This window comes from Meriones unguiculatus, chromosome 18 (genome assembly GCF_030254825.1).
Source record: "Meriones unguiculatus strain TT.TT164.6M chromosome 18, Bangor_MerUng_6.1, whole genome shotgun sequence".
NCBI lineage: Eukaryota > Metazoa > Chordata > Mammalia > Rodentia > Muridae > Meriones > Meriones unguiculatus.
The window spans coordinates 50,049,507-50,337,864 of record NC_083365.1 but is presented as its reverse complement, the minus strand read 5'-3'; the positions used below and the strand labels follow the sequence as shown (position 1 = coordinate 50,337,864).

At 44.7% G+C, this 288,358-nt stretch overlaps 5 protein-coding genes, 1 long non-coding RNA gene and 2 pseudogenes across 8 annotated transcripts; 3 read left to right on the top strand and 5 right to left on the bottom strand.

The window, feature by feature from the left end:
• Window positions 1-8,984: 8,984 nt before the first annotated feature.
• Window positions 8,985-9,911, bottom strand: LOC110541424 (olfactory receptor 4B13-like). Its single transcript, XM_021628177.2, has one exon. It carries the CDS (start codon window positions 9,909-9,911, stop codon window positions 8,985-8,987), a length of 927 nt encoding a protein of 308 aa, XP_021483852.1.
• A 10,339-nt stretch (window positions 9,912-20,250) lies between these two features.
• On the bottom strand, window positions 20,251-21,371 carry LOC110541426 (olfactory receptor 4B13-like; annotated as a pseudogene).
• Window positions 21,372-26,882: 5,511 nt separating this feature from the next.
• LOC110541425 (olfactory receptor 4B13) lies at window positions 26,883-27,809 on the bottom strand. Its single transcript, XM_060371457.1, has one exon. It carries the CDS (start codon window positions 27,807-27,809, stop codon window positions 26,883-26,885), a length of 927 nt encoding a protein of 308 aa, XP_060227440.1.
• A 17,388-nt stretch (window positions 27,810-45,197) lies between these two features.
• LOC110541423 (olfactory receptor 4X2-like) lies at window positions 45,198-46,209 on the top strand. The gene has a single exon (XM_021628175.2). It carries the CDS (start codon window positions 45,223-45,225, stop codon window positions 46,150-46,152), a length of 930 nt encoding a protein of 309 aa, XP_021483850.1. The 5' UTR covers window positions 45,198-45,222; the 3' UTR covers window positions 46,153-46,209.
• A 14,516-nt stretch (window positions 46,210-60,725) lies between these two features.
• On the top strand, window positions 60,726-61,265 carry LOC110541422 (uncharacterized protein C9orf85 homolog; annotated as a pseudogene).
• Window positions 61,266-70,149: 8,884 nt separating this feature from the next.
• Ptprj (protein tyrosine phosphatase receptor type J) lies at window positions 70,150-212,915 on the bottom strand. The gene is made up of 24 exons (XM_060372120.1): window positions 212,503-212,915; window positions 108,335-108,353; window positions 106,733-106,987; window positions 104,926-105,171; window positions 103,672-103,884; window positions 101,630-101,893; window positions 100,235-100,492; window positions 97,423-97,680; window positions 96,424-96,702; window positions 95,077-95,367; window positions 92,445-92,576; window positions 90,327-90,537; window positions 90,102-90,226; window positions 89,058-89,145; window positions 86,988-87,029; window positions 86,183-86,191; window positions 85,990-86,077; window positions 84,609-84,699; window positions 83,278-83,351; window positions 83,052-83,186; window positions 81,523-81,642; window positions 78,347-78,507; window positions 77,103-77,238; window positions 70,150-73,829 (listed from the first exon to the last, which is right to left on the bottom strand). The coding sequence occupies exons 1-24, from the start codon at window positions 212,752-212,754 to the stop codon at window positions 73,671-73,673; spliced, it is 3,906 nt and encodes a 1,301-aa protein (XP_060228103.1). The 5' UTR covers window positions 212,755-212,915; the 3' UTR covers window positions 70,150-73,670.
• On the top strand, window positions 211,439-226,735 carry LOC110550754 (forkhead box protein D1-like). 3 transcript variants are annotated; one of them, XR_002476537.2, is made up of 3 exons: window positions 212,799-213,274; window positions 213,474-217,479; window positions 223,741-226,713. XR_002476537.2 is itself a non-coding variant. In XM_060372119.1 (2 exons), the coding sequence occupies exons 1-2, from the start codon at window positions 211,887-211,889 to the stop codon at window positions 223,864-223,866; spliced, it is 657 nt and encodes a 218-aa protein (XP_060228102.1). In that variant the 5' UTR covers window positions 211,439-211,886; the 3' UTR covers window positions 223,867-226,712. The 3 variants fall into 3 exon arrangements, 1 of the variants encoding a protein (XP_060228102.1); XM_060372119.1 differs by lacking the exons at window positions 212,799-213,274; window positions 213,474-217,479 and adding an exon at window positions 211,439-212,417 and having other exon boundaries at window positions 223,741-226,712; XR_009587503.1 differs by lacking the exon at window positions 213,474-217,479 and having other exon boundaries at window positions 223,741-226,735.
• A 28,985-nt stretch (window positions 226,736-255,720) lies between these two features.
• Window positions 255,721-280,480, bottom strand: LOC132649036 (uncharacterized). The gene is made up of 3 exons (XR_009587440.1): window positions 280,429-280,480; window positions 279,585-279,630; window positions 255,721-255,932 (listed from the first exon to the last, which is right to left on the bottom strand). It is a non-coding gene; the product is annotated as an uncharacterized LOC132649036 (long non-coding RNA).
• Between the last annotated feature and the right edge of the window lie 7,878 nt (window positions 280,481-288,358).

Sequence of the window (288,358 nt, the reverse complement as noted above, 5' to 3'; positions counted from 1 at the left end):
ATTGTGGAGTTGGTGGTGATTGTCTGTTTGTGTGCTTGTTTTCTTTTGCTTAATTGTTGTGAAGTATCTTTATCCTGTGTTTTCTTGGATATAGTTGATTTTGTTGGATTGGAGTTTTCCTTTTTAGTATCTTCTGTAGGGCTGGGTTGCTGCGCAGATGTTGTTTGTTTAGTTTTGTCATCGAATATTTTGTGTTCTCCTTTTAAATTGATTGAAAGCTTTACTGGGTATGGTAGTCTGGGTTGGCATCTGTGGTTTCTTAGAGTCTGAATGACATCTACCCAGGCCCTTCTGGCTTTCGTGGTATCTGTTGAGAAATCTGGTATGATTCTGATAGGTCTACCTTTATATGTTATTTGGGCTTTTCCCTTGCTGCTTTTAATATTTTTCTTTGTTCTATAGATTTAGTGTTTTAATTATTATGTGACAGGAGGAATTTCTTTTCTGGTCTAGTCTATTTGGTGTTCTGTAAGCCTCTTGTATATTTAAGGTCATCTCTTTCTTAAGGTTGAAGAAATTTTCTTCTATGATGTTCTCAAAAATATTTTCTGAGCCTAGGAGCCTGGAATCTTCTTTTTTGTCTATTCCTATTATTCTTAGGTTTCATCTTTTCATGGTGTCCTTGATTTCTTGAATGTTTTGTGTCAGGAACTCTTCCATTTTTATGTTTTCTTTGTGAGATGTATCAGTTTCTGCAATTGTATCTTCAGTACCTGAGATCCTCTCTTCCTTCTCTTGTATTCTGTTGGTGATGCTTACTTTGTGGTTCCTGACCTCTTCTCTAAGTCCTCCAACTCCAGGATTTTCTCTGTTTGTGTTTTCTTTATTGATTCTAATTCCATTTTCATGTCTTGAAAGATTTTATTCATTTCCTTCACCTGTTTAATTGTGGATTTCTGTCTGTCCATGATGGCCTCTATTTTTTTGTTGTTCATTTCCTCCTTATATGCCTCTAATAACTGCATAATCATAGATCTAAGATCATTTTCCTGTGTTTCAGCTGTATTGGAATATCCATTGATTTGGGAGAGTTTACCATAGCCGTGATATTCTGGGGTTTTTTGTTGTTTTGGTTTTTTGTTTTGTTTTTGTTTTTGTTTTATTCTTACACCAGCCTCTAACCATCTGGTTGTCTGCAGCCTTGACTGTTTGTTCCTTGTGAAGTTCCTGTCCCCTCCAGTTTCCTCTATCCTTTCCCAAATCTCTGTCTCGAGATTCCCCAAGCTCCACCTAATGTGGAGCTTTTTTAACCTTTTTATGGATCATTTGTTTGTTTTATTTGCCTATTTACTTTCTAAAGAGAGGGGAAAATTGTAGTTGGATGGGTGGAGAGATCAAGAGAATCTTAGAGGAATCCTGGAGGAGATGAGGGAGAAGAAACAGTGATCAGAATATACTGTGTCAAAAAAATTATTTTCAATTAAAAACTCCTAAAAGTAGACCGAGATATACCATTTCTGGGTATTTACTAAAAGACTCCAATTGACTGTATCACAAAAAAATACTTATACATTAATCTTTATTCCGTACTATTCACAATAACTAAAGTTGGGCATATGAATTAAGATTCAAGGAAGAAGTCTGGGTAGAGCTAACAGTTTGAAAGCTTATTAAGAGCTACATCACTGGCATATATTCATGTAGTACTGAGAGAGAACAGTGACCACACTGGCATTTCTGTCAGGGGTGGTATTCTAAGGCAGTAAATAAGTAAAGCTGAGTTAGAAGAACTGATATATGAAGAGCTTGAGATTAGAGGAAGCTACCCATTGAACCACTGGGGTCCTGGAAAAGGAGCTGTCTGACCCCTGACCCTGAGAGTTAGTCACAAGTTTGACTAAGTAAACGGAAAGCCTATAAATTCCTGCTATACATTCTGGTACTCATTGGTATGTAACTAAATATAACTTGAAATTAACTACAATTTAACAAGGTAAAAAGAATGCCTGCCATGCATATTTCAAGTGCTCAGTAGCCATGTGGCATAAGCCACCAAGGATTATCACAGATAAAAATTTCCATCATCAGATAAACGCCTATGAGCAATGTTGACCCAGATAGACTATAGTATCTTTGAAGCAATAAGTTTGCTTGGAATGTGAGCTCCATGAAGAGATGTTCCCTGTTTGTGTACCATCATCTTACTGGCTCTTAAAAGTAAGCTTCACCAGAAAGGCAAACAGGATGGACATCAGAAGAGGGAGAAAACAGGGAATAGGACAGGAGCCTATCACAGAGGGTCTCTGAAAGACTCTACCCAGCAGGGTATCAAAACATGCTGAGACTCATAGCCAAATTTTGGGCAGAGTGCAGGGAATCTTATGAAAGAAGAGGGAGATAAAAATACCTGGAAGGAACAGGAGCTCCACAAGGAGAGCAACAGAACCAAAAAATCTGGGCACAGGGGTCTTTTGTGAGACTAATACTCCAGACAAGAACCATGCATGGAGACAACCTCGAACCCCTGCGCAGATGTAGCCCATGGTAACTCAGTGTCCAAGAGGGTTCCCCAGTAATAGGAACAGGGCCTGTCTCTGACATGAACTCATGCTCTTTGATCACCTCCCTCTGAGGAGGGAGCAGCCTTACCAGTCCACAGAGGAGGACAATGAAGCCAGTCCTGATGAAACCTGATAGACTAGGGTCAGATGGAAGGGGAAGAGGACCTCCCCTATCATTGGACTGAGGGAGGGACATATAAGAAGAGGAAGGGAAAGTGAGATCAGGAAGGGAAGGGGGATACAAAGTGAATAAACTGTAATTAATAAAAATAAGATGAAAAATTTTTAAAAAGTGACATGTTTAATTGGTTTTGTTGAGTAAGTAAGTTATTAAATTTTGTTGAGTAAGTTATTAAACCCAAACCCTTGAGATGGATCTTCAGTTAAGAAAATTATGTCACAGTTAGGCTGTGTGATGTAAAAGGAACTTTTAGTCTCCTGAGGTAATTGTTGTCTTGGAGGCTTACTGCCTCTGTCTGCTAACCTAGCCTAGGCCTAAAAGCTTCTAGCCTCCATATAATCTAACCTAGGCCTAGAATGTTTTCAGCCTCTGAGATTTACTGCTTAATAAGCTCACTTGTGGTTTGGTTTGGTTTGGTTTGGTTTGGTTTGGTTTGGTTTGGTTTGGTTTGGTTTCCTTACTGAGCTCTGGGCTTACTGGTTCAACTCAGCTGTTCTGGCTCAAACTCCTCTCCCAGCTGACTTATTCAATTTGGCTTTTCTCTCATCCTCAGAATTGCTCTGCTTGGCCTCAAACTAACTCAAGCAATCTTTTCTAGTCTTCTGACTCCTCACTCTCTGGCTTATTCTGTCTTCAGCTACACCTTGCTTGTTCTCTCATTCATCCTCTTTCTGTAAAACTCTTCTAGTAAAACTGCCTCCTCTCTCTCATTCTCTCTGTTGCTCCTATAAGTAGCTTCCCTTTCCTCCCTGTTCTTGTGAGAGTTGGGCATATCCTATGCTGTCAAATCTTTCCCTGATTCATCACCCTTTCTGCCACTCAATTAGGCATCACTTTCAAATATGGGTGCTTCCTTCTACAAACTAATTTTACCATCATTTTTGGGGAAAAACGGTGTGTACCACCACATCTGAACCTGAGCTTTTTTTACCTGAAACTTGCACTATACCAGGCTGGCCTTGAACTCAGATTTGCTTGCCTCTGTCTCCTGGATTAAAGGCTTTTTTGTATTCTAGCCAGATCACACAGACCTAGAAGGTCTTTGGATGTGATCTCTTGCCAGAGCAGCCATGTTCTGAATTAAAATTTCTCTACAGTGTGATAATACCAAACCACTGTAAATCATACTTGTAGAAAAAAAATACTACATAAGAAACTTCAGTGGTTCTGATTTTACATGACAACACTTTGACCCATTTTCCTTTGGGATTATGGAAGAGACCTAGGAATAGAACAAAAATTAAATCCATATTGTTAAATTAAACCAAAATAAAATACTTCACTTTCCAGCCTCATTCTTATTAAGGGTGGACATGTGACTATTTTCTCAGATGATATGAAAACAAAAATGTTGTGTAGCATACTTGAAGAATCTCCTAAAAGCAAAAATGAGTTTATCCTTCTCTTTCTTACAGCCTTTTAATGATATAAGTGAATCCTACCTGTTATGGTACCATAAGGCATCCGCCAACCTCATGTGCTTGCGAAAATTTTGACTTTTTAAAATTAAATTTAGGATTTAGTTCATCAGTGTTCAAACACAATGGGCCTATTATTCCGGCCACATCAGATTACCTCCAGTCAGTGCTGGACCTTCTACCTCTGTACTTTGCATTTAAAGATCATTAATTTTCCTTTCCTCTGTTAATATTCAGCCAAAACTGAAAGATTCAAACATTTAATAGGAAAAAGAACATAAGGCCATATATATGCAGAGCAGGTATATGCATATATGCATTCTGTAATTTCTCTTGCAAAAAAATTGCATGATATTTATATTTTAGGTGCTGAGATGAAATAATTATTATGTCACTATTTCTTGAATTGAGAAGGTCTCTTTTTTTATATTTTCACAAGGCTTTTATTTTTTAACAAATGTTCAGCCCTGAAAACATATATGCAAGTAATATTATGCAAGCTGAGTAGGTTTATTTAAAAATATGTATGTGTATATGTGTACATACATGATTGTAACAATAATTAATGAAAATAGGCCATGGATTTGAAAGAAAGCAGGAGGGATATATAGGACTGCTTGGAGGGACAAAAGTGGAAAATAAAGTAATTATATTATAATCTCAAAAAATAAAAAGAAGTAATTTAAGAACAATGGGAGAATGTTGTCTTTACTCTCTGCGGTTTTCTTCCAGTGAGAGTTGAACAAAGTGAGTAATTAGCTCTCAATAGACCCACCATGTCTCAACCCTCAGTGGGTGAGGTAATTTCTGAAAATATTGATAGTTCCACTAGAATAGACTTTATGAAATCACGAAGTCCCCAGCCCCTCAGAGGTCACTGATGAAGACCTGTCTGTAGCTTTAAGCAAAGAACCAAACCTGCAGAAGAGTGAGGAACTCTGTCACAGTCAGCTTCCTACAATCCCAGCATGCCACAGGCAGGCAATGTACTGAAAGAACAGGGCGTGTCTTCACTATGCTTAGTTCTGAGCCAAAAACTAAATATGCATGAAGAAAATACGAAAAGTATTTAACACAATATACAACAGAAAGACCACTTCAGCAAAAAATTACTATAAAGATATTAATTGAATAGCTTGGTATGCCAGGTACAATGTTACACAGAAGAAAGCAATGCAAAAACAAAACAAACAAACAACAACAACAACAACAAAAACACGTTACTTCGAAGAAGTCTCCCCCCTCCCCCCAGAAAAAAAGGCTTGAATTGTCAATTAGTGCTTCAAATCTGAAAAAAATTAAAAATCAGGTGTAAGTGTGAGCACCTTCACAGGACAGAAAGACCAACATGCAGACTTAGGTACAGTTATCACAAAAAAAATTAATGCCTAGCACTAATGATGGCGGTGGTGATGTTAAACATTATTGAGTGACCCTTTCTCTGGATCATGTTCACCTCTAAAGGTTTTACACGTGGCCTGAGGAGGCAGCTCAGTAGAGTACTTCACTAAAAGTGGGGGAAGAGAGTTCAACAACCAAAACACAAGTAGATGGTGGAATGCTTCTAAGCTCTGGGGAGACAGGAGCAGAGAGATTCCTGAAGCCTAATCGCCATGCATCAGAACAATAAGAAACACTGTTTTCAAAGAACTGAAGTGATCAACACCTGAGGAACAATATCTAAGGTTGACCTCTGACCTCCAGATGCTAGTAAACACAAATATGCATATGCACAGACATAACAAAGCTTTTACATGTTTATTATCAGATTAAATATTCACCATAATCATATGGATTTCTTTCTTGCTAAATGCAGGCAAAAACTATTGTTCACAAAAATTAGGCCACCTTACATCTCTGACTGTAGCCAGCAGGCAATCAAAACATCCCAAGGAATCCAGAGCCAGAGTTCTCTTAAAATGTTATAAGGTAAAGATGTGCTGGTCATCATGAAAATGTTCAAGAGGGAGGGAGCTGTAAGAGTTGATGTAGCAAGCACTGCACTTCAGCCTCAAGAGCTGTTCACTCACCAAGTATTTGTAAAGTGTCAGTCGTGATAGTCATAGCTACAAGCAAGAGATGATGAATGGTCCTCTACTGTGAGAGCTTACAGTCTGGGAGAGAAGCACACTCAGAATCAGTATGATTAAACGAATAAAGCGATGATATCATGAATATTTCCGAAACATGATTTTACTCAAGAAGGAGGACAATCAGCAAATACTTGAGAAAGCAGGTGTTTTAAAGGAGGGCTCTGCAGGTTGCTGTATAGGAAAAGGAGAGTCCAGGCAGAGCAAGCAACTTCTTGGGAGATAAATGGTCACTTGTGAACATTCATCCATGAACATTGGATAATGGAAGCACCAAAAGAAAAGAAGAAGATTCTGTGCTGCCTTTAAAGCCACTATTCATTGACAGCTTCAACCAGCACATACAAGAAAGTAAAAAAAAAAAAAAAAAAAAAAACAAACAAAGGAAGACACAGGTTTAGTGAAACCACAGATGCTCCATCTCTCTACTAAGAAAGGATGGTTTTTATTTTTCTAGTTCCATCCATTTGCCTAAAAACCTCATATCATTTTTAACAGCTGAATAATACTCCATTGTAATACACATTTTCATTATCCATTCTTCAGTTGAGGGACATCTAAGTTGTTTACATTTTCTGGCTATTATGAATAGAATAGCAATAAATATGGTTGAGCAAGTGTCTTTGTGATGGGATAAAGCATTCTTTGGGTACACACTCAGGAGCAGTATAGCTGGATCTTGAGGTAGACTGATTACCATCTTTCTTAGGAACTGCCATAATGATTTTCCTGACTTTGCACTCCCACCAGCAATGGATGAGTGCTCCCCCTTTCCCACATCCTCACCAGCATGAGCTGTCCCTCCTGTTATTTATCTTAGCCCTTTTGAAAAGTGTAAAATGAAATCTCACAGTAATTTTGATTTGCATTTCCTTGATAGCTAAAGATGTGGAGCGTTTCTTTAAGTGTTTTTCAGTCATTTGAGTTTCCTCTACGGAGAATTTTCTGTTTAATTGAATTATTTGGGTTTGGGATATCTTTGTTTCTTGTGTTCTTTATATATTTTGGTCATTAGTTCTATACTGGATGTGCAGTTGGTAAAAATATTTTCCGATCTGTAGGCCGCCACTTTGACTGGAAGATGGTGTCTGTTGCCTTACAGAAGTTTTTCAGTTTCATGAGATCCCATTGATTAATTAATGACCTTAGTGTCTACACTAACAATGTCTGTTCAAAAAGTTGTCTCCTGTGCCAAAGCATTCAAGGCTAGTGTCTGATTTCTCTTTTACCAGGCTCAGCGTATCTGGTTTTATATTGAGATCTTTGATCCTCTGGGACTTGAATTTTGTACAAGATCATAAGTACAAATCGATTCATATTCCTCCACATGCAGATGCAAATCCATACAACTGATTATTTTTGTAAAGAAGCCAAAAATTCACACTGAGAAAAAAAGCAGCCTCTTCAGCTAATAGCCCTGGTCAAACTGGAATGCCTAAGTCATTTTAGACATTATTAAACGGACCAAAGTAATTTCTTAGGTGCCAAAATGTCACAAGAACTGAAGTGATTCGTAAAAGTTGTCTAATGACTACAATTAGTATATGCTAAAAGATGCTATGAAACAATTGGAATAGTAAAAAAAAAATCCTTGAATGTAGTTTTAAATGATATATTTTTCCAGTTAAGAAGAGATAACCAGACTTATAACTTTATCTCTCAATGTCCCACGATTAATTCTCTTGGCTGGTTTCCTTTTTAAGTGAAATGTAAATAACATCCCTTTTAAGTTAGTACCCTGAAGTGTTTTAAATAAATAAGGCAAAAGGAAACAGAAGAAGAAATTTCAGAATTAAACTGACTCAGTGACTTAGGGTATGCGTCCCTCGGCCCTCACCAGAGAAGCTTCTTTTGCAACAGATGGTGATTAACACAGAACCCCACAACTCATCAAGGGGCATAACACCCAAATACCAAATAAATTACCAAATTACCAAATAAACACCCAAAATGTATTCATGAAAATATTCTCCTTGTACTGGGTATAGCTGGCTTAAGGAATTTCTCCTAATATTTTATATTGCCTTATGATAATTAATAGTGTCAGCAATTAATTAAATGTTTCAAAACAGGCTAGTAGAGACAATGAATAATTTTCCAACATGAGAAATGCTAAGTGATCAAGGTGACAGACATGCCAATTGCCCTGATCAGACAAATTACTACACATTCCACATTTCATACACATATTGAGTCATTATGCTATATGCCATAATTGTATGTTAGTATCATTTTAAATACATTTTTTCTTATCTTTGAAGAACGAATACATATTTTCTGATTTTAGTAATAAAATTTCTCCTTTCCTTTTTCTCCCACCGAATGCTCCCATGTTACTTCCCATACTCTCCTTTAATTTCACGGCCTTTTTTTTTTTTCATTGTTATCATATGCATATATTACATTCCTAAATATAACCTGTTCAGCAGTCCATACACCATGTATTCAGCAGTCCATGTATGTTTTTTGGGCTGACCCAATATTACAAATTTTTAGTAGGCTTTCTATTTTTATTTGGCTTGAATCTTCAAGCCATGATATTCAAATGCTTCAAGCAGTAACAAAGGCAGGTATCAAGAAGATAATCAAGTTCCTTAAGAATCCGGAGGAGCAGCTCAGAACTGTGCTTGCATGCAATGTGAGGATGCCACAGAACTTTGACCTACTAAGGAGAGTCACATAAGCAGTAATATGGTGTCATATTTTTGTCACCATTTTTAATATCTCACAGAAAACAGACCCACTTCAACAATAGGTTACTTCTTAAGATCATGTTCCATCCCTTAGCCCTCCTTCACTTCATCCCTATGTTCTTTTTGCCCCACAACTTCTTCACGGCATTTTTCACCTCTGCATTTCTGAGTGTATAGATGATGGGGTTCAGCATGGGGGTTATAACCGTGTAGAACACAGCCACCAGTTTGTCTTCAGTGAAGGTGGAGGAGGGTCTCATATAAAGGAAGATGGCAGGTCCAAAGAACAAGACGACCACGGTTATGTGAGAAGCACAGGTGGAGAGGGCTTTGCGCCTCCCCTCTGCAGAATGGTTCCGCAAGTTGACCAGGATGACAATATAGGAAGACACCAAAACAAGAAAGGAACACAGAGCAATTAAGCCACTATTGGCCATTACAGTGACACTCTCCACAAAGGTGTCAGTGCAGGCAAGCTTGAATAATGGCTGCAGGTCACAGAAGTAGTGGTCAATCACATTGGGACCACAGAAGGGCAATGGAATGGTGATGAGGATCTGGATTGTGGAGTGAATCAGGCCCCCCAGCCAAGAAACTGCCACCAGCATGTGACACACTTGACGACTCATGATGTTCATGTAGTGAAGAGGTTTGCAGATGGCCACATAGCGGTCATAGGCCATCACCACAAGCAAAAATATCTCAGCAACCCCCAAGAAATGGAAGAAAAATATCTGAGCCAGACAGCCCTTCAGGGAGATGGTTTTAACCTTAGCAAGTAAATCGGTGATGAACTTAGGGACAACAGTAGAGGAGTAACAGATCTCCACCAGAGACAAGGAGCTCAGGAAGATGTACATGGGGGAGTGCAGGCTCTTACTGACACTGACCACTGCAACAATGAGGCCGTTTCCCAGCACTGTGGCCAGGTACACAGGAAGGAACAGCACAAAACACACCTCCTGCACCTCGGGATCCTGGAAAAGGCCAGTGATGATCAGCTCAGTCACGTTATTTGCCTTGGCCATGGGTGCAGTTCAGAAGTAATGGACATCAGGCAGTGAAGGTCCTGAAAGCAAACATTGTGGCAACAGCTCACACCACTTACAGGATGTCAGAGAAAGCAACCCACTTAATAGCTACTCCTTTAGCCAATATGTATTAATTTAGAAATCGATATAGCACTCTAACACTTTATATTTTAATTTACTTAGTTTCATCACTGGAAAATAGAAATCCAGAGAAATGATTACTTGCCCATAACCACACACACAGAGGTTAATTCTGGGTACAGAACCAGTCTAAGTTTCAGTACATTGATGTTATGACTACCATATTCTGAACTTGGGCAGCGATTCAAGTTAAGAACCTATATTTGCACTGTCTTTACTCTATTTTGATACCTCTTCTTCTTGGAGAATCCCCTTAGCAGACTTCTTCACTGCTATGTTTCTTTCTTCTGTGACTAAGAGTATCCATTTTCTATTGTATCAATATATTAATGCACATGAATATATATCTCACCGTAATCAAGTAAATTTCCAAAAAACATAAAAAGAAACACTCATTTTAAATATCAATCAAGGCTTTTTGCTTGAAAAGGTGATTAGCTGAAGAGATCCAAGTGCTACTGTGAAGGGTATAGCTGGTCTCATATTCAGTAGTAAACATGAAAACCCACCACTCTAGGAAGAAACTGCCATCAAATGCGCGTCCAGGCACTTCCATCGGTGTGTTACACGGAAAGTCTAAACCTATACACAAGTTTATCGAGGCCATCTGGAACTGCCTTAAGCACAACTTCCCCAAACTCCACACTTGGGAGTGCCAGATTGGTATCCTGAAGTCAGTCAAAGTCACAGTATTTAAATCTCATAAATCATGAAACACAACAAATCAGATCTCGTTATTAAAAAGAGCCATTTGCAAGCATACAACTGGGTAGAGATGATCAGGAGAGTTTTTTTTTTCTCTCTGATACTGCAATAAAATACTCCCAGCCACACCCTGCCAGAGGGGCAGAGTGAACTTGGAAGAAGAGAGTAAGCATACGCTGGCCCTTACTTTCTCTTTCTTTTAAATGAATATTTCAAATAATATACCATTTTTTCATGAGCTTCTGTCTCTGTGGAGTATAGGCATGACACTGTTTGGGTGGGTATAGCCAATGCTGCCATGCCTCTGTGTGTGTGTGTGTGTGTGTGTGTGTGTGTGTGTGTGTGTGTTTGCCTAAATCTTGAGTAAACTATACAAATATACTTGGGACAAATATAAGCCCCCATCTCCCTTATCATCTTTATCAATAACAAGGCAATGCTTTCTGCTCACTCAAGTGCCTCTGTTCCAAATTACTTCAGTGTTTATATGGGGAGAAGATATTGAGTTTCCTACAAACGTAGAATGAACTGATTCCCCTTTACAACAAAAAAGTATTAATCTAAATATATGTCAGCACCATGGTAGTATTATTTATCTACCCAAATAGGAGACATACTCTCTTACTTTCTTGAGGAATCACCTGTTAAGTCACCAAAAAAAGGCCAAGTGTGGAACAAACGAACCAGTCATTAACAGCATCCACAGAGGAGGCATAAAAAATGAGTTCAAATTACATATGACCTTTGTTAGAAATTTTAAGTATATCTACCTAAATAAACATATTTTAAGCTCTTCTTTGATCTTAAACACAATTAAATCTTGATCTATTACAGAAATTAAGATAAATTTACTAGAAAAATATGAGCCAACACTTGTAGATAGCATTGAGTAGATCCAAAGTTTCCATGCTTCATTCCTAAACTCCTTTGGAAATGACCGTTGTCTCTGAAAATCTCTCTCTCTTTCTCTCTCTCCCCTCTCTCTGTCTCCCTCCCTCCCTCTCTCCCTCTCCCTCTTTCCTTTCTTCCCTCTCTCTTCCTATCCCTCCCTCTCCCTCTCTTTCTTTTTCTCTTTCTTCCTGCCCACACTCACCCATTCCAACTCTCTCTGCCACTTAGATGTAAAAAAATACCTCCTGGTTTGCTTTATGCTACAATATATGATAGAATGCAGGCAACAGCTAGCAAAAATTATGAAACATTTGATGAACTAATGTGAGTGACCTTAGAGTGAAGTAATAGAAACTCTACCAATCACAAGACTCAACCTGGTAATCCCCAAATAGTACTTTTTTAATTAAAATTTTATTTTTTATATTAATTATAGTTTATTCACTTTGTATCCCAGCTGTAGCCCCTTCCTCATTTCCTCCCAATCCCATCCTCCCTCCCTCATCTCCTCCCATTCCCCTTTCCCAGTCCACTGATAGAGGAGGTCCTCCCCTTCCATCTGACCCTAGCCTATCAGGTTTCATCAGGACTGGCTGCATTATCCTCCTCTGTGGCCTGGCAAGGCTGCTCCCCCATCAGGGGGAGGTGATCAAAGAGCCAGCCCCTGAGTTCATGTCAGAGACAGTCCCTGTTCCCAAATAGTACTTTATAGAACGCATAATTGTAAAAGAATTTCAGCATCATTACATTTTATGCTGTGGGTTTCATACCATAAGAAAAACTATAAGCTTAGTTCTTTATTCTCCCCAAAACACTTCATCTCAAAAATGAATTCTCACGGCTCTAATAAAACATCTGATGTAGTCCAACATCCTACATCAGCTGAGAAACTCTGCACCTTGCTTCTAGTCACACCACCTACCTTTATATGGGAACAGCTGCGTGCTCTTATGCTTCCTCAAAACAAAAGCTGGACAACCTTTATTTCAAATACACTCAATGTTCCTCTAAGTCAGCATGATGTTAGAAACCCACATAGAACACGTCACTACTCAAGGTTTGTCCAGATTTAGGAAAACTGGGCTAGAAGAATAAATGGATTCTTGTCTGAAAATGTTTATCCTAGAGCAAGCAAGATATGGGATACTGTTACCAACCAGCTGATTTCTCACTAAAGACCTTTATCTTATACTCAACTAAGCCACTCTGGGGGGAGTACTGAAAAAAAATTTAAAGAAACATTATTTTAAGCTCTTCTGTTCATACATGAGGTGACACAGGCTCAAAGAGGGCAATCAGCTTCCCAAAACCACACTCTAATAATTTTCCAGGTACTGTCATTGGTCTCTCAAAAAATACTAGGCGATCATCGGTGATATGGGTGATTGTTGTTACAATAGTTAAGAACTTTGCTTCGTCTCTAGAATATATCAAAATGATCCTGGAAGCTTTTCTAAAAACAAAACACACCAGATAAAGTATAATAAAAGTCACAAAGGGGGAAGAAAATTCAGGATATCCATATTTGGACTTGTAATATTTTTTAAGAAATAAAATCCTTAGGAATACTAAACTCGAATCTCTGGGATCTCGCTTGGATAAAGACCTACCCACCCACGGGAAGTCCGAGCACTGGCTCTGAATGCTCACATACTTGAAGTGTTTGTAGTAAATCAACCTCCCGTTATAGCCAAGGGACCAACTTCCCTGTAGAATTTCTTTTCCCTACAGTAAAACTTGCCAAGTAAACTATGACTTGAAGAAAGTTTCAAAATCTTTTATTATCATTTTCCTGTCACTTTCATACTGTTTTGCACACGGTAGGAAGAAAGAACATGAGGTGTCGAAAGCGAGGCATGCAGGGGATCTTTGACTAAACTTGCCAATTAGAAATTATTTTCAAATGAATAAGGGGGAAAAGAAGACTGCTGAGCACCACCCTGATCAATTCTGGATCCACTCTCCACCTTCACTCCCCCTCCATTTCCTCTTTGCTTACATTTCCCATTTTAATGAGAGCTAACCTGGCCTGTCATTGCTGTGCTCTTCAAAAGCCACCTTTATTGTATTTGTGCATACTATTTATATATAAAAGCACTGAATTTCTTTGTGACTCTGTCCCTCTGTCAACAACAGTGGTCCAATCACAGAATACAGCAGAAATTTCTTCTGAAAGAGATGCCCTTTATCATTCATCCATCATTTATCAAATACGACATTGAATTCTATAATGTCCCAAAGCACTGTTATAGGCATTACACTGTGAAAAATAAACAAATCCACTTAAACTCATGGATGCAGCATCCTTAATTTCTCTTTTAGGACATAACAGAGGTAAGGTGAAAAAAAAAATTATTCCAGACATGCAATTTAATGCGTCGATGGGTCAAAAGGAAAAAAAATTATAGACAGCAAGAAACACTGGTAAATGTAACCACATGATAAGACACTGAAAACATCACACATTATAGTCCCGGGACATAGAGAAATCAACCTCGAGCCACTCCCTCCCTGCTGCACAGCTTTCACAGCGCCAGGAGATATTACCCAGGCTGCTAAAGAGAAAAGTCATCAGTGATCTTACCCAGTGCTGGGCCATACGCTCTACAGTACCAACAGACCAGCAGCTACACGCCCACTGGTGACATAATGACCACGGAGTAACCAACTGGTCTCTGAATGGATTTGAGGCCTGTTCACAGGAGGGAATTCATGACTGGTCGAAAGCCCATACCTGAGAAGGTCACAGACCCTGGAGTAGAAATTATTGTAATTGTTGTTGTTCTTGCTGCTGGTGCTGTCGCTAACGGGTCATGTCAAACTAAATGTTTCTGTTTATGATGGTATGGTTATACAGACAGACAGACCTGGGCTGTCATGAAATCTTTCCAATGTGGGCAGTCGTCAATGCCTCCAGTTCCTGGTCATCCAGGACGTGTTGGGCACGGGCTCCCTCTACTGATATGAAACTCAAATTAGACCAATCACTGGGTGGCCATTCCCACAAATTCTGGTCTTCTATTGCCCCTGCACATCATGCCTGCAAGACAGATCTGCTGAGCTAGGTTTCCACACCGCACCTCAAATACTCTCCAATTAGAGCCGACTCTTCCCATACTCTCACCCTCCGTCCCTCCCCCCACCATCAGATCCATTCCCACCATCCCCCAGTCCATCTGTAAAATCTATTCTATTTCCCCTTCTCAGGGAGATCCGTGCATCCCCCTTATAGTCCTCCTTGTTACTTATCCTGTCTGTGGATCATAGCATGATTATCATTTACTTAACAACAAATAGCCACTTTAAAAGTGAGTACTTAACATGTTTGTGTTTCTGGGTCTAGGTTTTATACTTCAGCAAAATCAACAATTAAGAGCTATTAAATACTAATAGACTGCTAATTTTTCTGTTAATTAAAGACACATTTTAATATATATATATATGGTTTGGGGATTAGGTTTTTATTGAAAATGAATTTTTTCATGCAAGTTTGATCATGGTTTCACTCATCTCTTCCCAGATTCCCCCAACCTCCATACCCATCCAACTACTCTCTGTCCATCTAGCTAGCTAGCTATATAGCCAGCTACCTATCTTTAGAAAACAAACAGGCAAATTTAAAAATAAATAAATTCTGGTTTGTTTAAAATATGGGGGTTTTGTTTCCAGTGATGTCAGACAAAGTGAATGCTTTGATCATAATGGATCTATCAGATCTCATCGCCCAGACAATGCAGAACACCATGAGGATTTTGACAATTGGAATAGAGTAGAAACTGTCAGTCTAGGAGGTTCCCAACATCTCAGAGGTCACTGATGAAGTTCTACCCATTGCTTTCACTGCAAAAACAAGGCCTTCACGGGAGTGAAGGATCCTAAACACCTACCCTACTAAGCATAAGGTATGGAGAGAAATAGAAGATGTCTCTACGCTGTCTAGTCCTAGATCGAATGTTTTTAAATACGCCTTAACAAAACATGAAAGCATTCAGCAAAAACATAATGCTGGGGCTATGTTACAGTCAATAATCATTTTAACAAATAATCTTTAATTTTTAATTTTAATTTTAATCTTTAAAATGCACCAGGTTCTCATCTACACACTTGAAATTAATTGGGTAATAAAACATGCTTACCACCATTATCCCCCCCAAAAAAAACATTCAAACAAATATGAATGGATTACCAGTTAATGTTGGTCTGGGGATGGAATCAAGACCTATTCTGAACAGATCCACAAGTCAGAAAGACCAGTAGCAGAGATGCAGTTATCACACAAGATAAAATTAACAACCAGAATAATGATTATAAATATTCTATACTCAATATTTATTGAGTACCATGTTCCTTTCTAAAACCCTAGCATGCATATTGTCCGATTTAACGCTCAGAGTAATCTTACGAGTTCCATCATGGTATTGATACAATTTAAATTTAACCAGCAAAAAAAGTTGTTCACACTACTCAGACCTCGGACACCACCACTGCTAGTTCTAGAACTGACGCAGGATGTTCCAACGAGGGGTTAAGGCTTCTCATAATATTTCCTATAAGCCCACACCTGTTTGTCTATATCCCCCATTTTTATTCATTATTAGCCAGATAGAGCCAAGTAATTGTGGTAATGATACTTGCTTTTTTGCCCAATGCTGGAATGCTAGTAAATTTAGGTATGCCCTGGTTACTCGCATGCCTCACTGGGTGCCTGTGCCCATTGATGCCCCTCACGCTATGACTCTCTTCAGACAGAAGAGGGATCTTGGAACTACAGCCACCATTGTTACTACCATCTCATTGACGGCTGTTGGAGCTACCACCAGGGCATTAGCCATGAGTCATACTGGGCAGACTGCTCAGACCCTGAATAATCAGTTAGCCAATGTAGCTCATGCCTTAGTTGTACATAAAGGAATTAATGCTCAACTAAAAGGAAGCTTGATGGTGTTCAATCAGAGGATTGACCTCTTGCAGGAGCAAATTGATACCCTATGGCAAATCGCTCAACCTGGCTGTCAATGAAAGTATGCTGGACTTTGTGTCACTAGCATACAACATGAGAATTTTTCCTGTGCTGCAAATCTGTCTAAACAATTGTCGAGCTATATTTTAGGTTATTGGACTGGAGAATTCGATACTACAATGGAGCAGCTGAGAGTGGCCATTGTCACAGTAAATTCTACCAGAGTGGACGCAGGACTAGCCACAGGATTATCAACATGGATTGCTGCAGCCATGAATCATCTGAAGGAATGGGCGGGCATGGGAGTGTTAGCAGGCCTTCTGGTGTTGGTCTCCTTGGTTTGCCTGTGGTATATATGCAAGATTAGAGTCTCACAACAGTGTGATGCAGCCATGATCATTCAGGCCTTTACAGCCATTGAAGCAGGACATTCTCCCCAAGCATGGTTGGATACCATAAAAAGCTAAAATGATACGCTCAGGATGTGAGGCTAAGCACTGCACTCAGGGTCAGCCTCTTTGGACCCAGAGAAGAGCATGTCTGATTGCATGCGGGTTGATGCCCCAGGTCCCGCCTCTGAGAAAAAGGTATCGGACGGGTCTGATGCTCTTTGGGTGGATGACACCTAAATGAACATCGGTACAAAGTCCCAATTTATTTCTAATATCAGAGATCAGACCTCTACTCTTGCCTGATGCGTCTAAAACAAAAAGGGGGAACTGTAGAGAGCTGCGGAATGCTATGCCTTAAAGATGGAGCTGGTTTCCGCCTTCCACCTTCCCGATGGTGAGTGCTCTCTGTCACGAACAACTCCACATTTGGCTAAGGCCGAGGATCTGGCTTGCTTCCATGTATGTGGACCTATCTGCATTGCCCCCGTGGCACGCCTGGGTTGGCTACCCAGAGGCTATTTAAGCTGTGGGCTGGCTTTCCCCGGGGTCCGAGGATTGTTCAATGTTCCTGAATAAACTGCATTGAAAAAAAAAAAAAAAAAGTTGTTCACAGAACTTAAGGAACACGTACCTCAGCTTGTGGTTGACAGGGAATTGCATTGGCCTAACGGAGTTCAGAGACTGAGGAAAAGATGGGATGTCAAAAAATGGGGTGTCAAAACGTGTTCAAATTTTTAATATTCTGTATTTTTATATCTGTATGAGCCAAAATATTATTTCACCTTCATAACAATGACTTTCCTTCATCATTCTTGTTGGTAGGCAGAATATATGCCATTTTAATGTTATTTTCTATTAGACATCGTAATAGGGCCTGAAGTCTGTCTGTCTTTTGCACTATTCTGTAACAAGAAGTAAAAGCGATTCACAAACTTTTCTGATGATAAGTATTAGATGACCTAAGGTAGAAGATGTTAATCAGAAGAAAAGAAAAATGCAAATATGCACTTGACTACATTAAGAGAAAAAGGCAGATTAATATCCTCGTGGCCAAATATTCCATGATAATTCTATTGTTTGGTTTCCTCTCTAAACACAAGTTATTTGATGGATGAAGAAGAAATGAAGGAAAAGAAGGAAAGAAGGGAGGGAAGAAGAAAGAGAGGGATGGAGGAAAGAAAAAAATAAACCTATAAAATACTTGTCCAAATGTTCTCAGTTCATGGGCTTTCGTGGAGAACAGGAAAAACTTCCAGTCGTCCATAGAACAGTAAGAAAACTGTGAGAATAGTTAATGAATATCTTATGATCTGTCCTGGAGAACAAGTTGAAAGTTCCCAGCATACGAAATCATGAATATGAGATTACTATGGCTCTAATAACTACATGTTGGATACATGTATTGAAATACCTTGTTATATCCATAAATACCTAAGGATATTAGGGAGTGAGGAAAGAAGGAAGGAATGAAGGAAGGAACAAAGGAACAAAGGAAAGAAAGAACCAATGAAGCAGATTTTGTCCTAGAAAAAGCACTTCGTATTTGTGCTTTGTTTCAAACCAGTGATGTTATTGAATGCCATGGATCCAAATATGTTCTACAAAATTTGCCAAGAATACATAACCTCTGCCTTAAAACATTATACCAAAAAAGGAGGGGATGCCAATGACTAAGGAGAAGAATAGGATCAGGCATGCCAGCTCTTGTATTTGCTGATGCCATTTATTAAAATAAGTGGAGAGAAAGCTTGAAAGGGGAATAGCAGGATATGGGTACATGAAAAGAGAAATAGATAAAACAGGGAGAGGGCTCCATCTGTGGATATGAAAGGGCTGATACAGAAGGAGAAGGGAGGAGGGACAAAAAAACACCGCAATGATATTTTTTAATCTTGAAATTTTACAAAGATGTCATCACCGAAAGTTCTTTTGGATTTTTGTTTAACTATGCTAGCTAGTGGGGAGCTCAAAATTAAGCAGGCTTTTCCAGTCTGAAATTAATAATAGCTCGTATAATTTTTCACTGCCATAAGATTTACTCTTTCTAATGGTCTGTTTCTGTTTTGTTTTGTTTTGTTTTGTTTTTGTTTTTGTTTTGTTTTTTGCCAATGCCAAAGACTTAAAAATCCCAGATGGAGAAGAAAAAAAGATGGAACAATTAGTGTTTGGTTAAGAGTGTGAACAAGACAAGTGGACTGTTCTTGGGTTTCTTGAGGCTTCTCCCTACTTCTCCACCAACTCTGTGAGAATCAAGTATCTGCAAAAACTGACAACTGTTCACAGAGTGACATGACATACCGAGTACTTCCTTGAGCATAAAGAACAACCAGGATTCATTATACGCTTATGATTTACAAGGGTGTTGGACATGAGTCATCAAATTGTGAAAACTGTTTTAATTTTTTTAAAAGAAGTGATGTACTTAAAGATATTTTTCATTAACATGTAAAAAGATATATTATAACACAAATTTAAAACTACATACAGTAGTCTCTGCTTCCCTATGCTTTTGAGTTTCACAGTTTCAGATATCCAGGTTTAACCTCTCAGCCTGAAAACACTGAATAGGAAACTTCAGAAATAAGATGTGTAGCTTACAGCTCTCAAGCTGTTTCACTCCCTCTTGCTAAGGACATAAATGTCCACGTTTCCAGTGCTGTCACAGTGAGTCCCAGCTGTCAATCACATCTTGCATCAGGCCCACAGCCCAGCATCATAACTCCTACGTCCTAGTGACCTTTATTTTATATCATGGTTATCTAAAGAATAACAGCGATGCAGAGGAGTTTCTGGAGAAGAAAACACGAAGGACGCATCACTCTGGGCCATATAACAGTTCCACAAGGTAAAAAGGAACTATCAAACCAAATCAAACACCTCACAGTCATCCATATTATATACCTTCAACACTCTGGGATAGATTTAAAACTGTGCAATCATGAGCTATTTTAAGCAAACATAACATAACATGTAATTTTAATGGAGGAAAAATTAGTTTGAAACAATAAAAACAGAGCTCTGAAATTCAATGACCTGGCTTCATAGCAGTAGATTCGTTTTAGAACTAAGCATGTAAGAAAAACCGTAGCACAAGACAAATTACCTAGTAAATTGTGCCATAAATAAATTTTTACTACAACATGTAATAGGGTTTTTTTTTAAGAAAAAGACAAAAATTCTAGTTAAAAAAAAAAACATTTCAATCATCACAAGAACCAAGACACATTTTTAATCTGTCTGTGATCCCTCAGTTCTTGTTTTGGTTCCAGAAGTTCCTTACGGTGTTTTTCATCTCTAAATTCCTTAGTGTGTACACAGTGGGGATCAGCATAGGGATGATGACCATGTAGAACAAATCTGTCCATGTTTGTTTGACCATGCCACAAGTTTGTCTTCAGTGAAGGTGGAGGAGGGTCGCAGATACAGAAAGATGGCAGGTCCAAAGAACAAGATGACCACGGTTATGTGAGAAGCACAGGTGGAGAGGGCTTTGCGCCTCCCCTCTGCAGAATGGTTCCTCAAGTTGTTTAGGATGGTGGCATAGGAGAACACCAGGATAAGAAGAGAGATTATAGAGATTAAGCCACTGTTGGCCATCACAACAACCCCCTCCATAAAGGTGTCAGTGCAGGCAAGCTTGAATAATGGCTGCAGGTCACAGAAGTAGTGGTCAATCACATTGGGACCACAGAAGGGCAATGGAATGGTGATGAGGATCTGGATTGTGGAGTGAATCAGGCTGGAGTGAATCAGGCCCCCCAGCCAGGAACCAGCCACCAGAATGATTTTCATATAATGAAGAGGTTTGCAGATGGCCACATAGCAGTCATAGGCTGCATCAACACAAGCAGAAGAATCTCAGCAACCCACTCCCCCCAAGAAATGGAAGAAGAATATCTGAGCCAGGAGATGGTTTTAACCTTAGCAAGTAAGGCGGTGATGAACTCAGGGACAATTGTAGAAAAATAACAGAAATTTTTAAGACTTAATTTATTTTATTATGTATACAATGTTCTGCCTGCATGTACACCTAAACACCAGAAGAGGGCACCAGGTCTCATTACAGAGGGTTGTAAGCCACCACGTGGTTGCTAGGAATTGAACCCAGGACCTCTGGAAGAGTAAGCAGTATTCTTAACCTTTGAGCCATCTCTCCAGCCCCAAGATTTCTGCTGGACAAGGAGCTGAGGAAGAAGTACGTAGGAGAATGTAACTTCTTACTGGTGTTGACTATCCCAACGGTGAGGCCATTGCCCAGCACTGTGGCCAGGTACAGGAAGGATCAGCACAATAGCACACCTCCTGCACCTCTGCATCCTGCAGAATGCCAGTGATGATCAGCTCAGTCACGTTATCGTCACTGTCCATGCAGTCAGCTCAAGTGTGCTGGACATCGGACAGTGTGAAGGCTGGAAGAAGTCAAAGATTTTAGCACAAATTAATTTCACTAAAAGCGTTCCAGAAAACGCAGGCTGTTTTGTTAATGTATTTACTACCCAAACTAGTTGTTATATTCTCATTCAGCGTTAAATGTTAGTAGTTTAATGGTCTTATTATTTTTGGCTTAGTTTCATTTAGCTATTAACAGAAAATAGAAATCCAGAGAGAAGTTTATTTACTCAGAAAATGTAAAACAAAATAAGATAGGTAGACAGATGATATATACATAGATAGATACATAGATCGTGTATTTGTATTATTTTCATTGCACTTAATAGGTATTCCTTTTGAATGGTGTCATCCCGTGGACACCATTCTGTTCCAGTTCTTCATGTTTTCTGTTCCTCAGAGAATTATTACACTTGAAGCATGGACTTGGTTTCATAAAGAATACTCGTTTATTAGCTCATAGCTCTGCGAGCTGGGAAGTCCAAAGCAAGCTTATCATCAAGGCGATGACCGTCCCTCTGCCTCCTGGCAAAGACATCATCTGATGATACAGACCCCAAGGAAAGTTCCCTTTGCAACAATGTCACTCAGTCTTCAAGCCTAGTGATGTGCAAGCCATCATGACTCAGTCGCCAACTACAGATCAAAACTTCCAAACCATAAACTCACTAGGAAAACTACACTTTATCAAGAAACACTTTTCCTGTTCCTCTGCCTTTCACCCATGTCTTCCACGCTCTTCTCTCTTCTCAGTGTGTGCAAGTCCTCGCTGTACTCAAGGCAGAGTCCTCTGAGTCTTCTTGCATCAAGAACAACAAATGTTCACATCTCTGAGAGCATTGAACTAACTAAATTTTTCACACTATTCTACAATCATTTTTCACCCTTTATCCACCAAATCTACTGAGAGACATTCCTTACAAAGAGACAGAGAAGTTTCTCAGAGGCCAAGTGAGTTCAGGTGGATGGGAGCAAAGTAGAGAGGATTACAGACAGAAAACACAGAGATGATGAAAAGGAGGTTATGTTTCCAGGCACAATAGGGATGATGTGCACATAAATTCACAGAAACTGTGACAGTATGCACAAGAGCTGCACTAGCTCAAACCAGACAAAAATCCCAGCATGGAGAAGAAGTCGATGAAAAGTCCTACTCCTAACCAAAAAATTATTTGAAATTGATAACTGCTAGAGAGAGAAAAATCAGTTCTCTCCCATGGAGTGACACTGAGTATATCAACTATATTCTAGGGAAGACCTCATGCCCAAAAATAATTAGTCCACACAAAACAGACTCAGTATTTTTGTGGAGTTTTTTGTTTTTTGGGCTGTGGTGGTTTCCATGGTAGTTTTTTTTTTTTTTGGGGGGGGGGAGTGTTGCTATTGTTAGTTTATTTTTTGGAAGAAAAAGAACATGAAGTTGCATAGATACAAAGAGGCAGATCTGGGAGTAGTAAGGGGTTGGGACAGAATATAATTAAAGTATAGTGAATGAAAAATTCTAACTACATTGGAAGAAGAAGAAAACAAGAAACTCTACCCTGCAGAGTATCAAAGCAGATGCTGAGACTCAGCCAAACTTTGGCCAGCGTACAGGGAATCACATGACAGAAGAGGTAGTTAGTAAGACCTGGAGAGGACAGGAGCTCCACAAGAAGAGCAACAGAACCAAAATATCTGGGCTCAGGGGTATTTTCTGAGACTGATTCTCCAACCAAGGAACATTTCATGGAGATAACCTAGAATCCCTGCTCAGATGTAGCCGGTGGCAGCTCAGTATCCAAGTGGGTTCCCTAGTAAGGAGAACAGGGACTATCTCTAACATGAACTCAGTGGCTGACTCTTTGACCACCTCCCCTGAGGGAGGATCAGCCTTGCCAGGACACAGAGGAAGACATTGCAGCCAGTCCTGATGAGACCTGATAAACAAGAGTCAGATGGAAGGGGAGGAGAACCTCCCCTATCAGTGGACTTGGAGAGGGGCATGGGAGGAGATGAAAGAGCAAGGGTGGAATTGAGAGGGAATAAGGAAGGGGGCTATAGCTGGGATGCAAAGCAAATAAAATGTAATTAATGTAAAAAAATAAAATTTTAATTAAAAAAAGAAAAATTCTAATTAAATAAATAAAATTTAAAGGCAATGATAGGATAGAATAGATTATAGGACCAAAAAAAGTTATATTTGAAGAGATAGGTCATTATTTATTCCTTTCACTTGGGTTGAAGCCTAGAAACACTGGATCCTACACAATTCTCTTCCTGTCCCTGACTGATAGCCCAAATTTGAAATGCTTATTTTAAATTCATGTGCAAGAAAAAATATTCTTGAAACAGTTCTAAACATACTGAAAATGGTTCGTGAATGGGTGTGTGTTTCCCAAATTCAGGGATCAAGTTTTGCCAAGGTCATTTGCTACAGATATTGACATCCATCTGCCTTATCGTCTTTATCAGCAACAAAAATCTTTTCTGCTCACCCAAAAGTTTTAGCTCTTGTTATTTCAACATTCATAAAGAGAGCAACCAGGACAATTACAAATTCCTCTAACTTAATATTAATTCTTTTTCTGATCTGATGTCCCGCAACAATTTACTCTCTTATTTGCTTGAGCTCCTATTTAGCATTGCTCCGGTCAGCGCCCTCCCCCCACCACACACACTCACACTAAGTTCCCACCATAGAACCTCATTTACCCAAAATGTCCTCACTTGTCCCCTACCCACCTTGCAAGCCCAATTCAAGTCGTGTTTATTCAGTGAGACTTTTCTAAGTGATGCCACTGAGAACACATACATCTCCTCTGAGCACTGCATAAACACTTAAAACATACAGAGACATCCCTGGGACCCACAAAACAAAGTCTCATGCTCTCAGCTCGGGTCTTTCTCGGATTGTTCTTGCTGAGTTTGCTCCCTGACAGTCAGTTCCCAAACACACACTACACAGCAATTGCCTAGCGCAACATGTCCTTTGTTCCCTCTCTGCTCTTTCTTTCACTCTACGGTGCAAACGGAATTTTACTACTACAGAACGAAGTTGTCATGCCTCTCTGCCCTTATGACATATTATCATTCATAATAATTAACATGTTATTTTGTCCATGTTTTAGTGTCCATGTTAGGTCTTGCAATAAAAAGTATACTATTATTTTACTCAAAATTATGTTTCTTATTTTTCTTAAATCTTTATTTGCGTTTTAGTGACTATGAAAGGCTGGCATCTTCTTTTTTGTTTCTAGATCATCTGCAATCATTTTAGTGACATTTCAATATTCTTTTACACTCAACAGTGAGAAAGGTACATGAAGAAAAAGTGGTGTAGCTTAGTACCTATAGTTTCCTACTAAATTAAATATCAGATTTTTTTTTTTAAAGAATGTCCCTAGGCACTAGGCTTTGATCAGCTACTGAATACATACTCAACAGAGAACAGGCTATTGCAGGACCAACATCCTCTTTTTCTGTTTCTAGTTTTATATAAAACTGTAGTGTTAATCTACTTTATCTTCATTTCACCTTCTCATTCTCACCTTTGCATATTTGTTCATAATGTGTGTTGATAAAAATCACTTGATCTCCTATACTTCTGCTTCTCTGTGTATGATGATAGTGGTCACAGCCACTAAATATGGCAAGAATTGCCTCTGAAAGATAACATTCACCCATTCGTTCATTCATTCATTCGACACATAATCCAGCAAAATCCCTAGCTATTTATAGTTCTTCTGCTAAGCAGGTGACAATGAGGCAGGAAATTGCACAGGCTTTCTGTGCATCCTTGGACGGTGAGGAATAAAGGAGGCTGGTGGGGCATGGCCTGTGGCTGCTGCCAATACCCCTTCGATCCAGCCACCTTGACACTTGTGTGGGAGTTTGGGGTGCTGACAAAAGATATGTGAGAGTGAGATAAAGAACTGGATAGTGAAAGCCTGAGATTAGAGGCAGCTGGCCGTACAGATATCAAGGAACAGGGATAGAAGTCTCACCTCTAACACCAAGACATCTATAGGTTTGAAAAAGAAAACATAAGTAGGCTACCAAATTTACAGGCATTAACAATTTGTGTTATATAGATTTAAGTAACTTAAAACTCAGTTTTTTTAAATGTCAGGTTTTGGTGACACTATACATACTGTAAGTTCTCAATAGCTGTGTCTTGTACTGCCATGAATTAGCACAGACAATGTTTTCATCAGCCTACAAATTTGTCAGTGCCTTGCCCTGCAAAGACAAGTATATATTGCTGTTGTAAATCATTTCAGAGCCAAAAGACCCTTGACAGAAACACAGCCTACGCTGGTCTGGCATGTCACACACTCGACAAAAGCTAGGTGAATAAGTATGAGTCAATGCAATCCTATACAACGCCAAAGCCAACAGGGAGCAATTGTGAGATACACTCAGAACTATTCACATTGAGGGGAGATGCTGGGGCACTGAAGAGATTCTGAGAGGTATAACAATGGAGTGGGCATAGACTCTTTCATTTCCCTTCACTGAAGAAAAAAAATTAGCAGTGGCCATTAGAAGAAATAGCTATGGCATGGTCACTTAAAATAAAGGGACAGAGATATAATGTAGAAACAATATGACCCTGTCCTTCGTTCTTCAAGTTGAGACAATAAGAATTTATAACATTCTTTATTTTTAGTATTTCATAAGGCTGAAAATAATTTTCTTTTTGTGAAAGCATTTGACTTACTTCCCAGTTCATAAATAGAATGGTATCATTTTGATATTTCTTTGATTTCCAAGTGTTAGACACTGTGAAAGACTCCAAAGACACTCTTTGGTGTCAGTACAACAAAGGTACCAAAACTGTCTTTTCTGATGGCTACAATGAGATGGTCCACAATATAGTAACTGAGCAGCCAATCAGAATAGAAAAGCCCCTGAGTGTAATTCTCAACATGCTTATACACACATTAGAAAAGGAAAGATTGGTAACTACATCACCACATAACCTCTGATAATACCTCTGGTTAGTTTCCTTTTCATTGAAAAGTGTTACTTAAAAACAAGTGAAATGAAAGGAAAAAGTATATGTAATAGGTACCTTTATGAAGATGGATAAGAAGAGTAATTCCAAACACTTTGTAACACAGTAAGGCAACCATAGGTGGTAAATGTTTCAAAACAGCTACTAGAAAGAATGTTGAGTTTTCTAATAAAACAATAAAAGAATTACTAACTATGTGTGATACTGATAAGCCTATTGCTGCAAAATGATTATTGTACACTGTATGCAAGTATTAAAGTATACTTTACCTTATATTATAGAATATCACCATGTGTCAAAGAAATATACAAGCATGTTTTTAAATGTTCTCTGCATTTGCAACTGCCTTGAACTTAGTTACTAGGAGAAATACGGCATTAGAACTCTGCTCATCTTATTACTCTTATATTTGAACATGAACTAAAACACCAAAATCCACATCAACAACAGAAAGGATTTTTAAAATCTTTTCCCCTTTCTCATTGCTCATTTCACTCTGTCTCTGAGCTCTTCTTGCCCCACAACTTCTTCACGGCATTTTTCACCTCTGCATTTCTGAGTGTATAGATGATGGGGTTCAGCATGGGGGTTATAACCGTGTAGAACACAGCCACCAGTTTGTCTTCAGTGAAGGTGGAAGAGGGTCGCAGGTACAGGAAGATGGCAGGTCCAAAGAACAAGATGACCACGGTTATATGAGAAGCACAGGTGGAGAGGGCTTTGCGCCTCCCCTCTGCAGAATGGTTCCTCAAGGTGATTAGGATGGTGGCATAGGAGAACACCAGGATAAGAAGAGAGATTATAGAGATTAAGCCACTGTTGGCCATCACAACAACCCCCTCCATAAAGGTGTCAGTGCAGGCAAGCTTGAATAATGGCTGCAGGTCACAGAAGTAGTGGTCAATCACATTGGGACCACAGAAGGGCAATGGAATGGTGATGAGGATCTGGATTGTGGAGTGAATCAGGCCCCCCAGCCAGGAACCAGCCACCAGCATGTGACACACTTGACGACTCATGATGTTCATGTAGTGAAGAGGTTTGCAGATGGCCACATAGCGGTCATAGGCCATCACCACAAGCAGAAGAATCTCAGCAACCCCCAAGAAATGGAAGAAGAATATCTGAGCCAGACAGCCCTTCAGGGAGATGGTTTTAACCTTAGCAAGTAAATCAGTGATGAACTTAGGGACAACAGTAGAGGAGTAACAGATCTCCACCAGAGACAAGGAGCTCAGGAAGATGTACATGGGGGAGTGCAGGCTCTTACTGACACTGACCACTGCAACAATGAGGCCGTTTCCCAGCACTGTGGCCAGGTACACAGGAAGAAACAGCACAAAACACACCTCCTGCACCTCGGGATCCTGGAAAAGGCCAGTGATGATCAGCTCAGTCACGTTATTTGCCCTGGCCATGGATGCAGTTCAGGTGTGCTGAAGGTCCAACAATCCTATTTTTAAAAATTATTTTAACACGAATTCATTATATTCATAGTATTTTAGAGAATTAAAATAAATTATATGTGTTGATCATTTATTTAGTCAATAAAAACTTTACTAATGTTTTTTTTTATTATTATTTATTACAATTTATTCATTTTTGTATCCCTGTTGTAGACCCCTTCCTCATCTCCTTCTGGTCCCACCCTTTCTCCTTCCTGGTCCCCTATGCCCTTCTCCTAGCCTACTGATAGGTGAGGTCCTCCTCCTCTACTATCTGACCTTAGTCTACCAGGTCTCATCAGGACTGGCTGCATCATCTTCCTCTGTAGCCTGGCAAGGCTGCCCCCCCCCAAGAAGGAGATGATCAGAGAGCCTGCCACTGAGTTCATGCCAAAAAAAAGTCCCTGCTGCCCAGAAGCAGATATACACACATGCTATATACGCACTCATAGGTGGATATTAGCCATACAATATAGGATAAACATATTAAATGATTATAATTTATTTTCTTTTGTAACTAGAAAATGAATATTCAGAAAAACTTCTACTTGACCATAATAAAAGACAAGTGAATTCTACGTCTCACAATCATTCTTTCAGGCTTTCATTCTTGGATCTTTGCAATTTACAGAGCATTTTGAATTTGGGGAGTCATTAAAGTTGAGAGTTTATTTACCAGTATAATCTTCAATGAATTCTGACAGCTCCTCATGCTGAGGAAACTCCTTTGCCTCAAAATGAAGAAGTCAAATCCCCATCCCTTATGGGCTCCTACTTGGTAATTTCAAATGAGTAACTCATAGAATCCAAAAGCCTAAAAAGATTTTTTTTAATTATCGATTTTATGCTATAATTTTCACTGGATAAAAATTACCAATTTAATTAAGTCCACCACAGCGAAATCTTCAAATGCAGCCACTCCATAAAATGAGCCCTTGTGAGTCTTAGGGGGAAATTGTTCAACATGCTGTGTCTGTGGAGAAACTGTACCTTATTTCCAGTCTCTTTCCCTAGCTTTACATCAAAAGAGATGCTGTGTTCTTTATCTTGCAAAAAGGAACCAGAGCACGGATTTCAAATAAACCCAAAATTGTTTCCAATCCAACATGCAGCGAGTCCCTGCTGGAATACACTGTGACTCAAGGAGAAGTCTGGGTTTGGGAAAATTGGGCTGGGAAGGAACAGTTACTACCTTATGAATCCTGGCCCTTGAGCAAGCAAGGTTCCTTGAATAAGATCACCACCCAACAGAAGCCTCACTGAACACCCAGTGAGACAAGTTCAGTCATCCTCGGCTTAGCCACGTGAGAACAGCGTGAAGCTGACTTAGAACAACATCTTCTAAATATTTCTGTTCATGAAGTGACAAAAGCTAAGAGGAGCAAACTAGCTTTCCAAAACCATGTTCAAAAGACTTTCCCATGCACTAAGCCAAAAACCAGCAGTCCCAATAGCATTGAGATTTTTTTATTATTATTATATTGGGTGGTAGTTGTCATTGCAATTCAAAAATATCACTTTGTCTCCAAGAAGAAAGCAATATTCCAGTATCCTTTAGAAAGCAATGTAACTGGTATCTAAGGCAAATCACAAAATAAATGGAAAACCCAGGGTTTCTACATGAAGGCTAACATTTGAATGAACGTAAAGAATAATTACAGGGATAAGAAGTAGTAAAAAGAAAAATTTTTAATTTTGACAAGAAAACCTACTCACTCATTCTTTGTCCAAAGATTGTGATTAAACATTACAGTCCCTGAATTCTTTAAAATACATGAACTCACAGACTATGATCAAGGGAAAAACTTCCCCAAGGAATCTCTTTCTCTAGAGGGAAACTTTGTAACTAAACTGTGACTCAAAAAAAAGAAAAAAGCATTTAAAATTAATCTCAAGTACTTTAGTGACTTTCACAGAAAGCTCTTTATCTTGACGACTGGAAAATCAAAAAGGAAGATGAAAATCAGGCATATACAACACATTTTTTGATCAGACTTGCCTACTAAAAATAAATTAAAAAATAACAGACAAGAGAAACAGGACTGAAAGCTAGGACCTGAACACTAACTCCTGTTTAGCAGTAAACAGTTGGCTTATAGCCATTCCACTTTCACCTTCTCGCTTCTTATTTTCTCATTTCTATTCTATACTAACAGTTAACCTAGGTTGTCTCCTTTGAAACTTCTAACCCTCACATTCATGTACAATGTTTATATTAAAAAAGAAATCACTTCAGGCCCATGAACCCTGTCTCTCCATTAATGAAGACAGTGTTCATGATCATGAAAGATGGAGGAAATTTCCGCTGAAAATTGAAGTATCAATCACCCCTTCATTTCATTCACTTACTTACTAAACAAATGCTACTGAGTCCTACAAAGTGCCAAGAACTAATTAAAGGGCTGGATTTGGAGGTGCAAAATCAAGCCTCTTAGACATACGGAAGTTAAAATTTTCCCTTTTCCCTGACTGTACTTTCCTTTTGTAGGGGGGAAAAATCAACAGAGAGCTATAAAAATCAAGTATAATTAAAAATTTTTGGAACATATAAGTCAAGAATGTATGAGGACCATAAAACGCCTGTACCCTTGTCATGTTCGTCTGTCCCTTGTTACCATGTTCTTATATTTATGCATATATGTTTGCTTTACTGTGCTGTTATATATAAGATAGTATGTAGCAAGTTTGATTCTCTAAGATATTTAAATTTTTTTCCCAGTAAGAAGATAGCAGCCATGAGGTGAGGTGATAAAATAACCACAGAACACTGTTTTATGAGGTTGCTTTTATGTCGCATTATTATTTTTTACCTAAACTAAATATGCTCTGTGCTTAGTAAGACAAAAAAAAAAAATCTGGTTCCCTCTAAGACATAATGATGACAAAAACAACAGACAAGGTTCATGTGCAACCCACAAAGTAGACTCTTATGAAGAAAGTAAAACCCAAACTTTTAGCTACGAGAATGTAAAGTTACAAAAAAATTACACATTCCTGTAGTCATACTTCTTCTATCTATTTTATTTGGATTTATTATATCTTCTTCTCCCTACTCCACCACCCCTTACCCCTTCCAACATCAGGTAGGAGAGAAAGAAGTTTAGAAGGGAGAGGGGCATATTCTCATTGGCTACTTCCTGCTGTTTAGGGTTGTTGGTTCCTTGGGGCAAGTCCAATCTTTGTTTTAGGATATCGCAACTTCTTGTCAAACTGCAACGGCAGCACCAGGAGCAGCAAGAGGGAGCACCAGCATTCTTCTCTCTTGGTCTCTTGGTCTCTCAGTCTCTTGGTCTCTCTCTCTCTCTTTCTCTCTCTCTCTCTCTCTCTCTCTCTCTCTCTCTCTCTCTCTCTCTCTGCATTTATTCCCTCTCCAAAGTTCTCAGAATTAAACTATCTGCAGCTGGCAAAGATCACATCCTTCTCAGAGGCAAAGGCAAAAAGTCTACTGCTATGGACAATCTGAATCATATACCACACCAGGGATTAAAACAAAAACACCTTTACAAAGCATAACTAAGGTTTTTTTTAATTAATTTTTATTTATTTATTCACTTTACATCCTGATCAGAGCTCCCTCCCTCCTCTCTTTCAGTTCACATTCTTTCTCCCTATTCCTTCTATCCTCCCTCCCCTTCTCAGAAAAGGGGGAAACTCCATTTCCCCCCATCGAGCACAGCAAGTTGCATCAAGACTGAGAGCATCTTCCCCTGTGGCCTGGCAAGGCAGAGTCTCCAGAGGAAAGTGATTGAAGAGCAGGCAACTGAGTCCATGTTAGTGTCAGCCACTGCCCCTCTTACTACGGAACCCATATGAGGAAGGAGCTGCCCATCAGCCTCATCTGTGTATTGGACCTAGGTTCAGTCCCTCCATGGTCTTTGGTTGGTGCTTCAGTTTCCAAACTGGGTCCTGGTTAGTTGTCTCTGCTGGTCTTCTTTTCTCCAAGTCCTTCTGTCCTTCTCCCATCTCCCATGCTTCCACAAGTCCTCTGAGCTTCACCCAGTGTTTGGTTTGTGGGTCTCTACATCTGTTTCCATCAGCAAAGGAGCCACCCTGAGGATAGGTATGCCAGGTTTCCTCATGTGTGTCTTTCTGGGTCTTGGTTACCTCACTCGGGATGATTTTTTTTTTCTAGTTCCATCATTTGCTTGAAAATTTCATAATTTCATTGTTTTTAATAACTGAGTAATATTCCTTGGTGTAAATATACCACAGTTCTTTATCCATTCTTTGGTTGCGGGACATCTGTGTTGTTTCCAGTTTCTGGTTATTTCAAATAAAGTGGCTATGAACATAGTTGAACAAATATCCTTGATGTATGATGCATTGTGTATATGTCCAGGATTGGTATAGTTCAGTCTTGAAGTAGAGCATTATCAGTTTTCTAAGAAAGCACCAGACTGATTTCCAAAGTGGTTGTACAAGTTTACATTCCCACCAGCAGTGGAGGAGGGTTCCCTTCTCTCCACATCCTTTCTAGCATGTGTTGTCACCTGTGTTTTTATCTTAGCCATTCTAAATGTAAGATGGAATCTCAGAGTCTTTTTGATTTGCATTTCACTAATGACTAAGGAAGTTAAGCATATCTTTAAGTGCTTCTCAGCCATTGAAGAGTCCTCCATTGAGAATTCAGAGTTTAGCTCTGAACCCCATTTTTTAGTTGAATTATTTGGTTTGTTGGAGTTTCATTTTTTGAGTTCTTTATATATTTTAGATATTAGTCCTTTGTCAGATGTAAGATTGATGAAGACCTTTTCTCAATCAGTAGGCTGTCATTTTGTTCTACTGACAGCTCCTTTCCTGTACAGAAGCTTTTCAGTTTCAGGAGGTCTCATTTATTAATTGTTGGTCTTAGAGCCTGTTGGTGTTTTGTACAAGAAGTTGTCTCCTGTACCAATGAGTTAAAGGCCATTCCCCACTTTCTTTTCTGATAGATTTAGTATTTCTGGTTTTATGTTAAATTCTGTGATCCACTTGGATTTGCATTTTGTGCAGGGTGACAAATATGGATCTATTTGCATTTTCTACATATGTCCATCCAGTTAAAACAGCACCATTTGTTGAAGATGTTATGTTTTTATTTTATGGTTTTGGCTTCTTTGTCAAAAATCAAGTGTCCATAGGTGTGTGGGTTTATTTATGGATCTTCAGTTTGATTGCATTGAACCACCAGTCTGTTTCCAGGCCAGTACAATGCAGTTTTTATTGCTGTTGCTCTACACTACAGCTTGAAATCAGGGATGGAGATACCTCAAAAAATTCTTTTAACCTATAGGATTGTTTGAGCTATTCCAGGTTTTTGTTTGTTTGGTTGTTTGTTTGTTTGTTTGTTTGTTTTGGGTTTTGGGGTTTTTTTTCCACTTTCTTATTCTTTATTGTAAAATATTTTACATGCAGTGCTGCTCATCATGGAAACAAACAAACAAATCACCCAGAAGATTTCTCTTCATGATTTGGTCACTAGTCTATGAAAATCTTTTAATGAAAGACCAATTTCAGTGGAATATCAGAGAGTCTTCAATTTTCTTTTTTTTTTTTTTACTATTAATTACACTTTATTCATTTTGTATCCCCCCATAAGCCCCTCCCTCCTCCCCTCCCAATTCCACTCTCCCTCCCCCTTCTTCATGCATGCCCCTCCCCAAGTCCACTGATAGGGGAGGTCCCCTTCTCCTTCCCTCTGATCTTAGTCTATCAGATCACATCAGGAGTGGCTGCATTGTCATCTTCTGTGGCCTGGTAAGGCTGCTCCCCCCTCAGGGGGAGGTCATCAAAGAGCAGGCCAATCAGATTATGTCAGAGGCAGTCCTTCTTCCCATTACTTTGTAACCCACTTGGACACTGAACTGTCATGTGCTACATCTGTGCAGAGGTTCTAGGTTATCTCCATGAATAGTTCTTGGTTGGAGTATGAGTCTCTGGGAAGTTCCCTGTGTTCAAATTTTCTGGTTCTGTTGCTCTCCTTGTGTGATTCCCATCTTCTCCAGCTCTTACTATTTCCCACTCCTTGCATAAGATTCCAACAGTTAGCCATAAGTCTCAGCATCTGCTTTGATAGTCTGCAGGGCAGAGCCTTTCAGAGGCCCTCTGTGGTAGGTTCCTAGGTTGTTTCCTGTTTTCTTCTTCTTCTGATGTCTATCCTTTTTGCCTTTCAGGATGGATATTGAGCATTTTAGTCAGGGTCCTCTCTCTTGCTTAGTTTCTTTAGAAGTACAGTTTTTAGTAGGTTTATCCTATATTATATGTCTATATGAGTGAGTATATACCATGTGTGTCTTTCTGCTTCTGGGACAGCTCACTCAGGATGATCCTTTCTAGGTCCCACCATTTGCCTGCAAATTTCATGATTTCTTTATTTTTCATTGCTGAGTAATACTCCATTGTGTAGATGTACCACAATTTCTGCATCCATTCTTCAGTTGAGGGGCATCTGGGTTGTTTCAAGCTTCTGGCTATTACAAATAAAGCTGCTACAAACATGGCTGAGCAAATGTCCTTATTCTGTACTTGAGCCTCTTTTGGATATATGCCTAGGAGTGGTATGGCTGGGTCTTGAGGAAGCGCTATTCCTAGTTGTCTGAGAAAGCGCCAGATTGATTTCCAGAGTGGTTGTACAAGTTTACATTCCCACCAGCAGTGGAGAAGGGTTCCCCTTTCTCCACAACCTCTCCAGCACGTGTTGTCACTTGAGTTTTTCATCTTGGCCATTCTGATGGGTGTAAGGTGAAATCTCAGGGTTATTTTGATTTGCATTTCCCTAATGGCTAGTGAGGTTGAGCATTTCTTTAAGTGCTTCTCTGCCATTCGATATTCTTCTATAGAGAATTCTCTGTTTAGCTCTGTTCCCCATTTTTTTAATTGGATTACTTGGTTTGCTGCTTTTCAGCTTCTTTAGTTCTTTATATATACTGGATATTAGTCCTCTATCAGATAGAGGGTTGGTGAAGATTCTTTCCCAATCTGTAGGCATTGGTTTTGTTTTGATGACGGTGTCCTTTGATTTACAGAAGCTTTTCAGCTTCATGAGGTCCCATTTATTGATTGTTGCTCTTAGAGCCTGTGCTGTTGGTGTTCTGTTCAGGAAGTTGTCTCCTGTACCAATGAGTTCAAGGGTATTCCCCACTTTTTTTTCTAGCCAATTTAATGTGTCAGGTTTTATGTTGAGGTCTTTGATCCACTTGGACTTCAGTTTTGTGCAAGGTGATAAGTATGGATCTATTTTCATTTTTCTACATGTAGACATCCAGTTGGACCAGCACCATTTGTTGAAGATGCTGTCTTTTCTCCATTGTATGGTTTTGGCTTCTTTGTCAAAGATCAGGTGTTCATAAGTGTGTGAGTTTATCTCTGGGTCCTCTGTTTGGTTCCATTGATCCACCATTCTGTTTCTATGCCAGTACCATGAAGTTTTTATTACTGTTGCTCTATAGTACAGCTTAAGATCAGGGATGGATATACCTCCAGAAGATCTTTTATTATAGAGGATTGTTTTATCAATTCTGGGTTTCTTGTTATTTCATATAAAGTTGAGAATTTTTCTTTCCAGGTCTGTAAAGAATTGTGTTGGTAATTTGATGGGAATTGCATTGAATCTGTAGATTGCTTTTGGTAAGATGGCCATTTTTACTATGTTAATCCTGCCAAGCCATGAGCATAGGAGATCTTTCCATCTTCTCATATCTTCTATTTCTTTCTTCAGAGACTTGAAATTTTTTTCATACAAGTCTTTGACTTCCTTGGTTAGGGTTACTCGAAGGTACTTGATGTCATTTGTGGCTATTGTGAAGGGTGTTGTTTCCTTAATTTCTTTCTCAGCCCTTTTGTCTTTTGTATACAGGAGGGCTACTGATTTTTTTAAATTAATTTTGTATCTGGCCACTTTGATGAAGGTGTTTATCAGCTGTAGGAGTTCTCTGGTAGAGTTTTTGGGGTCACTCACATATACTATCATATCATCTGCAAATAATGATAATTTGACTTCTTCTTTTCCAATTTGTATCCCATTGATCTGCTTCAACTGTCTCATTGCTCTAGCAAGGACATCCAGAAGTATGTTGAAGAGATATGGAGAGTGTAGGCAGCCTTGTCTTGTCCCTTATTTCAGTGGGATTGCTTTAAGTTTCTCTCCATTCAGTTTGATCTTGGCTATAGGTTTGCTGTATATCGCCTTTACTATGTTTAGATATGTGCCTTGTATCCCTGAACTTGCCAATACTTTAAACATGAATGGATGTTGGATTTTGTCAAATGCTTTTTCAGCATCTAGGGAGATTATCATGTGTGTTTTTTTTCCTTTCAGTGTGTTAATATGGTAGATCACATTGATGGATTTCAGTATATTGAACCACCCCTGCATACCTGGGATGAAGCCTACTTGGTCCTAGTGGATGATATCTTTGATGTGTTCTTGTATTCGGTTTGCAAGTATTTTGTTGAGTATTTTTGCATCAATGTTCATAAGGGAGATTGGCCTGAAATTCTCTTTCTTTGTTGGGTCTTTGTGTGGTTTAGGTACCAAGGTGACTATGGCTTCATAGAATGAGTTTGGTAATGTTCCTTCTGTTTCTATTTTGTGGAATAGTTTGAAGAGAATTGGTGTTAGCTCTTCTTTGAAGGTCTGGTAGAATTCTGCACTGAAACCATCTGGTCCTGGGCTTTTTTTGGATGGGAGACTTTCGATTACTGCTTCTATTTCTTTGGGGGATATAGGACTATTTAATTGATTTACCTGGTCCTGATTCAGCTTTGGTAAGTCGAATCATTCAAGAAAATTGTCCATTTCATTTAGGTTTTCAAATTTTGTGGCATATAGACTTTTGAAGTAAGTCCTAATGATTGTTTGGATTTCCTCAGTGTCTGTAGTTATGTCCCCCTTTTCATTTCTGATTTTGTTGATTTGTATAATGTCTCTCTGCCTTTTAGTTAGCTTGGCTAAGGGTTTGTCTATTTTGATTTTCTGAAAGATCCAGCTTTTGGTTTCATTGATTCTTTGAATTGTTTTATTTGTTTCTAATTGATTGATTTCAGCCCAGAGTTTGATTATTTCCAGCCGTCTACTCTTTCTTTGGTGTGTCTGCTTCTTCTTTTTCTAGGGTTTTTAAATGAGCCATTAAGTTGCTTGAATGAGTTGTCTCGAATTTCTTCTTGAAGGCACTTAGTGCTATTAACTTTCCTCTTAGCACTGCTTTCATTGTGTCCCACAAGTTTGGGTATGTTGTGTCTTCATTTTCATTGAGTTCTAGGAAGACTTTAATTTCTTTCTTTATTTCTTCCCTAACCCAGCTGTCGTTTAGTAGCAAGTTGTTCAGTTTCCATGTGTGTGTAGGCTTTTTGCTATTTCTGTTGTTGTTGATGTCCAGCTTTAGTCCATGGTGATCAGACAGGATACATGGGATTATTTCAATCTTCTTGTATCTGTTGAGGCTTGCTTGGTAACCAACTATATGGTCTATTTTGGAGAAGGTTCCATGAGGTGCTAAGAAGAAGGTAAATTCTTTTGTGTTTGGGTGTAAGGTTCTATAAATGTCTGTCAGGTCCATTTGATTCATGACCTCTGTTAGAGACATTGTTTGTTTGTTTAATTTCTGTCTTGTTGACCTGTCCTTTGTTGAGAGTGGGGTGTTGAAGTCTCCCACTATTAATGTGGTATGGAAGATACAATGGAAGAAATAGATGTATCTGTCAAAGAAAATGTTAAATCTAAAAAATTCCTGACACAGACCATCCAAGAAATTCAAGACAACATAAAAAGACAAAACCTAAGAATAAAAGGTGTAGAGGAAAAAGAATATTCCCTGCTCCAAGGTTCAGAAAATATTTCATGGTAGCTTTATTTGTAATATACAAAAGCTGAAAACAAACTATATGTCCCTCAATGGAAGAATGGATACAGAACTTGTGGTACATCTACACAATGGAATGCTACTCAGCTATTAGAAACAAGAAAATCTGAAATTTGCAGGCAAATGATTGGAACTAGAATAATCATCCTGAGTGAGATAATCCAGAAACAGAAGGACTGGCTTGGTGTACACTCACTTATAAGTGGATATTAGCCATTTAATATAAGATAGTCACCTACAAACCTAAAGAAGCTAAATACTAAGGAGGACCCAGGGAGAATGTTTAAATCTCATTCAGAATGGCAAACAGGATACACACCAGAAGCGGTGGAAGAGAGGAAACAGGATGGGAGTCTACTACAGAGGGTCCTCTGAAAGAATCTACCCAACAGGGGACCAAAGCTGATGCTGAGACTTAAGCTGATGTCAGTATACTTTCCCAAAAGTCTTGGAATCCAGACTGGCCACTTCTGAAGGTTTATACACAGTTTATACACTAGTACATTATCTCAAATAAGACAAAGTATATGATGAATTAAATGTGTAGGACCAGAAGGGCAAACAAGGAAGTTGAGACCCTCCCTATGTGGCTCACAAATTGATGGGGAAGAGAACTTTTACAGCAGTGGGGTACTCAAATTAATATTCCTACAATCCCACAGACAGCCAATGATGAAATTAGGGGTGAAATAATAGATGTTCCTGAGGAAGGTATTGATACATGTAAATCAAGAACGGTCACAAGCTAAGCCCATTGTCCAAACACTGGATACCACAGGAATTTTTCAAATTTATAAGAGGGGCCACTGCTGAAACAGCCCTGCCCCTTACATGGATATCCAAGACTGGTGTGGCAAGAGCAGTGGCCCATAACCAAAGAAAAATTGTAGGCACTTGAACAACTAGTACAAGTTGTTCAGCTAGAGCAGCTGGAGCCTCAATATATAGAAGAGTCTACCAGCTCATGAAATCCCGTGTTTGTTGTAAAAATAATAATAAATAAATAAATAAATCAGGAAAATGGAGGATAATAATGGACTTAAGAGCAGTGAATAGAATAATTCAACCAATGGGTCTTTTACAGCCTGGAATTCCTTTACCTTCTTTGTTACCTAGGTCATGGCCTATAATCACAATTGACTTAAATTTGCTTTTTCACAATACCCTTGCAATGCTGGAGGTTACAGGTTGCGAAGAAGGAGGAGAAGGAGGAGGAGGAGGAGGAGGAGGAGGAGGAGGAGGAGGAGGAGGAGGAGGAGGAGGAAGAGGAGAAGGAGAAGGAGAGGAAGAGGAAGAGGAAGAGGAAGAGAAGAGAAGAGAAGAGAAGAGGAAGAAGAAGAAGAAGAAAGAAGGAGGAGGAGAAGAAGAGGAAGGAAGAAGAAGAACAAAAAGAAGAAGAAGAGGAAGAAGAAGAAGAAGAAAAAGAAGAAGAAAGAAGGAGAAGGAGGAGGAGGAGAAGAAGAAGTGGAAGGAAGAAGAAGAAGAACAAAAAGAAGAAGAAGAGGAGGAAGAAGAAGAAAAAGAAGGAGGAGGAGAAGAAGAAGAAGAGGAAGGAAGAAGAAGAAGAAGAAGAAGAAGAAGAAGAAGAAGAAGAAGAAGAAGAGAAAGGAAGGAAGGAAGGAAGGAAGGAAGGAAGGAAGGAAGGAAGGAAGGAAGGAAGGAAGGAAGGAAGGTCCAATTAGTTATTTGGGTTATAAAATACATCAACAAAAACATGTCTACATAACATAACCAAAACATCCACTCCAGTCCTGGAAGTCATTCTGTAGACCAGGCTGGCCTCTAACTTACAGAGATCTGCCTGCCTCCGCCTCCGCCTCCGCCTCCGCCTCCGCCTCCGCCTCCGCCTCCGCCTCCGCCTCCGCCTCCGCCTCCGCCTCCGCCTCCGCCTCCGCCTCCGCCTCCGCCTCCGCCTCCGCCTCCGCCTCCGCCTCCGCCTCCGCCTCCTGAGTGCTAGAATTAAACCTGTGCACCACCCTATATTTTATTGCAGCAAATCTCACTGAACCCAGAGCTCATCAGTTCTGTCAGGCTTGTTCACCAGCAAGCCCCAAGGATGCTCCTGCCTCTGCCTTGAACCCCACCACCTCTAAGCACTGGTCTGAGCCTACAGCACTGCACCTACCTTTTCATATGGATCCTAGGGATCTGGGCTCAGATCCTCAAGCTTTCATGGCAAGCACTTTGCCAACTACACCATCTCTCCAGCCCAACAGTTTGTTTTGATATGGTAAGTGATATTCTATTGCATGAAGACACCGTAAAAAACATCCTCGTTACTGGGTGCTGAATTGGTTTCATTTTGGTTGCTACACATAAAGTCTTCAGGAAACATTTTAAAATATAAGCATAATTGGGCTGGAGAGATGGCTCAGAGGTTAGGAGCACTGGCTGTTCTTCCAAAGTTTCCAAGTTCAGCTCCCAGCAAGCACATGGTGGCTCATAACCATCTATAATGAGATTTGGTGCCCTCTTCCTGCCTGCAGGCACACATGCACACAGAATACTGTATGAATAATAAATAGATAAATCTTTAAAATATATATATAAGCATAAACTGATAGCCACTTATTCATTTTACATGCGAAAAACAACAAAACCATATATTCCTAATTCTAAATGAGAAAGCACTAGTTGGATTGAATAGGACCTGGGCAAACAAAGTCATGTTCAATTGCTTAATCTTCACCAGTTTAGAGACAATAATAGTCCGTGATGACAAACACAGTTTATACATTTTGGAGAAAAACATCATTTTTTACTGCAAATATTTAACAAATATAGTTTCCTACAACAAGCACTCATAGACACATTTTTTTTAAATCTACCTTCCTGATGCTAGAGAGATGGCTCAGAGGCTAAAGGTAATTGCTGCTCTAGCAGAGCAGCTCAATTCCTCACACCCACATGGTGGCTCACAACCATCTGAAACTTCACTTACATGGGATCTGACGTTCTCTTCTGGCCTCCACAGACACCAGACATGTATGTGCACAGACATACATGTAGGCATAACACCCACACATATAAATTCCAATTTTAAAACTTTTTAAATAATAAATAAAATAAAATCTACCTTCCTTAGACTTGTTAAGCAGAATCTTACAGGATTCTGTTAAATCCAACAGAAAATATTGGGTTTGACAATCTTTCAGAGAAACTCAACTTCATGGAAACATTCGAGAGAATAAGCATAGGTTTTCCTTTAACTATTTAAATGTTTTAATGTAATTATTCACTAGTTTCCCTGAATTCCTCTGTATATAAAATGTAATGCTTGAGTCAGTGTTTGGATATGCAAAAGCAAATGTTTTAAAACATTTCTTAAATCTTGATGTCCAACAGTCTTCTTATTAATTATTAGTAAAACCTAAAATACTTCGTTTACTCACACTTTATTTTTACCCTTCTACAGTTTTTATTAGATCAGTTTTAGCTTTACAGGACTTAGGAAAATACAGGCATTTCCTATATGTTGCCTATCCCAGCCCCTGTATGTACACCCCCCCACACACACTAACAAAATTTCTCATCAGACACATCATCATCACACAAAGGCTCTGATTTTTTTTATTTATTTTTTATATTAGTTACATTTTATTAACTCTGTATCCCAGCTGTATCCCACTCTCTCATTCCCTCCCAGTCCCTCCCTCCCTCCCTCATCTCCACTGTGCCCCTTTCCAAGTCCACTGATAGGGAGGACCTCCTCCCCTTCCAGCTGACCCTGTTTTATCAGGTATCTTCAGGACTGGCTGCAAAGCCCTCCTCTGTGGCCTAACAGGACTGCTCCTCCCTTCGGGGGTGGGGAGACCAAAGAGCCAGTCATTGAGCTCCTGTTAGAAATAGTCCCTGTTCCCCTCACTTTGGGAAACCAATTGGTTACTGAGCTACCACAGGCTACATCTGAGTGGAGGTTCTAGGTTATATCCATACATGGTCCTTGGTTGAATGTCAGTCTCAGAAAAGACCCTGTGCCCAGATATATTTGGTCCTTGTGGCGCTCCTATCCTTTCCCCATCAGACTAACTCCCCTTCTTTCTTATGATTCCCTGTACTCTGCCAAAAGTTTGGTCATGAGTCTTTGCTTTGAAAACACTGCTAGTTAGAGTCTTTCAGATGCGCTCAGTAGACTCCTGTCATACGTTCAATGCACATCCCATCTGTCTTTCTAAACGAGGATTGATCATCTTACCCCATGTCCACTCAATTGATTATCTTTTTTAGTTGTATAGATTTCATTATGTTTATCATATCTTATAGGTCTATATAAGTGAGTATATCCCATGTTTGTCTTTCTCCTTCTGGGATATTTCACTCAGAATGATCTTTTCTAGATCCCACCATTTGCCTGCAAATTTCATGATTTCCTCCTTTTGATTGCTGAGTAGTATTCCATTGTATAAAAATACCACAATTTCTGTACCCATTCCACCGTTGATGGACATCTGGGTTGTTTCCAGGTTCTGGCTATTACAAATAGAGCTGCTATAAACATGGTTGAGCAAGTGTCCTTTTTGTGTACTTGAACAAACTTTGGGTATATACCTAGCAGTGGTATAGCTGGGTCTGGAGGAAGCACTATTCCTATTTGTCTTAGAAAGCGCCAGATAGCTTTCCAGAGTGGTTGTACCAGTTTACATTCCCACCAGCAGTGGAGGAGGGTTCCCCTTTCTCCACAACCTCTCCAGCATGTGTTATCGCTTGAGTTTTTCATCTTGGCCATTCTGATGGGTGTAAGGTGATATCTCAGGGTCGTTTTGATTTGCATTTCCCTGATGGCTAATGAGGATGAGCATTTCTTTAAGTGTTTTTCTGCCATTCGATATTCCTCTGTCGAGAATTCTCTGTTTAGCTCTGTTCCCCATTTTTTTAATTGGATTACTTGGATTGCTGCTTTCCAGCTTCTTTAGTTCTTTGTATATACTGGATATTAGTTCTCTGTCAGATAAAGGTTAGTGAAGATTCTTTCCCAATCTGTAGGCAGTCGTTTTGTTTTGATGACGGTATCCTTTGCTTTACAGAAACTTTTCAGTTTCATGAGGTCCCATTTATTGATTGTTGCTCTTAGAGCCTGTGCTGTTGGTGTTCTGTTCAGGAAGTTGTCTCCTGTACCAATGAGTTCTAGGCTGTTCCCCACTTTTTTTTCCAATTGATTTAGGGTATCTGGTTTTATGTTGGGGCCACGGACCATCTTTAAATGATGTCATTGTCTGTAAAATCCCATGACCAAGTTCCTCGTGTGCAGATGAAATCTCCCCATCCATGCTCTCTGAACAGTGGGTGAGTTCCATTTTTTTTTTTTCACTTTTCTCAGTGATTTCTGAAGTTGTTTCCCACAGGGACTTTGAGGTCCTGCTTCCAGTAAGATGTTCTGCCTAATTAGGAAGGGGTGAGGATATAAAATCCTTGGGGACCACACACCTCTCACTTAACCATGACTTCTCCCCTGGCTTCTCTTGGTGAGAACTTAAAGCTGGGTTTCCTGCATTGTTAGTTCTCTGAGAAACATCTGAGAGATAGATCTGCCCTGCTTTTATTTTTAATTCTCTGGAAGCTGAGGCTGTGGTTCTCCACATTTCCAAGTCTAAGGCTGCATAGCCCTATCTTGTGACTCTGCTGAGACAGCAGTCCGGGCCACACCTAGCCTATGCATCTCCATCAGGTAACTGGGAAGCCATCATACGCCAAGGCTGTTCTCACAGAGTTCTCTGTGTCTGCATATTAAGAACCTACGTCATTGTGCTCAGAATAGCGAAGTGACTGAAACTCTGGTGTGACCTTTGTGCCACGGGCTTAATTTAGTTATGAGTGTTCGTTCCACTTTGAAAGTAAAGTGAATGGTGTCATGAAAAACGTGACACTTTCGAAAGTGTACTGAGTGAATGTTTGAGGAAAATACTGTGCTGGGCCTGGGGTGGGACTCCAGAAGGATTATGGTGTGGTTTCATACTTGGGGGATTTTTTTTTTAATTTACTGAACACCTACAATGTGAGGACCACCAGACTAAGGAGACTAAGTTAGATATCAACTATTAACTTCTTCTCCTGACCTTTGCTGAATGCTATTTCATAACCTTGACTCCTGTGAGCCTTTGAGATGAAGGGAAGAGCAAGCATACTCTATCCCCAGGAGTTCACACTGCAATAGGTAGTTTGATTCACAGTGATTAAGTACTATGCTTACAAAATGTCCTGAGTGAAGGGCCAGTGGCTGCATGGACCTATGAGCTGGGGAGGAGGATTCTCATCTCTGGGAGGCACTGAAGAAATCAAGGGCCAGGACTTAGCTTCTGGGAGAGCTAGACAGGGCCTAGGCCTTGTGGTCTCCTCCTCTGAGGTACGTGCTGTCTGCATGTTACAGTTTGGTTCTTTAGGATCTGAAAACTTAAAGGACTCTGTAGACATTGCAGCAGTTACTTCCTGAGAACAGCTGGACGTGGACCCAGAAGTTGGGCTGTTTTCAGTGCTTTTCTCTACAAGGAGCTTCCTGAGAAAATTTTCTAATAATCTAGGATTTAAGTCTGCTCTACCACTTTTTCTTTTTCTATAATTTTGAGGTGTGTTTTCTGAGTTGTCTCTCATCTGTGCGGGTCTCCATCACTTGTCTGGGTCAGTAAAGGAGAGACATTTTGTGATACAGGCAGAATCATCCAGCTCCTAACCTTAGGTGCTGTGGAGTCTCACTGGAGGAAAGGCTTTGTTAATACACACAGTCTCAGCTATCCTGGAAAAAAAAAAAAAAAAACATAGTTTTTAAGTTAGTCAGTATGCAGTCTGAGCAATGCCCTAAATTATAGCTGGGTCCGGAGGAAGGATATTGGACCATCGCTGGCACTAAAAGCATAAGAGTGGAGGAAATCAAAGCGCCAGGAAAGGAAAGAAAAATAAATGGATTAAAGTGAAGGAAAAGGTCAATAAGTAATCAAGCATAAAATAAGAACAAGAATTAGAAGACATACAGTCACAGGCCACATCTGTGGTGAGCTCTGGTCCCCCTAAGGGACACTGAGCATCAAAGGAGCTGCCCCAGTGTTATTTATTCTGAAAACACTGATACCATATATAAAACGGTGGAGAAACTTTGTTCTGCAAACCAGGGGAAGAAATAACAAAAGAAGATTGCAGGACAAATAATACTAAAAACAGTCAAAAGCAACAGAAAGACATGCAACACAGATGGAAACCGTGTCCTGGCAGCCTCTTCTTCATGAGGAAACACAACTTTTTAATAAGTCTATTTTTCCCTTGATCTGTTTTTCCTTTGACAGTTGTACATTCTACATACAGAATGACCTACCAGATAATACCCGTTCTTGCTGGTGCCCCACTGGCTGAAGGGTAAAGCCCAGAGTCTCTAATTGTCCTTTAAGCAGTGGTGGTGTTCTCGCCTATAGCTTTCTACTTTGCCGTTCCCCCCATTAGTCCAGCCATACACAATACATTCGCACTTTCTCTCTTTCTTCACAGCATGCTCTTCCTTCTCCGTGTTACTAAATCCTCACCTTTCATATAATTTCAGATCAAACCACCCAGCTTGCTCCCTCATGGCTGACATACACAACGTGACTGAGTTCATTTTCCTGGGACTCACTGCCAATCAAGACTTGCAGAGAGTTTGCTTTGTGATATTTCTGCTCTTGTACACAGCCATTGTGCTGGGGAATCTTCTCATGGTGGTCACTGTGGCAGCCAGCAGAAGTCTTGGGTCCCCCATGTACTTCTTCCTCAGCTCCCTCTCCTTTGTGGAAATCTGTTATTCCTCCACAATAGTCCCCAAACTCATCATGGATCTCATAGCTGAAAAGAAATCCATATCTGTGTGGGGCTGCATGACACAGCTTTTCTTCATGCATTTCTTCGGTGGCATTGAAATGTTCCTGCTCACGATGATGGCCTATGACCGCTATGTGGCCATCTGCAAGCCCCTGCACTACACCAGCATCATGAACCGACAGGTGTGTGCGGTCCTCGTGGGAACAGCATGGATGGGTGGCTTTGTGCATTCGCTTGCCCAGGTCCTTCTCATCTTCCGCTTGCCCTTCTGTGGCCCCAAAGTCATTGACCATTATTTCTGTGACGTGCTTCCTGTGCTCAAGCTTGCCTGCTCAGACACCTTCCTCATCGGTCTGCTGATTGTTGCCAATGGGGGAACACTGTCCGTGATCAGCTTTGTTGTCCTCTTAGCATCCTACGTGGTCATCTTGTATCATCTGAGAAATCAGAGTTCTGAGGGACGACGCAAAGCTCTGTCCACCTGTGGGTCCCATGTGGCTGTGGTTGTCTTATTCTTTGCACCCTGTGTCTTCATCTATCTGAGACCTACGGCAACCCTGCCTGTAGACAAGATGGTAACTGTGTTCTACACCGTGATAACTCCCCTCCTCAACCCTATCATCTATTCCCTGAGAAATGCAGAAGTGAAGAAAGCCGTGAAGAGTCTATGGATCAGGACGATTAAAGTAGATCAAAAATAGGGGAGGGATCTGTGCATTGCCATGGGTTTGGAATGATGTTGAGATCAAAATGATGGGGCAGAATAAGAAAAAATAAAAATTATAGGGCTTGTTAGTTCTAGAGTTGTTCTGTATGGCCCATCCTAAATTATTCATTTTAAACACTTGTAAATTATTTCCTGCTGTGGATAAAATACAACTAGCCATTATAGAATGTTTCAGTTTTTTATCCCAGTAAGCAATGATATAAAAATATGCAAAGGTAAATGTCCAGCTATACCTTCAGATTTACTTTCCAACTCACTCACTATAGTGAATTTACCTTGTTGAAGAATATGAAGGCCTTTGTTGCACTGTGAAATTTAATTGCAAAGTGCTCCTCGCAGAATCAAGACCCTGTAATTAAATACAGTAGAGACTGGGGATGTGGCCCAGCTGCCTCAGTGCTGATATTCACAAAGCCCTGGCTTTGATCACCAGTATAAACTTGGCATGGTGGTGCAACCCAACTTTCTTTTAACTAATAAAAATACTAATATTAAAATATTTGAAGGTACAAAGAGGATGGACATCAGAAGAAGAAGAAAACAGGAAACAACCTAGGAACCTGCCACAGAGGGCCTCTGAAAGGCTCTGCCATGCAGACTATCAAAGCAGATGCTGAGATTTATGGCCAACTGTTGAGCAGAGTGCATGGAATCTTATGAAAGAAGTGAGAAATAGTAAGATCTGGAGAGGACAGGAGCTCCACAGGAGAGCAATAGAACCAAAAAATTTGAACACAGGGGTCTTTCCAGAGACTCATACTCCAACTAAGTACCATGCATGGAGATAACCTAGAACCCCTGCACAGATGTAGCCCACGGAAGTTCAGTGTCTAAGTGGGTTCCATAGTAATGGGAACAGGGACTGTCTGTGACATAATCTGATTGGCCTGCTCTTTGATCACCTCCCCCTGAGGGGGAAGCAGCATTACCAGGCCACAGAAGATGACAATGCAGCCACTCCTGATGAGATCTGATAGACAAGAATCAGAAGGAAGGAGAGGAGGACCTCCCCTATCAGTGGACTTGGGGAGGGGCATACATGAAGAAGGGGGAGGGAAGGTGAGATTAGGAGGGAAGGAGAGAGGGGTTTATGGGGGGATACAAAGTGAATAAAGTGTAATTAATAAAAAAATATTTGAAGGTAATAATATAATTGCAGCATTTCTTTCTTCCCTTTCCCTCTCTCTAAACAGTCCCTGCTTTTCTTAAAATTCATTGCCTCTTTTTTCACTAATTGTTATCGCATGCATGTAATGTTCCCAAATACAGTGTAGCTTGTATGTATGTACATTTCAAGGATAAGACACTAGACAATCTATTAGTGTGCTTTTCCCTGGGGAGGGCCACCTCGCCCACTCCCAGCTTCCCTCAGTTGCCTATAGTACTTTGTGCAAGACTGAAGCCGTGTGTGTGTGTGTGTGTGTGTGTGTGTGTGTGTGTGTGTACGCGTGTGTGTTTTAAAACTGTCTCAGGGCATCTCCCAACAATGCATTTATTCGTCTCAATGGGAGAATGTACTATTTCCACCCCCTTTATAACTGCCCAAAGTTCACCCTCCCAAATGAGATAAACTGATAGAATGCGCCTCCTAATATCCAAGTAGGGAGCTGTAACACTTCCTCATTGGGGAACTCGGCTTGGATAATATTCTGTCTAACAGTTATCTTTTACTCTTGAGAAGTATGACAACTAAGGAAATTGAGGAATTCTTCCACAGGGGATTAACAGTGATCGAGAGTAAGATAGGAGCTTGGATCAGATCCTGTCTTAGACAAAGACATCGGTAGGGCAGAAACCTGTAGAGGACATAAGGAATCTGGACAAATGCTGATTTTCTTATCTCAATGACCATGTGTTTCTCTCCTTGGGTTTAGGAATGTCTCATTGGCTTGCCCAGCTGCAGAAGCCTTCATGTCAGCAGCTTGCAAACATTTCAGGAAGATATTAATATTATTTATATGCAACACAGCTAAAGCATACAATGTGCATGAAATATATACATACACATAAACAATGAAAATATTAGTACAGTGAAGCAAATAAGTGTATTCACAGCTAGCATATTCTGTTGTAAGTGCCTAAAATTCATTCTTTTAAATTTTATTTAATTTTTATTTTATTATTTTTATAATTTATTCAGTGTGTATCCCGATGGTACCCCCTTCCTCATATCCTCCAGGTCCCACCCTCTCTTCTTCTTCCTCCCTATTCCCCTCACCTAATCCACTGAAAAGGGGGAGTCCTCCTTATCTGACCCTAGCCTATCATGTTTCCTCATGACTGGTTGGGTCCTCTTCCTCTGTGGCCTAGTAAGGCCACCCCACCAGGGGAAAGTGATCTAGGAGCAGGCAACTGAGATGATGTCAGAGACTATCCCTGCTCCCCTTACTAGTGAAGCCACTTGGAGAGTGAGCTGCCTATGGGCTACATCTGAGCAGAGGGTCTAGGTCCTCTCCATGCAAGGCCCTTGGTTGATGCATCAGTCTCTGCAGGCCCCACTGAGGCGAAATATTTTGGCTTTGTTGATCTATGTGTGGAGCTCTTTTCCCTCCGGGTCCTTCTATCCCTTCCTTCTTTCATAAGACGCCTTACAGTCTCCCCAGAGTTCTGTGAGTGTCCACAGAGTTCTGTGAGTGTCCGCATCTGCTTCAATCCCCTGCTGGATTGAGTCTTTCAGAAGACATCTGTGGTAGGTTTCCATCTTTTTCCCTCTCTTCCACCACTTCCAGTGTCTATCCTGTTTGCCCTTCTGAATGAATCCTCCCTAGGGTCCTTTTTTCTGTTTGGCTTCTTTAGGTCTGTAGATTTTAGTATGTTTATGCTATATTATATGACTAATGTCCACTTACAAGTAAGTATATATCATGTGTGTCTTTCTGGGTCTGAGTTACCACACTCAGGATGATCTTTTCTATTCCATCCATTTGCCTGAAAATTTCTTGATTTCCTTGTTTTTCATTGCTGAGTAGTAGTCCATTGTGTAGATGTACCGCAATTTCTATATCCATTCCTCCGTTGAGGGACATCTAGGTTGTTTCCAGATTCTGGATATTACAAATAAAGCTGCTAGTAACATAGTTCCGCAAATGTCCTTGGTGTATGTTGGAGCATTTTGGGGGTATATGCCCAGAAGTGGTATAGCTGGGTCTTAAGATAGGGCTATTCCCAGTTTTCTGAGAAAGTGACATTGATTTCCAAAGTAGTTGTACAAGTTTGCTCTCCCACCAAACAATGCAGGAAGGTTCCTCTTTCTCCACATCATCTCCAGCATGTGTTGTAACTTGATGGTTTTAAGATGGAATATCAGTCATTTTGATATGCATTTCCCTGATGACTAAAGACATTGAGCATTTCTTTAAGTATTTCTCCACCATTAAATATTCTACTGTTGATAATTCTGTTTAGCTCTGTACCCCATTTTTAATTTGATTATTTGGTATATTAGGGTTTAATTTCTTGAGTTCTTTTTTTTATTTCATTATTATCTTTTAATTGTTAAAATGTTTCTTTTTAATTGTCTTATAAAATAGTATACTTTGTGATAGTATTTTTACACATGTCTATCATATAAGTTTGTCATAGTCATCTCTATTTTAAAGTTTTTTGTTTTTTTATTTTATTAATTACACTTTATTCACTTTGTATCCCCCCTGTGGTTCCCTCCCTCCTCCTGTCCCAATCCCTCCCTTCCTCCACCCTCTGCATGCATGCCCCTCCCCAAGTCCACTGATAGGGGAGGTCTTCTTTTCCTTCCTTCTGATCCTACTCAATTAGGTCTCATCAGGAGTAGCTGCATTGTCTTCTTCTGTGGCCTGGTAATGCTGCTTCCCCATATATTCTGGATATTAGCCCTCTATCGGATGTAGGGTTAGTGAAGATCTTTTCCTGGTCTGTAAGTTGTCATTTTGTTCTGTTGACATTGTCCTTTGCTTTACAGAAGCTTTTCAAAGTTTCATGAAGTCCCATTTAATGATGGTTGATCTTAGAGCCTGAGCTGTTGATATTCTGTTCAGGAAATTATCTCCTGTGAGAATGAGTTCAAAGTTCTTCCTCACTTTTTCTTCTAACAGATTTAATGTGTCTGCTTTTATGTTGAGATCTTTGATCCACTTGGACTTTAATTTTTTTTTTTATCAGTTACATTTTATTAACTCTGTATCCCAGCCGTGTCCCGATCTCTCATTCCCTCCCAGTTGGACTTGAATTTTGTGCAGGATGATAGATATGGATCTATTTGCATTTTTCAACATGTAGACATTCAGTTAGACCAACACCATTTGTTGAAGATGCTATCTTTTTTCCATTTTATGGTTTTGGTTTCTTTTTTGTCAAAAATCAGGTGTCCATAGGTGTGTGGGTTTATTTCAGGGTCTTCTATTCAGTTCCATTGATCCACTAATCTTTTTTATGCCAGTACCGTGCTATTTTCATTACTGTTGCTCCACAGTACAATTTGAGATCAGGGATGGAGATACCTCCAGAAGATCTTTTATTGCAGAGCATTGTTTTCGCTATTCTGGGTATTTTCTTTTTCCATATGAAATTGAGACTTGTTCTTTCAAGGTCTGTAAAGAATTTTGTTGGTATTTTCATGGGAATTGCATTGAATCTGTAGATTGTTTTTGGAAAGATGGCCATTTTACTATGTTAATCCTACCGAGCCATGAACATGGGAGATCTTTCCATCTTCTGATACCTTCTTTAATTTCTTTCTTGAAGTTTTTTTTTCCATACAAGTCTTTGACTTTTTTGGTTAGAGTTACACCAAGATACTTTGTTATTTGTGGTTATTATGAAGGGTGTTATTTCCCTAATTTCTTTCTCAGCCATTTGTCTTTTGTAATCAAGAGAGCTAATGATTTTTTTTTGTTGTTAATTTTATATCCAGCCACTTTGCTGAAGGTGTTTATCAGGTGTAGAAGTTTCCTGATAGAACTTTTGGGGTCATTCATGTATACTATCATATCATCTGCAAATAGTGTACTTTGACTTCTTCCTTTCCAATTTGTATCTCCTTGATCTCTTATTGCTCTACCTACAACTTCAAGAAGAACTATGTTCAAGAGATATGGAGATAGTGGGGCAGCCTTGCCTTGTCCCTGATTTCAGTGGGACTGATTTAAGTTTCTTTCCATTTAGTTTGATGTTGGCTATAGGGTTGCTGAATGTTGCATTTACTATGTTTAGATATGCACCTTGTATACCTTATCTTTCCAAGACTTTAAACATGAAAGGGTATTGGATTTTGTCAAATGCTTTTTCAGCATCTGGGGAGATGATCATGTAGTTTTTTCTTTCAGCTTGTTTATATGATTGATTTACATTGATGGACTTCCATATACTGAACTACCCTTGCCGACTTGGTCATAGTGGATGATATTTTTGCTGTGTTCTTGGATTCAGTTTGCAAGTATTTTAGTGAGTATTTTTGTGTCAATGTTTATAAGGGAGATTGGTCTGAAATTCTCTTTCTTTTTTGGGTGTCTGTGAGGTTTAGGTATCTAGGTGACATAGAATGAGTTTGGTGATGTTCCTTCTGTTTCTGTTTTGTGGAATAGTTTGACGAGTATTGGTGTTAGCTCTTCTTTGAAGGTCTGGTAGGATTCTGTACCGAAACCATTTGTCTCTGGCCTTTATTTTTTTTTAATGGGAGATTTTGATGACTGCTTTTATTTCTTTAGGATTTATATGGCTATTTAATTTATTTACCTGATCTTAATTCAACATTGGTAAGTGGAATCTATCAATAAAATTGTCCATTTCATTTAGATTTTCCAGTTTTGTGCTGTATAAACTTTTGAAGTAAGACCTAACGATTCTGTGGATTTCCTCAGTGTCTGTCATTATGTGCCTTTATCTCTGATTTTGCTGATTTGGATAGTTTCTCTCTTTCTTTTAGTTAGTTTAGCTAAGGGTTTGTCTATTTTGTTGATTTTCTCAAAGAACCAGCTCTTTGTTTTGTTGATTCTTTGAATAGTTTTGTTGTTGTTGTTTCTAATTTATTGATTTCAGCCTTGAGTTTTATTATTTCCAGCCATCTACTCCTCTTGGGTGTGTGTGTGTGTGCTTCTTTTTTTTCTAGGACTTTCAGATGTGCCATTAGGTTGCTTGTATGAGAAGTCTCAAAATTTTTTTTTATGAAGGCACTTAGTGCTATGAACTTTCCTCTTAGCACTGCTTTCATTGTGTCCCATAAGTTTGGGTATGTTGTGCCTGGATTTTCATTGAATTCTAGAAATTCTTTAATTTCTTTATTTCTTCCCTGATCCAGCTGTCATTGAGTAGAGTTGTTTAATTTTCATGAACATGTAGGCTTCTTGCTATTTTTGTTATTGTTGACGTCCAGCTTTAAACCATGGTGGTCTGATAGAATACAAGGAATATTTCAATCTTCTTGTTATCTGTTGAGGCTTGCTTTGTGCCTGGTTATATGGTCAATTTTGGAGAAGGTTCCATGAGTTGCTGAGAAGGTATATTCTTTTGTGTTTGGGTGAGAGTTATGTAGATATCAATTAGGTCTATTTGATTCATTACTTCTGTAAGCCTAAGTATTTCACTATTTAGCTTCTTTCTCAGTGATCTGCCCCTTGATGAGAGTGGGGTGTTGAAGACTTCCACAAGTAATGTGTGATTTAAGCTTTAATAATGTTTCTTTTACAAATACAAGTGCCCTCACATTTGGGGAAAAGATGTTCAAAATAGTGATGTCCTCATGGTGGATTTTTTTTTTCTTTGATAACGATCAAGTGTCCTTCGCCATCTATTTTGTTTAATTTTGGTTGAAGTTCTATTTTATTAGATATTAGGATAGCTACTCCAACTTGCTTCTTGGATCCATTCACTTGGAAAACTTTTTTCCAGCCCTTTATTTTGAGGTAGTGTTTATCTTTGTTGCAGAGATGTGTTTCTTGGATGCAGCAGAATGTTGGATCCTGTTTCTGCAACCATTCTGTTAGTCTATGCTTACTGACCATTAATAATGGTTAAATAACCATTTATTAGACAGTTGAGTTTATTGATGTTGGTAGATATTAGTGACCAATGATTGTTAGTTTCTTTTATTGTGAATTTGGTGGTGATAGTGTGTTTGTGTGCTTGTTTTCTTTTGATTTTTTTGTTGTTGTTGTCATTGTGAAGTTATCTACATCCTGTGTTTTCTTGGATGTAGTTGTTCTCATGGGATTGGGGTTTTCCTTCTAGTATCTTCTATAGTATTGGGTTGCTTATAGATATTGTGTGAATTTAGATATGTCATGGAGTATTTTGTTTTCTCTATCTATGTTGATTGAAAATTTTCCTGGGTATAGCAGTCTGGGTTGGCATCTGTGATCTCTTAGTGTCTCATGACATCTGCTCAGGCCCTTCTGGCTTTCATAGTCTCTGTTGAGAAGTCAGGTATGATTCTGATAGGTCTACCTTTAGGTGTTACTTGGCCTTTTTCCCTTGCCGCTTTTAATATTTTTCTTTGTTCTGTAGATTTAGTGTTTTGATTATTGTGTGCTGAGAGGAATTTCTTTTCTGGTCTAGTCTAGTTAGTGTTCTGTAAGCCTCTTGTACATTTAAGGGCATCTCTTTCTTTAGGTTGAATAAATTTTCTTCTATGATTTTCTTGCAAATATTTTCTGGACCTTGGAGCCTGGAATCTTCTTTTTTGTCTATTCTTGTGACTCTAAGGTTTCATCTTTTCATGGTGTCCTTGATTTCTTGGAGGTTTTGTGTCAGGAACTTTTCCATTTTAATGTTTTCTTTGAGAGACTTACCAATTTCTTCAATTGTATCTTCAATGCCTGAGATTCTCTCGTGCATTCTCTTGGTGATCCTTACCTCTATAGTTCCTAATCTATTTTCTAAGTTTTCCATCTCCAGGGTTTTCCTGGTTTGTATTTTCTCTACTGATTCCATGTTAGAAACAGAAAGTACCCCCTCCACTCACCAGGCAACCCACATAAATACCAAGCCACCCTTTGACCACACAGGTCCAGACCATGCATGCTCCTTAGTTGATCCCTCAGTCTCTGTAAGCCCCCATGGATTTAGGTTGGTTGCCTCTGTTGGTCTTCTTGTGAGGTTCCTGTCCCCTCCAGGTCCTTCCATCATGCCCCAACACTTCCACAGGCTCCCCACACTTGGCTGCAAGTCCCAGCATCTGTTTCAATCTACAGCTGGGTGGAGCCTCCTAGAGGACATTCATGTTAGGCTCCTGTCTACAAGCACAACAGCGTATCATTAATAGTGTCAGGGGCTGGCTCTCTATCATGGGGTGGGTCTCAGGTTGGGCCAATCTTTGGCTAGACACTCCTTCAATTTCTGTTCCCTCTTTATCCCTGCATTTTTTGTAGACAAGAGAAATTTTGGAGCAAAGGCTTTGTCCATGCATTCTTGTTGCCCTCTCTCCATTAGTCCTCCTTGGTTAGGAGGTGGTCACTTCAGTCTTCATATCCCTCCCTATTAGTAGTCCCATCTCCAGTTTTACAAGGAAATGCCCCCTATTTTCTTTCTCAGCCCTATTGTCACTTGTATAAAGGAGGGCTACTGAATTTTTTTATAATCAGAGAACCATGCTTTATTATGGAAAATCTTAATTGCATTTCTATCATCCATATATAACCATGAAAACAACCCGGCTTTATTTCACTCAATTTTAAACAAATGTGTCTATATATTTAGGAAATTAAGTTGTTTTTTTAATTTTTATTATTAGTTACATTTTATTAACTCTGTATCCTAGCTGTATCCCGCTCCCTCATTCCCTCCCAATCCCACCCTCCCTCCCTCATCTCCTCCTTGCCCCTTTCCAAGTCCACTGATTGAGGAGGACCTCCTCCCCTTTCACCTGACCCTTTCTTATCAGGTATCTTCCAGACTGGCTGACTTTTTTTGTTGTTGTTAATTTTGTATCCAGACACTTTGCTGAAGGTGTTTATCAGCTATAGGAGTTCTCTGGTAGAATCTTGGGGGTCACTTGTGTATACTATCATAACATCTGTGAGTAGCAATACTTTTATTTCTTCCCTTCCAATTTGTATTCTGCTGATCTCCTTTACTTGTGTTATTGCTCTAGCTAAAACTTCAAGTGCTATATTGAAGATATATGGTGAAAGTGGGCAGCCTTATCTCATCCCTGATTTTAGTGGGAATGCTTTAAGTTTCTCTCCATTTAACTTGATGTTGGCTATAGGCTTGCTGTATATTGCCTTTATTGTGTTTAGGTATGTGCCTTGTATCCCTGATCTCTCCAAAACTTTAAACAAGAAGGGGTGTTGGATTTTGTCAAAGGCCTTTTCAGCAACTAATGAAATGATCATGTTTTGTTTTGTTTTGTTTTTTCAGTTTGTTTATATGGTGGATTATATTGATAGAGTTTTGTATGTTGAACCATCCCTGCATTCCTGGGATGAAGTCTAGCTGATCAAGGTATATAATATTTTTGATGTGTTCCTAGATTCCATTTGCCAGGATTTTTTTGAGTATTTTTGCATCAATGTTCATATGGGAGATTGTTCTGGAGTTCTTTTTCTGTGCTAAGACCATCTGGACAAGGGCTCTTTTTGGTTGGAAGGGTTTTCATCAAAAGAAATAGACTGTTCCTATTTCCTTAGATGTTATAGGCCTATTTAAATTCTTAACCTGATCTTTATTTAATGATTCTTTGGATTTCCTCTGAATCTGTTGTTATATCCCTCTTTTCAGTTCTGATTTTATGAATTTGAATACTCTCCCTCTGTCCTTTAGTTAGTTTGGCTAAAGGTTTGTCTATCTTGTTGATTTTCCCCAAACAAACAAACAAATAAACAAAAACAAACAAACAATAGAATGCCTAGAAACTCATGGAAACTGAACAACTCTCCACTTAATGACCACTGGGTCAGGGAGGAATAAAAGAAAGAAATTAAAGACTTTCTAGAATTCAATGAAAATGAAGGCACAACATACCCAAACTTATGGGACACAATGATGGTAGTGCTAAGAAGAAAGTTCATAACACTAAGCACCTTTATAAAGAAAGGAGAGAGAGCTCATACTAGCAACTTAACAGTTGCCTAAAAGCTCTAGGGAAAAAGGAAACAAATACACCCAAGAGGCGACAACAGCAGGAAATAATCAAACTCGGTTTGAAATTAATAACCTAGAAACAAAGAGAACAATACAGAAAATCAACAAAACCAAGAACTGGTTTTTTGAGAAAATCAGCAACATAGACAAACCCTTAACCAAACTAAAAGACAGAGGGGGAATATCAAAATTAATATAAGCAGAAATGAAAAAAGGCTATAACAACAGACTTGGAGGAAATCCAAAGAATCATTAGATCATACTTCAAAAACCTGTATGCCACAAAATTGGAAAACCTAAATGAAATTGATGATTTTCTTAACTGATACTACTTCCCAAAGTTAAATCAAGATCAGGTTAACAATTCAAATAGACCTGTAACACCTAAGGAAATAGAAGCAGTCATCCTTATAACCAAAAAGCCTTATAACCAAAAAGAGCCCTGGGTCAGATTGTTTTAGAACAGAATTCTACCAGACTTTCAAACAACTAATACACATACTCCTCAACTATTCCACAAAATAGAAACAGAAGGAACATTGCCAGAGTCATTCATTGAGGCCACAGTTACCCTGATACCTAAACCACATAAAGACCCAAAAAAAAGAGAATTTCAGACCAATCTCCCTTATGAACATTGACACAAAAATACTCAATAAAATCCTTGCAAAAGGAATCTAGGAACGCATCAAAAATATCATATAGCTTGATCAAGCAGGCTTCATCCCAGGAATGCAGGGATGGTTCAACACATAAAAATCCATCAATGTAATCCATCATATAAACAAACAAAGAAAAAAAATACCTCATGATCATCTCATTAGATGCTGAAAAGGCCTTTGACAAAATCCAACACCCTTCATGTTTAAAGTCTTAGAGAGACCACGGATTCAAGGCACATACCTAAACACAATAAAGGCAATATACAGCAAGCCTATAGCCAACATCAAGTTAAATGGAGAGAAACTTAAGGCATTCCCACTAAAATCAGGGATGAGATAAGGCTGCCCACTTTCACCATATCTCTATAATACTTGAAGTTCTAGCTAGAGCAATAAGACAAGTAAAGGAGATCAAATGGATAGAAATTGGAAGAGAAGAAGTCAAAGTATTGCTACTCACAGATGATATGATAGTATACATAAGCGACCCCCAAGATTCTACAGCTGATAAACAGGAGTACAGAGAACTCCTACAGCTGATAAACACCTTCAGAAAAGTGTCTGGATACAAAAATTAACTCAAAAAAGTCAGTAGCCCTCCTTTATAAAAGCAACAAAAGGGCTGAGAAAGAAATTAGGGAAACAACTCTTCACAATAGCCCCAAATAATATAACAATATCTTGGTGTAACTCTCACCAAGCCAGTGAAAGGCCTGTGTGCTAAAAACTTTAATTCTTTGAAGAAAGAAATTGAAGATTTTAGAAGGTAGAAAGATCTCCCATGCTTGTGAATCAGTAGGATTAACATAGTAAAAATGGTCATCCTGCCAAAAGCCACCTGCAGATTCAATGCAGTTCCCATCAGAATTCCAACACAATTTTTTATAGACCTGGAAAGAGCAACCATTAACTTCATATGGAAAAATAAAAGACCCAGAATAGCCAAAACTATTCTGTACAATGAAAGAACATCCCTGATGTCAAGCTATACTGCAGAGCTACAGTAATAAAAACTGCATGGTATTGGCAGACAGGTTGATGAATGGAATAGAATTGAAGAGCCAGAAATAAACCCACACTCCTACGGGCACTAGATATTCAACAAAGACGTCAAAACCATACAATGGAAAAAAGAAAGCATCTTCAACCAATGTTGCTGGTCTAACGATGTCTGCATGTATAAAAATACAAATACACCAATATTTATCACCATGCACAAAACTCAAGTCCAAATGGATCAAAGAACTTGACATAAAAGCAGAGACTAAACCTATTAGAAGACAAAGTAGGGAAAACTCTTAAAGTCATTGGCATAGGAGATAACTTCCTGAACAGAACACCAACGGCACAGGCCCTGAGATTAACAATACATGGGATCTCATGAAACTGAAAAGCTTCTGTAAGTCAAAAACACTGTCAGTAGAACAAAAAAGCAGCATACAGAATGGGAAAAGATATTCACCAACCCTACATCAGACAGAGGACTAATATCTAAAATACACAAAAAAACTTAAGAAATTAACATCAACAAATGAAATAATACAATTAAAAAATGAGGTATAGAGCTATACTGATAAATTCTGTAGGAATCTCATAAGCTGAGAAGCATGAAAAAAATGTTCAATGTCTTTAGCCATCAGAAAAATGCAAATCAATATGACTCTAAGATTCCATCTTACACCAGTCAAAATGGCTAAAATCAAAACTCAAGTGACAACACATGCTGGCAAGGATGTAGAGAAAGAGGAACACTCCTCCATTGCTGGTGGGAGTGCAAACATGTGTGGTGTCTCTGGAAATCAATCTGGCACTTTCTCAGAAAACTGCAAATGGTCCTACCTCAAGACCCAGCTATACCACTCCTGGGCATATACCCAAAAGATGCTCTACCATACAACAAGGACATTTGCTCAACTATGTTCTTAGCAGCTTTATTTATAATAACCAGAAACTGGAAACAACCTAGATGTCCCTCAACTGAAGAACTGATAAAGATACTCAGCTATTAAAAACAAAGAAATCATGAAATTTTCAGGCACCTGGATGGGACTAGAAAAGATCATGCTGAGTGAAGTAACCCAGACCCAGAAAGACACACATGGTATGTACTCACCTTAGTACAGGGTAACCATATTATAATCTACAGACCCAAAGAATAAAAACGAAGGCCCAAGGGAGGGTGCCCAAGGAAGGAATGTCACTCAGAAGAGAAGTAAAATAGACAGCAGAAGTGGATGAAGAGAAGGAACTGGGCAGGAGATGGAAATGGGAGGGAAACAAGCGTTGGGATCAGATATGGGAAGAATGGGGTGGAAGGTGAGAGGACTGGAAACAAGAAGGGAAACTGAGGGGAGTCATGTCTTTGTCAAGCTGGAGGCCTGTGATGGAGAAGCCTCCTGGGAGGTCATGGATGTGACTCTAGCTAGACTCCTAAGGGAGTGAGGACATGAAGGGTGAAGTGACCACCTCCTAGCCAGGAAGGACTAGTGGAAGAAGAACAACAACCCACAAAGGTTTGGACAAAACCTTTGATCCAAAATTTATCCTGCCCACAAGAAGTGCAGAGATAAAGAGGGAACAGAGATTGATAGAAAGTCCAATCAATGATTGGCCCAACCTGAGACCCTCTCCACGGTAAAGAGCCAGCCCCTGACCTTAATAATGAAACCCTGCTATGCTTGCAGACAGGATCCTAATGTGACTTCCTCTGGGAAGGTCCAGCCAGCAGAGGATTGAAACAGATGCTGGGACTTGCAGCCAGGAATGGGGCTGAGCCCTAGGGATTCCATAGTAGTGATTCAATCATTAGGGAAATGATTGAAGGACTTAGAGAAGACAGAAATCTCACAAGAAGACCAACAGAGACAACTAAGCCAGTCCCATTGGGGCTTTCAGAGTCTGAGACATCAACTAAGGGGCATGCATGGTCTAGACCTAGGTCCCCTGCACACACGTAGCCTATGGGCGGCTTGGCCTCATATGGGGCACCTGGCAAGTAGAGGAGAAGCTGTTTCTAATACGGACTCTGTTGCCTGCTTTTGCATCACCATCCCTGGCAGGGCTGCCTTGCTTGGCCTCAGGGGATGAGGCTATTCTCAGTCCTGATGTGACTTGATGTGCTGGGGAGGGTTGATAAGGAGGGAGAGAGGCCACCCTTTTCTGGAGGGAAAGGGACATGGGAAGGGGGAGGGAAAAGGGGGAGGACTGGGAGAAGAGGAAAGAAGGGGCGCCCTTGGGATGTGAACTAAATAAAAAAGAAAAAATAGAAAAGGAACCATTAACCAAAAAAACCAATACTATGCATCAAACTCTGGGGTACCTGATTATATTTTTTTAAATATAATTTAAACACACAGATTAATGTCAAACTACTAGTAATAGACAATTTTGATATGGCATTTTCTCTAACAGCAAAATAATAAATGGAGAAATATCAGAATTAAGTGACATCATACATCAAATGGACTTAACAGATAGCTACAGAATTTTCTGTCCAAACATCACAGAATACACATTCTACTCAGCAGCACATAGGAGATTTTTTTAAATAGACCACATCCTGGGACACAAAAACAAATCTTTACAAATTTCAAACACAATGAACTCACCCCTTGTATCCTATCTGACCACAATGCAATTATACTTAAAATTGACAGCAAAAAGAAGTGCAAATTAATGGAGATTAAACAACTATCTCTGAACGATGACTGAAGCAAAGGAAAAAAAACAAGAAAGAAAAAAATTAAAACGTCCTGAAGAAACCAATGGTGGGAACGTCTTTCCTCGTCCCTGTAACATGAAGGCTGTCCTGACTTAGGGTGCTTGTGACCTGATGAGTTCCCTGAAAGGCAACATGACGTGGTCCAGGCTGCAGAGGTACCAGCACACACTCACCTTCAAAAATGGTAAGTTTGAGAAGAGTGTTCAGACCAAGGAACTTAATGCAAAAGTTCATTGGAGTCTGTCAGCTTTGCAAAGAAGTTCTTGAATGGTGTGTAAAATCCAGCAAATACAAACCACTGTCAAAGCCTAAGAAACATGTTAACAAATGTCCACAAAAGACAGTGAAGGACCCGTACCACATAATGCATAGAATACGTCTGTGGCTGTGAACCTAACATCTGTGCAAACTGTGGAAAGAAAAAGTATCATTATTCCACTTAGTAAAGAACCAGAAACTTCAGAAAACACTAAAAATCAAGGTCCTGACCATAGAAGAAGTTGCAAAAGGAAGAAAGACAGTGGTGAGGACTTGGATGCTGACAGTGGCCGTGCTGGCAAGGATGGGGACCCATGGCCTGACCGCACAGTCAGCCACAGAGGGCTCGGCAAACACCCTAATGAAGGAGTCAAAAAAGCTATTCAAAAGTAGGCAGAAACAGCTCAGGAACAACATCAATTACTTGTAACATTTGAGTAACAGAAACTTTCAGTTCCCACAATAATACTTCAGCTGCATATACAGAATGCATGTAGAAACACTATGGTGTGTTGCATAATCTGTTAAAACTATTCATAAAAATATAGTGCCAAAAACATACTACATATCCTAGAAAATGAGCTACCCAGACTTGAGAACTGCTAATTGCATCAGAACTATCTCATGAAATGCTAAGATAATGAGCCGAGAGTACCTTTCTGTGGTCTGACCTTAGTTATGTGACTTCCTTAGCAAGAGCCCTCTTACATATTACAAAGCAAAACAGTTTATTTTTACACACACACACACACACACACACACACACACACACACAAAATCACGTGTAGAGATTTCCCTTCAAAAAGATTTTTATAGAAGTATTTCTTCTGGGCCAGCCCAAAGCAACCAGAAAAAAAAAAAAAAACTCCCAAGCACCTGCCCCAGCCATGCTAGCCTGGGTAGGCCAGAAGAAAGATACCCAAACACCTACCACAGGCTCTACTGCACTGGTTGAGTATGTGATGGAAAGATGGAAAAGATGGAGTATGTGGTGAATAAATGGGAGAAAAAGCTAACCAAGGGGTTCATACACTATGTGAAAAGGTGGAAGTGGAGACTTGGTGGTGAGGAACAGGCAGATATAAGGACACCATAGTGAGGTCCTGACCTAAGCTGCCACCAACAGCCATATCTGGGCCCATTTTCCTGCTGCACCTAGGGTCTGGGTCAATGTCTATGGCCTGAGGCCAAATGGATGTCCATGACATGGGCTACCACCAGAGACCATGTGGATACCTGAGGGCCATGCTGACATCAGGGGCCATTGGGACATCTAGGCCATGCTGCTGCTGGGGGCCATGTCTGGGTTCATGGTCCTATAGCAGCTAAAGTCTGTGTTGCTGTCCCAAGCCTGTGTTAGCACCAAAGGCCATGCTTATTAGTTAAATCATCATCATCATCATCCTGTAACTAAATGAAAATAAAAACGCAACAAAACAAAACTTCTGGGACACAATGAAAGCAGTCCTATGAGGGAAATTGATAGCTCTACATATCTACATTAAAAAGTCAGAAAGGCGTGGTGGTACACAACTTTACTCCCAGCACTTGGGAGAAAAGGAATGCAGATCTTTATGAGTTCAACCAATTTTGTCTACATAGTGAGTTACAAGACAGTCAAGGCTATGTAGAAAAACCCTGTCTCAAAAAAGTAAGAAAGAAAAGAGAAAAAGAGAGAGAATCAGAAAGATCACAAATAAATGACTTAATAATGAACTTCAAATATTTGGAAAAACAGGAACAAATCAAATTCAAATCCAGTCAGCTCTGAAAACATATATATATATATATCTATATATATATATATATATATATATGCAATATTATACAGACTGAGGAGGTTATATTTAGGAATACATATATATATGTACATATGTATATATATATATATATGTATATATATGTGAGAAGTTTTGGAGGGAGAAAAGGGAAGGGGGAAATGACGTGATATTATACTTGCAAAAATTTAAAAAATAAGGTCATTATTAAGTGAAATAAAGGTTACTTGAAAATACACACGTAGAAATAATAAATGCATCAATGCAGATTGGCATTGGGAAAAGTTCCAAACTGCACTGTTATGAAGAAAAAAAAAAAAAAACAAGTTGCAATTACACGTGTGATATTACTATAGGTGGGAAAAGTACTTGCGGTTTCCACCAGCCCTCTACAACCCAGACAATAGCCTCTGAACTCCATAGAAAATGTTCTCAGTCAATACAGTGGTCTCTTAGGGAGAGGAGGAACCAATTAGTCCTCTGTTCTCCAAGGTTAGACATCCGTCTTCTGCTTCTGGACCTGTGCCCAGGCTTTGTGGCAAGGCAGCAGGCTTCAGCAACTAATTACACCTCAAGGAGCTGAGGTGAAGAGTCAAGAAAAGTTTTCAAAGAAGCAAATTAATGCCTTGGAGGCTCTTCAGAGCTTAGAACTTCTACTTCCTTGAGATTCCCAGGAGCTTCAGATCTGTAACTAAGAGCACAATTAGAGACTAGGAGAAGCACAAGCTCACAAAATGTTTAAGTCACTTCCATAGCATCCTGGGATTACAGTGTCAGACTTGTCTCAAAAAAAAAAAAAGTAAGTTCAAATCATTAATGAGCCAGGATGCGTGGTTCCAGGCTCCATCTGTAACTGTAGTATGGACCATATTGCAGTCTGCCAACGGCCCCATTAGATCCATAACAGTACCTTTAAAAGAGCTGGGTCACCATGCCAACACAGGAAGTCATAAGCTTCTCTCTATTTCTTATCCAGGCAGGTCAGCGTGGAAGGGAGGGCACTGTCATTTATAGAATCTATATCATGCATAAGCACTAAATCAACTCTTTAGCCAATGCCCTGACCAATGTGACAGGTAATGCCATGCAGCTCATTGTTGCATAGACTATGGATGAAACTGGTGAGCTTTCCAAAGGAAAACTAGTATTCTAACCAGCGGTGGTTGTAGTTCACTGCTATGTAGGTCCCACTCTAGTTGGTGTACATGGCTTTACAGCTGTAGTAATGCTTCTCCAGGTACGGGGCACCATTACATCATAGTCGGTCTTCACACCTGAAGTCCAAGGTCATACTCCTCTGTTCATCTCCATATGCTCGGCTATGGATTCCCCAAAACCACAATGATCCAGGGTAGCTGGATCCACATTCTACATGCTGGTCTCCCATATGCCTCAAAGTTTCATGTACCAACTGTTCCCTCACTGAGGGGTCCCTAGTGAAACTACCAACGCTCTTTTAAGAAGCTGGATTTCGGACAGTGCTACTCTGAATCACTAAAGTAAGTTTCCTTAATTGTAATCTCACTCAAAAGTTGGGAGGCCTTTAGACTTTGAAGGAAAAAAAAAAGATGGAGGTCCCACCTCCTCCTTTCCTGAACACTTTAGGAGGAGCTTCCCATACATAAGCACAGGCGCTTTTCTTTTGCTCTGCCTCAGGAACAAATCACATGTCTGCATTCTCAAGTCTCAGAACAGACAGCTCACTTAAACAGATTTCTGTCTCTACCTGCATAAAGAAACTAGCATTTAATCTTGAGTTTAGCACAACTCCTTTAAAATTGTGAACAATTACCCCTTTTATTACAGCATTATTCACAATAGCTGAGCTATCCACCAACAGGCAAATGGTTAATGTAGAAATGTAATACACACACACACACACACACACACACACACACAAATGTAGCTTAACTCTGCCACAAAAATGAAATTACAGGGCCAGGTTTGATAGTGCATACCAGTGGTAATGGCACTTGGCAGATGAAAGCAAAAGATCTCCAGTTCAAGGCTAGGCTGGGCTACTTGTAGAGTTCACGGTAAACCTGGGCTATATGCAGTACTCCTAACTTCAAGAGTAAGTAATTCGTTGGAGGCTGGTCTGATGGGTTCACTAGCCCTTAAGATGTGGTTACACCTATCTTTGTTTTATAAAGACACATCTGATTGGTTGATTAAACAGTCTATACCTGGGTAGGGCAGAATGGGGTAGGTGAGGCTAAGGTTCCCAGGCTTTGGGAGGACTGAGAACCATGGGAAGGAGACAGATGGGAAGAGAGAAGGAAGGCCCAGATGAAGAATACAAGCAAGTACCATGGGATTATGGATGAAAGGTAGACCAGCTGAGGATGATTACGGCAGAGGGCAATGGATGGGGGCTGGGAGATGGAGATGGATGGTGAGGTTATTGAGACAATGTAAGGGAAATGTCTCCTGAACCTACTCAGACCTCGGACACCACCACTGCTAGTTCTAGAACTGATGCAGGATGTTCCAACGAGGGGGTTAAGGCTTCTCATAATATTTCCTATAAGCCCACACCTGTTTGTTTATATCCCCCATTTTTATTCATTATTAGCCAGATAGAGCCAAGTAATTGTGGTAATGATACTTGCTTTTTTGCCCAATGCTGGAATGCTAGTAAATTTAGGTATGCCCTGGTTACTCGAATGCCTCTCTGGGTGCCTGTGCCCGTTGATGCCCCTCACGCTATGACTCTCTTCAGACAGAAAAGGGATCTTGGAATTACAGCCGCCATTGTTACTGCCATCTCATTGGCGGCTGTTGGAGCTACCACCGCGGCATTAGCCATGAGTCATACTGTGCAGACTGCTCAGACCCTGAATAACCTTTTAGCCAATGTAGCTCATGCCTTAGATGTACAAAAAGGAATTAATGCTCAACTAAAAGGAGGCTTGATGGTGTTCAATCAGAGGATTGACCTCGTGCAGGAGCAAATTGATACCCTATGGCAAATCGCTCAACTTGGCTGTCAATGAAAGTATGCTGGACTTTGAGTCACTAGCATAGGACATGAGAATTTTCCCTGTGCTGCAAATCTGTCTAAACAATTGTCTAGCTATGTTTTAGGTAATTGGACTGGAGAATTCGATACTACGATGGAGCAGCTAAGAGTGGCCATTGTCACAGTAAATTCTACCAGAGTGGACGCAGGACTAGCCACAGGATTATCATCATGGATTGCTGCAGCCATGAATCATCTGAAGGAATGGGCAGGCATGGGAGCGTTAGCAGGCCTTCTGGTGTTGGTCTCCTTGGTTTGCCTGTGGTATATATGCAAGATTAGAGTCTCACAACAGCGTAATGCAGCCATGACCATTCAGGCCTTTACAGCCATTGAAGCAGGACAGTCTCCCCAAGCATGGTTGGCTACCATAAAAAGCTAAAATGTTACGCTCAGGATGCAAGGCTAAGCACTGCACTCAGGGTCAGCCGCTTTGGACCCAGAGAAGAGCATGTCTGATTGCATGCGGGTTGATGCCCCAGGTCCTGCCTCTGAGAAAAAGGTATCGGACGGGTCTGATTCTCTTTGGGTGGATGACACCTAAATGAACATCGGTACAAAGTCCCAATTTATTTCTAATATCAGAGATCAGACCTCTACTCTTGCCTGATGCGTCTAAAACAAAAAGGGGGAACTGTAGAGAGCTGCGGAATGCTGCGCCTTAAAGATGGAGCTGGTTTCCGCCTTCCACCTTCCCGATGGTGAGTGCTCTCTGTCACGAACAACTCCACATTTGGCTAAGGCTGAGGATCTGGCTTGCTTCCATGTATGTGGACCTATCTGCATTGCCCACGTGGCATGCTGGGGTTGGCTACCCAGAGGCTATTTAAGGTGGGCTGGCTTTCCCCAGGGTCAGATGATTGTTCAAGGTTCCTGAATAAACTGCATTGAAAAAAAAAAAAGGGAAATGTCTGCCTGGCCCAAGGTAAACAAGGCAGTTACAAAATCTAACAGGTGTCTGTGTCTTATTATTTATGATAGAGGCTTAAATAATATTGCTGTAATAGTCCTGGGGCTAATAAAAAAATATAATCTAGCTCAACACTTTTTATTGACAACACTAATTATATCATTCCCCTCTTCAATTCCTCCCTCCAAACCTTCTCATGTATTCCCTGCCCTCAGCTCTCTTTCAAATCCATGGCCGCTTTTTCTTTGTTTTGTTGTGTGTGTGTGTATATTACACATATATAATGTATTATACACACATATGTACATATTATAAATATAATTGGCCTCTTGTGCACACACTTATTTATAACATAATTTTTATTCTAATGAAATTATTTTCAAAATAAATGAAATAATGTCATTTTTAGGAAAACAGATGGAGCTGGAGATTGTCATGTTAAGTAAAATGAACCAGACTTGTAAAGATATATATTGTGTTTTCTTTCATATGCAGACTATAGATTTAAAATAGATAAGTGATAGATTATAGATAAATGATAGAGTTATACAGACAGACAGACAGACAGGGATGTATGACATGAAAGTAGAAGAGAAGTACTTGTGAAGAAGGAAACCATAAAGAGAGGAGACAAGAGTGAGCAAAGTGGAGGCAGCACAATTAACATACATGATATACATGTATGGAAAATATCATCCTGGCAAGAACCCTTTTAGAAGGTAGACAGACAATCTGGTAAATCTGGCTGTGAAGACTGGACACTAATCATTGTTTTTCTTTCCTACCAAGTATTTTTCAGAGGTTTAAAGTGATGGGTTGCTGTCCTTATTTGCGGCCAAACCAACCTGTTTTCCCCATTTGCTTCCCAATGGATTTTATTGTTTCATGGGAGGTGACTGATGGCTGACAACAACAGGTAAAGGCCTCTGCTGCCAGGCCTGACAACCTGAGTTACTTTTCTCACAGCTGTGATAAAGATACCTAACAAAAGACACCTGGAGTCGTGGCGCCAAGGGCCTGAGGCAGCTGGTCACATCACACACAGTCAATGCACAAATTGGTGAATGCTGGTAAGCGGCTCAAATCCCCAGCCGTGGGATCATGCTGCCTACATGAAAAGTCCGTCTACCTATCTTAACTTAGTCCAGAAACTCCCTCACAGTCACGCTCAGATGCTTGTCTCCGAGGTGATTCTAGATCAATGGTTCTCAACTGCCCTAATGCTGCAACTCATGTTGTGATGACCCAACCATACAATGATTTTCATTGCTACTTCATAACTGTAATTCTTCTACTGTTATGAATTGTTATGTCAGTGTCTGATATGCAGGATATCTGATAGGTGACGCCCAGAGGGGTCATGACCCACAGGTTGAGAACTGGTGTTCTAGAGCCTGTCAAGTTAGCAATTAATCACAGATATAAAGCTGCAATGTCTTCTACTCGGGTGAGAGTACAAACCGCTAACTGGACAGATTAGGTGGGGTTTTATCTGCAGCTTTAACCTTTTGTGTGCTTTACACACTTACTGGAGTCTAGAAAGATTAATAAAAAAATGAATTGTGAATGTCTGCAGTGCTATTGGAAAAAATGGTATGGTCTTATTCACAAGAGAATAAAATCAAAATGTTTCTAATGTCAATCAACAAAAGAGGAAAATACCATGGTATAAGTCTGTACTGGAGAATATTATGCTGTTATCAACATGGTGAACAAGATAAATCAAGTATAAGAAGTAATTTTCAAAAAAATAAACATAAAATTGGCACATGGTGGCAACAGCCAGGAGAGTGACTGGCTTTGCCAAAATGTACCTGGAGGAGTCCCCACAAAGGCCCCTACTCTTCAAACCACAAGCCTTGCTTCCAAACAGTAGATGAATGGGACAGCAGCCTCTCCCACTGCTGTGATGAATTATAACCCCTGGAACTGTTAGACAAAATAAACCCTCCCTCCCTTTAAGTTGCTTCTGGTCAGTTATTTTTGTCACAACACTGAGAAAAGTAACTGATACACCAAAATTTCCCTCAAATGAGTATCAGAGATCTGAGAACAGATGTGCTGGCCTGATGCATGAGGGGTCAAAGCACTCAGGGGAAGGTTCCCAACCAGGAGACTAAGTCTAAACTTGTTCGGCTTTAACAAGATGTCAACCCATACCCTCCCGTGCAGACTCAAGTCTTGCAACATGCCTGCGCTCTCACTCTTGTGACAAACTCCAGCTCTCTGCCACCTAATGCCAATCACCAGGAAACGCCTCTGTGGTATCTACTTCTTCAGTTAGGTGCAAGGTGACTTTAAGTGGAGGAAAAGCCCCGACTGCTCAGCTTTTGGACCAGTATCACTCTTGTACATCCAGGACAACAAAAAGGAACATGCTTTCTACCCTCAGCCAGAGAACAGGCCTGTTTGAAATTATCAGCTGTCCCAGGTTTGTCCTTTTTGCCTAGTCAGAAAAGTGTTGGAGAGGAAAAAAAAAAAAAAAAGAGAGAGCCTTTGAGTTAGTCAACTTGGACATACTAAAAAATTACATAGAAATTTATTTCCCACTAAATGACTCAAAAGTGAGCTGGGAATGATGACACATGCTTATTCCCAGAACTCAGAAAGCAGAGGTAAGAGGATTAGAAGTTTAAGGCTGTAAGGAGTTTAAATCCAGCCTAGGTTACATGAGGCCCTATCTCAACAACAAAAAATTGTGTCAGGGAACACAAAACATGAAACTGAATTAGTGTCACAGTGTTTCTAAACCTGTGAGCCACAACCCCTTTGTGGGATATCGAATGACTCTTCCATAGGGTTCGCCTAAGACCATCAAAAAAACACAGGCATTTGCATTGCATTTCATAACAGTAGCCAAATTAAAGTTATGAAGCAGCAATGAAAATAATTTTATGGTCGGGGATCACCACAACATGAGGAACTGTATTAAAGGGTGGCAGCATTAGGGAGGTTGAGAGCCACTGATCTATCAAATTGTCGCAGTATCCCAACAGTTAGGAGATTCCCCAGATAACGTCAACCGAAGACCCTCTAAAACTTCCGGGGACTCCCTCAGGTGAGTATGCTTCTACCAAAACGAGAAGCACTCCATTAGCCCTTCACGCTCATGCAGCCATGTCTTCTAAATCTCGTGTCTTCAAGTACAACCTCTAGCACCTCAGGATCTGACTCTATTTGGAGAAAGGAATCTAAGGAGATAAGTAAGGTAAAACGAAATATTGTGGATAAGGCCCTAAGTGGTATCGCTCGACTCCTTCGACCTACATAAAGAAAAGGCCATCTGTGGACAGGAGGAGGACCATTCCAGAGGGGAGCCCCCACCACCCTCTTGATCTCTGATCCCCAGCTTCCAGATTATAAAAAGGTGAGTCTTTTGGCTTACACCACCTAGTCTGTGGTATCTGAATCAGTAACTATTGAAAACAATATGGAAAATTCCAGCAGAAACGTGACTTTGTTGGGGATGCTCTGGTTGAATGTAACAAACCAGTGACATACTTGGAAATGGTGTGAATGTAAACCGCGGGAGGCAAAAAGTAAAGAAGAAAGAAAGAATCAAAGACGTAATGTGTTGACGTATTTTATATTTGGTATTTGTAAGTCTTTAAAAAAAAGTTTCTTCAGGCCATTTTTCCTTAAAAAAAAAAAAGCAACCAACAGCAATTACTCTGTACAAGTATAACAGACATTAGAAATGTGCATCATTCCAAAATAGTTACAAGAAAAGTACAGTTTAGAGTCCACATCAACACTTCTACACCATGCCCCGGGGAGGAAAAGCTACAGTCGTTAAACAGGCAGCTGCTACGCGGCAGAATCCCAACTCTGTTGTAAGGTAAATCGCCCTCAGTCACCAGGCTTGTTTAGCTCAACAAGCACACTCAAGCATTGTAAAAGAAAACCAGGCTTTTCTGTCCCCCAAAAAACCAAGTATGAATCAGCTGCATAGTCGACCCTTTCCCCCCATCCTACCCACTCCCACCCCCCCAGAGCCTCCAACTCCACAAAAGCACAAATCCAGCAGGTCCATTGTGCCAAAGTCTGGCTGGAGATCTCAGAGCGGCCTCAGAGAATGGACACCGCATGTCCTACTGGTGCCAACTGTTGCTAGAGTCAGCTCTGGAGGAAAAGCCTTTCTTCTTAGGAGAAGACATGAACGGCCCAAGTTCTCCAAAGCAGCTGCCACCAGACTGTAGCCCTTTCGCTGACAGCGAGCCCCACGCCAGCTGCCTTTCCCATCACCGTCACATCTGGGCAGGGAGCCCCATCGCTCCAGTCTCACCAGAGCCTTCCAATGTTCGTTCACAGCTCTGGCAAGGGCTTGGACATACAGTAGAAGGACCTTCCCCTGACCTCTGCCCAACCCAGCCTCTGCTGTGCATCCTTCCTGCTGACATGTCACTCTTCCCTTTCCAATGGCTGTGCCACGCAAACCCACCCAGTCCTCTTCCGGATGTGCAATAGGGTGACCTTCTCGGGACCTGCCCATTTGCAACTCCAGACCTCTCTGTTACTGGCCCTCCTCCTGGGACTGGAAATGACATAGAGAGTGGCTTCCTGGAGCTGACGCCCAAGGACTTCCCAGACCCATACGGGCAGAAGCAGAGGCGGCTTCTGTGTTTTGCAATTTTATACAGAATGTTTATGATTATGTTGCTTTAATTTTTTAAGGGAATCTAATATTTTACAGGCCTTTTTTAAGGGCAGGTCCTTTCCTCAGAATTTCCCATGGCAGCGGAGGCAACGCTTGGGTGCTGCATGGGATCTGAGGACCCACTGTCACACAATGGTTCCGAACAAACTGAGGAGGTGGGTAGGCGGTGCCAGCACAGGGGATCTGGAACCAATGAGCCCACGCTCAGCTTCACTCCACACCTGAGGACAGCATGGCTTCCCTGATTCGCAACTGCAGTGTCAAGGTCCCCAGTGAAGCTGGGTCGGGGGGCCCAACCTACGGAGGCTAGGCTGCTCCTTGAAGGGCCTGCCACTAAATGAACACCAAAATGCAAAGGATTTAACAAAAAGTGCAGTTTCCATCTGAGAAGTAAACTCTCCCCCACAGCATGACCAGCGTCATAACCTCTTCTTTCAATCCTTTCAGTACCGCGACACGAAGAGCACTACGGCGCTGGGCCACAGCAAGGCCTTGAGGTTCACCACGGTTCACCCTCTCTAACCTTAAAAACACTCGTGATCACGTCCAGTCAGCCGCTGAAGTGCTGGTGACGTAGAGTGCAGAATGTCAAAAGACAGGCTACCCCAGGGCCCACACCGGCCAGGACCTTCGGAGAAGACCCCGCTCTCATCTTCAACAGGATACCATTATCCCGAACATACAGCAGGGTGTAAGCGCTGTGGTGAACAGCCACAGAGCTCCAGGGACTTGGCGATTCCTTCATAAGACCTTATATATACTTCATTGCCTACTAGAGAATAAACTCAAAACTTCTTCAAATATAACCTGAGCCACAAGATAAAATAAAAGACACAAATCTTGTCATGTTAATGCCTTGAGAAGTTTACAGATTATGTACCAATAAAATAAATCCACATAACTTCTGAATTTTTCAGTGAATACACACCTAAGCCAAAAAAAAAAAAGAATCTACATTTTCTTTAAAAAAGAAATCAAAGTAATTACAGCAGCAGTGTAGTGAAAAGAGGTTTTAAAAATAATAATTACATCTTTGATACAAATCAAACTTTGTACACCTCGATTCATAGGAATGACTGGTGTAAGAGTTTAGTATTTATATATACAGTAGATACTGATGTGTGTCACGGCAGACAGAGACTAAAGCCAGTAGACTTCAGGGGAAGAGGGAGTTAATCTGAGTCCACACTGAAATGTTCACAGATCACCACGCTATAAAACACACATACACACAAAAAAACACACAAACACACACACACATATACACAAACACACACAAAATGCCAACCTGAGTAAAACATTACTAAAAACCCAGAGCATTGTGAACCACTGAGTCACAATATTGCACCTTTAAATAATCCTTCTCACCAGAGACAGAAATGAGAGAAAGTAGAAGACGATGGGAGGGGTGTTCACCATGGCATCACGATTCCTCTGCTCCTCCCAACTCCACCCACAGAGAGTCTCATGGTGACAGTTTGAATTTCTATTCTCACCCAACCAATGGGATGAAAATCTCACCAACAGAATTCTTTGGAGAAAACTGGGAGAGGAAAAAAAAAAAAAGAAGAAGAAAGAAAGAAAGAGAGAAAGGGAAAAAATGAAGCACAAATGTTATGTCAAGGGTGGGCCACAGAGAAAGCCTCCTCTAATCAAATGGGAACAGGAATGTTACTGAGGAGGCGAAGCTCTGATGCTAAGCTACTAGTTAAATATTCTGTATATTCCAATTATGAGATTCGATATAAAAATAGAGATATCTATTGAGTTTTGCCTGTGGAAGCATAATTCAGAAAAGGCACATGTTCAAATAGAAACCCACACAGAAGAGGCTCCACGGACCCCTCCCCGCACGATAAACACCCACAGTCATGTACTTCCATCAGCCAGATTCCAAGATACAGTAGGTAAAAATAGACCTCTTATACTTAAAATATACTCAACCCAACATAATCCTGGCTTTAGCGTGTGAATCATATAAAAGTCTTTAAAAAAAAAAAACTGAGAGAAAGATAAAGAGGGAGGGGGAAAGAGAAGAGGGACAGGGAGGGAGCAAAACAGAGAGAGGGAGGGATAGAGAGAGAGAGAGGAGGGAGGAGGAAATAACAAACTTATTTAGGAGAGAAAAAAAATCATTGCTCACTTTTCCTGGTTTTCCACAATTCTCAAGGAAAAAAAAAAAAAGTGAACCCATCCCATTGGTAATCAGGAATGCAGCTGACTGACATACCACCTGTCCATAGCCCCTGACAGCCCCAGCTGCCGACCTGCCATGTTTTACACGCACGGCCCCATGCCCTCCAAGGCAGTTCTAACAGAACAGAACAAAGAACTGAGAAATGAGACATATAAAAACATGTCCACATCAGGGCATTTTCCTTCACTGTGGGTGTGACGCTCTGGACAACTTCAGAAAGGGTTTGCTTTGGAACTAGGCGATGTAACCATTAGTCTTTCCAAACATGCTCACTGGCTCGAGGTTTTCATAGATTGTCATTGCAGTTGTGTTCTGATAGATGAGATCAACTTTTGAGTCTTTCTGGGCTCTGATAATATCCAAAACACATTGATTGAGGAAAACATACTGGTCCTGGCAGAAAAGGAAAGGAAAGAGAACAATAAGCACAGGTCCCAAGAATGAGAACTTAAGATGATTCTTAAACAAGTAACCAGTGCCACATCACCCCCAGACCTCATCCGCCAGCAGCAACAGTTCCAGTTAGCACACCTTGTGACCTAAGAACAACCTGCTAACACTCAAAGCCACATAACACAGCTTTCTTTATCGCTGGCGATTCACCAGAGGGGTCCCGTCACCGTTCCCTTTCGAGGAAACAGCGAATCTTAGAGAGGGTGAAGATGCAGAGGAAATACAGCGTTAACAGGTTGAGACAGTAAGAGCCCAGCAGGATGTCATGGTTATGGAGTCTGTGTGGAGTAAGACTAAACTGGAATTCCGTAAGCAGGAGAGGGTTAAAGGTCATCAGGTGAACCCGAGTGGAGCCACTCTTTAGGGAAGTGTGAAGACTGATCGTAACTGTCAGCTGGATGAGATTTAGAATCACCCAGGAGCCACCCCTCCGGTTTAGTACCAGGGCATTTCCAGGAGGGTCAACTGACAGAAGACATACCCTGAGCGTGGGTGTCCCCATCCCAGGGGCTGCGGTCTGAGCAAGTGAGGAGGAGGAAGGGAACTGAGCACCAGTGCTCATCTCTCTCCTCTCTCTAACCAGCTACCTCAGCCTGCTGCCGCCACAGCTACGACACCATGATGGCCTGTACCCCGAACCATGAGGCAAAATGAACTTCAGCTCAGCAACTGGTTTTTTTAAAGTAACTAAAACAACATGTGCATCAGAATCTGCAGGCCACTGTTTAAACAGAGGAAATACATGTTGATGCAGAAAAATAACCAGGTGCCACAAAGTAGGCTTCATAAGCAAGCATTATATATATATATATATATATATATATATATAACACATATATTTAGTATTTTATATATAACATATACATATATAACACATATTATAATATATGCCTATATTATATACATATATTATAACATATATGTGTGATATAATATGTTATTTTATAATATATATCTTTTATATAACATATTTATATATAATACATTATATATTAACATATGTGTGTTCTGTATATATTATATATGCTGTCTATAACATTATGTATCTTATATATGACAAATATATAAATACATCAATGTATAAAAATATAAATATGTTATATATTTGTTATCTGATATATAAATTACTAAATATATATGTTATATATATATAACAAGCAAGTATTTTGTATATAACATATATATGTTATAATATAAATACTATATTATATATACATTATATATAATATTATATACATTATATAATATATAATATAATGTATATTATATATACATTATATATATATAAAAAATAGGATCCAATCTTTTCAAACTATTCCACACATGGCTGTATGAGCACACTCTGCACAGAACGTCCTATGGCGCCACCCTGTGTCAGTTACTTCTGCTGTGACCTGACAAAAAGGAACTTGGGGAGGAAGGGCTCCCCTTGGCTCACAGCATGAGAAGGGACACAGCCCATCACGGCTGGAAGAGGAAGGTGGCAGGAGCTTCAGGCAGGCCACAGTGCACCCACAGTCAGGGAGCAGAGGACAGACAAAAACCGAGGTGTAAACCTTCAGGCCGCCTCTGTGATCCGCTTCCGCCAGCAAGGCTCTGCTCCTTGAAGGTTCCACAACCTTCAGGAGCACGACCAGCTGAGGACCAAATGTTCAGACACAGGAGCCTGGGAGGTGATGGGACTGCTGGTGGGGGGAGGGGGCGGTTCAAACCCCAACACAAGAAAGGTCACTACAGCCTTCTTCTAGGTCCTAGAGTCTGGGAAGCAAAGTTGGAGAAAGAAAAATATATTCTGTGCGGTCCTGTAATGCTCATTTTTAATATATTATTTTTGAAATATGAGAAAGAGATGGGGCTGGAGAGGTGGACTGGCAGTATTTGCCACAGGGCAAATAAACAGCAGATCCACGAACCCATGGAAACGCTAGGGGGGTGTGGCCTCAAAAGAAGGGGTGACTGCAGATCAAGCCACCAGCTTGACTAGCCAAGTTTCAAGTTCTGTGCTTCACTGTGAGAACCAGCATCACTGAATAAAGTAGAAAAGCAATCTAGGATAATTCACACACACACATGCATACATACATACATACATACATATATATACATATATATGTAAAATACAAATACACTCACACACACATACATACATACACACACACACAGCATACATACATACAGAGCACACACACACAGAGAATACTCACACACATACTCACATATACACACACATACACACACTCTCACACAAACACACACACGAAGATGGAAAAAGAGAGATGAGGCAAGAATCCACAGATAATAAAATTTCCGTTCTTCTCACTCTATAAAAATATGGCAGAAAAATGGAAATCTAACACAGAAGCAAATTTTTATTTTTCCCCCACAATCACGCAACTCACCTGAAAGTACAGGATGTACCCTGACCTCCAGGACTACCCTGCTAGACTCAAACACCCACATATTCATAAGTTGCTAAATGGCACAGGGTAACAGCCTGAAACGAAATGAATATTCTGCTCTCGCCGTGGTCTGGAAACATCCACCCCCAAGAAAGCCTCGTCCAGTCACTCTGATGGGAAGGTGCCCCAGATACAATGCTTCCAGGGGACACCTCAGGAAGAGCAAACCCAAGAGCTTTACACACGTTACACTGTGCTGAGCCTTCTCACTGCTCAGCCATCCTTCTGCAGCTCTAGGAATCGCTGTTCCTTAACACCTTCAAGGCTGGGTACGGAGAAGTAGCTGCATTGGTGCTTCAACAGCAATGAAGACCACTGGCGAGGTCTTGCAGAGAACCTGAGTTTGATTCCCACTACCCACATGGTCACAACTACCTGTAACTCCATTCCCAGGGCTCCAACAGCCTCTTCTGGCCTATGAGGCCACTGCATGCATGTGAGTACACGGACATACATACTGGCAGAACATCAATACACACAAAATAAAAACAATCTCTCCATCTTAAAGAAGACTGCTTGAAAAGCCAGGCGCAGAAAGGCAAAGACTCCTGAGCCTATGTGCCTGTGTGGTTCTCCTAGTGCTGCTGTGTTGGGTGATTTAATTACAACTGAGATTAGGATCTGCAAAGAAATTTACAACCAAAAGCCAGAATGATCCAGAAGAGTCTAATGTGTCAAGCCCAGGATGCGATTCCAGGTGACCTTTTAGAGACAGATGGGAAGGGCGGAGTGTCCTACACGGGTGTGGCCTCACCTCTGTCTGTACCATCAGGGGCCTGTGCATCCGAAGGTCATAGACAGTGCCGTACACGTCCACCGTGTTCTCATTCTCTATCTGATAGATCAGACGATCGATGGCGATGAAAGTGCCCGTCCTTCCGACCCCAGCGCTGCAAAACACAGAGACGAGCACCCCACAGTCGCCTCTACCATGGGTCTCCCAGTGTCCCCACTGGTGCCCACCCCTCCACTCTCACTGTTCGAGGCTAACACAAACATTGCTCCTCAGCTGCAGCTTCGAGAGAGGCAGGGCACTAGTTCAAAGTTACAAACAAAATAACTTGCTAACCCTCCTCATACTCCACGCCACTCAAATGGCCCTGTAGCCTAGGACAGAAATTTCTATCTTTTATGAAGCCTCTGCTCTAATTAATTCTTTTGTCTTTAATGCTAGGTTCTTTTTTTTTTTAATTTTTTGTCTTCACAATTTATTCCTTATATATCCCGACTGAACCCCCCCCACCTCAACGCCCCCAGTCCTACCCTCCCACCCTCTTCCCCCAATCCCCTTCCCCTAGTCCACTGAAAGGGGGACTTCTCCACCATTGCCATCTGCCCAAAGCTTGTTAAGTCTCATGGGGACTGCCCGGATCCTCTTCCTCTGCATCATCAGGGGTGAGTGATCTGAGAGCAGTTAACTGAGTTCGTGACAGAGGCAGTCCCCTATTCCTCTCACTCAGTGAGCCACATGGAGACTGAGATGCCAATCGGCCACATCTGAGCAGGGGGTCTAGGTCCTCTCTGTGCACGGTTCTCGGTTGTTGCATCAGTATCTGCAGGACTCCCCGGGCTCAGATCTTTTAGTTTTGTTGGCCTCCTTGTGGGGCTCCTGTCCCCTCCATGTCCTAAGTTCTCATTGTTGTACTGTAGGTGTGGGGACACACTTTCTGTCAATGACCTTCAGCTCAGCACACCATGCCACTACAGTATAAAAGCAATGCAGATGAGTAAGCCACTGGGCATGACTGTGTTGTGATGAGGTTTTATATATAAGAACAAGACACTAACCCAGTCTGGCCCACAGGCTAGATAGCTTACCAACCCCCTTCCACAGCCTCACGGCTCAGGGACTAAATCCGCGGTCCCCTCTTGCAGACTATCCTTGAATTTTCACCTATTGCATTTCCTCTTGGGCCCTGCTTTTGTGGAGGGAGGATGTTCATAAATACCATTAGATTTTAAGCTCTCACATACGCATGAGCTGCCAACCGTGTATACCTGCAGTGCACCAGGATTGGTGATTCGGATGGAATCTGCTTCATGTAGTCCCGGACCAGGTAGCGAAAGTTGATGAGCAGGTCGGTGGTGTCGGGAACGCCGTGGTCAGGCCAGGACGTGAAGTGGAACTGCCGCAGAGGATGGCTCTCACTTGTCTGCATCTGGAAGCCAGTAAGATGGGTGAGAGAGCCGGACAGTCAAGATGCCTGACAATGTCACAGCAGCGAGTGGAATCAGGCGGGGCCTGAGGACAGTACTGTACAGGAGGAACAACAGGCAGCCAGGCAGTGGTGCCAACCAGCAATTCCATTCACAGCACATTCGATCCCCATAACCCAATCCTCATAAAGTTCCCATGAAGGAAGGACGTCATATCCTCTACTAAAGATGGGCAGAAAATGGGGGTGACCACCCAAGACGCATTCCATGTGTGACCAACATACCCAGCTCACTTCTTAGTTCAGACCACTTCAGTTCCCAGCTCCCAGCCAGTAACGGCCCCACTCCCACATACCTGCTCCTCCCAGGAACCTCAAGAGCCCCATCCTACAGACCACCTGAAAATGGCACTTCCTTAAAGCCCCCAAATCATTCCTTTCCTTGAGTCAACTACACTCATGTATCTGAACCATATGTCCCCTCAGCGGGCAGCTGAAGGGTCAGCATCGCTGAAGATAATGTTTAATGTTTATTCATTATAAAAGCAAAAAAAATTACATTATTCACAGTTTGAGAAATAGGAGAGAGGACAGTGAGAAGCTTCGTCGCAGATGACTAACATCATATATATTATGAGGGTTTACTGAGCGAAGACACCAGCTGCCAGGAGTAGGGAAGAGGGAAGACACAAAGAAGCAGCGAGAAGTTGAACTTGTCAGAGGTAGTTCTGCAGAGGGGCAGGGAGCAGGGCCCATGGGTGCAGGAAGAGGGGGACAGGGGGCAAGGGCAGGGGGTAATGGTGTGGGGAGTGGGGACAGGGATCAGGGGGCAAGGGTGCAGGGGGCAGGGGTCCAAAGGGGCAAGGAGGCAGAAGGGAAAGAACAGAGGGCAGGGGGCTCAGACTAGTGGTGTTAGTCAAAAAAAAAAAAAAGTTCTATGTGTAATGTTCTCTTTCTATAAAAGGGAAATGTATGCATGCATTTCACATAATTATAAAACACTATTTTTGGAACTGCCACATGGAAGCCTATATTGGATCTTAAATAAGAAAAGGCTTCAGCTGGGACCATAAAATCTCTAGAACCTGTAGTTTCATTGATACAAACACAACGAGAGCAACAGTATTTTCTTTGATTATTCCACCAACTCTGCGCACAATTCCTCCTCACGAAGGAGAACTCTAAGCAGGAGCGACTATGGACAGCAAACATGGCAGCCTATCCTGATGGGCAAAGACTGAAGAAATAAGCCTGACAATTTTCAAAGGTTTCTCACCAACTGGGTCCTCACTTTATTAGGTGGTCACACCAGTGTGTGCTCAACACCTGCATGGTAGGACCTGAAATCTTTCCTTAGGCCATAGTCTTTGAGGCCCAGGAACCAGGAAGAATTAGTATTTTGTATACTGTGCCTTACCTACGTCTTCCTGAATCTTTAAGGTTCGTTCTTACAAACTAGAACCCAATCAGCCCCTGTTAAAATGTGACACCACTGAATCTATTTCTAGGCTTTTCTTTTATGGATCTGCGCAGTTATGTATCTGCTAAGCTGGGCATGGCAACGCAAACCTAAAATCCCAGTCCTGAGGCTGAGGGGGAAGGCCAGCCTGGGCTACCTAGTAAGACACTAGCTCAAGATTTCGTCTCCTAGTCTGTGTTACTGACACTCCCTTTTCATAGGTCCTCATGCTAACTGCAGTCATTCCTCAGGATCCACATGGATTAATCCCAGGAAAATCTGGGAATGCTCAGGATCCCAAAGCAATACAAGCATGCGTGCATGCAATCTGCACACACACTCCTGCGCACAGTCATATACACACATGACAGAACACCCGACGCAGCCCGGGGTGTCACAGGCTCACCTGTTCAGGAGTGTAATCCATGGCGTTCACACTCCTCAGAGCACACCCCTGTCATTCGACAACATGTGAGCACACCAAGATCATTTCTAAACTACCTACGCTACCAAGTGTATTTCAAACAGCTGTTACACTGCATGGCTGAGGGAAGGCTGGGCCTACATGGACATGTTAAATACAAATACAATTCTTTATTCTGAGTGTGTTCCACCGTGGGTTGGCTGAGTTCACAGCTAAACAAGGCGGCAGGGTGGAGAGGGCTGGCTGTGTGTCCGCCCCATAGACAGTATCTCTAAAAACCAACCGTGACGCAGGATGCACACAGAGTTTAGTTACCCATCTCCAAAAGCTAGGTCTGCATGTGCTTCCAAATCACTCCACCGTCGCAAATAATGCTGATGGGGTGGGTAGGATCTAATATACATCACAAGAATTATCAAAGAACGTGGAATAATGACGATAAAACAGACATACACCCAGAAATGAAAACACACAGCTTTACTCATCTCGTAAAGAAGCTGTTCGCTCTAAATACAACAAATTCAGCAAACAACGCTGAAGAGAAACAACGCTGAGATTGAGCTCTGTGATTAATGAGCCCATTCCTGAATTTCACATTATGTCTTTTCATCAGAGGCTCAAACTTGAGCTCACTAGATCAAAAGGGATGAACATTTTTACACTCTCAATGTGAGCTGGAAAATGTTAACCCCCTTTGCATGCCCAGCAGGAGATAGCATCGTTGACTCTACTTTCAAACACTCTTTAAAAATAACCTCAGCTTCACGGAAGGTCTGTGTGAGCTAACTGGACTTGGTTCTGGAACTCTGGGGGAAAAGAGAACAGTGCATATCCCTGGACTCTGAATCCTGGAATTAATAGAAACTGTTCCCAGCAGGAAGCACTCTCCTCTGACGTATACACCCACCCAGATGACCCAAAACGCCCCCTGGAAAGGAAATGTGTCACTGACACAGCCCTGTCAGAAAGGACACATGAAAGCCCCCTCAAGAAAGTAAAGCTCCTTAGAGAGCATGTAGATATGGACACTTTAGTCCTGATTAAAAAAAAAGCAAAAATACTTTCCTCATGCATCAATTATTAGTTATTTTCAACATTAATATCCAATAGTTCTCTCAGATCGATCTTGACTTACGTTTTTCACCACGAAATCTCTGATGGTCCATTCGGGAAGGACAACTTCCGAGGTCATCGCCACAGTTATGTCCCCGTAGTCCTGAGCCTGCTTAGAAGGCCAGTACTCCTCACACTTGGTCTAGAACACAGATTTGGTCATGTGAAGACACGGAATCACACACCCACCTTCACCAGAGCCTCACAAGGAGGAACAAGCCGTGAAACTGACCCCAGGAACTGCTCAGACCCTCAGCTGGCCCTGTCTCACCCAAACACGGAGACACACACATGTACAAATAATTCAAAATAATATCTTTAGGAGAAATGAGCCCAGTCTGTGAGGTGGTTCAGCAGGTTAGTCACTTGCGTGCAAACCTCCAGACCCGAGTCCAGTGCTCAGATCCCAGAAACAGCCACATGGAAGTTGGCCTCTGAGCACGTCTTTGCTGTGGCACGTACATGCTCACACACACATACACATCGTATACACGACATTAATAAAAATCAGTCATAAGGAATGACATTACCACCTACAACAGCACTCGGCAGCTCCAGAACCGAGCGGTCAGAACCGCCCTTCCCAAGAGCGCTGAGGCAGAAATATGCTACAGAACAGACAGGGAGGTGTGGGAATCGCCAGCTTAGGGACTTAACTCCTACCCTTCAAGAAAGGAATCTATAGACATTCAGAGAGAGACAGAATAACCTTATTCTGGGCATGGAAGCTCCTGCCTGCGACCTCAGCAATTAGGGGGCCGAAGCCGGAGAACTGCTGCAAATTCAAGTCCAGCCCAGGCCAACAGTGAAGCCCTGTCTCAAAAATCACACAACACTAATAACTAGGATATTGCTCAGCAGCACAGCATAGGCCTAGCATAGTCTCCGCCAGGGCCCTACATCCAATCCCCAATACGAAATAATAATAGTAGCTAATAATTCTCCATGAAGCAATATTAATTTTCATTCTTCGGGCACGCAATTTTTAATTTAGCATGTGTTTTTCAACTTGTCTCTCTGTTTATGGAAATAGGAGATTTTATTCCTCGTACAGATCTTATCTGTAACAGAAACGGCATGGGGGTTCCAGGCCACACAGGGAGAGAGTTGCGCTGGGACTCGCCTGGAGATAAAGTCTGAAATTTTGCTTTTAACGTCAAAAACTAAGTTTGAGAATCAGAGACTTAGGAGCTGGTTGCTTAGAGAGTGTGCACGCCGGCTTTACAGGCACAGAGCTGACAACTGCCGAGCCTTGCGGGTCTCCGGTACCTCACTCCCGGACTGCACTGTCCACCACACTGGCCCAGTGGACTCACCAACCCACTCACTGAGCCAAAAGCAGAGAGTCAACCACAGGCATTAACAGAAAATGTTTTCAAGACTTTTTTTTTTTTTAAACATTCTCTCTGAAAGCTAAAAATAGAGAACATTTTCTAAGAATGAAAGTATCAATGTTTGGGAAGAGTGCTTTCGAAAAGACAGATGGATTTTTAAGACACTCCCTGCCACAATAAAATTAATTTATGATTTTTTTTTTCAAAAGATACTTACCCTTCCCTGTTCCACACACTTGGTCAACATAACAATGGCGTATACATTTTTCTCCCACACCATCCGCCAAAAGTCTTTCAAGGTGTTGGGTAAAGGTCCTTGTGTGGCAATGAAATCTTTCTTGGAATGGTAGCCCTAGAAACAGGAAGCCGGGTCATCATCAGACAGAAAGACACGCTCTTCCTCAGAGATGCCCCAGGGCTGTGGGAGCTGCCCACCCACTTACAGGCATATAGTTGGCATTGATGTAGTCATCTGTCGAATGGGTCTGCACTGAAAGTTTGACTCGAGAAATATCATCTGTGGCATTAAAAGAAAGAAAGATCCTCACTGTAAGGCACGTCTCAGGGAATTTACAAACAAGAAGATTTCAGAAGTACAAACTGGCGGCCCTAGGCTGACACACAGCTTCACACCTTACCCTCATGACCTCATTTCATCCCCGTGGACACTCCGTGATGGTGGCACAGAGAAACTATGTGACAGCCTTTGGAGAACTACGATTTGAACCCAGGCAGCCTGACAGGAAGGCCTACGTTCTCACCTTCTCAGACTAAACAAGCCCTTGCTCCTAGCAGCCTTCGGGTCTGCTGTGAGCAGGCCGGGTACTAAGCAACCATATTCATGGCTCAGAACTATCCCACAGGCTTTCAAGATAAGGAAATCAGGAGCTGCAGAGATGAAATGACTTCTCCAAGTCCCTCTATCTGAGGGAACAGCAGACAGAATTTTAACTCGGGGCCTATTCTACTATGGCAGGAAAGACATCCAAATTAACCTTTCCCCACTGCCTTAAAAGGTTGTTACAGGGCTGGTGAGATGGCTTGGCCACTTAAGAAGCCTAAAGCATCAATCATGTCCACACTTATGAGCATAGAGAACAAATGCATGGATCTTTGCTTGCTTGCTCTTTCAGCAAGGGTTCTCCTCTCTTAGACAGTTCTGAACCCCCTGCTGACAGAATGGGATAGCCCACGATGGGCTAGGTCTTCTCCTACTAATTAACAATCAAAAGAATCCCCCACAGACACTTCATGGGCCCAGCCTGATTTAGATAATTCCTCACTAATTCTCTTCCCCAGTGGTTCCAGGTTGAGCCACATTGACAGTCAAAACCAACCAGCACAGGTACAAAGACTGGCAATTCTCAAAAGCAGGAAAGGACTTCAGGGTGACTGATTTTTAGCTGTGGAACACACCCAACCAATCAAGGATCTGGGCGAGGAGGAACGGGACACAGGACCTGCCCCTCTGCTGCCCCCGTCACCCAGAACAACACAAACCAGAATAAGAATGTAACTGCGCATAGGTCATCTAACATGGTGGCTAAGTTGTTTTTTCACCTGAGAAATGGATTATTTTACCACCTACTCTGCAAACAGAGTGTGTAAGGATTAAATTCAATGTAATATCCCCCCACAGTACTTGGCTCATACTAGGTAACAGGCTGTGGGAAGAACTGGTGCTAATGGCGGTGGATCACTGATTCCCCGCCTCTACTGTTCAAGACGGTATGGCCAGGGATGAAGGGAAGAGGATGGGAATAAAACGACTCACAGGGCAGGACGTTGTTATAGCGATTCTTCCCTCTGTTCTCCGCTATTTCAGCTGTGTATTTGGGTAGACTTATTCCAATCAGCTTCAGATCCTGCAAAGTGAGTGAGTTGTATGTTTAATCGGGGAGTGGGGTGTGGTTAAACAAACTAGGAGTGCACAGGCAGAGCAGGTCAACTACCGCCAACTAGAAACAGATACCGAGCAGCTAACCTCCAACATCTAACCATCAACATCTTGGATCCTGTGAGTAGACTCTCACAGGATATGGCCATGGAAAATGCAATCAAGTTAAAATGAAGTCATACTGGAATACAGTGCATCCTTAATCTGATAATAGGTAATGTAATTATAATATGGGTACAGAGACACAGACACCCAAGAGAAAATATCTCACGACGCTTCTCCCAACCAAGGGACAGTGGGGGTTCCAAAAGCCGAGAAAAGCATGGAAAGATCTCCCCTAGAGGCTAAGGGGAACAGGTCCTGCTGACACTGTGACTTTGAGCCTCTTCCCTCTAGAACAATGAGACAATCAGTTTGTTTTCAGCCAAAGTACCCAGTTTATGGAACTTTGTTAGGGCAGCACTTGAGACTAAACCAGAGGCGAAAAAGAAAAGGGTGATTCTTGCCCTTCTAAGGACTGAAAACCTAGAGGCGGGGTGTAGTCAGGAGTCACTAGCCTGACACAGCAGAGTGAGGAGCACAGGCCACAGATGGAACCAGACAGTATAAAGACAAATGTGACACAGACAGAGACTGAGTCCTCCCGAGGGAGCTGAGGAACCTGGGAGGATGCAGTGTTAGAATGGAGGATGGACTGTGATGGAGCTGTGGGCAGAATTCTAGGAATACAGAAGCAGCTGGCTGCAACAGGCACATGGTATAGGGGGGACATGAGTGCATGAACCTTCCGAGACAGGACAGCACCTCAACTACTTTGGGGGACAGGAGGGAGTGGAGCCTGGCGCAAGAGACTGGCAAAAAAAAACTCTGACCCAGGTTTCCCACAATCCTCCCAAGGCAGCTCTGATCCCACAGCTGTTAAGTCCCAAAGCTCTAAAAGGCCCATCTGGCTTCTTTACTGCTCATGTAGTATATTAATATACTCATGTTATACAGCATATTAACTGCTCATCTAGCTTACTAATGACTCTAGTTAATGGTTCCCTAGCTTCAATCTTCCATCTCTCTCTGGATAATCTTCAGGTAGCCACAAGACTAAACACATACTTCACCAGAACTGAAGGTCCACGTGAGCTTCTCAGCCAAAAGCAGGGTGCCCAAGAGGTCAGATACAATCTTCTCTCCCCTCTAAACTGCCTCTCAACCAACACTTTACCGTAAGACAAAATGTCAGAAAACATAATTTACAACCACATACCTCATATTCCTCTGCAAACCCACAGTTGGAGTCGGCTTGCTGTTTCTTAAAGTAGGCCTCAAAATTCTCCACTCGGATTAACTTGGATCTAGGGAGGTGAAACAACTTGTTAGGTTTTTTGTTGTTGTTGTTGTGTTTATTTTTTGTTCAATCAAAACAGAAAAAGGAAAGCTACAAAAATGAAGCTACTCACTTTTTAGGTCTTCACCATGGAAAGAAAAAAGAAAACAAAGCAATGAGAAAGACGTGCTCATTTTGGAAGTAAGCATCAACTCAAAAGAACAAACCAAACATAGCGAGGGGGTGAGCCAAAGACTAACGTAATGTTATTTAGAAAACGCTAAAATGCAGGTCACGAAAGCAGCCCTGTTCTACAACTGACCATATTTGTGTGACTTAAAACAACTGTTTTCCTCAGCTCTTAATAATCCACTCACTTTTGTAAAATATGACAATTATCTGTTGGGGGCGCTGTGGAGACAGCTCAGTGGGCCAGAGCACTCAAAACTCAGTGACTTGAGTTCAAATCCTCACTATCCACGTACAGAAACAGGTGTGGCCACAAGCACCGGTAACCCCAGTGCTGGGGAGGGTGGAGACGGGAGGATGACTGCAGCTTGCTGGCTGCCAGCATTGCTCTGGATTTAGCAGAAACCATGTCTCAAGGGAACACAGCGACCATCAGTAAGTGGAAGATACCCAACATGCTCCCTGGCCTCGGAGCACACGTGGGGGGGTGTGCCTGTGTGGACAGGTACACTACACACACAGGCTCACTACACACAGAGAACCCCATTCATCAGTAAAAAAGGTAGCTTCAGGAGAACAGCCAAACAGAAACTCCTTGCAGAAAACAGCAAGAACTTCCAGATGACTGTGGCCAATCTGTCAATCGGGAAAAATGACAGCTATTTCTATCAAAAAAAAAAAAAAAAGCTAAAAATAGTCACTGAACAGACCAGGGGACTGAGAACCTTAAAATAACTCAAGAGACTTACTTAATTTGAGAAAAGGACACTTCATTATTCTTGGCATCTTTCCTATTTTGAAAGAAAAAGAGAAGGGAGGGGGGCATTAGACAAGGACCTTCAGCCCTCTCCTACCTTTGACACCTTCTCCCCAGGCTGGGGCTCAGGTAGGACGCTACAGCTGCTCACCAGGACCCAGCCCAACACATAGGTGGCTCACTAGCACCTGGTCCAGCGTAGAGCTAGCTTACTAGCACCCAGCCCAGCATAAAGCCTGCACAGCAGGACCCAGCCGGCTCACCAGTACTCAGTCTAACAGACCAAGAAGGCAACGCAAACTAAAAATCCATAAACTGACTCTTTCTTACTATTGAGAAGAATCAAAATCTATTCAAGCAACTTTTAGGAGTGTGTGTGTGTGTGTGTGTGTGTGTGTGTGCGTGTACATCCCATTGCTGTAAAAGGAAGACTCCTTATTCCACGATCTGCTGTTGAGGAGGCCACTGGTACATTAATGCGAAGAAGCGGGGGCAAGCCCTGGAAGGGAGTCAGGTCAAATACTGCCACTGTGAGTCCCCGCACTGCTGGCTCAGCTCTGCCTGTTGCCAAAACACACCAAGTTTGGTACAAGTTTGGGCAGCATGTACCAAAATGGGAAAGAAGGCTGCCCACTGACCCAGTATCTACCCAACTTGGAATTGAGCCTAGGAAAATAATCATGAGCATGCCTAAAGGTTAGGCACAAGGATGTGTAACTGTAGTCAAAAATAAAACCTCCGGTAAAATGGTTAAATAAACGATGGTAAAAATACCAGGCAGCCACCGACAATGACGCTGAACAAAGCAGGACAGACATTAATGTGCCTAACAGGACTCCGTATGACAGTGAGAAGAGCAAATTTGCTACAGTTGCAGGTTCCTTGTTTTCCTTGCTCTTCTGTGGGTATGTTTTTGCCACCATGGGTTGAGCTTTGGTTTGGGTGGCGCTCTTTGTTGTTGTTCTGAGAGAGGTCCTACTACGTAGCAGCTCTGACTAACTCTGCCCAGCAGCTTCCTGCCGGGGCCTGGCTCCCTGTGCTGCTATCTGGCCCTACGGACTTGACTACTCACTATCCAGCTTTTGCACTAGGTTCTGATTCATTTTTAGTACAGTATAAGAGATTTAATTGATATGAAGAGAAACTACAATATCTGATTGATTTGGAGGAAAGGTTAAAAAAAAAAAACTACCGTTTTCTTGTTAAAAACAGTCGTAGGTGGCACATGCTTATAATTCCAGCACTTGGTAGAGAAGAAGGAGCAGAAATTCAAGGTTATCCATTTGAAACAGCCTGGGATATGTGACACTGTCTCCCAGGTCGGGTGGGGGGTAGGGAAGATGGGAAGATGTCCAGGAAACCCAGTCCCAGGTGTACATTTCCAGCTAGAAGCACCTGGCAGGAAGTGACTCGGGATGACACACAGGCTTCCCCGGGTCAAGCAAGAGGGATGCAGTAACTGCAAAGAGCAAGTTCAAGTTCCTCTTCTGTGCTTCCAACAACAGCCTCTGCATCCCTCAAAGAGCTTTTAAGGCCTGCCTGTTAGCGCCTCAAGAAGGCAATGGATCTAGGTACACAGAGAGTACCCAAAATGAAGCTACTTTTTTCACTAGTTAGTTATATCCCACGGTGTTTGTACAAAGAAAACAATGAATAAGGACATGGAGTGTGACATTTGCCAGTGTCCCCAACTCCTTGAGTCGGACGCTCATTCCCACAGCACAGAGGAGGAGGTCAAGGCTTCTCACAGCTAGTGAGAGTGAAACCTGAGCTCAAAACTCGGCCAATTCTAAAATCACAGGAGACTCCTAACACAGTCTTTGGATCCTGGCTTGGAAGCGCCACCCTGCGTTATCAGTGGCTCTGATGCAGCCGGGAGGAGGCTTAGAATCCAACCACCCAACTGCAGTCAGACAGGAAACAAGACTGGCCAGAGGGCGAGGCTGTGAAGAACCCAGGGGCTCTTTCAACTATTCCCTCTGACTTTACAAATGGTTACAAGTCCTTATAACAAAAAGTTCCCTTAAACGGTAGCACATGATGATTCCATAAGCAGTATCACCTTTTCTTTCTCCAGAAGATGAAGCCTCCCACGGCCACAATGGCCAGGGCACCAAAGATGCATCCAAACACTGCTCCACAGATGACACCTGGGGAAGGTCCCAAAAGAGGCATTTCAGGTGGTGTTCACGAGGGGCCACATGCCACGCTGACGACTAGCCTGGGACCCACCCAAGGTTCAGGGAGAGGGGGATGGTGCACACAGGGGAGAGGTAAACATCTTACATAAAATCAGAACGGCTTCTGGGGACTGGTTTCTTCATGTTTAGCCCATCATTAGCAGGATGGTCCCGGGAGCAGCACAGCCCCTCCCTAGGTCTCAGTTCAGCTGTGACTCTGGGGACCTGAGCCAGCTAGATCAGTGGGTTTTTTCCTGTCACCTGTGAGCAGGAGTGCCCACAACACCATACCCACATATCATGGAGCCCCCGTTTTGATGGGCAATTTAAGGGAAGGGGTAGGGACTCCCTGAACTTCACTCCTGGGTAATCTGTTCCACTCAGCAGCTATGAAAAACAGAGCAACTGACCAGTCAGCACTGTGTCTCATCCTGAAGGAGGAGAGAATCCAGCTCTGTGATACCGGGAAGGAGGAACACTTCACAAGGAGTCTCTGGCTAGAATTCCAGGCCTGCATTTAAGCCGCTGTAACACTGGGTACAGCCCATCTGTAGGTCTTGGAAGCCTTATCTCCAAGCAGAGGTTGGACAAGAAAATTTCTGTGGCTCGTTCTAACGTGAAGATTCAAAGACTCTTTAAACTGAGTCACATGAGCCACAAATGACTCTTAGAAAGCAAAGAACTAATAAATCTGCAAGAGTGTGACTGGTTTTAGAGAAGAAGTGGGGACCAGATCTTTCAAGCACCGAAGAGTGGGAAGCTAGCTTGACACCAAAGATCAAAGGACATGTCAACTTTGGAGAGGAAAAAGCCAGGCCTCCACCCTCTTAGACACGTGAGAAAGGGGTATGGTCAGCACACTTCTGCACACACAAGGCACAGAACCCACTGTGTGGACGTTAGTTAGGGCTTTTGTTTCCCTCTACCTGGATCTTGAGGCAAGAACACGGCTTCCGAGTACCGACTGAAAGACACGTAGCTCTCATCCCCATTGATGAGTCCATCGTTCTGAAGGTTATAGGTAATATTGGTGAAGCCAGCAACACAAGCCCTATGGGCAGACGAAGGAGAAAGGAAGGTAACTGAGGTGTGTCTACCACCATAGTGCGTAATCTTAAACTCGTGGGGCTCAGGAAGGACCCAGTTGTTACCGGTAAGAGCCCAGAGGCTCCAGCCTTCCGTTGTAATAGCCGAGGGTGGTGGATTGGTTCCCAACGTCAATTTCGTATTTCGAGACTTCAGACAGACCCTGAGAGTGCCCCTTCTCTTCTATTCGTATGAGGTATGTCACATATGTATCCGAGGCCCCCTTTTTGAAATCTTCGTATGTGTACTTCAAAACATCTGCTGAAGGTTGGCCAGCTAAGAAAGGAACAGAGAAGGTAAATTGTGAGTGACAGCAGAAAGACCTAAGTGTCATAAAACAGCTCAACAATGACATAGGCGCTGCGTGGCGTTGTAGCCATTGTCTCTCAAGCAGCTCTGGGAGCAGGTAAATCTTTAGTACTTGGCTTCCATCACTTCATCCCTTCAACATGAGGCTCACAAAAGCTTATTTTCAAGCAAGGAAAACAAAGGTACAGAAAGCTGCCCAAAGCCATCCTGCCCACACCGTGAAGCTAGATTCCAGGCCTTGACTTCCTGGCCCAAGACCTGTGTCTTTCTTGTGTCAGGATGCTACTGACTGGCCGATCACGGTGCAATGGGATCTTTCTCATTCAGCATAGGTTTGAGCTCGAAATTTGTTGAAAACAAATTCAATGACAAAGGGCTTAAAATAGACTCAAAATTTTAAAAGTCGGGGGGGGGGGGATGGAGGAAGAGACTGCCACATTTTGTTTGTATTCATGGGGGTACAGGCACATGTGTGTGAGCTACTTTGTGTGCATACATGTCCGTATGTGTGTGAAAGCCAGAGGACAACCTCAAGTATCATTCCTCAGCTCCTTCTTTTTTGAGTCAGGGTCTCTCTCTAGTCTAGAACTTCACCAAGCCAGCTTAGCCAACTAGCTAAGGAGGCCAGGGATCCTCCTGTCTCTGCCTCCCCCACGCCAAAATTACAAGGGCATGTGACATGCACAGCTCTTCCTTCAATGTAAGTCCTGGGATTAAATTCAGGGCCTATGCAAGGCCAGTACTCTACTAACTGTGTTATCTCCCTATACCTGGTTTGTATAAAACCAGGTGTGATACAGCTATCAGAGATGCCCTCAAATCATTCCTTTCTTCCTGCCACAGAAGAGCCACTCCAATTGCCCTCCTCTCTCACCCAGAAGATCCCCTTCACAGAGTCCCACAGGCGATCTTTTTGTGCTTGCTCTCAAGAGCAAGTCATCCTAAATTGGCTACTTACAGCCTATGGGTCAAATTTAGCCACCAGCTGTGTGTAAACAGCTGTGGGATGAGCACGCCCAGCCCTCATGTATCTTCTATACATGTTTCCACACCACCACAAGGTGCTGGACAGTGGTGACAGGAACTTCGAGGTCAGGAAAGCTTAAAGTACTTGCTTTCCGATCCTTCAGAGCACCAAGCCAACAGCTGGCCTCCCTGTCGGTGCCAAAGCACAGGCTGCACTGGAGAGAGGCGCGTGTCACTAGTGCGCCTTACTCACCATGGTGGTCTGGATGAGCGTGGCCCCGCAGGCTCGGCTATGTCAACACCTGGTCCCCAGTTGGTGGAGCTGTCTTGCAATTACTAGATGTGGCTTTGTTTGAGGAGGTGTGTCACTGAGGGGGTAGGTTTCAAGTGTGAGTCATCCACAGCGTGTGCCCCATCCCTTCTGCTTCCTAGCTGAGAATCAATCAAGATGTGGGCTCTCAAATGCTCCTGCCACGGTGCCTTTGCTCCACCGTCACGGACTCTAAGCCTCTGAACCCATAAACCTGATCAACACTTTCTTTTATGAGTTGCTTTGGTCATAGTGTTTTATCACAACAATAAGAAAGTAACCAGGAGCCAAGCAGTAGCGGCACACACCTTGAATCCCAGCGCTCAGGAGGCAGAGGTAGGTGGATCTCTGTGAATTTGAGGCTAGCAGGGTCTACAGAGTGAGTTCCAGAACAGCCAAGGCTAAGAAAGAAAGAAAAAAAAAAGACAGAAAGAAAGAAAGGAAAGGAAGGAAAGAAAAGAAGGAAGGAAGGCAGGAAGAAGGCAGGAAGGGAATGAGGGAGGGAGGGAGGGAGGGAGGGAGGGAGGGAGGGAGGGAGGGAGGGAGGGTAGAAAGCAGGCTATGTAAAACAAGTTAACCCATGCTGGCCGCTTCTTACCTTCCCCAGTAGTGAGAATGATGGCATAGGCTTTGATAGGTCCATGGCTGGTTTCAAAACCACTGAACTTGACCTTTACTGAATTGTGACTGACAGATGTAATATTAGGGGATCCATCGGGAGGAGGTGGGTCTAAAGCAATACAAAACAAAACAATCACCCAACACTTAAAACCAAAGAAGGAGAAAAACTACCAGGCAGACGATGTGCTCCAATGCCCCGCCCAGGAAGTCTACCCATGCCTAAGAAGGCCTGACCCTGTACAGGAAGCTGAACGCAGAACTCATCTAAAACATATCCCAAAGTAAGAGGCAGGAAGGGAATAAGTACTGAGCGGAGACACGGATCCTGAACAAACCAGGGTGACAACAACTCCACAGATGTCTCCACATTTACCATCAGCTCTCCAGCTTCTAGATAGTCAGAAAGGATCTCACACCTCCCACCCGAAGACTAGCAGCAGCACACTAGCTTACCCACCATAACACCGGAAACCCAGTCCGCTCATCCCTCCCCACATTTACCACCAGCTCTCCAGCTTCTAGATAGTCAGAAAGGACCTCACACCTCACACCCCAAGACTAGCAGCAGCACACTAGCTTACCCACAACTGGAAACCCAGTCTGCTCATCCCTCCTCTCAAAGGATAAACTTATGCCCCTTCAAATCCTTTACCCTCCGCACATAGGAAGTAAGCAAGAAATCCTGGCAAAGACTCTCACTTCAACTCTCCTCTTCTCCAATACTTCCCGACCCAGAGAAAATGCAACTTTGAGTTTAACTTGTGTTAAACTTATAAATATTCATCTGCAAAGGGAAGCTCCCAATTAAAAAGTGAGAATCACTGTATGAAATGATGTACGTGTATAGCCATATCTGTTCAGCTTCTTGCCCCCACCCAGCAGCCCACATTTGCTTGTTTGTTTGCATGTAGCCTAGGCTACCTTGAACTCCCTATAATAGGATGACCTTGAACTTTTGATCCTCCTGCCTCTATCTTCCATGTGTTAGGATTACGGGTATGTGCTACCACACACAGTTTCTGTAGTCCTGGTGGCTGAGCTCAAACTCTCGCGCATGCCAGGCAAGTGCTTATCAACTGAGCTACAGCTCCACCCCAGAGGTGTTTCCTTCTGATGAGCTGCTATGCCCTATGCCAAGTGCCACACTCGGCCCAGGAAGCACAGGCTCAGTCACGGTCTCTGCTCTTTAGCACTTTAGACACAGAGATGCCGCCGTGAAAAGAGGAGCTATAAAAAGGGGAATGAAATAGCCGCTGTTCCCACTGTGCTCTGCAGAACCGAAGTGGTGTGCCATGAGTAGGATGCCACTGTGTACTACACAGCCTTATGGAGCTCCACGCGTGCTGCTTTCCCCGAGATTCTATAGTACACAGCCTGAGCAGCCCTGCGTGTGGTCTTCAGTGTGTAACATGCAGCGCAGCAGTCCCGGAAGCTCAGCCCCGCTTCTCCTTTTCACAACGGAGACGAGCTCAGCGAGGTTAATCAGCTCTTCTGAGATCATACGACTGGTCCATGGGGGAAACTGAAGTCAAATCAGTCCACCTATCTATTCTGAGCCTCTGTCTATACAAGAACTCAAGTGAGGACCCTACAGGAAGAGGTCCTCTTAGAACAACCACTAATGCTTTAGAAATTGTCAGAAATATTCTTGTGCCCTGAGGAATATTTATCTGAAAGTCAAAACCCACGAAGGGGAATATAACACCACGACCCACCAGTCGATCTAAAACACAAGTTTGGCAGGACAGAGGAACAAAATAAATCAGACAAGCAGGAGGGTGGGGGAAAAGAGGAGCGGGAGAAAAATGAGTGAATATTAGGGACTGACTGGGGTGGGGGCTTGCAAAGTACGTAATCTTTTCTTTCCCTAAAGCAACTCAGGGTCTTGTCAATAGAGTTCAGAGAAATGAATCCCGACAAAATACACAGTAATGTTGTTGCTTTTAAGTCTTCTTCCGTAAGTATGGTGGTCATATTAATAAGGCTATATTTGAAAGAAAAAGAGACTCCTTACCTTGAAGAAATCCATGTGGAATATTTATAAATACTGATAAACAGTGGTCAAATTGGGTTTCAGAGTCATCCTCCCAATAATGGGAAGGAAGGAGGGGACGTGGGTGTGCTAAGTGTCCAAGCACTGACCTGTGTCCAACAGGGCATGAGTTTTCATCCTACTGTCCAACTTAGCATATATTTGAACATTTCTACAAAAAATGCCTTTCTTAAATGCAATAAGGGAACTCCCTATGAGAGAGAGAAGGAGGAGGCGGAGGGAAGGAGAAGGAAAAGAGGAGGAGGAGAGAAAAGGGGAGAGGAAGAGAAGAGTAGGGGAGAGGAGGAGAGGAGGGGAAAAAGTAGGGGAGGGGAGAGGGGAAAAGGAGGGGAAGGGGGTTGGCAGTGAGCTATTCTCACAGAACTGCTCAGGACATGAAACACACATCTCTCTTACTCTGCAGTTTTTGTCTGGATTTCTGCAGAATGAGGTAAGCGGCCTGCAGATAAAAACACTTTAAGGGGAAGTAAACACCCTAAAAGGGTTCTTGTGCTGTGTTTGCATGCTGCTAGGCCAGCTGCTCCAGGGGCAGCCAGCTCCTTGCCACAGGGCCCACCTGTGATGCCAGTGGTACAGGTGCTCTGGGCTGGGGGTGCCATCTTTCCACACGACAAGGTGGCAATGCTGATGTTGTACGAGGTAGAAAAATTCAAGTAAGTGACTTCTGTCCTGCACTCTGTGTTGTTCTCCGAAGTGCAGTTCTCCAGGCGTGTCATATTACCCCAAGCATCACTCCTGACCCCCAGGTCGAAGCCTGTGTTCATGCCAGGGGGGCAGGCCCACTTCAGAACCAGAGCTGGCTCCTTGGGGACAGCTTCACAGTGGAAGAAGTCCACTGGTGCAGGCTCTGAAAAGCAAAGAAGAGGGCAAAGTGAGGCTCGTGGGAAGCAGAGGAGCCGGCCCAGCACAATGAGGAGCCAGCATGGACATGGAGGAGGATGCGCAGGTTGACTAAACTCAGCCATACCAGACTGCGTGACCTTGGGGTGGTCACTTTATTGCCCTGGGGTTTCAGTGCAGGGCTGTCTGTGGAGGCTATGAAATACGGGTGTCAGTCACCAAGCAAGATTCTGGAAAGAGGGACCAGAGACTCAGTAGTCAAAGCACTTGCAGCTCCTCTAGAGAACCCAAGTTCAGCTCCCAGCTCTTGTTCCAGCCAGCCATACACACTCATGAGGGTCGTCCTCTTGCTTAAGGCAACAGAGGGCTCAGATACACCACTGAAACAACAAAGCAAGCACGCAGCACAGCAACATGCAGCCTAACTGAGCAGGGGTCACTTAACGCCACAGAGATCCTTAACTGTATCACGGGAAAGGTCAGAGGCCAAGCACTGAGCCCTGATGCCCCCGGCCCCTCACTGTTTAGCTCCTGCATATCCACCTCACTGCCCTGGCCACCTACAAACTTTCCAACACCGTGCTCTCTCCAGCCTTGGGGCCTCCGCACCGGCTGCTCCTGTGCCCACAGTGCAGGATCAAAACCCTGTGGTGTTCAAGCCCTCAAATCTAGCCTCAGTCGCCTTACACTAAACCTTTTCATGGGGTATCCTCACAAGATACCCCAGAGAAGAATATCGTTTCCCATTTCCCTAGTTTTTTCTTTTCCCTCTTCTTAGCCATAATCATCACCCAACTACTTGCTCACTCTTATTTCTTAATCTGTTTTGTTCGGCAGGATAAAAGTTCCAGAAAGACAGGGACCTAACTTAGCAAGTGTTCAATAAACACACGTTCAACCAAGCAATGAAGCAATGGCAATGGCATCGACACGTCTTCAATGAGCTCCCGGGCTGTCTTGGGGTGCTCTGTGCCCATTGCTGCCCACTGCGGTCACGGTAACCTACAGGCTGGGGTACCTCAGAGGGAAGAGCAGGGCCCAGTAGGATAAGGGGGCTACTCACCCATACAGAATGACTTCCAACCAGTTGCCGGGGACACTGTATCATTCCCCACTCGTGCAAGGATCCCCACTGTGTAAGAGACGCCAGAGATTAACCCAGTGACGATCTCGTCTGTGCGCCTGGTGATTCTGTCCACTGTGGTAACATTGCTGTCATCTCCAGCCTTGAAGACACGGAGCGAGTAGACATACGAACGAGAGGCCACATCCGAGTTCTCCCACCGGATGACTGCCACGGTGCTGTTGGCATTTACCTCAATGTGGGACACACTGCTGGGCCCTTGGTTTGAAATTAAACAAACAAAATGAACCACTCTGAACTATCTTACTTACTCTACCTAAAAGCTGCCGGGCGCTTTCCTAGAAAGAACTAACATAATTAAGAAGCTCTGCTTCAGCACTGATTCAGAAAACTGTACATATTGAATCTGAGAAGAAATTAAAATGTTTAGGCTTCTTGTTAATATTTACTTACATATACACATATATATTCCAATATACTATCAGAGAGAGAGAGAGAGAAAAAGAGAGAGAGAGCGCGCACTATAATTTCCAACTCCCTCTTGGAATTTGACTAGCAAAGAAGGTAAAGCATGAGAGACACTGACACTTCCACCATCCGTCCCTCTGAATACTGTGGAAGCATCTCCGTCACTGTCCCAGAAGAGACCCTCATCCGAGGGTGTCCTCAGAACTGGCAGGACAGCCGCTCTCTAGCCTGTATTTCTGAGGAGCGGCTAATAGATACTACCTTGTTCTCCACTCTCCTATGATGTTACTTCCTGCCTCCAGGCAACAGCTGTGTCACATACCTCCAGCAACAGTGCCCATAAGAGCAATAAAGCCTTTGCTGGGGCTGAGGTTTTCAAGTTAAGCAGCTCCCACGTCAGCCTGAAACCCTGAGGCATCATCCACCCTCTCTCCATCATTTCCTGTACTTCCTCCACATGAGAGGCAGGAAGCACCCCCTTTGCCCACTCCCATCCCCCACAGGACTCACGTGTATACTGGGTAATGGAGCTGGAGTCACCCTGGACCTGGTCCACTTCTGGGGAGATTGTGACATTATATAAGGTGCCTGGGGTGAGGTCCCCCAGTGTGGCCCATTTCTGAGAACTGGTCTCCTTGAGGTGGTCACGCTCAGACTTCAGAACTAAGTGGTAGATGTATCCGGAAGCACTGTCAGTATTCTGCCACTCCAGCTGCATTGCGGTGGTGGTGACATTGACCACACGGATGCCAATCACAGCACTACGGTCTAGTCAGAGGAAAGGAAGAAAAGCATTTAACCATGAGTCCATCTTCATTACAGTCTCTGTCGAAAGACCCAACTCTGTTATCCGGTGAGGTCAGACACGTGCACTAGAGGTCAGGACCAGCCTGGCCTACAGAGCGAAATCTGGCTCAATAAATAAATAAATAAATAAATAATCTCCAGTGAGGTCACAAAGGTCAAACTGTGTGCCTATGATAACCAGAAGATCCCCTGAACTGGAGTTACAGGTGGTTATGATCATGCAAGAGGGAGGAAACCAAATCCAAGTCCTCCGGGAGATCATTCAGTACTCTTAACTGTAGCCATTTCTCCAGCCCCACATTCAATTTCTCACTCTAAACTGGGATTCTGACACATTTGACCTGTGGCAATTCATGGAGCTTTGCACTGAGAAAGGGCACACTTTCTATAGCCAGGTTTTATCTCAATAAAAGGTGTGTTTGACGTTGAGTGTCATATACACCTATCGTCCCAAAAAAATCGATGAAGCTGAGGCAGGAGGATTTCAAGCCCAAGGACAGCTTGAGCTCCATAGCATAACCCTGTCTTAGTAAATAAGTCGAGTATTGGCTTGTTTGTGTTTCATCGTTCGCTCCAAAGAACATGCATGCCATATGAACCACCTGGCATACTGAAGAGGGAAACAAGAAGGGAAGCTAAGGTGGAGCTGTATAAACCATGATACAGTTAAACGATACCTTTCCCTAAAAGCAGGAAGGTCATGCCAGCTACGGGAAGGGTCATTATATATATGCAGGGCAAAATGTTCAAGTATAAAATAAAATTAGTTGTATAATTATGACAGCGATGTGAACAAAAGGTATAGCTGTAGACACAGACAAGAAAGGAATTCAATCGGATGAGAACAGTTAAGAGTTACATATGTTCCCTTCCTGTCTAGCGTGGTAAATACACACAACATACTATTTATCATTAACCATCTGCCAATGTACATTTTGGAGGTTCTAAACATATCCCTAGTATTATGTAAACATTACCATTATCACATTCAAAATGTTTTCATCATTTTTTCAATGGAAAATCTGTACCTATTTAACACTACCCCCTCCCGCCAGTTCCTCTCTGTCACTGTAAACACGCCTATTCTAGGTACTTTGTATAAAGAAAAACATAAGTACTTATCTTTGGGGGTGTGGTGACACACACCTTTAACACACACCTTTAACATGCAATACAGGAGGCAGGAGAACCTCTGTATATCTGAGACAAGCTCTTCCATATAATGAGTTCCAAGCTAGCTAGGGCTACACAGTAAGACCTTGTCATTTAAAATAACACTAAAATAAACAACATTATCTTTCTGTGTATCTTATCTCACTTTGTAAAACATTCTGTGTGTGACTTATTTCACTCCGAATATTTACACGATACATCTATTTTGCAACATGCATAAGGATTTCACTCCATTTGACAGAATAATATTCTATTGTGTAGACAGTAGATAAAGCCTTATTTTGTCCGTGTGTGTGCCAATGGACACTGGCTGGTTGCTACCTTTGGGCTGCTGTGAACGAACACTGGTGTACAGCTATTTGACACCCTGCTTTTCAGTTCTTTCTGATGGGTGTCCAAAAGACCAGAAGACATCTGCTTCTCTCTGTCAAGACTGCCTTTACTGCTGTTCAGCTGTGCCCCCAGCGAGGATGGCAGCTATTCATTAATGGACAGGAACTGTAAGTTTCTGGGGCCTTCCTCTAACCCTTCTTGACACCCTTCCTAAGGAACCTACTTTAGCCCACACACAAATACAAGGCTGATTTTAGATTACCCCGTAAAATAAACATTGCCAGACATATTGCCACATGCCTTTAACCTAACACTTGGAAAGCAGAAGCAGGCTGATTTCTGTGATAAGCCAACCAGGTCTACAAAGGCCAGCCAAGGCTATCCAGTGAAACCTTGTTTCAAAAGTGAGTAAGAAAAATAAATTAAATAAATAAATCCCATACTGACGGGGAAATATTTATGCTAAACAGGTGAGGAGGAAGCAGATTATAAAACCACACACGTACAAAGATGGCCAAGGTTTGCAAAAGGTAAATATGTACATTTGTATACATATCTTAACACGGTATCAGAGAGCTGGCTATGGTAGCATGTGACCCTAATCTCCTCGCTTATAAAGCAGAGTTCAAGGTCAACCTCAGTCACATAATAAGTTAGAGAACCACATGAGACCCTATCTCAAAGGGGGTGGGGGGCTGGCAAGGTTGCTCACTGAGTAAAAGCACTTGCCATACAAGCTAAGTTCAATTCCCAGAACCCAGGGTGGAAGGAGAGAACCAACTCCCAAAGGTGCCCTCTGACCTACACACACACAGGGTGGCACCTAATTAGTGGTTTTTCATGTCATTTTGGCAAGGGGTGGGGTGGGGAGGGGGCTTTATTTTTGTATGGTTGATACAATACCACAGCTAAGACTCTCCCACAAAAAAGAAAAATAATTATTTGTAAAACAAGACATCTATAAATTATGCTGGTTTCCTGTAGGCAACTTCAAGGTTGGGGTGCTTACCGGTTCTACCGTCAACTGATCCAGACGGCCCTTTAGTCCCATTTGGTCCTTGAGGAAAGATTTCAAAATGATAGCTGGTCCCAGGCTTTAAGTCTTCAGCGACATAGCTCTGGTCTGTGGTTGTATCATTCCAACTCCTCTCACCTCCATCCTGCCTGATGAAAATCTCAAATGACTCTGAGTCATTGCTGCTCCAAGCCAAACCAATTGCCCTCGTGCTGACATTTGTCACTCGGAAGTCAGAAACCGGGTCAGGGGCTGTGGAAGACATTGAGTAGGGTTAGATGAACAATCTCCATCCCCAGGCAGAGGGCAGTGGTGACAATGCCCACAAGACCAGCACCTGAGCAGCTCAGACAGTGGGGTCTCGAGACTGAGAGCAGCCTGGGACGCACCGTGAAAGCCGGTCTCAGAAACAAAGCTCCGTAAAGTCTGTCTCCAGAGACAGATGGCCCACCCTCACCCTCACAAAACAATGACCTGTTCTCCCTTTTGCTTTTCTCCACTATCACCTGCAGCCCCTTCAACAACTGGTGCTTCAGGCTAAGGAAGGTCACTTGGTCCCAAGAAGGGCAGAAACCATGCCAGTCACCCCACAGGTGGCGATGGGAGGGAAGGATTCCCAGGCTCTGGGGTAGAATGTGGGCTGTGGCTGGCTGCTTTATGTTGAACATGTCACTCGGCCTCCTGAAAGTCTGATCTCACCTTATCGAGATGCCCACCCACATCACCTCAGACATGGTTTCCACTTCCATAAAGGCTAACGCCAACCACACCACAAGGATGTCCTAGCACTCAGTGACGCTGTGCAGTGACAGCACATCACAACCAATGAGCGCCGTCATTACTACATCTCAGACCCTGAAGGACAGATGAGGCTCTGCAGAGCCACGGGCAGTGCGAGGCATTCCTTCGGGACAGAACAGGGCTTCCTTGCCTTGTGTCTACACCTAGCAAACAGCAGCCCACTATGGGCCATAACGCGCTGGTTAGTTTTCATTGTTAACTTGGTAACAACCTAGAGCACCCGGGGAAAGGAAACCTCAGTTGTGTAATTGCCCAGATTGGATTGGCCTATGACCATGTCGATGAGAAAAGGTCTTGAATGAAGATTGAAATGGGCAAGGCCCAGTCCACTGTAGGCGCACTGTATCTGGGCAGGTGGGCCTGGGTTAAGAAAACTAGCTGAGCACAAGCCAGAAAGCTAGCCAATAAGCTGTGTTCCTCCACGGCTTCTGCTTCAGCTCCTGCCCTGACTTCCCTAAGTGATGGACTGCTTGCTACCTGAAGGGTAAGCTAACATAAACTGTTTTATTACCCCTGGTTTCTTTGGTCACAGGGTTTACCAGAGCAACAGAAAAGCAAAGCAGACCGCAGAGCAAGGAGCACACTTACAAGTATACACTTGGAGGAAGCCTGGCGGGCCCTCAGTGTGACCCAGCAGAGGACGAACTGTGATGTTGTACAAGGTGCTCGAGCTGAGTCTGTGCAAGATGATCTCAGTCTCGTTGACAGTTTGGATAAAGGAATCAGTCCTCCCAACCACTTCTATCTTGTAGGAGTAGGAAGTAGATGAACCATTACAGTTGCTTTTCCAGGTCAGGGTCATGCTTGTGGCACTGACATTCATAGCTCTGATGTCAAACACCTGGATGGGCTCTTTGAAGACATGAGAGGAGTAGAAAATAATCAGAATGGTCAAAGCAGAATGGAAGAGAGGACAGCATCATCAGGACCCGTCATCTTCCAGCGGAACATATTTGGGCACTGGCCGCCCTCATCAGCAGCTCACCATGAGTGGAAATGTATGTGGGTCTCACCAAAGCCAGCATCGGTGAAGACACAGCCTGGCCAAGGGTAGCTCACAGACACTCTGCGTTCAGTTTCTGAGCAGACCTTGAATTCTAGATCAAACAATAGCATGGACTTTCACATGTGCTACCCTGGGTGAGGGTTGAGCCAGCAAAGTCTTCATGTACAGATCTGCCCAGAACAACCACTACACACCATGAGTTAAAGGTCTCACACCTGAACAGAGGGCATACTGGATTCTAAGGCTAGCCAGGATTTGCCAGCCCGGCAGACCTTAGGAACTCCACTAAACTTTCTCATCCGTGAGACAGAGTTACCCGCCCTAACGTCCTCCAGCTAGCTACTCTCCCACCCCATACCGTCTCACCCAGCACAGCCATTAATCAGGCGGATACAGACCATCCACCTAGGGACTTTGAATTCCAGGACATCACCAGATCTAGGGTGGCCCAGCACTTCCTAGGTGCCAGTTTGGCTTCTGTCCTTGTTCCTCTAACCTCGACCCTCACTCTCTCAGGTCTGTTGACCTAGGATAGTCTTTCAAAATATTTTTTGCTAAGACACCTGAAGCCAGTGTACACAGAGTCCCTGAGAGCTGCGAAGCTGCAGTATCCATTCTTGAGCTCAAAGGGCCCAGATGCAGACATTCCCATGCATGTTTTTCTCAACCCCCCTTTAAGACCAGGAACCATACACTGCACCATTAACACTAACTGCAGACACTTCTATCTTGTAGGAGTAGGAAGTAGATGAACCATTACAGTTGCCTGTGAACCACAGCTGATGACGGCAAGGGTCTTGACAGAAAGTTCAATATGGATGCCAAGGTCAGGGCAAAAACAGAAACTCTCTGGCTAATCTGCAGATAGCAAATATAGATTAGGGGTAGCAGCTGGCATCTACACCTCTGCTCAATGCTCTGAGCTTCACAAAAGATATGCCATGGCCACAGAGGTCAATAGAAACCCAGCGCATCGGCTCTATCCAAAACCTCTCTCAGGAAGACCTTTCTAATAACAGAACTTGTTGCGGGACGGTTCTGTGCACTGTGTAATCAGACGCTCATTTCTGTGCCTAGAGATCTGGTTGCAGTCCCTAACGTGGGCATTGTCATTATTATTAAAGAATCTCCTGTCTCAAAGTTGTGTAAAATTTGTTCTCCGTCATCTCTGATTGGTTAATCAAGAGCTGAACAACCAATAGCTGGGCAGGAGAGCTGAGAGGGGACCTGCAATCCAATGAAGAGGGCCCCGGGTGGAGAGAGAAAGAAAGAGAAAAAAAAAAAAAAAAGAGTCAAGAAGGTTGCCAGGAGGGAGTTGCCATGAGGACAAAGACAGAGCAGAAAAGGCCAGGTCTGGACTAGATGGCAAGGAATGGGGCACATGGCTGGAAAATAGGCTAGGTCAGCATAGTTGGGTTAGAAGAGATGAGAATCTGCCCAGCTAGAGTGCTTACGGCTTATTAATAAATTTAATAGGTCTCCCTCTCATTATTTGGGAGCTAAAGAGGGTATTAGAAAAGCCCATAATTTTACAAGAAGTAGCTGCTAAAGCAAGAAATAATTCAGATATAGAACTGCAAAACATAAGACTCAGGCTAAAGCCGTTTCACAAAATCCAACCTACTTGTTTTAAATGTGTTGTTCCCGGTCTGTCCTTCTGTGCCATCTGCTGCTTTAGAATAAACAGTGGCTCTATACCAAGTATCAGGCTTTAGCCCAGTGAGCAAGACCTCTGTGAGGGAGGGATCCTGGGCCAAGAGTGAGTCTGCAGAGGCAAGACAGCTCCTGTGTGGTTGGGACAGGCTGTCCACTGGGTTTCTCTCCGTGCCATTAGCATCTGCTTTAAACACAGGAGACAAAGACATTAACAAAAGGAACACATCCCCCTCCATTCATCGCCCCGTCTCATAGGATGACACATCCAACAGGGCCCACAGTTGGTGCTCCATAAATATCTGCTCTCTCCCTCCCCCGGAGAAAGATCCTGAAAAGAACCAGCGATTTTCATTTTGTACTATTACTCCAGAAACGCCACAGGTATTTCATGGTTTCCTCTGAACTCTGGAATAGATCATTCTCCTTGCTTTGGGAGGTTATCTTCTGCCATCACAGCATGGCTTCCCGCTGATGGCTCCATCACTCTACCGATGCTGACGTAAGTCCACTCAGGAACGTTTTCCCAGGACTATATACCAATCAGTGGCAGAAACAGCAGGGGATGAGATGGAAGTAGATCATGACCATTTCTCCTTGAACTACGTGGAGGGACCTCCCTGAGAAGCAACCTGACACACAGCAAGAGGAGGAGGGGAGTAGCCTATCTCTTGAAGGCCTCACTACCTCTCATGGGCCATAAATGATCTTTCAATCTTAGCAGTGAACATCTGGTTTCTGAAACCAAATTTGTATCTCTGTTTCCATGGGTAAAATGGGGATTAAGTCTCTGTCCTTCCTCATTTCACACTTACCGGGGGAATCCACTGAAAATGCTGCAAAGTCTACAAATGACTAGCCCAAACAACATACAGAAGACACCTGCTGGCTGTGCCTACTAAGGATCCCTCTTCTCAATGGAGGTTACTGGTTTGGCCATCCATAGGTTAACACCTGTTACCTGTTCACCTGAGATGAAAAGTGATAAGGCCTATCTACTTTCCCGAATTCCAAATACAAAAGTTTGAAGCCTGACCACCATACCGAGCCCTGTGTTCACTTGGAAGAAATGAGCCCTCTTCCTGCTTCATTCAGGAATGGAATCAGACTATACTATGGTGGCAAAGCCCTCCAATTCTAAAACCCTATAAAATTACACAAACAGTGCTTTTTTAAAAAACCATTAAGTGATAAAATCAAAACTTGACACACAAGTGTAACTCACCCAAGACATCATCTGCAACTGGAAAGTCATTCCGTGACTCATTTGATTCTGGGATATGCAAGACCTTACAGGACCCCGGCTTCAGATCTGAAATATTGAGTAATGAATGTGGATTCAGGTCTTGTTCATTTCTGAAGCTTTCAAGAAGCATCCGGTAGGAGGCGGTGCCATTTGCACTGCTCCAGGTGAGAAGAGCCTGTGTTACACCGCTGGAGGCAACATGAAGATCAGACACTGGCCAGGGCTCTGTTTCAAAAGAAGATACAGTAGGCATTAGTAAGCAAGACACGCACAATCATCTTTCCTTAGGTCACAGCCACTTCAAAGTGACACACTAAAAATAGTTCATTCATATCAGAATCTAAGCATCCTCATGACACCACAGGGGCAGGGGACAAACATTATCTGAAAACATGAGAAGGAATAAACCTTAAAACCACAACTGCTCATATTCTATGTTACTGTTCAAGATTAGTCCCGATAGGAATTTGAAATTCTTCTTCTTTAAAGAAGAAGAATTTCAAAATAAACATTTAAGCATGTTTATTTTAGACATTAAAAAATAAAGGATCAAAAAAAATGACTGTTTCTAAATCTAGAAGTCTCGGTTCAAAATAATGCAAACAATATAATTTTATAATATCCAAACATTCCAACTAAGGAGACATCCTTGCATTCAAATGCCAAGAAGATTTTCTAAAAGACCTGCCCAGGCCCTTCCATCACTTTATTTGCCTGATGGTAACATAAATTAACCCACTTCAGCTAAAACAATATACACGCCCTTCCGTTTTTGCTTGATTAGTCGGTTTCACTGTGTGGCCCAGGCTGGGTCCAAACCTTGCAACAATCCTCCCACCACGGCCTCATGAGGACTAGAATTAGAAACGTCCACCACACACACATTGACCACACACACATTGCTCCCTTTCCTCTGTGCTGGAAGAACAGGGAGATGGGGAAGGCAGGATGACTGGTTCAAGAACATTGCTGTTGTGTGCGGTGAGAGGACCAGAACACTGAGAAGCACATGAAGGCCAAGGTGGTGCTGCTGCACGCAGAAGAACGCTGCTGAGGTCTGCAGGGGCCTGACTGCAAAGACAAGGCCCAGGTGAGCTGAGGCGGCCTCCATCTGTGATGGGAGGTGATTGGTCAACTTTCTTATTTGACTTCTCACTTCAGGGATCTCGGGTGCAAAGATTTCTAAAGCGGGTCACTGTGGGTGGGTTGGTTTTGTAGTTAACCTGGGATTGATTACATGCCCGCCCAACATTTACTGTGTGGGTGCTGAGAAGCCAAAGCACTTTCCAGAGAGGTGTGTGTGCGTGTGTGTGTGTGTGTGCGTGTCTGTGTGTGTATGTCTGTGTGTGTGTCTCTGTGTGTGTCTGTGTGTCTGTACTGAGACTTGAATTAGGGTCTCACACAAACTAGTCAAGCACTGTACCACTGAGCTACATCCCCCTCTCTGCCTTTATTACTAAAGAATTTAACACCAATAAACTACACAACTTAATGGATCTTGGTAGTCATGTAGCTGTAACAGCACTCTAGTGGCTAGTATCAGGCTCTCCAGGTCCCAATTCCTTCCCTTGATGTCCACTACTAACATCTCCTAGAAGAAACTTAACTTTTCCACATCACAGTTTTCACCTTCAGCCTTCAGGCTTTATGACGACAAAATAATGTTTTTCATACACAGTGTCTGATATGATCCACCGAGCCCTGTCCTGTGGGCTCCAAAGTGGGCTCCACAGCTCCCCGTGTTATTGTTAGTACAGCCACCAGCCCTGTTTACCTTGTCCCTTACCTGTTGTGATATTTTTGTCTATGATCTCTCCCGAAGTACTATTGGCTGTGATGAAGACTCTATAGGAAGTAGCTGGACTTAAGCCTGTGATGTTACAGGATGTTTGGTTTTTGCCAGGAAACACCTGTGGCTTTTCCACCTTATTATCCACTATGCTACAATTATACTCTGAAGCAGCTGAATCATTGTGCGTCCATGTTAACATCACACTGGTTGGGCTGACAACAGCTTCAATGTCAAATGCAGGAGTCGGTGCTATTTAAGTGGGGAGAGAGAGAGAAAGAGAGAGAGAGATTCATTACATGGTACGGCTCCGGGGATTTGCTGCCTGTCAGTGAGCATTGGATAACCCTCTAACGTCTAAGCCTGACTGCACCGGAGAGATGGAATTCTGCAGAGCACTGGCACCAGCTACCTACCAGCTTCTCTACCACGCTGAGTCACAGGAAAGACAGCGCCTGTGCGGGCTCTCCATTGTTCAAAGTTCTGCAGAATTACTGTTATTAACAAAGATTTGCCTTATTAGAAGGGTTTAGTGAGATCCACCCCCTTGGTTAAACACTATGAGTTCAATCTAATCATTTTATCTCAGTGATTCCTAGGGTTTGGGTTGTTTTGGTTTTTTAGTTGGTTGGCTGGCTGGCTGGCTGGTTGTTTGGTTGGTTTGGTTTGATTTGATTTGGTTTTGCCAGAAAAGAAAAGAAAATGCTCCTAAATTTTAGGGACAAAGAAAAGCTATCAATTTTTTACCAAATATATACATTTTTAAAAGTACTAACTACTATTATCATTATAGAATATTAACATTATATTACAATGTTTTTATAAATTGGTGGTTTCACCATGTCCCCTAGGCAACCCCCAAACTCCTTAGCTCAAGAGAACCTCGATGCAGCCTCCCAAAAATCTGGGACTATGGGGCTACACCACTACATCCAGCTTAGAAAAAAGAATTCTTAGAGTCAATGTTAAACAACTAAGTGAATTTTCCTTTCATTTGCTGGTTTTTTGTTTGTGTGTTTTGTTTTTTGTTTGTTGGTTGTTTTGTTTTGAGACAGGATCTCTCTGTGTAGCCCTGGCTGTCCTGGACTCACTTTGTAGACCAGGCTGACCTTGAACTCAGATCCACCTCCCTGAGTGCTGGGATCAAAGGCGTGCGCCATCACGCCCAGCCACTGTTTCTATCTTCATTCAATTTCTAAGAAAAAATGGAAAGTAGGTTTGGGTTTCGAGGTTTGTTTGTTTAATATTATTTCTATGTGCATTTGGTGTTCTGCCTGCATGTTTGTGCCAGGGTGCCAGGTCCTTTAAAACTGGATCTATAGACAGTTGTGAGCTGCCATGTGGATGCTGGAAATTGAACTCGGGTCCTCTGGAAGAGCAGCCAGTGCTCTTAACTGCCGAGCCATGCCTTGTAAGTGGGTTTTTTTTTCCCTTCTTCGTTAATTTATTTGCTCATTTCACCTCCCGATCAAAAACCCCACTCCCTCATCTCCTTTGACTTTTGTTTTTCCACATCTGCCGTTAATGGTTAATGTAATCCTGTGTCCACTAGGGGACAGTCGCAAACAACACAACAATGGAAAGGATCAAGGTACTCACCCGCACCTGTGCACAGGACCTGGAACAGAAAAGAAAAGGGAAGTCAGCAGATTCACTTAGCCGAGGAAATGAAAATCAGAAACAGAGCACCTGAGGGCTGAATATTGGGGGTGGCTGTTCAATGCATGGAAAGCTGATGGCCATGGTTAGGGTGTCTTGGGGATTTAAATACAGGGAAAATGCCGGTAACTACAAAAGATTAACTGGGTTTGGGGAGGCTATGCAGCTGCTGACTCCATAAACCCAGTGTTTCTCAGGGGCTCTAAAAACCACTGCTCCGCCCGTGAGGTGAACTGAGGCAGAAGGACACAAAAGCAAAGTCAAGACTTTCTGGACTAGAAAAAAAACACTGAAGTGAGAAATGCCTAAGTTTGGGATCTTTCACTCTACAAAAATTCACCTTCTTCCTATCAGTAGAGGGCAGTCGGTCGGTTTTTAATCATCTGGTGGGCAGCTTTGAGACAGAGTGAAATTCAACGCCTTAAGGGGTTTAGTTGACAATGTCAAGCTTCTGTGTGGGGAAGAGGGAATTCCTCCAGTGGTATGCATTATCACCTATCCCATAATTATTTCCCCAAAGCCTAATGTAATTTAAGGTTGCATGTCCCATTGTTTCTTAAATACATGCTTTTGGTAATTGGAATTTCCTAAGTACAGTGATTGTGAAAAAGAAAATAATCAAAAGAAGAAAAAAAAATGTCCTACAACTTCCCAACATACTTAACCACCCAGCAGGCTCTTCTGGTCTTGGTGACACATTCTTGAAGCTGATTTATTACCTCCTGCGGAAGCCTGCCCCAAATGCCACCCCCTCTGAAGCCCTCACTGACACGACTGTATCACAACAGTCTCTGCCACATGAGAAGAACCGTGCTGCGTGTGGTGGGCGCTCAGCAGCAAATCGCCGGTGAGGAGGAAAGGAGCCACCAAAGTCCCCTCAGAGTCTCCACTGCCTTGTCTGTCCAGCTTAAACTCTCTCAGCTCATCTTAGGGGCCCCAGCTGCCGCCCCTCGAGCTAGGCAAGATGTCAGTCAACAGTCTAGGATGGATCCCAGGAGACAGAGAGAGTCCGTGGGCTAACACAAGGAAGCAAGCGTACTTTGCCCATTAGTTGAAAACAAAGTTCAATTACAAAACCCCCACGCTTTAGGGTGGTGGGGTCCTGGCACCTGCCCATAGTCTCCTCGGTATATAGGCTGTTGCCCTTCCTGGAATCCATCCATCCGTTTGCCCACCTGAAACCATCAAAGATGAAGAGAATCTAAAAGTAGCTCCAGGCTGAGGGCACTATCACAACATGCCAGTGTGGAAGACCTACAAGGGCCAAGCACTCCTTCAAAGCACGAGTGCCAGTCCTGCAGCAGACAGCCCCGTTATCCCAGGAGAGAGGACAGGGGCAGCCATACCCCAGGGAGACAGCTAAGTGGTGCCCCTGGCCTGGGTACATGCAAAGCAGAGTGTGGTGCCTTAGATCTGTGGCATGTGGCCCTTAAGTCACTGGTACAGGTAAAATGCAAGGATCACATGTTGGAGAAAAAAGGAATCACAGTTCTGTGTCTCTGTGCTCAGCGTGCTGAAGCCAGTTCTTTCAGGGTGCTAACTACCTGGCTCTGTTCTGAATGCTCTCAGATCCGAACTCAGTCCTCCAAACAACTCACCAATAAGGAGGGGTGTGATAGGGCCTGGATTTGAACTAGGGTGCTCAGAGTAGAGTCCCTGTGCATACATCTTTGTCACTTCCTTATGGACAGAAACACGAGGGATTAGTGAGGATTTAAAAAAATAATTATAGAAGATATTATATCAGCATGTTCCTTTCCAATCTAAAAAAAAAAAAAGGTAAGAGAGCTCTACGCTCACCCTGTGCTCTGAGGAGACTGAGCCAGGTTTCTCCTCTCAACCCTCCTGGAGGCGCCTGTGCCACAAAAAAGGCAGCCTGGGTCTCTCACTGTGAAGCTCATGGTGAAGCAGCGGCCACTGCCAAAGGGCATGGCATCACCTCTTTGCCCTTTGCCCTGAAGCCATAGGAACTAAGCTTCAGCCTGGCAAAAGGGAATCAGGAGTCTGCAAGGGGTGCTAACCTTAGGTGCACAGGGGAAAGTACCACACCCCTCAGAAGACGGCAAGTCTTCCTGTGATGCCTGGGGCTTCTGCAAGGCTCTGAAGAACACCATCACCTGCTGAGATGGCCCCAGGGAAAGGGTCACACCTTGAACCTTGAGCCCAGTCAACCAGTACCTCTCCACCCCTTGCCAAGAGAGGGTAACACCACCCCCTGCTCAACTACCTGTGTTTGCGCTGCCTGTTAACTGCCACAAAGTGACCCTAGCTCTCACAACAGGGTGAGAAGCCCTGACTCTGGCCTTAACCTTTCAACTGCACAGTAAAAATCTTGAAAGGCCAATGACTCCACTTCCGGATCAGCTCAGGTCATGCAACCCCAGCCCCGACCAGCCACACCCCCAGCGCCTCTTCCACAATCCAGATAAAAAGACACCTGCAAAAAGCACCTTCGAGGTACCTGGCCTTGTGAGCAGTACACACATACTTATAAAATGCATCAATAGAAAGGTCACCCTTCCAACAGGGAGCAAAAGCCTGCGGTGTGCCTGGAGGCAAGAGAACGAAGACTGAAGCTCCCAGGCCGATAAACAGCACACCAGAGTTACCTACACAAAACGGGGTCTGGCGACAACTTCCCAGCTGTTGACAGCTGGAGGTGGTGAGGACCACAGCGCCTCCCGCCAGCACCCCAACATCAGTCTCCACCCCACAGGGAAGTGAGTATTCCTCAGGCTCCTTGGGAGAGTCCTCAGCCAGCCCAGCTGGCTGTGGTGGCAACGAAAATAAGAATCTCATCCTCAGATAAGGACCCTGCTGTTCAGGTTACACAATTCAAGACCACAGACACTAGCTGTGCCCCAGCACAAGGAGACAAACGAAAGCCTGCGAAGAGATGCTGCTGAGTAGAGACAGGATCAACGGTCTATTCTATTCCCCTTTCCCTCTGGGCAGAAATCAAAGCAGACAAGCTTGAGGTGGAGGCACTCAGGCTTCAAGGTCTGTCCCCCTCTTGCTCTGAGCGCCCCAGCCTTTTGCTTCTAACCTAGCAGGGCTGTCACACAGGGGACCAGGGAGTTCAACTTAGTGCTCAAGGCTCATGGGCACCAGCCCTCGCACCAGGGGGCCGTTGAAGGTGTTGCAGAAGTACCATTTACACAGCCAAAGGGGAGAGCGTACCCACTGGCTACAGCACATCTATACAAGAGAAAAATCAGTGGCCCCCAAAGGGGAAAGAGGCACTGACTCCTGATAACGTGGACAAACCTCAAAAAGATGGTATTGCAGGAAACGGGCCAGATGCTGGAGATCACAGAGCGTTTGAGTTCGTTTATATAAAATACCCAGAACAGAGACTCCACAGAAGAGGAACACAGGCCAGGAGAAACAGGTCTTGAAAAGGGAAGAAGCCGGGATACAGATGAACTCAATTGGGGGTTTCTTTACGGGTAATTCTAAGTGAGGAGAACTGATGGGGATGACAGTTGCACAATCGGGGGAACGCACTAAATACTGCTGAAATGCACTTTCAAATGGTTCCTCTTACTATGTAAATTTATTCTCATTTCTTTTAAAGATAGTATGCAGCGTGACTGTACAGTCTTGCTCAGCCCTTCCCCACCTGGCTCAAGGGAGGAGGGAAAGAGAGCTTCCTGGAAGAAAAAAAAAAATAAAGAAGGAAGGGGAAGAAGAGTAAGCGAAGGAACAGAAGGAACACCGAGTCCTTCCTGCTCTACAACCAGATCACAGGGCCCTCACAGGAACATGGACCTAAAACATTCAAATTTTCCCCAAATCTACATGACAACAGCACACACCAAAATAAACCTCTACTTCCTCCTCTTCCCCTCTCTCTCTCTCTCTGGTGTAACTTCCCCATTAGCCCCATCTCCCAGGCTATAAACTTTGGAACCCCTAAATGTAGCCCAACACATACACCCTTCTTCCTGGACCACCTAAGGCAAGGGTGTTTCCACTGTTCTGATCTCCCTACTTCTGTTCTTTGCTCTGCCCTCATAATCTGAGGGTCTGTAGAGCAGACACAGCTGCACCCTAGGCCTGGAAGGCTTATGCCATTTCAAAACCTTCCAAGATATCATCCAGACACATAAAAACTAACCAGAATGGGGTGGGGGTGGGGGGATCTGCTGTGATCTTTTTGTTTCTGTCCTGTCAGATTATGGCTATGACTCTATACAGAACCCTCTATTTGGAATACAAAGCAGACCAATGCCTAAATCAGGGCCTTCTGGGATCACTGGAGGTGAATCAAGGCAGACATTGTTCCCTCACTCATTCACCTGGCTGACACCTCTCTTTCTTAGGGCCTTCGTCAGTGTGAAAATAAGCAGCCCTGCCAGATTGCTCTTTATTTTATTTTATTTTTTTATTAATTACACTTTATTCACTTTGTATCCCCTCTGTAGCTCCCTCCCTCCTCCCCTCCCAATCCTCCCCTCCCTCCCTGTTCTCCCAGCATGCCCCTCCCAGTTTACTCTTCTTAAAGTGTGCAGGGTCAGCCAGGAGCCCAGCAGAGACAGGTGACACGCTCAGCCGGAACAAGTGGGGAGAGTTTTAAAAAAGTGTGGATGGGGCTGTGGGAAAGCAGCAGGAATGTGCAAGAATCCTGGAGCCACGACTAGAAAGGGGAGGCAAGCTGAGGGGGCTGCCTCTCCCATCTCTGGGCTGTGCAAACAAGGTGGACACCGAGAGCACCCCTAGCATAGAGCAAAGAGGTCAGCCTCCTCTTGGGGTTCAGACAGGTGGTCAGGGGTCTGCTGGGGTACAGAGAAGACAACCCAGGCTCCTCTGCAGGGACACGGCTGATCTGGTGGGTGAGAACCAAGCATGGTGAAAAAGTTGGTTCAGGCTGGGTGGAGTGACTGATGCATGCCTTTAATCTCAGTACTTGGGAGGCTAAGGAAGGTGAATGCCTGTGAGTTCTAGGCCAGCCTGGCCTACATAGTAAGTTCCAGGACATCCTGAGCTAAGATAATGAGACCTTTGTCCTTTTTTTGAAGGAGGGAAGAAGGGAAGGTAGATATGTCAGGTTCAACTTTCCCTGGCTTTTATATTCTGGGGCATGGGGGGGGGGGGGAGGGTCGTCTCATGCAGCCATCATCTCATCAATTATAAACAATGAAAAGGCATCTACAATATACATCCCCTTTTTCTCTCAAGATTCAAACATAGCAAGGTTCCTTGATCCCATCCTTAACACACTTCTTTCCTCACCAAACTCCAAAGCTACCATTTCAAGCCACTGAATGGTCTCTAAGCTTTCAGTCCACGCCACTCAAGTCCCTGCCTCAAGCCTTGCATGGCGCAGGTTACCACAGACAAGAAGGCGCACCGAAGGCAGTCCTGACCCACCAAGAGCTCATGAGACAGGAAAAGCTCCACAGAACTGGCACAGCAAGGGGACAGGGTAGGGGGCCCTAGGGGAGCGGCAGACTTGCCCAAGGTCCTAGAGAATGTGGATGACAAGGGAAGAGCTCAGGAGACTGACGTAACATGCAAACGTGTGGCAGGAAACCTGACACAGAGACCCCTGAGCCCGCCCTCGCTGTAACATTAATTGACTCTCCTCCCTGCCTATCACTGCGCTGTTCATAATGACCTTATCTCCTCACTTAAACCTTCTGAGACTGCAGGAAGCAAAAGCTATGGATAACCCCATCTCGCAGATGCTGATGCACGTCTGGGAAAAGTTAAGCTCCTGTCCTGACGCACACAATGCAGCTTACAAGCTTGAGATCCGCACCCCATCTGCCTAGCCCTGAAACCCTTGGCCTTAATTGCAGGAGGCACTGTGCAGCCTCATCTACGAGCAGGTTTCAACAGACACTGGGAAAGCAAGGTCACGAAAGCCTGGCCTTGCTAGGCCTGGCCTGGCCGGAGGAACACGTTCTATCAGCTCATTGGAACTTACTGAATAAAGCAGCTTTTGCAAAAGAAGCTGAAATCACAGAGCAGCCTGAATTTTAGCAAGTGACAAGGCTGCAGGTTTTCTATTCTACACATTCAGTGTTCGAGGGTGGGTAACAAGCCATGGAGCTGCACAATGGGTAACAATAGACGCTTTATCCTTCTAAAGCCAGGCCTACACACCATATGACAATAGTTATTTTTACTCACTGACGTAATTAACCAAAATGTGAGCTGCTTCAAGCAATGTTTAAAATCAAATAGCATTTTATAGGGTTTGGAGCAAACTGAGTCCAATTCTGAAAGGCCACCATTCTTCCTAGCTATAGCTTATCTCTCTGCAAGTGTTACCCAACAGCGTTCTGAAACACAGGCCACAGAAAAGCAAAGCTTTGACTTATGGAAACGGCATGCCGGTGGAGCCTCCCACCAAACACAGACGAGCACCACGGCTGAAAACGCTCCAGAGCCAGATGTCACCCGGTGGACTGGTCTCGATACCTGGCATTCAATTCTGTCACCGAGCGTACCAGGAGCACTTCCAACGCCGCAACAATCAGTCCCAGCAAGATGAGAATAAGCTGGTTTGCTCCACCCTCTTTTGCAATTAAAGGACTCTTAATTTAGTCCTGTCTTCCTCATGAGTCAGCGTCACCCAGGGCTCCACAACCCAAAGATTCGAGGTAAAGCTTCAGTGGACGATGGCTGTCAGCCTTACTCCACAGCCCAGCTGTCTCAGCTCTGCAACGGAGGCAGCTACGGCAGCTACGGCGCGATGACCTCTTCCGAAAGGCACAGAGAGACACGTGGCCAAAGGCTCTGCCTAAGTGAGGCTGTGTGAACTCAGAGGTGCAGAGCTGGCGGGGGCTTTGGAAATCTTGGGCCAGGAGCTTCTGTTGGTATTTTAGCGGAGCTGTGTCCCCCACCCAGAGAAAGAGCCTTATGAATAACATAGAAGAATATAATTCCACATTTCATATCCATATGTACGGCCGTATGTAAGTGTCTGTCCATGCCAGATGACAGCCACTTCAAAGTTCAAGTGGCCTTTTGACTTTTAAGGTAATCTGAGCGCAGCCGGGTAACACTGATGTTACCCACTGTATTCCCATTCCACATGCCAACACCCAGACGTCAGACGCAGGGGGATGGCATGTTCCGGGACAGCCAACAGAGGCGCACAGCTTGTTTTTTGAGCCAGGGCAGCTTTAATTTTAAGATTTGGTGCAACAGATACTTGAGCCAATATTTTCATTACAATCCTAAACACTCTCAAATTTGAAGAGGGTGGGCTAAGGATTTTTTTTTTTTAACGACACTCAAACATTAATGGGACCTTTAAGTGGGGAACACAAGCTGGGAACTGGTGGCTTGCCTCGTGGACTTTATGAAGGCAGAAACCAGACTACACTGAATCGAGACTGGGCACAGAGCCCCAGACAGCGTGGAAGGCCCAGCTTTGCATCTGCAGGGAGGCCGAGGAACCGCAACAGTTTCCCCTCATGCCATCATTTTCTGGGGTGCTAAATTGAGGCTCCATTGTAACATCTTTTACTTGGCTGATCATGTTTTGTGCATTTCCTTCTAAGACAAGTCATGCACAGGTTTGTAGCCCAGGATGACCCGGAGCTGTGATGCCCCTCCCTCAGCTCTGAAGTGCTAGGGTTATAAGCATATACCAGCATGCTCAGAGTCCTACAGTGCTTCTTAAAATCCTAATTCTTTAAGCACAGGGAGAGTTAGTTTTTTTGTTTGTTTTGTTTTGTTTTAATTTTTATGTTCTGTATACACACACACACACACACACACACACATACACACACACTTTCTTACCTGGCCACATTCAAGCCGTTAATTGGATCTAGGTGACCCTCTCTGTGGGGTAAGTTCTAAAAATGGCCACCAGCAGTACTATCACCCCAATGCTGAGGACAAGCAGCAGTTGCCAGGCAACATGGCGCCTACACAGCTGGCTTCCTCTATCAAATATGAGCATATGAAGGACTGAGAGGATGACTTTTCACGGTTTGGATCATTCCATTTATTTGTTTGCAAGTGCCTGAAGATCTAAGCTCTTTTCTGAAGGCGAGCTTTCTGGTCCATGTCACTTGCCAACAATGCCCACACTGAGAATATAAACTGTACCATTCTCTCTACCCCTCAATTACCTCCGCATTCTCCAACCTGCTCCCCACCTGCACTACCTACTCGACTCACAAACTCCTCCACCACAAGCAAAAGAGCTAAATGCTGGGTAAACTATTGGTCTTCAATTGAAGGCTGGACTCCAGACCCTCAAACTAGAATATTAAATTTACTTCCGGAACTCAACCAGTCCTTTCTTGGCACTGCCCTAAAGTCTGGATAAAAGAAACCAATAGATGCTCTTCACAAGGGCCTGAGGTGCTCAGAGCGCGCTCCCACAGCCATGCCAGCTGCGCGCACCTGCAGTGTACGGCTGCCTAAGCCCCCTCTCCACATCCTCCCCCCTTCTCCCAGATGAGCAAAGAATACCCATATCCAGGTTCCAAGTTCATAAACTCTGCCACAGCATGCTAACAGGACAGTCCCTCACAGCCCTCTCTCTACCTAACATCCTCCAGGGCTGATCCCATCAGAGGCCTCAGTGCTGAGGGTGGTGTCAACAAGCTCATTTGCTTTTAAAGAACTCTGAAGTCACTGCGTGAGAAGGACTGCAAAGGTTCCCACACACCAGCACCCTCCCTGGGGAGTTCCCTGAACTGAGGAAGGGTAGGAAGTTGGCCTCCAGCCTGAATTTGAATCCTGGCCCCACCACCTTAGTCAGCAGGGGCCCACAGCCAGTGACACAGCTTCTTGAGTTTTCTCTTCTAATCTATGGCTTGAGTGTGGTGCGCGTCCACAGCAGTTGGATTGAGCTATACAGTCTCAAAGAGAAAAGGAAAAAAACAAAAAAAAAAGACTCATCCAGCAGGCTTGACAAATAAGCAGCTCGTGGCAATACAGCAGGACTCCATGTATGACAGCAGACGCCGTGGGTCTCGTAAGAGGGCGTCACCCAGGCACTGTACAGGAAATGAGCAGACACACCCTCAAGTGAACAATACGCAGCGATGGAATCTAGCTGAAGCAAGGGCAAGGAGAGATACTGGGAAGTCTAAAAGAGTGGGTATTTGGAACTTCGTTTGTTTACACTTGCTAATTTTCACAACTTTAAGAAGCTGGCTGGGGATATGTGAGACATCTCTGTAGCATCTAATTTGGTTGTGAGTCTCAAAAAAAAAATCAAAGTCATTTTTTAATGGTATAAACAGTATTTACAGAGTGGCTGTGACAATCACTATATGATGTGATCTGTACGACACATCCATATATATGGAGTGTATACTAAATATTAACTGCCACCATCAGGGCCTCAGGAAGGAGGGCTAGATGAAGTACATGAAAAACAGACCATCTTACAAGACTAAAAAAAAAAAAAAAAAAGTTGGCCAGAAATGGTGGCACAAGACTATAATACTAGCAATCAAAGAGTCAGAGGTAGGAGGAGCTTAAGTTCAAGGAGACCGCATCTGAAAAGAAGACAAAGAAAAAGCAGTAAAAAATAAATAAATAAATAAATAAATAAATAAATAAATAAATAAATAAAGAGAAAAAGTAGGACCCAGAAAGTGATTCTGTCAATGCAAAAGACTGAACAGCAAAGAGCAAATTGGAGTCTTCGGTTCATTTCATGAAAGAACTTGGGCTAGAATCTTCAGACTATCTAGCTACCCCATGTCTTACAGCCACGGTAGCACTGAGTCCCCAACCAAGCGACCCTGCCTCAGCCCCAGCTTTTTGCAAAGCCACCATCAACCCTACTCCCCACATATCCTAGCTGCATTTGTCAGGTCTGGGTGAGAACCCAGAATCTTGGGTCCCCTCTTAACCATGTGGCAGAAAGAATTCTGTCTCAAATGCAGGAGGCAATAAAGATCATGTCTTGGTTTTCCTGCCTGCAACCTTCCATTTCAGTGAGAACCTGAGGCGCCCAAACACTCAGAGGACACAGGAAACCCCACCTGTACTCCAATGAGCATGTAACGACAGCCTAAGTACAGCTATCTCAAGAGAATACCACCATCATCTGCTCCAGGAGCCTGAGCTCTTGAGAAAGCGGCGCCTTAGCAAGTCACATCATGTGGGCACTACAGTGCATGCGCAGAGGGGACACTTGTGACAGCAAACAACAGAACGAGACCCCTGAATCTTCAAGTAGCAGATAACTGGGAACTTGGTGCTGTACACAGGAGGTGACTGATTACTTTTTAACATCTCATTAAGCCTAATGAATTCCCTGAATCAGATGCTTGGTCAACGTCCGTGAAAGGCCAGGCATTGAATATCTTACGTTCTGCAGAATACACAAGTCTGTCTGTATAGTGTGAAGTCTGCTTCCAGTACACTAATGCCCATGACTGTGTTCTAATAAAGCTTTATTCATACATACATGAGTTTCACATAATTTTTACATTAGGAAACGGTTTTCTTTTCCTCTCAACTTCTTAAAAAACGTAAAAGCTATTCTTGGCTCATGGGTCATGCAAAAACAAGCAGTGGCTATAGTCGGCTTGGCCCTGCCCTAAATCACATGTTTGTGCTGGACAGAACCACAAGAACAGACTTGCAGCCACACAGAGTATGGGCCCTGTGGCCAGGTTCGAGCTCCACATCCTGGTTCTGATAATTATTACCTACAATTAACTACATCTTCATCTTCTGAAAATAGGGATTATGTCTATACATAGCCCCTCCAACACTTGAGAGGCTTCAGTGAAATGCTGTCAGGCACAAGGCACGTTCAAGACAGGAGGGATGTTATTACTGTCCCTTTACTTTAGGCAAGATTTCAATCAGCTCAATTCTAAAAAAGACTCAGGATCTCTCAAGACTGGTCTGGGTTTCCAACTGTCTGATGAGATATGGGAAACAATGTCTTTCTTAATGAATCCTGGGTATTTGGGAGATAAAATAAATTTAAATGTGAGTCTGTGTCAGTAGAGAGTAATGCTGGGAATGGGGGTGGGAGTGTCCAGAGCTGCCGGCTCCGCACAGACCCACGGCATCCTGAACAACACACAGCCTGACCCTCTCTGTTAGCACTAGCCTAAGGCAGCAGACCCCTAGCTCTATAACAAGCTGTCACACATTCTGCATCTCCCACCACCTTACTCACACCCTCTCCTAAGACACATTCATTCAGCATCAGTTCTCCAGGACCTGGAGCAAAGCTGGTCCGGCCTTCCTTGGTATAAAGATGAACCAGACACATGTTAACTTCAGGGCCTCAAAGGCCACCAATGGGAGACACATGTCAGACTGTAGAATCGAGCTTCATAGATCACCTATCCCAGCCTGGCTCGGTTTAGGGTGAGGAAACAGAGGCTCAGGCAAGCCTAAGAAACCTGAGTCTGAAACACATTCGTCTGTCATACACCAGCCCCTCTTCACAGAAAGGACACGGTAAAGTTCCCTACCCCCAAACTGCTTAAGGGCCAGTGAGAGGCAAAGAAATGCACGATCCAGCACTGTACGTTCTTCCACTGCCTCTACTTTGTCCTCTGAGTCTTTCAGCATAAATACTTTTTCCCCTAACAACAGATAAAATCAATGTCTCTTTAAAGCAAAGGGAGCTCCCGTACTATGAGAGAACCTTCACCGAGCCTCACAGACTCCCTCTCCCCACCAGAGCCTGGGCTTTCTTTCCCAGCTAGGCCCAGCACCTGGCACTTAGCTCTCACCCTTGGGTATTGCCACTGACCATCTGGCTGAAAGCTTCTTAGTGAAGGTGCAGTAACTCACACCTCCCACAGAACCTGCACTGGCTGGCAAGCAGGTGAACAGATAAGGGTGAAGGTGGGTTAAAAAGCTGGAAGTGGGGAGAGGCCCAGGTCCAAGAATTGGGTGGGACCTAGGTAGCAGGAAAGAACAAAAGGGAGCAATTGAGCCAAGAAACAGAATGAGGTGATAGAGTAGATAGACAGACAGACAGACAGACAGACAGACAGACGTGGTAACCAAGTTCAGGAAGTGGGGAGGCTGCGGAGAGGGTGAAGCAGTAAGTGCTTGCCACTGTGTGAAATGTTTGGTTGTTTTGTTTTTTGCTTGTTTGTTTGTTTTTTCCTGCCTATTAAAGGCAGCTAGCCAGCCAAGGGGCAATATTTTATAAATCTCCTCCAACCTTATAAAACCTTTATGTTAATCTTTCAGACTACCCTACCTGGTAATAAACTTTCGCTTACACAAAGTACCTGCTCCAGTTCCACACAGAGACATTCCTGGAATCTGATGGCCTGCAGCAGCCAACCAACCACCCTTTCCTTCATTTCTTTTGCAGGATTCTTTTATAGTTAGCCAATCAAGAAATACTGTGAGGCTACACCCCAGCCAACAGGGAAAAGACATAGTCACCACCTGCATCAGAATGAAAACCAAGTGTACTTTCTGCACTTCCTGCACATACACTATAGCCTAGTTTGGGTTATAGCCCAACCTTCTCACAAAAAGAAATTGCATTGCCAAGCTACTTTCTCTTTGCGCGTGTGTTCCTTTGTGTGATGCTGAGGTTATTCTATGTTTCTAATACCATGAAAGTAGGAGAACACCTGAGTTCAGATCCTCAGAACCCATGTAAACGCTGCTCTCTGCGGCAGCATCTGCAACCTCAGCTACTCTAGTCCTGGAGGCCAGGACAGGTAGACCTGGTCTCACTGGCCAGCCAGTCTAGCCCCATCAGTGAGCTTCAGACGCTGGTAAGCACCATCTGTGGCGCATGGCTTTTAAAGAAGAAGAAGAAAATATATACGAAGGGACAGACCTCCTTCACCCAGCCTGAGCCCTGACGTACTTTGCCAGCTTCCTAGAACACTTAAATACCCTCCAGAGTGGGAAAGCCGCTGGCTTGCAGTATCAAAGATGATGAGAAAGATTAATGGATCAGGGAAAGCCTTGGAACCTGAAACAGCTACAACCCGACAACGAAAAGATCTGAACAACCCAAAGGGCTGAGCTAGAAGTTGCTATGACTTGAGGAAAGCTCAAGTAAAATAAGCTGAAAACACTTGTGAATGGCTTTTATTTAAAAAAAGGGACCTGGTTCTCTGAAACACAGGCTAAGTCTGCCCAATGAAATCCCACTTGTCCTTCAATCAGACTAGCCCTGGTTTTGGTTTCGGTTTTAAGATCTATTCTTTATTTTTATTTTATGTAGCATGTGTGTTTGCCTGCATGCATATAAGTGTACCATGTGAATGACTATTACCAAAACAAGACATCAGGTACCTAGAACTAGAGTTACAGACAACTGTGAGCCACCGTGCTGACGCTAGGAACTGAATTCCAAGTCCTCTTCAACAGCAGCCAGGGCTCTTGACAGCTGAGCCACTCTCCACGTTTCCCTTAACTGTCCAATATATTCCTGAGTACCTCTCCGATTCACCCCTCCACAAATCAGTAAACCAGTACGTTCTAAGACATAATCCCCCAGGCCTGCATGAGAACTGAGACCAGGAATGATTTTTCCTCCCTGACTAAGAACCTGAAACATTTTTCACATCAAGGTCAAAAAGACCAGTTGTCTGCTACTCAGCACAGAGAATCCTCTTCCTGCCTGTGACTGGCACCATCTGCCCACGCAGCCCATTACTGGTCACACTCGTGGAGCTCCTGGTTTGCTCTGTGTGCTTTCAGGAAACAAAATGAACACTTAACAGGGCATGATGGATGTATACCTAGTTCATAAACTTCAATGAACTGGGCCAAACTGAATGAGTCAGTGTTTGGGGGTGGGGGAGGGGAGTTCTGAAAGTCACTGCTGGGTTGGTGTCTCTGCCCTGTCTCTTTACCAGCTGCATAATTCTGGGTGAGTTCCTGGTGCTCCTGAAGCCTCAGTCTGTGTATCTTCATGGAGAAGTGTTCTGGCCTGACTGCCACATCTGGGCCAAGCTAGAGCCTCCAAAGCAGACACTTCATAGACGTTAACAGGCCCTATGCATAAGGTGTACCCTTTCTTCAGAAGCACCAATGTTTAGCCTTGAACAAAAGGCAGCCCAGTAAGGCCGCTCCTCTCTCTCTCTCTCTCTCTCTCTCTCTCTCTCTCTCTCTCTCTCTGGCATTTCTCCCAACTGAAGATAATTATTAACTATTAGCAATAATTACCACATTGTACAAATAAACTGCATTACAGAAAGAGTCATCCTCTTCCAAAGTTTGCATTAGCAAAGAAAAAGCTAAAATTCCCCAAGTCTCCTAAGTCCAGTCCATCTTTCTTCACCATCTAATAAAACACTTTTTATTTCCTTTCACGGGTTTAAACTTCACTAAAAGGCAAATTGTCTGAGGGCACACTGCTCAGACAACAGGACTCTGTGTGCTCAAATAATCCCCTGTTCCAGTTGACTGTTTTCTATTTTTCTGAATAGACACTGCACAGAATCAGAAATCAGAAACGGTCCTGTGATCTCCCTAATTGCTTCCACAGACAAGTCCAAAATGGGTAAAATTTTTAAAAGACACAACTGATTCCAACCCCAAACACTCCTCTAGAAGCCCAGTCTTCTTTCCCGCAATGGCCCGCCTACCCCTCCCCGCCAGCCCTCACACCCCAGGGCTGGGCAGGGTTTCAAATGGCAGACAGGGCTGCCCTCCAGACAAGACCCGTCTCTGCCCAATAAAGGCCAAAACTTGGAAGAGGAAGGCCAGGAAGTTGAAGACAACATGCTCTTGGGCTTCCATTCTCTCACTACCCCGAAGCTGACCCAAAGTCTAATACAAAACCTAGTGTTTGGGAGCACTTGCATGACAAGGAACTTCCACACAGCAAACCAGCTTCTTACAGGCTTTCCAACACACACATGCCCTGCAGTAAATGCAGGGAGGAGAGCACCCACCCAGCCCCACCTTAGACAGATCACAACATAGCCAAGGTCTAAGTCTTCCTGGAGTTTAAAAGGATTTCACAATTATTTTTTACATTTTAAATCTGCAAAGAAATAACCAGGTCCTATTAATCAAAAGATTGAGCTGACAAGCCCAAGCAAAAGCTGATGTCTCCTCAGGAATAGACCAAGTCTGAGGTTCACATGGGTCTAACAATGGACAGAGCACCGCTGACCCCAATTATTTCCCCACTTGGGAAGTCAATGCCACAGATATCTCTCATTCTGACTGATCCTACTATTGATTGTTGTTATTTGCTAGAAATAATAAGAAGCCCCAGCAAGGTTTCTTAGTGACACTCAGAAATCTAAGGAGAAGTTTTCTACTCTTCTATGTTTTAACAACTAAATATTAGGGTGAGAATTTTTTTTTTAAAACTTGGTCCCTGCTATGCAAAGAAGAATTTCCCTGCTCACATTGTGGCTTGTGACATCCTGCCAAGTTTCAGACTCTGAAATATGAATGGGATTAAAAAGGATTAAGACAGAGTAAATGCTATTAACAGCTCTTCTACTGCATGCATCTATCTTACTCTGAGCCAATGGCCCACCAGGGAGAAAGATGGGCTGAAAGGGAGCTCAGCTCATGCCATACCTGCTCGCTGGGGATGGCAAGGTCAGCAGTGAACCCTGGGCTTTCTCTAACCGCAGTCATGTGTCTGACAAAGGCTTACACCAGTCACCTTGACACATAATCAAAGAGGACTCTAGCACAGGCTGTCAGGGCTGTAGGAGCCGTCAGCAACCAGTGGCTTCCCATTTCCATTTTAGAATGGCAAAATTTTAGTAAAGCACTTATTAGGAAAAACCCAAACAAGATCAGAGAAAACGGGTAACAAGATTCGTAAGCCTTAATTTGAAAACTGTGTTTCTTTTGTGTACATGGAACAACCTCAAGTGGTATTCCCTCAGGCAACACCTACCTCGAGTTTTTTGGTTTGGGGGGGGTTTCTTTGTTTGCTTGTTTGTTTTCGTCTTTTGGGTTTTGCTTTGAGACACCGTTTCATGATGTAGTCCTGCTTAGCCTGGAAAACGCTACAAAGAACAGGCTGGCCTCAAACTCACAGAGATCCATCTGCTTCTGCCTCCCCAGTGCTGAGATTAAAAAGAACTACAAAACCCAGCCCACCTTATTTTCTGACGCGGGTCTCTCGTTGGTCTGGGGCTCACCAAGTAGCTAGAATTCACTGGTCTCCACCTCCCCAGGGCAGGGATTACAAGCCTGTGCCGCCACACCTGGCTGTTTAGGTGAGCGTTGGGACCCTAACTCAGGCTTGCAACAGCCCCTAAAACCTCAAATCTGTAGTATTTTGTTACAGTGTATCCTCTCTCTATAAAACACTAAAAATGGAGTAACAACACATCTCACCTGTTTCTGCATTTCATTTGGTTGCACAAGATCAATAAAATTCTGCTTCATATAGATGTGCAACTGTAAATGACAAAAGTTTGATAACTCATCTCTACTGAATAGCGGAGGTTATGTTCCTGAAGTTGTCATAAAGATAAGTGAAACTGGCAGTGTGAAGAAATACATGGAAGGCTGCCAACATTAAATGTTTTACATAATAAAAAAAAAACATATAAAGAATCAAATCAAAAATTTAATAGCGTTCCTGAAACACATCACAAAGTGTTTCTTTGAAGAAGTGCTTTATTCGTGCACGCTCTGATCTTCAGCATGCCCTGCTTGCAGATTTTAACAGTGAATATTTCCTCATTCTTTGGAGGATACACTAGAACCTCAATACCAACACAAGTGCAAAAGAGAAAAGGAAAGTTGCAGACCCATTATTTACATTATCACAAATGTGAAAGTTCCAGAAAAATGTTAATAAAGCAACAGGCACACAAGTAGATTAATTTACCTCAGGAATACAATGGTTTAAAACCAACATATATACAAGTAATCACAATATCCCATGGGAGAGAAAAACCTGCTAGATCATCGGGAAGGTATGGGAAAGGTGTTTCTTCATATTCAGCTCATGCCTGTGAGAAGATTCTTAAGCTCAGACTGGGAAGGAACCCCCTTAATGAGATAATGGCAGTCCACTCATACTGCAGCACTGTTCACACAGCCAAGACACAGAAAACAATCCACGTGCTGGTCAATGGAGACAGGATAAAGAACTAGAGAACAGATGGAAAGAGAAAGAGATTAAGATTCAGCCTTTAAAAGGGAGCGCCTGTTACTTGTACTAACACATATGGAACTTGAAGACAGTACAAAACAAGCAGGGCAGAAAGACAAGTATTTTACAATCCCACTCCAGGTCCTTTGATACTCAAGGATACATTCTGAGAACAATGCTGTTAGGCATTTCACTGTTGTGTAAACATCATACAGTGTCCCTGCACAGTGTGGCCTCTCAATGCAAGAAACACCATAAACACAAGATTCATAGGTCATGTAGCCAGTCCAGCCTACCTGTTCTGGTTTCCAGTAAGTTTAATCTTACAGGACCACAGCTGTACATCATTCCATCACTGTGCAGTGAATGGCTGCACTTGGGACCTAAAAACCAGTCAAAAGCTGAGGAGATGCCTCAGGGGCTTCTTTTGGATCAACTGCGAAACCATGCCTCAGCATACCAGAAGGAGCTCAATGGAGGAAGAAACTCAACTTCCAATCTCCATCCACAGACATGTGCATGTGGCCACACACCCATGGACATGCATATACACGCATGCACGTCACACACATACATACACACCACACATAAAATAGAAGGGAAACGAACCAAATTCACAAGGTGAAATGGTGCTTTCTGGAGGAAGTAGTACGTGGCATGGGGACATAGAGGCTAAAACATTCACGTTCGCAGTTAGGCAGAATGAGTAAACTTGCAGTGCTAAGGGATAGCCCTGGATTTGTAGTTAATAACACTGCTTGAAAATTTACGAAGATTTTAGATGCCCTTGCCCTATAACCCTACACACACAATGGAGTCTGTATGTACCAGGATACTTGTACAGTCATATGCATCTCTTTATTTTATCCAGAAAATTTGCTGAAGTTTAAGATTCTCTGGCAACTAACGGTTTACACCGATGGAGAGGAATAAGCTGCTACAACACAAACTGGCTCTCAGAAAGCTGATACAGGGTGTTGAAAGCACACCACAGAAAGCCAGGTGAGGATCACTTTAATATGCAAAGCTAATCAACACGCTGCCCAAAGATACGCACAGACACAGTAAGAACAACTGACTGTGCAGATGAGATAAACACCAGCACAATGGTGATCTGAGGTCCTCGGGTGTCTGCTTTGTTACTGCCCCATTAACACTTTTTCTACTTACGAGACATCAGTTTCTAAAGCGCTGGCTCAATGCGCTCTGGTCATCTTCCTGGAGCTAACGTTTGACAGAAGGTAACACTTCTTAGGAGGGGAGCAGACACCAAGCACTGATCCGCTTCCCCAGAAGAGCAGAGGGAAGTCAGGTGACTTTCCCAGGGGAGCACCGTCAGCAGGCAGGCAAGAGGCAGACATGACCCTCTGCCCTCTTGGTTAGTGCTCTCTCCACACCTCATTTTAAATCTGCCTATAGGTACCTGTAGAGTGTTGACCTCGTTTCCCCCAGGTGAGTTAAGGAATGTATCTTATTGGGCCTCTGCTCCATTCGGAGTGCCTAGCATACTGTATGCACCTGTGATGGCCATTACTGACTGCCAACTTGACAGGATCTACAGTGACGTAGGAGAAAAACATCTGGGAATGTCTGGGAGGGACTTTCTGGGTTGGGTTATGAACTGAGACCCACTCTAAATGTGGGCTTGGGTCTCAGGCTGGATAAAAAGGAGAATGGAAGCTGAGTGGTATTTTCATCTCCTCTTCCTGCCTAAGGACACAAGGTGCCAGCTGCTTCAGCCACCATGCTTGTGAGGGACTGTAAACCCTTAAACTATGAGACCAAACAGACCCTTCTACCATTACATTGCTTTTGAGAGGTATTTTGTCACAGTGGTAAGAAAACTAATACAGCAGCCAAGAAATACCTGTGAGCTAGCGGCAGGTGCATACAGGAGGAGCACAGTAACTTGCTCTGTCATTTAATGCACATCCTTATGACCTGACGTAGGAGTGGCCACGGCCCAGAATCGGTTGCTTTCTCCAAAGAAATACTAACCCTCAGTTTCAAGAAAAATGGTTTTCACACGGCAAGGTAGCAACAAAAAAGTGAGTTGCCATCAGTCATGAGAAGTACCTCCGGTCATTTGCTACTAATAAACTCACAAATGGTTGGGCTTGTCAAAACTAAGCAAATTCAAGACTCTCTTTAAACGGTCAGCCTTTGGATTATCCAAGACCTTCCTAACCAGGAGGGTAAAGGGCAAATTTATAAACTACAGGCTTATGTGTAGAGTGGGAGCTAGAAAGGCCCAAGAACCTGGGCACTAGATGACTGTGAAGAGAGATAGAGATAGGAAGAGGCAGAAAGTATCACAGAAGTTGGGTAGAGGTGGCTGGTTGTTTGGTGGCTAAGTCATAAGGCTAGAGTGGCACAGTTCACTAGGCCACCTCCCTTCCATGGCAGACCTAAAGGCCTTCAGAGATAGGATGTTCCTATAAGCTTGCAAACCCACATTCTAGTCCTGGATCTACACCCCACTGTTTGGGCCACTGTTCTTTCCTCCTTCCTGCCTATGACTTTCACAAAACTCTTTACACACCCTAACTGCTCTGCACACATCAGATGCTCTTCAAATACAGCAACGCACTCTGCAAAAGTGCACAGAAAGACGGTTGTTGGGAACTGCCCTTTATCACTTTGACAAATAACATGCTCACTTTGGTGACATAAAAACTGAAATTTGACAGATAACTAGCTGACTCACAGTAGCGGCACCTGCGCTTCTGAACAGTATCCTGGAGAACCCAGAAATAAGAATGTATCTTCCCGGAGACTACACCTACAGCTTCACCGGGGAGGCTGAATGCTGCCGGAAGAACAATGCTTCAGGCTTCAGTCCAACGCTCAGCAATGCTGCCCATGTTGGGCCCCAGAAAACAAATTTCCAGCTCAGAAGACCTCACTCTCTCAGAGGTTGTTGAGTTGTTGAGCCCTGTCTGACACCAATCCTGAGAAAGCAAGTGACCTTGAGGAACTTTTCAATCACCTGAAAAACAAAAGTTCACAGCTAGAGCCAAAAGGGAAAGTTGTGACATAAACAACTCTGATTTTCTCCCAGAGGGGGCAGGTCCGGACCTGTCTATAAGAAGAGGACTGTGGTGAGAACAATTGGAATTGGGTATGAGGGCTTTTCTCAACACGGCAGCTACCCAAACCGGACCTTTCCTACCCTAAGGCGTGTAAGAGTTTGCTGATATAGCACACATTTACACAGTTAGCTCCTTGAGGGGACTATCCAAACATGCAAATTTACGCCTTAATGATAGTGACATGCTAGCAGAAGAACAATCTCAAAGTTCTTCTATATGCCAGGAAGCTTCTGCCAACCTCATAAGAAGTCACAGTAGCCTTTCTACGAAATATGGAGTGCTTCTCAATAAGCTGTCAAAGCGGCCTATTTACAGTATAGTCATATTAGTTCCCAACGTAAAATTGTTCAGTGATCTACCATTTGTATGAAATAAAACCTGAAATTCTTCCAGTGCCTAAGGGGGGGAAAAAAGAGAGAAAGAAAGAAAAGAACTATGGGATGCCTCAGGCTCCGTTTTACAAATGGGGAGGGGGTATAAAGTACAAACATGGAAAGAACTAACCAAGTCCAAGACCCTGTCTGCACAGCGCTGAGGCACCAACATTCCTGATAAAGCCTCCCTCCTCCAGGCATGACCCTCCCCTAAGGGCCCCACCCAAAGCCAGGAGGGCTTCTTTTTTCACTGCAGACTAAAGAAACACCCCACACCCTCACACCACATCCACAGGCGACAAGTCAGTGCCCTCACTTGAACTCTCTTGGAACTCAGTGTGACGGATCGGAATCACAGGTTGGGGAAGCCCCGACACCACCAGATGTTTGTCTACCGGAATGAGACAGACCCTGCAGTTTTCCTAAATCGCTGGAAGTCACAAGAGCAGGATAGAGACTTAGCCTGGATGACTCAGACACGGAGATCACCATCCACATGCCTGGGCAAGCAGGACCAGATGACCGACGGCTCCAGAAGAAAACCCCAAGACAAGGGAAGTGGTACTCCTAACCAGCATCCCACGGAGCCCACAGGCTCTCAGAGAAGGCAACAATGTTCAGGGTGCTCACTTCCGGCCACACACCGGCCATGCTGGTGCACAGACCCACCTCTGAGGAGGACCACTGGACTCAGCTCTGGCCAGGAACATAACGACAGGAGACAACTAGCCAGAGCCTGCTAGGTGCCAAGAGTTTTAAGAAAGGCCAGTGTGAACCAAGAGTCTGGAAAAGACAATCTCCCTGAAGAACCCACCACTTACTGCACCTGTAGTAAGTGACTAGAGGAGGAAAAACAAAAAAAGTGCAGCAGGAAAAGAAAGGCCTGAAGCAGACAATTGCTGTGTCGGTCCATGGGCTGGGGGCATCTTGCTCCCAAGACAATGAGGAACCACAGAACTCACTGGAAATGAAACAGTGCCCTTAGGTGGGGGACAGAGTCAGGATGGGATGGCTGTTCTGTGAAAAATGTGTTTTCCCACATTTCTCTTGAGTGGTAATAGCCAACATGTGTGAAAGCAGTACTGTTCTAAAGTGCTGTAGGTGGGCTGTTTGTCAAAGCCTCACAATGCTCTGGGGGTGCTACAGCTTCCCGGAGAACAGCCAGGGAAAGGCACTGCACTCACTGGCTGGCTGGGACCCTGGGACAGGGCATCTGCCTTTTGGCTGACTTACTCTACATTGGCCATAAAACTCTCCCTCATATCCTGTGAACAGCAATGGGGAGAATGCTATGCAACCTTCTCTGTATCACATAACCCTTACAACAGCATGCATCATCTCCACTTAAAAGTTCATCTATGGATAAAGTGGCACTAACCGAATTCTTAACATATTTTAACAGAATTGGAGCCAGATGGTAACGGGGTCCACTGTCAGGCCAGAAGACCTAAGTTCGATCCCCAAACACAAGTGTCTTCTAACTTCACACAAGCATGTAGTAACATGCACACATCCATGTGCCCTCATACAAAGAGTATACTAAATAAATAAAAACCTTTCCTGGGGGGAATACTACTCTAGATAGGATTCCAATGACAGACCAAAGTACAATTCCACCAAAATCCAACTTGGAGAACCCATAATTTTTCTGGGCTTAGATTTAAGCCTAAAACTGTGACACTACCAAAAGTCTCAGCCCAGAATAAACGGAGACTTTCTCCTGCCTGCATAGATGGCTCTTGGCCCCACATCAGTTAACCTTCCACATTCTATATATTCATACAGTGTAGGCCAGCAGTTCTCAATGTGTGGATCTCAACCCCTTTGAGGGCTGGATGATGCTTTCACAGGGGTTGCGTATCAGATATCCTGCCTATCAGATCTTCACATTATGATTCCTATCAGCAGCATAATTACAGTTATAAAGCAGCAATGAAAATAATTTTACCGTTGGGAGTCACCACAACGTGACCCTTTAACTGTATTAAAGGGTCACGGCAGTAGGAAGGTTGAGAACTGCTGGTCTAGGCCCTCCTAAACCACAAGACCATGTACAGTTAGAATAAAATGCCATACAGCTGGCAGGTACATGAGGAAGTGGCTGGGATATCAGGCAAGGGGCTGATGGCCTTCAGCACCCCTCCCTGCCTGTTATGAAGGAATGTCAACAGGCCTGATCTACAGAGACACTCATGAGTAGTCACAACTTCTTCTGATGAAGACCGAAAGAGCTGTTAAGTTCAAAGGACATTCTACAACAGTGATGACGCCTGTAGGTTCAGATTTTGGAAGGCTGAAGCAGATCATTAGCTTGAGCTGAGCCAGAGAAACTAAAAAAAAAAAAAAAAATTTTTTTGAAAAGATGTTGCTAAATCATTACCAACGGCATCTCCAGTTGCTAACACAAGTATAGCTTCCTTTTACAATTAAAAAAAAAAATGAGATTTTATTTAACTCCAACACCTTTAATCCCGACACTCAGGAGGCAGAGGCAGGTGGATTTCTGTGAGGTTGAGGCCAGCCTGAATAAAGAGTTACAGGGAAGCCAGAGCTGCATAAAGGAATCCTGTCTCAAAAATAGAAGAGTAGACAGCTCTCCCTGCCACACAACCCCCTGACCAAGGATGCAGTAACACTAAAATTAAGAGAGAGGAGTGTGTTATAGGAATAACTGAAAGATGATAAATTCTTCATAGATTACTAAAGCAAAGCATATCAGTTTACTTGGCTAAAGACGACACAGCATAAATTTTCCTCAGATGAAAACTGTATTTGCTAACATCTCCAGAAGCCAAGTTCAAAAGGCCTTAGCAAAATACCCACATGCTATTTCTCCCCTTCACCCGGAGAGAAACACGCTGGCATACACACAGGCCCATCCTGAGTATCTAATCCATCCTGAAGAACTGCAGAAACACTTCAGTGGCAACAGCATATAGAGAGGGGACCTTGGGACCTGATTACAGCTGGGCATTCCCGTGGTGATGGCCCACGGGGTCACAAAAACAAAGGTAGGCATTTTCACACATCACCATGCCTGGATCTCAAGATAATTCTATGGCATCAAACCAGATGGGTTTGAGGCTATGTGCCAAGTCACCATGCGCCGTCTGTGAACAGATGGAGTCTCCAGGAGAGCTTGGTACTGCACAATGTAGGTCAAGACCACAGCACAACCCAAAAAATCACTTATGCTGGTTATACAAGGCTTCTCGAGGGAGAGGGCATGCCCGTCGGTTTCAGAACCTGACAGCATGTCACGGTAATGTCTGCAGCAGAGCCACACTGTCTAAATTCTATTAAAAGGCTTCTGCTCGACTCCCAGATGAGGAGGAAGATGCTTTAACCGGATGCTACCATTGTCAGTCATTTTGGATCCTAAGAGAGAGACTGGTCATCTCAAGAAAGGGTAGGGTCTGACTGTGGGCAAGGCCTTTGTTGTTGTTTAACCCTTATTTTTATTGGGGGTGGGGGTGGGGGATAGGCAGGCGAGCAGACAGACAGACAATGTTAGCAAGTGCCCATAGAGGCCTGAAGAGGGTGTTGGAGCCCCTGGTGCTGAATTCACAGACAGTTATGGGGCACCCGATATAGATGCTGTGAAGTGAACTCGGGTCCTCTATGAAGTGGTAAGTACCCCTCACCACTGAGCTCTTTCTCAAGCCCCAAGCAAAGTTGTTCTTATCCTCCCCTTCCAAGACCTGTGCCTGGGAATGGATACTAGGAAGGGTACAAGAGGGTTTTCACATCTGAAGGCACTGGGCAATAGATGAGCAAGAGCACCAGTTGAGGGCTGAGAAACTATACAAATAGCTGAGATTATTTAGAATTATTAAGTAGTAGTTGTAGGAATTTTGCTAAAAAAGGCTTTCTGGGGGAAGCGCCTCACCGACTTATCAAAAGAAGTAGGTATTAATGAGGGAGAAGAGGAGAGAAAAGAGTCTCCTTTGCTCTTGAGCCCAAATTTCCCCTGATCCAACCCATCTCACTAAACCACAGGGTGAACCTCTCAGGTAAGTACAACGGTTTCATCTGATAGTAACTGAAGCAGAAACTGAGCACGGGTGTGGGTGACTCAGAGCAGTGCTCAGCCATTCTGCCTGGAGCGTGAGCCTGGACTCGGCTCGCATACACTGGGTGATCTTGTACAAGCTGCACACCTTCTGTGATCCTTTAACTAACTGTACGTGATAAACCTTATTTCTACAGGCCCAGGTAGCTCTGACATTTTATGGTTTTATATTAGGGCTCTGTACTTCCCAGACAAAAATTATTTCAGGCATTACACATACCAAAATGTTAAGGGTTGGCACAGAAGTCACGAAGAAAAACTCCCTATTAACAGTTTTCTATAATAAAAGTAAACACTTGCATCCTACAAATGAAGAAAGGCCACATTTGTAATGTTTCATTAATTCTCTCACAGTTTTGTAAAATGTATTTTGATCACACTGAGTCCCCACTTCTCCCTGTACTCTCCCCCAGAGCCTCCCTATCCCAATTTTATGTCCTCTAAGGGCTTTAATAATCCCCAGAGTCCAATTTGTGTTGCCTGAACACTCAGGAATATGGGGCCATCCACTGGAATGTGGTTGTCCACTATGGGAAGGCCATATTCAGACTGCAAGATGGTCCTTTGAGCTTTAATATTTACCTTCCGGAGAGTTACAGTCAGTGTGCCTGTGTGTCTGTCCATGTCCGTGTCCCTCTCCACCACAGTGTCACTATGTAGCCCTGCCTGGCCTTGAACACATAGAAAATCTACCTGCCTCTACCTGGTGAGTACTGGGGCTTTTCATAGGCTGTGCATCAGTCTCAAACCAGTGTTTGGGAACTTTTGTCATGGGCATTTTTAACGGTGGTATGGCGGTTTGAATAAGAATGGCCTCCATATGCTCATGTATTTGAAGGCTTAGTCACCAGGGAGTGGCACTGTTTGAAAGGATTAAAAGGATTAGGAGGTGTGGCCTTGGTTAAGAAAGTATATCACCAGGGGATGGACTTTGAGGTTTCAAAAGCCCACGCCAGGCCCTGTGTCTGTCACTGTCTCTGTCTATCTCTGTGTGTCTTTCTGTATGTCTCTGTCTCTCCCTCGGTCTCTTTGTCTCTGTCTCTCTCTCTGCCTGCAGACAACAGAATGGAGCTCTCAGCTATTGTTCCAGTGCCCCTGCCATGTCCCTGCCACGGTGATAATGAAGTCTCTGAAACTGTAGGCATGCCCCTTAAATGCCTTCTTTCATAAGAGTTGCCTTGGCCATGATGTCTCTTCATAGCAATAGAACAGTGACTAAAACACATTGCAATATTCACAAATACAATGTACTACTATGCCTAGTGTACAGGAAGAGCACAATGCATTTTACTTGAAGAATGAACTTGTATAATATGAGTTATACAAATCATCTATCAGGACTGTTTTAGAAGAATAGTATTAATCAGAATAATGCAATAATAATAATAATAATAATAATAGTAACAATAGTGCTCAGTGCATTACAGGAATTGGCTTAATTCTCCCAACCCAACTCCTCTCCATTTTCCAGCAAAGGTTTGCAAAAATACCAGAAACACAATAATACTGAAATGTTTCCAGGTTAGAAATGAAACAAATTTCAATATATGTCATGGCTCAGTGTGGAGAAATACACACAGTCTTTTAAAAGCTCCATTGCTCTGCAAGGAGCAGCAGGAAGTTATAAAGGATCTAAAATAAACGTGCAGCATCATCTTGCAGACCAACCAGTCAGTCAGGAGAGGCAGGCAGCCCAAAGCCAAGGACCTAAGATGTTCTATCAACCCCAGGAAAAGAGCCCGTCTGAGGTCATTCCTGCCACTCCAGGCTACTGGGGAAAGGAACAAAGCTCCAGGGTACAGGCAGGAAATGCCTCCGCCTAGAATGAACATAGGAAATTTCAGGAGTCACTGCCTCAGGCCTCAAAGACTGAACCTCAGTTTACCCATCTGCCAAACGCCAAGGTCTCCAAAAGCTGCCATCCAGGCAACCCTCATTCAGTTTCCATGCTCTGCTTTCCCTGAAACCTGCTCTGTTTTGGTCCCCCCGCCCCCCAGATCTCTCCCAGAGGAGCAAACAGGGCTAATAGGTGGAGAAGTTTCCAAAAAGCCAATGTGAAGATGTTACAGATGACAGGAACCAAAACGTTGCTCTGCCCTTAGCCTGTTGGACTGACTCTCAACACACAGGGAGACAAACCTAATCATCCTGCACAGTCTCGGGGCCACTGCAGCCCCTTCCATAATCTTTGAGCTTGTCCCCACCAGCGCTTCTTAAACACTTTAACCTGGGAACCCCATGGTGTTCAGAAAAATCGTTAGGCCTACAAAAAGCTTTTGTTTGCAATAAACTCAGCATGTTAGCATAAATAATCATCTTACGAAAATTCATGTTTTCCAAAACAAAACAACGAACAACAATGGCAACATCAGATTTTTGCAAATCTCTTTCATATCTTGCTTATGCTCAAGGAATAGCAAGATTCTCATATCCGCCTTTTCATTCACTGTGACAATCGTTTGGGGTTAAATAATGAGGCAATCCTGGGCTCACACAGGCAGCTGGTAAAGGAAGGAGCTCTAGGCTTTTTGATAAATACAGGCAATTGATGCTACTCTGCAGCTCAACAAGTAGACCATTAGCTACTCAGTGGGAACTAAAACACTATCTATGAAATACAGTTTTTTTCATGCGAAAATCCGTCATTCTCTGTATCTACTGCACTTGAGTTTGGTGACTGTTTGACAAACTTACAACTGTTTCTATTTATACTGTATCTACTGCACTTGGAAACTGCTCTTTGCCTATATGGCTCCATCATCAAGCATTGGTTACTTGGAAGATACCAGTTCACCAAGATTTACACATCAGAGAGATTGAGATGAAACAAACAACAGATTACTATCATTCTGAAAATCCTTAGGATCTTGCAGGCTCCGGAAAGGATCTCGGGAACCCACAAGTTCAAGTCCACCTGAAGGTCAAAGAACTTTATGCCTACTGAATGCAAGTGTTCATTCAATTATTCATCCCACCAAGATGCCACTATGTGTCGGGTGCTAGCAACTTAGCCCGTGACTAAAGCAAAGCCAGTTCTCACACAGAGACCAACACAAAGAAGTAAGGATACTCTTCCATGTCAGGTGCTGAGTGGAAAAAAAAAAAAGAAAAAAAAAAGAAACACTGTTACCAGACATTTGCACACCAGAGGTGTGGTTCCTGGGAACCTAGATCAGCCAGCCTGAGCCTTGCTGATTTAAATGTTTCACAATAAAATATTGTTGGTTTCTTTTTAACACCAAAACACTGTGGACATGGAGGAGAGCAGGGTGAACTGCCCCTAAAAGAGCGTGAGCTCACCGCTGAGGCCCTACTCCAGTCCAGCTCTCCAAGAGGGTGAACCTCAGAGGGCTCCTTACTCAGAGGACCCCGAGCCCCAGGGCCCAGCACTCCCTCTCATTCACCCAGCTATCACTTCTGCTACCCATGCTGCACAGCAGGCTCTAATCTTTCCTCTGAAGCCCTGACAGCAACCCAGCCCCAGCCCCTCATCCCAGGAACCTCCTGAACAGCAGCCACGCGTCTGTGGCCACCAACCAACACACAAGCCAGTAGGGAAAGTTACTATTTAGACAGGAAGGTGCCTATACAACAAAGGCCTGGGCAGCCACCTAAAGCAAAGCCAGTTCAAAACCGTGGCCAGCCCCAAGACCCACATGGCACTTCCTCTCCTCCCCATCCCCCGTGCCAACTGGGTTCCCACCAAGGTTTACAGAGAAGTGGAAGCGAAGCTTCCTTCTGCCTGACTGGCCAGCGCATTCCACTGACTCAGTGTTCTGGGCACCTCGGAGAAGACACTGTTCATTTCCCCTGGGCTGAGAACTGGCCACATCCGGACCTGACACCAGCAAGGGGGAGCACTTGGCCACTGAGCATGAGCAGATGAATGGAGAGCTATTTTTAATGTTCTGTTCCTGTCTTTATTCCAGGAGGCTTGGCACCTGTGCCAGAGTCGCTGTAAGTACGGTTTACAGACCACCCACATCCAGACACACCTGAGCACAGACATTCAGATGGTGGTGTCCCATCAAGGGGTCAGAAGCATGAATTCTTAACAAGTTCCTCGGGTAATTTTTTTTAAAATATAGTTTAAGAATCTGGGTCTATATTCATTCATACATTCATTCATCCAATATTTGCTGCAAGTCTTCCACATAATGAGGCAGACATACAAAAATAAATGTCACATACTCATCACCTTCAGGCCTAAAGACGACAACACTGTGTGAAGTACTAGAAATCACCACGGCTCAAATGGGAGAGATGAAGTTGCCTACAGGGCTGGGACAGTTTTACCAAACAGGAGTCTGGAGCTGACACCAAGAACAATCATTCCTTGCATTGGCTGGCTACTAGCCAAAGCCAATTCCAACCTGTCCTCACCTACCTAGAGCCCTCCCGATTTCTCACAGGTGTTCACACATTTGATGGAAAAGTAGAATGGGGTTCAATGGCAGAATGTTTGCCTAGCACAAGTAAAGCCCTAGGTTTGATTCCCAGCGAAACATATTCTGTCTGTGTCCCTCTGTCTCTGTCTCTCTCCCTCCCTCCCTCCCTCTCTCCCTCTCCCTGTCCCTCTCTTTTTTTCTCTGTAATTTATAAGAAAATAAATAATAACAAAAATCCTGAAACTAAGTCCAAACAGGAACTAGCATGGGTAAGTACGTCCACCTCTGTCTCTAGTTCCTCATCCACACAAGAGCCCTCTTTAAAATCTCTTCTAACCGTTAGGCTCTGGTTTTCTGAAAGTTTTAAGAGCTGAAGTCAGGACTGATAGGACACTTTCCTCTGACCCATAGCACTGGAGATGGTGGCTCAGGACACCCACACTCGGTGATAGTCATGCCTTGTCCTGACTGGAGGCAGGCCTCACGATACTTCAATGCTTCATTGTCCCCACGGGTCTCCCGACATGCCCTTCCTTCATCTCTGCATCGTTTCACAAGAAACTCAGAGGCACTGATCACCAGAGGCAAGCAAGCGACCAGAGGGAAGCTGACCTCGAAGCCTTCTCGTCACTCAGGGTTCACAGTCACCCTTCCCAAAGGCAAAGTATCAACTCCAGCCAGAAACAGAGGGCTCCAGCTTCTTAGGTCATGACAAACACACCCTTGAGAGGCGGCAGCTGAAAGACAGCCTCCTCAGAGCCTCTCCAGAGTCCTGTCTCTTCCAGACTTCTGTAAAGAACACAGCTGGCCACTCCCCTCAACCTCAACCAGCCAGAAATAGGCCTCTGAGCTTCACACTCAGCCTATTTACATTCTGCCAGCAAAAGATCCTGCTTCTTGCCATGAGATTAGCATTGGACTCTGAACCAGCCAGGTAATGGGGCTTCCTCTGAGATCAAGCTCATAGGCAGCACCCTAGCAATGCCCCGTCACATCAAGACAAGCAGTCACATCGGAAGAGAAAACCCCCATCGTGCGTCTCCTCCAAACTGTCCTTCGGTTCAGCCTCTCACTCCCTGCCCATCCATACTTTCACTCACCTGAATGTCGATTCCAAGAGTCAACAACCATTTCTGCAGAGAGCCAGATGGTCAATACTCTAACCTTTGCAGGCCAGAGACAAATCAAACAAGTAACTATGGCTGTGTTCCAATAAAACTTTACGGCCAGTGATGTTTTAATTTCTTACGATTTCACATGTCACGATATACATTCTTTAGAATTTGTTTCAGCCATTTAAAAATGCAGAAACCATTCTGAGTTCAGGGCTTCACTGAGATAGATAAAAAGAGCTGATGACATGGTTTAGGAGGTAAAGATGCTTGCCATCAAACCTGACAAACTGAATCCAGTACCCAAAACCCACACGGTAGAAGAAGAGAACCAATTCCTACAATTTCATAGCAAGTGTCTGACCTCCAAACACTTGCTATGACACATGCACACAGAGACACACACAGAGAAACACACATATAGACATTCTCTCACTCTCTCTCAACTAATTTTATCATCCAAGCTCCAGTTTCTCAGGTGCACAAGAGGCTTCCTCTTCAAAATCTCACACTGACCTCTGACCACCACACATTTGAGCATGCACACGCACACGCATACACACAAATGAATACAAAATTAATTATTTTAAGAAACAGATGGAAAGGATGCTGGTTCCTACTCTACATCTTTTTCCCCTTGTTCCTAAACTATGGGCTATTCAGCTACTCTGACATCTCTTACTTCCTTTTACATTTATCCTGTTCCCTCCTACTAAAATGTCCATCATGCCTTTCTTTACCTGTCTCTGGGGCTCAAGGACACCTTTCTACCATTTTCTCTAACAACTTGAACCAACTAAGCCTGTGACCTTCAATTCTACAAGTCAACTGTATCTATCATTGGAAATGACCCAGACCCCACCCTTTAAAATCTTCCCTGCTCCCCCAACCCCAAAGCAGTCTCGATTCCAACAACAGTTGAGGGTACTCACATAGCTACCAAGGAACTTAAAATCTGCTGGGACAAGAATGAAAAATAGACAACTACGGAAGAACAGATTAGTTATAATGCTTGTTCACGGAATTATAAATACTTCATTGCTATTTACAAAGCAAGCAACAGAGGGAAAGCTTCCGTAAGGGGTTAGCCTTATAACCTGAATGAGGGATAAGGATTCATGAGGCAATCAATGAGCAGTCTGTGTTCAGGAGCAAATGGAGATATAGTCCAGGCTGGCGAGTCCAGAGGGTGTGTGCCTAGACAGTGCTGGAGGAGTAATAGGCTGGAATGAGACTCTAAGAAACGCACTTGGGGACTATCATAGCACTTGCAGAATCACTCCCAAGCCTCGAGGGAGCAGCAGACTAGAGCGACCGAGGACCCATGGAAAGACAGCACTAGTTTTTCATCTCCCAGTCTCTCTTTCAGCCCATACCCACAGTTCAGACAAGAGCTGGACACAACAGCTCACCAGGCCCAGTCCTGTTTTCTGCTGTGCAATCCCACTTAGCCATCTTGAAAACTCCTGTATTCAAGCTAAGGCTGCAAGGCCATCCTAAGTGCTGTAACTAGAACATGAGAGACTAAGCAATGTTTTCTTCAAAGAAAAAAAAATGTTCTTTTCTTCAAATTATAAAATCGCTTTCTTTAAAATTTTTTAATTTCTTTTCTGGAATTGCACTGGTTTATATTTTATTTTTATAAAGAGGCAGATGTTTCTGTAGCCCTCCCCTCCTTCCTTTAGGACTTTAAAAATAGAACTCCGAAAAAAACTGAAATGCAACCGCCACAGGCTCTTCCATTGATGCCAACTCCTACAGGCTTCAGTGGCCAGGATTTCTGTGCCAAAGGGCTTTGAAGTCAACTCTTTGAAGTGAGCCTGCTGCTTTGTCCATGCTGAAAGAAGTTAAAATGAAAGTTGAGGAAGAAGACAGAAAGACAAGCGTGAAAAGGGGGAGGAAAACCCACTTTAACCTCTACCATGGTTATGTCCATCCAGGGCAACCTGATTCACTATCAGTAAAATTTATGTTCGAAGCACTATGCTAGGGCCTTCTGGAGAGACAGAGAAAGGGAAAACTGTAACATAACTGTAATGTGACGGCAAATGTGAAATCCTCATTAGCAAGACAGAAGGGGCCAGAGGCTGAGCAAGACCTCACTGCAATCAAGCCCTGCACAGGTATGCCATCTACGCTGTCCTTATCATCTTGCACAAGTTAGTGATCATGAACTCTGGGAACATGACCCACACACCCCTATCATTCCTCGGATGAGCAGGTGGCGGAATCTGAACCACATCAAGTCTCCATGCTCTTCCCACAGGGCAGGTTCAATAAGAGAGAAAGGACAGTGAGAGGTTTGTGGACAAGAGGGCTTTCAAAATACAGACTGGATGACCAGAGTTTTAGTAGCTACAGCCGGAAAGGAGAGCATTCCATGTGAAAAGCGCTAACATCTGCTCTCAGAGAGAAAACTGTCAGCCAGATGGCTCAAGTTGGCTGTGTTTAGGGGTGTGAGGTAGGAAAGGGGTCAAGGCACAGGACACAGGATGACAAGGCTGAATGTGACAGAAAATAGTAGCCACCAAAAGATTATGAGCACGTAAAGGAATGACCCTATATCAAAACATTCTTCTTAATAACTGTGGAGAGACATTAAGCTACAGTACGAAACAGACGTGGTGGCACACGCCTTTGATCCCAGCACTCGGCAAGCAGGGGCAGGTGGATATCAGTGAGTTTGAGGCCAGCCTGGTCTAATAATCAAGCCAGGACAGCCAGGGCTGAGACACAAAGAAACCCCCTTTTCGGGGCTGGGGTGGGCAAGAGGCACATGCTAGAAGATTAACAAAGGGTTAAGGGTACCCTGGGCTATACAGTGATTCCCAGGCCAGGCAGGCTATACTGTAGTTCCTATCTCAAAACAAGAGAAGAGCCAGGCATAGTAGCACACACAAAACAAAGACAACCAGGAGGAGAAGGGAGTTGTTAAAATATCACTGCTCGTTGTACATCACTGGCCAACCAAAGGCTGGAAATTTAAGTTCTCAACTAACTATTCACTGCGTTCTTCTGAAGCTAATGCCCCATATGAAAAACTCTGGTTCCTCGATTTGCAGAGAAAACTTGAACTTGACCACGGGCCTGTCAGCCACTGCTACTCGCTCACTGCACCTCCACTCAAAGTCTCTGGCTAGTAACACCTGCTCTGACTCTTCGCCCTCATTTTGGTGAAATACCATATTCTCTTCGATTATTTCAGCAAGCACTGAAATAAGTCCGAAAATACCTTTAAAACAATGACACATGGCGTGTTAGAGAACATCAAACATGAAAGTCAAAAAGCATGAAACAGGAGAGAATGGCCTCGGGCTAAGGTTCAAAGTCTCTGTAACAGTCACGCTGACGCTGAACCCACGTGTCACACGCATGATGCAGTGACTGAATTTTTTTTATACCAGCTTTACCAACTCCCCTTTTGATTTCAAGAAAAAAAAAAAAAAGGCTGAACTGATTTTAGACTAAGACGCACAAAGTTTGCATACATTGCCAGGATCACAGAATGGGTAGAGAGAGATCTGATCCCACCAAAATGATGCTAGTTTACATTATGTATTGCCTAGAATCTGAATCGTATGTTAATTTAGGTCCCATGCTGGGTAATTAGAAATTTGGACATGAAATTTCTTAAGAATTCCTATCAAGTAAAAGGATCTAAATATACCCATGAACAAATTAGTCCATGTTCCGACGTGCTAATAGCGAAGACAGCTGAATTCATTATTTCTGGAAGGGGAAAAAACTTAGAACACAGAACAAAGAAGATATTCAAGGTCATAAAGTGCCTTAAACACCGTTATAAAGTTTTTTGACTTCAAAAAAAATTTTTATCTAAAATGTTTAAGATAGAATTTAATGTCTTAAGTATAATTTTTGCCACATGAAATATATGAAAACTCCTGCGGAGTTAGCTTAAATGTTCTACCCAGGTGCGTAACACTTTTCTGTAATCCCAGCACCAGAGAAGAGAGAAGAGGAGGACCGTGAGTTCAAACCAGCCTACAAATTAGGCATAGGACACAGAGCGTAAGTAAAGACAGTCTGGAAAAACCAAAATACGTAACACTAGCTTCCTGAAGACCTTCAGCATAAAGCTGCAAGTGGTGGGAAACCCAAGCAAGGCCAGCACGCCAGCAGACACTGGAGCAGAGGCTCATCAGGTCAGGGCCAGGCCGAGCTACTCAGAAATGTAAAAGCTGAAAATAGATGCATTTGTAAGATGAGTGAGTCAACAGAAAATACAAGGAAGAAGCTCTGAGGCTTGTACATGTTTACTTTCCATATGTGGGTTTACTGTTATATATCACAAGAACAGGATTTCACCCTTTTATTAATTTGTATGAGGTTTATGCATGTGTCTGTGTTTGTGACACGTGTGAACACGCACACACGGAAGCCTGAGGTCACTGTTGGGTATCTTCTGTTGATCTCCACCTAATGTGTGTGTACATACACTGTGTGTGTGTAGTGTGTGTGTTAGGCGTGTGTGATATGTGTGTGTGTGTTCCTATGTACAGAAGTGTAATCAAAAGGAAGCAAGTGGAGACTGGGGTGGACACCTGTGTCTTCCTGTCACTTCCCACACGACTTTTAGGACAGGGTTTCTCACTGCACATGGACCTAAACCGGATAGCCATCCAGCCCCTTGGATCCTCCTGTTTCCACCTCCAGATGCTGCCTCCTCCCACTACCTTTCCCCAGTCCTCACCCGCTCCCACAACCCCCACATCGATACTGCGAATGAGAACTCAGGTTCTCAGGCTCGCACAGCAAGCACTTTACTCACTGAGTCCCCGAACATTATTTGTTTTACACAGTTATTTTATCCATCATGAAACAGAGGGGGAATAAAAAAACAAGAGGCAATAAAGTGAAAAATATATTGAAAATTAACATTCCTTTGTTTTTTCCAATTTGGAAGAAAAATTTTATACGAAAAGGGAATTGGGAAAGGCTCTTTTCATTACAGGGCCAAAAGTCTGGATATTTTCAGGTTACAGTGATAATTAAGAAGCCATGGATACCAGCTACAGTGGTACACACTTTTAATGTCAGCACTCGGGAGGCAGACGTAGAGAGATCTAGGTCAAGGGCAGCCTGTTCTACATAGTGAGTTCCAGGCCACCAAGGCTACACAGTGAGCCCCTGTAAAAAGAGGAGGAGGCAGCAGTGGCAGCTGCCACCTCCATGACCAAAGAACATGACCCATTCACACTTAAGGCAAAAAGTAAACACTGTGAAATACATTTCACATACATGTCATGTCTCTCCATCTCACAGGTAAGAAAACATGAGAAAAATTCAAGGTCAGGATAATGGGTGGATGGGTGGACTGCCCTGTAAGGCTTGCTGAAGAAGGTGACATCACAGAAGCACCATTTGCAAAGATGCCAGAAGTAGGGTGACCTCAGGTGGGAACCCCACACGAAGCTCAGGTTGTTTCTTTAGCCTCCAGGGTACTAGGATTGGAGCCAGAATGGGGCAGGAATGGTCAAGACACATGGAGAATTGCTGGCATAGCTGGGAAGGTGTGATGGCTTGGTCTTGATTGTCAAATTGATGGTAGTGACAATCTCCAGCTCCAATTATGTGTTTAAATAGATATCCATCAATAGATAGTCATCTTGAGCATCAGTTGTGACATCATCAACACTTTCGGCAACACAGATCAGAAAAGGTGAAGAAAACCAACCAGAGGCTGCGGAAACAGCTCAGTTGGTAAAGCGCTTGCCGTGCATGCTTTGGGGACCTGATTTCAGATCCCCAGCACCCACAGAACGACATTATAGCCCTGTAATCCAGCACTGAGGAGGCAGAGACCAGAGGCTGCGGGAGCTAGCTGCCAACTAGATTGGCCAAATGGGTGAGCTCCTATCTCAAAATAATAATCATGGTGGCAATGGTGATGTAGGGAATCAACTGAGGAAGACACTCAACACCAGCCACTGCCTTCCACATGCACCCAACATGTACACGTACATGTAGACACAAACACACGCCAATATAGACACAAATACTACACACAAGAAAATGGTGAATAATTTTTAAGTGGCTTCTGAGTGAAACCATTCTGTGTTTAAACTCCTCACTCTGTCTTCTCTCCAGCAAATCCAAGTAGAGCTGTGCTCATCTCTGCATCAAGCCTTCTACATTAGTTACCTGTCATTTGTGACAACAGACCCGACACAAAAAGCACCTTGGTGGTTATTTTGGTACATGGCTCCAGGGAATATACATCTGTACGACACAGGACAGTCATTACTGAAAGAAAGGCTAAGTACTAAATAATGCACCAAAGATCTAGTTGTTTCGTGTTCCTTATAACTAACCAACCAATCAACAGTCATTGTTATTATGAGCCATTAAATCTGTTCTGGACCTTGTCAATGGTTCCCTGCAGTGCAAGGGAAATGAGAGAGATGATGTCTTTTAACTTTCATGAAGTGCAGTTCCAGTGAACCAATAATTACGCAATCCCAGGAAAATCAAATCCCTCTACCTCTCAGAAAACATGTAATAATATACTTCTGCAGCAATTAGAGTAACCATGTGACATTCAGACCAACTAAAAACCCTATCATGTAACCCTGAATTAGCAGATTTCCCTCAGCATTTGAAAACGTCAAAGCTACTTTTAATTAAAGAATATAAGGAAGTTCTGCCTTTCCCAGCAAGAACAATATATAATACTTGCTGCTATTGATAAACTGCCAGAGGACAAATAATAAAACATGTACTTCAATAATCCATTTAAGGCATTTCCACACTGAACAAAAACTCTTAAAAATGAAGGGGTTTTTGTTTGTTTAAAAATCAGATCATCAGCCATAGCAAAATTAAAACACTCATCACATAAGCATATAACTGAAGTAAATTAAAGTGTACCTGCCAAGAGAAGAGAACTGTGAAGGGAAAATAGTCTACAGGGGTGTCCACCCACACTCCGAAGAGTGCCTGAGTTCAGTGCCAAAATCCACTGCTCACTCAATGAGCTGTGGTCCCCTGGTACCATTCTTTAACATCCTCTGAGGATCCAATGTTGTAATACAGATTTTCCACTCGACATCAACTGTAAATATTTATCTGGTGCTCAATCAAATATTGGCACTTTTCAACCCTAAAGGAATTACTTAGGGGAAGAGAAACTAGCTAAGTCGAAAGCGCTCCCCAGCTCGGTGGGCAAATACTGCTTGTATACTGAGATGATTAAACAAATTATTTCTTCACTCCTGAGTTTAGATGAACCTCATTCTGCTGCTTCCCTTTTATTTGAGAAATCTATAAAAACTGAGATGCAATCTACATCAGCTGCAATTCCACCATCTGTGTCCTTGAACACCAACTCAGCATCACTGCCGCTGACCTTGCCCCGAAGTCAAATTAAACATTCTACTATCCAGGTGCACCTGTCCATCATCACCAGGCAATAACCATTCCACTTATGTGACAAACGAATTACTTATCGGCACACTCGTTATCACAGCTATCTAGACTTGCCAGGGGGTGAAAGTGCATACACATCTTAGTGTCAGTAGTCACCTCCCCGACACCAGCTAGGCTGACCCCAGAACTGACTTCCAAGATCACTTTCTCTCCAGAGCTGAGCTGAGATTCTCTCCCCAAGGGGCCTACAAAAGAACAGCAGCTTTCAAAAAGCACTGGACTTAGCAAGACAGGATCCATGTCTTGTTTAATTTTCAGGAAAGACCTGGGAGGGCAGAGCTTTCTCATTCTTCATTTCACACATGAGCCAAATGAGGATTAGAGGGGCAAGGAGGCTTAGCCAACACTTCCTGAGAAGGGACATACTAGGGCTGGATTCAGTGCAAGGTTCATGCACACTCTGAGGTCCTCTGCCTGGGAAACTCTAATGGAAATGCAGGCTAAACAAGTTCTCACTATTCCTGAAGTCCAAACTCCATTTGAACAAGGTCTATTCATGGCTTTTTATTTTTAAGACTTTTTTTTTAATTTTATTTATTCGTGCATATGTTTGCACATATATGTGTGTGAGTATCCAAAGAGTGAAGAAGAAGGTGTCAGATTCCCCAGAGCTAGTGTTACGGGAGGTTGTGAACCATCCAACATGGTTGCTAGGAACCAAACTCTGTCACTCTTAACCAATGAACAATTCATCCAGCCCTCTTCTCATCTGTCTCATCTGTTCTCAGAACCTGAGCAGTGCTATTTAAAAAAAAAAAAAGCTCCTGATAACTAAAGAGGGCCATTTGTTGAACTAATGGTGGACCAGTGTTCTGGGGTTCACGCTAACAGCCTGATCTTCTGAAGATGCCCAGTGGCAGACTGCTCACATTGAGCTAGAATAAGGTTTCCCAGGTCAAGAGAGTTTCAGACCTTATGCACTCTTAGAAACTCAATATGTACAGAGGCCCCTGGGCCACAGCGGCTCCTGAGGGCTTGCTTCTGCTTTTCACTTCTTCCCGCTCTGTCTGCACATGGCTACGTGTTCTCGTTTTGCAGCCCTCTCCTATTCCTCCTATTTTCCTGCTTATCTGGATGGGAAACTACAAAAACTATACTTTTTGAACAGAGCTTTTAAAAGTGATTAAAAAGTCTCTTCCCTGAGAAAAACATCAACACCTGCCTTGGGGAGGGCGTCCTGTTATTATTGCTACTTTGGATTTCTTTTCCTCGCGATTTCCCTTTGCTCTGGCTTGGATAACTGTTATTGTGTGGCCAATCAAATCTAAAACTAAGAGGACCCTCCTCTCGGAAGAGGCCCTTCCCTTTCCAGCTCCAAGTAAATTCACATACTTTAGGACCACTGGCTATGAGCCGAAACTTCCTTTCCTGGACAATGGGCTGTCCAGTGAAAGTGAGTCTGCCGGGCCCCAGCCTACAGTGGCCCTACAAACTGGGATTTTCAAAGCACAAGCTGCAGGCTCGCACTGAGGAAGTCATTAGTGCCACCATTGGCAAATGCACTGCTTGTCTTTCCTTCCTCCACATTGTTTGCAGAATAGTATCTCCTGCAGGCCGGAGGGAGCTTCCAAACTGGAGGCTCCGTAATTGCTCCCGGGTGGGGGTAGTGTCATCACAGGGAGGGCCTCCTTTCCAAGAGGCCTCCTAATCTGCAATTTAAGGACGCTCAGAGAGCCCAAAGAGAGTCCCTCTACTTCCCTTTTGTCTTTTCCCCACCACAGGTTTCAGATGGTACAAACTGAAACTGAAGATCTGCATTCTCCTGTCTTTGCATAAAACCAATTCCCTTTTTCACTGTGGCCCTGGCAGATGCCCACAAAAGCCATTTAATTGTGATGTATTTAGCCATTTTATTATGGCCCAAGGTGCCCACAACTGCTCAGAATACCATCCGCCAATACAGGACTGGAAAATTCCCATGAAACCACCCCTCCATGTAGCTCCTCGGGAAACAGAAAACTCTGAGTTCAAATCCAGACCCACCCCTTGCACCTATCTTTCTGGCACAGACTTAACTTTTGAGCCCCTGCCTCACCACCTGAGGGGCCCTCATCTGTGCATAAAATTTAAGAGACGGCAGGAAGCTTCCTTGTTCGTGGTGGGGCCATCTCAGAGCATTAGGGAGCAGGTGCTCTCATCTTCCGCTTTTTCCTGCAATGAGCAGTTTTCTAGAATTTTTTAAATCTGTATAGCAGGAACAATCCGATCAAGTTAGCACAGAATACCAGGATTCTGGAGGTCAACTGCCCCAGTAAATCCATTTGGCAAGAGCATGGATCAAAAGTGTCACTGGAGAGATGACTCAGTGTTAAAGTAACTAGCACACCATCATGAGACTGCCCTGCACCCACAAGAAAAGCCGGGCATAGCTGCACATGCATGCAGTCCTAGTACTGGCGAGGTACAGGGCACACAAACATACTCATCATAACAGCATGTAACGGGCTCTACAAAGGTCAGAGCACCTCAGAAGACACTTGTAAAAGATAAACAATTACAAAAAGAAGAAAAGATAAGAAAAGAAAAAAACTCACAGATACCTCCCAATAAAAATCTGTACGGGGGAGGGGGATATCTGATAGCTAGATAGGACCTCAGATATTAGGGAGAGACAAGAAGATGGAGTAGTAGCCCTGGGAAGAAAACCATGCTGAGGACTCAAGCCTTCTGAACGTAGCTTGGGAGAAAGAGGAACCCGGATCTAAGACCTGCTAGGACTGGGAAAAAGCTCCTTCTCGCTCACCTTCTACACTGGGAGCCTTTCTAAGCTAACCCAACACAGGTAAAAAAACGCAAGGGAGGGACAGGGACCAAGCGAAAAGCCGCAGCTTGTATTGCCTCCTTTAGCCTCCAAAAATTTATATAGAAGAAAAAAATGACCCGTGGGTCACATACTAACAGGAAACAAGACTGGAGTGGAAGAAAGAAGAGCCATGGTCTTTGAGAGTCCTGATCCGACATCTGAACAGAAAACATACTAGCTGGAGATGGCTTCCAGGGCATCTGCGAAGACAGTTTCATTTTGTTTGTTAACTAATATTTTAGACTTACCTTATTGTATGAGTTTTGTCTGCATATATGTCAGTGCACCACATGCTCCCTTGGTGCCCTCGGGCCAGAAGAGGCCATCAGATCCTCTGAGACAGAAGTTCCAGACAGCTCTAAGCCACCATGTAGGTGCTCGGCATCAAACCTAGGTCCTCTGCTCTTAACAGCTGGGCCAACTCTCCAGTCCAAGAAGTTTAAAGACAGCTTCCAAACTGAAACCGAGCAGCAAGCACCCACTTAGGAGCTACGCTTTCAGAAAGCAAAACCCAGCATGTATGTATATATGTATGCATGCATGTATGTATGATATACGCACACACACACATCAGCTAAGGATCAAAACCAGAGCCAAAGGACGAGATCGTCTTTAAAACATGCACAGAAGCCGAGAAGTTTCTCCAACAAATCCCAGATTCTCGCTTCAGCGAAAAACAGAAGCCTCTGGGTAAAATAAACAGAAGAGGGAAAGTTCCCCTCACATAAACTGGGGGAACCTCCTTCCTGCATATCAAGCTCTGACCTTTATGTGAACTCGAAATAACTGGCTCACGATTTCGAAAATCAAGAAGCACGGCAAGCATTTGGAATGATGCTAAGAGTCCTCATTTTTCCTCTGGCTCTTTGTCGGGAAGCCAAGTGTATCTGTCAGAGCAAAAGTAGCTAGAAACACACCATGTCCTTCCATCAGAACCCGAAGGGAGGTGACTAGCCATCGTCCTGGACACTGCCACGGGGTACATGAAGACAGAACGCTCAGTGGGAGGTAAGCAAGGGATGCCAAGTACCCTTCATTCAACAAATATGTCCTGAATGCCTACAGTGCACCAGTCACCGCTTCGGGGCTGCCCACAGGACAGTCAGACCCTATACTCCATGTGGGACTAACTACTTCTGACTTGGGCTTTTTAAGAAGGCCTCAGCTCTCATAACTGCAGATCATCGTCCACTCCCACGAGTATGTCCCTGCCTGCTTCCTATTTCTGCAGAGCTGCATGCTGGGGACACAGGCCAACTCCAGTGCCGCTGTAACCAGCCCGCTGCAGAGGAGAACAAATCTGTGTCCCAGGCTCCACCTCAGGTATTGGTAGCAGGCAGGGAGGATGCGAAGTGTGTAAAAAATGTCTAAGAAAGTACCTCAGAAGCAAAGCGGCCAGAGCAGTTCGTCTATCATCCATGCTTATCCGTCTTTCTCCATACAACTCCAGCACCTTGCCTGTCCCTATTAAGGCTATTTCTGTCTCCAAGCTCACTGACACTGATTGCCATACAGCTGGACATCAATAAGTTGCTGAGACGCCTGCCAGGGTTGTGGCTGAGGATTCTCTAACAACAGCCTGCCAGATGATTCCGTTTCTAAGAAACCTGTATGTTGGTGCCATCAATATCCTCACTCTGCAAATGAAAAGATAGGAGATGAAGGAGGGCTGAGGGAATACATCCGAAGGCACCCAGCGTGGGATGCTACCACACACTGTGGCATTACGCTGGGCCCTCTGTCACCAGCAGGGAGACTGCTTTCTCAAATAGCAGTTCATAAACAGGTGCCCAGGGCTCCCTTCTGCACACACCTCCAGGGTGGGGTGTTCGCCTGGCGGGGAGTGGTAGAAGAGGGATGGCACTGTGCATCTGTGTCCATCCTGTCCTGCACAGATCCTCGCCCTCTGCTTTGGTATCCTTATCTGTCCACTGGAGAGCGCTACTGTTCCTACCTTCCAGATTAACTGTGAGAATTCAACAAGGTTGGTTTATTGTTGTTGTTGTTGTTGTTTTAAGTACTTTGAAAAGCGTGACAAACCGAGGAGTAGAGGCAACAGCATGTGGCTCTCTGTGAGTTCCAGACCAGTCTGCTCTACAGACAGAGTTCCAGGCCAGCCAGAGATACAAAGTGAGACTACCTCAGAAAAAGGACGGAGATACGCTATGCCTGTCAGTAGTTATCACTCTCTGAAATGACAGTGGTGTCACCCCTGCTTGTCCAGACCCCATGTATTCCTGTCATGCCTAAGTCATGCCTGCACTTAATCTGATAACTTGTATTCATTTAAAAGGACAGGGTCACATGCCATTCCTGGCGTGAATAAAAACTAAGAGAGAGGTTAGAGTCAGGGAGGAGACTGGGAGATAGCGTTCAGGGGCATTGAAGCTCCAGTAATGTCCACTGTGGAGACAGAGGCAAGACAAGAACCCCTAGAGCCAGAGCAGGCAGCAAGCAACCCTGGCCACTCAGGCTCCCTAGGGCAGCCATAGCACCCAGGCCTCGAAAACTGTAAACATACCTTATCCTGAAAGTGTGGGGTTAAGGAGGAAAGGCCACGGCTGTGGCATTCCACCTCTTTTTTTTTTTTTCCCCTAAAAGAAATTGTTGAGGTGTTAGTCCTAGTAAAAACACCCATCAGCCTAGGAGCATCTTCCGGACTTACTAAAATTAACGGGAGCCACTAAAAGAAGCTGGCATTACCTCACTGGTTTCCGACTTCTTCCGCTCTGATCATTCCAAGCCTGTGGGTGGGTAACGCAAAGGCTGGCTCCTCGAATGTCCTGACTTTACTTTGTTTTCTGTGTGGCAACATGAGCTTGTATTATTTTAGTTCTTAAAAAAAGAAATGGCTTCTGCTCCTTTAAGGTGTGAAGAGGCAGCACCTCTGTCTTTGCAGAATGCTGGTCTATGACAGGAAAGAAGGTTCCAGTGCAGCTCATGTTCGGGCTTTGGCTTCTTCACACTGATTCCAAAGACACAGTTGCCTTCAGCTATGCTTTGTTAGCTGGATTCTTCTCAGTAACCGCTTTCCTTCCAGAGGATCTGATGCCTTCTTCTGGTGTCCACAAGCACCAGACACATGCATGCAGGTAAATACTCATACATGTGAATAAGTAAGTCTTCTTTAAAAATCTAACTTGTGGGGGCTGGAAAGATGGCTCAGCAGTGAAGCATACTAACTTCTCTCAATGAGGACCCAGGCTCATTTCCCGGCACCCACGTCAGGTGGCCCACAGCTACATGTCACTACAGTTGCAGGGAATCCAAGGTCGTCTCCACAGGCACAAAAACTCAGAGGTATACACACACACATAAAAATAAATAAATAAATATTTTAATCTACTTCACAGACCTAGCAGGTCTTCATTTTTGGAAGCGTAATTACATTGTACTCAAAAAGCAAGATGGGTGTTGGGAACATAGCTCAGTTGGCACTTCCCTTGCATGCTCGAAGCCAGCGGTGAATGCCCACATTCCCAACACTGAGGAGGTGGACGAAGGAGGGTCAGAAGTTCAAGGTCATCCTAGGCTAAATAGTGAGGCCAGCCTGGGCTACATGAGACCCTTTAAAAATAAATAAATAAAAGCACCGTTTAGGGGCCCATATCTATCAAGGGAGTCTTTACATAAAACACTTCTTCCATAGAACAGGCTTTCCAGGAGCCCCTATCCCCAAAGCTCCCCATTAACTATGCTCAAAGCTCCTTGAATGCCCCAGTTAAAATACATTCTTCTTCTAAGAATAGGGCTTGAGCCAAGGGGGCGGAAGGAACAGGGGTTAATAGCTGAAAGGAACACAGATTCTAGGCACAGGCGCAGCAGGCTCGCAACCTTGCAGTGACGCAACCTTACACTAACGGACTGCCCTTTTTGTGCCTGACCTGTAAAAGGGAACTAATAACAGGAGCCCCCTATTGGGCAGGAAAAGCCACTCCAGTGGACGCCTCTTCATCGCTCCAAACAACAGGCCCTGTGGGGACAGGGCCCTGTGCGGTCTTGCTCTTGCCCCAGACCACAACCCCCAATGTGCACCACAGGCTCTTATTCTCCACCTCCTGTGTACCAGGCGCTGCCCCAGAGGCTGGAGGGGCAACAGGTAACAAAGCAGGGGAGCCTCCTCACTTAGGAAAGGGCAGCACTGCATAACAGAGACAAGCTGTGCAGACCAAGGTTAGGGATCCGTCAGGAATGCGAGGGAGCCATAGTGCGTGGGTGCTCAGGATGGGTTACGTCCAAACAAGCCCACCGCAATCTAAAGTTGAAATGCACTAAAAACCTGCGCCACCAAATATCCCAGCTTCCCTTGAACATGCTGAGGGCACCCACCCTCACCTACAGCGGGCAACACCTGTAGGCTTAGCTGAAAATAAAGAACTGACCAGAACATCTGGCGGGATGAGGGCTATGGACCACCGTCCTACCTAGCATTGCAAAAAGCCTTCAACTCTATCTTGCTAAGCTGGGGAAAGATCACAAACCACAATCCAAAGTGCAGTCTCCCTGAAGTTGTATCACTTTTACGCCATCATAAAACATCCTAAACTGGGAGCTGGTGAGAGGACTCAGCGCATTAAGGTGGAAAACAGAACTGACCACCATAGGCTGTACTTTCACCTCCACACATGCATCATGGCTCACAAAAATGCTCACACACGCAATCATTTTCTTATTTCTAAATTCAAACCAGATGTGGTAGCATATGCTTGTAATCCCAGGACATGGGAGGTAGAGGCAGAGGTTCAAGAACATCCCTCTGGTACACAGCAAGTTTGAGACCAGCCTGAGCTACTTGAAACCCTGTCTCAAAGCCCTTCCTTCCACAAAAAAAAAAAAAAAGATAGATAGATAGATAGATAGATAGATAGATAGATAGATAGATAGATAGATAGATCTAAATTAAGCTGTTGCAAGTCATGGACTAGCTGTACTTTGGGAGGAAATTCTGGGCAGCCCAAAGGCATTGAGGAGACTGGGAAGGTCTAGGAGGTAATGGGGCCATTGATGCCATTCAGAGAAGGTCAGAAGGGAGGAACAGGGCGTGGTAGTGCCAAGCTGATTCAGGCTTTGTAAGACTCTTTCTCCCTGATTGAGAATAGGGACCGCCGGATGGTTAGCTCAGGGAAGGAGTAAGTGATCCAACTTCAGTTCTTACGAGCGAATTCTGGTTGCCTCGTGGAAGCAGACACAGAGGGTCTATGGCAAGTATAGACAGAACGGTGGGGTGGCCCCTATAGTTATCCAACGACTTGGACCCAACCAGAAGCTGGGAGGTCTGAGAAGTGATCAGGTTTTGCATTTTCTCTGCAGGTCAAGCCCATAGGCAGGCAGGTGGGCTGGGGGTTTCAGAGGACGGGCCTCAAGGAAGACTCCAGAGTTTTTCATATGAGCAACTGGAAGAACGGTATGGCCAGGAACAAGCTGGGCTCAATGGTAGGAACTGTGTTTCTATCCTCAAGGGGGAGAACAGGGCCCTTCCTTTACACCATTAGCATCTTCTTGTTTCCAAATAGAATGATTTTCCCAGGAAACTCCCTCTGCTCCGTTCTCCCAGGGAGCAAGAGTGAGCGGTCTCCTCTGTGACGCTCGCTGCCACCACCAACCCCAGCACTCATGCAAGGAGGCCCATGACTGGTTGTGCATGGGCTGAACCTCAGATTCACACCAGAAAGCCCATGCGTGCCCACACCTAAGCCACGTCCTCCACTTGAGTCTCTCCCCGTCATAAAGGGGGTGTTTTGATCTCCCATCCTTTTACACTGTGCTCTCGGGTGGGTGAAAACTGGGGTTGCTGTTTAAACCCCAACAATAAGCACCCCAAAAGCGCTGGAGTGACAATATCTACTCTGAATTATATAACTCTTGGGAGCCTCTTAATCATCTCCGTAGTCAATCGGTCATCAAATGAGGCCTGGGCACCTACTATGAATGGCCATTAGACAACCAAGGCTGAGAGGAGAGGAGGTTCTTTATCAAGACTTTCATTTGAAGCTTAAATACTTTGTGGCTGGTCAGGCAACTGAGAGAGGCACGGATATCCTGATTCTGAAGACCCTGCTCCGTTTCTATTCATCAGCTGGGCAACTGAGGACAAGTTAGTCAACTTCTGTGGGCCTGCAAGGCATTGTGTCTAAAGAGGAGGTTATGACATCATTTACTTCCTCAAGTTATCATGAGGATTAGAGGTGATAATTGATACAAAGTACTAGGAAGAACAGACGGCACACTGAAAGCGCTCAGGAACTATCATCGCCAGCACTGTCACCGTCACTGCCCAAATGCCTCTCTAACAACTAGGATAAAAGCTACCATTAACAAATCGCTTTGTGGCAAGAACCGTACACTGCGTGCTTGCCGGGCAATAGCGCACTAAGACCTCGTAACCACGCGTTCTGTTCTGCCCTCTTGGACCCAGGAACACAGAGCTCAGAGAGCAAAGGCTAAACACACTGGTGAGAGCTCACACGACTAGCAAATAAATGTCGAAGTCAAGATCTGAACTTGCATCCTACAAAACTCTGGCAGAAGCAAACAATACACAAGAAAGTGAACGTGTGTGCTTCTGCCTGCTGTTTGGGTGTTGAAAATACAGAACTGAGGGAACCTCCCCAACACACAAAGCTCCCTTTGAGGCACTTCAGCCCAAACTACAAGGTGGGGGTCCCCAGTCCTGGTTAACCTTATCCTGTGTGTGAAGCACCCATCACCCCAGACCACATCCTATTCCCACCACAACCTGAAAACCCACTTACTTCCTCCTCAGAACACGTCCCGGGAAGCAAAGTCAACATTAGGCCCTGGTGTCGTCTCCAAGAACAACTAGTATATTGACCTATGTGTGCCAGCAAGTAACTGAGCCAGAAAAGCAGACTCGCAAAGGCTGGCGTGTCTTCAACACTGCTGGTTAGTCCTAGCATTAGCGGGGCTGAGCCAAGCAGAAAAGTCCCCAGGTCAGTGTGAGGGGCTAGAGGTAAGACGGTCACAGTGGTGTTTCCTAGACTTGACCCGGCAGCCTGTATGTGGAATGACGCCCTCAGACACCCCGACCCCCACTTCTCCTACCCCATCTGCACATGGAATAGAAAGGTACTTGTGCCTGCCTGGTAAGCCAGCAAAGTGAACATGGCGTGGTGCTCTCCTTCTCAGTTACAAGAGCTGACCTCAAGCCTCCCCAGCCCAGAGCTCATCAGGAGAATTCTACCAAGGATGCAATGATCACACTGGCAGGAGCAGAAGGGAAAGGAACAGAGGACAAGAAAGCAAGCAATAGGGTAGTGTATGTTAACCTCAGAAACTCAGCAGAAGATTTGGGGCCTCGGAGACATGAAAAACTAGTGTTCCATGCTCACAGGCAATCACCCAGGCAAAAAGATGGTCCATATTACCCCGTAAACGCTCCTTGGTGGTTAATGAGTCCCGACTTGCACCAGCTCCATAGTAGGGTACGGCTAAATGGCAGACAGATCTACTCCCTTCATTTTACCCTCCCGAACACCTTGTGAGAAAGGAGAGGCGATCTGATTTCACCGATGAAGAAATTCATAGTCAGGGTTATTAACTTGTTCTGGTGTGAAGCAGACTCCATGGTAACAGAATCAAAGCCAGTCTGACTCAGGGCTCCCACTCAACATGTTGCATAAAAGGGCATCATCCGGGGCAATGTCAGGAGACCCAGGGTGCCCAGCAAGACCACAGAGACAGCAAACACTCAGGGGACAACATGACACCAAAGTCAGAATACGATGAACTTCTAACAGGCTGGGCAGGTCCCTCAACATCTACAAGGCTCAGCTGTCACCTGAGACAAGGGGCAGTTTAAAAATCAGGCAACGCAGACAGAACGCATGGCATATGACCCACTGGCGCGTCACTTCTCAAGGCGCAACTTGTTAGGGCAACAGAAGTTCATGGAGCAAGACGGAAAGCCTGCCACCTGCGTGAAGTACCACCATCATCATCCTCATCAGTTTCCTACTTCAAGACACTCACTACTCCTGAGTGCCCTCAATGTCCTGCTGACACTCGCCAGGGTATCTCCAGTGTGGCTATCATCTGTCTACTTAGCTGACAAGAAAATGATGCTCAAGTGAGAGTAACTTTCCCAAAGTCTGAGAGGATAGAAGGATACACACCTGGGGAGTCAAACTCCAGAATGCATGCTCAAGATGCCAGAGAAGAAGCAACCTCTGACCTCAGGAAGTATAGCTTCTTGGTCCCACATGATAAAATTAGGAAGATGTCACACTGCCATGCACTCTTGCTCCCACTTCCTCCTGGCTGCCTCCTGGCACAGAGTTACTGCTGCCCACGGGGCCTTTCCCACCCTGCACTATTAGCAGCACCACTGTCCTTAGGCTGTCCAGGGCCAGCAGGCCCCTCAGAAGACATACTGTGAAAAATCACCTCCAGTTCAGAACTACGTGGGAATCCAGAGACAGGGCAGGACAAACAAACTCACAGAGCACCGTGGGCAGGAGCTCGGCACCGTGGGCAGGAGCTCGGCACCGTGGGCAGGAGCTCGGCCTGGAACCCCAGGCCTATTAGGGGTCTATTAAGCTAACTCCTCCTCTGTAAAAAGGGACCAATCACACATGGCCCTTACAGGGCTGCCGTGAAGAGCAGAGACTAGTTACACCGAGCCCTGAGCTCAGGGGCTGCCTCACAAAAGTACTAAAACCATAGAGATTCAGGCCATCAGCTGAGGCCCACCTCATGATGCCCTGAAAGCCCCTCGGAAAACAGTGACCTCATTTTTCCACTTTTACAGGCTAGCACAGTCATCAGGGAGAAAAAAACACCTTCCCTACTTCCTTATGTATGGGAATGGAAAAAATATAATCAAATAACTTCCTCTAAATCAAAAAAAAAAAAAAAGCTCAAGTATCTTGACCCAGAAACCCAATGTAAAGATCTTCCAGCTCTAGCTTGGCTCCCAACACCCATTACAGAGCCTTGCTGCGCAAACACAGGGCATACATACATACATGCATGCCCACACACATGCACACTCACGGAAGCACTGCGGAAAACAACACATCCAAACAAGATGACACGTAGAGTCATGAGGAAGGTAAGTAAAAAATATTACAGTAATATGTTCTAGACTGTTAGCTACTAACGATACGCCATTTTAAAAGTTATCAACAAGAGAAAGCATTCATAATAGGATACCAAAAAATGATTTATGACATATGATCATTTCAGGAACACCATATGATCACTTCTATAACGTGCTGGGGGGGGGGGGTAAAGCCCTAAGAAATACTGCCGAAATGTGGACACTGTTCCTCTGTAGATTGTAGATTAGGGGATTTTCAATTCTCCATTAACAACCTCCTTCATTTTCTACGTTCTTCATCTTCAACAACCACCTGGGAGGCAAGGAGAGCCTTGCAGGTAACTGAAGACTAAACCTTAATTCTACCACCTACCTCAGGTGACCTTGTGCCAGGTACCTAGCTTTTCCCAGCCCTCCTAACAGTACCAAGAGCCCTGGATGGCAGCCATTTCTGTGAGGCCCTGGGAATAAAGAAAACAGGCACTACCCAATCAAAGATGTCATCACTTAGTTGGCCATTTCCATGAGGCAGCTGTGGTACAGTGATGAGAAAACAGAAATGTCCACCAGGTACCCTGGCAAAACCCTCTGTTAGACTTACCAAGACACTCGGGAGAGCTATGCCCACAGGTTATACCAAAGACAAAAGCAGGAAGACATCCTCTAAAAAGGCCACTTCCTACAGAAGGGAGCATACAACACCCCAGTTCAGACATTACCAGGGAGAGCTCTGCTTCGCTAAATTCAGCAAATGAGCCTATCATCAAGACTAAATAACTTCTCTGAAGCTTTTATAAATCGCATTTTCTCAGTACAAGCCATGTCATCACATCGCATCCTCAGATGTTTCAATAACTTTCCAAACCAATGTTCAAAGGCTCAAAAACAAGCCTGGTACATAGCAGGCACTAGGACAGTCTCACAAACGGATGTGTGAGCCAACATGGGTCCTAACGGAACTCAGGAAAAAGGAATCGCCATCAGGTGCCCCCAGGCATCTGCCCAAAGCCTCAGAGAGCACACTGCTGCAACTGAGCCCTAAGGTAAACTGGGGCGTCTGCGTGACAATGACATGACTTCGGAGTTACCACATCTGCCATCCTGACTGGGGGTGTTGCCAAGTGGAGTGACTGAATTTGTAGGTTTGAGGAGAAGATGTGAAATTTCTTCTACTTAATTCTGCTGTGAGCCTAAAACTGCTCTTAGAAATGAACTTTAGTTCGGCACACTGGCACGCACCTGGAATGTCAACACTTGGAAAATGGAGGCAGAAGGGTCAAACCAGGTCAGTTACAGAGTGAGTGGGAAGCCAGAATGGGCTACATGAAATCCTGTTCCAAAAAATAAAAATGAGGGCTGGGAAGAGAGTTGTCTGTAAAGGGCTTACAGCCTCAGCATGAGGGCCTGAGTTCGTGCAGCACCAGATGACTGTAACCCAACACTGAAAAGGCAGAGACAAGAGGATCTGCTGGCCAGCTAATCCAAGAGATTAGCTGAGTTCATTGAGAAAACCTCTCTTATAAAATAAGGTAGAAGGCAATACAAAAAGACACCCAACACTGACCTGTCTGCCCCACATACACACATACACATACACCAGGACAAAACAATAAACATAAGCTTAATGTAGAAAGCCACCATAGCGGATAAAACACAGCAGGCTTTATCAGCTCTGTGAACAAAAACCAACATACTTTTATGTACGTGACCCAAAACTGCGCCGTCTCGAGCCTTGTGACCACAGAGGCTATGAAAGCAGAAGAACAGGCTCACCAGGGCGCTGACCTCAGAAAGCACAGGGATGCTCAACACATGTACTGAGTGTTGGAGGACTCAAAGGAAGACCTTCTAGCTTTCACTTAGCTCTTTGACAAAAAAAAGAAAAAAAAAAACTTGAATTCGCAAAGCTTCAATAAATCTAAAGCTATGATTTTTTTTTCTCTGCAAATTTACAGAAAAGAAATATTTGAAGGGAGCTTCACAGATGAGGCCTCCAAAGGCAGGCAAGTGCTGTAATTTAATTTTTATTCTGAAAGGCTATCCTCAAAAAAGGCCCGTGGCAAGCTGCCATTCTCCACAGAGGCCCATAGTTAAAGCAATGTGGTCTTCCGGGTTTCTTAAGCCAGCTTGCATGTCACATGTCCTCGGCCTGTCTCCATTCACTGTACCTCCCAGTGTCAGCTTTGACATGGTTGCCGTGACTCAGTGGTGCTCAAAGGAGCGAGATTTTAACCCACTGGGATGTCTGTCAATGTCTGCAAACACTCTGGTTATTGTGCAAGGTGTGAGAAGGGGGGCAATCTAAAGCTGCCAGCATCCTGCCATGTGTAACAGAGCCCCCAAAACAAAGCATTACCCAGTACCAGACATTAGGAGTGCAGGCTTGAGCCCTGCCAAAATGGAAGGCTCTGAACACCGGTGAAGGTTTACTCCAAGCAATGAGTGCTCTTTGGGAGAAAGTGGACTCTCTCCCAGTGAGCCCAGGCAAAGACCCGTTACACTGAGTTTGGGGTTTGTTTGTTTTTTGGTTGTTGGGTTTTTTGTTTGTTTGTTTGTTTTGCTTTGGGGGGTTGTTCTGCTTTGCTACAGTTTTGTTTGGTTTGGTTTTATTTTGTTTTTGTTTTGAATGGCAGGGCTGCAAGGGGAAAAAAACCAATTGTCACGTAGGTATGCAAATATGTGTGCTCATGTGTGTACATGCAAAGGCCAGAGCAAAACATCAGGCGTCCTCTGCCACCGACTGGCTGTTTGCCTTCAGATAGGGTCTCTAGCTGAATGGGAAACTTGCCATTTCAGCTGTGCCGGCTGGCCAGTGAGCTCGCACAATCAACCTGTGTCTGTCCCCCAATGCTGGGGTTACAAGTACAAACAGCTATGAGCAGCTTCTTATATGGGTGCTGGGCATTCACGTTCAGGTCCTCACACCGGGAGAGCAAATTCTATTACCAGCTGACCCATGTCTCCTGCCTCAAGGCACATATGTTCTGTTAGCTTTATAGTTGAAGCTATAAAGAACTGAGGAGGAGGATCAAGAGTTCAAAGCTGATCTGCACACTCACATGAACCGCCACACACATACACCATACAAACACACAACATAACACCAAAACAAAACAAAACAAAACAAAACAAAAACAAACAAACTCAGAGTAATAAGATGACTCAGCTTGGTAAAGGTATATGCCCAAGGAAAGAGGAATGGGTGAAACCCTAACCCCCTTCAACATATCTGCTAGTTACACGGACAACAATGGAAAATAGAGTGTCCGGGGGCTCAAACACATGCCCTAAATGCCCATGGAGTTCACAGCATCTCCCAAGAAAGCCACTAATCACTAGAACCCCATCAAACTGCCAATAACCAACCCAGAAAGTTCAGGCCCCCACAAAAGCCCCACAAGAAGTGAAGATTCCGTGCACAGGAGAAAATCTGTTTCCAAAAATCCACCAGAGCATCTGCCAGGCCGCGTCACCCTCCCAGGTCACACTCATGCTCACGTGCCAGGGGAGGAATTTCCACACTTCCATTTTCTACAAGTTCGATTGGGGCTCAAAAATTAATCTAAGGTAATGATGGAAAGATATGTAAGAAGTTCGTTTTTTAGATCTTCTTGTTTCTTTATATACATGTGTGTCGGAGACGGGGCAGTGCTTAAGATCAAGCCCAAAACCAAGCACTCTACCACTGGGCTACATCATCACCACCTACGATCTCACTACGTAGCCCAGGCTGGCCTTCAATTCAAGATTCTGGTGCCTCGGAAGCCTGAGTGCTAGGATTATCATCACACACCACCACCTCTGGCTTAGTAACTTTTTGAAAGTGTTTTGGTGGGGCTTTCTTTTGTTTGGGTTTGGTTTTGGTTTTTTTAAGGGGATGGTAGTTGTTTGATGTTTTTGACAGGGTGGAGCATATATCAGAGGCCACTGTGTTCTATCTCACCTGGCTTTTGGGTTTTGTTTTGTTTCGTGTGTGTGTGTGTGTGTGTGTGTGTGTGTGTGTGTGCAGGCGCATGTGTGTGTGAGAGAGAGAGAGTGTGGTTTTATTTTTGGCTTTTGTTTCAGGCTTCTTTGTTGCTGTTGTTGTTGCCGTTGTTATTGTTTGTTTGTTTTCTAAAAATTTAATAAACTTTTACCCCAACCGCAACTGGAATATGCATGGAAGGCAGCCAGATGCATTTCATCAGACAGAACCCTCCTCTGCCTCAGACCACAGACAACGCAGACTCTTCTGAGTCTTAATCACAAGCCCAGACATGGCTTCCCCTTGGTTGTCAGCAAAGCTGAACAGCTGTGCCTATGGTACTGGGAACCCAGTGTATCCCACACACTAGGCAATCACTCTCCTACTGACAGCTGTTGCCCACCACAGCCCCAATGTGTTTGCTTGTTTGTTTAGTGAGTGTGTATGTGTGTTCATATTCTGCATGTGTGTGCATGTATGTCAGAGTTCTGCATTGGGTACCATCCCCATCAATCCCACCCTTTTCAATTTTTTTTTAATGTGTATAAGTATTTTGACTGTGTGCATATATGGGCAACAAATGTGTGCAGTGCCTGTGGAGGCCAGAAGAAGGCATCAGAACCTCAGAACCTCTGGAACTGCAGTGACGGGTGGTTGGCAGCTGCAGTGTGTATGCTGGGAACTGACCTCAGCCATTTGTAGGAACAGCAGGTGCTCTTGATCTCTGAGCCATTTCTCCAGCCTATCTCCCCCTTCGTGTCTGAGACAGGATCTCTCGCTGAACCTGCGGCTCACCAATAGGCTAGACTGGTTGGCCAGCAAGCTCCACCCCTCAGCGCTGGGGTTACAGGCACATCACATCTGGCTTAGGTAGGTGCCGAGGACCCTGACTCAGATCTTTACACATCAAAGCAAGCACTTCACCAACGGAACAGCTGTGCCAATACCACCCCAGCCTCCTTTTTGCTTTCTATTTTGAGACAGGATTTTAATGAACTGTCCAGGCCGGTCTTGAACTTGCTCTGTCTTCTATCCTCCTTCCTCAGCATCCTGAGCATACAGGCTTCACCACCAGCCCAGGTATAACTTTAAACTTTTTTTTCAAAGTGTGCTTGCGAGTTCACAAAGGAAGCCCTCAGCTCTTTGAGACCAGAAAGCCTATCACTCTTGTCCGCCAAGGTCAAATTGAAGGCAGAGCTCAGCACACAGTAGACACTCCATAATTCCCTGTGGAATGTATAAATGAATGACAGTGACCCTTGGAACAAGGAGCTCTATTATCCATTTCCTCAGCTGTAAGACAGAGACATTACTCAGCTCTCTTAGCGTACGGATTAAATGAGCTAGTGGATAGATAGGCCATGCCAGCCCTTGGGCCTTCACACGGTACTTCCTGAGCAGAGCTCTGGTGAGATCAGGAACAACAACAACAAAAAGCAGTTGTGCCTGACATCCACATCTTCTGCATGTCGATCTTCTCTCACGAGAACAAACGTAGATTCCTACTCACGTTGGGTAGCTATTACCTCACCCCTGCAGGAGGCAGCAGAGCAGGGCTGTGATCTGCAGAAAGGAGCTGATGAGAAAAACACAGCCACATCAAGAGTCTAAAGAGTGGGTTCCACCTAATTCAGATAGCCCAGGAATTCTCCTCTGTCCCCATTGGGCTGCAGGACAGAGAGGACGGGAGCCAAGGAAAGAGGAACAAACTGAATCCTTGAAAGATTCCTAAGAGTTGCAGCCATTTTGAGCAGGCATTTTTCTTGTACAAGGAGACAGTAAAGAGCAACCCTGAAGAAATTCTGATAAGCTATTTGGCCATAAGCCGTCAGGCTGCACACAAGACCACTGTCAACCTTGAAGATTTGTATTCCACCACTGCCCACTGATGTGTTCCACTACTCTCCTCCCTTGTGCTCTGCTCACTGAGTGGAGACTCGGCCTGCTCTTGGCGGAGCTGCAGAAGGAGCACCACCTCCTGATCTTGCCCTTTCCTCACATGAGGAACGGAAAGAGAAGCACCTGAGCTGTCAGCCCACTAACCTGACTGGCTTCTTATGAAATCCCAAAGCTAGCTGACATCAAGGAACACGTACGAACGAGCTAGCCTTCTGTTCACCGTCACAGCAAGCCAAAGAGCACCAGACATGGGTGACAAGGGTCTGACTGCACTTGGCCACCTGGGCTGCAGCTTAGAGCAGACACTGTGGTGCCCCTCGGGCCCTTACCACCCAACGAGCCAGACCTGATAGCAGCTGTGAATCTGCCCAACTGTTCAGTAGCCCTCACTGGAGGACACACCTCCCTCCTTCCAGGTGGGATCCAATGAGGCAGTCAACCTTACATCCAGCTGGGCTAAGAACTAATATGAACCACCACCCCCCAGAGGGGGGGGTAGGTTGAGGGTCAAGCTTGAAATAAACACAAGTGGAAAGGCCAAAGGATACCTCACCATCTCGGAGGATTGTGAGGGCTAAGACAAAACTCTGCAGCCCTGTGTCAGCTTTCCCAAAAGCCCAGTCCCTCTGGGAGGAAGAAACGTATCAAGCGCTACAGAAACCATCAGAGCAAATGAACCACTCAGGACTGGATGTTCCCGGTGTCAAAACATTGGTGAAGGCGTGTGCCTCTCTTCAGAGAACAGTGGTCCTTATCAAGACATCAAAGGTTCTCTGCCACCAACCAGCCAGCCAGTACGGACTTCAGAGCCACTCATAAATAGAGCGATACTGACAGAGCTGCTCACACTTTGAGGAACTTTTCCTCCACCCATAGGATGGCCCGGGATCAGAAATAATGCCAGTACTTGATGAGTAGACGCCAGCAGCCCGCTGTGGCTGAGCCCCTCCAGGAACTCCCAACCTGTCCCCCAAAATCCCACGACCCATCTCATCAGACCTTGCCATTCTTGAACCATCTCTCTTGATAGGGGTGTAGGGGAAGGGTTGGATAACTCAAGAAAGGGTAAAACGGAACTTCAACCATTTCCTTCCCTATTCTGCTTGGAACGCCCACCACCTCATACAGGTGGCACTTGTTCTATTTAACTGAACACTGATTTTTTTTTCCTAAAGACAAAAGCTGCTGCTCTTGACTGCACTGGTTAACTCTCGACTCCCCTCCATCCTCAGGCCAAGAGGCCCTGGTCTCCAAAAGCTTCTGCCTGGGTCTTTCCGGCCTGCGAGGTGTGGTCCTGCTCTCTTGGAAAAAGAACAAGATCTGATTCAATGTGACCTCATTGCTAAATATGGGGCCAAAAGAGAAAGTCCTGCCTAAAAGAAAGACAATCAAAAGCTATGAAGACCACTGTCTGTGCATGAACCCGGTTCCAGGCCTGGCAGGTCAATGCCCACTCTGCAGGACTGTGTTCTTTCTCCTAAGAACATCTACCAGCTGCATTTATATACTCTTAAAAGACTTTCATAACAGATCAAAGGGGAGCCTGATCCCCTGGCTCAAAAAAAGATATTATTCATGATATCTGTTTGGGTCTTACATTTTAGGGAGCTCTGTTCTACTCTGAACAATACCCAGCCCAGCCCTTCCTCCACCTCTCCCCACCTCTCTTTCTCCTCAGCCTCTGTCTCTCTTCTCTTCCCTCTCTCCTTTCAACCCTCCCTTTTTTATTCTTCTATAGACACACACATACACACACACACAGCTACAGATTTATTCTTGCAAATGTCTCCAGTCCCCAATGCTCACAACCGCCGTCGCCCAGCATGGAATATCTCATATCTCTCCAAGATACACCACAGGCTTTACACACTAATTTGCACTAAATATGTTAAGATCACTCTTATCTGAGCACAGCAATTCTGCAGGGGCAGGCAGATCTCCGTTGAGTTCCAGGCCAACCTGGTATACACAGTTAGTTCCAAGCCATCCAGGGCTTCACTAAAAAATAAAAATTACCCATGTAATTCAAAACAAATTTTCCCAAGCCTGAGATGGGGTGGGGCTTGCCATTACACACAAATCTTCACCTTGATCACCTTAAAAATGAGAAAGCCTACTGGCTCGATTTTAGGAAAAGACTATGTGCTAGCCCCAGTGAGCAGCCATCCAGAACACAGAGTGTCCTATTCATGAGGAAAACATAAGAGATGTTTTCTTTGACTATTTGAAGCCTCAGTCATGTCCTACTGGGCAAATAAAACTCATATGACCGAGAAAACACTGAAGAGATCCCTTATAACTCCCATCACCACAATGCCCCATCCATCAGCCCTGTGACACTCACAGAAGGCGAACTGGTCTAATAAGAACGTCAACTCCTGACAGCATTCAATAAACCCTGACTGACACATTCAAAGGGATAGGATCTTTATTGATTCAGTAAACATTTCCTACTTGGCCTTCAAGTAAATCCAAACTATACCTCTCCAGAGTGAGTGCGCATGAGTGTGCAACAGATTTACACCCAAGAAATAAGAGAGAAAAAAACACCCGTGCTTTTCATCTCTGTGATGTAACTAGAAACACAGCTGCGTATCCAGGCATACCACGACGACGAATAAGAAACTACATAACGCACATAGTACTCTTTCAGTAAGTGGGAGTTACTCACAAACCTGAGAGAAACACTCACTATTTTCTCTCTGATCCTTCATTCACTGAGCTCTTCCTGTGTGCACAGCACTGGGTAGAGACAGAAACAGAGGAGGCACGATGCCTGCCTTCAAGAGGTAACCAGTCTAGAGACACAAAACACAGCCATCTGCACAGTGCAGGCCAGCGACAGCCCTGGGACGGGTCTGACCTGCCAAGAGGAGGAAAGGGGTACAGAGACAGTGAAATCTATCCGTAGCCCAAAAGGCCCAGAAAAGAGGGCGGACAACTGGGTGGAGCGGCCTGGGGCAAACAGGAAAAATGAGTGGCCAACTAGCCCATCATCGTGAGGCAGCAGAGGACCAGGAAGGACTTCAGTGGTGAGGAGAGACCACCAGACCTGCGTTTAGAAACATCTCTTTCTCCCTCTCTGCTTGGTAGTAACAGAATGGAAAACGCATTTGTGGAGTCTGCAAACAGGCAAAAACATTTGAAATAATGGTCAAAACTATGTGTACAGCAAACCATCCAAATTGTGATTCCAGGGAATTTTTTTTTCTCTCTCTCTCCTAAATGGTCTAAAAGTTGCCAGATGTGTGTGTAAGTACACACACAGGACCACCAGGGTCTTGCAGTGGAGTCCCTGGGGCACAGAAAAGACTCTGTCATGTGGGAACCCATTACAGTAACATGGAACAACAGTAGCTTGTCCTCCAAAAACACAAACCTGATACTTGAAACCTGGCAAATTGGGGGGGGCCTTAGCCACTGCTGTCACACTTGAGCCCTTTAGCCTCACACTAGCACATCTCTCAGGAGTTAAAAAAAAAAAAAACAAGAGAGAGAGAGCGAGTACTACGGGAGTAAGCTAGGGGTAGAGCACTTGCTTTTGTGGTCCGAAGGGTCACCATGCCCGAATAAAACCTAACTTCCTGCTAGTCGTAAGGATTAAAGCGTTCGCAAAAAGCAATGAGCATACAGCAAGTGCTCAAAACTCAAGGCTATTACCAGTCACTTAATAAGTGAACAGGCCATCCTCCCTAGGGAACTGAGTAGAGGGGAAGTCAACTGCATAGAAAGTGACATCTCCACTGCCAACACTGCTGGGCCACCTTCACACCAGGGGAAGCAATGCTGGGCATAAAGGACAGGGTTCACTACACACTTGCAACGGCCAAGGTAGCAAGTACAGCAGCCTCCATTGCAGAGGTGAAGTCAAAAATGCCAAGACATGCCACACAGAAAGGACTCCACATGACAGATACAGAGAGCAGCTGCAAGGGCACCAGAGGCTAAGAAGGCAAACTGTGTCAAGCATTTATGCATTAGAAGCAAAGAATGATGATCTGAAATGAGCCTTGGGAATGGGGCTGGGGGTAGGGGAAGGAAGCCCTGCAGAAGCAAGAGGCTGGGGCAGGCCAAGCAGGCAGGCAGCTTGGACTAGCCCTGCGGGGACTAGAAAGAGGAAAGTGTGCAGAGGACAGCAGGCAAGGGGTTATCCAAGCCACATGTGAGGACTTCCGTTCTTTGCTTTGCCACATTCCAAGTGCTGCTTAGATCACCGGGTACCTGTCTGTGCTCACCCTCACTGGCTTCCACAAACTCAGCCTTCCTAACTGTAGCATCTCTCTGTGCTGCCAAGAGCTTTGGGAATCACTTGATTCCAGAGCTCTTCCCAGTTCGTCTGACCAAACAATACTTTCTATTGACTCCTGGTTCCGAGGGAATACAGGTCAGAAAACAACTACTGTGGACATCAGGACTGTGTAACGGAAGTCTCTGGACTGGGGTAACTCTGCGATAGAGTTTGCCCAGCATGTTTGAGGCTCTGAGTTCCATCCCTGGAAAAAAGTGAAAGGAAGAGAAGAAGGGCGAGGGGAAAAGGAAGGTCTGTTTTACATACTATAAACATGGAAAAGATGTCATTTGACTGACCATACCTGGTAACTGATGCTTCCCAACAGTAATGCTGAGGCCCCCGTTAAGAGTTCTAAACCATGAAAGTTACATTATAAACATCTGGCTTGAGGCGGCCCTCCAACCTCATCTTGCTCTTAATTTTTTTTCCAATGTGATAGTCCTTTAACATGGCACATTTGGTGCACGCTACATAAGACAACCTGTCCTCGTGTGATATGAGGAACTGTCTCATCTAGCTCTGTCCTTGGGAACAGTTGGCCACGGAAATAGAGAAGTAGAAGACTTGTGGACCTCCCAAGTAAGATGAGCTCACGCGAGAGGAACCATATGGACCTGTGTTTACCAGAAAGATCATAGACCTCTGACAGGTAAGAAGCCAGGAGATAGAATCAATCCCACTAGAGATAGCACTGGACTTGAAGGCAGGCAGATTTGGGTTGAATCCTCAACTGAGGCTCTGGGAATGGGTGAGGAATCTGCTCTGCAAACTTGAGGACCTGAGTTCAGTTTCTGAGAACCCACACCGAGCGGACACAGGCTGTAACCCCAGCATGCCCTGGCAACAAGGAAGGTGGAGGCAAGAATATCTCTAGAAGCACCTCGCCTGGCACACAGAACAAGGATGCTATCTCAAACTGGGTGGAAGGAGAGGCCCAGTGCTCAACATTGTCTTCTGACCTCTAGTTACCAATACACTGCAACTTGCAGTAGTTAAAAGGGAAAAATCCAACAGGATTTGACTTAAGCAGTGACACACGTAAAGAAAACTGTTTCATAGGAAGTTTCATGATGATAATTATATTTAAAAATTCAGGTGGTATTAAAGGGGAGAGGACTACATGGCACAGACCTGACACTAGTAAGATGAAATATGAGCAAAATATAGGCGAGAAAGGGACGTACACATTTACCACCAGCATCGCCTCAAAGAGCAAAAGTCTGCAATTAAAGCACAGCAAGAAAGTCGGTGGGCAAAACCCAAGAGGCCCAGCCCGGGCCCTCGACTAGCTCCCTGGACGGCTGTGCTAGGAATGCTGAGCCAGGCAGAGCCGAGATAGCTCTTCTATCTGTTCCAGCCATGATGTAGGTCAGTGTGTCACTTCTTCAAAGAGGTGAGCCGGGATCAGAGAGCCAATAATTCAAAGGCAGGAGAGACAAGAGCTAAATTAAAGAGTCCCTCTAGAAAACCAAGTACTCCCCTAAAACCTCAATCTCCGTGCTATTTTTTTACGCTGCTATTGACTGAGAATGTACTATTAGGCAGAGTCTCCAACTTGTCCTATAAATTGGTCCTGTGTTTCCCGGCACTAAAAAGGGGTAGTAACTCCGAGAGCAAAATGCCAGCAGTATAAATTTAGAAGATGGGTTAAAAAATATTCTGATCAAACTCCCCAGTGACAATCCTGGAGAAACAGAGGGGCAAGAGCAATAGGCTTCTCTCTAAAACTTAATTCTATGCTCTAATTCAGAGCAGTATAATTAACCCCAAGTCTCACTGCTAACACTGAAGTTTTTCAGCCTGATGAGAATATCATTTAGTATCCTGCAATCGCCAATAATAGCAATATGACACAATGGTGCCTATTGAGGCTCTAATCAGAGCACATAGTCATTTACATAGAACATTTTCTATGACTCTCTGTAATACACCACCACAAAGACTCAATTGAGGCACAAGGCTCCCTTTCCCATAAACTTAAAAAGAAAAGAAAAAAAAAGAATAAAAAAGGAAGAAGAAAGAGAAAAGGAAAAAGAAAAAAAAAAGCACGATTTCCTTTACAGGAGCACACTGATGGTCCCCACCCTTGCTGAGGGCTCATGCCACCCAGGCACTTCACAGGAAACCCGCCTGCCCTGATGCCAGCCAGAAACTGGTCACTGGCACTTGGTGTACCCATCTGCCTGACCCCTGTGCAGAAAAAAGGACATCCGCAATGCTATAGGAAAACCTCAGGCACAAAACAGAATGAAGGGCGTGGAGGGGCTCCGGGGATTAAGAGCTTTCCCACTTGGGTGACTCATGTCAGGCCTGAGAAATGTGGCCACTATTCGTCTCTGGCTCTGCTGGGTGCCGCTCTGGACCATGATGTGCGTCTGAAGAGGAAGCATCTAGTGACAGAGGACTTACCAGGGAAGGAAAGTGTAACCGCTCTTCAGGGGTCAGAAGATAGGCACGTCACATTTGAACCCCATCTCCACCCACTCGCTTTAGACTCAGAACAAAGCACTTAGTAACTGTGAGCCCTCGTGGCCTTCTGTGTAAACAAGGCTTCTAATACCTTGCAGGGATAGAGGTATTACTCATACGTCTGAAACACACAGCGCGACGTAGAGCATACCAAGAGCAGCAAGTATTATTACGGCCCCTGTCTTCATTCTTACCTTCCATATATCTTTCTCCAGACATGAACTTCTGATCTTCCTGCCTCTACACACCAAGAGCTGGGGCGTGCACTAACAAGGCCACTTTAAGCAGCACTGGGGATTGAACCCCAGGGCTTCACGCATGCCAGGTAACACCCCACCAACTGCTACAATCCCCAGACCCTGTCACCCTTCTTTAGCAAAGAAACTAACTGGCCTTCGAACAGAATGTTAGAGAGAGCAGACCCAGAGCCAGGCTCCCCAGTTCAAACTCTCATTCAACTCTCATTCAAACTCTCTCTTGCTAATTGGATGGTTTGTATTTAATCTCTCTGCCCCAATTCTTTTTCTGTAAACTGAGCAAAATAGCAGTTTCTACCACCTAGAGCCTTGCAGAGATTAAAGAAGTTAATATGTTCAAAACACATATGTTCTGTGTGTGTGTGCGTGTGTGTGTGTGTGGTTTGCCAGGTATTGTTCTAACATTTGGGTTCTTTTTTTTAAGATTTATTTATTTTTACGAGCATTATGTTTTCTCTGCACGTGTGTCTGTAAGAGGGTTCCAGATCCTCTGGAACTGGAGGTACAGGCAGCTGTGAGCTACCACATGGATGCTGAGAACTGAACCCAGGTCCTCGGGAGAGCAGCCAGTGCTCTTAACCAGTGAGCCATGCCTCTAGCCCAATATTTGTTATATAAATAAAAATAAGATGAATCAGCAAAGGATCTGGGGGAAAATAATGTGTTTTAATGCAACTGTAGCAACAACCACTTATACCCACCTTAGCTTTCACAGTCATTCTGTCATTTCATCTTTTAAGTGAAACTTAAGAAAAACAGAATGGAGGTGATGTGAAACGGAGGCCTAAGTTCTGAGGAAAGCCTGAGCACCCTGCTTTCTTACAGACTTGCCCTGAGACCAACAGGAAAAACAGCTCTGTTAGTGGGGAGCGCTGAATGAATCGTCATTTGTTCTTTTTCTGCTCCGGCCTCTGCCGCCAAGTTCTTCTGGACAGACTGCATCCTCCTCGAAGGCCATCTTAGGACAGCCAGAGCCAGCATCCACACCAGGATGGGGCAGGCACGGAAAGGGAGATGTCAACCCAGGCCGAGTGTGCAGGTTACTTTCCGTGAGGGGAAAGGGTCTCCACTCTGCACCAGCACCCTGGGGCTCACAGCTGAAACCTTCACAAGTCTCGTTTCCACGTCCCCCAGTGTGCGTTGAAGGAGGCCAGCTAGCAAGCATCTGTGCAATGCTAAGCTGCTAACCACCAAACACTGTCCTCTGGCCTACAGAGATGTAGAGTGGATGTCATCTCTGTTGCTTACGGTTGATCCACACCATCCCCCCTCTTCCTCCTTCAAAACGGTTAAGTCCTCAGAGAGGCCAACAGTGTACTGGCCACACACACATGCACGCACGTACTCATGCACGCACACATGCACAGGAGGCCAGATCTTCAGCACCGACTCAACCATCTGCGATTATCTTCCATGCTGACGCTCCCTGTCCCAGCATTCCAAAGGATTTCCACACCAAGGCAATCAATCCACCCATAACCATGCTGGAAGGAGTCAATTACTAATCATTGGTCACTCTGCCCAGATTCAGATCCAAGGTCAGTGATGTAGGTAACTGGCTATCACCCAGCGATGCTGGCAGTCTGGACACCACATGGCCAGTACCACCCCTCTGACGCAATCTTGTCCTATCCCATGGTTCCACATAGCTAAGGGCTCCGGAGTTTATAGTTCCAGCTTCAATGCTCTCTCCCTGGACTCTAGGCTCCTGTTCCAACAGGCCATACAACAATTCCATGCAGATAACCAATAGGCATCCAGAACTCAAAAGTCCAAAGTATCCGCCCCCAACTCATTCAACTCCCCACCAACCTGCTGTTCACTAGTCCACTAACAAATCAACTGTCCTTGCCTCAGCGCCTTGCTGCTCCTCCTGCTGCTGCTGCTGCTGCTGCTGCTGCTGCTGCTGCCGCCCCTTCAGAAAAAACTTCCTCGGCTGCTGCAGAGAAAATGCACCTATTCCATCCTCTTCATCCTGTATCCCCTCATCCTGCTTCACTTTTCTATGCAGCTGTAAAGTCCATCCAACATTCTGCTTTTGTTAGCGTATTTATCTTCTTCCCACCTGGTCTGCTTGAGTTTTTAATATCCCGAACACAATGCAGTGTATCACACAGAGCTAGTGTGAAATAAAATTGTGTATGCTGAAGGAATCGATTAGTTGTTTTTTTTTGTTTTGTTTTGTTTTTGTTTTGTTTTGAGGCCAGGGTAAACAAAAAAAAAAAAGGATCAAAGAAACAATGTGGGATCCAGGGCCTAAGAGAAAAAATTAAGTCCTTTTTTTCTGATTTTGTACTTATTATAAAGCTGCTATAATCAACACAGTGCGGCACTGACAGATAACTAGACAATGGAACAAAATGGAGTGCCCCACATTTATGGCCATTTGATGATAACGATGAAGTCTGTGCATGTTTGTATGTACGAACGTGTGGGAAGGTCAGACAAGCACTTTGGGGCACGGGTTCTCTCCTTCCAGCTTGCTGAGGTACAGTCTCTCTTTCTCTGAAATAATTAAGGGTGACTGTTGGTATCCAGCTTGGGAGCCACCTGTGGCTACTGGGTAATCAGACTTAGGTTAGGCTTCCCAGCCTCTCTTGGCTCCTTTTCCTACCTGTTTTATTTCATGGTATTTTAAAATCAATGGCAAACCAAATTGCAGAGGTAATGAGTAAGAACACCTAAATAAATAAATAAAGAGGGCAGGCCAGGGTTTAGCTTAGTGGTAGAGTACTTGCATAAGCATTGGGTTCAAGTCCCATGACTGAAAAAATAAGGAAACCAGCCTGGGAAGACATCCTGAAGCAGCCTGGGCACAGACTGTAAGGCTTTCACTGAGCCCTAGCAAAGCACTGAGCACCAAGCTAACACCTGTCTATATCCACCTTGGTGTGTCCTCATGACAACCCTATGACAACGACCCTGTCCTTAAAATGGTGCTTATTCTAATACCAGTGGGGAGCAGCGGGGATTGCGAATAAGCCAAACAACACTTAAACTATCAGGGCACGTCTGCAACTCCAGCACTGGAGAGGCTGAGGAAGGAGAACCGTAAGCTCAAAGCAGACTAGGTCATACTAGGATATCTTGTCTCAAATGCCATTCTCGTTCCCCATAGCAAAATAAGCACTGCGAAAGGCACAAGAAAGATGAGGTATGTTTCCAGCCTTTTGCTCCCTCTGGACAAAGCTGTCTGTAAAGCTCGTGGGAAGAAGAGCTGGAGAGCTGGAGAGATGACTCGGTGGTTAAGAGCGAGCAGAGTTCTTGCAGAGGAGCCACTTTCGGTGCCCAACATCCCACTGGACAGCTCACAACCACCTGTAACTCCAGCTCCCAGGGACTTACCTCCTCTGACCTCCATGGGTAGAGCACTCATGTGCACATGGCCACACACAGACGTACACATAACTAAAAGTGATAAAAATAAATCCTTTACTTTAAAAAAAAAAAAAAAAAACTCTTTGTTCAGGATTCCGAAACTGGGTACTGAGCCAACTTCCACAGGCTGTTCCATCAAAGGTCTTCACCTAACCATGATATCCCAGTTCCATGGGTGGAAAGCCCATGCCACAGGGAACGACATGTCCCACTGGGGCCTTCCACAGCACCGAGAGGAGCCGCAGAGCAGCCCTATGAGGTGGCCTCACGCCATGTCTTACCGACAAAGCTGAGGGAAGGAGGAGACTTCACCAGGCCCCAGTGAAGACCCCAGTTTGACCCAGGTCTTCTGGCACCTGTCCCCTGGTTCATCCGCAACTCCACACAATTTACTCTGTGTTAGCTGATCTTCGGCTCCCCTTCTGTAGGTACCCTTCATCCCCATTCCCTGCACAAAGCCCTACTAAGCCATGATCCCTGCACAGAACAGTAGGTGGTTCTGTAGCCAGAAATGAGTAGAAGAGTGGGAAGGAATTCAGTGTACAAGTTCCTGCTACCTATGGCAACACTTTGCAAAAGCAGCTTGCTGTCCACATAAGCTCTTTCCTTCCCCTTCTCTGAAGGCAGTTTGATTTTAATGTCAGACGTGGCACTGTAGCCCGAGGCCGTAGTCCCACCCTCCTTTACTACGGGCCGTGTGCACGTGACTATGGGAGGACCAGTGAGACATAAGCAGAAATGTTCCATGGAATTCCAGGAAGGTTGCTGAGGGAGAACTGGTACACCAGAGAAGCTTACTCTAACCTCTGCCAACACCTGGCTCAGCCATGACAGCTGGAGCTCAGGAGCCAGCCCGGAGTCCATAGCCATGTACAGCAATGTGGAAGATGACGGTCTCAGGCCTCTGAGGGTCCTGAACTGCTGCTTCCATGACAGCAGTATGCAAGAAAGAAGTAAAATTTTCCATCACTTAAGTTTTAAATTACGATCAGTCGGGTTTGTTGTTAAAAGTAGCTAAGGCTAACCCCACCTAGGGCCAAAGCAAAATCCTCTCTCTTCTCTTCCTTCCAAACAGCTCCAAGAAGAGCAAAACATCTGTCCAGATTAAGAAAAAAAAAAAAAAATTCCAACATTCCTGCAAATTAACCTGCTTTGTATCTGCATGCCCGGAATCTCCTACTGTCCCCACCTCCATCATCAACATGTAACCAAGGCTCTGTGTCTTCTCCCTGTTAAGTGAAAAAATGTCACCCAACAGGGACCTTCATGAAATTGAGGGAGAGCTAGAGAAACGGGGTACAGAAAGCATTTTCCATATCCCACGTGAAAGAAAAAGAGAAAAAAAAACAAAAACAAAAACAGAGCCTCAAGTTGGAAAGGTAGTACTCATCTTACAGATTTTATTCTTTATCTTTTGCAGCTAAAGTTAGATGTTTCTCAAACACAAACGGTACCCAAACACTAGAGCCTTCAGTCTCCCGAATCCCATATGTCTGACCTCCATGCTTCTAATCCAATCACGAAGAAATCCTGGACAAACAAAAGAGGAGGGAAAAAATTCCCCAAGCACCATTTGTGTGTACACAGGGGTAGGGGCTTCTAATCAAGTCACTTCATTAACATTAAAGAAAAAAATAATAATGTGAGTGAGGTTTTTGTTTTAAAAAACTGGGAAAGGAAGAAAGGAAAAAAGACAGTAATTCCTCCTCCCTTTTTCTTCTATCTTTATGTATAATCTGATTTTGTACATGTGTATGTACTGACGGGAATCAAACTCAGGTTCCTGTGCATGACATACTATGCCCCTTGAATTTCAAATAAAATGTGTGCATTAGTTTTATCATTTAATGTTTCCCTTTATATAATAATTCTTTACGGCTCTGGAAGTAACTAGACCAATACTCAATGAAGTTGTGATACACAATTAACACGCCTGGCCCGGGAAGATGAGCCCGCATCCGACAGCCATGAATAGAGATGCTCGGATGCTGGCAGGCAGGTGGTGTGCACCAGGCACCAGGCACCATCTGCAGCTCCCAGCAGAGGGCCTGGCCCACCTTCAGCCTTCAAAGCCACGGCAGAACACCAGCGGCCACCCGTGCCACAGAGTCAGGATCCGCTCTCAGGGAGTCCAAGACTCGTAATTAAAAACCATGCTTTCAATTCCACTCCACGGTGGAGTCCCTGCCGGTAGCTTTAACTTTCCTCTCCACTATGAAACTACACGTAAGCCAAGACTTAGTGACCTGGGAGCTAAAGCTGGTTTACATTGAGTTTGGTTCATTCACACCATACATTAAAAAAAAAAAAAAAAACCTACCCAAACCTATCCCTTTTTTAACAAGTAATATACTTCAGAGTCAACGTCCAGATCCAGGCTGGGTAGGCAACTCAACTGGTAGAGTCTGCTGAGCATGTCTGAAGCTTTGGGATCTCCAGCACCGTCTATGACTCCAGCACCTGGGAGGTGGAGGAAGGAGGAGCAGAAATTCAAAGTCAACCTCAGCTAAACAGCAAATGTGAAGCTCAGCTGAGCCTGGGCTACATGAGACCTCCTAGTCTCAAAAAGAAGTCCAGATTCCTAGCTTTTCATGACGTGGTAGATGATGAGCACACTAGGTCCACAGGCTCAGGCTGGACACGGGGAGAGGACTGTGAATTAAGAAGACATGGAGACAGAAAAAGAACCACCCTTCAGTTCTGTTTCTGCACTGTAGGAGAGAGGTCCTCTGACCTCTGCATCATAGAGAATTAAGAAACTGGGCCAAACTTTCAAACAAATCTAAGAAACATAAAAACAGTGCTGCCGACATTTGCTCACTTGTGGAATAGGCCCACTGGAACCCCATGACCAAGACCCACCGGAAGGGTCACAAAAGTCCTATCTTCCTTATCCTTACAATGGACACTGGGCCTATGTCCCACATTTCTCAACAACTTGACCTATTCTGTTTTGTTCTATTTTGTGTTGTTCAATTCCCCAATATCGGCAACAGTACAGAAATTCTGAATAATTCTGCATCAGGACCACCCTGTGCATGTTGTCTGGTGGCCTTTCCTTTCTTGACCTAGAATCTCATCCTATCTCAACGCTTTCTGACTTTATTTCAAAGGAATTATGGCGTTCACCCTCATCTGACCGTTGTCCTGAAATCTTGGTTCAAAGGAACCTTTCAACCACCCCATGCCAACTTTCAACACCCCATGTGTTGGGTGGGTGCATACTTTGTGTACTAGGAAGTGGAGTAACGTGGGTTTCTAAGCCTACAGTGATGACAGCCTAACCATGAGCCATGTATTGTCATAGCCCAAAAGGGTCCAAGCAACCACTTAAGCCAGTTGAGGAAATATACCTGAGCTGAGACTCACTAAAAGTCACCTGGCTGAAAAAGGCAGATCTAGTGCTGGAATGCAATCATCTGGTCTCCCAAACCACGATTCTTGTGACAACACACTGCTTCTTCTCACTCTCTTTGAGGGTGCACAAGCCTCAGCCTTTCCTACATGCTCACTACCTTAGAGAACACACAGACCATCACGGTGAGTGCACACACAGGAAGAGGGAGACGTGTGGGAAACCACCCTAGCCGAGCAAGGGTGGACTTGGGTTCTGTCCCTGCCGTCAGCTCATGTAAGTGTCAAGAACAGAACTAAACTCTTAGCTTTCAGTCCCTTAAGAGGCATGATGCAACAACATGAGCCATGCAGTCGGGGAGATGGACACAGCGTTGCCACAGTCTGAAGCAAAGTTAGATCCACTCTACCTGCCTCCTCGTGCCTCTGTCCCACCCACCACCCTTTACCCTGGATTCTCAGCTGACCTTCCACAGCTTCCTCTTCAGTCAGTTCTCCATTACCCAACACCAAGCGTCTAACACAAAATAAAACCTTTTTCTCATTGGCAGTTACCAAACTCTGAGGGGCTGTGGTGATGAGTCAGATTCGAACCTACATGACCTCACCATCTAGGCAGATCTCAGGCCTCTGAAGAGCCATGATGCAAGTGCTATGCTAGAGACACAAGCAAGTGTCACGGAAGCTGAGAGAAAGTCATGACTGATTACAAATTTACAGAAAGAGAAGGGCAGCCCAGTTCTGGGAAAGTGTGCCTTTGTGCTGAGCCTTCTGAAGGCAGAGTTGGAGGGGAGGATTTCCATAAACTGGAGGCGGCATGTTCCAGGAAGATGGGACAGCATGAGTAAAACTGGGAGCTGGTGGGGGGTGGCCATGGCATGACTCGGAACACCCACTGGTCTACAGCAGCTGTAGCCTGCCTGGGGTGTCTGCAAAAACTTAGGGAGAAAACACTAGAGTGGGAGGTCAAGGCCACATAGTGAAGCCAAAGCATCACTTATATTATACTCCTCCTACATGGATGGCACAGACGGCGTAAGAATGTATGGTCAACAAATCCAGACTTGTAGCAGGAATGACGGGGCAGCACTAGAGACACGGGGGAGGGATGTGGAACTTAGAAGGCTTTCTCACAGCCATCAATGCCCCCCTTGGTCCCAACTCTGCCTGCTCTGCACATCATGGCCATCTCTGTGGCAACACTGGCTTCTGACCATCTGGATGATAGAATAACACCCATCCGATCTGGCCCTATGAGAGAGGGAGCGAGGGAGGGGGCGTGTGTTTGGTAGTTTATTCCCAGGTGACTTCTAGCCTTTACAAGCCTCCATCAGGCCTCAGAGACCAGCAGGTATGTAGCTGAATTGACCGTCTGCTTTTGAAACAAGAGACATCACGTTGGAAACGTTTTCTGGGGCTACACTTTTACAACACACAAAAAGAAGCTAATTGGCAGAAGCCCCCTTTAGGCAGAACATGCAATCAATCTACGTTCCTCATATATATATATTGTTGTTTTTTTTAATCAAGACTGAAAATCAATGTCCACTAGTCATTTGGCATCTTTCAAAGGGTACAGACCCCAAAGATCTGCAAACCCCTGCCACACTGAGCTTAGATAATCAGCCCACTAGCATCCTGATGCAGCCAGTTCTGCGTGTTCACCCTCACTCAAGTCCTGCCGCCCACCACAAGACCACGCACTGACAGCCTAGCACCTCAGCCCCTCCTGCATACCTTCAGGCCCTGCCAGATGGCGCTGCTCAGGGAAATGAGAAGGCTCCTCCAGGGGACCGGGCAGCCAGCCTAGGAGAAACCTAATACACCCTTGTTTTCCCTTTCAGTACCACAGGACTCCGTACACTGGGCTCTTCCTGTTCCCTACTGTGTCAGACCTTCCTGGCGGGGCTCAAAAAACAGCTGAATGAGAGTTCTGCCAGACTTGAGAAAGCGGCAGGTAGCCCCAGTGAGGATGCCGCATGGAAGACAGGAAATGACAGCACAGCTCATGCGTGAAACTGGTGATCCGCACACACTGTACAACCAACTGTTCGACCCTGTCCAGCTAGTCATCCAGGCAGCAGGAACGGTGTTCCAGGACAGGGTAAGAGGACAGTATGCTGACCTCTATTAGCATCAGCCCTTCGTGACAGATGCAAGAACAACTCCATGGCTCTGCCAGCCACTGAGGGAAAGTTGACCGGGGAAGGGAAGACAGGCGGCTCTGCCTTCAGTGGGCAGGCTGTCTCGCTGGAGAACAGAACATCAAACCCTAGACACAGAACGCCGTAACTGAACACGTGGGAGGAACGTGAGCGTGGGCAGGGTGGGGTGGGAGGCCTGCTGGGTGGGCTGCTGGACCCGGGTTTTGAAAGAGGGCTCTGGGGGAGGCAGGGAGAGGACTTGGTGTATAAAGCCCTTGCCATGCAAACCTAACAACCTGAGACCCCACATAAAAAGGGGTATGCAGCGGACATCTATAATCCTTGTGTCCTTGCGGGAAAGGCAGAGAAGCAGAGACGGATTCCCCTGAGCCCGCAGGCCAGCTAGCCGTTTCAAGCAAGGTAGACAGTAAGGGCAAGCACCTGGAACCGTTCTCTGATCTGCCCAATGGCAACGCAGTGCGAATGTGCCTGCACGCACACAGATGAGCGCACATGAACACACACTGGGAGGGGAAGGCACCGACCCCTCTGGGACATTCGAATTGACCCAGGAGAAGCCAGATAATCAAAATTCCTGTTGCCAAGAAAAAAAAATGTACAGGATCATCACAATTGAAAAACTGTAAGAAATGTCCGGTTTCACTCTATTGAACTTATTTTGTGAAGGGCAAAGGGTGCTCGAGTCCACGTATTTGGAGGTCAGGGAACAACTTTCAGGAATCATTTCTCTCCTTCTAGGCAGGTCCGGAGGACTGAACTCAAGTTGTCAAGCTTGGTGGCAAATGCCTTCACCCGCTGAGCCATCTCAGCCAAATTCCAAAACTCTAACAGCCAGGGAACGGATCCGACACAAATCCACCTTTAGCCTGTGAATGATTTTCCACTTGGCAAGTCAGTTCCTCATTGCTGTGTGATAATGCCTGTGAGTGAATGGGCAACCGGTTTGGGGAAATTCCTGGTGATTATCAGAATGGAAAGGGAAGAAAAGGCAAGGAGGAAGCAAGAGGAACTGTTGACAAGGCCTCCACCTAAGTTCTGGCTCAAGGGAGCACTGTTCTTTTCAAACGGGGAGAAAGCCTGCAAGCTGAGCTTCTATATCCAATTTTCTGTTTCTTTTTTTTTTTCCCCTCTCCTTTGATCTCTTCCCGAAACTCTGGTCCCTTTATCCAAATGAAAAAAAATGATACCGTATGAGATATCTGTATCTCCCTAATTAAAAAAAAAAAATCACCTCCTAAACTCTTGGACAAATTGCTGGTGGCAGCCACCACTCTCTTCCATACAAATCATGTGTTCTTGGGTCTCTCTCCAAGAAATGCCTACCCAACCCATCCCTACCAGTTGCTCCTGTATCCTCTCCACAAAGGATCCTTGGCTCACCCCACTCAGCCATGTCCACTCTCTTGTTTTGTCAACACATACACACACACACACACACACACACACACACAAGAACTTTTCTCACTAACCAAAATCCACTAAGTGAAATGAACCTTGCAATTAGAGGCACAGAAGCCTACAAGTTTCTATCATTGCTCCTGATGTTGCCACCTATCTTTACCATTACTACAGGGTCTAAGAAAAGTACTGTTCGAGTCAAATGTCTTCGTTTTACAGGTGTGAAGTAAGAACCTAAGAAAAGGAAAGGGCCTGGCAGCAGACACACAGAGTAGATGAGCAAAGCCAGATTCCAGACTCAAAAGATCAAGCTAAACTCAGTGTCCTCACTGCACATCTTCATCGTCTTCTGTAACCAACACATACAAAATCTGACATGCTCCCTGACCTCTTGGCCCTTCACACAGTCTTGATAGGTTTAATTCTCACAAAAACATGATGGCAGACAATTTTACAGAGTGGGGAACTGAGGCACAGAAAGGTTAAGTAACTCATCCAGTGTCAATAGGGACCCGAGAGCAAGTGTCTACTCAGGCAACCTGGCTCTGTGGCCAGGGTTCTCAGGTCATGTCACAGAAGGAAGCGCTTACTGCTTTTAGGCAGAAATGCGAATAGCGTCACAGATTATTGGTAAAGGAAGTGTATGCAATAACTTCCCTTGAAAAGCAAAGTCTTGACAAAATGAAGACAAAACCAGATGATGAGACCAGAAACTGCAATGGAAAGCCGAATGTGCTGCCGAATGTGCCAGGCTCACAGAAAACACACCTCTGTCAGCTTCTGCAAGGGATAGCTGCCTGAGGTGTGCTGTGCACATTCATCTGAGCAGTGGTCTTGATTCTTAATCTATTCTTGAGACAGTTGTCCTTTAGATGTACCCATTTTTAGCTTCATTCCTACATCTGATCCCCCCTGGAAAGCTTCTAGAAAGGCAGTAGGCACAAAGCCTAACCCTTCGCTAACAGTTCTGTGCTGTGGCCAGCATCTCCCCATCACAGAACAATAAGTGCATCCACTCATTGTTTAAAAAAAAAAAAAAAAAAAATCACCAGAAGCCAGGCTGCCCCTTTGGGAGTCATTCTGCACCCAAACAGATAATCTAAGGTGAGATGGCCAAATCCCTTTGTCTGTCAATGTTTTATTTAGTCATCCTCACACTGCTGAGCCCAAACACTTCCACACCAGTGAGAGGCAGGAAGGAGAGCCTGGCGCTAAGACACAAGCAGGCTAGAAGCCGGCATTGTGGGAGAGATGTGCAATGTGGTTTCCAGACCGGTGCCAGCCCGGGGCTGCTCCCACCTCCAGCACTGAAACATGACCCACTCCAACGTGGGCATTTGCTCTGCAGCCAACAGCACCCAACATGCAGAGGTGAGCTTCGCAGAGGCAGGGAGGGATATACAGTTCTTCGAGCCCTGGGAACTCCAAATGATTTACTATGACAACAGGAGCCATGCCAACAGGTGATAAAAAGACGAGTGAGACATCCCCACAAGAACAAGAAACAAATCACCACGACCAAATCCACGGTATGGCATGCTGAAACCTAAGGAACTGACTCAAATCTGTCCGCCCCAACATTTGCCTAATGGGTGCTGCCATTGGCTGGCACTTAACAATCACCAAGTAAGGCCCAGGGTGGAGACCTCCCCACAGAGCAGTATTTATTGTCTTTGGAGAGCCAGGGGCCGAACCCTCCTGAAATATCACTAAACCCAGCTCGGCAAAACAAAGGAAAAAGAACACTATTGTAAATGAAAATTCAACGAAAATCTCAGGACATGTCCGCACTTTGTATTCTCTAATTTCTGTATAAATATTGGAGCAGCACAGAAACACAGGGATTCTCAGAAATAATGTGCCTTTGATAGCCACAAACCCCAACTATTCATTTCACTTTATTTTATTCCTTATCTCAAATACACAGTTCCTTTTCCTTTAAAAAAAAAAAAATCTGCCTTTTAAACAATATGTAAGGCAAAGCGAATGTGACAGAGAACCAAAACAAACCTTTCCTGCCAAATTTATGGTTCCTCTTCTGTCCCTGGCTGCACACAAAACCCACCACCCAGGACTACGGCTGTGTACACACACGCACTGCAAATCCGCAGTGTGTTACTCTCACTGTGATTGTGGAGGAGCATACTCACACACTGATTTGTTTTTTCTTTCTTTCTTTTTTTTTCTCCTCACTATGTTTGCCCAAGCTGTCCTCAAACCAGTTCACGGTCAGCCTCGTCTACATAACTAGCTTCAGATCAACCAGGGCTACACTGTGGGACCCTATCTCAAAAAATGAGATAGAGGAAAGGAAGGGAGAGAGGAAGGGGCGTTCAATCCGATGGCGTTCAATTCCACAGGAAGGGGCAACCAAATGTCCCTCGGGAACACACGGCTGGCACCCTGGCAAAATGTCCATCACAACCCTGTTTCATCCTTTAACCTGGTCACTTTTATTTCAGTCTTGGGCGAGAGTTTACTGAACAAATCTGACAGGGCCGCCCCTCTCTGCGGCCTGTCGCTCTAGTCAAGCTCAGAGAAGAAAGCATAGTTACAGGCTAGAGGTAGGTTCTAGACAAATTAAGTGGCAAATCTCGGCCAACAGGAATGGCAGTGGGCATTTACCCCCCAGGAAGAGGGAGAACAAACAGTTTCTCTGATGCTATCACACAAGCCAAGGGCCCTCCTTGTCACCGTGTTCCTACCCAGAGTGTGTCCCAAGGCTGTGGTAGAGCAGCACCCAGAACCTTCCTCCACTGCCCCAGAGCCCTCTCTCCTCTCCCCATCCCCCCATCTCACATCCGCTCACAAAGAGCCAAAAAAGTCCGCACCCCAGGTAACCTGACTCCTTGGCCTACCAGTCACCCTGCAGAGGAAAGGGACAGAAGGAAGAAAGCCCCTGCTCCACCCTCACAGGTACCTAGCTCTCCAGGGCAACCGGCCATTCCTGTGAATACCTGGTACCAGAGAATGAACAAAACGGCTAATAGAAGGGGCTGCCACTCAAGCGCAAACCTCCCCAAGAGCAGAGGGAGCCACCATTCAGGTCTGCTCGCCGTTACCCACCCCCCACCGGCTGGCACCTACTCAAGGCCTTGTTCTCACTTAACCTGTTTCTCCGGCAGTCAAAGGCATCCCAGCTGCTGTCGCCCAGCTGCACAACCATGCACGTGTAACTGCCAGTCGGAGGACTACGTGTGAGAGTCGGCTCTCTCCTCCCACCGTGTGGGTCCAGGGGATCAAACTCAGGTCACTAGGCAGCAAGCACCCGTACCCACTGACCCACCTCACCAGCCCAAGCCCCCAGGAGCTCACAAGGGCCTCGGCAGGGCTTCATACCTCTCATGGTCAGGGAGATGGACCATTCTGGGACCAGCCTGGGCCAGACTCATTTCTTTATTTAATGTAGATGAGTGCGCTAGTGCATGCACACCAGAAGAGGGCATCAGTTCTCAGTACAGATGGTGGTTGCTGGGAATTGAACTCAGGACCTCTGGAAAAGCAGATACCGTTCTTAACTGCTGAGCCATCTCTCTAGTCCAAGCCTGGTGTTGTTTTGTTCTGGAAGGGTTTTCACTAATATATTAATTAATATTGGCTAGAATTACAGGTGCTTTTATGTTCAGTTTCATGCTTTCCTCGATCTGGCAAAACTCACATAAACATGTATGAAGTATTTTTACAATCAAAAATGAAGCACATTCACACCTTTGTCTCTCTGCTCCAGTCTGGCAGACCTATCCATTTGTATGTGCTTTGGTTTGGTTCTGTCAGTATAGGAAGGAAAACGCATCTCTAATGCACTTTAGAGTTCATAAAATACTTTTAAAATTGCAAAGTTTCAGTAGGAATGGTAGCTAACATCTGTAATCACAGCACTAGGGAGGCTGAGGCAGGAGGATCACCATAAATTCAAGACTGGCCTGGGCTACAGAATGAGACTCAATCTCAAACCTGTAAAGGAATTTTACTTCAGAGAGATCACATCCAAAGACCTTCTAGGTCTGTGCAATCTGGCTGAAACACAGACACACCTTGAATCCCAGGAGACAGATGCTGGCAAATCTGAGTTCAAGGCCAGCCTGGTATAGAGCAAGTTTCGGGTAAAGAAATGCATGGTAGTACACACCTTTAAGCCCAAACAATGAAGGTAAAGTTAGTTAGACGGAAGCAACCATGTTTGAAAGTGATGACTAATCGAGGGGGAAAAAAAAGGGGGGGGGGATGAATCAGAGAAAGATTTGACAGAATAGGATACGCCTAACTCTCATGAGGAAGGGAGAGAGAAGCTTCTTAAAGGGCAGTGCAGAGAGAGAGGAGGTAGTTTTACCAGGAGAGTTTTACAGAGAGAACAAGCTAGACCCAGGTGAAGAAGATAGAGTCAGAGAATTAGAAGGAGCCAGAAGATTAGAAAAGATTGCTGGAGTTAGAGGCCAAGCAGAGCAATTCAGAGGCTGAGAGAAAAGCCAGATTGAATAAGTCAGCTGGGAGAGGAGTTAGAGCCAGAACAGCTGAGTTGAACCAGCCAGCCCAGAGCTCAGTTAGAACTAGAAAGGGTGAGCTTATAAAGCAGTGAGTCTCAGAGGCTGCAAACATTCTAGGCCTAGGTTAGACTGTACGGAGGCTGGAAGCTGCCAGGACAAGGCCTAGGTTGGCAGAAGGAGGCAGTAAGCCTTGGAGATGACACTTGAAGCAGGCGAACAGAAGTTCCTTTTACACAAAACAGCGTCCAAGCTTCCAGGAGTTGACAATGGTTTTGTCTTTTGGCTTACTGGCAGCCTAGCGTCATTCATTTCCCAGGGCTCTCTAAACAACTGCAACACACTGAGCTGTCCCTTATCCATCCCGCCAGAGGACAGCCTGTTAGCAGGTGGTGGGCCCTGGGTGCTCTCTGCATGTAGTGCCCACAGGACTGGCAGGTTCACACAGCTAAGGGCAGCGGGCTGCATTTCTCTCACAGACAAGTACTCTGAGGCCCACGTGGCTTGCTGAGTGGCGCGAGAAGCTCAGGTATTTGTCCCCAGCAGAGGAGCTGATGCTGCACACGGGAGATGATGTGGCCCTTCCGACCAACCTAACAGCTACTATGTGTGTGCTTTTAGGACGTAACTCACACATCACGGGCATTTTCATGGCAGCACACAAGTATCACCGCATCCTCAATTCCATCCCCCCCCCCCACACACACACACACTGCAATGCAACTTACAGCGACAAGCCCAAAGCACAGAGATATCTTCAGCATCCCAGGGCTCTGACCCAAGTCCCAGGTTTGCATATTCTTTTCTTCCCAGCCCAGATGGTCCCTGAACCCCCAGACTACCGCACACGCATCACCACCCACAACAGCCTCAGCTTGTTTCCTAGGTGATCACGTAGGAGCGCAGTCAGGTCAGCTGCCACCAGCGTCCCTGTGACCTTGGACTAACCGCTTCACCTCCTTCGGTGTGTGTAAACAGTGTTTCCCACAGCAGCGCTGCATCGCTGACAGGGCAGGAACGCAAGCACTCGTTTTCTTTTAAAGAGGGACATCACTTACCCACACGCGCGTGGCTGTGGCCAGCACCATCCAACTCCCAAATGCCAACCTCTTTCCATGCTTCTCATGCTGTCTCTCTCTCCGATGGTTCACTGAGCTCCCACTGGGGCTCCCTGGCTTAGGAACTGCCAGGGAGCGGAGAGTTGATACTGGAATCACCAGCCATTACCTAACAGGAGAAGCTGGACTTCTTCAGGCCTGCTTCCTCATCAACAGCCTCTTTCCCCACTATTCCACAGCACTGCTGAGGACTGTGAACGGGACACAGCTGAAGTGGGGTACAGGGCTGACCTCTACGTAGAGGCTGATGTCCTGCAAGCGATAGTTAAAGGAAGCCACTATGTCCCTGTTTGCTTTCTATTGCTGTGACAGACCATGACTAAAAACAATTTGGGGAGGAAAAGGGCTTACTTCATCTACCAGCATGTGGTCCAGCATAAAGGGAAATCAGGACAGAAACTCAAGGCAGGAACCTAGAAGCAGGAACTGAAGCAGAGACCAAGGAGCTAAGCTGCTTGCTCGTTTATTCCTTATTGCTAGCTTGGGTTGCATTTTTTTTTTTAACACAACCCAGGGCCACACACCCAGAAGTGGCACTGCCTACAATAAGCTGGGCCCTCATATATTAATCTCTAGTCAAGAAAATGATCCACAAGGTTGCCTGTTGGGCAATGTTAGGGTTCACTCTTCCCTGACGACCTCAGCTTCTGTCAACTTGACACAACACTAACCAGCATGCTCGCTGTCTTTCCTGGCTGAGGCTGAGCAGCCCTTACTGAGAAGGAAGCTACATCCCAGAGCTCCCTTCCAGCCCTGTATGTGATGTTCAGGTCACTTCAAGGCACTACAAACCTCCACTACACCAGACCAGCTTCCTCTGGAGCCCACAGAAGGAGAGCATGTGGGGGGGCCAAACAGCCCAGCTCCCACTACAATGGAACCTGGAGCTTCTGACTGAGAAAGCAACAGAGGCTGAAGCCCAAGCCAAGAGAGCTGTGCGGGGACCCAGGTCCCAAGGTACTAATCCACTCACCATTACATTTAAATTTTAGATAGGCCCAGCTCCATTCTATCGAGTGTTTACAGTGACGAGAATAATCCAAACTACAAAAATAATTCATAAATACACACACGCACACACACACTCCATTTCAACAGTCGAAGGAATCAAGCCAGAGAAGATGAGAGTGGGGAGAATACTAAAGCCAAGGAGTATTAGCGCCTAGGAAGGAGAGACATATGCTCCCTTCCTGCAGAAGTGTCAAGATGGCCAACAAATCTAATCCTGAGGCCTCAGTAAACAAAGTCAGTGAGAAGCATGACCAGTCACAAGGTGCTGGGTTCCTAGAACATGAGAACAACCTGGCAGTTCTAGATCAGCATGGCTTTCCCTGCTTGACCCGGGTCTGGGGAAACTTCTCCAGGAGACCTCCTAAAGAGTCTCATCGAAGCCTGCAGCATCCCTACGCCAGACCCTCAATCCTCCTCCAAAGTGTTGCTTGTCTCACCACCCACTCTCACAATTCAGAGGCATAATGCCAAAAAAGAACAATTCAGCCAGAAGAGACTGAACTCTGTGGAGTCTCAGTTACCCAAGCGTTTGAATGGTCCCCTCGGGGGCTGGAGGGATGCCTCAGCAGTAAGGGGGCATGCTGTTCTTTCAGTGGATCTAATGTTAGGTCCCAGCACCCACACAGAGGCTCACAACCACCTGTATGTAACTCCAGCTTCAGGGGATCTGATGCCCTCACCTGGCCTCCCCGTGAGTACCTACACTCATGTGAACATACCTACACACATTAAACTTAAATCTAAAAATGAATAAAGAATGAAATTTTAAAATGCTGCATATATTTTACCAGACTCTATGAGGCTCAAGCAAGATAACGGTGGAACTAACATAGTAGGTGTTTAGTGAAGATCAGGTCATCCCTCCTGAATAGAATGAATGTAAGTTCCTCCAGGGCAGAGATAGGTCTGAACTGATTTGTGATGCAGCCCAAACCTCTAAAGCAGTCACTAGCACAGAGTGGATACTAAATAAATACTTAAGGAGTAAATATTTCAGGTTCCTGAAAACAAGAAAGACATAGTAAAATAAAAACACAGAGAAACATTTTGTAACTCCTTCTAGAGGTCACTAGCCTAAAGAGTCTTACAGGTCCCACAAGAAAAACATTTCTGATTTTCCAATCTTGCCTGACCACAATACTCCTTTTTTCCCCCTCAAATAATGCGATAGACCCAAACAGTTCTTCAACCCCAGGGGACTCTAAATGATCCTAAGAAGGAAAGGGAGCCCCAACCCAGAGACACCAGCTGTCAGGGGGAACAACGCAAGAACAAAGCGAGCCCTCTCCTCGACAACCCCTCCACCACCACCTATTAACTCTGGGACACAAACAAAAGGAATGCCCCCCCACACACACACACCTAACAGTGTCCTTCATCTGGACAACTGGACAACAAGCTGCCCCGGAACATTCTAAAACCTGCTGGCTCAGCCCAATTTCAACGTCAGCAAAGTCAACTCCTTGCCCCATGACCCAGGCCACCTGAACGCAAACGAAACACCCCCAAATCAAGAGCCAGGACCTCAGAGCCTGGGGGCCTGATCAGCCCCTGGAAAGGAGGTACCTCCTTTGAAGTGGGTAGGGCAGGAGGGACTTGGGTGCTCATCCGGGAGCCCTTGCCCAGGGGATGTGTCACAAGGCTCTGTTTAGCTTACTCAGCCCAGAGGAGCCTGGCAGAGAAGCCTCCCTGCGTTACGGCTTCTTTACCCACACAGCTGCCCACACTCACTGATGCCTCTCTCCACAAGCTGTGACCGCCACCCAGGCTCCCCGGGAACCAGGTCAGGCCACACGAATGAGGAGGATATGCACCTGCACACCCAGCACGCACAGACCTCCTGGGCACACTGTGCACTTTCACCAGGAAGGAAAAGACTGACAAGTGCTAAACCAAACGGGGGGGAGGGGAGAGACAACCAGCCTAGGTAGGGACAACCTCCCTAGCTGCCCTGCCGGTTCTCAGGCCCACTCACTTATTGGGGTATGCTTAGTAACTGCCCTTGCTCCTGCAGGTACCCAAGTTCCCATGAGAATTTACCCTTGACCTCTGACCCCTGGATGTTACAGGGCTTAGGCTTACCATCCTGTCTAAGGAGAACACTACATAGGTACCTCCTAGCTCTAGGTGTCCAGTCCAAGTACTTGAAAGAAATGAAGGCAGCATTGTAGGTGGATGTCATGAGCCCTCGTGGACCTTGACCTTACACTGTGGAGACTGGCATCTCCAATGCAATCATGAAGGGTTCTACGCTCACTGCTCCTGTGTGCAGGACCCAAGCAAAGTGTCAAACTCACCCTGGAAGATTCACCTGCCAAGGAGCCCTCCTCAAGCAATTCCTGTCTCTCTCTACTATGTGTCTATGCTGTCTTTGCAGCCTGGAACATCCTTCCTCAAAGTATACCCCTGCTGTAAGGCAGATGAGGTGACCTGTGTCTACCTCTTTACATAATACAACCCCTGGATAACCGGTGCTGACCATGGGGGACAATATCCCACAGTTCACTCCCCTGGCACTGGACAAGGCTGGCATAGGGCATGTACTCATGGAAATCCTGTCAAACCAACAAGGCATGGTGGTCAGCATCTGGGCAGCTGGACCACAGTACAACACCTTTTGACACAGCCTCCCAGAGGCCAGCTTTGAACCATGACCTTGGAGCTGTGGCTTAATTCAGTTTGCACCACTTAGCACGAGGGTATGGATCCAAACAAGCTAATTGACAAGGGCACTACTCGAAAGCATTCACAAAAGAGGAGAGAGTAAAAGAAGGGCAGCAGCTAGCACCTCAGAGACCTCAGACACTTCAAAGATCCCCCCCCATGAAGTCATGGGGTACACACACACATACACACAAACCCACCCAAATCATGTATAGAGGGGGACAAATGCTCTCTGTCACTTGAGCAGAGCTGCCCTAAAACCTGACAGCACTTTCTTTCTCTGGGTCTTTGTTCTACTTTTGCTTTTTGAAGCACAGCATCTCTCTGTAGCTCAGGCTGGGCTCAGATGCCCAAGTACTGGGGTTATAGCCTCGTGCCACCAAACCTGGCTTCAGTGCTTTCTTGAAGCAAGTATTTTTAAAAACTAAAATCACGGGCCCCAGCAAGATGGCTCAGCAGATAAAGGGACTTGCTTCCTAACAATTGCAACTTTGATGACCTGAATTCAATTGCCAGAACCCACATAAAGGTAGAAAAAAAAGAGAACAAACTCCACACAGAAACACATACATACACACACACACACACGCCCCTAATAACAATAAATTTAATTAATTTAAGAAAAAAACTAAAATCAGCCAGTTATCACTATCTCGAGTATTACATTGTGTACTATCTCAGACCCAAGTTCACACAGAAGGTCCTCCTTCCTGGTACAAGCCCAGGAAGTCACTAGACTTCTCTATTTCTTGGTTTCCACATCTGTAAAATGAAACAACGGAATATGGCCTTGGGATTGCCATCATACCTTAAACACATACATTAAACAAATACCGTGTTCGTGTGTTTAAACACACTATGTGGTTATTGGTGGATGCATTTGTGGGTGCGCAGGTCAGTGTGTGCGAGGCCTCAACTGCTTTCCCAACTCATTCACTGAGCAGGGATCTCTCAATCAAACCCAGAGCTCACTGACTGTTCCAGCTTGTGCTGGGGATACACACACACACACACACACACACACACACACCCGTCTCTGCCTTCTGAAGCTGGAATGACAAGCAGGCCTCCATTCGCCCAGCATTTATATGGGTTCTCCAGTCCTCACACTCGCACAGCAGATGCGTAACCACTGAGCTATCACCCCAGCCCCACAGATGTTTGTGCTTAGCTGAGGCAGGAGTATGAAGACTGAGCCCCACTCCCACACCAGGCTGTGGGCCCGTGGCTCACGCTTTTCCTTCCTGACCGGTCATATCCAGTATAGACAGAAGACTGAAAGACACAACCACTCAACATGATATAAGCTCCTACACTAGACCTCAGACCAGGACAAGGCCGTTGATAAGATGATTGGAAAACTGAATGTCTGTAGATGGGTTTATATATTGCATCAATACTCTTAGTTCCCTGGTTTTGAGTATTTTGCATATTATGTAATTTGGGGAAGTTGAGCAAAAGACACTTGGGAACTGCTATTTTTGCAACTTTGAGAAATTACTTCAATTTTCAAACAACTTTTCAAAGTAAGTGTGAGGAATGCATATTAGTCCCCAGTCTCAGTGATCTCTGCTGCTTTGTGGAGGCTGTTTCCAACACATGGGTTCCATGGAACATTGTTTGTACGTTTTGATCTCATTTTGATGTGCTGGGGAAAAGCTAGGGTTTTGTACCTGAGCTTCAGTCCCAGCTCAGCTTCTTTTTCTAACTGGCAAACCCACCCTAGTTCATCCCAATTTATCTTCACAGGGGGAAACAATGCACCTCTGATACTACCCATGAACTATCTCGGCCAAGGATGAGTAGCACAATGACTTTCAATATTATGTCAGCAAATTTTAATATAGAAGGAACTATTTTTCTTCCCTAATCTACCTCCCAAACTCAACTTCCCCATTTTGCCAGCGTTAAGTTCATCCAGGGATTGGGTTGATTTCTATGCTGAAGTGTGAGTATGAAATGATCCAGGCATGGCCACCCTCCCCTGTAACGGCTGGAAAGGAAATGGTTAGTGTCTCTGGAAACCAACAGACTCCCGCAGTTTTCTCCCCAAAGGAATGGCAACCCCAGAGCTCAATGTAGCATCTCTCAAAAACATGTCAGAGGCAAGCATGTTCCCTGGACACACTGCACGTGTACTACAGGATCTTGAGTATCTGAGGGAGCAGGTTGGAAGGAACAAGTGGAAGTCAGAGTTTTAAGAGCACCCTTGGAGAAGCTGTGCGGTCCAGGGCAAGTCACTTCCTCTCTCTAGGTCTTGATAGCAACATCTATAAAATACATCATCAAGGCCCCTTCCGGCTCAGCATCAGGCCCTTGGATCTGACCACTTTTATAAATGTACAGGGACCATATTCATAACTCAAACTCCTAAGTGCAGCTCCCAACCAAGCAGCTGCTGCCTAGAGCAAAGACAGCCAAGTGCAGAGCAGGAAGGGGCAGCCCACCTCTGTTCCATGTGGAGGCACTGAGCAGAATTAAGGAAAACACAAAAGAGCAACTCTAATTCAGGTGTAGGGGAAGAGTTCTGGCTTTGTGTTTTAAAAAGCATCTAATTTGCATCACATAAGTCTGGCTTTTCATATTAAGACAAATGTGTTCATCACACTTAAAAAAAAAAAAAAAAAAAGAACCAAAGTGAGTGATTCATAACAGCCTGCAAAACAGTGGAGTCAGAGCAAGACCAGTCATCATGACACCCCCTCCTATGAGAAGCTGCTGTCTCTGCTTTTCACAAAATCCAGGGAAGCTGCGAGTCAGCGATAAAGGCCACTGTCTGTCACTTGAACAGAGAGGCCAGCCCAGATAGGCCAGGCCACCAGGAGACTGTCAGAGCCCTGGAAAGCCTCACCAGCAGTGAGGGTGATGTCCAGTAGAAATGAGGGCATTCTAGGATAGAGGAAGCTGCCGGCGCTGCAGGCAGTGCTTTCCCAGAGACAAAGGCTCACATTCAAATACCAGGAAAAATCAATAGCTGCTGGGTTAGAGCCAGCTCATTAGGAGGAGCTTTGGCAGATTCCAGAACCCCCAAGTGGGCACGGGATGGCCTTCCGAACCAGCAGGCCACCTGCCCACACCTGCTACGTTTCCTCCCTAGCTGCCCTTCTGGCCCCTGGACCACCACTGAGTTCCGCACGTTCCTGTAAGCTCCTACCCCACCTCCCTCCCCCAGCCCCTTCTCCCACCTGCCTTTCCCATCCCTTTCTCTCCCATCTGTCTCCTCTCTTCCCCTCCCCCCACTCCTTCATTCATGCTAGCCTCGAGGAAGGCAGGGCGGCAAGATAAAATCTTCCGTCCAGACAGCGAAGGTGATGTTCACAGTACGCAAGCAAGACCACCCAAGGCTGCAAAGGTTACCCCAAGAATCCAACCTCTGTCATGATTCTCAAGTCGGGTACATACTCCAGTCACAGCTACACCGGAGCTACCAGGGCTTCCCCCTCCCTGGCCCTCAGCATCTCTCCCTGCTCCACACGCATGCCGCCATGACCCACTTGCCGGCTCTGCTTTAACTCTGGACGCCCAGCTACGGTACTGGGGCAGGGTGGCTTCAGAAAGCGGAACGGCCAGGCGGGGCCTGCGCCGGCCACTTTCTAACTGCGCAGCTCAGGCAACCTTACTGAGGCTCCGTGGTCCCGTCAGCGAAAGGGGTAGGAACAGACCCTGCCTCGGAGGGTCACATAAACGTGGGCAGGGCACTTCCACATGGATTTTCCCGCAGGCAACCCTTCCCACAGGCCCCAGGTGCCTTCACTGACTTTCCAAGCCTAGATCTTCCTATACTGAAACCCCCCTAGGGCTGGGGACGGGGCTCGGTCAGTAAAGCACTTGCTATGTCAGCATCAAGATCTGAGTTCAGACCCCAGCACCCACATAACGCCTGACACAGTAGAGTGGGTCTATAATCCCAGGGTCCCTACACCAAGATGGGACGCAGAGACCAGAGAATGGCTGGAAGCTCTCAGGCCAGCAAGCCTTGAAAGACATGTCACAAACAAGGTACAAGGTCAGGACTGACACCAGAAGCTGACTCTGACTCCTCACGTGTAACATACACTCCCAGGCACACTGGCACATGCCCCATACACACCATTCACATGTATAGGAAAAGGTTTTTAAAAAGAAGGCCTACATCTATGCAAAAACTTGTAGAAGTATTCACAGCAGTTTCATTTTTAACAGCCAAACAGAAAAAAAAAAAAAAAAAGGCATCCACCAGTTCATGAAAGATAGCCAAGACCAACATAAAAAGGATCAAGGGCACATGTTGTAGGATTTTTGTTTACACAAATAGAGATTAGGCAAACTCACAAGAAAGAAAGAAAAAAATGAGTGGCCTGGGGGAAGTGGGGAATCAGGAGTGACCTCAGATGGGTACTGGATTTCCTTTGGGAGTAATGAGGAAAACTCCAGAATTTGGCACTGATAATGGTTGTACAACCCTAAATATAATTTTTTAAATGCAATTGTACACTTTTAAAGGGCTGGCTTTTATTGTACGTAAATTAGACCTGGATAAAACTAGTTTTCATTGCCATTAAAAATAAAACAAAAGAGTCAGGCATGGTGGCACACAACTGTAATCCTAACACTTGGGGAGGCAGAGGCAGGCAGATCCATGTGAGTTCAAGGCCAGTCTGGTCTACAAAGTGAGTCTAGGACAGCCAAGGCTACACAGAGGAAACCCTGTCTCAAAGAAAGAAAATAATAATAATAATAATAAATTACTACTATATACAACATGATAAGGATACTCTCCCATGATGCCTCTGTGAAACAATCTAAATCACACAGATACCAGATACCCAAGACCAGTGCAGGCCTCTGAATTTGCCAAATGAGCCTCCCACACTGCAGGTCTAGGCTCATGACGTCCACCCAAAGCAACGGCAATGGTAGCAATGATAGCTACTGGGTTACTCCCGGGCCTCGCTCTTGCCTCAGTGCCCTGGAAGTCCCCACCGGCTATGAGGTAAACCTGGCTCCTGCCAGCTTACCTCATGTCTTCAACTAAACTGGAACCTGCTACAGAAAAGAAATACAAGCTAGCCGTCCCCTCCTCTTTTACTGAGACCCCTCAGGGCCACAGTTCTGTTCTGTCAGTACCAACAATAGCCTGCCCAGGACTTCCTGTGCTAAGTCCTTGATAACATGATGTCATCACAGGTGGGAAAAAGAAAGGCTGGTCCTGGAAGAAAGTGCAGAAGGCAGGAGGGGTTTGGTCACGGTCAGGCAGCAAGGGCAAAGCTGGAATTTGACCTCAGTGTTTTTTTCCACTCTTGGAGCAGAGGCTGTCCTCTGGAGATTTGGCCAGAGAGGCCAAAACAGCTAGCTAGACTATTCAGCCATGCTTTACTCTGCAGACACTCACCGTCACACCATCTGAAAGCTAGATACTGGACTACAAGACCCTTCGTGTGAACTCTGCAAGGGAGATGCGCACACCTGATAAGCTCTGCAGCCAGATAACATGATGCCTGGCCCTGCTGACCCTGGCTCTATTGACAGCTTTTCTGGGTACCTCAACACAAGTACAGATCACATTCTTTTGTTTTAAGGTAGACATTATTTTCCTTGGGGGGGGGAGGTGGCAACCAAAAAACCTGGGGCAACAGCTCAGTGGTGAAGCGCTTGCTGGGCAAGTTCAAATCCCAGAACCCATCTACAATCCCAAAGCTATCAGGTGGAGAAAGGGGTCTGACTCAAGGGGTTTGCTGGCCAGCTAATCTAGCCAAAATGGCAAGTTCCAAGTTTAGTGGAAGACCCTGTCTCAAAAAAAGGTGCCTCTGTACAGGCACTCAGGCAAATATGCACACATGCATCAAAACAGAATCATACATCAATAACCCCCCCCCAAAAAAGGATCACACAAAACAGACAAATCTGGTTCAAGATGAGTCACACACAAGTCAGAAAGTAATGTGAAGCAGCCACCACACAGCTGACATGTCTGAAAATCTGAATATTAAATTTAAAAATATTAAAAAAAAAAAAACAGCAACACTCAGCACCAGCGTGGGCGTCTCGAAACAGGCAGTCTCGTGTGTTCTGATGGTCATGTACACAAGGCATCTCTCTTGGGAACGTGTCTGGCAAGTTCAGTCAAATGTTAGAAGATGTCTGAGTTAATTCTGAGTAATCTCTACTTCTACCGAAAAGGCCTATAGCTATACATCACTTCACAACTGTAAAAAGGATGAAAACCTGGCTGGTGCTTAACTGTCAGTGGAAGAAAAGTTAAGTGGACGATAGCACATCTCCTCTGCAGTTAAAGACTGGCCCAGGGCCAGAGGGAGAGCGTGTGTTGTGCAAGCAGAGAGACCTGAGTTCAATTCCCAGAACCCACATTCTTAAGAATGCCCGTGTGAGCCAGTCAGGAGGCTCTTGCTGCCAAGCCTGACACCTAAGTTGGAACCCCAGGGCCCAGAGTAGAGGGAAAGAACAGACTCCACCAGGTTATCCTCTGACTTCCACACGGGTGCTGCAGCACGCAAGCAACACACATACACAGTTTGCTTTTTGAATTCCAGCATTGAGAAAGTCCCCTTTCTTTCACAGTCTTTAGTAAGGAGGAACTCACTGTTTCTAAAGGAAATGCATTTGGTTGGTTGGTTGGTTGGTTGGTTTGTGGTTCTGGAGAGCCCAAAATCTCATGCATGCGATGCAAGCACTGTGCCACTAAGCTACATTCCCTGTTCTACACAGTGTGTGTGTGTGTGTGTGAGAGTGTGTGTGTGTGTGTGTGTGTGTGAATGCAACTCCCCAAGTTAGAATCACGCTATCGAGTGGACAGGAATTCAGAGCCTCTCTTGGTGGGCCCGTCTCACCTATGACTACATGCTGGGGGCCTCCGTAAGGTTCCATTTTGATGCACTCTATAGGATCAGGTGCATCTGGAGATCTGGGGTCCCCAAATTCCTCACGTGATGTTAGTATGTAGCCAGGACTGAGATGACGTTAATATGAGCCAGGACAGGCGCCAAATCTCTTCTGGAAACAAGGCTCGGGCAGAGGCATGTCTGTCCAGAACTACACAGCACTACTGGCAAAGAAGACGATGTGGGCGAGTCAGGACTAAAGCATCACTTGTCTATCAGCTACTGGGTCTCAGTCCTTCCCTCCCACTGTCCCCCCACCCTTCTCCAGGTGTCACATGAACTGAGTTGTGTTATTCTGCTTCTTAGGGTTTTCCATGGCTTCACATTGCTTTAAACACTGATCTGAACAGTGCTAAGACCCCGGACTTCTTACCCCAATGACCAGCCACACCTCCCAGCAGCGCCAACCTAGCCCTGACCCTCCATGACTCCTGTCACCTGCTCAGTCATGGCTGGCCTGGGCCCTCCCTCTCCCTCGGGATCTGTCTCTTGCTTCAGTGTTCTTCCTTAGATCTCCTGGCTCCTTGTCACTCAAGCCCCTCTATCTCATTATCCTGCTTCATTTTCTCATCTTTATTGCTTGCTCAGACTAGTCTCGAAACTCAAAATTCTCCTGCCTCAACTTCCCAAGTTCTAGAATTACAGTCACAAGCCTCCATGCCCAATGGACAAATCTTAACCATTAACTATAACTAAATACAAAACATAGGTATTCCACCATTTGCCTTCGCTGTGGCCATGACAGACATGATTAATCCATCCCAGCATTCTCTTATACTGAACTAGGAAAGCCCAAAGAGTCTAAGAATCCCTTTTACTCAGGGAACAAGCTGTCACTGTGAACCATTTCAAGATGGACACAAAGTAGGAACCATCTGCTTTCCCTATCTTCATGTTCAGAAGGATTTTTCCAGTTAGGACATTCTTTAACTAACAATCATTAACTACCCACTTGCCTGGCAATGAGCTCAGCCTGTGCGAAGCTGATCAGACCAGGAGATCACATGTTCTATCCCAAACTATCCCGGAGGGCAGACTTCGCCTGATTTCCTGAATCTCCGGCTCTTTGTCCTTTCCACTTTACCTGCCCCTGCCCCACCCCCTTGGCAGCTGCACCTCGGACATTTACTGCCCGAGCCTGAGACAGAACATAGGATTAGGCCAGAGCAAAGCCTGTGTTCCTGGAAAACCTCAATCAAAGCTGGGGCCTCTGCTATCGATGGTATTTAAGACAAAAACAATGGGAGCCGCTGACATCCACGGAGAGTTTTCTGTGTGCTTGCGGCTCATATACATCTTCTCCCTGGAATCGAGATCACAATCTTCTGAGGTGTTTATTAGCCCCATTTGGCCTGTGAGAAAATGTAGGCTTTGAAAGCTAAGTTGCTGTTGATGAGTAAGTTACAGACAACGGACGTGAGGTGATACAACAGCCACACAGCTGGCTCTGAGCCAGTTAGTTCCTTTGCCTCTGGGCATCTCATCTCTAAAATGGACGCAATAATTGTAAAAGAGAAACAAGGCCAGCGCAGCCCACGGCAGTTGGGTGGATACTACAATAACCTTCTGGAATCTGGGTAGTGTCCTGATCCAGTCTGTCCAGTGCTGAGCTGGGAGGTCCCTGGACCCTGATAAACCATGTGAAAGCTCCATTCTCAGAAAGCCCGTCCAGCTTCACTGGGTTTCTCAGCATTCCTGCCATCCTCCGGTGTCACAGGCTCTGATGGCACTCTCTCTTGCCGTGTGCCCTGAGGCCTCTAAACAAAGCTGAAGGGGGAGGCGGGGGGGGGTCATAACTTGGCAGTGAACCTGTTTGTAATGGGATCTCCTTTTGACAGGGCCTATCTCCTGTGTGGAACTTGGCACTCCTGGCCCCACAGCTCCTCGTAACTACGGGCCTTCCCTTCACTCCCCCCACACACATGCCCTCAGCACAGCTCAAAACCATCCTATCACATTACCACAGGCTTCCTGTCCCAACCCAAGCAAGGTAGTGAAAGTATCAGCCATCCTCACTTGGCCGAGGAGGACACTGAAGCTGGGAACACAAGGGGAAATGGGGCAGAAGCGCCAAGACTTCCTAAGGAACAGGGGGTCAGGGGAGAAGCCCCTTGGAGACATCTGTCCAGTGTGGAAGCTCTTGCTAGTTAGACTGCTGTCCTACTGGAGGGAAGCAAGTTGGCCTTACAGCAATAGAGGAATGTCCACTCATCCCCCACTAGGACCATCTCATCAGGACTTCAGAACAGTGACAGAGAACACAGTTGCCCACAAGGGTGGTCCCTCCCTCCTCAGCAGACATTGCCAAGTCCCTAAAAAACATTCACTGTTTGTTGTCACAACTTAGGAAGAAAGCACTATCTTTGTCTAGAAGGTAGAAGCCAGAAATGCTCCATCCTACCTACACGGGTAAGCCTTCTCAAACAAGCTGTCCAGCCCAAAAACGGCAATGGTGCTGAGGTTAAGGAGCTCCGAGCTAAATGAAAAGAAGCCACTGTCATTCACCCTGACCACGGGCTGAGCAAGTACAAAGCCTGCCTGCCAGTCTTCAAAGACAATCAAAAACTAAACATCCCATGGGCCTCTTCCCGAAGAAGCCAAAAGCTGGAGACATACCTGTGGTCAGATGGGGGCTGAGGGTCTCTCCTACCCCAACAGAGCATCCCAAGTGAGATCTCTCATTGTTCCCCAACCCCTCCTGCCATCAGTCTCCAACATTTGCTCCCCACACAGCAGGACCTGGTAATCACTCTAGACAGCAGGCCCAAGGCTGGCAGAAGCTGCTGAACACTCCCCTGGGGGCCAGACAACCCTTAGTAAATCTTGTGTGTCGTGCAGTGGCCCCAGGTGTTGTGTTAACAGAGGAGGAAGGAAGGGTAAGGATGTCAGAACCTGCCCAGGCACGGTGATCTAAGGAGGGGGCCTTTCACACCTCCTCTCACTTGACCCTAATCTATCAGGCCTGGCCATTTCCTACCATTTGCAAATGAGTCACGCGTTCTTGGGGTTACAGTGCTTGTGCAAATGGCAAGGTCACATGACTACAAGTGAAAAGCATGCAAACCTGGATCCACGTTGCCTTCAATACTGAAGCTCTTCCCATATGCCTCTGGACATCCTGAAGTCATGTCACTTGTGTTGACATTCAAACTCTATAAAAATCCCAAGTTCATTCACAACAAGAAGGCTAGAAGCCATACACAATGCCACTATGTCATTCCTCTCATCAGCACCAAGGCCCCAAAAAGCCAGACAGCCTTTACCAAATTATAGTTCCACGATCTAAACTCCACAGCAAAGATACTCTTGTCATCTGTGGTTTGGGGAAGCATGTCTCTCCTGTCATGTGCTTAGAGCACTGAGCATGAACTCACCCACCTGTAAGGACAACCATTAAACCAGCTGCCCTCACACAAGACTCAGACATGCCCTAGTCTGTGTAGATACCACTGCCCAGCTCAACCTTGTACCCCAAAGGAAGCCCTCAGTGGAGGTATGAGCCTCAGTTTCCCACTCTGTGCCCACATAATAGGAGTAAGTGAATCAACATGTACCAAGTGCTGACAATGCTTCATATCAAACATAGTATCTGGTCATGACTGTTATTAGTTCAATTATTTCAGTTTACCCTGAGGGCAGCATCAGAGGCCTGTTTATCTGAGTAAAGTATATCAGCATGGCAAAAAAGACACACAGAAAACCTGAGGGTTGTCTCACAGGGACTAACTAGGTAATGAAATGGGATGTGATCACTAGGTTACCCACCAGAAGACTATTCCCTGGCAAGCAGTGTCCACATGCCACAAGCTGGCACAAATCACCCCAGAAAACAACAGAATGAACTTTTTGTCCCTGTGGGTCAGCAGGGTAAAGCATTGCTGTCTCTTGTAGCTACTGACACTGACAGAGAAAGAGAAAGAGAGAGAGAAAGAGAGAGAGCCATAAACTTGGTATCTACCCTATAATATGTCCATGTTTGTTTTCAAAAGACTTTCCCAAATACTTTCCACAGGGTAGCAGTGACCCTTCAGGGGAAAAAAGCCTTGTGTTTGTCTTGTGGCTTCCTGGGGCACCCTTGAGGAGACCATCTGTCCCACTGCTTTAAAAAAAAAAAAAAGTGAAAAGCCTAAGTCACAGCAATGTGTGTAGGAGGATACATCTTCTGAGTAAAACGGGGTTTGCACTGGAAAGGAAGCTCACCCCACAAAGCCGCACTGCAGTTAGGAGCGCAGAGACAGAGACTACCAGAACGGCTGTTTGTTTGTTTGTTGTTTGTTTTGGTCTTTAGAGATGGGGTTTCTCTGTGTAAGAGTTCTGGCTGGCCTGGAATTCAATCTGTAGCCCAGGCTGGCCTCAAACTCAAAGAAATCTTCCTGCCTCTGCCTCCCAAGTGATGGGATTAAAGGTGTGTGTCACCGCTGCCTGGCTAATAAAAATAATAAATAGTAAAAATTTTTTAATGAACTGTGCTAAGGAGGAAACCACAAAAGCAGTGTTTTCTCAAATATATCATAATGGTACCTATTATATTCTGTTTGGTTTTTTTTTTTTTTTAAATAAACACATAGGAGCTGGAGAAATGGCTCAGCAGCTAAGAGTACTGGCTGCTCTTGCAGAGGACCGATGTTTGGTTCCTATCACTACATGGTGGCTCACAACCATCCATTACTCCAGTCCCGGGGGACCCGACACCCCCGGCTGGCTTCTGCAGGCATTTGTGTGATGCACAGACGTATGTATAAAAGCGAGCAAAATTCCATACACATGAGTTAATGTTAAATTTTTAAATTAAAGTTGTTTAATCAAAAATAATAAAATATAAAAATAAATAAAGTGCCATGGGAATGGAATCAACCTAGGAACTGGGGTTAGAACTAACAGACACTTAGATGGAGCTGGCTCAACCCCATGCAAATTAGTTCTGGCTGAGGATAATGCAGCCCCCCCCCATGCACCCCACTGCCCCCACCTAGTGGATGGTGGTGGATTCCCAGGGCCTCAGCCACCCTGTGCTGGTCACAAGTTCTCATTTAAAGACCCCAAGGCTAGCACTTGCCTAGCATGTGGGAGGCCCTGCCTTTGATCCTTGGTATCCAAAAAGAGAATAAATAAAACTGAAACTAATGAAGCAGGTAGTAACTGTAGCTCTTTACCAAACACATTTGCCAAAATGCCAAGCACTGACCCACAGCTTCTTCCGCCAAGATCCTCTGGCAACACGAAACACAGGCCTCGCTGGGACTCACAGCCCCGTGCCCGCCTCAGGCCGTCTCTAGAACTTAGTCATTCCTGCACCACATGATGGCTTCCAGCTACGCATGACAGCGTGACATGAACAAACGAGGCCTTTACATCAGTTCCCACTGTTGCTGGAAACACTATCTTCTTCCCTCATCCGGCACCTCCCACAGTTCAAACACCCGGAGACACACAGGTGGGGTTGGAGGTTTGGAAATTTTTCTAACAACTACTAAATCAGTGGGGGGGAAATTACATGCAACACACACACACCTACAAACTATAAGAAAATTTTTATTTTAAATAATGAACGATGATAATGTCTCAGCAAAATGAAATGGTTCAACAACAACCCATACCTAAAAGTGGATGAGGTGCTGAGCATTAGAGGGGGCAGCCCCATGTCACACAGCTAGGAGAGGGACAGCCGACTCCAAAGTCCTTAAACCAAGTTCTGGGCAGCAACTCCCTCCATATCCACAGAACCTGAGCAGCCATCTGCTCAGAAGGAGACCCCCTGACACAGTGACAGCGCCTCAGCGGGCAACAGGAGATGCACCGCACCGACAGCCTTGGTGGAAACAGGTGGCAGAGCTGGAGCCGACTGTCACAGCCACCCATCTCCTAGCAGTCAGAGCCAAGGATTATGCCTTTACACTTTTCACTGGGAGCTTAAAATAACTCCTCTTGTCTCTACAGAAAACGTAGCCAGTGACAGGAGGTGGGTCTGGCCGGAGCTGGCCCAACCATAAGATAAAGAGAAATGCTCAAACCAAAACAAAGAAAACCCCAGTTTTTTAATGAACATAATATCCCTGGGCTTCTTTTGGGGCCAGGATCACATTGGCTATTCCCTGATTGTCTCCCATGGTCACTTGACCCATATTAATTCAAATATACACTTATCAAAAGAGAACTATAATTTAAGTTGTGCTACCAATCTCCACTACTCCATAGTTTAATATGGAGGGAGGGATAAGAATGTGAGTGGAATGCACACAATTCATGACAGAGTTAATCTCTTAAATCCAATTTAAGAGATTCTATAGCCTAACTCTGGCCCGTCGTCATGACGTTTCCTTTAACTTTAGGATCTATCTTTTTGGGAAGCACCTCGACATTGTGTAAAATACTGTTCTAATATTCCATGTCCATTTACAAGGCAGAATGTGATCTGTTAACTTACACAGCAACCCTGGGGAAGACGTAACACTATGACAAGTGCTGCAGAGATACGGACATCAAGGGCCAGAAAGGTCGGAGCAGTTGCCCAAGAGCTAGAACCTGGGCCAGCCTGCCTGCCTGGAGTTATAATTCTATTACCTGAGATCCTGAGGATTAGGGGTGTCACCAAAAGCAATCAGGTTTGCTGGTTTGCAACAGAAATGAGAGTATAAGAACCCACTTCCTTAATTTCCAAAGAGCATGAACAAATAGCCAAAGAATAAGTTTTGGCATGTGTGGTAAGCGTGTACATATGTGGGTGGGTGGGTAGGTGGATGCCCGTGCACATGAGGGCACCTCCAGCAGTGAGGTGGGTTTTTCACTGACCCCAGAGCTCACTGACTGACTACACTGGCAGGCCAGCAAGTCCTAGGGATACAACTGCCTCCACCTGCCCCTTCCCCAGCACAGACAAGGATCTAGTCAAGGCTTCTACATAGATACAAGGATCCACTCTCCTTGGTCCTTATTCTAGCACAGCAAGTACTTTACCAAGTGAACCATCTCCCCAGACCAAAAAGAAGTGGTTTGGTTTGTTTGTTTGTTTGTTTGTTTGTTTTGTAGAATTGAGAGTCGACAATAATTAAATGCACCCAAAACACAGGAGAAGATATTTAACTAAAATTCAAAGATACAAATAATTTTAGTGGAGGGCTGGAGGGATGGCTCACAGGTTAAGAGCCCTGGCTGCTCCTCTAGAGGACCCAGGTTCAATTCCCAGCTTTGCCCAGAACCCACATGTAAGTCCAGCCCAGGAGAAGCTAATGCCCTCTCTGGCTTGCTTGGGCGTAACATGCACCTAGTGCAAAGACCGTACATTCAGACAAAACACTCAGACATGCAAAATAACAGTAAATAAAATCTCAAAAAAGAAGAGAAACGCGATAAAATTTTTCACGTCTCCGACTTGCACATACTTGGAAGTTTGACAATCCTCAACCTAGTGGGTATGAAGAAGCAGGCCTCTTCAGACCCACACGTATTGGTACAGCAGGGCAACTGTTCAGAAATCCACCCAGCCTCTCTGGGTTTTAAGCCAACCCCTGCCTCTCCCAAGTCTGTAGTCCCAGGACCAGAACTGTACCAGTGGAGAGCCTCTAAACTATTTACCTCCTCTGCAGTTTTCACAGCAACCACCTCGTACTTCCATAATTCTTACTCACTGTATTTTATTGTGAACATTGCAAGAAATAACTGAAGGCATTCTAGGAAGAATGATTCGTGAAAGGGTGAGGGCTTACATTAAAACAACTGAGGGACCACTGGGAAGAAAGGTCCATGGGGCTAGACCCCGGGCATGTAGAAGAATGGGTTTATACGGGTACAAAAATGACACAATCTCCAAAATCATTAGATAAAGTAAGAGGCTAAGCACAGAGCATGACATCTATATAATATGCTCCATGCCTCGCTTTCATGGCCCATTGAGATGGATCACTAGGTAAAGGCACTTGCCACCAGACCTGAGGACCTAAGTTTGAGCCCCAGGACCAATATGGGGGAGAAAGAAAATAAACCATCTTAAGTTGTCCGCTTTACTGCCACACAGGCTCCACAGTACATATTACCCCATATCTATGTATCTATCTGTCTGTCTCACTCTTCCACTCTTGTTCTTTCACTGGCACAAATGCATATAAACCAAAAGGTAGTGTTTATAGGCAGATGCTGGGGATCAAACCAAGGACTCAGTGTGTCAGCCAAATACCCTACCACTAAGCTTCATCTGCAGCCCAGAGAACAATCTTCTGGACGGCGGGGCATGAGACATGGCATGCAGTCCAGCCGATCCCAAACTCACTACGTAGCTGAGGGTGAAGAACTTCTGAGCATTCTGCCTCTCCACAACTGTTCATCACAGGAGGAAAAAAAAAATGTCCTAGAAGTTTATCCATCTTTGGCAAGGCATGTGGCACACACCTGTAATCCCAGAGGCTGAGGCAAGGGCGTATCTGTCACTTTATGGCAAGACAGGGCTACATAATGAGACCTCAACAAAAAAAAAAAAAACCTCTGGAAAGCACTGATAGCCTTTTAAGCTTATAGCGGCCCCACACTTCCGGTGAAGGAGTCACTCCAAGACTCCAGGGGATGCCTAAAACCACGGACAGCACTGACCACCACATACATTATAGATCATGTTCTTCCCCATCTGACAATGCCTATGATAAACAGATTAGCTGCAGTAAGTTGTTAGAAACAACAAACTAATGAAAAACAGAGTTACAGCTACGCATTCAAGTAAAAATTATGTGACTGTGGTTGCTCTCTCAAAACCTTCTACTTAATATTCCTAACCCTACTTGAGCACAAGTAACTGCAACCTCAGAAAGCAAGGCCACAGATGCGGAGGGTCTACTGTACAGGTTTATACTGGAAGGCTGACCTGGGCTGCCCAGGCGATTCTTAGGCATCCAGGAGCTAGAGAGCAGAGCTAGCTCAGCAGAGAGTGCTTGCTCAGTACGTGAGAGGACTTGGGTTCCAACTCCAGCACCACCAAAAGAAGAGAACGAGAATCCACTCTGAAGAGTTTACTAAAAGCTGGGTATGGCAGGGCACGGTGGTACACACCTTAATGCCAGCCCTAGGGAGCCAAAGGCAGGTAGATCTTCATGAGTTCAAAGAATGGTCTACACAGTGAATTCCAGGTTAATAAAGAACACACTGTGAGACCCTGTCTAAAAAAGAAAAGCAAAGGCTGGCCATGGTGTTGTACACCTGTAAAACTCCAGCAGCTGAAACAGGACAAGCACAAGTTTAAGGCCATCCTTGGATGCACAGTGAGATCCTCTTTCAAAAAATTAAAATTAAAAAAAAAAAAAAGAACTTACTAAAGAAGATAGAAACTCAAATTTGACGTAAAATTCCACATATTTTCACTCCTTTAGGAAAACTGTTCTTCCCTTCTATTAAAGGCCTACGTTACCCCGCACCATGAAAAACGGAGCATTCTATACAGTCCACACCGGTGCTAAGCTTTACTACTCACTCAGTTATTCAGAACGCATGAAATTACAATGGGCTGGCCCCTGGCACATCCACCCAGAAAAACAAGCTCCCAGCTCCTGCCCTGGAGAGGCAGCTAGTCTGTGACATAATAACAGCATTGTCTGCCCAAGCCTCAGAAATGGCAGCAGGGTACAGCTTCCCTCTAACAGGAAGAAGGAAGAGTGGAACTGAAAATTATTTGCATGTCTAAAACTGGAGGTTCTGTGAGCGCTGCGCTTCGGCCGTTTCATCAGCTCTACCCTCCAACCCAGGCATTTCCATGCCATGGAAATTCTGAGACAATAGGACAGCTACAGCTGTCACTAATAAGGAAGTAATAACAAGCTTCCTACAGCTCCTGTCCGCTGAGGGGTCACCAGAAAAGCCACTGGAAAGCCAGCCCTACCAGATGGTGACAAACCCGCTGTGGACTTCCCTGGTCAGAGACTTCTGACACGTCCAGGGGTCTCCACCCCCTTTACGGCCCTCCTCACCATTCTCTCTCTGACAAGCCCAGCGCCAGCTCTTTCTCTGAGGCAACAACAGGGGTGACGCACGGCCAACATCACCACTGTGACTGTTTCCCGCCCTGAGAGCCCGTAAGAAACCAGGCTCTTCTTCCCCAGGATCACCTGAGCTCAAGCACTGGTCCCCCAAACTAAGCGTTTACCTGTGTCATTTCACAGAAAGACCTCATACTGACAAGATCCTTTACTCACACTGCTTCCTCAGGTTATTATATTTAAACTAATTCCCTTATCATGACCCCATGTGCAGTCTGGTCTGCCTATAAAATCATGGGTTTGATACAGTTTACAAGTACTGTTGTGCTAACTAAAGTAATTTCTAACATAAAAATAAAATTAAAACACCTTCTTGGAGAAACATTAGACAAATATTTGTCCTAGGAACTAACGACTTGAAGCTCTTTTTCTTCCCTTCCCACCCTGCAATGCCCCCCATACAACAGCAGCAGTCACTGCCAGCAACTGGATCAAGCTGCAGGTTTTACTTGACAGTCTGTCCTTCTATCTTACTTGATCCCTCCACCACCCAGCTAAGCAGGAAGTATTATTTCCATTTCCCAGATAAGGAAATGAAGAGTCACAGGGGGTGAGAAGCTTGCCTACTGTTTGTGCAGCTACTGCATGGCAGGGCAAAACCCACACCCAGGCTCTTTGGGGTCAGTTTGTCCACACTTCGGCAGGTGTGCCTCTGCATACGTACTCAGGCTTCAAAGAAACACAAGTAGTCGAGAGAGGACTGCAGGTCTTAATTTGGCATGCCTTGGAACACAAAGAACGCAAACTAACTCTCAGGCCTATCAAGGCTCAGGGCCCACAAGCCTGTCTCTTGCCTCAAAAGTCTGGCATCAGTGCTCAGTAACACACCGAGAACCTTCAAGGCACCGTGACTTCTACAGCAGAGGACAGGAAACTGGACAGCAGAGACCTGGCTCCCCTGCGACTCTCAGGGAGTTGTGAAGTTCAGTGTGGCCGAAGATCAAATGAGAAGGTGAGCAGCAGCTGGCACCAGAACTTGTGAAATGGTCAAATGAGATAATGCATTAAAAGCCCCAACACAGTACCTGCCCCACCACCGAAGGCTACCTATTAATTATAATATTATCGGTGGCATGATGTGAGAGGGGAAATACACAGAAAATTGCATCTTATCCAGCACTCAAAATAATTCCCCTGACCAAGAAGTGAATGAACTAAGAAGTAATTACTTATGATACACTGGTTAAAGCCAGGCCTACAGCCATCCGGCAGCTAGGCCTCAGTCTCAAGCATTACTTTTAGGAGCTAAATAACCTCTTTGCTGACCAAAATTGCTCGCTCCGGAGCCAGGATTCTCTCTGCTCAGGGAAGTTTGGGTATTCCTGGTCATCTTTGTCCTGGGGCTGAACTTGAAGTTAGCCCAAAGTCACAGACTAACCATAAACCAATTTGCTCTGTTTTCTTAAACTGTCTGCAAACAAAACAGAATGGTTGGGTTTTCCTTTGTTGTTCTGAAGCAAAACAAAAATAAAGTCACTCCGGTGAGAACTTAAAAAGCTATTAGAGGAGTCAAAATATTTAGTGTGTGTACTCTGGTTGGAGCAGGAAAGTAATCAGGCTTATGAACTAGCCACAATACATTAAAATACAAAGTTATCTTCCACCAGGGAGCAGAGGCACAAGACAAAGCAGAAGGATTCACTGTGAGACCAACCAAGTGGCTACCGGTTGTTTTTGTTTGTTTTGTTTCTATTATTATTAATTATTATTATACTTTAGCGCAGACTCCTGTCAAGCTAATTGAGGAACCTGTCAGGACTGTATGTCTCAAGAGAGGAAGGAGAGATCACTTTGCCACCATGCCTAATATACACATAAACCAAAACCAGAGTGTAGAAATGCACCCAGAAAGGGGCCAGTTAAGACAGCACACTCATGAACATCCTCAAAAGAGAGTAGGCCCTGACTGCCCTTCCTGTCTTGGAGAGAGGGAATGAGTTTCAGAAGTGGCTTTTCCGGGCCTAATGACTGAGCCTTCTGGCGTCTCGGTTTTCCAGCTTCCACACTCCGTCCTTTTAGCGTCCAAACAGAGCTGGGTCTTTTCTGTGACCTCTCCTTTTTTTTATTTTACCCCCTTTTTTTTTCTTCTCCCCCCCAAACCATTACTATTGATTGTACTATAATAAGAAAGCTTCATAAAAAACAATTAACTGTTAAGGAGGCCATCAAGTGTGTTCCCTCTTATATCCTACACAGACAAATTTCAAAATATCTCAAATCTGACTGACTTACTGTAAAAGGGTAATTATTTTTATTTTACATATGTATATGTGTGTCTATGCTACCAACTGTATGTGGGTATCTGTGGAGATCAAAAGAATGGTCAGAGTCTCTAAAGCTGGAGACAGTTGTAAGCCTTGTCTAGTTGACTTTTAAACTCAACTTGCAAGCAGTTTGGGGCACACACAGTAACACGGCCCTGTACCCATAGAGAAAACAGTCAAAAAGGCCAGGCACAGGCTGGTATCTCAAGTTCCACTCTTGGCTTTTTCACGATCCTATCTTGCCAAGTAACCTCAGTCCCTCCTCTCTCAACTCCAGTATCCTTATCTAAGAGGTTAGAAGAGCCAGAGCTGCCTTCAGAGACCGGAGCTATCGCCAGGCACGGTGATACACAACTTCAATCCCAAAACTTGAGAGGCAAAAGGCAACCTGGTCTACATAACGAATTCTACCAGCCAGGGCTTGGCTACATGAGGAAACCCTGCCCATCCCCCACCCCAAAGAAGCTTATCTTTTAAAAATATGGGGGTTGAGGATAATGTGTACATGTGTCTGATGAATATGCCTGTGCTCTATTCCTCTGTTTGGGAGGTTTTGTTTTGTTTTTCAGATGGGGTTTCTCTGTGTAGCCTTGTCCTGGACTTCCTCTGACCAGGCTGGCCTCAATTCACAGAGGTCCGCCTGCCTCTGCCTCCCTGAGTGCTGGGATTAGAGGTGTGCACCACCATGCCGGACCTCACTCACTGTCTTATTCCTTTCAGACAGGATCCCTCACTGACTCTAGAGGTGGCTTGGTAGCCAACAAGGCCCAGCGATCTTCCTGTCTTCACTCCTCAGAGCATGGCAGTTCCTGGCACACGTGACCACGCCCCACACTTTACACAGGTACTAGGTAGGAATTTGAATTCAAGTCCTCATGCTTGTGCAGGGGGAACTCTTCCTCGGTGACCCGTCCTGAAACTACCTTTGGGTCAGTTCAAAATTGCACTGCTTTGGAACTGAGAATGTAAACAGGGGGATAGCGCTCATTCCCCGCCCTGGGTTCCATCTCCTCCACAGAGAAGGGGGGGAGGGGAAACCAATTCCCAGGAATAGTCAATATCAAAATGAAACTGCTAAATGTCATTTTTTGGAGATATTCCTTCACAAAACCTTTTATATTTCTTGTTCTGTAATAAATATAAAACGAGAATATGAAGACAGTACTCTTGAGTTTCTACAGAACTACAGAGGAAGGAAATAACTAAATACAAGGCAAGTTGAAAGCGCAATGTGCTAATGAAACACAAGGGAGGATTGAGCAAGAAATAAATTTACCCAAGATACTTTTTGCTGATTCAAAGCACAGCTTGCAACTTCTATAGTTGAAACTAAAGTAATATATATAGATATGTATTTACCAAATTAAACTAAAGAGAAATGCAGCTCAAATGTTTCTATAATATAAATTTTAGTATAAGAGTACTTCAAGACCAGGCCACCCCTGTAACATGGAAGGCAGAGGCAAACAGATCTCAGTGAGTCTGAAGCCATCCTAGCCTACAGAGTGAATTCCCGGGGATAGGAGGGAGAGGGCCTTCAAATATGAAGCAGTTCTTTTTCTTTAAAGACTGCTACACGTGAATTTCCTACGGGGACAGGGCGAAGACAGCCCATACACACTGTTCCCTAATGGTAATTCCATCTGGTAAAGCATTACATGAAAAGTGATTATTTTCTTGATGTTTACCAAATTCTTCCAGGCACTGTCCAATGGAAGCCCTTCAAAAAAAATTGTACTACGAAACGGTGCGACCCCCTTTCTACAGACGCTCTTCACTGAAGATGGAAGGAGGAAGAAAGGGGGCAAATTCAGACACTGGCACGCCTCATCTCACACCCACCCTAGTGAAGAATTATCTGCCGGGAGAGACACCACACGCCAGGCCTCCCTGAGACCTGCGCAAACCCTGCCCTAGAGACTGTAAGTGACTCTTGCTGACAGACGGGGCACACCACCAACTCAGGCTCCCTTCTGCTGCCCAGGTGGGTATGCTTCCTCTCAGACACCCCTGCGAGTGTGCATGCAAAGTTTCCCCTTGAAGCCAGGTTCCATGCCAAGCCAATGCTTCATTTGTGTTTCACTGTCTGCTTGGAGATGGTGTCTATAAAGCAAGTGAGACTTTAATTAGCAATAAAAAAGCAAGACAAGGGCATCTTCCAGGCCACTTCCCGCTGCAGGGTTCAAGACCACAGCCAGCTAGGTCCCAGAAGGCTGTGAGGCAGAACTCGCTTGCTCAGCTCCCGCAGCACCAGCTGGGTGATTCCACTCTTTCACTTCTCTCCCCTCACTTCCCTATCTTCGAAATGGGAATGTCCCCAAGCTGCCTTGCATCACATCCCTCGCCATGGAAATACCACAGAAAGGAAAGATTCAACATTTGGGTCGCAACATTATCGAAAAAGAAGTGAAGCACGAAAAAAAAAAAAGAAAGAAAGAAAAAAAGGTTCGGAGGGGCGGAGGTTAGCTAGTGCCCACAAAGCACCAATACACACCCAGGAGAGCCGGCACCATCTGGGGCGTGATGATGAGAACAGGGCCGGCAGCCTCAGGGGACACCTTTGAGCGACCACCTTGGCAGGGCTGGGAACTTTCCCCACACACAGCGCCCTCCGTCCTGAGGTCCCCCGCCCGCCTGCCCAGCGCCAGGCCCTGTACCCGAGCACCGGGGTACCGCACTGCCCTTCCGCCCAAGCCCCCGGAGTCCTCTAGGCCAGGTCGGAGGCCGGCCTGGCTGCCCGCCCTGCTCCGCGTCCACAGCCCTCCCCAAACACGCCCCCTCCGGCCGCAGCGGGCGCGCGAACTGGGCCCGCGCCGGCCAGATGGGACCAGCTCCGGGGAAGGCCGGGCCACCGCCGCCTGCAGCCGAGCCGGCGGGCACCGCGGGGACACCGTGGGGGCCCCGGGATCCCGCCCTTCCCCTGGCACCCGGCAGCCAGGCAAGGGGCTCGGCGGCGGGAGCGGGAGGCGGGCCAACGTCCCCGCCGGCCCCCTCCAGGAGGAAGGCTCCCGGGACCGCGATCCCCCAGCGTCACGCCGGGCAATCCTCGAGCTGGTAACACACGGGCAGGTGCAGGGGATGCCAGCTCGGCCCGCGCCCTCCCCCCCTCGCGCACGCTCAGGCCCGCTCCAAGGCTTACCTGGCCCAGGCGTAGCAACAGGAGCAGCGGCAGCAGCGCCCGGCGGAGCCCAGGCGAGCGCGGTGGCGTCCGCGTCTCCCGCGCCGCGGGCTTCATGCCCTGCGCGCCCTGGAACGTGCCCGGGACGCGCCCCGCCGTGTGCCCGAAGCCTGGCGCCCTCGTCTCCGCCTCCTGCCGCCGCCTCCGCCTCCTTCTCCGCCAGCCGGTCCGCCTAGTCCCCGCTCCGCCCGCCCCGGGCTTCCCCGGGGACATGGCAGCAGCGGCGGCGGCGGCGGCGGCAGCGGCGGCGGCGGCCACACGGCGAAGCCTAGCGCGCTTGGCGCGGAGCGGCCGCGGCCCCGGACGCGCAGGGGCTTCGCGGGGCGGAGCGAGCAGCGCCCACCCCCCGCGCGCGGCGCCCGGCTCCCGGCTCCCGCGGCCCGGGCTGCTCCCTCTGCCTCCTCCGCGCGTCATGCGGCTCCGGCTGCAGGGAGCCGCGCCGAGCGCTCGGCCCCCTTTCCTCCCCTCCCCCTCTGAATATTCATCGCTTCCTCCCGCCCGGGCGGGCCGAGCGACTCCCGTGCTCGGCGGCCCCTCGCCGCCCTCTCGCCGCGGCCCCCGCCCCCCCGGCGAGCCAGTGGGCGGTGGCGGGCCCCGGTGCAAGCACTAGCGTCTCCCCTCCCGCGGCCGGAGGAAGCGCCCCCTCCCTGCCCGCCCAGCCCTCCCACATTCCTAGGACTCGGGACCCGGGACGCTGCTCCAACGGTCCAGAACTACAAGCCTGTGCCGATGGGTCAGTACGGACTCCCCAGCCTGGGACTCACTCCCTCCCTGTCCTCGGGTGCAGTGTGCCTCTTATCCAGGTCACAGCCATGCTTTCTTCTAGACCGCGGTCCGGTGAAGCCTGGCCCGTGGGTGGGCTTTCGGGGAGGGAGTAGGCGAACCCCCAAAACTATTGGAAGCACACCACGCATTCTGTTCTCTCCCCCCAGACACTGGGCCGGGAAGTCAGGGAGCCTGCACCGAAGCTGGTCCAGCGATTAGAGCCCCAGCTGGGGCACATGGCAAGTCCAGCTGTGCTGTATAGTAGCTGTGTAATCCTACCTAGTTGTGTGACCTGGTGAGAGATGCTTCACCTCTCTGGACGGCCCCTTGCTCTTGTCTAACATGAAGATACAACTGGCGATATGGCTGGCGATTAAATGAGATCATGGGTAAAGTCCAAAAGAGGGTGGGACACGGAGTGAGCCCATCTGGCAGCTGTCATCGCCAGGCCTGATATGAGAGGAGTTACAGATTACCAGATTACTACTGTGCCCAAGAGGAAACTGAAGAGCCCAGGCCACCGCACCAAGAAGTAACGAGAGACAGTACCAAACCAAGGCATGCTAGGGAGGGAGAAATTGATTCAGACCAAGGGGAGAGGTGACACTTGAGCTGGGCTTTGAAGGGTGGTTGGGTTTCACCAGGCAGATAAAGGGGAGCAACTCGGCAAGAAACCGAAGGCAGGTTCTTCAACCTTGGCCTTCTAAGAATCAGGACTAGGAGGCTCAGTGTTGTGTTTGGGGAGACGTGAGCAGCCAAGATAATGAAATGATCCTAGTCTGGACACTGAGAACTGGCATGCAGACCACCGGGTGTCCAATCTGCCTCCAGACATCCCTTGGGTCTCAGGATCCCCTGCAAGATGGGAACGAAGCTTCACGGAGAGACAGGTGTGAAAGGAAAAGGATGCACCTGTCTTGTTCTTTGCCTTTGATTAAACACACTCTGATTATCACATCCCCCGGAGGAATTGCGTTCCTCCCTATCTCACCCTTCTTGAGCACGTGTCTTTTAAAAGCACTCATGTCAGGAGGGTGTGGTGGTACACACCTTTTCTTTTCTTTTCTTTTTTTAATTAATTTTATGTGCATTAGTGTGAGGGTGTCAGCTCCCTTGGAGCTGGAGTTATAGACAGTTGTGAGCTGCCATGTGGGTGCTGGGAATTGAACTTGTATCACTCTAGAAGTGCAGCCAGCGCCCTTAACCACTGAGCCACCTCTCCAGCCCAGTGGTGCACACCTTTAATCCCAGCACTTCGGAGGCAGAGGCAGGTGGATCTAAGTTCTAGGCCAGCCTTGTCTACATAGTGAGTTTCAGAACTGTTAGGATTACATAATAAAGGGACCCTAGCTCAAAAAAAAAAAAAAAAAAGGCCTTGATGTCCATGGTACCCAGAGGAAAGGAAATTATAGCATCTGTTCCTGATATCCACAGACCTTATACTTCCATCCGGGTTGCCACAGATTCACATCTTGGGTCTGCAAACAGCTGTGTGAAATCCTGCACAAACTTTATTTCCTCCTAGGTAAAATGTATGCCCCCCCCCTTTAGAGAGAGTCACCTCTTAAGAATTAACAGCCTTTTCAGAGAAGAGGTTGATATGCGCATAATAAATGGACCCAGATGGACTGATGCTCTGTATGAGAAATGAGCCCTGAACAGTAATAGTTGTAAACTCCCGTGGGCAGGATATCCTCATCTCCTCTGTGTACTCTGTGGCATCTTGTTCAGTGCTCTGTCCAGAGTAGGAGCTGGAGCTTTTTGCATGTGTGCGCTTACCTGATGGGAACCTGGATTCTCCTCAGTGATAGACTGGGAAAGAACCCTAGCCCGAGGCAAAGGGATTTCACATGACTGGACTCTTGCGCAGCTAGTACGTCCCAGCTCAGGTGGTATAGGCACCTCTTTGATGAACCACAGCTTACCAGGCTTAACTCTGTTTAATCACAGCTTTGTATTTGTGGAGGTGTTTTGTTCTGTAAAAAGGTCTCATGTAGCCCAGGCTGACCTCAAGCTCCATATATACCTGAGGATGATCTTGAATGTCTGATCCTCTTCCCTCTGTCTCTTGAGGGCACCACCACCATGCTGAGGAGTGAGCCCACAGCTTCATGCATGCTAGGCAAGCACCCTACCAATTGAGCCAAATCCCCTCTGTCTATTTGATTGCCTTCCTCGTGTAGTCTAAGTAAGCCACTCAAAGACAGGGTCTGTATGTTGTCACTGTATCCACAGCATATAGCAGTCATTCCAGTTATAATACTTATTTAACTAAACTAAGTAAATGCCTTTGAATAGCAAAATAAAATGCTAATTACATACCTATACAACACACACACACACACACACACACACACCGGATCCTATTAGCTTTTGAGGAATAAATCTATCAAAGTACAATATACATTCTCCTTAAGAATATACAGTGTAATAATATTTGACCTTTTTTAAATCATTTCCCCTCCACACAAAGGCAAGAATATAGGGGCAGGCACACAAAAACACCAAAACAAGAAGGCTACATTACCAAGTGGCCTGGTAGGAGTGAGTGGGGATCCTGGGGCCGGGGGGAGGCTGAGTCTTTCCTTAAACTCTAAAGGTTGATACTAGGAATCTGTATTTTCAACCAGCCCTTTGGGGCGATCTATACTGCCAAATATGCTTAGAAAATTCTATTAAGTCACCTGTATCGTGTCTCTGATAACAATTATATAGAAAGAGATGTGTGGATAATAGATAAATAGGTAGATAGAGGCTCAGTTACTTATGCAAGGTCACACAGCTGCATATGATAAAACCAGGAACTGAAACCGTTTCTCTCTTGGCACTCTGCCATCATACCTCACCTCTTGATGTTTGTAGATAAGAGCTGACGCCAAGTGCTCTTGTGTATGGGCTGTAATTGTTGCTTTTATTGTTGTGTTCTCAAGCCTCAGTTTCCCACCAATTTTAGAATGTTAAGAGACAGAACTTGTGACTTTCCACTTCAAACACCCCACCCACACACACACACACACACAAAGTCCTTAATGGTAAGTCTACATGCTAGCAGAGGCAGGCCTGCTGGGCACCAGCCACAAACCAGGTCACCAGCCCCATAGGGAGTTTCTTCAGCCTGGCAACCCTCTGTGTACTTTAAAAGCCACCATGAGCAAACCATTCTCCGAGGCCCTCCTAAGCGGAATGGAATGTTTGAGAGTCTGATTAGCTAATGCTGCAGGCATGGCTGCGCCGAGACCTTCCTGCCCCGCTAACTTGAATGGAATCAGAATGGAAAGGAAGATTTTCAGAAAAATCTTTATTTAAAAAAAAAAATAGAAGGAGAAGAAAAATAAAGTAGCACTTTATCTTCCTAATAGTAACAGGATGTTTCCTGTGGACCAATAGTTGGGCTGTGGTTAAAACACCATGTTTGTCCACCAGACCTCAATTCCTCCTTCAGTAAAGCCTGAATCACCTGCCCAGGTTCACAGCCTGGGAGTGCCGTGGTGGCCTCTTTGATTTTGACTTGAAGCGCTTGCATCCTTAATCATTTCCCTAATTCTTCACAACTCCTACCCCGAGTGTGTGTGTGTGTTATAAAATACAAAGCTTGACTTCCACAAAGACAGTTGTGTGTGACACATTTTTCAGTGCGGCCACCTGAAGAAGTGGGAGAGACAGTTGTTGCTTTCAAGGATCTCCAGGATTCCCTAGCCGGATAAGCCCCACTAGCTTCTGTATCCTCAGCCTACCTCCAAAGCTAGTAGGACCCACCTTAAACCTCCCAGGGACCCCAGGGTCTTCATGTCCTGGCAGACCAAGATTCATAGTCTTAGAATCCCTAGAGAGAGAGGAAATATCAAGGAAACTCAGGGCCTAAAGGACAAGGAGCTTTGTCCGAGGCTTGTGTGGTGGGGTAAGTAATAGCCCCGTAGGCTCATAGATTTGAATGCTTGGCCACTAGGGAGTGGCACTATTTCAAAAGGATTAGGAGGGGAGGAGTGGCCTTGCTGGAGGAAGTGCCGATGGGGGGTGGGCTTTGAGATTTCAAAAGCCCATGCCAATCCCTGAGTCTCTTTTGCTTCCTGCTGCCTTCAGACGGGGATGTGGGTAGAATTCTCAGCTACCAAGTCTGCCGGCCCCACTGCCCTGCTCTCTGCCATGAAGATAATGGACTAAACCTCTAAAACTGTAAGCAAGCCCCAGTTAAATGCCTTCCTTTATAAGAGTTGCTATGATGTCTCTTAACAACAACAACAAAAATAAATAAATAAATAAATAAATAAATAACACTGACCGAGACACCTTGAGAACAACTGCATAATGCCCAGAAGTGGAGGCAGGAGATAGAACGCAGAGGGGCCTACTGCAGGAGTATCCCCACACACAGGGGAGGAGCTGAGAGGCATAAAGGCTAGAAGAGGGTTCAGTCCCAGAGGCCTCCCACTCCCTCTTTTCCAAACTGAAAATAAAATCTAATCACATCGGGCTAGCTATGTGGAATAGTTGAAGTCAGTATTAAAAAATAAACTGCAATAATTGCCAATAGAGAAGAAAGTACCCTTCAATCTAAAGATAGATAGATAGATAGATAGATAGATAGATAGATAGATAGAGTACAGCCAAATTATATGTATAGTTATATAATTAGACAGATGCATGGGCTTAGCCTTCAGGAATCAAATATAGTAGGTGCAGGCGTGATACTTGCAATAGAGTCAGCTGCTTAATTCAAATCCTGCCAGGTCGTAGCTGTGTGATCCCAGACAAGTTCCATAGGCTCTCTATGCTCCGAAACCCTTATCTATCAGTGAGGATGCTGATGTTGATAATCTCTCTGTCTCTGTCTCTCTCTCTCTGTCTCTCTCTCTCTCTCTCTCTCTCTCTCTCTCTCTCTGGGAATTGCATTAAAATAGCTAAAACACTTATAATGTTTCCTGGAATAAAGTACCACGAACACATTTGCAATTATTAAAATCTCTTTGGAAGATCTAGAGCAGATATGATAAGAAGAATGTGTTTGGACCAGATGGACCAAGTTCAAACCCTACATATTGGCCACAGATGACACACACCTGAAAGCACTTGTGAGGCAGAGAACAGGTGGCTCCTTGGGAATTCTAAGCCAGCCGTGTCTACAAAGTGAGTTCCAGAACAGCCGGGTTACAGAGGGAAAGCCTGTGGGGGAGGTGGGGTGTAAATGGGTCAGGATGGGTCAGGTCATGCCGCCACAACCTCCCAAGTCTCAATTACTTTAGACAATTAGCATCACGTCTTGTCTTCACTTACACGTCCGCCTCAGGTCAGCTGAGGGCAGCACTCCATGCTCTCAGGACCCATCTGCTCGGGTAGACACTATCTGGAATTTTGCCAATTACTCCAGGAAAAGGGACAGTTTAGAGGGTCTTATGGTTTGGCTGTTATATGTCCTTCGAAGGCTAAAGGGTTGCACCCCATCCTATGTTGCCCTTAAGAGACGGTAGGGCTTTTACAAGATGGCGCATAATGAATGTAAGTAAGAACACCGGGACACGCCATCAGAAGGGACACTGAGATCCTTGATGCTGTGAGATGAGCAAGTTTCCTTCACTTCATGCTCCAGTCGTGTTGCACAGCCCCACCACAAACCCAAAGCCAAGAGGCCAAGTGACCATAGGCTGGAGCCTCTGAAACTGGGAGCCGAAATATGCCTGTCCTCCCTGCAGGCTGATTGTCCCAGGTATTTGCCATGACCACAGAAAGCAGACTAACTAACCAAACTCAGACAAATCAAGCCAGCAATGAAGCACCGGAAGTGACATACGGTTTACTCACAAGAACCAGTGCTGGGAGTACAGTCCTTTCCACCAGAGGCAGAGGCAGAAACGTCCCGAGAACGGTAACAGAGCCTCTACAACCTGCCTACTAAAGAGCATGGGCTCCTGACAAACGGCTTGGACACGCTCTGGAAAGTTGTCAAAAAGGCAGAAGTTCTGGCCTGGTCAGACACCCTCTAAGTCCAAATCTACATTTCAATGGGCTGCACAGAAGGTTTCTATGACCCTGCAAGTCTGAGAAGGACTGGCCAAGTCCACTGGGTAGCAGGACATCAGCATACCGAGGATTCATCTCCCAGCTCTTGTCACTGCCTTCAGTTAACAAGCCCATTTCTGGACACTCACCTCAACGACTCTGAGCTCAAGGGCTGGGGGTTCAGCAGTCTGCACTGAGCAGCACACCAGTGAGACAGTTAACTTCCCCGCTCACATTCTGAGAAATGCCTGCTCTTATTTTTTTTCCTCTGGTTTTAGGAGTTGCGGCCATCTTGTTTTGTTTTGAGACAGGGTTGCTGATCGCAGGCTGACCTAGAACTCGAGGTTGAGGTTGAGGTTGGCCTCAAACTCATGGCAATTGTCCTGCAACAGCCTCTTGAGTGCTGGGATTACAAGTAAGAGCCACATGGCCACCTTTTATATTCGTGTACATGGATGTACATACATCTAAAAGTACGTGTGCATACGTATGCACATGCCTGTGCAGACGAAAGGACAGTCTCAGTCTTCCTAGGGAGCCATCTCTCTCTCTCTCTCTCTCTCTCTCTCTCTCTCTCTCTCGAGACAGAGTCTCAATGGCTTGGGGCTCACCAAGTAGGCTAGGCTGGCTGGCCAGTGAGCCTAGGGATCTGCTTGTCTCCCCCTCAGATGTGGATTACAAACGTGTGACGCCGTAACGTACTTTTTACGTGGATGCATGGGATCAAATTTAAATTCTCACGCTTGCGTGGAGAACACTGTACTGTTTGAGCTATTTCCACACCCCTGTTTGTTTGTTTGTTTGTTTGTTTGTTTGTGGAGTTGGGTTTTCACATTTATTTATGCATTGTGTGTGTATTAGGGGAGCAGGGGCTACCCAAGCCCCGGTACATGTATAGAGAGCAAAGGACGATTTGTAGGAAGCAGTCCTCTCTTTCTACCATGTAAGTCCCTAGGACTGACTCAGACCATCAGGCTGGGTAGTAAGCATCTTTATCTGCTGACCCATCTTACTGGCCTCCTGGGCTGTCAGCTGAGCTAGTGAGCCTTTTGGGTTTTTTCCATCCAGGCCTGAGCTGAGAAGGAAGGTCAGCTGAGTGCTTTCTCTGCCTCTCTGAGCTAGCAGGTTTTCACCTCAGCATCTGGCTCCTGAGTCTTCATTGGTAAAATAGAACGGTTGGGATTTTCACTTTTTAAAACAACAAACAGATCCACCTCTAGTCTAAGCAATGGGACTGAAGGGACAGAGTTATGTTATATAAAAATCGCCATCAAAGGTCACATCTACGAGGAACAGATGCACAGCCAGAGGTGACTCTGAACCAGACAGATGTCCCAAACATTATTCTAGTGTGGTCGTACAGAGCATGCAGAAACCGAGTTCTTCTCTGGTCCCTAGACTCTCAGAATAGGGTTCTCAGATCCCTGTTTCCACCATTCAAATCCATGGCTGTTCGATGCACACAAATCCTCAGGAGTCAAATAACATCCCTGCTGCTTGGAAAGGCTTAGGCCCAGGGCTGAGGTTCACTGCCAGAGGTGGCTAGCTTCCTGTGTGTAGATCAAAGGAGACCCCCCTGTTGGTTCTTAGGGGGTATTAATGAGGAAGAGGGAGGCAAAGGAAGTAAAAAAAACCTGCCTTCAGCCTCAGGGCCCGCCAGCGTCTTGCTCTCTGGCTGTCTGTGCCTTCTACTGGAGGGCAGTGTATGGTGGCCAGCTCCGCAGGGAGCCCTGCATGAGGCTAGAGCTGGTGAGAGACTATCTACAGGGACAGTCAAAATCAAAGAACCTGCTCAATGCCAAGCAGGAAGCCAGGGTCAGTGAGCCAGAGCCAGGCAGCACCAAGGGACTAGACAGGAAGGCCACGGCTGATACCAGAAGGCAGGGGTGTGCCCAAGAGAGGAGCTCAGAAGGGAGACAGCGAGCAGGGAATTGGATGCCCAATACATGGCACACGCGTGCTGCGCAGGCATCTGGACCTGGCTCCAAGCACAACGGTGGCCACAGGAGGCACAGGAGACTCACGCTCTGTAGGTGGGGTTTAGGCTTTCTGGAGGCAGTCACTATATGTATCAAAAGCTGCCGAGGAAGTCAGGCATGATGCCACACACCTGGGAGGCATCACCTGAGCCTCAAGTTCAAAACCAGCCTTGGCAAAATGGCAAGCAAGACACCCATCGTTTTTTTTTTCTTCTTTATTCTCTTTTCATAGAGTACATCCTAACCACAGCCCTCCTTCCCTCCCCTCCTCCCAGTCCGCACCCCTCCTCCCCTCTCCCCCAGATCCACTCCTCCTCTGTTTGCCTTCAGAAAAGAGCAGGCCTCCCTGGGACGGCAACCAAACACAGCATCACAAGAGTCAATAAGGCTAAGCATAAACCCTCATATCAAGGCTGGACAAGGCAACCCAATAGGAAGAGAAGGATCCCACAAACAAGCAAAAGAGTCAAGGACAATTGTTAGGCGTGTTCCACTCCCCGTTAGGAGTCTCACAAAAACCCCAAGCTAAACAACCAAAGCAAGTATACAGAGGGCCTAGTGCAGACCCACTCAGGCTCCATGATGGCTGGCTTTAGTCTCTGAGCCCTGCTTTGTTGATTTTGTGGGCTGTTTTCTCCTAGAGACACTCACTTGTTGTTGTCGTTCTCATGACAGTTTCTCCGTGTAGCCGTGGCTATCCTAAAACTTGCTTGGTAGACCAGGTTGGCTTCAAACTCAAGGATCCACCTGCTTCTGCCTCCCAAGTGCTGGAACTAAAGTGCACCACCATGCCAGCAACAGTCATATTATTAAAAAAAAAAAAAAAAAAAAAAAAGATGACATTGGTGGTGGTGGTGATGGCCTCTATCCTCCCAGGATCCACTCTTGTTCCTCCAGTCTCTAGGAAAGAACTTAACAGGCAGGGGGAACTCAACTTCTAAAAAGACAAAATAAAATTGCTGAATGAATGGTAAGTAAACACACAAATTTATGCAGGGACTGCCTCTGACATGAACTGATTGGCCTGTTCTTTGATCACCAACCCCTGAGGAGGAAGCAGCCTTACCAGGCCACAGAAGATGACAATGCAGGCACTCCTGATGAGACCTGATAGACTAGGATCAGAAGGAAGGAGAGGAGGACCTCCCCTATCAGTGGACTTTGGGAGGGGCATGTGTGGAGGAGGGGGAGGGAGGGAGAGATTGGGAGGGAAGGAGGCAGGGCGCTATAGGGGGATACAAAGTGAATGAAGTGTAATCAATGAAAAAATTTTAAAAAACACACAGATATGTGTGCAGATGTTTGGCATAATAATGAATTAGGAACAAACTAAGGGACCACCAATACAAGGCTCACTAAGAAAATTGTGGCATAGCCCTGTAAGAGAATATGTATTTACACATATTTATATATATATTTCAAATGACATCATCAATTAATACCTCGTTTCAGAAAAATATTCTCAGGACTTTGTTGGATGACAAAATAAGAGCAAAATTAATTACTTCACTTTATTTTTGAGATGAGGTCTCACTCTGTAGCCTAAGCTTGCCTGACAAGGTTCCCCAGGTTGACTTCAGGAGTACTGGCAATTCTCCAGCCTCAGCCTCCGATGTGCCGGATTACAGTGTGGGCTACAAGGCCTAGCCAAAAAATATTTTACATTTTATATTTAAAAAGTGAACATATGCTCATAAAAATGTTAATAATGCATCAAAATAATAGCAAAGAAGGGGATTTTTTAGGCTGTCTTAATGCTTTTTATTTAGTTTATTTCCATGTTCTAATTTTCTACAATAGTAATATGTTATTTGTATAACTAAAAACTGAACAAAAAGTTATGTAGCAGAGTGTTGAAGCATTCCCTAGCATGCACAGAGCCCTGAATTGAATGAATCCTCACCACAGGAAAAAAACAAAATATTATAATAAGAAGAGAAAATTAAATGTGAAGAGTGTCTGTGTTCAGGTGTGTGTGATTGTGTGTGAGTAGGTATGCATGAGTGTGTGAGTGTATGTGTTGGAGGGGGTGTGAGTCTGTGTAAGCATGCGTATGAGATGTGTAGATTAGCATGAGTGACAGTACATGTGTGCATGAATGTGTGTATTTAGGGGTCTGTGTGTGTGTGTGTGTGTGTGTGTGTGCATTCAGATATGTGTGTCCACAGTAGATGGCCAACACAAAACAGACTTCACGGCATCTTTGAAGGTGCTTAGTCTCATAATTTTAAGTAAAAGTGTTTTTTTTTATTTAACCTAATAGATCCTTTGCTTGTATATTACAGATTCCAGTTTTGTGGGTTTAGGGGATTTCTGGGAGTGTGAACGTGTGTCTCTAATTGATATGTGTTTCTGTCTGCTGTCTTCAGCTCTTTTTTGGTTGGTTGGTTTGTCCTATTCTGATTTGTTTATTTGTTTATTTTAGCTGATTTTGTCTTACTTTTTTATTACTGTTCCTTAGGTGCCTGTCTGTCTTCTAACAAGAGCCCGAAAGGGTGTGGTTCCAGGCTTCCAGCCGGCAGAGGACCTTCATCACCGCCTCCTCTCCCCAGTCTCATCCTCAGCTCTGCAGCAGAGCACCTGCTGACATCTCCCCTTCCTCTCTGCCCCATCACCATGGAGCACACAGCTCTTCCTCTCCAAATTTCCTTCCCCAAACTCATTGCTTTATGCCAGCAAGAGCTCCAACATGCACTCCCTGGGAAATAAAGAAAAAAATTAAAGACTTTCTAGAATTCAATGAAAATGAAGGCACAACAAACCCAAATTTATGGGACACAATGAAAGCAGTGCTAAGAGGAGAGTTCATAGAGCTAAGTGCCTTCAGAAAGAAAGTGGAGAGAGCTCATACTAGCAACTTAACAGCTCACCTGAAAGCTCTGAAAAAAGAGAAGCAAACACACCCAAGAGGAGTACACAGCAGGAAATAATGAAACTCAGGGCTGAAATCAATAACCTAGAAACAAAGAACAATACAGAGAATCAACAAAACCAAGAGCTGTATTTTTTTTTAAGAAAATCAACTAGATAGACAGGCCCTTAGCAAACAAACTAAAAGGCAGAGGGAGAGTATCCAAATTTATAAAATCAGATATGAAAAGGGAGGTATAACAGGAGACACTGAGTAAATCCAAAAAATCAATATATTGTGGTTCAAAACCTGTATGCCACAAAATTAGAAAATCTAAACAAAATGGATGATTTTCTTGATAGATATCACTGACCACAGTTAAATCAAGATCAGGATAACAAGTTAAATAGACCTATAACCCCTAAGGAAATAGAAGCAGTCATCAAAAGCCTCCCAACCAAAAAGAGCCCTGGACCAGATGGTTTCAGCACAGAATTCTACCAGACTTTCAAAGAAGAGCTAACACCAACACCCCCCAAACTACTCCACAAAACAGAAACAGAAGGAACATTGCCAAACTCATCCTATAAGGCCACAATCACCCTGATACCTAAACCACAAAAAACACCCAACAAAGAAAGATAATTTCAGGTCAATCTCCCTTATGAACATTGATGCAAAAATACTCAGTAAAATATTTGCAAACCAAATCCAGGAACACATCAAAAATATCATCTACCATGATCAAGTAGGCTTCATCCCAGGAATGCAGGGATGGTTCAACATATGAAAATCTATCAACCATATAAACAAACTGAAAAGGCCTTTGACAAAATCCAACACCCCTTCATGTTTAAACTCTTGGAGAGATCAAGGCACATACCTAAACACAATAAAGGCAATGTACAGCAAGCCAATAGCCAACATTAAGTTAAATGGAGAGAAACTTAAAGCATTTTCTCTAAAATCAGGGATAAGACAAGGCTGTCCACTCTCACCATATCTCTCTAATATAGTACTTGAAGTTCTAGCTGGAGCAATAAGACAAGTAAAGGAGATTGAGGAATGAAAATTGGAAGAGAAGAAGTCAAAGTATCACTAATCACAGACAATATGATAGTATACATAAGTGACCCCCAAGATTCTACCAGAGAACTCCTAAAGCTGATAAACATCTTCAGCAAAGTGTCTGGATACAAAATTAAAAGAGTCAGTAGCCCTCCTTTATACAAGCGACAAAAGGGCTGAGAAAGAAATTAGGGAAACAACACCCTTCACAATAGCCACAAATAATAGAAAATATCTTGGTGTAACTCTACCCAAGCACATGAAAGACCTGTATGACAAGAACTACAAGTCTTTGAAGAAAGAAACTGAAGAAGACTTTAGAAGGTGGAAAGATCTCCCATGCTTGTAAATCAGTAGGATCAACATAGTAAAAATGGCCATCCTGCCAAAAGCCATCTGCAGATTCAGTGTAATTCCCATCAAAATTCCAACACAATTCTTTTTTTTTAAGAATCTTTTTTTTAAGATTTTATTTTATTATTTATACAACATTCTGCCTGCACACCAGATCTTACTATAGATGGTTATGAGCCACCATGTGGTTGCTGGGAATTGAACTCAGGACCTTTGGAAGAACAGCCAGCGTCCTTAACCTCTGAGCCATCTCACCAGCCCCCCAACACAATTCTTTACAGACCTGGAAAGAGCAACCATTAACTTCATATGAAAAAAATAAAAAATAAAAGACCCAGGATAGCCAAAACAATTTTGTATAATAAAAGAACTTCTGGTGGTATCAACATCCCTGATTTCAGTATATACTACAGAGAAATAGTCATAAAATCTGCATGGTCCTGGCATAGAAACAGACAGGTTGATGAATGGAAAAGAACTGAAGACCCAGAAATAAACCCACACTCCCACGGGCACTAGATATTCAACAAAGAAGCCAAACCATACAATGGAAAAAAGAAACCATCTTCAATAAATGGTGCTGGTCTAACTGGATGTCTGCATGTATAAAAATACATATTTATTTATCACCCTGCACAAAACAGAACATCAACATCACAGGCTCTGAGATCAATAATTACTAATTGGGATCTCATGAAACTGAAAAGCTTCTGTAAGTCAAAGGACACTGCCAACGCAACAAAATGGCAACCTACAGATTGGGAAAAGATCTTCACCAACCCTTACCAGACAGAGGGCTAATATCCAAAATATACAAAGAACTTAAGAAATTAAACATCGCCCATGGCAATTCAGTATCCAAGTGGGTTCCATTGTAAGAGGAACAGGGACTGTCTCTGACATGAACTGATTGGGCTGCTCTTTAATTACTTCCCCTGAAGGGGAAGCAGCATTACCAGGCCACAGAAGAAGACACTGCAGCCACTCCTGATGAGACCTAATTGACTAGGGTCAGAAGGAAGGAAAAGAAGACCTCCCGTATCAGTGGACTTGGGGAGGGGCATACATGCAGAGAGTGGAGGAAGGGAGGGATTGGGATGGGAGGAGGGAGAGAGGGAACCACAGAGGGGATACAAAGTGAATAAAGTATAATTAATAAAGAATTGAAAAAAAAAGTTCCTATGCTCACACCTCATCCTCTGTATTCCTGAGTCAGCCTATTTGAAGTATTGTTTGGAATAAATTGCTATTGATAACTAAAAAAAAAAAAAAAAAAAGAAAGAAATTAAACATCAATAAATCATTTAATCTAATTAATAGATGGAGAGCTAAACAGAGAATTCACAACAGAGGAATCTCAAAGGACTGAGAAGCACTTTGAAAAAGCTCAGTGTCTTTAGTCATCAGAGAAATGCAAATCAAAATGACTCTAAGATTCCATCTTACCCCAGTCAAAATGGCTAAGATCAAAAGCTCAAGTGACAACACATGCTGGTGTGGATATGGAGAAAGAGGAACACTCCTCCATTGCTGGTAGGAGTGAAAACTTGTACAACTCTCTGAAAATCAGTCTGGTGCTTTCTCAGAAAGTTGGGGATAGCTCTACCTTAAAACCCAGCTACACCACTTCTGGGTATATATCCAAAAGATGCTCCACCATACAAGGACATTTGCTCAACAATGTTCACAGCAGCTTTATTTGTATTAGCCAGAAACTAGAAACAACCTAGATGACCCTCAACTGAAGAATGGATACAGAAATTGTGGTACATTTACACAATGGAATACCACTCAGCTTTGAAAAACAAAGAAATCATGAAATTTGCAGGCAAATTGATGGAACTAGAAAAGATCATCCTGAGTGAGGTAACCCAGACCCAGAAAGATACACGTGATATGTACTTACTTCTAAGTGGATATTAGACTTATAGTACAGGATAACCATACTACACTCCACAGACCCAAAGAACCTAAACAAGGAGGGCCCAAGGGAGGGTGGTGGAATGTCACTCAGAAGGGGAAATAGAATAGACAGCAGACGTGGATGAAGAGAGGGATCTGGGCAGGAGATGGAATGGGGAGGGAATCAAAGGTGGAGAACAGATGTGGGGAGAATGGATGTGGGAGGTGAGAGAGCTGGGAACAAGAAGAGAAACTAAGGGGGTCATCACTTTGTCAAGCTGGAGCCCTCTGACAGCGTAGGCTCCTAGAAGGTCATGGGTGTGACTCTAGCTGAGACTTCTAACAGGTGGGAGAGAGAGAGAAAGACTAAAGTGACCGCCTCCCAGCCAGACAGGACTAGTGCAAGAAGGGGAACAAAAACCCACCAAAAAAACCTTTGATCCAAAAATTACCCTGCCTACAAGAAGTGCAGGGATAAAGCAGGAACAAAGATTGAGGGAATATAACTAATGATTGGCCCAACCTGAGACCCACCCCATATTGGAGAGCCAGCCTCTGACACTATTAATAATGTTCTGCTACACTTGCAGACAGGAGCCTAACTTGACTGTCCTCTGGGAGGCTGGGAGGCTCCAGCCAGCATTAAGACAGATGCTGGGACTTGCAGCCAAGCATAGGGCAGAGCTCTGGGTCTTGTGGAAGTGTTGGGGAAAGCTGTAAAGACCTGGAGGGGACAGGAAACTCACAAGAAGACCAACAGAGACAACTAACTGGTGGTATCAACATCCCACAGGGGCTTACTGAGACTGAGGCATCAACTAAGGCGCATGCATGGTCTGGATCTAGATCCCCTGACCATATGTGGCTGATGGGCATCTTAGTCTTCATGTGGATCACCTGCCAAGTGGAGGTAGGGGGCTGTTTCTAACATGGACTCTATTGCCTGCTTTTGGACCACTTCCCCCTGGCAGGGCTGCCTCGTTGGCTTCAGTGGATGAGGATTTGCTCAGTCCTGATGTGACTTTATATGCTGGGGAGGGTTGATAAGGGGAGAAGGGGCTCCCCTTTTCTGGGGGGAATGGGAGAGGGTAAGGGAAGAAAGGGGAGCAGGGACTGGGAGGAGAGGTGAGCACCCTTGGGATATAAAGTAAATAAACTGAAATAAAATAAAATAAAAATTTTAAAGGTTGGCATGGCATCTTTAATCTGAGAACCTGGAAGGCAGAAACAGGAAAATTTCTGAGTTTGAGACCATCTTGATCTATAGAGCAAGTTCCAGGACACCCAGGGCTACGCAGAGAAACCCTATCTCAGAGAGAGAGAGAGAGAGAGACAGACAGACAGACAGACAGACACAGATTAACAGAATGTATATGAAAACAAGATCCATCCTTCTGCTGCATTTAAGAAATACACCTCAACACCAGGGATAGATATTAACTCAGGGTAAAAGGATGGGAAAGATATCCTAAACAAAGAGACCTAAGAAGCAAGCGGTATAGCCGATTTAATATCAGACAAAATAGACTTCAAACCAGAACTAATTGGAACACATAGGAAAGGATACTACATACTCATCAAAGGAAAAATACATTTGCGATTCTTAACATTTATGCACCAAACACAAGGGTGCTCAAGTTATAAAATAAACAGTATTACATAGAATCCCACTACACTCTCACCAACAGACAGATCCTCCAAACCAAAACTAAACAAAGAAATGCTGGAGATAACTGACAGTATAAGCAAATGAACCTAACAGATACCTACAGAACATTCCACCCAAACAAAAAAGAATCTACCTTCTTCTCAGCACCTCATGGAAAGACTTCTAAAATTGACCATATACTCAGACACAACGCAAGTCTCAACAGGTATAACAAAACTGAAATAACACCCTTCATTCTATCTGACCATCATGGATTAAAACTGGATATCAACAACAACAGAAACAACAAAAAGCCTATAATTCATGGAAATGGAACAACTCATTACTGAATGAAAAATGGATCAAAAAAGGAATTACTTTCTAGAATTGAAAGAAAATTAATGTACAGAATACATAAACTTGGGATACAATGAAAGCAGTTTTAAGAGGCCACTTCACAGTTCTAAGTGCCTTCATTAAAAAACTGGAGAGGTATGTGTAACTAGTAACTCACCAACACACCTGAAAGAAGAAATCACACCCAGCAGGAGACGATGGCAAGAAATCATCAAATCAGTATTGAAATTGATAAAACAGAAACAATTAAAAAAAACGAGAGATTCAATAAAACAAAGAGTTGGTTCTTTGAGAAAATCGGTAGAATTGACAAACCTTCATCCAAATTAACGAAATAAATAATCCCAGAAACACACACACACACACATACACACACACACACACACACACCATAGAACAACAAAATAACAGGAATCAACATTGTTCATTAATGTCTCTCAACATCAATGGTCTCGATTCCCCCAATAAAAAGGCACAGACTAAAAATGCTGGCATACGTAAGCAGTGGAGCAGAAGGAGAAGACCCAAATTAGCAAAATTTGAGATGAAAGGGGGACCAAAGAAATTCAGAGAATCATAAGGACATACTTTAAACACCTATACTTCTATCAAATTGGAAGTTTTAAAAGAAATGGATCATTTTCCTGACACATATCATTTACCAAATGTTAAATCAAGATCAGATAAGCAATTTAAATAAAACCAGATATGTGGAATCTTTTAGAAGAAAGTGAGGAGTAGCCTTGAACTCACTGGCACAGGAAGACTTTCTAAACACTGTTGGTGCAGGCACCAAGATCAACAATTAATAAATGGAACCTCATGAACCTGAAAATCTTCTGTATGGAAAAGGACACTGACATTCAGACAAAGCGGCAGCCTACACGGTGAGAAAAGATATTTACCAACTTCATATCTGATAGAGAACTAATATCCAAAATATACAAAGAACTCAAAAAAACAATATATCAAGAAAACAAATACCCAATTTAAAAACAGGTACAAATCTAAACAGCATTCTCAAATCCAAACAGAGAAATCTCAAATGGCTCATAAACTTAAAAGAAATGTGCAACATCCCTACCTATCAGGGAAATGCAAGTCAAAATGACTCTGAGCTACCACCTTAGACCTGTCAGGATGGTTAAGATCAATAAAAAACTGTGGAGTAAGGAGCCCACTCATCCATTTTTGGTAGGAGTGAAAAATTGTACAGCCACTATGGAAATTGGATGAAAAAAAGAAATGGGGATATAATGCCCCTAGGCATGGTGCAGGAGAAGGTTCATCAGAGATAAAGAGGGAATATAGGCAGAAGCATCTGGAAGAGTCCAGGGTGAACATGGACACAAACTGAACCATGCTATGTGGGCAGAGCCAGGGGGGATGGAAGGGAGAGGAGAGGCCCAGAAGCCAAGAGGCCAGATGATTGGGAACCAAGAGCAGCGGCCAAAAGGCAAAGAGATCAGTGTAGCCAAAATATCTGGGTTATACAGGAATCAGAGAAGCTGAGGGAAGGGAAGCCCAGGCATGGACTTGAGAGTTCAGGGTAGTGGGTGGAGTATGACAGTCAGGATGTCTCCGTGACAGGTACTGGCAATGCTGAGAGTCTGTCATACAGCATCCGCCTTGTTTATATTACTGGCACCTCCGTCTGGGGGTTCCTGCAGACCTAACAGGAATCAGTGTAGGCCAGCCTGACTTCTCCAAGTTCAATGAGGTGGGTAGGTGTTGTGTTCAGCAAAAGGATTATATGTAAAACAGCCCCAGTACTGGAAGCTTCATTTGGTAACAAGAGATATCCAGCTGGGCTCTGTCACCCCATTACTTAGAAATTTCACTTAGACAACCTGCGTATATGCATATATTTTAGCAAGTTTCTACTTTATTAGGTTTCCATAATACCTCTCAAATGCCCCTTAATTTTAGCCATCTTTCTGTGTTCCCTCACTCATCCCCCCATCTCCTTCCCCTCACTACTTGATTCTCCCATTCAAGCCCACCCCTCATCCATCCATAACTCTTCCACTTCCCTTTCCTAGGGAGATCTTACTCTAGTCCTTTATACTTAGCCTCTGGGATTATGCAGACTATACCTTGATTATCACTGACCTAACAGCTAATATCCACAAATAACCAAATATCTGCCATATTTGTCTTACTGGGTCTGGGTTACCTCACTCAGGAAGACTTTTTTCTAGTTCTATCCATTTACCTGCAAAGTTTGGTTTAATTTTTTAATGGCTGAATAATATTCCAGTGTGTAAATACACCACCTTCGTCTCAAAATTTGTCCAGCCTACAAGATGTGCAGGGCTAAAGATGGAGCAGGGATTGAGGGAATATCAACCAATGACTGGCCCAACATGAGACCCTTCCCAAGGGAGAAAGCCAACCCCTGACACTATTAATGATACTTGGCTATGCTTGCAGACAAGAACCAGGCATAACTGTCCTCTGAGAGGCTTCATCCAGCAACTAGTGGAAACAGATGCTGAGACCCACAGCCAAACATTAGGCGGGAGCTCCAGAAATCTCGTTCAAGAGTAGTGGAAAGGATTGAGGGAACCAGAGGGGTCAAGGACACCACAAGAAGACCAAAGAGTCAACTAACCTGGGCCTATGGGGACTCACAACCAAAGAGTATGCCTGGGCTAGACCTAGGCTCCCTACACATATGTAGCACATGTACAGCTTGGTCTTCATGTGGGTCCTCTAACATGTGGGCCTTTAGATACCTTTCACTTAGCTGGGCTGCCTTGTCTGGCCTCAGTGGGAGAGAAAGCCCTCAGTGCTACTGTGACTTGGTGTGCCAGGATGGGTTTGTACCCATGGGGAGGGGGCTTCCCCATCTCTGAGGGTCTCAGAGGGATTGAGAGGGAGTGCTGCAATCCAGATGTAAAGAAATTAACATAGAAAATCCAGATGTAAATTAATTAATGAAGAAAAAATACAGTCTCAAAAATAAGCAACAAAAAGTCAGCTAGGAAAACATACATCTGTTGGGGGTATGATAGTTTCTAACACATTTCATCAAGTTTACAACACTTTTTTCACATTTTACGTGGATGTGTAAATCAATACACAAACTACTGAAATTTGTGAATCCCTTCATGGTTGTCAGATGGTAAAAGGGAAATGACATGGCCCCTTGGGGTTCTTAGTCGTATTAATAAAAGAATTAAAGAATGGATTCAAATGGAAGCTGAAGGACAATTTCATTAGAGTTTAGAAGAACCACCCCAGGGAAGGAAAGCTACAAATCTGAAGAGCTAGAAAATGGAGGGCAGGAGAGGAGGGAAAAAAAAACATGCCATTTAAGCTGGCATGGATGTCAGACACATGGCCAACAAACAGCCATATGGAGAGGAGGCTTTAGAGAAAGAGTAAGGAAGCCCAGAATGTTGGGGAAACCGGGAGTTAGGGAAGGGACACCTAGAGAAGAAACAGAGCAAAGAAATGAAGTCACGCTCTTCTGAATAATTCAGAAAGGCAGACAGACTTACAAAGCTACAGGACTTCTGCCTTTTAGCTACTGCACTAGGAGAAGGAATTCTGTCATCTCATTAAAAGAGTAATTATTCCATCTATCTCTTTAGCGCAGGTTAAAATTAGCCCTTTCCTAGGGATGGTCCCTGGCCGGGTAAAGACCGCCCAGCTGGAATATGGAATGTTGTCTCTACCCAGGACAGAGATTCTATTCTCATGACCAGAGCATACACAGGGATAAACCTACTCTCCTCTCTCTCCTCTCTTCCCCCCCCCCCCCCCGCTCTGTTGTGGTTTCCTTTTGTTATTAACAAAACTTTTCCTACTCATCCCAGATAGGGAGCCCAAGACACCCCAAAGTGTGGACACCACCAAAGTACAACTTGATGAAGCAATGAGTCTTATTGGGATTGCAGGAATATAGGGATTACTTACAAGAACAGAAATTACTCCAGAGCTGTATCACCAAAGCCCACCCCAGCACTCACAAAAACTGGGAACTTGGAGTACAGGGCATCACCTACAGGCAGCTCAATAGGTTGGAGAGTGTCCTTTCCCAGTGACTCAGCTGATCTAAACCTCTTCCAGGCAGCTCAGCTGATATCTTCCAGGCAGGTTGCCCAATGGATGTATGTTTCCCTAGTTGGCTTTTTTGTTGTTTTGAGATTGCATTTCAATTACAACATTTTCATTATAACTGCTTCTCTTAGTCAGCTAGTCTGGTCTTTGCTTTTCTCCTCTAGAATATTCTCTCCAAAATGGCTTATCTGAGACAGCTTTGAAGCTTTATTGCTTACTAGGACAGGGAAAGGCCTAGTGAATCTGGTCAGTTTCAGGTACTTCCTGAAGCTATCTTGAGTTTTTTACCTTCCTGCCTAAGCAATTTCCCCACAGAAGGGCATGCTTCAATCTCAAAACCATTACACAGGAAGGAAGCCATATTGCTAGTACCACAAGTATTGGTTAGACGGCCATTTATAATGTCTTCAAAAAGATCCCACGCTTTTTGGCACTAGCGTGAAGCATTAATATGCTCTGTAACTGAGGGTGTAACTCAGCAGAGCTCAGTAACACACAGGATGCTCTAGGTTCAATCCTCAGTCCTGCACTAACCAGGTGTGCTCCTGCATCTCCAGCATTCTGTAGGTAGAGGCAAGAGGATCAAGAGTTAACAACATTCTGGGCTCCGTAAGACTTTTTTTTTTTTTTCTTTTTTAAGTTTTTAAAAAGGCAAAGAAAGGCCAGCAACATGTCTTCGCCGGTAAAGGTCTTAGCCTGTCACCAAACCTGATGACCTGGGATGCATCCCAGAACTCACGGTAGAAGGAAAGAACTGATTCCACCAAGCTGTTCTCTGACTGTCACACATGGGCCTATGCTGTTCCCATGTTCACAGAGTGCTCACACACACACACACACTCACACACACACACACACACACTATAAATATTAAAAAAAAATTTAAAGGCTAGGAAAAGAAAACAGCATCCTGTAAAATTCTATGCCAGTCAGATTAAAGGGATCTCTTGAATACTCAGAACATAAATTTTTCTGGTGATAGGAAAGCTTTTCTCCCTGGTCTTTTAATTTCATAGAAAGACACCAATAATGGTGCAGGGTAAATTGATGACACCTTAGATTTTGTGACATTATCAATAATGTAGATATGGCAGCAGTTTTAGACTGGGAAGGAAGACATTGTGATGATAATGATAATTAAGAACAGCTTCCCCTCAGACAGGTACCAGCTCTGCCCTTCACCTGCGCCATAGAACTTATTCATTATCATAACCCTATGAGTGGGTTGCCTTCACATATGGTTACAATTGTCCTCGGCGTCATACAGGAAAGGAATAAGATGCTATAAGGATGAACCCTGCTAGGCTGGGGATATAGCAGTTGGAACAGCACTTGCCTAGCATACATGAAGCCCTAAGTTCAGTTCCCAGCATGCAATAAGCCAGATGTGGTGAGGCAGCCTTGTCATACCAAAGTGGAGGCAGGAGGATCAGATCATGAGTCTATTTGCCACATAGAATCTGAGTTCTTTCTGCTGTCTTTGTTCAATCCCACTATTCATTCTGCAAGACAACCCTAAACCAAATCGGCTAACATGCAGGTCTGAGGCTTAGCAGAAGTCAACTCAAAGGTGTTTTAGCCAGGTGTGGTGGCTCAAGCTTAGAATCACAGCAAATGGAGCCTAAAGCAGAAGGGTTGCTTCTAGTTCAAGACCAGCTTGAGCTACAGTACAAGACCCTGTCTCAAAAGATAGATAGATAGATAGATAGATAGATAGATAGATAGATAGATAGATAGACAGACAGATAGCTTCAACGGACCCAGGTACAGAGGCAGGAACTCATAGTCCCAGCTACTAGGAAGACTAAGGCCGAAGGATTGACCATACTCAGGAGTCTGACGTTGACATGAGCAACATATTGAGACCCTAACTCTTAAAATAATCTAAAAGACATTTTAAAGAAGTAATGCTTGGAAGTAGAAGATGGGGTTGGCATGCGCAAACCTTGGCTTCAATCCCTGACACCAAGAAAAAACGTTCAGTGCCTTACTCTCCGCCACCCACAAACTTAAGATCAAACCCTGACTGAGTCTGGCATTGCTGTCTCTTCCAGCCTTTCCTCTCACTGCAGTTCCTCCTTTGCCTTTGTCCTGTACTGTTTTGTGATCCTGGGAATGGAGCTCAGGACTCATAAATGATTAGCAACACTCTGTCACTGAGCTGCAGCCCCAGCCAGCCCCCTCTTTTTGCTTCAGTCCCAACCCCCACCTTAAATCCAGCCTGTACTTTACTCACGTCTGGATTTGTCTGGATTTGTCCCTGTTCCCTTTCTGCACTTGCTGAGACAACCGTATAGCTCCATTCCCTTATCTGTCACACGGGACGTTCATCCCTTCTAAGGTGGTACACAATTATAAAAGTGAAATCAAACATGTCAAGACATGGTTCAGTGCTTAGAATATTAGAAATTCTACACATGTTAAGTATTAACATGTTAAAAAATTCTAACATGTTTGATTAGAAATGCACAATGGGTGTTAGCTATGGTTATTACTCATGAACCTGTGTTTTGAGGACTTAACAAATCTAGCATGCTTCATCCTTTCCCTGTTTGCCGTGTTTATGAATACTTGTAGACTGAGCATCAGGAGCCCGGGGCACTAGCCACAGCTGCCCTTTGTCTTTCTGCCCATTTTCGTCCTGGCAGGACAAGCTCATGACTGTTTTTGAACAGTTCACCTCAGAGGGATAAGAGCAGGAGTAACGAGGGCCAGAATGTGTCTGTGGAGGACGTGCTGGAGAATGAGGTGCTGAGCAGGGCAGGGCAGAAAGACAGCCTCCATGGCTGTGCCCTCTTGCTAGCTGGAGGACCACATTAAGAAGCAGAGCTCAACCATGGTTTCACAACACAACTGTCAGGGAAAAGTCAGGAAAATTCATTCAGTGTTGGTGGGCAGTTAAGGCCTGTCAACAGGTGTCTCCTGCTATGGGAAGAGCTTGCCACTCTGAGAAGATGAAGACTGAGCTGGGCTGGCCTCCCCTCTCAGCCCAGTAGCTGTGACTCAGCAGGAAGCCGGCCAAGGCTTGACTCACTCCCCCTCCAACTGCCACACCCAGGGTTTTCCTCCAGGACTTGGAAAGTCCACTTGCAGCTGGAAGTAGAGCTGGCACCTGAGTCTACTCAAGCCAGTGAAATTATCTCTGCAACAACTTCATACCTTAGGGTTCAGAAGCTCAAACTCTGCCGTGGTGAGGAGCCTGCCTTGGCTTGTGCAACCTGGAGTGAGGTCCTTGGCCTCCCTGGCCAAGTTTGCCCATCTGTAAATGAGAACGGTGGTGGCTCCCTCACAGTCACAAGAAAATGTAGGCTAGAATGTGGTGTGAAAGGTCTCCTCTTCAACAGACCAGGCCTGACCCCACTTTAGTGCCTTTAGATGATGTCTAGATTGCTTTTGCCCCAGTTAGCCGTGTGGCCATCTAGCTCACTTACTTATAGTTTTGGCTACATATTCATTTTATAAATCACCTCTAATATTTTCTCTCCCCCGTCAAAAGACAAAAGTTGGGTCTAGCTGCTGCTTTGCTTGATCTGATTTTATAAACCTAATTTCTTTTATTTGCAAGCCATGTATCAGGGAAGCCCCTAGTCTCCAAAATAGATAGAGCAATCCCACGAGGGAAATGGCAGAAAGTAGGTTACAAGATGGAAATAAGGAAACAGAACAAAAGGGGGGGGGACTGGAGATACATTCACTGGTGGAGAGTTTGCCTGGTACACCTGCCAGCATAACAGTACCCTCAGTAAAACATCTGGAACTCCCAAAAACAGACAAATAGATTCTGATCAGCTAAGAAGGAGCTTCCATATTACAAACACAATCAGGCAGAGTAGAGGCTCCTGCTTAGGGAAACTTGCTATCTGTTCCTTTAAACTTTCATTTTCATCTTGTGGCTTTTGTGTCGGTGACTCCATTTTGATTTGGCCCTGTCCCATGAGATCTCGTGTAGGAAGGAGCTAAATCAAAAGAACAGCTTCCCACAATTTTTATTAACATCATTTTCTTTACCCTTTAACCACTATTCGATAATGGATAGATCGTCTCTTGATTTCCCACCACCGCGGCAGAATTCTAGTTCCACGTTTGTCTGTTTTCTTCACAGCTGTATTCCCAACTCTTAGAAAGCTGCCTGGCATGAAACAGCTCTCAATAAGCACAAGTGAAATGAATGACTTATTCACCCTTTAAAAAAAAAAAGCCATTGATTCTCATTATTACTAACAAGTATTACCAAATTAAGGTCACCTTTGCTATTCCTTTATTCTATGGAATCAAAGAAAGTTTCGAAGTTTCAAACCATACTGGATCCAAGGCCACCTTCAGTTCTCTGATGCTTGAATAAATCACCCCTCAAAGTTCACAGGCAACTGCTATTAGTATAGAAAACCCAGCTAGCGCCAGAGTTTAGACAGATGGCTGATAAAAACGTGAATCAGATGGGATGGCTAGGGAACTGTGAGAACCAAGAAAGTTTGTGATTCCCTTCCCACCTACAGGCATTTAAATTCAGTTTTTAAAGATAACCTCTAGCAGCTAAGCACAATTCTAGGCCACATTCCCTGATTCTGGCCTCTAACTGGTCTCTGCTTCCCGCTAGGCGCTCCCGACTTAAAAACACTCAAGTATCAATTAATATTACCCGAAGCTTCTGGCTCTCCCCCAAATGATTTTTCTGCAGGAGGGCACCAATGTGATGATATCATGACCCCAGATAAGCTTCCCCGGCCCAAGACTCAGTTGCATTTTTTTTAATTTATTTTAATTTTTAAACGTGTGTGTGTGTGTGTGTGTGTGTGTGTGTGTGTGTGTGTGGTTTGTGCATCTGAGTACAGGTGCCCACAGAGGCCAGAAGCAAGAGCCAGATCCCCTGCAGCTGTTAGCACAGGTTGCTTCTGAACACCTGATACCGCTCTAGGAGTTGAACCCAGGTCCTACGCAAGCCCATTCTGGCTCTTAACCACTGAGCCGCCTCCATCTCTCTAGCATCTCAGTTCCAATCCTGATTTGAGCTGCTTTGCTGAAGAGCCTCACGACCTCTCTACCCAAAGTTCAGCTGAGAAAACTCATCGATGTAGCCTCAAGGCCCCGGAACGGAGGAATGAGTGAGTGAATGAATGCTGATGGCCAGTGCCAACCATCCAGAAGATGGAATTTCCCTCCAGGAATAAATACTATGTGTCCCTGACTCCTCGGGGTGAAAACCCGCTGGAAGACTCTTCATTCACTTCAGTGTCCGGAGAGTGGGGTGACCCCACCCTTGTCCCCAAAGGCGATGAGCAGGAATTTGCCTCATGTTTGCAGAAAGGCCCGTCCTGGTGAAGTTCCCAAACAAAAGGAGGCAGCTGGGAATAGAGAGCATCATTCCCACAGATGGATATTGCCATCACCCCTCCCACGCCCCCCACCTCCGCCACGTGGCATTTTTCTCATTGAAATAGAGGGAAAGAATGAAGTCACCCTCTCATCCACACCCACAACAAACAGATGGGGTAAGGAGCCGAGGATGGACTTGAATTCTAATTTCCATTGAGCCTTTGCCCTCTCAACTGTGAGACAGGAGGAGTCACCGAGTAGCCTGGGAATATTAAATGAAAATCACTTCCCATTCTGACAGAGCCCTGCCCTGGACCAGCCACTCAGTGGAGTCTTCCAGGCAACCTTGCTCTACTCCCATCCAGGTCCTAAGCTACAGCCTGGCTGATGCTCTTCCAGCTAGAGGAACGTTAGTCACTGCAGTGGCAATTTAGGTTCACGTAGTGAACGCGGAGCCTAGACAACCAGGCCACACAGCAGCTCCCAGTGCCCACCACCATCCTGCGAGTCAAAGCCTGTCTGTGAGTCCTCGTCACCACCCCCTCGATTCTCAGCTGCTTACTAGCCCCGCTGTTTCTCTGTAATAACCGTCTTTATACAAGCTTGAAGTCCTCGCGTCTCAGAGACAAACACAGGAGTGGCTATTTCCTGGCAATTCTGGTCCGAAGCATTAATCCCTAAGCGACATCACTGGAGGTGGCTGGCAGCCCCATAACCTTGATGGCATCACATCAACGGTTACACTGCCACAGGGCCTGAAGTGCTGGGACCAGGTGCTGGACGCACACTCACACTTTCTGTATGACGTCTGGTACCCTGCCCTGCTGAGTAAGTACGGCTTGGCTGTAAATCCGAATGGAAGCCAATCAGACAGGTTTTCTCATGTACGCCAACAGCCGATGGAAGGAGGTGGGCATGGTGTCTAAACCATCTTCCCATCCCAGTCCTGGTCTCCTGGAGTGAATATATATATATATATATATATATATATATATATATCACATCTTCTGTAGGCCTGACAGATGTTCATCTCTGTCATTAAACTAAACCTTAAGTGACCAGAGGAGAGCTGGACTGGAAGAGCCCTGGAATAGAAGCTTTGCCACCAACCAGCAAGTCACTTCATTTCTTCTTCTTCTCCTTCTTCTCCTTCTTCTCCTTTCTTCTTCTTCTTCTTCTTCTCCTTCTTCTCCTTTCTTCTTCTCCTTCTTCTCCTTTCTTCTTCTCCTTTCTTCTTCTTCTTCTTCTTCTTCTTCTTCTTCTTCTTCTTCTTCTCCTCCTTCGTTTTTTTTCCTCCTTGTATTGAAAACAGATTCTTTTCTCATATGATATATCCTCGTTAGTTTCCCCTCCCTCTACTCTTCCTAGTCCCTCCCACCTTTTATCCCTCCACTTCCTTTCAGTCTCTCATTAGAAAAGAAAAGGCTCCTGAGAGATAACAACCAAACATGACAAAATAAAAATGTAATAAAATAAAACAAAAACCATCACATCAAAGTTGGAAAAGGCAACCCAACAGAAGGAAAAGAGCCCATTGGACGGCACAAGAATCAGAGACCCACTCACTCACACACTCAGGAATCCCGTAAACTGAAAGCTATAATACATACACGAAGGACCTAGTACAGACCCATGCAGGCCCTGTGCTTGCTGCTTCAGTCTCTGTGAGTTCCTATGAGCTTTGCTCATTTGTTTTAGAGGGCCTTGTTCTCCTGATGTCCTCCATCCACTCTAGCTCTTTTATTCCTCTGCCTCCTCTTCCAGGGGGTTCCCTGAGCTCTGAAGGGGAGGGATTGGATGGAGACATCCCATTTAGACCTGTGTGATCCAAGGACTCTGTGTGTGAAATGTCTGGCTGTGGGTCTCTGTGCCTGTTCCTTCCTGTCTGCTACAGGAGAACGCTTCTCTGGTGTTGACTGAATAAGGCACTGATCTATAAGTATAGCATAAAATCATTAGGAGTCATTGTATGGACACTTGACACTTGGTTTTCAGACCGGCAGTATTTGGTTTTACCCTAGGTCTCCAGGCTATCTAGTCTCAGGTTCTTGCTCACCCAAAAAGAGTCAGGTATGGGCTCCATCTTGTTAGTTAACCTTAAGTAGACATTTGTTGTCCTGCACCATTGCTGCCCTACCACACCTTGTAGGCAAGACAGATTATAACTCAAAAGTCTTGTGTCTGGGTTGGTGTCCATATTTCTCTTTTCGTACCTTAACCAGTACCAGAAAGGTTTAAGATGGAATCTTAAAGGTCATTTTGATTTGCATTTCCCTAACGGCTAAGGATGTCGAACATTTCTTTAAGTGTTTCACAGCCCTTTACATTTCCTCTATTGAGAATTCTCTGTTTAGATCTGTATGGAATTTTATTGCTACTTGTATTACTACAGCTCTGTATGATAACTTGAAATGGATAGTGATACCTCCAGCAGTTCTTTTATTGTTCAGGATTATTTTTTTTAGCTACCCTGGTGTTTTTGTGTTTCCATGTAAAGCTGAAAATTGTTCTTTCAAAGTCTGTAAAAGAGTTGTGTTGGTATTTTGATGGGAATTGCATTGACTCTGTAGATTGCTTTTAGTAGGATGGCCATTTTTACCATATTTCTCCTACCGATCCATGAGCATGGGAGGTCTTTCTATATTCTGATATCATCTTTGGTTTCGTTTTTTTTTTTTCTTCAAGGACTTGAAGTTTTTAATCACGTAAGTCTTCTCTTACTTGATTAGAGTTACCCCAAGATATCTTATATTGTTTGATACTATTGTGAAAGGGTTTTTTTTTTTTCCCTCAGACCATTTGTTATTTGTGTATAGGAGGGCTACTGACTTTTGTGAGTTAATTTTGTATCCAGCTACTTTGCTAAAAGTGTTATCAGCTATAGGAGTTCCCTGGTGGTATTTTCCGTTTATTTATGAAGCAACATCATTTCTAATCTGAAAAGGCTGTGGTTGACCTTGGCTGTGCCTCTGCCACGTGTTTGGGAAGCACACCCTCTTGCCTACCACCCATTTGGTCAGGAAGCACAGCCGGACTATAAGAATCCTGGATTTCAAAACCATCCCGTCTCTCCTCAGAAGTAGAAGATGCTGTGGCATTACAGAGTGCCTAGGATGGCTGTGGAATGTTCCAGGTTGTTGTCTGATCTTCGAAGGTGAGCAGGACAAGCCCAGTCAGTATTTGAATGGGAGACAGAGGGCCTGGGATATGGCAACAAGCCAGCCTGGGACTGAATGTTTGGTGTGTCCTTCACCAGCTGTACTGATGTTGGGCAAGACAGATGGCCAGTCTGAGCCACATTTTCCTCATCAACAAAAGATGAACAGTAATACCCTTGCGGTATTGAGTACAAAGTGGGATGGCACATACAGAATCCTGACCCTGTGTTTGGCACATAGTAGGGCTCATCCACTGTTAGTCCCAGCCCCATTCTAAAGCTACTCAAAGCAGATTTGAATCCACATGTGGTGGTACCTCACTATATTACCAGCACCTACAGGCAGAGGCAGAAGAAACACAAATTCCAGGCCAGCAGAACCTACATAATGGGTCCTGGGTCAGCCTGGGCTACGTAGTATCTCAAATCACACACACACACACACACACACACACACACGAGGAGGAGAAGCATGACAACTTAAGAGTCTTTGTGCAATTATTTCTGTTAACCTCTGAAATCTTTGGCTTCAGTTGGTTTCCAAGAAGGAAATAGATAATTACTCCTGATACAGTACTGATGGCGGGCTTTGTCTCTGCAGCCCATGTGTGCTGTCACCACTAACCTCAGCACTGGAACAGGTATTCCTTCAAAGAAAAAGGAAAGTTCTCCTTCCTCGTGGCTAGGTTTATCCCAGAATCTGAGAATCTGGGTCACTTTCTCTGAGAGGCTCTCCGTAACAACTCCCCCAACACACACACACAGATAGAATCCCAGCCCTCCTTCTACCTCTGGTAGCCCTCTTCTTTCTTTCTTTCCTCCCCTTTCTCCACAGCATTTATGATCACTGAACACATGCACACACGCACAGCCCTCTGGCAAGTAAGCCCCAGTACAGTGAGAACAGCAAGGGCCATGGGCAGGGCAGTGTCTTCAGTGGCAGGAACAAGACCCTCATTGGTAAGCACGGAATAAAAGCTCATTGAGAGAAAGAACCCAGGCTTCAGCTAATGCTAAGCTGGCCAAAGAGGAATAAAGCATCACGTGAGGCCCTTGCTTTCAACCCTCTCCCTGAATCTTCCAGATCACACTCGGCGAAGCTTCTGCCTCCGAGCTTTATGAAAGCCTCCCCCCCCCCCCCAACACACACACACACACTCCCTAATCTCATGCTCCTTTATCTATAAAATAAAAGGCAAACCACTAGGTCCCTTCTGGCATGGAGATTTCTAAATCTTTAAATCCCGAGATCCATTGTTAACTCTTTCAAGGTCGGACTCAGATGACGTCACCTGAGAGCCACAGGCGCAGAACCCGGACGAGCTGCAGTCTCATTCATCAGATTTTATTCCTAGCCCTCTTTCAGAAGCTCCCTCACCCCCCCTCACTCCTGAGAGACATTCTGCCAGCTGCGCAATGAAAACTCTGTCAGGAAGAGCTCTGCAAGTGTGAGCTGCAGTCTTTGCTATTTTTTAATACACATTTATTATTATTATTATTATTAGTTACATTTTATTAACGCTGTATCCCAGCTGTATCCCGTTCCCTCATTCTCTCCCAAATCCTCCCTCCCTCATCTCCTCCCTGCTCCTTTCCAAGTCCACTGATTGGGGAGGACCTCCTCCCCTTTCATCTGATCCTGTTTTATCAGGTATCTTCAGGACTGGCTGCAAGTCCTCCTCTGTGGCCTAGCAGGACTGCTCCTCCCTTCGGGGGTGGGAAGGTCAAAGAGCCTACCATGGGACATAGGAGAAAACAAGTAACAGGACAGGAGCCTACCACAGAGGGCCCCTGAAAGACTCTACCTAGCAGTGTATCAAAGCAGATACTAAGACTCATAACCAACCCTTCAGCAGAGTGCAGGGAATCCTATGAAAGAAGGGGGAATTTGTATGATGTAGAAAGGATAGGAGCTCCACAAGGACCAAATATATCTGGGCACAGGGGTCTTTTCTGAGACTGATACTCCACCAAGGACCATGTATGGATATAACCTAGAACCTTTGCTCGGATGTAGCCCGTGGTAGCTCAGTAACCAATTGGTTTCCCATAGTAAGGGGAACAGGGACTATTTCTGACAGTCTTTGCTATCACGTGGTCAAAGCAAGAACTTTAGTTTAAGAATAACTGGGGCAGCATTTGGAAAGTGGAGGCAGGAAGATAGTTGAGAGTTTGAGGCCAACCTGGGCTACAGGAAGATCTTATCTGAAATAGGAAAAAAAAAAATCTTGGCTCTGGGTATCAGGCTTCTGGGAAACCTTTCCCTTCAATCAATCAATCATTCAATCAATCAATAGTCAGTACTTTGGGCTTGAGTTCTCACTCAGCACCCTGCCTCTTGCCTCTGGGCTCTTTTCTCATTCCTCATCAACACTGCTTGGTGTTGGTTAAACAAGTCTTGCATTTCCAGACATCAACCACATCCAATGCCTCCCTTTTGCTCACAGAATATGGGCTTCTTTAGACTTGCTGTAAGACTTTCAAACATTTCTCCCCATCCTGTCCTCTGCGTTGTTTCACCATAATGCTTTGTTTCAGTCAGCCAGCACATTCATTCATTTAGTCACAATTATTTACTGTATCCCATATCCCTACTATTGCCAGATACTCACAGCTCCGGGGACCAGCATGATGACCAAAACAAGATCCTCCCATTCCTCAGAACCACCCCTCAGGCAGCAGAAGGAAGAAAGCAGTAGAGGTGTGTCAGAAGGAGGTTAGGAGGAGCCTGGCAAGGCATTTTGACTTATTGAGAATAGTGAAGACCTCCGATTAGAAGCTAGTCCTAGGAAAGGGCTATGGTGGGGTGCATGAGAGTTGTTTGTTTGTTTTTCTAGAAATAAGTTTGTTGTAATCATTAGCACAATTTCTGTTGTTTTTTGAGATAGGGTTTCTCTGTGTAGCCTTGGCTGTCCTGGAACTCACTCTGTAGACCAGGCTGGCCTCGAACTCACAGAAATCCACCTGCCTCTGCCTCCTTGAGTGCTGGGATTAAAGGTGTGTTCCACCAACACCTTAGCACAATTATCTTTAATCACGATTTAATATTAAGAAATGATGTCCTATCATCTTCATAAATACAAAACACAGTCATCAAGGTTCAACCCCATGGTTGCAGCATTCATCATTAATGCCTTTTCACACCCACCTTCCAGAAGGCAGACTCCAGACGAAATTTCACAACCCCGTCGTCCTAGAAGAGTGCCAGAGGTACGGCACAGCCTGGACCAACTTTTCCTTCTTTTAGCACGGCTGCAGAGATAGGACTTTTAGGGACCAGAGAAGCAGCATGGTGGTTTAGAGTACTCACTGTTCTTCAGAGGACCTGAGTCCAGAGCACCATGCTGAGCAACTCACAACTGCCTGCAGCTGTACTTCAGAGTACCCAACACCCTCTTCTGGCCTCCAAGGGCATCTGTACACAAGAGCCATATATTTAACACACACTGAGCAACTAAAACTTTTCAAGGTGTGTTTTAAAAGGTGATTCTGGCTCTTTTTAAAAGATTTATTTATTTATTTATTTATTTATTTATTTATTTATTATGTATACAGTGTCCTGCCTGAATGTGTCCCTGCGTGCCTGAATAGGACACCAGATCCCGCTACAGATGGTTAGGAGGCACAATGTGGGTGCTGGGAATTGAACTAGGGACCTTTGGAAGAACAGCCAGTGCTCTTAACCTCTGAGCCACCTCTCCAGCCCTGATTCTGATGCTTTTGTGGAGCATGAGTTATGGGAAGTCCAAGAAGAGAAGCAAGAGGAACATCGTGGAGAGGCTTGATGGAGGAGATACGGCCAGGGCTGTGCTAGGGTGATAGGTGGACAGAAGTGGACGATTCTGGGTATTTCTGGTGGATGCTGTAACAAAGACTAGCTTTCAGATTCAGGAGGGGGATCTAGGGTAATAGAGTGGAGAGAATCCAAGAAATTTTACACTCACGGCTGTCTTCCATGAGCTTTCCTGCCCAACTCTCCCGGTTTCATAGGCTTCTTACTGCCTAGTTGCACCTTGTACCCTCCTTTCTGCCTCCCTCGGTCCCAACAACCTTCCTTCCCTGGGCCTCTGGCTCCTTGGCAGCAGGCACACGTCCATCCAGAGATTCTCAGTTCCCCTATTCTGCTGTCTGCACTCTGCCTCCCGTCGCATACCGTGAGCGCTTTCAGAGTAAATTCCCAGGCAGAAATGTGGTGTGGAATGCCAAGTTAGCTGTAGGAACAGGCGGGATGCCTTTTCTTTCTTTCTTAATTTTTTTTTGATCGTCTGTTTATTATGACACCAGTACTCACAAAGTACTCAGTTGCCAGATCTCAACTCAGAATGAAAAGTGGGTGGAGGCAAATGATTAAATAGATACTGCACCCAAACCACTTAGTACAGAATTCCAGAACCTAGGAAAACCTTGGAGAAATGCTATCTGTGCTCTCCAAAGAGATGATACTATCAGGAGGGGGATATGGCTTGTGGCCATGGCTTTGAGCAATGTGTTTTCCTTCTCTGGGTCTCAGCGGGCTCGTTTGTGAAGTAAGTTGCAGATATAGTTCAACTCTGAGAGTCTCTATGCCACCTTCCTACTGGTTAGCAAGTGTGAACCCACGTTAAGCAGCGTTCTCCAAGGCTCCAGGGCCATGGCTTAGTCTTTGCAAGGTTACAGCGCCCTCTGTTGAGGCCCCGGACCGGCGTGTGTTTAAACCGTGTTTGTGAAAGCAGTGACAATTCTGCACTGTGAGCTAGTTCTACAAAACAAAGGAGGAGAAAACAACCAACCAACCTGTCTTATTTTTATATTAAAAACTTGTGCTTATTCTCTTCATTTGGTAGGGGCACTTTTAAGTTTGTGGGTTTTAATTTATTTTGACATAATTTCAGACTTAAAAAAAGTTATAAAAACCAAAATGAAAATTCTAAAAACCTCTTCACCCCAACTAATAACAGCCACTGTTTTATCATTTCCTCCCTTCCTCCATTCCTTTCTTCTTCCTTTCACCTTACACACACACTCCAAATAATTTGTTCTGAATTATTTGAGAGTAAAGTATATTATCTACTTTATTGATAGTAAGGCCACCTTATTACTCAATTGTGAGACTTTATCCAAATTGCTCAAATTAGCTCTATAATCCCATTGCTGCAGAAGAAAATCTTATATTCAAGTGCTACGCCTCTTTATTTACCTGCATTCTAGAGGAGCTTCTAAGTTTCTGAGCTACTGGGGGGGTATTGTTGTTGTTGTTTTTTCAGAAGTGAGATGAGGGATTTTGCAGAATGTTGCTTTGTCTGGGTTATTGGTTGTTCTCCTAATGACTACGATCAAGCTGTACATTTTTGGCAGTCATATGGCAAAAGTTTAGCTGTTTTTGAATTAACAAAACAGCATGTGTTTACAAAAAAAAGTTCACTAATGATATAGAAAATTATTATACATACATGCGATTTATTCATGTAAACAAGCATCCTGAGAGATTTTAAAACAAGCTGATAGTCACATTCCTAGGACTTTTTATGAAGGTCAAGTGTTACTTGATTCCTATCCGTGTGTGTTGTGTGTGTGTGATATGTACATATCCAAGTTCATATGTGAATTCTGGTGTATATTCACCTGTGTCTATCTGCATGCAGAGGTCAGAGGTCAACCCTGGATGTCTTCTTCAATTGCTCTTCGCCTTATTTTTCTGAGACAGTGTCTCACTGAACCTGGAGCTAAGCAACTTAACCAGACTGGATGGCCACAGAGCTCCAGGGATTCACCTGTCCTTGCCTCCCCAGGTGAGAAATACTTCATGTCCAGCTCTTTAGGTGGGTTCTGGGTTTCCAAGCATGGGCTCAAGTGCTTGTGTGCATAGAGCTGAGCATCATATGCAGCTCTGGGTCCCAAATCATCGGATAACAAAGGAGAAACAAAGTTGTTCAGTTTCCCCCATCAACATCCATCCACTGAGGGTATTCCTCACACTAGCCAGAAAAAGGAAGGCGGGAAAGAAAAGCCTCCTGTTATTTGATTCTACGCTTCAATGGGTTTGGATCACTGGCTTCTACTTTGCCTTCCTTCAAAAAAAGAAAAAGGTTGTATTTATTTTATTTTATGTGTAGATGTTTGTCCAGTGTGTGTGTGTGTGTGTGTGTGTGTGTGTGTGTGTGTGTGTGTGTACCAAATGTGTGCCTGGTCAGAGGACATGGGGTCCCCTGGGTCTGGAATTAAAGATTGTTGTAAGTGGCCATGTGCGTGCTGGGAACTGAATCCTGACCCACCGAAGGGCAGCTGGTGCTCTCGTGCACCCACCGCTTCGTCTCTCCAGCCCTTGCTTTGCCCTCCTCTGTAAAGAATGCTCAACAAAACACTGAGATCCTTAAATTTTGAAGACAGAATTGATCAAAAGAGGAGGACTTTCAGCAAGAGAAGGGCATGCATGAACTCTCAGGAGCTGTCTTCGGTGGACTGCAACTTTGTTCTGAGCTCTGAGAGGTATCTGAGAAGCAATATGGAAACAGTGGAATAATGTTAAAGACAAGCATTGCCCAGGCCAACATGTAACCCAAGATTCTCCAGCCTTTTCATCTCTAGCAGCTGGGACTTCGGGAATATGCTGCCATACCCAGCCAAACTCCAGAGAACAATTAAACAGTGTGTGCTAGGGAAAATCATACGGTGTCTAGAAAAAGACATCGACGGGGAACACTGCGGGTGAGCTTGATTGTTTCCACGTCTACCTTCAGAAAACTGAAGGGATTTTTTTATGTGTAATTTCTTTCTTTTTCATATAGCCCAGGCTGGGCTTGAATCATAATGTAGCAGAGGCTGTTCTTAAACTTCAAATCCTTCTGCCACTACCTGCTAGCTACACTATAATCCTTTCATAGATGCCCCCTTGCTTGGTTAGCGCTCTCTCTCTCTCTCTCAAGCAAGGTCAGTGTCTCACTACATTTCTCAGACTTATTGTGATCTTCTGGACTGAAATAATTCTCCTGCCTCAGCCTCCTGAGTAGCCTGGATTTTAAATTACAATACAGTATTTTTAAATGTTTACAATGACAGTCACTCATCCAACAAAACTCAAAGAATGCCTTAGTGTTTTTTCTTCATGCATCAAAATCAAACTTTTTTTTTTTTTTTGCTAAAACTTAGATCTGTCCAAAAGGAGGCTCAGGAGTAGAAAAACAAAATCTAAATGTCTGGATTGGTTTAGTAGCATAGCTACATTTTAATTGCTTTTGTTCTTAGGAAAAATAATTGAAAAAATATGTGGGCCATCTACTGTAAGCTTTACAGAACAAGCGCAGAACTGGGGTCAGAGCCTTGGGCTTCAGTTAAGTTACTTCCCCTCTCTGGGTTTTATTTCCTCATTTATAAAGTGGAAGGACTAGCAGCTGGGCGTGGTGGCTCACACCTGTTGCTTCAGTTTGGGGGAGGCTGAGACAGCAGGATTGCTCTGAGTTTGAGGCCAGCCTGGGCTACAGAGTGAAATACTTTCGGGGAGAAATGGGATGACTTGGGCACTCTCTAAAGAATAAAGAACTTCTCTGGTCAAAGTTCATCTTGGGGCTGGAGAGATAACTCAGTGGTTCAGAGCCTCATGCAGAAGACCCAGGCTGGGTTCCTGGCACCTAAATGATGGCTAACAACTACCTGTAACTCCAGTTCCAGGGGCTCTAACACCCTCTTCTGACCTTTGCCATCAGCAGGCATGCATGTGGTACACATACATACATGCAGGCAAAAAATACTCATACACAGAAAAAACGAAAACAAATGTTTTAAAAATACATCTCTTCCTATTTACTATACTTACTTTAAAACGCTTACATTGAATTATAATCATGTATGAACTCCACATCTGGAATCTGTATAGTCAGATTATTTTGCACATTAATTAGTCAAACACCCATTGAATCTTTTAAAGTAATAAATATTTTTTTTTAAATCATTGATTTGTGGGGCTGAGCCATCTCTCCAGCCCTGGAGCTCAGAGCTCAAAATATTAGACATATGATGAGAGCAACAGACATAGGAAGGTTGCTGATACTCCCGACCGTTCCGGGTGCAGAGCCAATCCCTTCCTTTTGCTCTCTGTCATAGTTCCTTTTTACATCCCAATGAAGTGAGTATCAGTACCCTTGCTTCATAAATTTATAAGTTATCCTCATTTTATGAAAAGTAAAACTTGGCCTTGAAGAATTTGGCCCAAGGTCACCGCAGGAAGCGAATGAGCACAGTCAACTGTGTCCATGCCTTATTGCCTCAGGACCTTTAGTTAAAGGGACAGGACGGACAGACCCATGGCTTGTTGCAGGTTTCATTAGCTGCATTGACATCGTCCCAGCCCTGCCTCAGATATTGAGGACACAGAAGTGACCCCAACGATGTTTCTGCAGTAAAGTAAAGCAAATAAGTAAAGGAGACCACCGGAAGTGTCATGGTAGGCAAGGACAGTTTTAAGAAGCTCCTTAAGGCCCTGGTGTCGGATCGGAAGGCCTGTCTATGAGATGATATCTGGGTGGACAGCTGAATAATGACAAGGAACCAATTGCAGAGTGGACAGTGACATCCACAGAGCAAACACCCCAAGACAGACAGATGTTGGTGAACCAGCAGACAAGAGGAGCATGGTGGCAGCCGGAAGGCGGAAGAAAGCAGTGAGGGTGTAGACAAAGCAAGCCAGCCGTCCCTGCTTTGGCCTCAGGAATAGCTCTGCTGCCTTCATTGTGGGGGAAAAAAATGAAAACCTAGAAGGCCACCCAGGCAGCACCCAACCAACCATCCGTCTCTACCCTGACCACCCCGGCAGCAGCTGCCCTTTCATCTTACCCTAATTAAAGTGTTGTCATCTGACGTCCCCAACTTCCTCCCACTGATCCTGCGGTAAAGTCGGTCAGGTCACTATGCCTCAGCCCATCCCTCTCCAAGTGCCCAAGTCACTCAGAGTGGTACCCGAAGACAGGTTGACGGCCTGCAAGAACCCCGGTTTGTCTGCTCCCCGCTGGTCCCTGAGTTCATCTTCTCTCCCCTGGCCTCCAACAGAGACTGGCCTCCTTATTGCCCTAAAACATAAAGATCCTTTCTGGCTCAGGGCCGCTGCTCTGAGTACCCTGCTGGCATTCCTCGGTGGGTCCCTCGAAGTTTACCGTCCCATTCCCCTAAGGCTTACCTCAATGTCCTGTTCACAGGACCACCACATTCAAAATCCGCCATCGACCTTACTGTTCTCTTGATCACTCCTCCCCTGCCATGGTGTATGCTCTCTAAGTGCTCCTTATCAGTATATGCTCTGTCTTTAACTCCTCAGTGGGAGTTTCTCTTCTCCGTGAACACAAAACGCCAGTTTGCTCCAGGCTAGACCCTCATCCCCTAGAACATGTATACAGTAAAGTACTCAAAATATGACTTTTAAAAAGATAAATGTAAAATTAAATAATTAAAAAAAAAGATAAATGTAGAACATTGAACTCCTGTCACTTATGGGTGCTCTAATCTCAAGGTTAGTGGGCCCATCTCTTGGAATGGTGAATGTGTCAGAACCTCCTCCTTTCTATGGCCCCCTAGGTTTTTATAACTGATCAAATAAAATGATGCCTTTTTAAAATGGGGAGGACCTGAAGAGTTGGCTTTTCGAAGGGCACAATGGCACAACAGAAGCAGGTGGATCTCTGTGAGTTTGAGGCCAGCCTGGGTCTACAAAGTGAGTCCAGGACAGGCAAGGATGCACAGAGAAACCCTGTCTCAGAGAGGGAGGGGGGGGAAGAGAGAGGGAGAGGAAGTGGTAGAGAGAGAGAGATGGCTCTTCAATAAAGAGCACACCCATATTGGACCTTTCACACTCACCTGTAACTCCATTTCCAGAGCCTCTAAAACCTCTCCGCTACCCTTCTGTAGGGCTTTGAGAGTCAGGAATGCCTACCCGGTTGGTGAAGACTCCACACTGATTCCTTGAGGTTCTCCTCAAAGTTATCAGCAGAAACCCTGACACCTAGTGAATCACCAAGCCAGTCCACAGTCACAGGGAGATGCTGGGCTGGAACCACGGGCCGTGTGGGGTGTTTGTCCTAGAAAAGCTGACCAACCTCAGGCGGGTGTTGCTATGCAATTTGGAGAAGGTTCAATATTCCCCAGCCACTCCATCAATGTTAATGTAAGTAATGTCTGTAACATTACTTATATTGTTGGCTAGCAACAATTTAGGGCAGTCGAAATTTGAAAAGAAGCAGGCAAAATAAAACTTAAGAATATGATTTCTTAAACTGGGGAGATAGCTCAGTCAGTAAAAAGCTTGCATTGCAAGCATAAAGACCTGAGCTCCATCCCTAGAACTCACACACAAAGCCAAGAGCAGGAGCGGGCAACTGTTAATCCCAGCACTGGGGAAAAGTAGGCAGATCCTTCGGGCTCACTAGCCAACAGCTAGGCTCTGTCAGTGAAGCTTCAGGCCAGTAAGACATGCATCTCAGCAATAAGGCAGACGTTACCTGAAGAATGAGACTTAAGGCTGGGAAAAAAAAAAAAAAAAGCTTAAGGCCGGGCATGGTGATACACACCTTTAATCCCAGCACTCAGGAGGCAGAGATATGCAGATCTATGTAGTTAAGGCCAGCCTGGTCTACAAAGTGAGTTCCAGGATGGCCACAGTTTCATAGACAGACTCTGTCTCAAAACAACAACCACAAACCAAAACAAGACTTAAGGACTTCCTCTCCCCACCCTCAAACACATGTGCACGTGCATTAGATTTTCTTTCTTTCTTTCTTTCTTTCTTTCTTTCTTTCTTTCTTCCTTTCTTCCTTTCTTCCTTTCTTCCTTTTCCTTCCTTCCTTCCTTCCTTCCTTCCTTTCTTTCCTTAATTCCACCCCACCTCTCTCTCTTTTTTTTTTCCTCTTAATAGGGTCCTACTATATATTCCTAAGTTTATGAACAAGACTGGCCTCCAACCCACAGAGATCTCTGCCCCAGTCCCACCCCAACTGCTGTGACTAAAGATGTGCGCCACCATACCCAGCGAAAGATAATTTCTCTTCTAAATTTGTATTCCAAAATATTACTGGATCGACACGTAATTATCACAAAAGTTACAAAGTATGTATTTCATATTCTCTTTTTTATACAATGACTTTAAAATTTGAGGGTGTGTTTTATGCACCTCTCGCTTTGAAGTGCCTTCTGCCCTTTGCAGTGCCCTTACAGGGCGTGGAGTACATGGAACCAACATAGGGTCTGTGGGCCCGGATGGTGGGGACTGGTACAAAAGCTCGCAGCAGCAGCAGCAGCAGCAGCAGCAGTTCCGGAAGCCTCGCCTTTCATGGACCTCTTCCTAGGCCGCTTGTGTTGGGGCTTCTTACCCCGCAGGTCTTTTCAGCACCATGGAGCTTTCCGTGCTTAGGTGTGCCTCTGGACCCATTAGGGGGCCAGACTCAGCTGGGGTATCTGTATTCAGCCTCCTCCACCAAGGGAAAGGATTTGGGAGGCCAGCAGCCTCTCTCCCAGCAGCCCCCGGGGAATGGAATGCACTCAGTGGGTTTCTCGGCTCCAGAGAGAGAAATTCCACGCTTAATGTTATGTTGTGTATGTAGGCAGTTCAACAGGCCTGCCCTGAGGGACCTTTAGGGTCCTAACGCCCTATGTCAGTACCTGCATCCTATGACATCATCTGGGCCAGGTCTGCCGCTCAGCTCCCTCTCTTGCCCTCTTGTTCTTCTCTCTGCTCTCCCCCCTTTCTCTGTTGGGCATTCCCCTCCCCCATCCTTGTATCTCTCCCTCTCTGCCCTCAAGGCTCACTCAGGCCCTGTCTTCTGCCTCCCTTCCCCCACATAAATATCTTTCACACCAGATCTGTCGTATGCGTGGCATAGTTTTAAATACATCCATCATAACAGTCTCTCCCAAAGAACCCTCAGAGAGGGCAAGAACAAGCTGGAATTTCGGTTCAGTATTCTTTCCAGGAGAAAACAAAACAAACGTCTAAAACAAGTTTGCCTTCCTTCTCCTACAAGTTAGGGTAGCTGACTGGTTCCCAGGGCAAAGCTGTTCCTCTGAACCCTCTGCCATCTGGTCTTGCTCTGCATCTGCTTCGTGGTCCAGACTTAGCCTGGGCCACCCCATCTCTAAGTCGTGCCCAGTTCCTTTATCACCCTTCCCATAACACCACAAGTTCATTTCTGCCTTCTTCCTCCACCCCATCAGGCTCTGTTGTGGTTTTTGATGATTTCCCTTTTGTTTAATCATTCTGTTAAAACGAGACCCGAAATAGAAACCAAGACGGTATCAACTTGGGTGGGAAACAGACCCACAAGAACAACTTCAAGCAACAACGTGTAATCGCCCCTTTGCTAAGCTTTGCATATCTACGCACAGTGTCAGGGCAAGTCATGGACAGTGCGTCAGCGTCCGCTCCATACCCAACTCTGAATACTGGAGAACTGTTCCGAACAAGGTTCCACAGTACGGGCTCAACAGAAATGTTTCTCTCCCAAAAGACCTTGCACGGGGGAAGGACGAGGCTCCATATCACTATCCAGCTTAGGTTAGCCTAGAAGAGGGGAGAGTTTATGAGGCATCTTTGAGTTGAGATTTGGAAGGGGAGAATGTGTGTGTCTACGCATGTGTGCGCGCGCACAGGTGGATGTGTCTGCCTGTCAGGGTATGACTCGTGTGCAAGGGCACTTGCCCTTGACACATGATTTCCCTCAGTCATTCACCTTATTTTCTGAGAGGAGGTCTCTCGCTGAACCCGGAGAGGGCAGATTTGGCAGCCGGCAGACCCCCTGGATCTGCTTGCTTTTGCCCCTCCAGGGCTGAGGTGCGTGGGTACACCCTTCCCTACTTTTCCACGAGGAATATGGAACCAAACTCAGATACTCATGCCTGCATAGCAAGCTCTACTTGCTGAGCCGTCTCTCTGGCCCCAAGCATTTTACAATCATCAAGGCCAATAACAACTTGTCTGCCTTGCAGGTAGAAAGCAGAGCAGGAAGTATGTGCTGCCCCAGGAGAAGACACACACCCAATCTGGTCCAGGAGAGACGTCTGCCTGATTGGCCAGTGCTGGTATCAGACTGACAGGTCAAGGTTTGGAACGTCATCCCTTAATAAATGACAGATTCCTAACCAACATACACAGGTGTGAATGTGAGTGCCAGTCAGAGGCCAGAGGCACCAGTTCCCCTGGAGCTGTAGTTACAGGTTGTAAACTTCTTGGCATGGGTGAAGGAACCAAAGTCTGGTCCTTTCAGAGGGACTTTGAACGAGAATGTGAGGTGGAACCCAATGCCCTTGGCTATGGTAAACTCTGGTAGTTTAGTGCGCTGAAGTTCCGTGCACCTCTATAAAGAAAAAGCTCTCTGTGAAGCAATACAGGATGGTCCCCAGGATCTAGTAACTGAAAAAGTGAGGTGCAGAAAAGGGTTTAGGCAAACTGTCACCATCTTAAAAGGAGGAGGGAGGGAAGATGCATGCATATGTATTTGTTCACACAAACAGCATTTCTGCCAGGAAAAAAAAAAAAGCAAAAAACCTAGTTATTCTGACTTCAGGGAGGGAAGGGAGTAAGGAAGAGGTCTTTTGTTTTGGGTGTTTCTTGTTTTTGTTTTTGTTTTTTTTCTTAACCATAAACTTTTACATAACATTCTTAGTTTTAACTTTAAGTTGTATTGCTTCTTTCAAAAATAAATTCAATTAAATGCACAATTCCATCGGCAACTTCTTATAAATATATTTACTTGAAGGAATTGGAGGTTCCGCTAGTCTACAGGAAGGGTGAGTCAGTAACCCCTCCCTTTCTCCCGAAGTCACCACCCTGGGTCCCAGCGCTTCCTCTCCAGGCTTTGGTTCTCCTTTCAGGGATGAAGGTTGGGCCTTGTGGCAGCTGCCTCTCTTGCTGAAGGTGTGTGTAAGGAACAGGTAAACAGTAGCCTGTGGTGGCAACAGAAACTTTCTCCGTGCCAATGTGTCCTGTAAACAGAATGAAAGAATATCGTCATGTTTACCTTGTAGGGAGTTTGACAAAAACAACTTCTCTGCTTCCTTCAGCTACTAGATAAAATAAACTTGGCTCTACTCTGAGTTCAGCTGGAAACCATGGCACTTAAAGGAAACGTCTGGGAACGTGGCAGCATTCTCGTCTGTGCCTGGCGTGCCTTGGCCGTCTGCAAGAAGAGTCCATCTGATGCTGAGGGAAAGATCTCTGGGAAGCTGTTCACAAACAGTGCTCAGGAATCCAAATCTCCTGGCTGACTTCCAAAGGCAGGGGTATGACCTGGGTACTGAAGAGCTGTTGCTTGTGGCTTGAGTGTTCTACAATCTTGAAACTCTTATTGACTTTTTAAAAGGGACCCGAGTATTCGTGTTGTATTGGGCCTTGAAAATGATGCACTCAGTACTATAGGAAATACTCCTTGAAACGTTTTGATGGCCACAAATGTCAGTTAATTCTTTGGTGAGAAAATGTGTAGGGTATTTTCTTCACTAGTCACAATTTCAGTGTTTATTTACTTGTATGTGGGAGGGTAGTGGGGGAGTACCTCATAGCATGAGGAGGTCAGAGGACAACTTTCAGGAAATGGTTCTCTCCTTCTACTGTGGATTCTGGAGCTCAAACTCAGCTTGTCAGGTTTGCATAGCAACAGCCTTTACGCAGCCCCAAATTCAGTATTTCTGAATTTATACAATCTCAATGCCACCCCCCCGGGCACTTTTAGGAATGGAAAGGGAGCTAAGCCAGTTATCATTGCTTGGGGTAGGATTGTCCTCTCTGCCTACAGTGGTGGACTCACAGGCCTGAGGAAGCCTTCTGAAGAAGACACAGGGACGATGCCTTAATTCTGCAATGCTTGCTCTTTCATTCAAAAAGACACCTGTGGGGGGCTGAAGACGTAGCTAAGTAGGTGTACTGTGCTAGCCTAGCATTCATGAAGCTCTGGGCTCAGTCACTAGCACCACAGAAACTGAGAGTGGTATGTAATTCCACTACTTAAGAGGTGGAAGCAGGAGGATCTGAAGTTCAAAGTTCTCTTCAGCCGTGTAGCAAGTTCAAGACAGGTCTCTATGCTTTCTTTTACTTTTCTTTTTTTTTAATTTTATTTTTGTGGAGAGCTATGTATAGTAAGCACACCAGTAGTCTCAACTGTTCGGAGGCTGAGGTCACAGGAAGCTTGAGCCGTAGGTAGGGTCAGAGCAGAAACCAAAAAAAGAAACAGGTATGAGCAGAGCTTAAAGGTACTGAGCTCTAGTAGGAAAGTTTTTCCTGCCCTCGTGAAGTGTGTAAAATGATGGACTAGTCAGTGAGCAAGTGTGTGAACAAAATGATAAATGTGGATTTTGGCAACTGTCATGGAAGGAACACAAGACCACCAAAAAAGAGTAAGTAGAGGGCCCGAGAGATGGCTCAGAGATGAATGTGCTTGCCAACTCAAACGTCAGCTAATTCTTCCATAATTAATTAATTAATTGATTAATAATTAATTATTTTTTTTCAATGCAGTTTATTCAGGAACCTTGAACAATCATCTGACCCTGGGGAAAGCCAGCCCACAGCTTAAATAGCCTCTGGGTAGCCAACCCCAGCATGCCACGTGGGCAATGCAGATAGGTCCACATACATGGAAGCAAGCCAGATCCTCAGCCTTAGCCAAATGTGGAGTTTTTAAAAATAAAAAATTACAATGTATTCTTTTCACTATTCACAATTTCAAGGTTTATTTAGGAGTGTGTGTGTGTGTGTGTGTGTGTGTCTTAGTTAGGGTTTCTGCTGTGACTCAACACCATGACCACAGCGATTCTTATAAAGAAAAACATCTAATTAGGGCTGGCTGTAGTTCAGAGGTTCAGTCCATTACTGTCACGGCGGGAAGCATGGCGGCATTCGGGCAGACTTGGTGCTGGAGAAGGAGCTGAGATTTCTACAGCTGGATCCTCAGGCAGCAGCAGGAGACTGTGCGCCACAGGGGCACAGCTTGAGCACAGGAGACCTCAAAGCCCGCCCCCACAGGGACACGCCCCCTCCGACAAGGCCACACCTCCTAACAGTGCCACTCCCTACCATCCTGTGGGGGCCATTTTTATTCAAACCACCACAGTATGTGTGTGTGTGTGTGTGCATACATGCAGGTGGTATAGTAGGTGTATTTGCGTGGAGCTGTCAGTGAGTGTGTGAGTGACCTACACAAAGCATGTACAAATGGTTCTCTCCCTCCACCATGAAAGCCCAGTGACCCTAGTTCAATCCGCAAAACCTACATTGCAGAAAAGAATCTACCCCCTCAGGTTGTCCTCTGACCTCTACACCCATGTCATGGCATGTGCACACCCACACATGCATAAGTACATACACACACACACACACACACACACACACACAGCAAGGGGAAAATAAAAAGACTAAGCCGGGTACGGTGGCACATGCCTCTAATTCCAGCACTCAGGGAAGCAGAGGCAGGCAGATCTCTATGAGTTTGAGGCCAGACTGGTCTACAAAGTAAGACCAGGACAGCCAAGGCCACAGAGAGACCCTCTCTCAAAAAAACCAGAAAAATAAATAAACAAACAAATAAATACTAAAAAGGTACTAAGAGGGGCAGGGTTGCCACTTGAAGAGCTGACCAGAGGTGGCTTCTTTGAAAACATGGCCTTCTTCAGCCTGGTGTTGGGCAATAAACAGGAACACCTACCTGAAGAAAGGAGAAGGGGAGATCGCACAGGACTTGCTCGGAAGAGCACCCCGAGACATTGCAATGTTAGGAACTCAGCTCATTCATAAGCTGGATAGGGACTAGTGACTCTGTAACCACACTGGGGACTGTGGTCATCCCAAATGTACCCAGCAGCCTTTGAAGACTCATAAGGGGGATGGTAATGACCTCAGATTTGTATGTGAGAAAGTTTACAATGGCTGCTGCGTATACTCTGCAGCAGAGGGGAACAAAAGCCGGAGAAGACGAGTCTCGGGTGGGTGGGCACGAGGGAGTGTGCTGAAGGGAACAGAGAGGATTTAACCACAGGGTTTGTGGGGGCGGGGAGGATAGGGTTGCGGAGGACTGAATGGCTGCAGATGACATTTACGGAATTTTTAAAAACGCAACAAAATACGTTTTAGAGGTAGAGGCAGATCGAGAGACTCATCATAAAGGTTAACTTGCCATAACTGTTTCACAGTGGATCTGATTCCCACCACACATTTTAAAAAAGGCTGGGAGAGGCTCCGTCCAAAGGTCCCTGGAGAGGACAGCGTGGTCACAGACGAGCAGATCCTCACTTCCTGTTCCCTCTCTCCCAAGGGCTGGGTCTTCTGTCTCCAGACAGGAGAGATGCTCCCTGATCTATGTGGAGCCATCGGTGATCGCTGGACTACTTTAGCCTGACCCCTGGTGCCTCAGTTTACCACCTAGCATGCCGTTGCTCTGCAGACCAACATGGTTTCTTCTTTTATTGACAGGCTGGCCTCAGACTCCCTCCATATCCGAGGATGGCCAAGAACACCAGAGGCAGGGGCCACCATGCTCAGACTCCATGCCTTTGAAACCGAAAGCCTAGATCATCACGAGTTCCGTTTCTCAGAGGAGGTTCAGGTTCAGAAAGGTAGGCTAAGAGATTTTCCTCGGTTGCACAACTAAGTCAGGACTCCAGTGTCAAGACTAAGGCACTTTCTAGCAGGTGACTTCACTCTGAGGTTCACACCCAGGTTCTGAAAAAGCTGCTTCCATTTCTGCTGTACGACAGGAGAGGTACAGCCGGCGAGGGCCGGCGACATTGCCCAGACCTACAGCCTCTTAGAGCGTTGCAGGACAAGTTCCACCCAGTCTCTTTGTCATAAGGCAAAAGAAAAATAAGAGACTCTGAAAAGAAGGCCATTTGTGGCAGCAACGGGACAGAACCCAAAGCTCTGGTCCGGATCTCTTTCTGCTTCACTCAAGGCCTCCATAGTTCTGCCCTTGGGAGAGGTGAGCTCTGTGGCGCAGGGGAGCAACCAAAACAGAAAGGTGACAAGTTGCTTAGCTACCAAGAAGATAGCCACGTATGACTGCTTTGGCCACCTGGCATCCATCTCTCCTTCTTCCCTGCGCTATCATCTCCCCCCACTTCTTCCTCAGGGAGCACTTGCCGCTCAGCATCTGGGTGGAATCCCCGGAGTTCCTTTCTGCTTAGCCGGGCAGGTGACTCAGGTTCGACCAATCAGAACATCATACCCCTTGCACCTCACTGATTGGACTAAGCTTAGCTGGTTCCCTTCCCTCACCGAGGACCCCCAGTCTTCCAAGCAGTGGTCAGCAGAGCTCATAAACAGCTGGGATCCCTTTGTTTGTTCCGTAGCAGGCTTCGCTTCTCAGCCGTAGTCTTTAGCCCTGTCAACAGCACCGCATCCCAACTGAAAGCCCTCTGCAACCCTTGGGGAGGGATAAACACAACAAATTATATTACTTCTCACAAGAAAAAAAAAATCGCTGACTCCGAGGACAAACATTTTATTCCTAAATCCTCACGTGGAAGGTGAAACCCAGGGCAAGGAAATTGAGCCGTTGTTTCCCTTGGTTTGATTCCTTGCGTTAGTGGCACTCCCCGTGAGACAAAGCAACACCAGCCACAGCAGCAGCAGCTCGTGGGAGAACCCTGGGGAAACAGCACCTTCTTGTGCTCTGCTCGCAGCCTCCTGCTGGAGGACTGGACTGCAGCCTGGAGTTGAGGAAGCTGTCAGGGAGGCTGGGGGGACGCCAGAGCCTGTTAACCATAGCTTCGCACCATGACTGTCCTCGCGCCGATGAATTCAACCCAAACAGTAGAAGGTAAAGAAAGAAAGATGCTTAGAAAATGCCTGTGGCCCAGCATCGCAGAGTGGACCTTTAACCTCAGGCAGAGAAGGCGGAGCTCCGCGCATTCAGGAACAGCCAGGACTACAGAGTGAGACCACGTCTTAAAGGCATTAATCTAGTGGTTTAGAGTTGGGGCTTTACACTAAACCAAACTAAATTCTCACCCTCATTCCGCTATATACTGGCTGTGTAACTCTGGGTTACACATTTCACTTCTGGGCGTGTGTGTGTGTGTTCAAGTGTGTGCACTCGTGTGTAGGTGTATATACATGCATCTGGAGGCTACAGGATGCCAGTAATTCCACAGGAGACAGCCACCTTTTTTCTCTTTTTTTAAGACAGGGGCGGTCTCCCACTGGCCTGAAGCTTCCAGAGTCGGCCCGGCTGGCTGGCGAGCAAGCCCCAGGAATGTCTATTTCCACCTCCCCAGCGCTGGGTTACAAGCACACCCTACCACACTGTTGTTGTTCCTATGCGCTCTAGGGAGCAAACGAAGGCCTTCTGGGTGCACTTTCCTGACTGGGCTGTCTCCCAGCCCTGTGCTACCTCCGGGCGCCTCAAGCTCTTCATCTGAAAAGCCTGGGCTAATAAACAGCATGTCCTTCACGGGCTACCACAGAAATGAGATGAAGTAATGACTATAAAAGTGCTAGCACATAATAAGCATGTCATAAACTCTCAATAAATTTTAACTCCTAATTATTATGGGTGTGAAATTGGGGTGACTAAGTACCTGTTTACAAGCACCCCCACTCCCCTTCCACTTCATGCTGGCTGAGAACACGTTTTCTGCTTGTCTGAAGTAGACATCTAGCCTGAGAGAACACAAAACCGAAGCAGAAGACCTGTACCTCGGGCCTGGCATTGCCAGCAACTGGCAATTTAACACCAAGGGAGCCCTTTACCATTTCTAATCTTCAGTTTGCAACATACAATCCTACATGTAGATTAGGCTACATGGGCTCTAGTTCATTGTTGGTTCCAACACACTGAATCCTATGTCGATATGGTGTGATTGTAATGTTTTGGGACATATTAAATAATAAGGATTGGGCATACAACAGATCTTATATATAAAAGAGGTTTATTAGGTAGATATAAAGAGAGAGGGAGAGAAGGGAGAGCAGGGCATAATGGGGAGAAAAGAGAGAGGGGGAAAAAGAGAGAGGGGGCACCCTGATAGAGAAAGGGAAGAAGGCCAAGAGGCCAAGAGAGAAGAGGCCAGGAGCAAGAGAAACCAAGAGAGAAAGGACCAAGAGAAGGACCACATAGCCAGCTGGTCCCTTTAAGGGGCAAGGTAACTATGCCTTCCAGGTGTGGCCACCTGGCCAGCGACACATGATGACATCATAGGTTACTAGGCAACCCAGAAGCAGATTTGGTTCCAAAATCCTAACAGTGATGATGGCTCATGTCTATAATTCCAGCACTTGGGAGAATGGGGCAGGAAAATCATGAGTTCTAGGCCAGCCTGAGCTATGTAATATGACTCTGTCCCCAAAGTAAAAACTGGGGCTGCAGCTTATTTGGTAGAGTGCTGGCCTAGCATATACAAGGTCCTGAGTTTTACTCCCAGTTCTGCCTAAACTGGGTATAGCAATGTACACCTGTCATTCAAGCACTTAGGAAGTAGAGGCAGGAAAATCAAGAGTTCAAGGTCATCCTTAGGTACATAGGGAGTTCAAGGCCAGTCTGAACTAGAGTCCTTACATGAAAGAAAAAAAATTCGTAAAGGAGAGAGGGAGGGAGGAAAAGAAAAAAAAGGAAATGAGGGAGGAAGAAATAGAAGAAGAGGGAAATGGGAGGAGGAAGGGAGGGAGAGAGAAAGGGGGAATTTTAACTGGCCACAGGAAGCAGAAATTTTGATGCCTAGATATATATAGAAATAACTGTTTATTAAGGCACATAGGGGAAGGACCAACACTTAATATTAGGCATGAGAGGGAGGCAAATCTTCCCCCAAAGCAAACCTCCCTATAGATTCTCCACATGCCCCAGGATCCCCATCCTCTGGGCTGTGCCTTCCTCTAGGAGGCCACCTCACATTCCGAAGGTGGAGACTCACCCTCTCTAATGGTCGCATCAACACAACTTGGCTGGAATTGAGAACCCAGGCACCCTCACCAAGAACCTTCCCAAAGCAGAAAGCAGAGTAATCCCTAACCCTCAACAGCAGTTCCTCTTTTTGTTTCTCTCCGTTTTCTTTGTTGTCTTCCCCTATACTGGGTGTATTATTTCTGCTTCAACCTAAAAGCTTTATATGTATTTATTTATTCATGTAGACCAGACTCAAATTTGCTGTGTAGTCGAGGGTGAGCTTTAACCTCCCATCTTCCTGCCTCCACTTCCTGAGTTCTGGGTTTACAGGTACACATGCGTGTATGTCTCATATTGAGAGTAGAGCCCAAGTCTTTGAGCATGCTCAGCAAGTACTCCGTCCAATGAGCTACATCCCCAGACCAAGCACCGCAGTGGTCTCCCTTGGCAATGAGAGTCCAGCACATGGGGAGCGCAGAGGACCTGCTTTAGTGTGGGGGACACTGTGAACCTTGAGCAAGTCACTTAGAACCCCAGTCTCCCCTTTTCTCTGTTGCAAAGAGAAGACATGAATGCAATGGAAGGAGGGGATTGTCTCTTCCTATGTGACACTCTCTAGACTGCAAAGCATCATTCAAGAGCTGGACAGAAGTTAAAGCGCTTTCCAGGCAGGATCCTGAATTCAAGTCTGTCCTCACTCTGAGCCAAGCTGTAGCATGATGACCTACCCCTGAGTCCTGCTAAGCAGGGAGGAGGAGTAATCTTGGAAGGTTCATATCTTATCTTTCTCCAGGTTCCTGAGCTCCTGAAGTTCAGACCAGAAAGAGGTAGCAGTGGAGCCCTGAATGTATCGTCCTCATATCCGAAATCAGGCCATGAAGGCCCAAACTGAGGAAGCAAGCCCTTAGGGCCACACAGGAAGTAAGCAACCGGAGCTCTGCTTTTATGTTGTAAAAGCTAATAGCCCCCCCAAAAAAAAATTGACCTGATGGTAGATCAGAGGACCCCTCTCAGCCATGCAGGGGGTGGGAATGGCTTGTCGAAAGGAAAGAATATACCTTGGCGACCCTAACTAACCCCTCCATAGCCAAACAGGCCCCAGACATGTTCTTCTCAGGACTTCTGGGACAAAGGACCTGCCTGGCCTGGACTTCTTATCTCTTACTCAAAATCAGACACGGTCAGTTCTAGCTGCCCAACAGGAAAACCATGCTGAGGCCCCAGAGTTAGTTTGAAGGCCAGGCTGGAACTAGTTTGAATGGAGAAAATGCAGTCCATGTGTCGGACATATTCCGTGATGACACCCGAATCCCTGCACAAGGAGGCAGTACGGTGTAGCGGAAAGAGCAATGGGGCCAGGAATTTGCATGTCTCTGGGCAGGATGTTTAGCCCTCTGAACCTCATATGGAAAATGGGATGACACCATTTGCCTCGTGTGGTATGGATGGTATGTCTAACATCAGTAGCTTTGGGCCTGGGGGAAAGAACTCGGGGTTTGTTTGTTTTCCTCATGTGTGGAGTTGTGTGACATAAAAGTTGGGGTCCCTCTTTGACCTGGACATGAGCTGTGCTGTGACAGTCATAGCCTGTGTGTTAGGTCTGGGGAAGGCACAGAGGTTCACTGGCGTGGCTGGTCCCATCTCTTATTGAAAACTTAATTTCCTAGCTTCTGCATGGAAAGCTTGATGCCTTTCCTGCACCCCGAGACTGGTGGTGAACGTGTCCTAGGAACTGTGAAATACTGTAGCAGTCTCATGAGTAGCACTGGCATGCAATCAAATGTTCTTGCAACCTTGAGCAGGTCATTAAGCCTCTTCAGACATCCCAGTCGGGCCTCCGGCAGGAAGCAGATGGTACATTTAGGCTTCCTAATTTGATTACAGGGCGCTCACAGGCCTTGCAAAGGTGCACACACAAAACAGAGAGTGCGGCATCTCAGAATTCAGTGCAGAACTCCTTGCTAAGCCCGGGCCTTGAGAGAATAAGGGAGGGGCAGTGACTTCAACAGAGATGCTCACTGCATAGGGCAGGCCTGCATGCAAGAGCTGTGGCCTTCAGAGCGGGAGACACAGCTCATTCAAGCCGTCCTAGCAGGGAGAGAGTTGAGTAAACAGCGGCCTTACCTCCCTCTCCTCCTGCCTCTCATCACCTTGGGCAAGGAACCTTGACCTAGTGTGAATTGGCACAATTCACACAAGCCAGCCTCCCAGGGCCCTGCAGGGTGGAAAGGGTGGAGAGCAGACCCGGAGAGGCAGTCGGTGTCCAACACCCTGACCCTTTACGTATTTCACAAGCAAAGGAAGATGTCTGCTGAGCAGATGTCCCTTTCTATCTCTCACCCTCAGATTCTCGGCCCTTTTTTCAAGTTTCGTATGAGAGCCGAAGGTAAGCCTCTAGAAGGGAATCCCAATTCTCTCGTGGGGAGACCTTTAACCTTCCTGATTAATCAGGAGCCAGGATGTCCGGTACTCACGAGGTGGAAGGATTTCTTGAGTCCAGGAATTTGAAACAAGCCTGGGCAGCATAGAGAAACTCCACTTCAAAAGAGAAGAGGAAACAGGGCGGGGATCAGGGACGGCCTTTTCTGGCAGCCACAAATTTAAATTTTAGTATGGAACTCAAACAGTGGGCAAGCCAGCCATAAAAGAAGTGATTGTATGGATTATTATATTTTAGCGTTTATTTTTCTCTTTTAAACAAAGTGAGTCAGGTGTGTGACTCAAGTGCTAAACAGTCATCTTTCTGCATTGACTCATGGAAAGCAAGGTCCCTGTAGGCCTTATCTTTAGAGATAATAAATTGCATCCAAGTGAAGACTCTAGAGCAATCTAATTTCTTCCTGTGCCTCCTAGCTGACAGTCAAAGTGGCTCCCAGGGGAGAAATTAAAGTGCTGAGTAATCCTGGAGAGATGAGCAGGGCGTCCTATCCCGGCTGGGTGACACAAATCATAATGCTTAGAAGAGGAAGAACGGTTAGCAGGCTTCCCAGGAGTCTCAGCACAGAGTTTGGAATAATGTTTAAAATCAATGGTTTTAGAGCCGATAAAATCCAGAAAAATCCCGCTCAAGTCCTTTCTCTCTTGCTTACTAACCACTATAGTGCCCCCTACCCAGCCATGGCACTTGACACTTGCCTTTACCTATCAGCCATCCACAGTCACCCAGCTCTGGACAGATCACTTGCGCTGTTTCAAGCACACAGGCTCTTGCTGAAGAGCACGTTCTCTCTCCCGGTGCTGTGGGTACAGTTTACCCACTAAAGGGTCCCAGGCTTGTCCCAGATGCAATGGTCTTGGGAAGTAATGGAAGCATCAACAGGATGAGCCTGGGATGAGCTCATCAGATCACTGGGAGCACTGTCCTCAGAAAAGCTTAAAGCCCATCTAAAAGTAAGTCAGTTCTCATGAAAACAGTTAATCATAAAAAAAAAAAAAAAAAAAAATCCTGCCTGGCTTTGAGCTCCTCCAGCTTCCTGTCTTACCATCTGATCTCACCCAAAGCTCCCACATCCAAAATGTGATATAGCTGGGCAGACCTCAAAAGAACCAGTGTCATGCTGTTGAACTTTCAACCTCCAAAACAATGAGTGAAATGAAGCTTTTTTCTATATAAGCTCGGTTACTTTGTCACAGAATGGAAAATAGATTATGCCCAACTGCTATATATCTGAGGAAGTATTTAGCTCCTAAAGCAAACCAGCATCAGGGAAAAAAAAAAACAAAAAACAAAAAAAACAACTGTGTATTCATTAGAGATCATGTTATAAACGACAACATAGGAGACTGGCCTGCCAGCAATAGTGGCTAGGTCTCCCCAGGGCCCTCTGCACTCCACTCCCCCTGTGTGCCCCACACCCCAGTTGCCCAGCCTGCACCACTTCCTGGGACCCCACCCCCACCTGTGGCCAAAGACCAGCAGGGATAAGGAAGCAGCAGGAAAACCAGAGGACTGTGGCCATCTGGGACCAAGAGCTGTACCTACAACCCCAGACAACCCCAAAGACCTATTACCATCAGAGAATACCAGACCTCCTAATACCAGAGTCAACCAAATGGCTAGAGGTCAGGGCAAGAACACCAGCAACAAAACCCAGGGCCATTGACACCACCAAAAAACCCCAGCTAGCCTACCATAGAAAACCATGAGGATGCTATCACACCAGAGGAGCAAGAAAAAGTTCTTAAATCTGAGGTGATGAAAAAGATCAAGGCCTTAAAAGAAGAAAATAAATCCCTCAAAGAAATGCAAAAAAATACAACCAAACAGGTAAAGGAATTGAGTAAATCCTTTAAAGAAATACAGGAAAATACAATCAAACAAGTGAAGGAATTGAATAATTCCCTCAAAGAAATACAGGAAAATACAACCAAATGGGAGAAGGAAATGAATAAAACTAACTGTCCAGGACCTAAAAATGAAAATATAAGCAATAAAGAAAACACACTCTGAGGCAATCCTGGAGATCAAAAACCTAGGGAAGAGAACAGAAACAGAGACACAAGCATCAAGAACAGAATACAAGAGATGGGAGAGAGAATCTCAGGTTTAGAAGATATGATTGATTGAAGAAATCTATACATCAGTCAAAGAAAATTTTAAATCTAAAAAGTTCCTGACACAAAACATCCAAGAAATCTCGGATAATATGGAAAGACCAAGCCTAAGAATAATAGGAATAGAAGAAGAAGAAAATTCCAAACTCCAAGGCCCAGAATATATTTTCAGCAAAATCACAGAAGAAAACTTCCCCAACCTAAAGAAAGAAATACCTATAAACATATAAGAAGCCTACAGAACATCAAATAGACTGGACCAGAAAAGAAAACCTTCCCATCACATAATAATCAAAACACTGAATGTACAGAACAAAGAAAGAATATTAAAAGCCACACAAGAAAAAGGCCAAGTCACATATAAAGGCAAAACTATCAGAATTACACCGGACTTCTCAACAGAGACAATGAAACCCAGAAGGGCCTGGACAGATGTTATACAGACTCTAAAAGAGAACAGATGTCAACCCAGACTTCTATACCCAGCAAAGCTTTCAAGCACCATAGATGGAGAAAACAAGATATTCCATGACAAAGCCAAGTTTAAACAGTACCTAGCCATAGACCCAGCACTATAGAAGATAATAGAAGGAAAACTCCAACCCAAGATGGCTAACTACACCCAGGAAAACACAGGAAACAAATAACCGTACAGCGGCCAAATGAAAAGAAAGGAAGCAAGCACATACACTCTACCATACCAACATCAAAATAACAGGAAGTAACAACCAATGGACATTAATATCTCTCAACATCAATGGCCCCAACTCCCCAATAAAAAAGACACAGGCTAACAGAATGGATGTGTAAACAGGACCCATCATCCTGTTGCATACATGAAACATACTTCAGCAACAATGATAGACATTACCTCAAAATAAAGGGCTGGAAAAAGGTTTTCAAGCAAACGGACACAAGAAGCGAGCTGGAGTAGCTATTATAGTAGCTAATAAAATTGACTTTCAACCAAAATTAATGAAAAAAGATGGGGATGGGCACTTCATACTCATTGAAGGAAAAATCAACCAAGATGATGTCTCAATTCTGAATGTATATGCCCCAAATGCAAGGGCACCCACATTTGTAAAATAAATATTACTAAAGCTTAAATCACATATTGAACCCCACACATTAATAGTAGGGGACTTCAACACACCTCTCTTACCAATAGTCAGATCATTCAGATGGAAACTAAACAGAGAAATAATGAAACTAACTGATGTATGAATCAATTGAACCTAACAGATATCTACAGAACATTCCATCCAAACACAAAAGAGTATACCTTCTTCTCAGCGCCTTGTGGAAACTTCTCCAAAATTAACCACATCTTTGGATACAAGGGAAGCCTCAACAAATACAAGAAAATTGAAATAACACCTTGTATTCTATCAGACCACCATGGATTAAAGCTAGACTTCAACAACAACAGAAACAATAGAATTCCTACAAACTCGTAGAAACTGAACAGCTGTCTACTTAATAACACTGGGTCAGGGAGGAAATAAAGAAATTAAAGACTTTCTAGCATTCAATGAAAATGAAGGCACAACAAACCCAAACTTATGGGACACAATGAAAGCAGTGCTAAGAGGAGAGTTCATAGTGCTAAGTGCCTTCAGAAAGAAAGTGGAGAGAGCTCATACTAGCAACTTAACAGCTCACCTGAAAGCTCTAGAAAAAAAAAAAAAGAAAAGAAAGTAAACACACCCAAGCAGAGTCCACAGAAGGAAATAATGAAACTCCGGGTTGAAATCAATAACCTAGAAACAAAGAGAACAATACAGAGAATCAACAAAACCATAAGTTGGTTTTTTTGAGAAAATCAACAAGATAGACAAACCCTTTGCAAACAAACTAAAAGGCAGAGGGAGAGTACCCAAATTAATAAAATCAGAAATGAAAAGGGGATAGAACGACAGACACCAAGAAAATCCAAAGAATCATTAGATCGTACTTCAAAAACCTGTACACCACAAAATCAGAAAAATCTAAACAAAATGGATGATTTTCTTGATAGATACCACTGATCAAAGTTAAATCAAGATCAGGATAACAAGTTAAATAGACCTATAACCCCTAAGGAAATAGAAGCAGTCATCAAAAGCCTCCCAACCAAAAAGAGCCCCGGGCCAGATGGTTTCAGCACAGAATTCTACCAGACTGTCAAAGAAGAACTAACACCAACAATCCTCAAACTACTCCACAAAACAGAAACAGAAGGAACATTGCCAAACTCATCCTATAAGGCCACAATCACCCTGATACCTAAACCACAAAAAACACCCAACAAAGAGAATTTTAGACCAATCTCCCTTATGAATATTAATGCAAAAATACTCAGTAAAATACTTGCAAACCAAATCCAGGAGCACGTCAAAAATATCATCCACCATGATCAAGTAGGCTTCATCCCAGGAATGCAGGGATGGCTCAACATGCAAAAATCTATCAACATTAGTAATCCACTATATAAACAAACTGAAAGGAAAAAAAAAACCTCATGATTATCTCATTAGATGCTGAAAAGGCCTTTGACAAAATCCAACACCCCCCTTCATATTTAAAGTCTTGGAGAGATCAGGGCTACAAGGCACATACCTAAACACAATAAAGACAATATACAATAAGCCAATAGCCAACATTAAGTTAAATGGAGAGAAACTTAAAGCATTTCCTCTAAAATCAGGGACAAGGCAAGGCTGCCCACTCTCACCATATCTCTTCAATATAGTACTTGAAGTTCTAGCTGGAGCAATAAGACGACTAAAGGAGATCAAGAGGATACAAACTGGAAAGGAAGAAGTCAAAGTATCACTTTTCACAGATGAAATGATAGTATACATAAGTGACCCCCAAGATTCTATCAGAGAACTCCTACAGCTGATAAACACCTTCAGCAAAGTGTCTGGATATAAAATTAACTCAAAAGAGTCATTAGCCCTCCTTTATACAAGCGACAAAAGGGCTGAGAAAGAAATTGGGGAAACAATACCCTTCACAAATAATACAAAATAATAGCCACAAATAATACAAAGTATCTTGATATAACATTAACCAAACAAGTGAAAGACCTGTATGACAAGAACTACAAGCCTTTGGAGAAAGAGATTAAAGATTTTAGAAGGTGGAAAGATCTCCCATGCTTGTGGCTTGGTAGGATTAAGATAGTGGCTTACATAGTGATGGGAAGAGGGACTACCTCTGACATAAACTGATTGGCCTGCTCTTTGATCACCTCCCCCTGAGGGGGGAGCAGCCTTACCAGGCCACAGAAGAAGACAATGCAGCCATTCCTGATGTGACCTGATAGACTAAGATCAGAAGGAAGGAGAGGAGGACCTCCCCTATCAGTGGACATGGGGAGGAGCATGCATGCAGAAAGGGAAGGTAGGGTGGGGTCGGGAGGGGAGGAGGGAGGGGCTTATGGGGGGATACAAAATGAATAAAGTGTAATTAATAATAATAAAAAAGAGTGTCCATACAAAAAAAAAAAGATAGTAAAAATGGCTATCCTGCCAAAAGCCATCTGCAGATTCACTGTAATTCCCATCAAAATTCTAACACCATTCTTTATAGACTAGAAAGAGCAACCATTAACTTCATATGAAAAAAATAAAAGACCCAGGGGAGCCAAAACAATTTTGTATAATAAAAGAACATCCTTGATTTCAAGATATACTAGAGAGCAGTAGTATAATAATAAAAATAATAAATAAAATAATAAAAAAAACCTACATGGTATTGGCACAGAAACAGACAGGTTGATCAATGGAACCGAACTGAAGACCCAGAAATAAACTCACGCTCCTACGGGCACTAGATAGTCAGCAAAGAAGCCAAAACCATACAATGCAAAAAAGAAATCATCTTCAATAAATGGTGCTGGTCTAACTGGATAACTGCATGTATAAAAATACAAATACACCCATATTTATCACCCTGCACAAAATTCAAGTCCAAGTGGATCAGAGACCTTGACATAAAACCAGAGACTCTAGATCTATTAGAAGACCAAGTGAGGAAAAGTCTGGAACTCATTGGCAGAGGAGACAACTTCCTGAACAGAACACCAACTGCACAAGCTCTGAGATCAACAATTACTAATTTGGATCTCATGAAACTGAAAAGCTTCTGTAAGTCAAAAGATGCTGTCAATACAACAAAATGGCAACCTACAGATTTGGAAAAGATCTTCACCAACCCTGTATCAGACAGAGGGCTAATATCCAAAACATACCAAAAACTTAAGAAATTAAACATCAACAAATCAAATGATCCAATTAAAAATGAGATACAGAACTAAACTGAGAATTCACAACAGAGGAATTTCAAAGGGCTGCGAAAGATTTAAAGAAATGCTCAGTGCCCTTTGCCATCAGAAAAATGCAAATCAAAATGACTCTAAGATTCCATCTTACCCCAGTCAGAATGGCTAAGATCAAAAACTCAAGTGACAACACATGCTGGTGTGGATGTGGAGAAAGAGGAACCCTCCTCCACTGCTAGTAGGAGTGAAAACTTGTACAACCTCTCTGGAAATCAATCTGGTGCTTTCTCAGAAAGTTGGGGAGAGCTCTACCTCAAGACCCAGCTATATCACTCCTAGGTATATATCCAAAAGATGCTCTACCATAAAACAAAGACATTTGCTCAACTATGTTCATAGTGGCTTTATTCATAATAGCCAGAAACTAAAAACAACCTAGATATCCCTCATCTGAAGAATGGATACAGAAATTGTGGTACATTTACACAATGGAATACTACTCAGCTTTTAAAAAGAAAGAAATCATGAAATTTGCAGGCAAATTGATGGAACTAGAAAAGATCATCCTGAGTGAGGTAACCTAGACCCAGAAAGGTGCAAATGATATGTATTTACTACTAAGTGGATATTAGACCTATAGTACCAGATAACCACAGACCCAAAGAAACTAAGTAAGAAGGAGGGCCCAAGGGAGGGTGGTGGAATGTCACTCAGAAGGGGAAATAGAATAGACAGCAGAAGTGGATGAAGAGAGAGAACTGGGCAAGAGATGGAATAGGGGGGAAACAAGGATGGGTATCAGATGTGGCAGAGAAGGGGGTGGGAGATGAGAGGGCTGGGAACAACAATGGAAACTGAGGGGGGGTCATCTCTTTGTCAAGCCGGAGGGCTGTACCAGGGTAGGCTCCTGGGAGAACATCGTGTGACTCCATCTGGGACTCCTAAGGGGACCAGGGTTACGAAAACTGAAGTGACCACCTCCTACCCAGTCCAGACTAGTGGAGGGAAGGGAACAACAACCCACCCCCCAAAAAAAACCCAAATGTTACCCTGCCTACAAGAAGGGCTGGGATAAAGAAGGAACAAAGATTGAGGGAATGTCCAACCGATAATTGACCCAACCTGAGACCCATCCCGTGGTAGAGAGCCAGCCCCTGGCGTTATCCATGATGCCCTGCTATGCTGGCAGACAGGAGCCTCACTTGACTGTCATCTAGGAGGCTCTAGTCAGCAGTGGATCATCGAGACTGATGCTGGGGCTGCAGCCAAGCCTGGGGAAGAGTTCCAGGACTCCTGTGGAAGTGTTGGGGGAAAGATGGGGGCAGGTATGTAATGGAGGTTTTGGTTTCTTTGTATGTTATGTAATATGCTAGTTTGTCCACACCTGTTAATTGTGAGGAGCGTGGCTTTGGCCAGCTGGTACCAGCCTTCCACATGGGGCACAGAGAGGGACGTGGTCTAGGACTCTGAGAGTATAAGTGTGAGAGCTGGAAAAGAGAAGGTGTGGCATTCAGTGTTGGCGTGTGGCATGTAGCTGGCATGTAGCAGAGACCAGAGTGTGGTGATTTGGAGCAGACTGATGGGGAGAAACGCCTCAGAGCACAGCGGTGTTGGAGGAGCCTGCTGGCTGCGTCTGCAGTTGACAGAGATTGGTACAGAGCCCTCAAAGAACCCCATGATCCTATCGAGTTGGAGAAGTAAAGGGGTCTGGACCCCCTCTCCCCACCAACCTTTTCTCTCTCCTACTTAAGGTTGGGGGATTAGTGGAAGGGAGGTAGAGGTCTAAACACCCCAAATAAGGTAGAGTTTTTAAAAAGACAGGTGCCTTTCCACTACACAGGAACCTCATAAGAAGACCAACAGAGACAATTAATCCAGACCCATGGGGCTTACAAAACTAAGACATCACCTAAGGAACGTGCATAGTCTGGACCTAGGTCACACCTATGTGGCCGATGGGCAGCTTGGTCTTCATGTGGATCACCTGGTGAGTGGAGGGGGGTGTTCCTACCATGGACTCTCTTGCCTGCTTTTGGATCACTTCCCCCTGACAGGAAGATGATGAGGGGGATGAGGATAGGCTCAGTCCTGACCTGACTTAATGTGCTGGGGAGGGCTGTTACAGGGGGGAGCTCCCCTTTTCTGGGGGGAAAGGGAGAGGGAAGGGGAGGGAAGGAGATGGGGAGAACTAGGAGAGGAGAGAAGGGGGCTTCCTTGGGATGTAATGTAAATAAACTGAAATAATAAAGAAATACAACATAGGAGGCATTGGGATTGCCAATAAATCTAGAACCACATGAACCTATATACCAGATAGGATCTAGAAAATGGATGGACATGGAATCTTCATGACAACAGGCTGTGTGACCCAAAATAGTATCTGTGGAAAGGCAGACAGCAGCAAGGAAGAATCAAACAAGAAAAGAAAGGGGGGGAGGGTAAAACATACCTCTTATTTCTTGTTTTCAATCCATTTCTATGTGTTTCTCCTTTAATTATTTGTCTCTTATTTATTGCTCACTGACAGGTCTTTCCCCCATGAGATTCACAGCTATATTTTCCTTCTCCATAGCTGAAGAAACTACACCTCAAAAAGAAGAAGTAGGAGCGGGGAAATGGCCTCCAGCTTGAAAGCGCTTGCTGCTCTTGCAGAGGCTGCAGGCCCAGTTCCCAAACCCCACAGGGTGGCTCACGACCATGCAAAACTCCAGAGAATCCTACACCATTTTCTGACCTCTTCAGGTACCAAGTATACACATGGTGCACATACACAGATACAGACAAGCACTTACATGCATAAAATAAACATAAATAGATCTAGGAACTTTTTTTAAGACAGGGACAGTGAATCCAGTGTGGTGACACAAGCCTGTAATCCCAGCTCCTGGGAGGTAGGGGCAGGAAGAGCAGGAGATCAAAGTCATTCTTTGGGAGTTCAGGCCACCCACCCGAAAAAGAGGGAAGTGGGTGACTTACCCAGAGTCACACAGCTTAAAAAAAAAAAAAAGGTAGACAATGTCCACAGGTTGATACATATCACACCATTCTTTCAAAGCATATTGTAAGACTCTAATAAACGCTTCCTGTTTGCTAAGGTGTGCCTGCTTAGTCAGCACCACTTCAAAGCGTTAAAAATGCTGTACCTAAACAAGCCTTTTGCATGGGATACAGCCAACCGGCAGAACATCTGCCTGGCATGTTTGAGGCAAAAGGGTCTTTTGCTTCTTGTCTGTGTCTTGCTCGTATTTTTCACCTACTCTGCGGGGTTATAAACTATTGGCCTAGAGAAGCCGTCCAAGAACTTGAGGCGGTGTGTGTCCAGCCTTGTCTTCAGTGTGGGCCTCAGAAGTGACAAGCCCTTCCTCTAAGGTTCCGACTGCAGGCTGGGGTTCAGCGGGTAGAATGGTTGGGTAGAGAGGGCCTGTCAAGCTCAGCACCGCATAAAACGGGCATGGGGGAGCATGCGTTAGTCCAACCACTTAGCAGGTAGAGGTAGGAGGATTAGAAGTTCAAGGTCATACTAGGCTACATAGAGAATCTGAGGACAGCCCAGGGTACACAGACCGTTTTTGGTTTTGTTTGTCTTTTGGCAGGGTTTCTCTATATATCCATGGCTGCGCTAAGACCCACTGTGTATGCCAGGCTGGAACTCACAGAGATCTCCCTGGCGCTGTTCCCGATTAAAGGTGGAAGCCACCACACCCAGCTCAGCCCCTCAATTCTTATTCTTATTGTTTTTTTGGTTTTTTTTGTTTTTTTTTTTTGAGTCAGGGTTTCTCCATGTGGGTAACTGCTCTGGACTTTGTAGACCAGGCTGCTCTCAAACTCACAGAGATCTGCCTGCCTCTGCCTCCCTGACAGCTGGGATTACAAGCGTGTGCCACTGAGCCAACTAGCCCCTCAATTCTTAATCAATATTTTTTCTTTCTTTCTTTTTTTAATGGCGTCTTACTGTGTGGCTCTGTCTGGCCTGGAATGTCCTTTGTAGCTCAAGCTGTCCTTGAACTCAGATTTCTGCCTGCTTCTGCCACGCAAATGCTGAGAGTACAGGTGTGTACCAACACACCTGTTTTATTAAGGGTTGAGATCAAACCTAAGTCTCCCTGAATGCTAAGCAAGCATTCTGTCAACTGAGCTATATCCCCAGCCCTGTAATTTTTGCAAGTAAAATGTTATTGAAACAGACACACTTGTTCATTTGCATATTGTCTCTAGTTCTTTTTATACAGTAACAGCAAAGTTGAGTAATTCTGACAGACATCATATGACCCCCAAAGACTATATTCTTTCTGGTCTTTTATATGTTAAAAATTGCTAACCCCTGGTCTATTGTATAAACTCAGCCTGTCTTCTTGATTGCTGCCTTTGGCAGTGGTAATGGGTCAATCTGAGATCAAGATCAGAGTTCAATCAGAGGCCATCAAACAGCACAGTTCCAAAATTTATACCAGGCCCTAGGACTTTTCTCCATCTGCTTGACCTCAAAGATTGCCATATATCCCCACCTCTTCCGGGATGACTTAGAGGGGCTCCAGAAGAGCATATGACTTCAGAGCCAGAAGCGGAAAGAATGTGCATAAACAAGAGCCGGGTTTGCAGGAAACTGCCCTCACTGACCCCATCCTATATCCATGCCACATTCCGCACCGTGAATGTGACTTCTAACTCAGGAGGAGGCTGCCTGTGCCCATCATCTCTCTGGAAGCCAAAGAGATTCTGAAAAAACAGTCCTGTGCCTGACTTTGAAACAAGCTCTTGTTCCTTTGCAGTCCCACTTGAAGCCCCGGCAATGCCCACATTTTCATGTCGGGATGACAAGGTTTCAGTCACACTGTGCATGCTCTTCTGTCCACATCTGGGCTCTTCTGCTGAGCACTTTTGCCTTGGCTCCTATTCTCTCCAAACACACATTGGAGTGGATCCTAAGCACGCTCTTTGTCTCTCTCTGTCTTTCTGTCTCTCTGACGCTGTCCACCACCCCATCCCTCTCTCATCTATTGTTCAATGTTCTGGGGTACCGAGAGTCCCTAATTGAAGTTGTCAGCAGCTCTGTGTCTGGTCAGAGCCTTCTGCTTAAAGATGACACTTTTCTCATGGCACTGTTTCCTCGTGAAAGAGGAGAGCACAACCTTCCACACTCTTTGTAAGCTCACGAATTCCATCCATGAGAGCCAAAGCTCATGTCTTGGTCACTTCCCCCAAAGGTTTAGTTAACTAATATTATCACATAAAGAATTAGGTTCCACTACACTAACTTGGCAGAATCCCAGCATTCAAGATATAACAACATCATAGAGTCACACTTGGACTTTTCTAGTGAAAAGTAGCCCTCTTCTAAATGTAACTATTTTAAGTATAGCACAACTTGTATAATGCTGCATTTAGACCTTTTTCATAATCTCATTTGCCTATAAAGTATGGAAGAGGATGGCAAGCTGGCTTATCCAGCACAGGCACAGATACCAAGCCTGGCACCCACAGAGTGGACAGAGAGAACCAATCCCTGCAAGTTGTCCTCTGACCTCCATGTTTGCCTTGGCAGGCAAACGCACTAAAGAAGTACAAATATAATTTAATTTCAACAAAACTAGGCGAATCCTAAATTTCCTCTGACTCCTAGAAGACCCACTGTCTCAGCGGGATTCAGCTGATCTGATCAACCAAATAAGTCTGGCTCTTTCCTGCCAACATCCCCAACCTGACATGACGGGTGTAGCTCACTTCCTACCACCGTGTTCCACGGTTCTGGCACTCTTCAGAGCTAGCGCCAAGTCTCTGCTACTATCACAGAGACCATCCCCTCCCCCCACCTCCCTCCGGGAAGAAAGTTTCAGACCTGCCACAGCCTGAGGACTGCGTGCTGCACTGGCGGAGCGGAGATGTGGACTCCAGGACTCCCCGTCTAACTCAGTGTCGCACGCACTCACATGCGCTCCGAGGGCAAGCAGCATCGTCCACCAGTATCTACTTAACGTGGCCTGGTGCCGCCTGAAAGAGTCGATATATGCAACGCCAACATGTGAATATATGTGTATATACCTGTTACATATGTAATATGTTTTATATTTGCATTCACATACAATACGAAATATATATTTATAGTATATGTTAACTACATATTATTTATTTCATGATACTTTTCCTGTCTTTATTTAAATATTTTTAAATGTATTTTTATTTTATGTGTATGAGTGTTTTACTCGCATGTCTATGCACCTCGTGTGGGCCTGGTGCCCTCAGAGGTCAGAAGGGGAAGCCAGATGCCCCAAAACTGGATTTATGGATGACTGTGCAAGAGCAACCTCTGAGCCATCACGCCAGCCCCAGCTAATTATATATTAACACATAATTGCACACTTACTATGGCTTACATATTATATAATTACATATGACTCATTTGTAATAATGAATATAATATATAATATTAGATGACACTACTGGAACTGCATCCCAGCCCTTATTTATATACATGTAATTAATTGAATTAGCAATGATCTCTGAACTTGCACCTGCTATTTCTGGTGCTGGAGGTAAAAGTCACCGCACTGCACATGAACTGAAAGAGGCCCAGAGACAGGCTCTCTCTGTGTGTTTCAAGCTGGCCTTGAGCTTGCGGCAGTTCTCCGATCTCAGCCTGCCCTGTGCCGGAATGGCATACAAGCGTAAACGCTGCATGTTCAGTAATAAAGTCCGCCAAGCTGCTTGAATCCAAGGTAAGTAAGGTGGCCCTGGACTTGGAGGGTGGGGAGAGAGAGGGAAACCGCCTCCGAATCATGAAATGTCCACAGTGCCAGCCAGGTGCTGCAGTCTCTGAAGAGGGAGGAATGGACTGGGGTTTGAGGGCCTGAGACTTTTAAAACAAGACTTTGGGTGTGGTGGTACATACCTTTAATCCCAGGACTCTGGAGGCAGAGACAAATTGATCTCTGTGAGTTCATGGCTAGCCTGGTCTACATAGTGAGTTTATTTTAGAGATATACAAAGACCCTGTCTCAAACAAACAAACTTATAAATAAGCAAAATAAAATAAAGCAAGACTTTGAGAAACAGATATGAGAAAGGTTTTCTATTCAATTTGACACCGTATGAAGACCCCACCTTCTACCAAAATCAGCCAACTGTTTTTCCTTGGGGGGGAGGGGAGGGCAGGGATGAGACAGGATCTCTCTATGTAGTCTTGGCTGTCCCGGAACCCGATATGTAGAGTAGGCTACCCTCGAACTCAGAGATCTGCCTGCTTCTGCCTCCCAAGTGCTGGGATTAAAGGCGTGCATTATCGTATCAAATTGTTTTTCTTGAGTAGATGCTCAGATTTTCTCATACTATTATGAAACCAGGCTCAAACCAAGCCATCAGTAGCCTACCTGTTATATTAGAAAAGCCACCCTTTCTTCTAATCATTAGAGGCCACAATTGAAGACTTGGTGAATCAGCTTGGGGTTTAGCCTGTTCACAGTCCCACTGACCCCACATGCTCACCTTTGTACTGTGAACAACCTGCTCAACATTGTGTGGCAGGCCTGGGTGCATGAAAGAAAATGCTAATAAGGTACAATCCCTGGCCTTGAATAGCTTCCCTGGAAGCTATTACAAGGAAGGAAATCCATAGGCGTATATGATAACATGTAAGAAGCATGCATGATAATAGTATGTTTAAGTGCTATAGGAAGCAAAGCATGAGAGGAGGATGTAATCAAATGGAAGAAAAGAGAACACCTTGAGCCAGAAAGGAACAAGAAAACCCTGTCACCACCCACTGGTTCCTAAACATTACAGGCTCATCAGAACCATTTGGGAGACCTGGAAATTTACAGACTCCTGTCCTCCAAACTCCCATCAGGGGAAGTCTGAGGTGGGACCAGAAATCTGTACGACAACGAGAAGGTGATTTTGATGACTTGAAGGATTAAAGCCCCGGGTGTGAATAGAGCCTCTACTCACCTCAGCCCCACTTTGTCTTGATGGAAGCACGCTCAGTACTTTCTCTCTAGAATAAAGAGGAAACGAAAGTCTTAGGGTCACTGGAGCTGGCTGTGAGGGTGAACTTTCAGTTCTGCTCTAGAAAGACAAAAGCCTCGTGAGACCTGGGGTGGCAAACACAGCAGGAACAAGTCTACAAGGGGTTGTGGGAGTGATTCCCACATGGTGGTTGGAGCTGCTGCAAGACCCGTGGAGCACTCAGGAAGCCTGTCCAGGAGAGTGGCCTGAGAGCAGTCATCTTGATGACAGACGCTCAGAGCCCTCAGCGGTCTGGTGTCTGGGATGTCCACATCCACTGAAGGACCTTTCCTGCCTTCCTTGGTTATTATCTATCTATCTATCTATCTATCTATCTATCTATCTATCTGCAGCTTCTTATTTGAGTAAATTCAGTGCTAGGTTGCAGGGCTGAAGGTGAAGGCATTCATAAAGCACTTAGGCTTACACACACACACATACAGATGTATGCGTGCACGGACATGCAACAGAAAGACTCACCAAGTTTTCTCATGCATAAACATGGACTATAAGTCAACCAAACCAAAAGCCTTCTTTTGACTAGGTCAACAAAATTAACAAGCTCCTTACCAAGCTAACGAGAGAGAGACAGACAGACAGACAGAGAAGACACAAATTACTATCATCAGAAATGGAAGAGAAGATGGAGGGAGGGAAGGAAGGAAGGAAATGAAAGAGAGAGAGAAAGAGGAAAGGAGAAAGATTAGAAGGCTGAAGTAAGAGAACTTCAGCTGAGAGGCTGAGAGATGGTTCAGGAGGTAAGAGTACTTGATGATCTTGTACAGACCTGGGTTCAGTCCCCAGGAGCCCTGTCACTCACAACCATCCACAACTTCAGCTCTCGGAGACTGACATCTGAGAATGCCAGATACATACATGGTGCATATACATACATACAGGCCAAATACCCATCACAAAACATAAAATAAATCTAAAAAAAAAAAAAAAAAACTACTAGCCTAAGCTACCCTTAAAAAAAAAAAAGAAGAAGAAGACTTCGGGAGTGCTAATGTAAGTGACAGTGTGGGTTTTAACTTTTAACTGCATGTGTGTGTCACTGTATGTGTCACTTGTGTGTGCACCACTGTGTGTGTGTGGAGGTCAGAGGACAACTTGTGGGAGTTAGTTTTCTCCTACAACCATGGTGGTTTTAGAAATCAAACTTGGGCCATGAGATCTGGTGACAAGTGCCTTTCCCCACTGAGCCGTTTCACCAGCTGAACAATGTGTTCTTATTTTCAAATTCTGCTTGTTCGTTGCTGGTACATAAGGAAGTGGTTGGCTTTCAGACATTAGCCTTATATCCTTATTCTTGCTATCCTCACTTATTTAAGGATACCCCGCAGATAGTAACATGGCTATTCTAACTTTCTTCTGCTAAGTGTTACCGTGGCTGTCTCCTCCCCTCCCTTAATATTTATCTGTTTGTTGTGTTGTGTTTGAGACAGGATCTTATGTTGTCCAGACCGGTCCTGAGGTACTTGTCCAGATACTTACTAGGTATCTGAGGATGACTTTGAATTCCTGATTCTCCCACCTCTACCTCCCAAGTGCTGGGATGATAGATCTGAATCCTCTACCCAGCAGAGTAGAATTTCCTAACTGGGATCCATGGATTCTGTTGAACACTCTAGCCTTCAAAAGGTGTATAAACCTCTTAAAACTGTGTTGTAGTTTGTGGGTATGGTAAGTTTATCTGTTTTATTAAAGCCCTCAAAGAAACCCCCAGTGCAAACAGGATTAAAAATAATGAATGCTTCCTTTAGCCAGGACAGAACTGTATTTAGATTTCCTACCCCTGACCTAGGAGAAAAAAACAGATAAAAGAAAGAAATGCAACAGCTCCTGGCTGAAAATAATAGTAACAGCAATACTTCAGCAATGAATTTTTTCATCTGTGTTGATTGGGACCAAGATCTGGCTTTGGGGAAAGAAAGAAAGAAAGAAAGAAAGAAAGAAAGAAAGAAAGAAAGAAAGAAAGAAAGAAAGAAAGAAAGAAAGAAAGAAAGAAAGGAAAGAAAGGAGGGAGGGAGGGAGGGAGGGAGGGAGGGAGGGAGGGAGGGAGGGAAAGAAAGAGAAAGAGAGAGAAAGAAAGAGAGAAAAAGAGAAAGAGAAAGAAAGGAAAGGAAGGAAGGAAGGAAGGAAGGAAGGAAGGAAGGAAGGAAGGAAGGAAGGAAGGAAGGAAGGAAGGAAAGAGAAACACAGTGAGTTGAGCTGAGACCAGGAGGATGCATGTTTTCTGAGTCCACCAGATGAACTGAGTCTACCAGGAACTGCCTGTGCTGAAGTGATCCCCTAGTTCAGAGAAAGATGCGGCAGCAGGCTCAAAAGAAGTTGGGATGTAAGCCCAGGCAAAAGCAGAAAGATGAGCTGCATTTGAAGAAATCCAAGAGGTACTATTTTGTTTTCCTCCATTCTTTTCAGTACTGGAAACACAAGCCAGAGCCTCACACTCCATTCTACCACTGGGCTACAATGTCAATGGATTTAGAGGGCAGTTGATAAGAGAGGTTGTTGGGTCTTACTGTGTAGCCCAGGCTGGCCTAAACTCATGATCCCCCTGCCTCAGGCTTCCAAGATCTGTGATCAAGTCCATTAGCCATTCTATCTGGCATCAGGGAACTCTTCTTTTTTTTGATGGTATCGTTGTTTGAGACAGGGATCAGTATGTAGCCAATCTCAAGTCCACAGAGATCTGACTGCTTCTGCCTCTGCCTCCCAGGTGCTGAGATTAATAACTTCTTCAGTTTTGTTTGGGGGGGGTTCAAGACAGGGTTTCGCTGTATAGTCCTAGCTGTTCCGGAACTCAGAGAGCTGCCTGCCTCTGCCTCGGAAGTGACAAGCCCTTACTTTTGAGAGTAGCAGAACTATCCTTTCCACCATCTCCCACCCCCTGGAAGACCTGGGATTTTTAGGGTTACTCCCTTCTCAGTCCCCCCAAAAAAAACCTCCCCTACTTGATATCACAGAAGCTTTAAGAGAAAAGAAGGAAAACTGTGTGGTTTCCTCTATTACAAGAAAACTGGCTGGGCATAGTGGCACATGATTTTTATCCCAGCACTCAGGAGGCAGAGAGACAGGCAGATCTCTGTGAGTTCAAGGCCAGCCTGATCTACAGAGTGAGTTCCAGGACAGCCAGAAAAACTCTGTCTGGAAAAAAAAAAAAAAAAAAAAAAAAAAAAAATATATATATATATATATATATATATATATATCTTAGCCTTTAATCCCAGTACTTGGGAGGCAGAGACAATTGGATTTCTGTGAGTTTGAGGCCAGCCTGATCTATAAAGTGAGGTCTAGGACAGCCTGGGCAGTTACTCAGAGAAACCCTGTCTTGAAAAACCAAAAAGAAAAGAAAAAGAAAACAGACAAACATATGAAAACTGTGGATGCTAGTTTTAAAAGTACCCTTTTTACTCTGAAGATATCAGTCTGATGTTCAAGGGGAATGGCCATCATTAGCCTTTTTTGTCATTGTTTATTTGTTTGTTTGTTTGTGTTTTGGGGACAGGGTTTTTCTGTGTAGCCCTGACTGTCCTGGAACTCACTCTGTAGAACAGGCTGGCCTCTGCCTCCCAGGTGCTGGGATTAAAGGTATGGGCCACCACTGCCCAGCAAGCCATTTTTTTTTAAGTGGCTGCATGTAGCATATAAATGTCATTAACTTACGTGAGGTGTATGTAGCTCAGATGGAAGAGTGCTTGCCTAGCATGTTCAAAGCCCTGGGTTCTATTCCAAACAGCACATGAGACAGACATGGTGATCTATGCCTGTTAATTCAGCACTTAAGTGGGAGAGGCAGCTGTATCAAAAATTCAAAGCTAATCTACATATGGAATTCAAGGATAAGCTGAGATACAGGAGAATATATATATATATGCATATATATATAATACCATGTTGGACATATATACATATATATATTTGTCCAACATGGTAGTATATGCCTTTAATCCCAGCTCCTGGAAGGTAGAGGCAAGAGGATAAAAAATTCAAGTCCATTTTCTGCTGTATAGACTTGGAGGCTATAATCTCAGCGCTTGGGGAGACAGAGGCAGGCAGATTACTATGAGTTCAAGGCCAGCTTGGTCTACAAAGCAAGCCCAGGATAGCCAAGGCTACACAGAGAAACACCGTCTCAAAACATAAACAACAACAACAACAAAAACAAAATCACACACACACACACAATGGACGTTTTAGCTTGCAACTTTACCCTTGTCTTTTTTCCTTTTGTGAGCTTGAAATATCATGTGCTTTTATTCAATTAATTGAGGAGCAGGAGAAGGAGGAGGAGGAAAAGGGCTGGAGAGATGGCTCAGCGGTTAAGAGCACTGGCTGCTTTTCCAGAGGTTTTGAGTTCAATTCCGTCAACCACATGGTGGCTCACAACCATCTGTAATGGAATCTGATTCCCTCTTCTGGTGTGCATGAAAACAGAACACTCATAAACATAAAATAAATTAATTAATTAAAAAAAAAAGACTTGGAAGTTAACCTAGAATACTCGAGGTTCCACCTCAAAAGAAAACACAACACAGACCGCGAGCACACACACACACAAAGTATGACTAAGACAGTTCTATCTCCGAACTTCCTAGAAGAGGAAAGAATGAATTCCTTTTTAGACCCTAAGATAATCTGGGTTTCTATCACTTGTAGGCTACACAATCTAGATATATACAGATTCCAAGGTCTACTGGAAGCTTTAGGACTTGCATCTGGATAAAATGATCTCTTCATGCTAATCATGCACAGACCGGGCCAGGGTTTGAAAACACTTGTTGGGACCCAAAAGGCAGTTCTTTTTTCTTTATAATGTATTTATTGTTTTATTAATTACAGTTTTTTCACTTTGTATCAGAGCTGAAGCCCCATACCTGGTCCTCTCCCAATTCCACCCTGCCCCCTCTCATCTCCCCCATGCCCCTCCCCAAGTCCACTGATAGCAGAGATCCTCCTCTCCTTCCCTCTGACCTTAACCTATCAGGTCTCATCAGGACCGGCTGCATTGTCTTCCTCTGTGGCCTGGTAAAGATGCACACACACCCCCTCAGGGGGGAGGTAATCAAAGAGCCAGCCACTAAGTTCATGTCAGAGACAGCCCCTGTTCCCATTACTAGGGAACCCACTTGGATACTGAGCTGCAATGGGCTACATCTGTGCAAAGGTTCTAGGTTATCTCCATACATGGTCCTTGGTTGGAGAACCAGTCTCAGAAAAGACCCCTGTGCCCAGAGTTTTTTTTTTTCTCTCTCTCTCTCCTTGTAGAGCTCTAGTCCCTTCTAGATCTTTCTATCTCTCCCTTCTTTCATAAGATTCCCTGCACTCTGCCCAAAGTTTGGCTATGAGTCTCAGCCTCTGCTTTGATACCCTGCAGAGTCCCTCTGTGGTAGGCTCCTGTCCTGTTCCCTGTTTTCTTCCTCTTCTGATGTCCATCCCATTTCAAAAGGCAGTTCTTAAATGGGTGGGATGAAATGATTATACTTCAGATGCAGGAAAATCACTGCTGATAGTTGACTTGAAAGATGAACCAAGAAGGCAAGGCATGAATGACAGGCCCCTCCCAGGCTCTCCAGAGGCCTGCAGTGTGCCCCCCACCCTCAAGCTCTGTGCCATTCCCAGGCCATGGGCGTAGAAGGAAAAGGAAGGGATGTGGGCATGTACTGTCGCCTCTGGCCCAAGAGGGTGGAATTTTGGGAAGGGGTGTGTTCTGAAAAAAGGGAGGAAGTTGCCACCCCATTGGAAAGAATCTGCCATCCTGCCTTCCAGCTGAAATATCAGATAGAGACTGTTCTTCTCCAGGACATGAGGGAACTGGAATGGCCAAAGGGATTTGCTTTTTTCCTGAGGGACTGAATAAAAGTACACGATGTTTCAAGCTCACAAAAGGAAGAAAGATAAGGAGAAAGTGGCAAGTAAAAAGTCCATTGTGTGTTATCTCTGTTATTTTAGAATTAAATAATACGTACAGTGGGCCGGGGTCACAGTTCATGCCAGCCTAGTAACTGCCTTAACTCTGTAGCCTTGCATTTAGCACTTTTGGCAGAGATTTCCCTAACAGTTTTCAGTCCTCAGCCAGGCTAAGAAAGAGAATCAAAGAACCACTAACTCAAATAAGGTTGTATTGATGGGGGATGGAGGAGACATCGGGGTCTGATAGAGTGTTTGTTTAGCATGTGTGAGGCCCTTCACTCAACCGGGGTGTATGCACGCCCACTTGATCACACACACACACACAACACACATACTCACACACAAACACTCATGCACACTCACACAAAGAACAGTCATTCAGCTGGAGAAAGGTGGTTCACCCTTAATCTCAGTATTTGGGGGGCAGAGGCAGGTAGATGTCTGTGAGTTTGAGACACAGACGGTCCACATAGCAGGACTCAGGCTCTCTAAGGCTGTAAGGTGAGACCTTGTGTCAACCAACAAACCAAGACAAAAACTCATTCAGGCCTGAGAGATGGCTCAGCAGTTAGTTAGTCATAGTACCCAGGTTCAATTCCCAGCACCCTCAGAGTGGCTCACAACCACGGGTAACTTCAGTTCTAGGGGACTTGACACCTTCTAACTCCCAAGGGCACCAGGCACACACACGGTACACATGCGTACATGCAGGCAAAACACTCACATATGTAAAAATAAATAATAAGTCTTAGAGAAGGAAAAGAACAGCCTAGAGAGAGAAAATAAAAACCATTCAATAATCGTTTTTTTTAACGACCATAGAGCTTAATTTCTTTCTCTCTCCCTCTCACCTTGATTCAACAATACTTTTAATTTCAAGCAATGTAAGGCACAATGCAATCCCAGCACTCAGACAGAGGCAGGAGAATCATGAGTTTGAGGCTATTCCAGGCTACATAGTGAGACGCTGTCTTAAAAATAAAATATTCTTAAATGGTCCCTTTTCATTCTATACTATTCTTTCCTTCTTCGTCTTTGAGAGGTCTCACTAGGGAGCGCTAACTGACTTGGGACTTACTATGCAGGCTGGCCTTGAACTCTCAGAGATCTGCCTGCCTCTGTTTCCTAAGTACTGGGATTAAAGGAGTGTACCCATCTGTCTTAGCCTCACACTTTCAGGACTGTCATTTCTTTGCCACTGTGCCAACATTCCATACCTTTGTTTCTTTCTCTGCAAAAATAATGATGGCGATAAATGTCAGTGGAGATATTTCCCAATCTGTTTAGAGATTTTCTTTTCTTTTCTACTCTGGAAAGTTATTTAAAACCCTTCTGCTCACTGGACAGTGGATGAACATGCATTTAATCTCAGCACTTGGGAGGCAGACGCAGGCGGAGTTCGAGGCCAGCCTGGTCTGCAGAGTGAGTTCCTGGGCAGCCAGGGCTACACAGAGAAACCCTGCCTCAAAACAAACAAAAAAAAAACAAACAAAAAAAGTAGGAGGATATGGGAGAGTGCTTTGAAATGGCATCTGGACAAGACATGACATTTGCACTCAGGAACTCACAGCAGCTGTGGTTACACAAGATCTACATAAGACCAAGACAGTCAAAATTCCAAGGAGGATCTCATGAGGCTCTACCCTTAGCTGAGGAGCTACTAAAGGAAGAGGACATTTTAGGGGGTTCTTTTAGGGAGGAGTATAGAGGAGGATATCATCAAGATACAAATTATATATGAAAATGTTGAAGAATACATTTTAAAAATTGAATGAAAACAACAAACCACAAAATATTAATATACAAAAAGCTTAGTAACAACAGGCTCTGGTAACCATATATATTCATTTCCACCTTATGGGTCAATAGCACCAAAGACCCTACAGAGGTCTGTTCACTCGGTGCTCCTGATTGGAGCTCTTTCTTCTTTCTCCTCTTCTTCCTTGTCTTCTTTTGAGACATGGTTTCATATAGTCCAGGCTAGCTTTAAACTCTAGGTAGCCAAGGATGACCTTGAACTACTCTTTTTTTTTTTTTTTTTTTCTGTTTTTAAGATGGGGTCTTGCTAGGTAGGCCTAGCTGGCCTGGAACTCCCTCTATGGACCAAGAAGGCCTCAAACTCACAGAGATCTGTCTGCCTCTGCCTTCAGAGGGCTGGGATTGAAAGTGTGAGCCACCGGGCTTGAACTTTTTTTTTTAAGAGAACTACACATTTTATGAGTGTGTGTGTATGTGAGGGGGGGGTGCCTGTCTGTCTGTCTCTGTGTGTATTCCTGTATAGTGTATATTCATGTGCATGTGAAGGCCAGAGGTCTCCTGATGTGATGTCTTTCTGGGTGGCCCCCCCACTTTATCTTTGAGATAGTCTCCTATCAGGCATTCACCAGTTGGCTAGACTGGCTTGGCAACCCTTTCTGAGACTCCACCTGCAACTTCCCATCCCAAATCTCTGTCTTCCCACACTAGTGTTACAGACACATAACGCCTAGCCTTTTCATATGGTTGCTGGGAATCTGAACTCAGGTTCTCGCTTGCTCAGCAAGTACTTTCCCCAACTGAATCATCCCCCTAATCTGACCTTGAACTCGTTGTTGTTGTTGCTGCTGTTGTTTGGGGCTTAGGAGTTTTGGTTTGGTTTTGGGACAAGGTCTCTCTGTGTATCTGGCTTGTGTATCTGGTCTAAAACTCATTAGGTAGAAAGGGCTGGCCTCGAGCTCACAGAGATCTACCTGCCTCTGTCTCCCAAGTTTTGGTATTGATGACATCAGCTACCATACCCAGCTTCTGACATTGAACTC

Excerpts from the sequence above, each read along its gene's own strand:
- LOC110550754 (XM_060372119.1), top strand. The coding sequence starts at position 211,887 with ATGATGAGAACAGGGCCGGCAGCCTCAGGGGACACCTTTGAGCGACCA. Across the intron at positions 212,418-223,740 it reads GCCGGGCAATCCTCGAGCTG|GTGCCTGTCTGTCTTCTAAC; the intron begins GTAACACACGGG and ends ACTGTTCCTTAG.
- LOC110541423 (XM_021628175.2), top strand. The coding sequence starts at position 45,223 with ATGGCTGACATACACAACGTGACTGAGTTCATTTTCCTGGGACTCACT.
- Ptprj (XM_060372120.1), bottom strand. The coding sequence starts at position 212,754 with ATGTCCCCGGGGAAGCCCGGGGCGGGCGGAGCGGGGACTAGGCGGACC. Across the intron at positions 92,577-95,076 it reads CTGTACCACTGGCATCACAG|ACCCACCTCCTCCCGATGGA; the intron begins GTGGGCCCTGTG and ends GTATTGCTTTAG. Across the intron at positions 83,187-83,277 it reads TCAATGCCAACTATATGCCT|GGCTACCATTCCAAGAAAGA; the intron begins GTAAGTGGGTGG and ends TCCTGTTTCTAG.
- LOC110541425 (XM_060371457.1), bottom strand. The coding sequence starts at position 27,809 with ATGGCCAGGGCAAATAACGTGACTGAGCTGATCATCACTGGCCTTTTC.
- LOC110541424 (XM_021628177.2), bottom strand. The coding sequence starts at position 9,911 with ATGGCCAAGGCAAATAACGTGACTGAGCTGATCATCACTGGCCTTTTC.